This window comes from Pelodiscus sinensis, chromosome 6 (assembly GCF_049634645.1).
Source record: "Pelodiscus sinensis isolate JC-2024 chromosome 6, ASM4963464v1, whole genome shotgun sequence".
NCBI lineage: Eukaryota > Metazoa > Chordata > Testudines > Trionychidae > Pelodiscus > Pelodiscus sinensis.
Window position 1 is genome coordinate 38,333,950 of NC_134716.1, and position 288,358 is coordinate 38,622,307.

Consider the following 288,358-nt stretch of genomic DNA (forward strand, 5'->3'; position numbering starts at 1 on the left):
CCCAAGCTAATAGATTTTGTTCCAGAAATTTGGTGGTCATATGACATTTGGAGTCCATTAGAACTCCAATTCAGTGCATTAATGGAAAAGCAGCATTTCTGTTGGGGGAGATAATTAAAATACATTATTGCTTTGATATAAGGTATAGACTGTTAGAAACTTCCCTTAATGTAATCCATAGATAATTGGGACTGCATTCCTATTCCAACCTCTGCTTTATATGAGGCAGATTAAATATATTAGGATTTATTACAGACTTTGTTTACAAAACAACATGTCAGCCCATAGTGATGTCAATTAGGTAAATATTATGTATAAATTAAAACTTCAAAGATGAAAACAATGTATTATGGAACAGGTTTTTTCAGTTGAGAGGCAAGTTCTGATATTAAACAGGAATGGTGCTCACTCTGAGATTCTGTGCCATTTAAAGAGTGTCAAACAGCCTTTTAGCAACCACAGGAAAATCTGATTGTTTACATGAAAGCATTTCAAACTCTTCATCCGCTATAAATTGTGTATGGCAAATAGGTGCATTAATATTTACAATAAATCTCTTTATATTGGTAACATAAAAGGAATGTTTATAATTTTCTTGAAATACATTTGTTTGTGGATACACATGTAGATTAGATTATGGCTCTCCAAAGAGAGCCATATTTCTTGCAGTGGTTAAACTTGCATTTCTAGCAACAACATAAAAATCCTTGGTATTTTTTAGATCTTTGTCTATCTAATAGTTTCTTCAGCCACATGAAGACAGATGGAAAACTAATAGCATTTGAAAACCAGACATTGAATGAAAACTCTAGAGATTTTGTTCAGACTTCTCCCTATTTCTTAATCCTTGCTGAAGATGTCTTTGTAGTTAGTTAATTCTTTATTTTGATCAAATAACTTTTAAGGGTCTTGTGTATTTAACCTGTATTCAGCATCTCTCAGCAAATTAAGACAAACAAATCCTGAAAACTCCATGCTTTTCCAAGTCTAATTTACCTTGAAGAATCACACTGCAGGAACCACCCCCTCCTCCCCACACATGCACCAATCCCACTGAAATTGCCACGGGTGTTTCCATATTAACTTTGCATGCATGGAAGGTGGTATTATTCCTTGTTGCTTTCCTGTCCACAAAGCTGGACCCTGATACATTCTCAGACTCAAGGAGAAAGTGATGAGCTATCCCACCCCCTCATGTCCTCGCTGTTTGCTGTCTGATGCACCCTCCCACTTGCACAAGTCAGACCTTCCTCTGCTCTTGTGCACACTGCTAAAATGGTTCACTATGCTACATTCCTTGCAATGTGCTCCTAGTGTGGAGCACCTCTCCTATGCCTGTTCATGCTGTCTTCCACAGTGAATACCTCTCTTTATGGATGTGGAATCCTGGCTTCCTGCTTTTCTTCACTGTTGTGCCGTCTAGGGCTTTTATCTTTCTCTTGGGGCTTCAACTACATGCCTCATATCTAAGCATCTAAGGTGAGACTGCCTTTCTAGAGTAGCAATTGCTGCAGATGGCGATCCCAGGTGACACCGCCTGTCCTATCCCAAATCAGGGAATCTTAAGTCCCCAAAAGTTGCATGTAGCAGCTAGTGTGCTTAAAGCAGTATCACAGGGCTTGGATTGGTTTCTAGTGAAAAACTTGTGTCACTCCAGACTTGTGTCACTCCAGTCTCAGGGGCTGGCAGTTCCTCCAGCACGGCTGTAGGCCTTTCTTGCAGCTGTGACTCTTGTCTGGTGTCTCTACAGCCCTGCCAGTGGAGAGGGCTTAGGGGTTGGTGCAGCCTTACCAGAGGAGCTGCCGGAGTAGGACGCTGGCTCATAGGAACAGCACACAACCTTCTGCACCTTTGATCACTGCAATTCCCAGGAGAGCTCTGTGGTTCTGAAAACCTGTCTTTCTGGTACAGCATCCCAGCAGTAAATGTCTTAATTGTAGGGCATATCTCACCCTACCTGCTTACTTTACCACTAGACACCATCATCAATGTTTTCCTGACTATGGATGATGTACTCGGCCCCTTAAAAAAATCTGCCACCTGAATAGTAGTCATGGTGTGCACCTTCTTTATAAGAAAAAGCATTTTTTTAAAATTAGCAACAAACTGGATCTCTCAAGTTAGGTTTGCTTTTTATAGTGGCTATATGTATAATTTATCCTGAACAAGATTGCAGAAGACATGTCAACCAATCATGCCATAATTCACTTGTGATATCATGATGTGCCTTCCATTTAATACCTGCCATACATTAAATACTTCCCAGCTCTGTGAACACCCTCTCCCCAACCTGACTTTAAATCAAGATGAGGAAATAAAGTGTGGGTGTTGTGAAACAGTCATTTTGAGGTTTTTATTTTATTTTATCTAATAGACAAAATCCTAAGGTTGTTACCAAGTTTGACTAACCTTCATTATATTTTTGCATGATTGGGTATCTGATTAGGTTTTACTATAGAATTATAAACAACTATTTTGCTTCAAGTTTGCAATCTATATGGGGCATGTGTACAATGGGGAGTCATTTAGAAATAACTCCCCTAATTTTTAAATAACAAGGTGAGCATCTACACTACCAGGCCTGCTATTTCAAAATAATGGGCTTGTTATTTCGAAATAATAACTCTTGCTTGTGAAGTGGAATAAACTTATTTTTAAATAGTTATTTTAGGTGTAATTTCCCAAACCTGGTAGTGTAGACATAGCTGTGGTGTGTAAATGATTTTTGAAAAGCTTTTTGTTAGGATTCACAGGTATAGGGGCACCAAAAAAGGTCACCACCTCCCCCCACAAAAAAGGATCTAGAAGAGTGATGCTGAGCTATGGTATATTTGGTGCAAATAAATTTTACATACCAACCAGATGAGAAAAATCAATAAATTAATTTCTTATTCAAAACGTGTGCTGGGGGCGGAGGGTGGGAGATGTTTTGGAGAGATTTCCTGCAATTCATTCCACAGATGCCAAAAGGTATACTCTGACTTGTTGTGCAAATTGCATCTTCATAACAAAAACTGGGCCTGAACCTAGCAGAAAATTTACCCCTTAATTTTAAGAAGTGGCAAAGACTGATTTATGGTGTTAAAAATAGTTATTTGACCATTTGAAATGAGACCTGAAACCTTCAAAAGAGGTCAGTCTTTAAAACTTAGGATCAGCTTGAAATAGCAAATATTCAGTGAAACCGAACATTTCTTCTCAGATATCCTTATTTGAGCTTCTTGAAATAGAGCATGGTTACTATATCTTCTTCACTTTTAGGCTATGTCTACACTACCAGGTTATTTTGAAATGAAATAACTCCCCAAATAATTGTTTTGAAATAAGCTTATTCCTCTTTGCAAACAGGAGTTGTTATTTCGAAATAACAAGCCCATTGTTTCAAAATAACAGGCTTGGTAGTGTGGATGCTCACCTTATTATTTCGAAATAAGGGGAGTTATTTTGAAAATAACTCCCCAGTGGAGACATGCCATTATAGTTTGGAGAAAAATTATCTGTACAGGATATAGTTTCCATTTCAATTTAATGTTCATTTTTTAAAAAGAGAAAAGAAAAAAGACATCACAATCAATCCCATATGACTGTGGATTTAGTATTGTTTGCAGATGAAATTGGTTTTGCCCCTTGCAGTGTTGTAAACTGTTTCTTTTGTTTGTTTTTGTTTTCTATGCTGATGGGAGAAAGGGGAGAAACAAAGCAGTATGAATAGCTTTTCTATGGCAGGTTTAGCAGATATGTGTTTTCTTAGACAGAAAGGCAAAGGATAAAATGCTACTTATCTGCTCATATTCTAAGTACTACCACCAAAGGTCTTAAAGGGGGCTAGCTTGAGGTTTTTCCAACATTTAGACATTTACTTATTGATTATGAAAGTGTTTTGTAGCATAAGCACACCAACGAACTTAACCTGAAATAATTTTAGGTCAAATAGCGTGATGGGTAAAATGGTATAAGATAAAGAGGAAAGCCATGGAAAACTATACTTTGTGGTGGAAGCAGAAAGGAATTGAAGTAGAAGGCTAAAGCTAAAACTGTACACAGTAGAATGGAATTGCAGTAGAAGGCTAAAGCTGTGCGTATTTCAAGACAAGTATTTAATTGACATTATCATCTTTTTCCTGGTTGAGGGGAGCCTGTAGTTTAGTGATTACCTTTGGTACCTGGTGATATCAGCTTGTGTGGCCTATGGAGAAGTGATGAGCAATCCTCAAATGTTGGTAGTTTGAATCATGCTATATAATCACAAGCTAGAGATTGAAATTACCAAAATAAACTATCCACAATCAGTCCAGAAGCTGAAACATATCGCAAAAATATCTGTCAGGTAAATGAGATGAAAAAATACATACAAGGAAATGGTGAGCTGACCTTGTGCATTCCACAACAGGAAGTGGAGACTAAATCATTCTAGTCAATTATTTCCTGAGCTTGATTTAAAAATCAGGTTGTGGGGGTGTGATGGGACAGGAAGGCCCCGCACTCATGGACCCTCCCCCCCAGGCAGAGAAGCACTCCAGAGCGGCAGGAGTGTGAGGCCGCCAAGCCCTGCAGTGGGATCGGGGTCGCAAGGTTCCCCAAACCAGTCCCACTCACGGCAGCCTGCAAAACGCTGGGAGACAGAGACCGCTACTGGCGGAGGTGCCGGCACGCCCATAACCAGCACTGCAGAGGTTGCCAGGCAACTGGACACTTCCCCAGCTGGTAGGGGGCAGTGTGACTTGGGCAAGGATGGAGGGGATTGGGCCAGGGTGGAGGCCCCGGATGTAAATAAGGGCATATTAAGGTCCGGGGGGGGAGGGAGAGGTAGAGGGCATGGATGGCATGCCAAACAGGCCAGAGGGAGAGCTGGAGAAAGGTGGAATTAGGGGTGAAGATCTGACAGAGGAAGGGGGCATGACGATTTGAGGATGCCGTTGAGAGAAACCGGTAAGAGGGAAGGAAAAGGAAGTGACCCAGGGCAGGGCTAAGGATGTAAGCCCGTGGACTGGCGCATTAAGGGCAACTCCCCGTCAGTCAGGTTCAGGGGGTGGAGGTTTACCCCTGACCTTAGGACCGTGGGTCGGGACTCTTAGCGAGGGGGAGCCCGAGTCCCCCTTTCTCTCCCCCTCGATCCTATTTACTTCCCAACCAATCAGGTGTTGATACCCTCAGTGGACGAGGGCTGGGTCAATTGAGGCTCTGCAGGGCCAGAGACACGAGAACTGAGCCAGCGAGTATTTTGCAGGGGGTTATTCATAGAACTGACATTTTGGAATAGCGTACAAGGCTCTCTCCAACTGCTAACAAAGTGTGGAGTACACTGCAGGGAACCATCCAGTGCTGGCAAGTAGGTAGACTAGGAAACATAAAAGGTGTTTTTCTGTCTCTAACTGCTATGACTTAATGGGGGAGGATTCTCATCTGCCCTTTGCTTTCCTACCTCTCATTTTTTACTGTATTACTTTTTACTCTCTCTCTCTTACTAACTTGCTACGGGTGTAATATGTTGTGTTGACTGCATCTTGATTTTCAACAGCGATATTGCTGAGAAAGAGAAATGGTAACTGGGAATCAGCTGAAATGGTACTTGGAAAAGGAATAGAATAAGCCACCTTGTACGGTGGTTTTGGGGGAGCAGAGTGCCCTTTGAGGAAACTAATTAGGTAAAATGTGGACCTAATGCAGGGAAACAGGTGAATAGTCCATTTTCTCCTATCCTCAAGATGACCTTTAATTTTAGGCCATGACAGACGGGGGGGGGGGGGGGGGGGGGGGGGGGGGGAAATCCCTGAACAACATTTTCAAATCTTCCAAAAGTTTTGCTCAGATTGATGGCTGAAGTTTCAAGCTATTTCTTATAGCATCCAATCCCTAATTTATAGCTGTCCAGACCCATTTTTTTCAATTGTGTTTCAACTGTACCTCTAACCACCACAGCAGTGATGTGAGAACTCCTTTCAATTTTTCCTTACACTGCACAAGGCAACCACATTAGAGAGCAACTTCTACAATGGGCCTAATATCTGTGTTGGCTGCTTGTCAGGAGCAAACATTCTTGGCAGCTCTGAAAAAGCATCCACAAAAGAAATTCTCTTACCACAAGACAGAGTAACACTTGCCATGGAAAACATATTCTGCTTTGTGAAAAACCAATTAAACACAATAGTTGATCCCTTTGGGGCTTTTTTTCATTTGCATTAATTATACTTAGAAATGTTGTAAATGTAAAAAATATATCTTTGCCAATGTGAATTACTGCTATTCTACAGATTTTACCATATGTGACATGCTAGATATTGTTATGGTTTTGGCAGAGTGTATGTAGGGGTAAATGCATACACCCTCAAACATGCTGAAAGTGGAACAAAAGAACTCAATCTGATGGATCAACTTCAATTCTTATTAGTTTTTTATAACACATATTCGCCAGTTTAGGATTTTCATTAAAAGCAAACAATTAGGGGGAATTTTCATAGGCACCCAAGACAGTTAGTTGCCCAGTTTCCATGGTAAGTCAATTCCCACTCGCACCTTTGGACAACTCCCTCTATATCACTGTAAGGCAGAAGTGTTGGGATGTCTGGCAAAGAATCCTCCATCAGAGCTCTGGACCTTTGGAACTTCTTCTTTACAGGTCTGTAACAGTCTAGCATATGGGTCTTCCGGCATGCCCTAAAAGCTAGCCTTTTCTATCTTTTTGTCTGATGATTTGGCTATTGATTTTACTTGAGGCAATTGAGAGATCTCTTTAGTTATTAGTGTGTTTTAAAGAGATTGTCAAGGGCACCCAAAGTGTTGCACGAGGGTCTTTTTATTGTAGTGTTTTTTTAAAGGAGAAAAGAACAGGTTTGATGTTGAAAGATGCTATACTCCCACCAATCCTGCCTTTGGGGAGCTGCATATGCCTGAGGCCAAATGTGCCATAGGGAGCTACATTTTCATTAAAAGTTGATAGGGATCTTTAAATATTTGTCACATAAGTGCTGTCAGATAAGATACATTAAATTCAGAATGTATGCACCTAATGAAGTGGAGAGAATGGCTTGCAAGGGACAGTGATACGCATTTTAGCTGTCATCTCACCATGGCTGAGGATGGAATGGGTGAGGCTTGACCAGCCAATGGGAGCTGTGAAATTGTGTTGGGGGTGGGGGCAGTGCACAAAGCCTCTCCCTCCAGGCTTGCCAGCATCCAGGGAGCTACTCTGAGCAGTGTGCAGGGGCAGGGAAGGCTTTGTGGCCTGGATCTGGCCTGCAGTCCAATTTTTGCCCACCCCTGCTGTTAAACCTGGTTCAGGATCTGCAATCAAGTGGACAAGGAAGTAGATGCATGCCCCCCTTGTTAAAAGCAAAAAGCAAAGCTAAAGTAGACAAAATGCAAAATTGGAACTGTATTAGATGAACTGCAATGGAGCTGCATTAATAAACTGCCCACTGTGAATTCTGAGGGTTAAGCTTTCAAATACATAAAATACACCTACGCTGTCACAAACAGGAAATTGTGCACACAGTGTGCATCATCTAAGTAAAAGGTGTAATTTCTCAAGCAACTATATATTTTGTACTCTGTTAGCCATTTGCACTACCCATTGAAATTTTAAAGGTACAGTTTTGGTGCTCATATGACAACCATTTGGGCTTTTTGTATTGGTTTTTGTTGCACAAGTACTGTACATTGGTGCATGTATTCACCTCACAAGATGGAAAAAGTGAAAGAGGTTTATTTCATTAAAACACTTCTTCCCCTCCCTGCCTCCTATTTCATCTGACAAATTCTACCTCCAACATACCAAATGCACATATGTTGTGTGATGAGTATCAATAGAGTTAAGTGAATTAGTATATATTCTGGTCTGTTCAGCTGTGTGTTAATAAAAATCAAAGGAGATATTAATTGTATTGTCACCTACCTGTATCCTGTTGTTTACTATTACATTACATTTACATTATGCATGCCCAGTAATTAAATAACTAGATCAAAAATGTGTGTAGACGTAAGAGAGTATTTTACAATTAGAACTTCATGACAACTAATGAACTGCTTCTTGTTTTCACTTAACCATTCCAATTATAATGTAATGGCATTTATATTATACAGATATGTAACTAAATTACTCATTAAAGAAATCTTGAGAATTGCTACTGAAGGACATAAGGGAATTTAACAGAAAATGCCAATTTCAAGCAAGTTACCATTATTTTATGGTCAGAGGTAAAAAATCTAAGTGCACGCTCAATCACAGTCATAAAAGGAATGTAGATGAGAGAGGCTGTTAGCTTACCTTGTGTGAAAGGAATATATAAATATGGATTTAAAGATAGATGCTTTATTTCAGGACTGTTTAGATTCTAACTGGGTAGAATAACTGAACAAGAAGACAGTGATCCCCAGAGCTAGTAGTCTGGGTAGCCCTGAAAAGACTTTTGGGAAACTGGCAGATTATTGTATCTGAGTGATCAGTTTAGATTTTCAAACATAGCCTCCCCTGTTGTTATACTTTACCAGCTTTTCCCTCTCTAACTTTCATTCTTTTTTTAAAAAAACTACAAACATATAGGGAGTTTGCTATAGAATTGGCTGCCAGTGTTGTCTTTGGTGTGAGATCTGTGGTCTCAGTTGATCTGGAGTAAGTGACTGGTCTCTCGGGACTGGGAGACATTTGATGTAGTGTGATTTTTTGTTTGTTTTAATAACCTTTTTATCATAAAGATCCATTTGCCTGTTGGCAAGATAGACTGGAAAGGGTAAGGAGACTTCTCTGATTCCATGGTAAAACTGATAATAATGATCCAGGAAGGCACATTTGGTACTGGTTTGGTGAAGTCTACCAGGCTAGAATGTACACACTTTTTTTCTGGAAGTCTAACCTGAGATTGGCACTCAGTGGAGAGCCATTCTCAACCATATGATATGTTAAATTTGGGGCTAGCTAGGACCATCCAGCTTTCACCAGGGAAACTATCTAGGCTAAACAATTAAGCTACGAGGCAAGCAATTCAAATCCAGTCATTTTGTTCTGCATTGCAATTAAAGTTGCAATATATGTATACTGGATTGAGGTGTTATAAGGCTAGTGTTAAGTTCTCCACAAGAAGAAATAAAACACACATAAAAAAGCAGTGAAATAGTTGCTGGAAGGAAATGACCAGGTGGCAATCAGCCTACTTTGATCAGCTCTCCTTGCATTATATAGATATAAAATACCTTATTCGTTTGATGCTGATGATTTGATAGGTTTAGTAAGCTAGTGCTTCTCATACTTTTCCCTACCTAAATTCCCCTTCCATTTTTCTGCAATCAAACCAAGACCCTTCTTCCACCTGGCATGATGGGAGGAGTAGGTTGGTCATGCCTCCTACACCATTTCAAAGGGCTTCTGAGAGCTCATATACTAAGCAGTTTGACAGAGATTAAAGAAATACAGAACAGGCTTCTGAACTAGGCGTGGTCCAATTATTCATTTAAATTAAACAAAGGTTTCTTAGTCTTTTCAACCCATCTTTCTAGTAAATGACTTTCTAGCCCTGTAACTTCAGGGCATCCAGTTACAATATGAATATTTAGGTGGGACCTGAACATGTGGATTGTCCAAAGTTCTTGCATGTTGTGTGACCTAACAAAGATATTCTTGTGCTTTGCTATATGGAAACCTGTTTTAAGCATGCATTTCAGGGAACAATAATATTGTCATTGAGTCCCCTGAAATGGCTGTACTTGAAATACAAATGGGCTTGAAGTCACTGCTACTGTTCTTATTAAAAAAAAAAATCCCAACAGAGGAGGGCAATGGGAGCAGTTGTTCCAGGGCCCAGAGCTTCAGAGGGGGCTGGGGCTCCCAGCCATTGTGGTTGCTACTGCAGCACTGACAGCCAGAGCTCCAGGCCCTTTAAATCACTGCTTGAGCTGTGCTCCAAATGCTCTGCATGGCTCTAAGGGTTGTAGAGTGCTTAGCACTCCAGTCTGGGCAGTGCTGAGGGCTGGCTTCTCCCATCCTTTCCGCCTGAAGCCCCACCCCTTCCACAGGCACGGAGCTGGTCCCCTGGGAGACCATTTTTGAAGTCTCTTCTCAATATTATTTTAATGTTTCTTGTTTAATTACTGCAAATACAAAACACAGTGCTCTAAAATTTAATTTTTTTTAAAGAATGAAAAATGTTATTAATCACAAAGCATGTAGGAAATCATTGAAGCAGGCACATCTCTCTGTCAGTATGGATTCAGTTCTTACATATGACACATTCTGAATTTTTAAAATCTCCATAGTTATAGGAATTTTTCCTTTATGTAGTGCTATAATTCTCTGGCAACTATTTATATTCTTTAGAGCTGATATTACTCCTTAGGTTAGTATTCCCCCTTTTACTATTTATGGAGTTTCCAACAGTGCTGAAGGGAGTTATGGGCCCCGTCACAGGGTAGTCTGTTCTCTGAAGTGCGATAAGGCCTTTGTATCTGTCCACTCTATCACACAGAATTTTCTTTTAATATTTGGAGATGTCCAATGTTATGCAAGGAGCTAAGAAGCAAGAGACATTAGCAGAGGGAGCAAGTCCTGTGAATAAGTAGCTGTTAAAAGGGGTGGGGACACCAATACTTCCACTTTAAGAATTAGGCACCTGGTAGAGTGGGTGATGTAAAGTTTCTGTCTCACAGTTTTAGGAAATAGACCAATATATGTGCTTCCTGTTCTCTCAAAGCAGGAGAAGGCTAACCTAATGAACCCTCTGAGCCTGGGGACTAATTGGGAAAGAGGGTAGTTGAGAAAGAGAAGCTGACTAAGGCCCTACAAATGGCCTAAATAATCCCACACCAGGCCAGTAAAGAGAGCTGGGCAAGGAGGAAGTTAACAATTGCCTAATCCACAATCTCTTCTGTCTTGAGGGGGGAGGAAGGAGAGAGACATGAGCAGTGTGAAGTATGACCCTGCTACTGCCAAAGAGGCTGGGAGTGATCTTGAAGAAACTCCTTCTTCACTAACTGGGAAGAAGTAGCCCAAGGAGACAGAGTTCCACTGTGAGAAGAGTGGAATCTGCAGCTCTGTGAGAGAGACTGACCATTGGGGAAGTGGTAAGAGCAGCCACAGATGCAGTGAGGGATTGTACAGAGCTCTGCTTAGCCACAGAGTCCTGGGCTGTAACCCAAAGGGAAGAGTCGCTCTGGGTTCCCCAGTCCTTGCCCCAGTCAGAGGGGAAGTACAAACCGCAGGACTTACGAAACCAAAGGTGGAAAAGTACCAGATGGAGGCCAAAGCAAAAAGACCATTAGGCTCTAGGTTTTATGTTAGTACTTTTCCTTTTACCTCAGAAGGGGAATGAAGTAGACAGTGACCTGGCTGGAGAGCCAGGCCATGGAAGTTGCCGACCACTGCATCAGAATAACTTATAAGGCAGAAGAGTCCCTGCAGTGTCTCATCCTGCAAGGAGGGAGCACTCTGACATCATACAACTCATGATAGCCTCAAATGCCATTGATATTCAATGGTGGTTAGATGCCCAGTTCCTTAGAAAATCCCAGCTTATAACACTTAAACTAGTCTTCTCGGGGCTACAACACTCAAAAGCAAAGTGAATAAGTGGAACCATCCACAGTTTATCTAATACTCCTAGCAAGTCCCATTCCTGGAATGAAATATTTTCTTTTGATTTGGTGTTTAAAATCCAAGTGTAGTTTTCAAAGTTTAAGAATCTTAAATTATCTGAATTGCAGTCCTGTTCTTTTTACAGCTTGAGAACATATCTGACTATTAAATTAAGAATGAAAAATATGGGTATGAAAGAGCTATTACTTTTTTCTGCCAGTTTAAGAATTTGCCATCACAAAGGGAATGTTGCATTCACTATCTAACTTAGTCAGTAGACTTCTAAACCTTCCCTTTAAATGACCAAAAGCACATTCCACCTCCATTCTGCACTTGTTCAGTCTATAGAGTTGAACTGTTCCTTACTGTGGTCCAAGATGCCCATGTACAGCTTCCTGAGTCATGGGAGCAAGGGGTAGGCTGGGTCACCAAGGATCACTATTGTCTTTTCCACCTCTCAAATTCTAATTTTCTGGTCAGGGAAAAAAGTTCCAGCTTACAGCTTCTAAAGAGGCATGAATTCCTAACCATCTTTCCTGATCATCCCACATTAATGTATGTGAAACTGCCCTTGTGATCTACCAGTGCCTGTAGCCCTTGCAGTTTATGTACTCCTTGGCAAGGTGGTTAGGGGTCAAGATGGGGATGAGGGTTCTATCACCTCACCACAGTTAGGGAACCCATTGTGGCAAAGCCCTCTACTATGTCATCCACATTTCCCAGAGTCACTACCCTCCACAGCAGAAAGGTATTGATTGCTTTCGCTGCTTCAATAACAGCTTCCCCACTGTATGTTTCCCACTCTGAATTGATTCCGAAGTGACCAGTAGCTGCCTGGCATTGCAAGCTTCAACAGGGCAATTGCCACATGCTTCTCTGCCAGAGCAGGTCTCATTTAGTTTTCCTGTGCTTCAGAGTGCAGGGAAAGCCATTTGCAAGGTTCCATGAAAGTGACCTTGCACATTCGAAAGTTTTGCAGCCACTGCTGATTGTCCCATACCGGCAGCATTATGTGATCCCACTAGTCTCTGCTTGTCTGATGGCATGAAAATCAGCTTTCCACTGTTTCCAGAAAATCAAATGCCAGCGGCATTTACAATTCACTCAACTCTAGGGTTCGCATGAATAATGTGTTCATAGCCTCCCCAGATTTGTCCTTGTGCTGGAATGCCATGCATGCTCTCTGGACATACTCCACCATTAGACACAACAAAGTGAACGTCACCATCACAATGCTTTGATGCACAATGTGATCCACAAAGGGGGTCCATGCTCGCACTGCTATGGTGATGGCCCAGGTAACCACAAAGGATGTGAAAAGACTGTTTTCCATTGATCTCAAGCAAGGAAGGAGGGAATAGATGAACAACAGTTTTGGTCCTAGCATGCACTGGAAGCATAACGCAAAATGCAAAACAGTGGAGGCACTGTGGGACAGGCAGGCACAGGCTACCCACAGTGCATCGCTCTCAAAGTCAGTGGTAGTCTCCCTACTGGGGATGTGCTACTTCAAACTATGTTGAATTCTTGCTCACAGTGGGGACATGAACCTGATTTTATAAAATTGTGTGGTAAGAAATCAACCTTAATAAATTCAACCTAATCTCATAGTGTAGACATACCCAAACAGATTTATTTGGGCATAAGCTTTTGTGGGTAAAAAGCACTTAGTTAAATGAGACCTCAATGAGACCAGCTTCAATGTCCAGCAATTGGACAACCTCATTCAAAAGAACTTTAACTCTTTGGCTCTATCCCTCTCTCCACAGAAATGAAATACTTTGATGATCCAGCCCCACTTTCCAGTTCAAAGACTGGGGTTACAAAAAAGAATGTAAATGATAATTAAAGATAACTATGAGATGAACAGATCACAAAATGTTAGCATAATGGACTCTCATTTTGAACTCAATATTGAAAGTCTTGGTCTTTTCCTTTGGCATTACTTACCTTTTGAGCACTTAACTAGGCCACCTTAACATGTTCTTAATATTTTTTTGCTATAAAATTGTCGTTCTTTGTAAAGTGGAAAGTTAGTAAGATTAAGTTGAAAATGTTTTTGAGCTAGGAAGTGGGATTTACTGTTTCACTCAGGAATATAAAATCCTAGCTTCTGTAAATTCATACTGATGTGACAGTTTTATTTTGATTGAGTGACAAATAACTTCTTATTACTTTAAAGCAGAAAATTTTGTGTATGCTCTTGGATTATAAAATGTGCTCGGTAAGTATTCAAGGATAAAAACTGTGCAATTCAATTTCATGATCTTGTGTCTTCAAATCTAAAATCTACAGAAAAAAAGATCAAGCACGGTAAGGAAAATTCAAACATGTCATAGCTGCAGTGAATAAGGTTCAAAGTATCCCACAAGCCAATGTTTAGGCCAATAAAGATAAATATAGCTATTTGTTTTTGAAGTAGAAACTAGAGGCTTCTCTCAAGAAGAGGTGTGCTGTGCTATACTTGCACACAGTAAAAGAAAATTGAGGCCCTGAAGACCTTAGACTCAACATAAACAAGGTAGACAAAAGGTGGGAGAAATTTTCCCCTTTTGCAGATGAGAAATTGAACCACAGAGAACTTCATGCCTCAGTTCAGCAATGCCCTTTAGTATGTACTTCAAAGTCAGTGACACTTAAGCACATGCTTAAGTGCTTTGCTGAATCTAGGCCCACGTGCTTTTGTTGAAAGCTGTGGCAGAGGTAAGAACTGAGCTTTGGTGTCCTAACTAAAAAAGCTGTTCTTCTTTTGAAGAATACCAAAATACTCTACCTATATCAGAATACATCTGGGGATGCAAGATACATGCCAGCACCTTAGTTATCTATATTCAAGTTTTGTTCAGCTACTATCCACAAAAAGGTTATACGTCATCATCCTTGGAAATGCTTGCAAGTTGATGTGTCCTTCGCATTTTTGCACTAAGAGTCATCAACATGGGAAAATGTTCAAAATAGCTATTGTTGAATAAGATATTTTGGAATAGCTCCCCCTGTGAACCCTCTCAATATGTCTTTTATTCCAGAATTAAGTATCACAAAGGAATTTAATCTAGATGGCTATTGAGGAATTATTTGTATGGAAAGATGACAAGGTAGATGACACTTTTGGTAAAGCAAGCAACACATTTTTAGTTGACAGAAGTTTTTCTTGCTAACTTACACATAGTGATTATTAAGCCAAATGCATAAACAATACAAAACAGTTGTATTTGTTCTATTAATGCTTTATTAAACACATTCATTTTCATTCCACAGAAGCCTGGCCTATGCTAGACAAGCAGGTTAGCTTAAGATACAAATTATGTAGCTGGATTCCAGAAATGGTAAGGGACTTGCAAGGGCATGATCCTGTGGGTGGGAGAGGGGACAGGGTATGGTGATGCCAGTAGTGCAGGGTGACAGTTCACATGGCGCCCTTCTGTGTTCGACACACCTCACTTGCTGGGACAGTGCAACTTTTCCCCTTTCTACAGAAGCCTGCAGATAGGAGAACAAAAGAGAGGAAGGGCGGGAGGAAATCTAAGGACTGAAGCCATTCTTCACTGGGGAAAAGCAAATGGAAGTTAGCAGCAGAGACAGCAGCTAATAGCTTTCCCTCCTCCATCCAGGTTGCCATGTGAGTTATCAGTCTTCTTCAAATCAGAGATAGGGAGCTGATGCTGATGGAATGTGGCAGAAACCTGGACCTTACGCTGCAATATTTTGTGCTGCAATGATGGTGGCCTTGCATGAGAAAGTGTCCTGCCATGGAGAATAATGGTGGCCTCCCCAGAAACCTGGTGAGACACGTTAACAATCTCTTCCAGACTTCCCACTCTGAGTAGTCATAGAATACACCATCTATTGCACCCAACTGCCTTAACCCACTTGTAGCAAGATTAAAAAATATGAACTCACCAGAACTATCATCCCCGGGATTGGTGCCCAACTGAGAGACATCCTGGGCAGAGGTGATTGTCTCCGAGGTTATAAAAAGTTCTGGCAATCAGTCATATCAGTTGCCCTGCTTGCCTGCTGATCATTCTCCTCCTCTTCCTCCTCCTCCTCTACTATGCTGTCCTCCACGGTGCTGCCCTGAGGGTCTTGGAAGGATTCCACAGTCTGGTATGAGTAGCTGATTGGGTCACCCCTCTAGGATCAAATGCAGCTACTCATAGAAGTAGCATGTTTGCTCCAGATCATCTGTTTGCCTCCTTTGTCTTTTGGTAGGACTGCCTCGTCTCCTTTATTTTCACATGGCACTGCTGGATGTTGCCGCTGTATCTTTTCTCCATCATGGACTCTGTTCTTCACAAAGATATTAGTTTGGAGATCCATGAGAATGGATTCCTCTCCCCATGCACCAATATGGTGCAAGATCTCCTTCACACTCCATGCTTGTTTTCGTCTGCACCCATGGGAAATGGTGCTCGTGGAACACGAACTCATGGAGTTCATGGCCAGGTGTGGTGCTCAGTTGTGCTGCCTGCTCTGAGTTGTGCTTGCCATGCTGTCCACACAAGAAATGAAATTCAAAATTTCCCGGGGTTTTTCCTGTTCACCTGGAGAGTTGTGGAGTCAAAAGTTAGCCAGAGCAGTCACAATGGGGCACTGTGGGTTGCCACCCAGAGGCCAAGAACATGGACTTTCACAGTGCTATCTCTACACTACTGTAAAGTCAAATTTACTACTCCTTGTGAGAAGCAGAAGTATCAAAATTGAATTTAGTGCCCTTAAAGTCGATGGAACTTGGTAGTGTAGATTCATTGTTTAGAAAATCGACTTCATGCAACTAAATTCAATGTAAACTCCTAGTGTAGACCAGGCTTTAGTCTTTCACGTTCCACAAGACTTTTAATTGAAGCTGTACAAATTCAGACTGGAAATAAGGCATGCATTTTTATGGTGGTGATAACTAACTAATGGAATAATTTATTCTCTATCACTTACAATTTTAAAAACAAGATTGGCTATTTTTCAAAAAGAGATGCACTAAACATTTTTTCAGGTAATTTCTATGGCTTGTGTGTTATGGGATGCGTGACTGGGTGATCACAATTTTCCCTTCTGGCCTTGGAATGTATGAATCCAGGATCAGAACAATGTTTTGATCTTTCCCTCTCCCAGACTCTCTCCTCAGCTCCTTTTCTACTTGCTATTACTTGAAATCGTATTGTTTAGAAGACTGCAGCAATCTTTGATGTTCACCATAGTTATGGTCAGTTAAAATCCCAGTGGTGCCTAGGAGGTCAAGCAAGGTCATGCTGATGTAGCTGTAACAACCTGTTTAGAGATTTCTTTACATAAGCTAGTTTCCAGCAGCTTGAGCATTGCTGGAATGGTGTTCAAAACGTAAACTTGGTCGGCCACAGTGGAATCTTTTTGATGTTGCCAGCTGAGAATCTTCTGCTGGCAAGAGGTGTTGAAAAACCTCTAATTATCTCAATGTATTTTGTTCTATATTCTGTGTTAGTGTTGACAAGGCATTGCTGTCATACAATTTTCGATTTCATTTTAGGTTGGCCATGCAGCAGTAACATTTTTTTCACACTGGTTGCAACTCATTTTTTGTTTGTTAGTGTTTCTTGACAGCCATCTCATTCTTAACATATATTCCCTTTACAATTTTTGGCTACCCAGCAAAATGAAATGATCCACTTCTTTATTTGCATGCACATATACACATGAACTCTTCTGTTTATTTTCAAAATAACCTTTTCTTGCAAGCCCTTCAACCTTGTACTATTTTTGCCGCCTCTATAATGCTTTATAACAGTGTTCTCAACCAGTGATACATGTATCCTTGGGAGTACTTGAGAAAAGTCTGGGGGGTACGTCAACACAACTGAAATTTGGAAAAAACTGAATTTTTGTTTTAAGTTTTACAGCATTTTATTATTTTTGTACTTTTTACACCCAAAAATTTCATTGCTGGTCTGGCTACAATTAAGTTGTTTAAATAAATGTGTTGCAATGGTAGAAAAATTTTTGTGTCTGAAAGCTGCACGTACTTCTAATTTTTTTTTGAAAAAGGGATACTTTATAAAACAAAAAAGAAAAGGTTGAGAAACACTGTTTTCTAACGTCCAAATTTTCACAGCATTTGGCATATGCAAACTCCAGATCCATTAACTGGTCAACTTCACTCCAACTGATTCCAAAATATTTTCCAACTCTTCCACTTCATAGCAACTAATTATTGAAGATACATGTACACAATTCCATGTAACCTTGGCTGGACTAGACTCCACTTTATTGCCCTTTTCTAGTGTTTAAAAAAAAAACCCATAGAAAAGTAGCCGGAGACCCAGAATTTAGTCTCTCAACAGTAGCATTATTTTGGAATAACTTACATTATTTTGAAATAACATAGTGTGTATCTACACAGCAAGCTATTATTTTGAAATAATGAGATGGAGGACTTCTTACTCTGACTCCTGTAACACTTATTTCACAAGGAGAAAGGGAAGTGGAAGGAAAAGTGTTCTTCCTTTGACTTCCTGCTGTGTAGACAGCTCTAAAAGCCAAATTAAGCTATTTCAACTTCAGCTATGCAATTGATGTAGCTGAAGTTGTGTATCATAATTTGACTTTTGCCCTCCAGTGTAGATGTGCCACAAGGATTTTCAGCAAGGATTACACAGGATCAGCCTTCCCACATTCAAGTCTCTTCTGAGTGCTTCAGAGTGAGGAAAGCTTTTGAGGACACATGGCCCTTAATAATGCAGTTGCTGGCCCTCATGGAGTCTGGCTCTAACAAAAGAGACAGAACCTATTGAAACAGACTCCCCCAAACTACCACACCCAACTTCAGAAGCTTCTGAGTGCGGAGTGCTAACTCGGCCTAGCAACAATGATCTAGACACAGCTCACTCTTACCATCCCATCCCTCCATGGATCTTTTAAAGAGATATCTCCCTATAAAGTACATGGATTACACCATAAAAAAAGGACATGAATGGCAGACATCAACACAAATCCAGTCCAAGACATACTTCTTCCATTATTTCTAGTGTGTCATCCTAAGTGGTCACAAAGACCACATACTGTGTGGATTCACAGAATCTGAAACACTTTGAACTGACGCAATTAATTTTCTTCATTAATGTTATGGCATTCCCACCAAATAAAGTGAATAAAAGTTTAATTTTTTCATTATTACTTATTATGATTATTTAAAACATACACAACTTACTTCACTAGCATGAAACAGATTGCTTTTTTATATTTCCGAGAGGCTGGATACAGTTCAGTATACCAGAGTTCATCAAGTCCAACCCTGACTTTTCTTATCTGTTTTTATTAGTCATGAATGACTATCTGGACTCTTGTCTTCTTGTGGCTTTTATTGTCAATAATCACACTTGTTCTAAAAAAGAAGTTATCCCTGGACTCCTTTATTATAAGATTGTGTGCATTGGTTCTCCTACATATAATTATTCTTTTATACTTTTTCATTTAAAAAAAGTTTTGTAAAGATTTAAGGTGCCTCCAGTTAAGTATTCTCAGTATTCTCAAGGATTTTTTTTTAAAAGAACAAATCATGAGGCTCCAAAAATTCATTCAATTTCAGTTAAGTAATGTTGGGTTCTTTTGATTTGCCTTCTGTTTTAATTTCTCTAGGGTGCACTTTTGTCTCATGTTTTTCTTGGTCCAGAAACTTTTATTTTAATGAGAGCTGACATTCTTATCAAAACACACCACAAGGAGCTGGAGCTATAAAGAAAAAAAACAGATATCACAAGAGTTTGGATAAAATCATTAGATATTCTGTTACATAGGAAAATTGATAAAGTGTAAAGAAAACTCACAAAATCTTGATTATTACGTTCTTCAGGTTTTCTGTACAAATAAGAATATGGTATTGAAATGGCAATTTCTAATTGAGTCCATGATGGTTTCCTAATTATGGATAATGACACTGGAACAACTTAGAAAACAACATATAGTCTTGCAGCACCTTAGAGACTAACAAAACATGTAAATGGTATCATGAACTTTCTTGGGCACAATCCACTTCTTCAGATGTTGACACTATTAGATTTATAAATAGAGCTAATCTGGTGTTTATAATATAAACATTTTTTCATCTGAAAATGCAGATCTGTTGAAACCAAAACATTTTGCAGAAATTTCATTAGTAAGGCTTCTTAGATACAGAAAGGAATTTCTGGTCAAAATGATTCTCATTTATAAAAAATATGAAATATTTCCCTTCATACTCTGCTTGATCTTCAAATGGGTTGTGAACTCACATGGGAGAGCCAGGCTGAAGTTCCTTCTCTGTTTATTTGTGAGGAAGTCTAAGGCAGAAGGAAACCAAAATGCAAAACCTAAAATTTTCAGTCAATGGAATTCTGATTTTCTGACCAGCCCTGTGTATTGGTTGCTTTTGAGTCTATCAATCACGAGATAGTGTTGACTGTCCTGTGGTCATATGCACAGTAATCTTGAGTGCCTCTATGCTTTTCTGATTGAAGGGGCTGAGAAGGTTGAACCTTTTCAGTCTGGTCCTATTATATAGTTAATATGAGTTTTGCCGTTGACTTTTCTGAGATCAAAAAGACAAAACAATATAGCTAGAAAACTATAAATGTGTTCCAAAGGAAAAAAAGAGACAAATATCAAAGGAAAGCAGACATGGGTAAACAATCATCAATTATTTAAAACAATTAGATTGAAAAACTGCAATACTTTATCAGTTTCAAACAGGAAAGATGAAAAATTAATTATTTTCAAATTGCTATCACCTGAAATTGAATTCTGAACAATAGATTTGCTTTTTAAAATGAATCTTCATTGTTCTTGCTCGCTCAATACCAATCTCACTTTATTCTCCATTTCCACTAAAATCTGAAAGTTGACGATCTACTCTCTGCATTTCTTGTTGTGTTCTTCATATTTCTCCTGTTTGTGTTTTTTGCATGATTTTATACCAATGTTATGGACTTATTCCTGAAATCCTTACTCATGCAAGTTGTCCTTAATAAAGAAGCAGTCTCATGAGCTTTATTAAAACTGCTTACATGAGTAAGGGTAAAGGATCAGACTAGGGGATATAGTCTCAGAGCATGTAAATTGCTTTTACTAGTTGGGCATCTGCCTCCATATATTGGGGTCCAATTCAGCAAGATACTTATGCATGTGCCTAGTGTTAAGAATGTGAGTAGTTCCATAGAATTCAATGGGATTAATCACAAAATTAGGCACTATATAAATACCTTGTTTGTTTGCCTGATTCTTCAAACCATCACTCTCGTGAGAGGTCCTTATTTGTGGGAAAATCTTACTCCTTTCAAATGTGAAAGAAGTCATAGGAGTCAGGGTTTCTAGGACTTTCCTCCTAGGTAGAACTCATAAATAGTGTAACTTCACTTCAGTTACATTCACTCTACATGGCAACCTTTTAATTGAAAATCAGTCGTGTACCTAATGTGACAGTTTGTTAGTGAAGCGACTGTGGCTTTAGGAAATAAACCAATGTATTTGATTCTATTGCCCCTTTATCTTCTCAAGTGTATTTTTATACCATCAAATATTCAGATGAAACTATCATAGGGTATGTCTACATTTGCCCCCTAGTTCAGATTAGGGAGGCAAATGAAGCATACTGAAGTTGCTAATGAAGCGCGGGATTTAAATATCCTGTGCTTGATTAGCATATTCGTGGCCAGCCACCATTTTCAAATGCCGGTAGCCCGAATTAACTCGCTGCGTGTAGACGCGGTAGTCCAATCCAAAACCCTTCCCTTGAATTAACTGTTACTCCTCATCCGAACTAGGGGGCAAGTGTAGACATACCCATATATACTGAACATTTCCAGGCCTCAAACTATGGAACACAGCCAGACACTGGCTAATTTGTGCGTGTCTAAAAGTGCAAGAACAGGGGTGGAGGAAGGGGCAATTAGTTAGGAATGAAGTAATATATCACGATTGCTTTTCTCTTGGAGAAACGTTTTTTAATGTAATTTTTTTGTTGCAGAATGTTTAAAATATGTTTGTTTTTACTGTCAACACTACATAAAAGTAGAAATAAGGTTTTAAAACCTTCTGTACTTTATTCATGGTCTTAATGTTACTATATACTAGAGAGTTACAAAAACACTGCTACTGTTTGTATCCTGTATCAGAGGGGTAGCCGTATTAGTCTGAATCTGCAAAAGCGGCGAGGAGTCCTGTGGCATCTTATAGACTAACCTAAGTGTTGGAGCATAAGCTTTCGTGGGCAAAGACCCACTTCGTCAGTAGCTGTGATGAAAAAGGGGTCAGGGAAACTGGAAGAAAAAACTTGAATTACTCAGGCAGATGATGATGATATTTAGTTCATAGATAGCTTTTCATCTCTACATCCTAAAGCATCTTACAAAGCAGAATAAATCCTTCACCATGCACTGAATTAAGGTCTGCAACTTCAGCTATGTTAATTGCGTAGATGAAGTTTAAGTAGCTTAACTCAGCTTTTGGCGCTGTCTACACTACAGGAAGTTGAAGGGAGAACACTCTTCCTTCAACTTCCCTTACTTCTCATGAAAGCAGTGTTACCAGCATCGACTGAGTGCCCCTCGCACTTCGAAATAGCTGTCTTAACTAGACTGCTAATTCAAACCCTGGGAGAATGACAGTGGCAACTTTGATCTTCCACTGTAGTGTAGACATACCCTGATATAGCTAATGCAGTACAATGTGAGCCTGTGAAACTAAAAACACTTGCATACCTGCTTAACTCACATGAGGAACCAAGGAGAAGTCAATTTAAGCACATGCATGAAGGATCAAGGCCTGTGTTAACCAAATGCAAATTGTATCACAAAAGTTTCCTATGAAGTTAACTATATTTTAAGATGAAATAATAGCCCAGGAAGAAAGAAAATGGAAAGAGAAGCAAGGACATAAATAGAGAGTTGATGAGTCAGACACAAGAAGGGTTTTTCCAGTTGCCACAGTACAGATGCTGCAGAGGAGCTGGCTCTCATACCAATAGCTTGTGTGAAGGGACAGAGAAAGGAGACGTTACTATTTAAAGATATTCAAATGTTGCCCTTCATGGTTAACAAGTTAAATCTGCCAACAAATGAGACTTTTTAAAATATTTACTACTTTACTTTTAAGGCAATCATTTCTGACAAACTGGGAACTAGCATTAAATCACGATGAAAATGGTTTATAATCCTCTTACATTTGTCACCCATAGTGCTGGGGTCAAAGATGATGTCATTTTTCAATGCATGCCACCAGCAATATGTTCCAAAACCACAAATATTATTAGCAGAAAATTTTATGTTGCAAAAATTTTTAGTTTATGTGCAACTGTTTTCTTTATGTAAACTTCCAGAAGTTCAATGTGTGCCAAGTAAAATAAATGTCAGTGTTAATCCTTTTAGCCATGTTAACCATTGTTGATACAATTCTCATTCAATAGTTTTCAAAATTGCAGGTCATGCTGCCTTTTAAAAATACAAGCTTCCAGAGTTTTGTCTAATGCCAAGGATGTTTTCTTTGTAATAGCAGATGGGAACCCACAAGATTTAAAGGCGAAGTAGATTTCAGAGTAAAATATCAAGATATTCTTGTTTTTCATAATGAAAGGCATACATCATGAATGGGTAAAACTTTTAAATATGTGCTTAACTTAAAGCAGGAGAATAATCCCAATAGTCCAATTGAAGTTAATGCTTACATTCAAACATGTGCTTAAATGCTTTGTGGAATTGGGGTTCTATTGCACATACATTTGTAGTTTTAGCTGATGTTTCATCGTGTGTAATACATTTCCCTTTCTTTATCTAGCCATGTCTCTGACATCTTTCAGGTATTTTGAGTATCCCTAAACCTGTATACAACATTGGTTTTCATACCTAAGACATTGTCTTGGGAAGGTGACCTCTTGTTCTCATGCCATTTTCCTATGACTGCTGTCCTGACACCACTCTTAGGTCATAGTTCATTTTCTCTCTTTCTGGGTCTTCCTGAATGTTTCCAGTGTTGTCATGTTTCCAATGGTATCAGTCCAATCCATTTTTATTGGTAAATCATCGAAGATAATGCATGTCTGCTGCAGTGGCATAAAAAGTGATTTGCAGTGATTTGGCTAACTCCAATTTAATAGCAGAGTAAGTTACACTGCTGTGGGGTGATCAAATGTCCTAATTTTATAGGGACAGTCCCAGTATTTGGGACTTTGTCTTATATGGGGGCCTATTATCCCTACTTTCTGTCCTGATGGTTTTTTACTTGCTATCTGATCACCCTATACTGCTCCAAGTCAGTGAAGGACCTCTCAACTAGAAGTATGCACTTCAATACCCCCAGTGTAGCCCTGGTGTGAAAATCCCAGTGTAGACAAATCCTTGCTCTTCCACAGCCTAAAAATGCCTGCTAATTCAGAATTCAATATTATGTCCCATGTTCTGTTCCTTTTCTTGACAAAGAGCTCCTCTCATTATTATCCATAAAGCTCTCACAGACTTCACGGCTGATGTGACAGGCTACACAATGCATCCACCTTTTCAAGAGAGTGGATCAAAAATTTTAGAATTTTGAAATTTTCCAATATTAAAATGGTGAAAAAGTCAAATATTACAGTCAGCCCTATGTTAAATACCAAATCAGAATATTAAAACATGTTTGAAGCTAGTTCTTTTAAATAAACATTACCATCTCTCAGTACATTAATGTTCTTTCATGTCTTTGAAAGAAGCTTTTTGTTATCAAGTTTCTGTGTAGTTTCTTTCAGACCAAAAACAAAAAACAAAAACAAAAACAAACCCCAAACCATAGAAATTATGTAAATTGTTGAGAAAAAGATTAGTCAATAGATTTAGTACAAACATTAATACAAGAGAATAAGAAACACAATAAAAGAGTGATATCAGGCTGTTGAAAATTCTGTTAACAGCTGCACATGCAATTACTGCTTGTACAAATGATTATTTGATCTTGTTTGTTTTTCCAGCAAGCTAAATTTGGTGCTTCCTGACAGTGTCTCCTTCTAACACTAAAACCCTTAAATAAAACTAAAGGACATTTTTAAAAAAGTTGTACTTAATTGAAAAATTAAAAGGTTTCATTTAGAAAATACGTAAGTGAAGCATTTAGATTATTTAGATTACTTTTGGGGGTCTTTTTTTAAAATGAAACTATTGACTTTAAGTGAAACAATTGGCAAAGTTGACAGGAATTTGTTTTATATTTCAGTATCATGAACCTTCTTTTTTCCATAGAAAAAATTAAATTTGTCCAGCTCTACTAAAAAACAAAAGATATTTTCGGGGCATGCTGGAATAAAGAAACCATTCCACTGCTTTCTTATTTAAGTCTAAATACAAGCTGTTTAACAATGACTATTTCTTCTTTCTTTGTCACTTTTGGAATCATTATACTAAAATATGACCTAGTCATTTTTCCTACTACATTTCTGGTGTGCCTACTCTACCATTGCACCCATGGAAATCATGTTTTCTGAATTACTTCCAGGCTATTGACAGTGCTGTTTTTTCTGCAGGATGAAAAAAGGACTTCTTCATTGTTTGGAACCCAAAGGAGAAAAGGTACTTATAATTTACCTGTCATAACAGATTCTGATTCTATAAACCAAGACATTTTGCATTTGATGAATACATTGATCTAATGACAAATGTTTTAGCAGAACATTACCATCTTTATTAGAGACCGCAAAGCCCCAGAGAACTTATTGACAGGACTGTAACCCTGTTATGTGGAGTAATCTTTACCTGTAATTTTGGTAATATAGAAGATTAAATGAGCCATGATCAAACAGATGAAAAGGCAAATAATTTTAAGAACTGAGAACTGTTTATAAAAGAGAAATATTTAACCCTCAAGGAGATTACCGAGAAAGGTAAAAAAGTGGAGAAGAAACTAAGGATGTGAAATCATTCCCTGTTATATAATTAAGTGATTATACCACAAAGTCAATTCAGGGAAATATAAATACATTAAACAAATCAAATTATACATTCACATGAAGAAAATTGTCAAGTGTAACTTTCCATCCCCAAACAAACAAAATAGCCCGCCTCTCCAAGAATACAATTAAAATATCTCCTCATCAGGAAATCAAATAAGCATAGACAAAAGCAATACAAAAAATAAAGGAATAATTTAAGAATTCCTTTTTTGTTTTATTCAATATGAGTAGGACAAAGCCTCTATTATTAATTTTTATGGAGCAGAGCAGTATGAATCCTGGGGAAAAAAAAAGATCAGAGAACATTTTGCAAATATTATGACTTCAGATTGGTTTTGTATTTGTGAAGTTGCAAAACTGGTTTGTATTATGTACACTCCATCTGCATGACAAAGTTGCACTGATTTTCACTAAACATATTTGGAAACTGATTTAGTTAAATTGGTTAAGTTCCTTGTGTACACATTGTTAATTCAGTCTGAGTTCCTTATGTCAGTTTCAGCTTTCAAACTTTTCTATTTTAACCAAATCAGTTTTGATTTAGTTAATTCAGTACTACTTTTTCTTGAAGTCAAGGTCATAATTAACTACACACATCTGATGCTGAATGTGTGTGCATGTCTGGCTAGTGACTTGGGTGATCAATGTCAAAGCCTGAAAACAAGTATCAGACACTTCATGAATAACAGACAGACTATCATTTTTTTCACTTGTGACATTCATAAGATATTTTCAGACACAAAGCAGATGTGTAAAAATGGCTTGCAAATGCCTGAAATAGAAAAAGTCAAATATGCTGGATTTTGTATTCAATGAATGGCATTTGATATTGTTATTTATGCTCTTTTGAAACATGTCCATACAGGTGTGCAAAATTAAGGTACTGTTATCCCAGAGGATGCATTTTAAGATTCATAGGCTACATCTACACTTCAGCCTTTTGTCAACAGAGACAATGCAAATGAAGCACTCATTAGCATTTGTTGTGCTGTCATTTCCATGTTCTACACCATGTATACTGCTTGTTTTTGCGCAAAAACCTCTTCCACAAAAAGCATTGGCAGAGAATATGCAAATGACAGCATGACAAATGCTAATGAGAGCTTCATTTGCATTGTCTCTGCCAACAAAAGGCTGCAGTGTAGATGTAGCCATAGAGTTCTAGAAGATTAGGGTTGAAAGAAACCTCAGGTCGTCATCTATTCCAAACCCCTATTTGAAACAGGGGCTCGTTTAATTATATTTTGACTCAGGCCTATATTTTGTGTATTTTATTCTTTATGAATGGGGTCATTCTCTCCTTGGCTAGATTTGTGCATAGGAAGGGACTCCTTCCTGGCACCATACCCTATTATTTGTATCCCTCGGAGGGTACTCTGTGTTTTAATATTTGCTTCGGGGGGGGGGGGGGGGGAAGGATGGAACAGAGTGGGCTGGGACAGGAGTGGGTTGGGCTAGGGCTGTTTTATCTGTATTATGTTTACTTATCTAGTCCCTCCCCTCTCCCTCTATCACAAAAAATATTTAAGGGTATGTCTACACTGCCACCCTAGTTCGAACTAGGGTGGCTAATGTAGGCATTTGAACTTGCAAATGAAGCCTGGGATTTAAATATCCCGGACTTTATTTGCATGTTCCCGGGCGCTGCCATTTTTAAATGCCCTGTAGTTCGAACTACCTCCCGCAGCTACATGCGTCACGGACTAGGTAGTGTGAATTAAAGCCTCTAATTCAAACTACTGCTACTCCTCCTGCAATGAGCTAACTGACAAGGAAAGAGATGCAAAGTACATGTTTTAATTGTCAGGAACCTGGTCTTGATTTCTGTTTTGAAACTTAGGCCCCAGTGGGTTTTCAGAAAGCAGCCTTAGCTGTTGCATCACAGTGGTGCACTGGATTCCTAGGGAAATCATGGATGCGGAAGGGCCAGTTTCTAGGTTAGTAACATGCTCTTGATTATGATTGGCTGGTGGCTGGCTGTATATAATCTTCCTGCTTCCTTTCTGGCCTTGTCTGAGCAACAAGCCACTGCCAGCTATTTGGTATGTGGACGTGCATGACCTGCCTTGCTGTCTTGTCTAACCGTGCCTAGCTGTGTCACCTGACCCTGCCTTTCGGTATCATCTGAACCTGCCCTGCTGCCTTGTTGTTAAGTTTTCCCTTGGATGGATTCTCTGACCACTGATCTGGGATGCCCTTCGACCTGCCTCAGTCCCAGGCCTTACAGCAATAGAGAATCAAGGCCATAATTGCAAAATAAGTGTAAATGGTATAGAAAGGAAAGTACTGAGTTAGGCATAATGAGAAACTTAACCTCATAAAAGTTGGTGCAAATATTTTCTTTGACTTTCATCCATGTGGATTTTCCCTCCTACTCATACTTGAGTGTCAGATCTGCTGATACTGAGTTTCACCTGTTTTCTTGTTAAGCTGTTAAGAGACAATTAAATTTGCACGATTTCAACGTGAAATTATAAATCAGCTCAGCTTTTCTTGTATGTTTTGTGAACTTTATGACTAACTTGTTAAGATTATTTTCATATATTTATGTTGTGAGTGTTTTGTCCAAGTATCTCTAGAATCTTTGTGCCGTGTGTTGATTTTTTAAAAAGTTAACCCTATTCTCCAGAAAACACATGCTGTTAAAGCCAAGCATTATAAACCCTGGAGGTGATTGTGATGTAATTCTCTACTGAAGAGGGCTATTCATTTTCGAAATGGGTATGAAAGCTGTAGAGCTGGGGGACCAGACTATTTGTCTAAATTGATTATTGCACAGAGACCACAGTAGGGTCATCTGTGCCACAGTCCCAGACTACTGGAATAGAGGGTCGGAGCCATGCCATAGCTACACTGCTGTATATACTAACACTAGCTCAGTGAGCTAGCTAGTACACATATGTGTTTGTGAGTAGGGGGATCACATCCCTATCTCATAGAATTAGACATATGTTATCTTAGAGTTATCAGAGGAAATTTCCCCAGAGATTTTAAGCCACTCTTTGATATGCTAGCTATGTGGACCTTCTGGCCACATGGCTGTATTGTAATCAGTGGTAGTTTTGCCTTTGGCTTCAGTAGGACCAGGGTTTTATCCTTGGTGTACGTGGAACTACAAACGGACTGTCACACAAAAATCCCTGAAATTTTCATTCCAATTGTATCAGCATGTCTCTCTTCAAGCAGTACTTACAAAAGAAGTGGCAGCATACTGAAAAGCTAATAAAATTTGAAATAACTTTCTTTATTAGGCGGAAAATCTAATAATAATAATAATTTTCTATGGGGCTGCACCCCCTACTTGTTATGCTCACCAACCCCCCCCTCTCTGTGGGTAGGAGTCTGGCCAGGGGAGAGGGTGAAGGAGAGGGCTGGGGGCAGGGTGTATGATCAGTAGAGAGGGTGCAGGAGCAGTGGAGGGGGCAGAAGCAGGGTGGGGGTAGGTATCTGGCCAGGGGAAGGGTTAAGGAGCAGGCTGGGGATGCAGGGTCTTGGCTGGGGGCAGCCATGAGTGAAAGGGCTGGGAGTGTGGGGTCTTGGTGGAGGGAGTGTGTGAGGGAGATGGAGGTGCAGGTTCTTGGCAGGGTGGTGATTGAGCAGGCTTGGGGTGTAGGGTCTCAGCAAGCAGTGAGTGAGTGGGCTGGGGGTGTGGGGTCTTGGCTTGGAGGGGTATGAGTGAGGGGGTGGGAATGCGGGGGCTGAGGGTGCAGGGTGTCAGCTTGGGGGACCGCCCTGCTGCATCAGGGTCAGGGTGCAGGGAGCACCATACACAGCAGGGGTTCATGTAGCACTGAGGAGACCTCCCATCTCCCATCTCACCAGATCACCGTGCAGGAGGAAGGGAGGAGGCCAAGTGTCTCCCACCTCCCTGGAGCACTGGGGAGGGGAGAGGAAGGGAGGGAGGAGGCTGTTGACTCCCCAGAGCACTAGGAAGGAGGGAGAGAGAAGCTGTGCAGATCCTGCCTCCCTGGAGCACAAGAGAGGAGGGCTACAGGAGCTGCCCGGAGCAAAATTCCAGCTGGGGGTGGAGCGATACTGGTGATATGATGATGTCACTTCGTCATCCCGCAGGAAAGGTTTTTTTAGAACTAGAGAGATGATAATAAATAATTAATAAAACATCTGCACCATTTAACATGGTAGGATTTCCATTTTGAGTGAAAAGGTAGGTTTTTTTCCCCCATAATGGGTCCATCGGTTAATCAGTTTCTAAAAGATATGCACTAATGGTGGTGTGTTGGTATTCTGAGACACACAAGACAATGGTTTCATCTTGGGCTAGCATAGAAATTGTTTTTAAATGTGCTGCATACATAGTGTATGCCATCAAAAGAAGGATTGTCCTATCACTGGGAACCAGATAATAAAGTAATACTGACTTACATGGAGTTGGAGAACTACTTGACTATGAATGGTGTATCCCATGAGAGATCCTTTCTTTGACACTCAACTGCAAGTAGAGAAGTAGAATGTGTGAATAGACCAATCAAAGAGGGTCTCTAAGTAGCTAGCATTGAATTCAAACCTGGAATCAGGCTAAATAGGACAGATTGTTTGCTTACAGAACACCATCACAGTAATCAACCAGTTAAACTCTTTCTGAGCTGATGAGGGGCAAAAAGGCTAGTACACTTCAACAGTCAAAGTCAAGAACAGTACAATTAGCAACAATCAAATGTGGAAATGAACTGAATTTAATCTACACAGGTTACAACGATATCTGGATAAACAAAAATGGAACCAAAGCACATTCCTTTAAAGAGAAGGAAGTACAGTGTCTCATTTCATGTATACCAGAGATCTGTGCTCATAAAGGAACTAAAAGGGAACTGTGACACCCCACATATGAGAGAAAATGGAATTTGTGGTAAACCAAACTTTCAGACTTGAAGCTTAATAATCAAAGCTGCTGGATATAATTTAGTAATAAAGAAGTATCAGCTCTTTCTCCTGCTAACTCTTGTCAGGATGTTAAAGATTCTTACAGTTCATAGCAAGTAACAATATAAAACAGAAGACAGATGTGATAGCTCATAATATTAAGTAGTTGTGTGGCTTACTGAGATTTTACTCAAGTATTGTGATATTCACACTCTCTGTGCTGAACCAGGTTATATTTCAGATTTCTTCTTGATGTTATATTCTGTAATCAATTTATTATGCTTGCTTAATTAGAATTTAACAATAAGCTTTAGATAAATTACTTTTATATTTCTGAAGGTGTATTGACTTTGTATTGAATGACTGCTACAATGTAAGTTTTCCAGAAGATGAGATGGTCTGTCTATCTGTATTTTGTCTAGTGCCAGCAATAGTCTTTTTTTTTTTTTTGGATAGGTAACATAATACTGGTATATAACTTAAGACACTAGCTAGAGCTTTTGGTAACAGAGTGGAAATCAGATGGGCTAACATTAGAAGAATTCACTGATATTTGCAAAATGGAGGAATTCATTCCAGTCCAAGGGCTGTGTCCACACTACATCCCTCTGTCGGCAGATGGATGTAAATGAAGCACTTCGAAAGTGCAAATGAAGCAGGGATTTAAATATCCTGTGCTTCATTTGCATAATTGCGTCATGGCGCTGTTTTGAAGAAGTGCCATTTTGAAACTGAAACCGTGGTTTAGATGAGGAGTACAGGATCTTTTGAAAAAGTGCCCCATTGTTGAAAAAAACGCATCTAGACTGCAGTTTCAGTTTTGAAATGGAGCTTGTTTGAAACAGCGCCATGATGTGATTATGTAAATGAAGCACAGAATATTTAAATCCCCACTTCATTTGCATTTTTGAAGTGCTTCATTTACATCCCTCTGCCGACAGAGGGGTGTAGTGTAGATGTAACCCTAGCTACTGCTTACTTATTTGTGTCTTGTGCACTTTTCAGTATTTAGAATACTACTCTGTTTGTTCCTCATCTTTATGACTGATAAAAGAAAAAAGGCCAACACCATCACTATCCTCATTAGACTGAAGTCTTTAAGGGCATGAATGCATAGCACCTCCGTATAAAATGGGTGATGTGACAGTGCTTACATATATACTGGTCAGGTTATTTTCAGCATTCCTACCAGCGAAAATCTTATATTGTGATAGAAAATAGTAAGAGGTATTGTCCAACCATGTGACTGGTCTATAGCATGCACACAGTGAGAAACAGCCCATTTTGGATGTGACGGGGTGTCTGAAGACAGATGTTCTGGGATTCACTTCTAGAGTGTGGAAAGTGCAGACTGCTACAGGTTGGATTTTCCTTGTCTGGCACCCTTGGGACCTCACTGGTCCCAGATTAGGCATTTTGCCAGATATGGGAAGGTCATTTCTGGCCCTCCTGACATAAGTCTTCCAGCGCTGGCCCGACTGCTTGCTTCCCAACCAGCTCCCCCGTCTTGCTGGCCCCTGCTGCTCTGTCAGCCCCTGCTTCAGCCTCCGGCGGCTCCGCCGCCTCCGTGCACCGGGTTCTAGGTGCAGTGCCCAGCAGCCCCACTGCCTCCATGCACCATGTTCCTGCTTCCCTATTGGACAGTCCCACCACCGTCCATGGGGCTCCTACTATCCTGCTGGGAAGACCCGCTACCCCGCACTGGTCTCCCACTGCATTACCAGCCTGCAAGGCTCTTATTAGCTAGCTCTCCATCAGGACTCTCTGGTCCTGGAACATCCATGGTCCTGCTAGATGTTGTCAGACAAGAGAATCCCAGTTAAGAGAGTTTCAACCTGTACTACAGAATTTTTCTGAATGAGACTCCACAAAGCTGGCTGTGGAAGACAATATAAGCAAAACAACCCAAAATGTTTTTGTTTTTTTTAATCTTAGGGCTGGAAGAGACCTCAGGAGATCATCGAGTCCAGCCCACTGCCCAAAGCAGGACTAATCCCAACCAAGTCAACCCAGCCATGTCTTTGTCAAGCTGAAACTTAAAAATCTCTAGGGATGGAGATTCCACCACCTCCCTAAGTAACCCATTCCAGTACTTCACCACCCTCCTAGTGAAATAGTTTTTCCTAATATCCAATCTAGACCTCCCCCACTGTAACTTGAGACAATTGCTCCTTGTTCTGCCATCTGTCACAACTGAGAACATCCTCTTTCCATCCTCTTTGGAACCTCCTTTCAGGAAGTTGAAGGCTGCTATCAAATCCCCCCTCACTCTTCTCTTCTGTAGATTAAACAAGCCCAAATCCCTCAGACTCTCCTCATAGGTCATGTGCTCCAGCCCCCTAATCATTTTGGTTGCTCTCCGCTGGACCCTCTCCAGTGCATTCACATCCTTTCTATAGTGAGGGGCCCAGAATTGGACACAATACTCCAGATGTGGTCTCACCAGAGCCGAATAAAGGGGAATAACCACTTCTCTAGATCTGCTAGAAATGCTCCTCCTAATGCACCCTAATATGCCATTAGCCTTCTTGGCTACAAAAGCACACTGTTGACTCATATCCAGCTTTTCATCCACAGTAATCCCCAGGTCCTTTTCTGCCAACTGCTTCTTAGCCAGTTGGTCCCCTGCCTGTAACAATGCTTGGGATTCTTCCGTCCCAAGTGTGGGACTCTGCACTTGTCCTTGTTGAACCTCATTAGAGTTCTTTTGGCCCAATCTTCTGATCTGTCTAGGTCACTCTGGACCCTATCCGTGCCCTCCAACGTAGCTACCTCTTCCCCTAGCTTAGTGTCATCCACAAACTTGCTGAGGGTGCAATCCATCCCCTCCATCCAGGTCATTAACAAAGATGTTGAACAAAACTGGCCCTAGAACCGACACTTGGAGCACGCCACTTCAAACCGACTGCCAACCAGACATCAAGCCATTGATCACTGCCTATTGGACCCAGCAATCTAGCCAGCTTTCTATCTCCCTTACAATGCATTTATCCAACCCATATTTCCTTAACTTACTGGCAAGAATATTATGGGAGACCGAATCAAAAGCTTTGCTAAAGTTGCTAAATGTTGAATGAAGTCAACACTAATACCAACTAGGGGCCCAATCTGCAACAATTATTATCAACCTAGGCCTTGATTCAGCATGGTCCTTAAGCATTGCTGTAGTTTTAAGCATGTAATTTTAAGTACCCTTAAAATTACTCCTGGTCTTAAGTACTATGCTGAATGAGAGCCCTAGTGCTTACCACATTGAGCAACTCTACTGCAGCCAATAAGAGGACTCACAACAGTAAGGATTATGCTTAGTACTTTTGCATGACTGAATCCTTTGCTTTAAAAAGCAAAGAACAGTAAAAATCTTGACTTTAAGATACAATACAACCTTGGGAATTATTTTATGTCCCTCGGCATTTGTGACTGTGGGCACTAAGGAGGAAACCTCTTCAGCAGTATTCCGCTGTCAGTGACTGGAAAACTAGTCAATGTTTATGCTATGTGTAGTATAAATCTACCAACATCTTATTAACTGAAATTCTCAGTTTACTGTAATCAGCCAGGTGCCAAAACATTGAGTTCCACTGCAGTGTGTGTGAGAGTGGGTTTGTGTGTATGCATGCCTATACAAAGACAGATATAGATTATTAAATGTGGCATCATTAAAATCTCTCCAGAAGGGTAATTAACAGCATGAAGTAAATTAAGCAGGGACATGCCGTATCTAATCTGAATTAGTATACAGCAGTATCTCAGCACATACCTCTAGAAATAGGTGTGATGGAATGGAAAAGTAATTTCTCTTAATAAAAAAAAATTAGTGGCAATGTCACAGAACTGTTGGACGCTCAGACCATGAAATTGCTGTAGTCATTTAATACATTTCAAGCATTCATATACCTGCATTAATTTTTTAAAATAAATTTTAATTTGGTTTAATTTGGGGATGAAGAGTCTATTAAGTCTCTATCTACTTTATGGCATGATTCTGCTAGAAGAAATGATACTGAGGATTTTGGCTTTTCTGTGCTTGATTCGTTAATTCCCTTCCTGCCTGATCACCTGCGAGGTGTGCCATAATATAGCTTAAGGCTGTGAGGCCCATTTTTTAGTGCATGTGAGTTAAAACTGGGGAAACATCTCAAAGGTTGCTCTTTGGAATAAACATAGAAATCCATCATGGACCAAATTTAACCCAGCTAGCATCACAGTGCAGGGTCATACGGAGGAGCAATATGTCCCTTTATGCCTCTGTGACAGCTACTCACCTCACAGTTAGCAGCATGGGAGAGGAAGCAAGCTCTGTAGTCATTATGTCCCCTCCCCATGCGTTGGCTCTATCTCCCACAATGCCCCTGGTGATATAGTTATGCTTGTGCATTGGGTAGGATACAGATCACAGTTTACTTCTTCCCTAGAGCAGCAGGGAGACAGGGAGAGTAATTGCCTGAGTCACAATCTCATGCAGCCCCAACAGCTCCAATGATAGCCTCTTGTTCAGAGTGGATGATAAAATCATGATCTATCCCTATATTAGGGTCCTTCTAAACATAAACTTAATGTGTGGCAAGTTGATAAATCTACAGTGCACCAGCCTCCCACATGCTAACTGGGTGTGTGTATCCTCCTGTCACACACTAAAAATTCTGTAGTGTGCTTTGACATACTTCAGCTCTGTCTCATGGTAAACACTACAAGTACCTAGTGTGCATTTAGGATTTTTACAGAGACAGAACTGTCCTGCTTTAATTATCTTGGTATAAAAATACTACCCTTGTGCCAATGAAGACAAAGCCCAAGATTCTGCCTCTGCAAACGTTCTATCAGAGGAATTTACTGGTCAAAATGCTTGCATTCTTCAAAGAAATGGTAAATTCAGTGAATCCTTTGGAATTCTGAATAAACTTAAGAAATTCATAAGCTGCATGGAGAAAGAGGCTAATATTTTCAAATAAATGATTAACTATGAATTATTTACTCTGCTCTAGAGCATGTACAATGATGAGAGCTTTTTTAAAAAAAAGAATTGTTGCAGAATCCTCTAGGGGAGACTTTCATATTTTGCAGAATCCTGTAGAAATCTCTATTTACAAAGCATTAGCTGTGCTGCCAGTAACATTCAAAATCCTGCAGGAATTGTTATCAAGTTTTAAGCCACCTCCACAGTGTCAGTATATATTTAGTCTATACCAGCAGGAAACAAAACTATCAATAAATAACAGTTTTATGGCTCTACTGACAACCCAAACAGCTATACTACACTTATCATTATTCATTAGCTAACTGTTTCCTCTGTTCATATCAAAATAACGTGGGATACCTCAGTTTCACTCTTTATGGATGAGCATGCATAACCCATTTGTGATCTGGCTTTAGTCAGCTCTGTATGATTTTTTATTTGTATTACAGTAGAACCCAGGAGCCTTGGTCATAGATTAGGTTGCCACTGTACTAAAAGTTGTGTAAACACATACTGAGTAACACAATCATACTGTATGTGTCTTTTCTTAGTACATCTTAGTTCTGTTACCAGAGTGCTTTTAAAAAGAGGGATGTCCGTATATATGTCAATATCCAAGGTGCCAAAAGATGATGCTCAACAATATGCAGCATTATTACTGGGATGAACAGAATTTCTGGCTGTTGTGCCCTGCAAATGGCTTCTTGTGTGTATCTCTGTAGGTAGCTCTTACTAGCAACCTGTTAAACCTGACCTTCATAACTGATGACCAAGACAAGCTTTCAAGGCACGCAGAGCTCTCCATCGGGTTTAGGCGACTTTCCTGTGATTCTCAATGTCACAGCAAAAGGCAAGGGGGAACCAATTGTTTAACAAAAGTAGTTAGCGCATATGGTAAGGAACCATTCAAGGTAGAGTGGCCAGTTAACTCTCTCACAAATAGAAGTAGGACAATACAAGATATTAGCTCACCCACCTTCTTTTTTCTTCAGAGCTACAGGAATTTGTATGTTTGAATAAACCTTACACAGTCACAGGCCTTGAGCTTAGTGAATACAATGGCTATATGAGTCTAATGCTGCTAGCAGACATAGACTCAAAATGAATGGAGAGGGAGAAAGGGCAGAGCCATAGCTCTTCTTTGTCCCATCTTGTGGGAACTGGCACATAGACAAGAGTATCCTCTCAAAGAGTCTGTCAAAAGCACAATATCTTAAGTATTTCTCTCTGGGGTAGTTCTGCATGTGGTCTGCAACTGAAAGCCAAAATCTTGTCTCAGTGAAATTTCAGATATAAGTACTGGAAGTCATGAAATTTACAATTTTTAAATCCCTATGACTGTGAAATTGACCAAAATGGATCATGAATTTGGCAAGGCCCTATCTGACACAGTCTGAAACAGCATCCATCTTTAAACTTCCTGTGAGAAATTGCCCCTGCAGAAAGGCTAGTGAAGCCCACTTTTTACTGTGAAAGCAGTGGTAACCAAACTTTTCAGCATCATGCCTCCTTTTTGATTTTTGAGAACTCCCCCTCCCCCGAATAGCAGCAAAACTTGTTGAGGGGAAAAAAAAAAAGGAACTAACCCGGGCCAAAAAAAAAAAAAAAAGCAACAAAACCTGGGGGGGAGGGGGAAGAGAGAAGGATTGATTGATTGGGGGGGGGGGTCACCTCATGCCCACCCTGGAATTTCTTCACTCGCCCCCCCGCCCCCCCAGTTTGGTAACCCATGTGTTAAAGGAAAAGTAGATAGAAAGCAGTTACACAAATTGCACACTGTGAGATAAGAATCAGGCCCTTTAAAGCCTTCAGCTGTGAGAGGGCAGAGCTGAAGAACCATGATACAGGATTCTTATTTATGTGAATGAGACCCCTCTACATGAATGAGTTTTGAATTTTGAGAGAGAGCCACTCAATACTTGCCAACCCTCCAGGATTGTCCTGGAGTCACTAGGCATTAAAGATTAATCTTTAATTAAAGATTGTCAGGTGAAGAGACCTCCAGGAATATAGCCAACCAAAATTGACAACACTAAAGCACACAGATCCTTAATGCCTTTTAAGGTTTTATAACAGGCAGAGGTAGAGAGATGGATATGTTACTCTTTAGAACTTGGCATGCTTTGTATGTATTGTTTATCTCAGTCTGAAAAGCCTGAACTTTATTTCACCTGATACTTTATACCTGTGCTTAAACTATATTGCTTCTAAGTAGCTAATTGGCTTCATTTCTCATGGCATTAGAGCTCTTCATTTTCTGTAGCCTGAAACATGTCATCTTGTTTCTCAAACAGTTAGAGCCAAATATGTGCCCAACATTGAAATTAAAGTATTTTATTCCCCTTAGCAAAAAAACTATTTAGAAGGAATGGAGAAGCCTGAACAATAACAGAAAAATGTACAAGTAACATTTTAAAGTAAATGTCAATCCACCTCTACAGTCACATACCCATGGTTTTCAGAACCCAAAGCAGTGGTAACTTAATGGTTTCTCTCTGAGTGATGTCAGGAATAAATCAATAGAGACACAATGTCCCCATCTGATAAATGGTCAGTACAAATGAGTGCTTTTACACAAAACCACTTTTTTGTATTAGGTTACAAGCGTGCATGCACACACTTGCACATATGTAGTGATGGTAAGTTCAGAGTATCCCAAAAATGTATGTTTAGCCAAAGTCTGGAATGGTTTCAAGTATCAACAACTAGTTTTTCAGGGGCCCTTATTCTGTCTAGCTGCTGCAGAGTTTAGGTGTCAGCTCTTTGTCCAAAGAAAAGCTTCCTCAAATTGCTCAAAAGTATATCCTTTTTCCTAATCTACATCTAACTTAAACAAAGCACATGATTTATAGTGACTCATAGTGGATCACCATAGTAACAACCTAATGCATCACCAATTCTCCTAATTTTGGCAAACTTCTCATCTCTTATCATCAAAGCATTCCAGGTATCTCTAGTCATAACAATAAAAACATATAAGTCAGGGGCATGTAAAACCAGGTCTACAGTCTAAACATTCCTTCCGTTCTAATAGTACATTAACTCTCTGTCCTACCATCCCATTCTGATTAGCAGAACTGCAAACATGCAGCTGTTTGGCCTACCCTCAGCCTCTGATTATTTCTAGCTGTGTGGTATCTGGTTTTCAGCTAGCAGTAGATGGACACACCAAATGGCTGACTGCAGTAATGCCAAGTTCTGGGGTGATAAAACTGTAGGCATCCTATTCTTCATGTGAAATAGCCTATCCAGGTGCACCTTAGTCTTTTGAGTTTGTTGAAATGTCTTGAAGGCTATGTTACTAGAGAAATTAGTTCCTTAGTATCTTTTAGCTTTGAAAATATGCCAATGAAATTGTTCCTTGGAAAGCTATAAACTGGTAATAAATGCTCCTCTCCCATCTGGTTATTCATCTATTTTTCAATCTTTCAACTAATAGGAGCAGTTAATGTGAAAACAAAGACTACTATCTTATTGAGTTTCTTCATTAACATTTACCTTTGCAAAGCACCTATATTTCTAAACTGAACTATTTCAGTTTAGTCTGAAATATTTTGGCTTTGGAGTGTTAGTTTATCAATGAAAAAATGAAATTTTCTGTGGAAAGACAATCTTTATGTAATAATAATGATTTCACCAAAACCTCCAGGCTATGTCTAGAATGGCATGATTTTCCACAAATTTGCAGAAAAGAGCATCTAGATTGGCACGGACGCTTTTCTGCAAAAGCACTTTTTGCGGAAAAGTGTCCGTGCCAATCTAGATGCGGTTTTGCGCAAGAAAGCCCCGATCGCCATTTTCGCGATTGGGGCTTTTTTGCGCAAAACAAATCTGAGCTGTCTACACTGGCCCTTTGGCGCAAAAGCTTTTGCGCAAAAGGACTTTTGCCTGAATGGGAGCAGCATAGTATTTCCACAAGAAGCACTGATTTCTTACATGAGATCGTCAGTGTTCTTGCGGAAATTCAAGCAGCCAGTGTAGACAGCTGCAAGTCTAGACACAGCCCCAGTGTTTTCATCAATAGTAGGATAGATAGATCAGCTCTATACCTACGGAAGTCAATGGGAATGCTTAGATATATTTTTGAATTAGAGCCAGAAATTGCATCTCTTTTAACATGTTTGCTCTAGTGAGAGTGGAATATTTCTTTGCCTTAACTCTAACAGCAGGCCAAGAATTCTCTTTCTCTACCATTCCTTCTCTACCATTCCATGTTCCCTACTCACAGATTACAAACATTTGCCATAATTTTATTTTACACATCACTTTTCTCAGTCTGTTGAAACAGACAAGCAAAAAAGAGGCAGCTAGGTAAGATGTTCCAGCACTGGATTTGCAGGTCGGGTGCAAGTTATAATGATATGCACTTCCTTGTAGGTATTCTATCTTTTACTTTTCACTGAGATTGATGGACTTTCTGAAAATACCTTTATGAGAGATGCAGTTGATTTTCTAGTGATGAGTAAGTGGTGGGGCTGGAGTTGCATACTATATGGTATATGCACTCACTCTTCCTTTGATAGAGGATATGAACTGTAATTTGGAATGTATAATGTAAACCCTAAAATAGTAACTTTTTAACGGTCTTAAATCAAGTATAAACAATAGAACAATTTGAAAGGTTTGGACTACAAAAGAAAAAAAAAGTCACATTCCATGGAAGAATGCTTCCTCTATTTGATCTGTCACTAGAATTCTCAAAACATGACACTCCTTGAACATAATACACTTTGATGATAAACTAGATTAACTTTCCCAGTACAAGTGAAAGGCCACCTGTTGCCAGAATGCCCATATTCCTCGTTGGCTGTCTTGTAGCTGTCATCACTTCAATGCGATCTGCGCCCAACATGCTGGAATATAATGAATATGTCAGGAGTTGGAGGTCAGCCATCAAAGTACATGAAAACTTGGCTCGCATACAGTGTCAGCATGGAAGACTCGCCTATCATCTTGTGCAAAGGATTTCTGCACCACTTGATTTGTTTGCACAGGGTTTGTTTCTGTTGGATGGAACACATTTACTGAGAGGCTTTTTGACAGCACATTCAAACATTTTCAATTTGGAAAATGGTGCTTCCTGTTTCAGGCTGCTTAACTGATGGGTGGTGTGAAATGCCACCGTATATGATTGTTTATTGTTATTATTTTAGCATGAAAAGATCGAGTGTTGAAGTGTTTTGATGAGGGAGAAGGTGATGAGGGATATAGAGTACCTACCAGTTTGCAACCCTTTCACACAAAACTAGTAACAACTCTCCTTTTTCACTTTTTACTCAGTCCTGACTTAGATTAATTCCCTTTGGTTTTAATTCCTTGTGGTGAGAGTTAGTCTTAGTTAAGGACCTCAGAATTTTGCCCATGGAGAATACTGCACTTAAAAATGCAACAGAAAATTCTCAGATTCTTTTAAGAGCTATTCCTATCTTCTAAATGCATGCTCTGTTTTTTCCCAGTGATGAAGGTCTTATATAAAAGACACATAGGAAGCGAGGCTCTGTAGCTCAGGGGTTTGTGCATTGGCCCTGTAAACCAGGGGTTGTACATTTAAATCCCACTGGAATCTCAGGCATAGATTCTGCTAATGCCTTTTGCCAGAGGATGTTGTGAAGATCAGGACTTTAAAAGGGTTCAAAAAAGAACTAGATAAATTCATGAAAGTTAGGCCCATCAATGCTTACAGCCAGGAGGGATAGGAATGGCATTCCTAGCCTCTCTTTGTCAGAGGCTGGAAATGGGTGACGGGGAATCACATGTTCTGTTCACTCCCTCTGGGGCATCTGGCATTGGCCACTGTTGACCGACAAGATACTGGGCTAGACGGACTTTTGGTCTGACCCAGTATAATCATTCTTATGTTCTTTATATATCTAAGATATATGGGGCATTGGTTCCTAAAATACAGGATAATACTTATCTCTTACCTTTCAATACTATTCCTCCCATATTCCTCCTATAATTCCCTATACTCTCTATCTTGAACAGGGAATAGTTTCAGTCAGAGGAAGAGGATGGAATCTGCTATTATTGAGAGCTGATCTCTGGCTGAAATAAGAAAAAGACCAAGAGACTGTCATGTAGCTGACTGCAGGATTTTATGGCAGGATGATATCAAGACAATTGCCAAAATGTAGGCTGTCCAACATCACACAGGACTCTAGAGAGATGTTCTGTGCCAAGGACTGCAAGAGTTTGCTTGTGCACATAGTGGTAATAGCAGGTAAAAATGCATTTTAACCACAAAAACGGGCTAGGTATTAGAAGTATTTTGACCCATGTGCCTTTTTAGGCCTCAAATTCAAATTCCAGCCCAGTCCCTGACTGCCTGCCCCCTGCCACCATGTACAGTAACTTCTCACTTAATGTTGTAGTTACGTTCCAGAAAAATGCTACTTTAAGCAAAATGATTTTAAGGAAATCCAGTTTCCTCATAAGAATTAATGTAAAGAGGTGGAGGGGGTAAGTTCCAGGGATTTTTTTTTTTTTTTTTTTTTTTTTTTGGCAGATATAAGGCAGTATATGCAAGTACAGTGTAAGTTTTAAATGACTGTAAGCAATTTAGTTCTGTACACACCAGTGATGATTGTGAAACCTGGTTGAGGAGATGGAGTCTGAGAGTGGAATATTTCCTAGGGAATGACTTGCTTGCTACTAAATGATGAACTAGCATTTGGCTGAGCCCTCAAGGGTTAACATGTTAATGTAGCCTCACATGAGGCAGGGAGGAAACACAATAGACACAAGCCAATGGCTGCAAGCAGTTCCCTAAAGAAACTGAACATGATGATGAACCCGCACTAACACGCTGGAGTGCACCATTCTTTCCTCCACACAGTGCATATGTAACTCACTCACCTAGTGGGTGTGGTTCACTGTCCCATGTAGTGGCACTTACCATAAGAGAGAAGAATGAGTGAGCATTGCAGCCTAAGCTGAGAGCCAGCTGGCTTTGTAGCTCAAGCTGTATAGGCTCTTAAAGTGCCAAGGCGTATATGCATGTGTGAGGCAGAGACACATGTACTGTGTGTGTGTGAGACAGATACACACACACACACACACACACACTGTGGCTGTATCTAGATTGCACCCCTTTTCCATAAAAGGGATGCAAATTAGACATAGCACCATTACAAATGAAGCGGGGATTTAAATCTTCTCCGCTTCATTTGCGTAAACATGGCTGCCGCTTTTTTCCGACTCGGGGCTTTGCCGGCAAAAAGCGCCAGTCTAGACAGGGATCTTTCGGAAAATAAAGCCTTTTCCGAAAGATCCCTTATTCCTCTTAAAATCAGGAATAACCCTGTCATCTGGCACTTGTGTACCCTATTCCCTGAGTGTTCTGTGCTCTCTGTAAAGGCAGGTTGTGTGCATCTGTGCTATATGCATACTGTGGGCATTGCTCAGAGAGGGTAGAATTAACGTTGATTTTTGGTATATTTCTTAGTTCTGATTTCCTGGTTTACAAAAGTTTGAGTTTTGCTGAACAGAATATTTTGAAATTACATGAGATGCCACTGGGTCTCCTTATCTCTGTATCAGTGTTTCCCAATTGGTGCTCCGGGGAACCCTGGGGATCCGCGAAGCGAAAGCAAGGGTTCTGCGAAGAGCGGGCACTTCCCTGCCCCCTGTTAAAGAGACAGAGCCATGGCGAGGGTGCTTCCTCCCTCCCACTCAACGAAACATGGCAGGGGCCTTTTTTTCTTTTTAAGGCAACTCTAGGGATTCCATGGCCAAATAGAATTGGGAAACACTGCTCTGTATTAATTAGGTCTTTTGTTGTCAGTGAATTTCCCAGTATCTTTTTAACACAAAAAGCTCTCATGTTCATTTAAGCAATTATATTATCATATAGATTTGGAACTGAGGCACTGCTGTGGCTAGCTAAATGCTATATGATTCCATAGGAATCCCCCACCCCTTTCTCCTCCCTGTCTGCTGTATAACTTGTCATAATGGAATTGTGATAATGATCATGCTTTTAAGTGTTCTGAGGTTATCAGAACCAGGTGATTGTGTAAAATGCTTTTCCCTGCCCTTCAAAGTGTCTATATCTCAGGAACCACTTGTTCAAATCACGCCATAAATGGTTCAAATCAAGGCCATAAATGGTGCACAGAAAAACAATCCAAGTAATCATGCAGATTTTAGAACACTTAGAATATTTTACACAGAAGATGCTCCCTGATCATTATTAGGGGTGTTAGATATTTATACTATCTACTGGGTCGAGAAAACAGTGGAGGTATGTCTCCTTTGTGGTGAATGGTCATGTACGTACCAGGAGTGCATATTACACCATTTCATTTTACTGTTGTTTAGATGTGTAAAATCTAGCTACTATGACAATCAGAGAACTTTCAGCCTATATTCTTTGGAGATGGAAGCACATACCTACACTGATCACAAAGACTTAGGTTGCAACACATTCATCCCCAACAGCAAATGGAAAGTACATAGGTACATCTGGTAAAATTAGAATTAATTTTAGGTAACATACCTAAAATGGAATTTTCTCAAATAGTAATATTTTCCCTGGGACTGTAGTGACAGAATTCACCTCGAGAGGATTTAAGAGAAAAAATAGGAAACAGCATCTCTCAGCACAGTCAGACCTTCCAAAGTGCAAGTGAACATTCAAACAGTGAACGGAATGCATGCTTTAGGACATGTGTGTCTGTTTATACATACATGCATTTCTCCCATCTCTAGCCAATAGGCAACACTGATTTAAAAGAGCTGAAAGACTCACCCAGTATCACTGATCCTTGAGAATGGTGATTCATGCTCATTTAAGAAATTGCCAGTTTTAGATCTAGGCTTCAATTTCCCTCATCCCATATTTGCATGAATCCAGGTGTATGATAATAAGGATGATGGTTATTTGTTTTGCCTTTGAAATGCTGAGCAGTAGAACACCTATTAATATAGGGGAGAATATCCCACAGGATCTATTTCAAAGGAAGGAGTGTTTGTCTGCAGGTTGGCCCTTCCTATTGAATGCTGTTGTAGAATGAATTCTGTTGACATTTCACATATGTATTGTTGTAACCCCACCCCACTAAATATTTAATACAATGAACCTAGGACTTTTGCAGGTATTTGGTATGTGTGAGAAAATGTCAGCCTCTACAAAAGCACTTTCATTTACAATGCATACGGGAAATAATAATGCTTTGCAATTCTCTGGTATCTTTCATTAAATGTTCCTGAAGTGCTTTACAGACATTCATTAATTAAGCCACCTAGCCCCTGTCAGATAGGTACCTTTTGTTATACCCATTTTATCAGTGAAAAACTGCTGTTCAGAGTGACCTTGTTCAGAGTCACAGAGCAAGTCAGCAGCTGAGCTGAGTGCAGGCTAGTTAGGAAGGATGCCCTTGTGGTTGATGCCCAGCCCTGTGCTGTGGAGTTTGTTCATTTCCTGGTTTTGCCTCAGGCTTTGTGTAATCTTAGGCAAGTCACACTCAAAAAAAAAAAAGAGTATCTACACAGCGGGGTTTAACTCGAAATAAGCTACGCAAATTGAACTACGTCAACTGTGTAGCTTATTTCAATATTGGGAGTGTCAACATAGCACTTATTTCGAAATAGAGCACTCTTCCTCTGACTTCCCTTACTCCTTGTACAGTGAGGGTTGCAGCAGACCACTGAAAAAATCAAGTATGAAGTCCTCCAGCTTAACAGTATTTAAACATTATTTCAAAATAACTGCCTGCTGTGTAGTTATTTTGACATAGATTCCTCCCTGCTCTAACCAGTAGCCAACATTGACTTAGAAGAACTGAAAGATTTTTGCATGAAGTAGTAGGTAAAGGACTAAATAACAACTGTTTAAACAAGTGCACCAGACCAGAACTTCTGCTCTATCTAGCTCAGCATCCTGTATCTGACAATGGCCAAAACCAGATCCTTCAGAGGAAGTGAAAAAAATCCCACAGTGGACAGTTATGAAATAAGCATTTTGCTAGGCCAGTCAGACCCCTGACCCATATCCAAATGCCTTTGTTCAACACAAATTACTTTCATGTCTCTCTTAATCAATTTAACAGTAGGCAAAATTGTATCCTGCAAATCTGTAGCTTGATTTTTGCATTATTTAAAATGCATCAGTACCTTTCTGATGAGGCATCTGGAGCTGATTTTTCATTCATTCCTTTCTTCATACTTTGAAATCTGACAACTCTTGCAGTTGCTAAGTCATCTAACATCAACCTGACTTTAATACATTATTGCCTATCATTGCTGCTGAAAAATCCTCTTAAATAGATATTCCAGTGTTAACAATACAATGGTGTTATGCTTTAAACGGTAAGGAGAACAAAAATTAAAAAGTTGACAAAACTTCTTTGGTCCTTTTTCAGGAATGCACTATTACAATTTTGTTTCTCTTGGATATGAAAAATGCAATGTATGAGTCATGTTGTAATTAGCATGTGTATGGAGACGCAGTAGGAATGGATGTCACGTAAGGAGTCCTCTCTAAGTTCTACCATGTTCTAACCCTATATACTGCTCAGCCTCAGTTGCAATCCCTGCATTCTCCTGTTCCTCCTTAGTATCCCATGGGGCACAGGCTAAAGTGAGAAATATCTATGGTCTTGCTGCCCATCTGTCCCATTTAGTGAAGCCAGTGTATTGTGTGTGTGTGTGTGGGGAGGGGGGGATAGTAAGTAGCACCCATAAGTATGGTGTAAGATGGATGCCTTTCTATATATGCCTGGGAGATTGTGGGGGGAGGGGAGAAATGATATTTCTTCACTGCTGCCAAAGCTGTTAAGTGGCTCAAAGCCACAATGGAGCCCTATTCACATCTGCTGTTAAATGCACAATAAATAGCTATTCACAATTATATACCAAACACTTTATTAACATAGCTACTGCTAAATGTAATACCTTTTAGTGGATATTAAAATTAAAAACTGAGAGAAATGGATATTATAACACCTATTAAACACATTGTAATTATATCTTTGTAGAGTTAATCCTGTAGAAGTAGTAGTAGTTAATCCTGTAGCTGTCCTGTAGAAATGTATACAGCTCCTTTGGTGTGTGTATAAGCACTAACTCCTTTATGAAAATCTAAATTGTTTATTTGGGGACATTAATCTAAAGCAGTACAAAAGAAAGATTGTTATTGATTCCATATTGAAGACCTGGTGCCTCATTCATTAATGTGTAATTTAAATTAATTTATATATGGAATTAGTTTGCCAAAAAGGAATCATCTATGCAACTGCAGGTGTTGCTATGAAACATGCCTTCAATGCCAAAATGAATGAATTTTTCACTGGCCCTTATGCTGGAAGGTCCTCGAGGAAGGCTTTAGTTGCATTATTCAAGGTTTTTGGCTTATTAATAGTTCTTGGAGGAAATGCAGTACAAACCTTCACTTATTCCTAGTGTCGTTATCACTGAATTACTAATCAGGGATTGCAGACCAAACCAGAGTAAATATGCCAGTTATAACATCCATAGTACAGGTAAGAGAAATATTGCAACTTCAAGTTTAAGCAGACCACTGAAAAAAATCAAGCTTTATATAAATTACTTAGGCTTGTTTAAACAACAACAAAAACTTATCTATAGCATCTAACCATAATAAAATATATCTACACATAAGGTTTTCTCTGATGCTTTTGTCTAAACTCATTACTGTTACTTGTCACATCCCTCTTTCTCCTAGGTACAATCTCAAGTAAAAGTGGTCTTAGAATTTTCTTTCTCTTCTTTTCTCTGCTTTTCATTTTGGATGTTGCCTCAAATAGAGATGGAGCAGCTAAGAAAGGCTCTTGCTTTGTTGCTTTGCCTCCTTTCCATCCACCACTTATATTTTCCTTTATGTTGCTTTTGGATAAATGGCACACAGATGATTATCAGGACACTCTCCTTGAGCAGCTATTGCTCTCCATCCACTTTCTGATAATAACAGCACTGTTTCCTCTCTCTGATTTCCTCCTCCACTCTCAAAGCACAATCACTTCAAAATATCCTCCTCTTCACCTCTCACCTTCCCCCCGCCCTCACTGCACACATAATTATTACACTTTACATTGAAAACTGGAATTTGCTGTTAAATTCTCAGTCCAGGGGAATGGCAGAGATTGATACATTATCTAGCTGGAACTTGAAACATGCTATGAGTCATCTTCACAAAGGAAAAACACTGAGATAAAAGGACTTTCGATCAAGTGAAAAGTCACTGAGGAATCTTCTGGAAATGGCTGTGTGGGAGACCGTCCCCTTCTCCCCCACCCCGCTGGAGTCCCCATTAGACCCTGATGCAAGTAGTATAATGCCCTTCCCCAATTTGTAGCACATAGGGGGTTCTCCAAACCCAAAAAGGTCATCTCCCTGCTCCTTGAGAGAGAGGGAAATCAGAATTAAAGCAAAGAGAGACAAGGGTGTTCTGTTTCTGGCAATCTTTAAGGTATTGATTTATCAGTTGGTATAGTATCTTTAATTGGGGTCTACCTCCATCTCCTCTTCTTGGGGCACCCTGCTTTATAGCCATTGTATGCAGTTTCAGGAACATTGAGGCCTAAAATTCTCTCCCTCTTGGCTGATTTGTGTCTCTGAGGTACACCAGACTTTTTCCTATGGTAGTTTTCCCTTTTTAAGTGTCTCTCCCCACTCCCTTCTACGCAGAACAAGCATTACAGGTGCACCTGATTAGAGTTGAATGAGCCCAGAGAGCTTGTTAGTAGAGACAAAACTAGTGTGTGTGTGTGCCTCTTCCTAGGCTGTCTGTGCCTTCTCTAGGTCATACATTTGTTTTAATCCAGTGTGATTGTGACTAATAATTATAAGGTGACCAATCTGGGGCAGAAATGGATTTAGTTTTGCTTATGATTCAAGTGATCCAGAAGAACTGTGCAGGAAACTGTTTTCAGCCAAACCAGAGCAGCAACAACAAAGGTGGGAATTCTCCTCTGCTCTTCACTTTGGGGAGATATGAGTGTTAGAAGCCATAGAGACTGTTTGAAGCCTAACATTAAACACAGACAAGGCAAGTACTCTCTTTGGTTTTTTTTTTAAAGGGGTATGAAGAGCCTACACTTACAGCTATATGAACTTACTGTCAGCCTGAGCTCTACACAGAAGCTGATGTTGAAATCTCTGAGTGCTCATGAAATCCTGATGAATGGAGTCCCCATTCAGCATTTGCGAGGCTGCCCTGACCCTGTCTCTCCCCTTACTGGGAGTGTCCAATACTTTGTTCACCTCAGTTGCCAGGTAGACCCTGGTAGATGAGAAATTCTGGAGTGGAGGGGGGTGATAAATCCTGGTGTGGAGAATTCAGGGTCGATATGGCTGTATAATGGTTTAGGTTAGTGGTTCTCAACCGTGGGCCATATGGCTCCCCAGGGACCACGTCCTACCTCTAGGGAGCCATATGGAAAAAATGGAACATTAGGTAAATTATGTACTTTTTTTCCAACTAGCAGTGGCTATGAGGGGGGCCACAGAGGTAAACAAGGCTCAGAAGGGGGCCATGAGCAAAAAAAGGTTGAGAAATATTGGTTTAGATGATAGAATGGGATGAGATGTTCACACCTTGAAATAACCCTTCAGTTAGGGACCAGAGACCAAAGAGGACCAAGATTTCCTCCATCCCCGCCCTCCCCCATAGGAAAGGAAATCAGAGAACTACAAACCCAGCACCATAGGAATTACCCCAAGCTCTCTGACTTACATGGGAATTCTCCTTTCTCACTCCTACCTATGAGGTACAGGGGAGTTAGTGTAACCAGTGCTTCAGTAACTCCCCCAAACCAGCAATGGGAGCAAGACTGTAACAAGAATTAGATAGCTCTCAACTCTCCTATACTTTTGGATGGAGTAGCCTTTATGGAGCTTGCAATATGTCCCTCAGTGGTTATCCTGGTATCAGATCTTCCCTGTCTTCTGCCCCCCCTTGAATGAATCATCTGTGTGGGATTAACAAATCTTGCATAGGGAGGGAGCCCTCCATTTCTATGAAGCATGGTTCAGGATTTGCATTTTAGTGGGTAAAGTTACGTTAATCCAACACTGGGGCTGCACAGCTAAACTAACCTACAATCTAAAGAAATTTGTAAAAATTTAAAGTTCTTTGCATTTTTCACTTGGTCACATGTATACCCCATCCATTTTATGGCAAACACTGAACAATATAAATACTGCAGTGCAACTGTAACAAGATTGTTAAATCTTGCTGTTGTAAGAACTATGTCTTTTGCATTTTGTGTTAATCTTGGTCTTATATTTATGGGAGGGGGGAACCCTTTCAAAAACACTTAATGCAATATTATGGAAATACTTTTTCACTTCTTGACTGGAGTAAAATCATGTTACTCTAATAATATAAATGAGGCTAAAATACATATCTTGTAGGGGGTGCATGTCTGATTACATATATTAGAGCTTAGAAAATATTTGTTTTCTATATAAGCATGTATGCTACATATTTAATACATTTAACATCCATACATGTACAAGAAATGAATTATTTGCTCTATAGAGTGTATTTGATGTTTTTTCCCCCCCTAGGATGGAATGCCAGACTCGCTGATTGTGTCATTCCTTTATTTTCTTGTGTTGCTTTGTTTATGACAATGTCCTTCGCTATTGTGTTGGAGTCAAGTCTGCTCCTTTTCTCTTTCTTTTTTTTTTTTAAGTGCTTTTCTACTCTAAAGTAATACTGCAGGAAAAATAGCAAGCATAAATCAGAACATCAAAGTAAGTCCCACCATGCCTCCAGTGTACAAATAGCTGTTGATGAGTTTGCCATGCTTACTGAACTGAATAAATATAAAAGCTTTTCGTGTGCATTCCTATTTTCAGTCCCAATACAGTGCGTTAACCTCAGAATATCAAATTGAATCAGGGGTTCTGAGAAGAGCAGCCTGCAAAGCAGTTAGAATGACACTCTTCATTACAGTATCTAGATTCAGGCTTCAGACAACCATAACTGGTGCTTTCACAACCTCTCACCTAAAGTCAGATAATGTACAGCCACCCAAATAAGTGACTGAATTCCCTGCAAGTGCATCTGAACCTCTTGAAATGTGAAGTCCATGGAGGCCTTGAGAACTGAGAATGAAATTGTTATGAGGAGACTTTACTGGATGAATTTTTTCGTTGCCAGGCACAAATAAACAGCTCTCAATAGGGTGCTCACCACACAGTGTGTCAGTGCCTATTATGCAGTCTGGTGCTGAGTGGATGTGTCAGCTGCCCATTAGACCACACTAAAATAGAATTGCTCGGAGCCTGAAGCATGAAGCATGATATTAGATAAAGTGATGAAATTTCACTCGATTAAAGAGCCAGGTCAAGGACAGTTACCTCAGGAAATTCCTTTTTCCCTAGAATATTCTCACAACTTTGATGAATTTATCCCCCTTTCTGCTTATTTTTGATTATCATTCAAATGGTATGAATGATTAAATTTACATTTACTGGCTTCTGACACATTTGGAATGATTAGAATCCTGGATCTTTAGAGTGTGTGTGTGTGTGTGGAGGGGGAGGGGTGGGGGGGGGGGGGGGGGGGAGGTTGAAGCCAGAAAGAATTGATTTTGTTCCAGGTGGAAAGTTCTAGAGAATGTTGAATTGATTTGTTTAGAGTAGTTTGAATTTTCTTCTTGGTGAAAAGGAATAGGAGCAATCTTCTTTTTTTTATTTTTTTTTATTTTATTTTATTTTTTTTTAAAGGCATTGTTGAAAGGGACATACAAGCATCATGTGGGCGGAGTTGAAAATTGCTCCTTTATCCATATTGCATGTACGCTATAAGCAGAAATAGCTGGATCTATTTTTTTTTCCTTCCTTGCCAGGCGTTGAAGGCTCACCTAGCCAGCATGTTGCAGATTTGATTTAGTGGCTGTATCAGTTTATTGAAGAACTGTCTGAAAATAAATTAGTACTCATTGCTAAATGTGTTGCACTATTTTACAGTTTGGTGATAGCAGTCTCTTCTTACCTTCCTTTAATTATTTATACAGGGACTCAATTACATGGATAAAAATCCTGAAAACACTCAGACATTTCAGATATTTTTTGTCAATCTACATAACAAAAACATAATATTCTGAAGGCTTTTCATTATTTTGAAGCCTCTAAGTCAGGACTAATCCTGACACAACTTTTCAGATAATTAGCCTTTCAAGTGAAATAAATACTTTCTAGTCTTTTTTTTTTTTTTTTTTTTTTTTTTTTTTTTTTTTTTTAAAACATGTTAAATGTAACTATTTATTTCAAAAATACTAAGTACCATACATAGGACGAGCTGTTTTGTAAAAGCATTGGCCATGTTCTTTTAGGAGATCATGGAAAAATTAGTTGGCTGGGGAAGCTGGAACAGACCTTTCAATTGTTCTTCGTTGTCTCAATTTCCAATTCCAAAAATAAAGTCTCTAGCTATTTATTTTTTGAAAGCCGCGTTCCTTTAGTTTTGGCATTGCTTACACTCTCCACGTTTTGGAGATTTTCTTTGTAACCCAAAGTAATAGCTCTTCTACACATACTGTTGTAAGCCTCCACTGCACTTCTGTCTTCTTTTTTTCTTCATGCTACACAACCCAACTATTAGAGCCTCATAATTTTCCACTCCCAATACTCAAAGAAAGCAAATTTCAATACAGACTGAGACTTTCTAGTCCAGCACTCTCTGGTCTGGCAGCATCCATGGTCCAGCATGATTTTAGTTAGCCAGATGTCCATTTATCATGGGTGTGGCCAAGTTTCCTACAGTCCCATAAAGTTTGTTTAGAGCCACCAGTCCTGGCTCCGTGTTCTATGCTGTTACTCTAGCTCTAATTTACTCCTAAATATCTTCTAAGAGCTGAGTAGCAGTGGAAGTATTGGCAATGCTGCTAGACAATATTGAGCTCCTGTGGTTTAGCATATTCTCTGGTTCAGCACTTGTCATATCCCGAAGGTGCCAAACTAGAGAGGTTCAATCTGTAGTACTTTCTTCTGGGAGATTCTCTATGGGAAAAGGTGATCCTTGAAGCTACAAATGTATTTTAATGCAAAGTTCAAACATGGTGTGGGCTGTTTGCTAATTTTTTTTTTCTCCAAGGAGACTTACAAATGCATGTTGCACAAACTGATTTTTAGGGCTGTTAAAGGTTGATAGAGGGTAAAGGCTAAGATGAGGCCTTTTTCTGTGTAGTGTTAAATAGCAAAAGCATCAGTGCCTATCTCATCTGTCCAGAGTCATTTCAAACTTTCTCCAAGGAAATGTTGAAGAGAAATGAATTAAATATCTCTTCCTAGTACTCCTAATCCTGATATAAACCAAAAGGCTTGAAGTTCACTTGGAGCCCTCTTGCTACTGATTTACATACAGGGTTTACTTATTTGTGATATGAGCATCACCACTCCCCCGCTGCCCTTAACACTTAAAAAGATACAGAAGAATGCATTTTGTTTACACTTTTTAAATTGCCGGGGCTCACTGTTGTTATGCTGATGGTGTAGTGTAAGGGACTGAAGGCAATGGAATGCTAGACTTGACATCTTTTACTATAAGCAAAATGAGTTAGTCTGAGTATGGAATCACTACTCATGCAAAGGGAAAACAGGGAAATATTGTCAGGTCACCAATGCAGTTGGATCAGGATTTACGGTCATGGTGTCCTGACAAGTCTTCTGCTCCATCAGTGATGATAACCAGAAGGCTGCTTGCGTGTGTGCTCAATGATGTGTGCCGTGTCGACTTGCACAATTATTCGACACAGCAGACTCTGGAAGAGTCTCCCCCCCCCCCCCCCCCCCCCGCCAAATCAGATAAGGATTGAAGGCGCCCTGCCAGCTTTAAGTGAAGTACAATAATAGTTGTAGACTCTACTGAACCACTACACATATGTACTTGTAACAGTGGGCTGACTCAATCAGTGGATGGTCCCATGTCCCCAGGTTAGACAACGATTGTCCCTTCCCCCCCCCCACCCCAGACACCACTTGATATACAGATACAACCAAGCTACACCTCACTCCTGATGTGTCAGGCTGCCACCCACTGACACTACTTAAATACTGCCCATCACCCTGTACCTCGTGGTTTGATTAGATCATCTCTATCCATTATGCTGTCATTTAAGACCCTTTCCTGAACCTGGGTCTGTATCTGTGAGGAGTGGGTACCAAGGTCTTTTTTAATGAGCTGGTGGTACCATGTGTTTCAACTTATGACCAGTACCAATTCCTGTTTGCCACCTGGGCCTATTACTAGTTACTGTTTTGCACTCTGAGCCCTATTCATGCCAAGTTCTGTGAGCAGGGGTCTGCCTCTTGCTCGGAAGCTTAACTTTGCTTTGCTTTATATTATCTATATTTTGTCCATTGTTAGCTAGGCTTGTGCTACATGGGCATATGTTTTAGGCCTTCATCTTATTACAGAAAATGTCAAATTTCTTCTATGGGCTCTTTGACAGATATGTTCTGTTGCTGATAATCAGCTCTTAAAATACTATTTTCCTGTTTCATAAAGGACCTTATGTGTCTAAAAAAAATTACACACAATACTTCAGATTTCAGGGAAAGATACTAAATAAGGGGTAGTATGGAGGGGTGGAAAGGAAGATCCATAAGAGATTTTCTGCAGGCATCCTAGGCAAAACACAGTGAATATCAACAAGCTCTCCCTTGGGTTTCTCTGTCTATTGGTGATGGACAGACTTCGGAAATCTAGTTCAATGAGTGTTTGAAAAGGAGGTTTTAAGATCCACCGATCTCAAAAGGTGCTCTATTGTCTCTGAGTTATGTTACTTTACTTTTCATCTGTATGATGTTAGGATTAATACATTCATCATCTGCATACAGGGATGAAGTGTGTGTAGAGGTGTTTTAATATGAAATTTAGTGGGCTGCAGCCCCTGCTTGCTATGCTCACCAACTCTCATCTCTCTGGGGTTACACAGCCCCAGCTCACCCTCTGGCCACTGGGGAGGGTGAGGCCCAGGCATGGCATCTCTGGCCTGCCCTTTCCGTCTCCCTCTCCCTCCCTTCAACATCCCCCTCTCCACCCTGGTTATTAGGCAGGGCCAAGGCTGGGCCAGTTCCAGCTCTCTTTTTCCCTCGCTCTGGCAGAGGCCACAACAGCCCTGGTTCTTTCCATCCCCCTGGCTGCTGGGACGAGGCTGTGGCAGCCCCTGTTGTCCCTGGAGCACCAGGGTGGAGGAGGAGGAAGGCAGGAGGTTGGGGAAATGTGCGCTTTTGTTTTGAGGACTCTGAGGAGGCTGGGGAGCTCTGTCTGTGTTGAGGGAGACTGAGTTGTGTGGCTGACTGAGAGGGGTGTGTGTGTGTGTGTGTGTGTGTGTGTGTGTGTGTGTGTGTATGGGGTGGGGGGACCCTGAGAAAGCAGCTTGAGGAAAAGGAGACTGACTGAGGACTCTGTGAGAAGGCGGGGGGGGGGGGGGGGGGGGCTGGGAGAAGGCTGAGGGCAATATGAAGAGACTGAGGGAGGTTGCCTGAAGGTAGTACTGGGAGATTGGTGGGGATCTGGGAGTAGGCTCGTGGGGGAGGCAGTCTGAGGGCTGTGTTTAGTAGGGCAGGGCTTGTGCTCGGGAGGCTGCTCTGTCCTGTCTGTGCAATCTGTTGTTTATGCAACAATAATCTGGACATCTTTCATATACCTGGCCAGTGATAGATATGTCCACTGGTAACTTCACCCTTGCATAATTCTTTTTGCCAGGGGCAAGTAAGTAGTTTTTGGAAGATTAATCAATCAGAGTAAAGAGTGGGCAAATCAACTTTGTGCAGAGGATGGTAAAATTTCAGGATAATTTTGTACAGCACGAGATCAAAAAATGAAATCTTAAATATCTAAGTGATATGATAGGACATGATTTGGTCCCAGTTGGTAGCGATCAAATGTTATAATCTGACAGTTATTTTGTACCCAAAACTATCCTAATGGTACAGCATACTGAACTGCCTCATAAATCAATTTAAAGACAGTGTTTTGAAACTCTGATGTAAGCATCTGCAGGACAAAATGTAGAATGATGGAGGATCTGAGCCCTCAGGTGTGCACATTATGACAGGGAGTTTCCACTGGGGAACCCTTGTGAGGCTGAGCTTTCCAGAAAGTATTATCCAGCAGGCATAGATAGCAAGTAATATGGGCCAGAGGTGCTCAGGTACCATGAGGGCCCGGGACTTTGCTCTAGCAATGTTAACTGCAACACAACCTGGGTGTCACTGATGAATTCTGAAGCTGGGAACAGCACAACCTTTGTAGCAGGGAGTTTATAAACAGAGGCAGGGTGATCTAAGTAACAAAAAAAAATCTTGTCATTAAAATGAACTAAGGATCACTAGATAGTCCAAAAGCATTGTCGGTACTTTCAGTCAAAAAGTGGGCTAACGGGAGTTTTGCTCTGGAGTTTAGAAGCAGAGTTTGAAGGGGGGTGGGGAGGGTTAGACACACTTAACATTCTTTAAACTTCTGTAAACTAAATCCCAAACCACCTGATTTTAAAAAATACACATCAAGAAAGGATGAGCTCTAGGAGTAGAAAGAGAATACAGGCAGAAGCCCAGATACAGAGGGGTTTATCCTGTTTATTGCACCCAGTGTAGCATGCATGATTACCAGTGGAAGGAGATCTTGGTCTTCAGGGATTGTATATGTATGGAGTCCAGGGTAGGTGTATTAGAAGGGGTTAAGGGAGGCAGAGAGGGATATAAATGATACTTTCTGGAACACAGTTGAGTGGTCCCACCTTCAGTCAGACAGCCTCTGTACTGTTGAGGGGGTGAAAGTCTGAGAAGAACATCCAACTGGAACAGAGGGAAATGGTTCCATAGTTGGGACCTTCCTTCTAGATGATGATATGGTATCCTCTTGCACTGAGGATACCTCTCCTGGGTTGGGAAGGGTTGGGGGAGGGGCTCCAGTTATTGGAAAAAGACCTGTTTTAGTAATGGGGGATTCAATCATTTAAAAACACAGCTGGGTGTGTGATAACCAAGAGAATCGCTTGGTGACTTTCCTGTTGAAGATCTCTTGAGACATCTAGATAGACTTATATGTAGTGCTAGGGAGGAGACAGTGGTTATGGTACATTTTGGTACCAATGACATAAGGAAGGATAGGAGAGAGCCAGGAAGCCAAACTTACCCTGCTAGATAAGAGATTGAAATCCAGGATCTTCATGGTAGTATTCTCTGAAATGCTTCCAGTTCCACATGCTGGGCCAGTTAGAGAGGCAGAACTGCATGGTCTCAATGCATGGATGATACCAATGGTTTAAGGAGGAGTTTAGATTTATTAAGAACAGGGCTAAGGAGAAGCCTATTGAAAAGGACTCCACCTATTGAACAGTTAAAAAGATGGTAGAGCAGGTTTTTGAAGTCAGCTTTCCTCCAGCCCTTACAGGAGCAGAGGAGCACATGTCTCACACTGATATCCCTTAGGGGAGGGTCTATTAACAGAGATTCTTTATGTCCCAGTAAAGAGAAGATGGAAAATGATAAAATACAGGTAAGAACTGATTAGAAGATCAAACAAGAGTCCCATTCAATCACATCATGTAATAGCAGATAGCTTATCACTTTTTAGCTTTTTAAATGCTTATATACAAACCCTAAAAGTCTAAATAATGTGTGAACGAGAGTGCCTCATATTAAAGGAGGATATTGATATAATAGACATCACAGAAACTTGGTGGAAAGAGGATAATCAATGGGACACAATAATATGAGGGTACAAAATATATTGGAAGGACAGAACAGGTCATGCTGGTGGGAAAGTAACATTATGTATGAAAGAAAGCATAGAATCAAATGAAGTAAAAATCTTAAATGAACCAAATTGTACCATATAATCTCTAGAGATAGTAATTCCATGCTCTAATAATAAGAATATAGCAGTAGGGAATTAATTATATTTAACATCCCTGTGGTGAGCGAAACACATCAGTCCAACACTGTGTCATTTAATTTTAGCAAGGTGAACAACACAATATGAGGGGGTTAGCTAAAAAGATATTAAATGGTATAGTGTCAAAAGTGAAATCCCTACAAGCTGCATGGAAACTTTTAAAAGGCACCAAAATAGAGGCTCAGTTTAAATGTATGCCCCAAATAAAAACAAAAAACCAAAAAAGTGCCATGGTGGCTTAACCACCAAGTCAAAGAAGCAGTGAGAAATAAATAGGCATTGTATTAAAAAGTGAAAGTTAAAGCCTAACGAGGAAAATAGAAGGGAGCATAAAGTCTGACAAATGAAGTATAAAAATATAATTTGGAAAGACTAAAAAAAAATTGAGCAGCTAGCCCAAAAAACTCAAAGTAATAGCGCCTCCCTCCCCCCCAAAAAAAGAAAGTTTAAGGTGGGGGGAGTTTTAATGGGGAAGGTGTTAGACTCTGAGCATTCTGGGCATCATCGAACCTTCTGCAAAGCCCCCATTGAGAGTGCCCAGAGTCCAACACCTTCCCCATCCAAACTCCACCCACCCCCTTAATTTTTTTTTTTTTTTGCTATTACTTTGAGTTTTTTGGCTAAGTGGCAGCCTCCTGAAGCTCATGATTGGCCTATGCTGGTGTATAACCCAGGAAGCCTGACCCAGCTCATCTGCTACTCCAATATATGTCTCCTGACAACAATTTGATAACTGACCAGTGCACAGTGGCTTTCCGGTCCTGACAACTACTGTACTTTAGGATAAGTGTGCCCTTATGCCAACAGCACACATGGCTTTTAGTTCTAAGAATTTGGTATAAATTCAGCTTTGCATCTGGCAAAGTGTAAATACATCCACCAAATTAGAGGGGCTTCTATATATTGACTATCAGGCATTAAAACCATTCACAGGATGACCTAGATTGTCGTTTCTAAACAAAGTGGTGGTGAGTCTTGGGATCAAGAATTGGCTCCAAAGATGGAGTACTGATAACTAACCTTTTGGAATACTTTTAGGACTGATACCAGCTTGTGTTAATACATGAAGCTTGGTGGGTAGGGCTTCTTCAGAGAGCTGAAATTAGAGGCATTTAATCTCACTAATTTGTTTAAACACACCTTAAAGCGGGGCTAATAGGAAAAATAAGAGATCGTCACTCCTTCTCAGATATTCGTAGATCTCTAGTTTTAATACTGTTTTCCTTCCACTATGAGCTATTTTGGAAATTGTTCAAAAAGTTATTTGCAATTTTTAAAATCCCAAGAGTATTTGCCTCTTCTGACTAGGTCACTGTACATTCAGACCAGGCATTTGCTCTCTGATCCACAGAGGCCCTTGTGTGTTAAATTTTGGCAGCCCAGCTTTAAGCCACACTATTCTATGGTTTGTTTGAAAATCTGGGCTAATCCTCACCTAAGTCTAAATGTAAAAACAAATCAGAGCAGATCAGTAAATATGCCTTATTTTTCATTACCAAGTATAGTGGAGACAAGATATTTTTTTTAAAAAGTGGGAAAAGGCAGAAATCACAATGTATAGTCCATGTGGTGTTGGTAAGAAGAATTTCATGCTATGATGGGGCTGAGAGAGCCACTTTAAAAACACACCTTTCAGAAAGATACATTTAGGGATTGGAATACAAGACTCATTTCTCAACAGTTTGTGAACATTGTTTTAAAACACATGGTTCTAGTAGGGAATTGTGCTTTAGTGATAGAGCTCAAGTGATTGCATATGGAAGGGGCTAAGTAGATCAGAGAGTATATTCCTGTGCTGTAGATCTAATATAAAATGATTATTGCACTTGATGTTATCCAACCAAGAAGCTTTAAGAAGCACAGAAAGTCTCTCTTTTAGTGCCATGTCCCAGACAGCTACTCAACCCTGCTAAGCTCTTTCCATTGTGCTGGTGAACTCCAGTGATCGTGTGAGTAGCAGACGTCTTGAAACTAAGCACTGAAGAAAGCTATATATCAACTTTGACCCTCTTCTGCAGATCTATCCTCTGCTGCAAGGCACATAACAAAATTTCAGGAAGTAAAAAAAGGAAAAAAAATGTTCCTGTTGACTGGAAAGTTGCCTCTCACTGATGACTAAGCTGCTGAAATTGTTGCTTAAGGAGAAAAGTTTGGCCGTAGGCATTTATTATATTTGGACTTCTTCATTCACACTTGGAACTGTTTATCAGACTGGTTTCACTTCTTATTTTTATTTTACCAGTTGAAAGATGAATAATCCAAGTCTAAAGATTAATTGAATAAAATTAAAGAAATAAAATCTTTGCCAATTTGCTGCTGAGGTAAGTATGGTATCAGGCACTTCTCAGAGCTGTCTTTGATAGGGAAAAGAGGAAAATGATAGGCACAGAATTGTCAGTCTTAACAGCTCATGCCTAGAACTTTGTTGAAGGTATCTCTTGTTGAAAACGCCACTGACTTTCAGTATTGGGGCCACTTGCCAACAAACCCCTAATCTTCCTTCTAGAGGTATTGCTCAGTGACTTGTTTACACACTCTTTCTTCAAGTAGATCAAGGGAATAGCTGACTGGCCTTCTTTTCTGGGCTGCCTACGGGATGGTGTCTCTTCTATCCTGTCTTTTGGGGGCTGACCAGGAAGACTCAATTTCCTCCTGCCAGGATCTTTTAGGAGGCAAGTGGCCTTTCTTCTTTTCCTCTAATTGAACTGATCCTTCTAGTGCTTCTTAAAAGTGCCTATCCATCCTTCTAAATTAGAGGGGGTCTGGCTAGAACTGACTATAGGATTGAGCTGAGCAGAAATTCATGGAATCAGGAGGGGATTTAGGCACCCACTTTCCACTGAATTTTAATGGGTGGTTGGATGCCTGACTTCCTGATGCACCTTTGAAAATCCCAGCCACAAGCATTACTACGGAACTGGGGTAGGGGAGAAGGTGTTTCTCAGCCCTAGTGAGTAATAGTGCAAGTAAATAAAGAAGCTTTCCCAGTCTGACTGCTTCAGACTGAGGAAGGGGACAGGAACCCGCCCCTCCCCCAAAGACAATAGTATGTGGTGGGCTAAAGGAGGGAATGGAGAGAGAAATAGCAGTTTGTGCGTGTGTGAGGCAAACCAAGCCTGCTATCTGGCCCTACTGACAGGCTCTGGGGAGCAGCTGCTGGTGAGCTGGGAGGGGCAGTGGGCCAGCTGAAGGCATAGGAGAGCAGTGAACTGGAGACAAATTAGGCTCAGAGTATCACTCTAATCTTTGTGTGGAAGGAGAAGACTCTTGGAGTACAGGGAGCCATGTACATTTTGTTGATTTCATATCCGTACCATAACCTGCTGCACGTTTCTTGATGCTTGCATCAGTTCTGTGGTGTTGAAACCAAAAATGGTGTTCAAACCCAGGTGCATCTGTGTGGGCAGACTTTGTGCTCTGATCACGCATTTGTCCTAAATGTATTGCATTTCTAGTTTTCTGCTTGCCCGTTTATGTTCTATAGCTTACTGAATTTGTGTTACATGGAGTTGCAGAATCTGTTTTAAGCCAGCATCATGCAGTGATTAAGTCAAGAAAAGAAAAACTGAAGAACCTTTTTTTTTCTTATATTGAATTTTTGCTTTGAATTTAGACACTGCAGATAATAGCTGTAGCTGATTGAAAATGTTGGCAGCTAGTTCAAGAATAAGGTGCTGGGGCAAAAAACAATGAAGTAAAAGTCCATCAATCTGAAATATTCACTACTTTTATCTGAAGTTGGTTCCATCAGTTGCAATATACGTCCATTAGTACCCCTGCAACTCCTTGTGCATTGATATAATATATTGGCATTTAACCTGAAAAAATGAAGTTATTAAAAATTTACATAAAATTATGGAGTAAACTCCAAACAGGTCGCCTCAGAAATGTATAATTATGCTCAGCAGTCCTGTCAGCATACATAGAAACAATTTTATTTCTAATCATCTTCTGCTTTTATTCACTCAGGAGTGTATCATTAAAATTTCCACAGAACAATGAACTTTAATAGGTGCTAATGTAATTGTGAATTGTGGTAATTGTTACCTAAATTAATCTCTGTACTTTTAGTTCCTTGTTGCCCTATGCAAAAGTAGTCTGAAAAAGATGATGTAGAAACTGAAACTTGTATAAATTATGTAAAGGGTTCATTTTATTCAGCAACATTTTGTTAGAATTTCCCAGTTTACCAGGAGATTGCTATTAGAATCATTAGAAGTAATTTTACACAATGTTCATTAAGTTTCTTAAATCTTTCCTAACTGTGCTACATCTAGAAACCTGTGAATAGAAAAATATGAATGCGTGTTAAATGCGTGCAGCTTAGTATATATCTATCATGGTCTTCGCACATTTTTCTGGGTGCAAATATGTATTCTGTATATGAGCTCTTATCTATGGCTTGCTATAGGATTTTGAAGTCTCTCTCAAACCTACGCTAGCTAATCCTTTACAAAAAATTCCCATGACATAGTACGGGGTAGGTGGGGATCTCATCACCCACTGCTGAAATGAAGCCTCCATTAGAGTGGTATGTAACAACTGCTTATCAGCACATGATAGCACTAATAATATGGTGACTGTGACAGACCGGGCCGAGTCTGGGCACCACTGAGGGCTTCCACTCAGGGCGAATTGCTCAAAATCAGGGCTCCTTACAGCCCCTGACTGGAGGCCTTTCCCAAACAGGCCACAAACCATTCACGCTCAGCACTTCAGCGGCCAATCTGGCCAGCAGGAAGCCTCATGAGCAAAACCCCTCTGACATCCCAGCTTTCCCTGTGCCACAATCAGACCCAGGCCTAACACACAGGTGAGGGGTTATAGAACCCAATCTCACCTACCCTGAATGGGTTCTACTGGTCCCAAAAGACCAGCCACAGTTCCCAGTCAATTTACACTTTGGATCTTACCCACAAGATCACGCTGGGACAGCCCTTTAGAATCTAAAGGTTCATTAATAAAAGAAAGAAAAGGTGGAGAGTAAGGTTGTTAAAGAAAATACATTTCATGTACCAATCACCAAGTTCTTGATGCAAGCTCTCAGCAGAGATGTTATAAACTGCTATCTTAAATGTCCCTGGTGTACATCCTATGTCAGGATGGGTCCACGACTCTTCCCGGTTCTCTGTCCCTCACAAGACTGCATCTGGGATCAGGAGCAGAATTGAAGACAAGATGGAGTGTGCCTCATGGCACTTTATATCCATCCCTGGTACCTTCCAAGCTGGAGCAAGTCACATGGCCACATGACCTATTCCTGTGTCCCATGTAAGTGGCCATTAGATACTGACTAGTTTGCAGGTTCCAGACGTATTCCTTGGGTGTGTATTGGGCACCTCGAGAGCCATTGTCCCTGAAACTGTGCTAATTAGCAGAGTCATTCACTGGACATTCCCGGCCCTTTGCTCTGTCTCAGACTGAGAACCTTGCAGCATAAGCACAGAGTACATATTTATAACTCCACATACAGATATCACACAAATACATGAATTGCATATATAGAATCAGTAGAACATAAGCTTTCATTTGACACCTTACATGGCTCTCTTTGTACAGACTTTGGGGCAACCCCCCCCATGGGTGCAGCAGTGATCTGGCTGCTCCCCTTAAAATCCAGTAACGTGACAGTGACCTTATTGCCCTGTGCTGAATACAGGCTGCCTAGTGAAATTACTCATATTCAGGTGAGTTCAATGGCAACCAGTCAGAACTATGAAGTAGAAACATTTAAATTAACATCAAGTTGACTGAGCCCCTGGTAAAAAGAAATACTCTTTTTATTTACCTTCTTATCTGTAAGGTTTGCACGGGGAGAGGTGACACACATATACATCCTCTTACATCTCTCACATGGGGATGGGAGTGACCCACCTCTCCTGGTACTGCCACATCATCTCCAGGCAAAATTGGGGATGCAGGGTCACAAGCTCCCCCTCTCCAGACTGGTCTGTTTTCACACCAGGATGTGGCAATCCACAGCCTTTCAGCACTCTGTAGGAGGGAAGAGATGGGAACTGCTTCCAGCTACAGGGAGATGAGGGTAGGGAGGATGACCTAGCCCATGTTTTTTCTGATGCCATCTCTTCTCTCCTGCCCTCGCTTCCCCTCCCACACTTTCTTATGGCTACTAGCAGGTTGTCCCTTCCTTTCTACTCTGCAGGAAGAAATCTCACACCTCCAAGATGCTGCTGGCCACCGGCATAACCTAGCCACCTCCTGTTGCCTGGTGACAGCATGGGCAGAAAGGAATTAAGCCTAAGGATGCATTGAGCACCAGGGCCCCCAGAACCTGGCTGCAGGGACTTCAGTAACCTCACACAGAGGTGGCTTAGCATGGGAGCGTGTGTAGGGGACAGAACAGCCCCACATTCACCCATTGGGGGCAGGACCTAGCATGGGAAGCAGCATGTGAATAGAGTGCTAAGCACCCCTGCCTGAGGACCGGCAGGATTGGGATGCAAACAGACTGGAAATAGCTTCATCCCTGCCAGCCCAGGATGTAACTGAGAGGTGAAGATTCCCCGTGCCAGCACTGTGTGGGGCTTTGGCATGTGCGGGGCTTGGCTCCTGCTGCTGCTTAGCTCTTTGGGCCAGAGGGTCTTGAGCTTTCCGTGGGTGCTTGACCAGCCAGAGGCAGCAGAAGAAGGAAGGAGCCTGACAGCCAGACTGTTGGTGAGATGAATGACCTGACCAGGGGCTGGTTCTCCACACAGCACTGATATTTGGACACATCCCACTGTGGGGAGTGTGTGAGGGGGGGTGAGGATATAGAGGAGCAGTGGGGCTAAGGGTGGGGGGAGAATGAACAGTCACAACAAGTAGAGGACAGTAAGAAGGGGAGCATATAAAGAGCCAGTGGGTGGGCAGGCAGCATGCTGCACTCGCCCATCCCCAACCAATACTCGGGGTGGGGGAGGGATTTTTTTTTCTGGCATTCTCAAATTGAAGGCATTTACAACTGCCCAGATGCCAACTTAATTCAGGCCAGCCTATCTAAGTGGCATGTTTTGTGACAAAATCCAATTTGCATTAAAAAGTTATATGCAAAAAAAGTGAAGCTTTTACTATTAAGGATGGATCTAAATTACCACCACACACAATTCTGGACAAGTTTACATCTGAATCATAACCTTGGGTCATAAAATTAAGCCTGCTTCCATTATGGATTGAGCTGGGATACAGAATGCACAGAAACTTGAAATTTATGTCTGATTTTACTCAGAAGAAAAGTCTAGTAGTTAGAGCAGTGGTCTCCAACCTTTTTAATCACTTTTTCTATTTAAGGGCAATGTAAGATCTACCTCAAACCCAAATATCATTGCCCTGCTTCCTTCCACCCCTTCTTTGAGGCCCTGCCCCTGCTCCAAGGCTTCACCCTGCTCCCTCCATCCCCCTTCCTTCTCCATTCTCATTCGCTTTCACCAGGATGGGTTAGAGGATTGGGGTGCAGTGTCTGATCTTGGGCCAAGGGGTTTGGAGTGTATGTGGAGGGGCGGGGGGCTCCAGCCTTAGCCCAGGGAAGGGGATTGGGATCCAGGAGGGGTTTCAGGGTGCAAGCTCTGGGAACAAGTTTGGGTGCAGGGGGACTCACGTCTGGGGCTGGAGATTGGGGGCAGGAGGAGGTTCAGGGTTGGGATGGGTTCAGGATACAGGCTCTGGCTGGGCACTGTTTAATTGAGACAGCTTCTGGGTGGTGGAGCAGTGGGGTTAAGGCAGTGGCCCTGCACCACTCCTGAAAGCAGCTGGCGTGTACAGCAATGGTGCCATGTATTGCCCCTCACCTACTGGCACTGAGGCCACAGCTTCTACTGGCCACCGTTCCCTGTTGTTGATCAACGGGAGCTGCAGGAGTGGTGTCTTCAGGCAAGGACAGCATATGAAGGCCCACCTGCTCTGCCTTTCTAAGGGGCTGCAGGGACATGCCAGCCACTTCCAGGAGCAGAAGTTACCACAGGGATAATTACTCCAGCCATGACAGGTTAGGTACTGTATTTTAGAACTCACTACTCAAAAAATTACATTTAAGCATAAGAGAAAAATAAACTCTGAAGTGCACGGACCAGCCAAAAATAACACAATTTGCAAGCAGTAAAAGAAGTAGCAACCCCCCACATATGTGTTGGGTTGGGAGATGAGTGAAGGACAGTTGTTTGTGAGAATGACAGATTGCATTGCCAAGCTCCTTCCATCCTAGGAGAGAGAAGGCTCCCGAGGGGCAGCTTCAAGGCAGAGGGCAAGAGTAGCATGACAGTGGGTGGAGGGGCAACAGAAGTGCCAGCGCTTGATAGCCTCACTGGCGTGTGTGCCGGGTGTGCCCAAGCACACCCTAATGTCTTAGGATTGCCAGGTGTCTGGTTTTCTACTGGACAGTCTGGTTTTTTTGGGCTCTGTCCGGTAAAAAAAAAAAATCCAGAAAATCCATGTGCAATGTCTGGTGTTTTCTGACTGGGTGCCCAGAAGCCTGGCAGGGAGAGTAGCTGGGAGGCGGGGCGCGATCGGCACTGGGAGCCCTGGTTGCGTGTGAGGAGGAGGAGCAGCCTGGTCTGTGCTCCTGCGCGCTGGTCAAGTGTGTGGTGGAGCCGCAGCTGGTTTGACTCGCACTTCGCCTGGACCGTGCGGGGGGTGGGAGCGCCCTGGAATCTGCACTGCCTGGGTCCGTCCCGCTCCCACCCCCTCCTGGATAGCCGGTTGGTTCTCCCCCACTTCTCCTCCCAATCTTCCCCGGCCAGCCCCGCTGCACCTGCCACCAGTCCTGCTTCCAGTGGCCAGTTCTCCCCTCCTCTCCCGATCTCCCCCGGCCAGCCCCACTCCCGCTGGCCGCCACCCCTCTCCCCCTTCCTCCCGATCTTAAAAAAAAAGAAAAAAACAGCTTCTGGTATTAAAATCCCAATCTCTCCGCCCAACCCCCTCCCCCCACCGACCAGCTCTGCTTCCAGTTGCGCCCCCACCCCCGATCTTCCCCATGAAGTGTGTCCAGTATTTTATTTTTTTTAAGACTACCTGGTAACCTTATAATGTCTCAAAAAAAAAGTCGCTTTGTGTTTTAATTTAATTGCATGATACTCTTTTAGTTTTAAAGTATGGATTTCTGTATTATGCAATAAGCGCTGAATTGCACTTGTACAAAACAAAGAAGTACAATGTTCCATACTTAAGTCTGCATTTTAAGTGAAGTTTAGTTGTTAATTTAAAAGAAATTAAGTTTATTTAAGTTTTAGTTTGTTTGAATAAAAATAATGTCCTTTATGATTGAGTATTCAATAAATGTTTGCCTTAAATAAATAAAATTCCCTGAACGCACACCCTAATGAAATGTGCTGCACACGCCTATGGATAGCCTCCTGGCCAAACCAGTCAGGATCACCTGTCATATGCTCCAAAATCTATCGGTAGGTCCTGATCTACTGGTTGGTGACCACTGAGTTAGGGTATGTCTACACTACCCTCCTAGTTCGAACTAGCGGGGTAATGTAGGCATACCGCACTTGCAAATGAAGCCCGGGATTTGAATTTCCCGGGCTTCATTTGCATAAACTGGGCGCCGCCATTTTTAAATCCCTGCTCGTTCGAACCCCGTGCCGCGCGGCTACATGCGGCACGAACTAGGTAGTTCGGACTAGGCTTCCTAGTCCGAACTACCGTTACTCCTCATGGAATGGAATGAGGAGTAACGGTAGTTCGGACTAGGAAGCCTACTCCGAACTACCTAGTTCGTGCCGCGTTTAGTCGCGCGGCACGGGGTTCGAACGAGCAGGGATTTAAAAATGGCGGCGCCCAGTTTATGCAAATGAAGCCCGGGAAATTCAAATCCCGGGCTTCATTTGCAAGTGCGATATGCCTACATTACCCCGCTAGTTCGAACTAGGAGGGTAGTGTAGACATACCCTTAGAGATTAGGATTGGGAATAATGACTCTGTTTTCTAACCATGACTGTGACATTAGGCAAGTTCATTTCTGTGTCTGAATTTTCCCATCTGCAAAATGAGAATAATACCCACATTTGAGAGATCTTGGGATCAGAAAGCACCATGTCATTCCTGATTATTAGCATTATTATTTGACTACATATCTTAAGACGTGTGATTCAAGGCCTTCTCTAGCTTTAACAGTAAGAGGTAGTATGTTGAATCGCATGATGCTTTGATTTTTGTCACACACACAAATCCTGTTAAGAATCAAACTTTACAAAAAAGTGGAAGAGTATAGAACAGGAGTGGGCAATAATTTTTTGCCGGGGGCAACTTAACAATTTTTTGAAGTGGGCCCCATGCTGCTCTGAAAGGGACAGAGCCTCAAAAGGAAGGGATGGGGCCAGGATGTTTTGGGCTTCCCCACCCAGAAACCATGATTGGTCTGGGGTTGAGCCCCTTTGCCCCCCCTCTTCCCACTAAGTTCCCATGCCCCTGGCAGTGGGATGAGACTTCCTGTGCTCCCTTACCCCTGCCCCCAAGCTCTGATTGGCCTGGGAGAGCATGTGAAGCTTCTTCCCGCCCTGCCAGGAGTGTGTGATGTGCTCCTGGCAAGGCACAGGAAACTTCATGTGCTTCCCTGCCCCCTAATTGGCCTGGGGGCAGGAGAATGGAAGGTCCACTTTGGGCCAGATCCAGCCCGCAGAGGCCCTTTTGCTTGCCCCTGGTATAGAAGGTGCGGTGGTGAGCATTCTCTATTTTTCTTTTGCAAATAATTTCTTAAAAAGTCCTTAGCTGGTCAAGAATACGTTCTTTGCTATCTGTATTTCCCACCTTGTGTCTGTATTGAAGCTCACTTTTTTTTTTTTTTTTGTGCTGCTTCCAACCTGCATGCTGATGCTATATCTCATTTTCCCCTGTACCCCCGAAAGGATCTTCTCAGGTTTTTTTCTATTGGAAGCTGCTATATTTTACAGAGTGCTTGTGTGTTCCTTCACATCATTTGATTGACAGTGTTTGTAACGAGAATTGAGGGAGTGCCAGTTGCCAATGTGAATACATTCTGATGGCAAGGACTGTAAATGAGAATTGGGAAACTGACGCACTTCTTGAACCTGCTCCCTCCATTCTTTTAATCATAAAATCCGGTTCCTAAAGGTGCCCCCTCCAGTGCCCACTGTGCAAATCTGTTTTCTCGTTCAGAAAAAAGGAAAATGAAAATATTTCAGGGAAAGCTGACTGCTTTAACGAACTTTAAAGGTTAGCCCCAATGCTAGTTAGCATAACTATTCATGCCTCTCCATCTATTGAATGACTCAGCTGAACATGCACACAAAAGCAGAACTTAAAAAACCCCACCACCCTGAAAGCCAGCATTAATAATTCATAAATACTGGAGGCTTCTGACTATTTTTTTTCAGTGAATTGGAAGCGTGTGTGGAACTGAATTCTGGTGGTGTTTATCTTCAAAAGCTCACTGACTGACCCTGCCCAAGAATGTTCATGTTTCCATAAGTGGAGATACCAAAATGTTGTGTATATTCATCCCCTTAAAGCGGTTCTTTGGATTAGTTCTAAGGTACGGCTTTTCATGAAATGTTTAACTGATGGTTTTTATATTTGAATTTCACAAGCCTCTGCAGGCCATAAAGAACTCCAAATTCTGCCGTAATCCTCTGTTACGAAGTAAATCAGAATTTTTGAACAGATTCCAGATGCCAATTGTAGTATTAACGAGGATATCCACTCTCCTTGTCTGCCTCAGCTGGATCAAAAATGAGGTTGTTCTTGACAGGTTAACCTGTCTTAAATGTTTTTCTTTTTTGTAAATTAAAATTTAATTATTAAATCTTCCCATTGAAGGCTGAAGCTATTAACATTTTTCAGAATTAGCCATTTTCATGGGAACCAGCTACAATGAATGCTGCAGCTGTTGCCTGACGACAAATTGATTTTAGTCAGTAGTTATGAAGGATCAAAATGCAAGCTTTCAGCAATTAAGAAGGTTTAGTGAAGTACTCCAACAGAGCTGATGGAATTGAAAGAGGCTATATATTTTGGTGCTAACTCATCTATTCTAGAGACAGCAAAACATGGACTCTCCCTCCCCATAATTAATCCACACTAAAGATGGACCCACATGTGACGTTAGCGATTGTGAGGCATCCAAGGTTGTAGGGCAGGTGGTGACACAACCACTCACTAGACTGACTGCTCCCTGGTGTGTGACACATACCTGTCACACACCAGGTCTGTGTTATGATATAAAATTCATTGCTGACAGGAGTAGAAGGAAAAGAAATAAGAGGGAAAAGAAGTAGGAGAGGGGAAGTCCAAGATACTAGCCCTGATTCTCCTCTTGAATTATATTGGCTTTACACTTGTATTGGCTTTGATCAAGCTATTTCTGTTTTTCACTGTTATAAATGAGAGCACAGTCAGGACTGCTCTCTTTAGTCAATGACCATTGCTTTAAGTGGAAAGTATATTTTCATACCTGTTATGAGCTAATAAGGGGAAAGAACAGTGAAAGCCTATAGTGTGAATGTGTTATGCAGCAAAGTTTGCTCTTCCTGCAATTAAAAGTGTTGTTCTTGTTGTCTGAAATATTTTTGTGGAATTTTTCCAGGTTTTTCATCAAAAACACAATTTTTTTTCTTAAACCAGCTTTGAAAATTGAAAAAATATAGAAAATAAAGGGGTTTTGTTTGTTTTTTGAAAACTGGAGAAAAAATTAAACATGAATGTTTTTGGTTAATATTATGTTGAACACAAAAACCTTTTTTCAGCAAAATAACATGTTCAACCACATCTAATTTATGAATTTGCTCCTACAACCTGTGAAGACCCCTTTCCCATGCCTACCAGTCTGCGGGAGGTACTCTGCATCACACAAAACTGGGGCCCATAAGAGCTGAACTCTTTGTAATAGAAAGTCAGTTGAAATGATTGACCTTGGACATGGATGTGCTTTGTGTAGGCAGGTATTTTTCAAAATCGAATTTTGCCCTCTCAGGACATATCAGCAGAATTGTGTGATGTGTATGTGAGGATGGAGTGTTGGTTGCATGATAAATCCAAAGAGGAGTTTTGAAAAAGCATCCTACTCATTCAGGATGAGGTTTAATAAAGAGAAATGCAAAGTGCTCCACTTAGGAAGGAACAATCAGTTCCATACATACAAGATGGGAAGCGACTGTCTAGGAAGGAGCATGGCGGAAAGGGATCTGGCCTTAAGTGTGAGCTGTTGATGACTATCAGATCTATAAGAAGCCATTGACATTTTTGAGGAATGTGGAAATGGGTGAGGGGCAATTTTAAATTATTTGGTTTTTTTTTTTTTTGGTTCACATCTGCAGTCAAGCTTTTTGTTTTTGCTTTATTTTCTGCAATAGTATCTTCCTTGTATTTATCCTTTTATCTGTTATATAGATTTGTGTTAAAGTTGGAATAATAAACCCATCCATGTTTTGCCTCTCGGGTGCAGTATGAGGTAGATTGGGTAATGTTGCCAATCAGTTGATTGCACATTGAATTTCAGTCTTTGCTACTTCCAATTTGTGTCTCCCAGGTTTTTTACCTACTTAGCCAACTGAGAAACCTTTTTGGTTTCTTTTCTCCTGTCTTGTATGATTCAGATGTTCTTTTGTGGCACTTTGCTCATCTGTCTCCGTGAAAATACCAAGCAGCAGTTTTGTTCTAAGTCTGACAGAAGCATGTGGGTGGGTGCGATGCACATACGCTTTTGCATATGTCTCTGGTCTAATTGGGTTGTATTCCAAGAACCTTCTTTTTGAGCAAATAGTGATGACCAGTTGGACTTGTCAAGCAGTTTTAAACCTAAGGGGAATATTGGGTAGTAGTGAAGTGTATGAATTTTTATCCTTGAATTAGTGGGGGAAAATGTTCCCTATTCTGAGAGGATGTCCTTTCTGTCCTTTTTGAGCAGTGTGCCAGATTAAGAACTCAAGTAAGTGCCTCTTTCCTAGAGGCATTGACAAGGCAGGGCAGATTCACAGTCACAGCTTACTGTTGTTGCAAAATATGCATGCAGCCCCATGCATTTAAAAGATACCTGCCCTTCCTGGCAAGCTTATATTCGAAGTAAGACATGACAAATACAAGGCAAAATCTAGGACAGCGGCTGAGGAAAGGATGTGCATGTAGGGATTGTTATTATTAAGGATGAGGTAGATTTTAAGTTAGGATTTGAAAGGAGAGAGAGAGAGGGCAGTTGGCTGGCTAAGGAGAGCAAAATGACTTCAGGCTCAGGTGATAGCAAGATGTCACACCAAGGGATTCCCCCAGTCAATTAAGAGGCAGATTCCTTTTTGGCTGTTGATGCTTTCCACATCTCCTTCAACCCCAATTCCTCATACATCACTGGCTGCTGACATTTGCCATGTATGTGTGTTGAAGATCGATGAGGCAGGGACCTTTCCTTCTTGATTGTAAGCGATCATGCCCACTTATGCACTGGTTGTCGGGCGTGCTGAGTGCCTGAAGCAACCAGAAGTTTGGGCTGCATTTGTGAATGTTCAGCATTTGGAAAATCGAATCTGAAATAATCATGATAAATGAAAGGGGCTGTAGCTTCCAGTTAATTGGATGTTTCTCTGAGGCCGCTGAGATGACTGACACTTGGGTTTAGGGTTGCCAGCTGGTTTAATCAAAAATACTGAACACTCCTCCCTTCCCCGCCCCCAAAAAAACACTGTTGAGGGGGGAAAAAAGGAGGAGACCAAAGTTGCTGAGCGCAAAAAAAAAAAAAAAAAAAGACCCTGACCGTTATTAAGCAAAAAAATGGGGGCAGGGGAATGCTGGGCCTGGTTGCTGAGTGTGGTAGGGTTGCCAGGTGTCTGGTATTTTCACTTCCTGGCAGGGGGAAAAAATATTAGAACATACCGGATGTTTTAGGTGTCTGGTATTTTCTAATTTTTTTTTTTTTTAACGCTGGACAGGAGGCGAAAATACCAGACTGTCCGGGTCAATACCAGACACCTGGCAGCCCTACTTGGGTTAGCGTAGCAGAGGGGTGAACAGCCACACTGCACAGCCACACCCTAGTTCCTATAGCCTAACTGGTGCTACGTACACCAATGTGCATCAGTAAGATTTCTGGGAAGTCAGTAGGATTTCCAATGACTATTTGGACTGCAGTAAGCTGCGCTGCTGATTCATTCCCAGTGATCTGCTGTTTTCTGAGTACATGGAGAATTGTGGTAGGGCATTCAGCACTGGAATGACTTACTCTGCATCCTCCCTACAAACTGAGTGGGCTAAGCCTGAATTGAAAGCAGCACCCATGCTCCAACCTGTAATCTTGCCAATTTGAGTTTAAAACACCACCAATCCTGGGTGAGAGAGCATTCCGTGAGAGCAGCACGGCAGTTGGTGGAGTACTTGTAAGAACAAAACAACGACCTTACTGGCTTAGGCTAATGGTCCTTCTAGCCTATTATCCTGTCTTCCTATAGTTGATAGTGCCAGCTGCTTCAGAGGCAATTAGCAAAACAAAGCAACTGTTGAGTGATCCATCCCAGCCATCTATCCCAGTTTGACAGACAGAGGTTGAGAGACACCCCGAGTGAGGGGTTATGTCCCTGATCATATTGGCTAAGAGCCACTAGTGGACACATTCTCCAGGAACTTTTCCAGTTCTTTTTTTTTTAAACCCACTTGAGGTTTTAGCCTTCACAGAACTCCATGGCAATGAGTTTCACAGGCTCATTGTATAAGAAATTCTTCCTTATGTTTGTATTTAAACCTTCTGTCTATTTACTTAATTGGGAGACCCCTGGTTCTTATGTGATGGGGTAAATAACTATTCCCTATTCATATCCTCCCTACCATAATTTTTGTAAACCTCTGTCACATAGTCCGTTACTTGTCTCTCTGTTTCTAACATGAACAGTCCCAGGTTTTTTAAATCTCTCTTCCATATGGCTAATCATTTTTGTTGTCTTCCTCTGTACTATTTCTAAGATATTTTGAGATGGGGGCGGAGGGGGGGATTCAGGGGAGGGGGCTGGTAATATGCGGGGTGTAGGAGTCAGGGCAGGGGGAATGGAGATAGTGCTGGAGGTGGGGGTAAAGGAGGCTGGAGGCAGAAGAGGGTGCAAGAGTGAGGGCTGGAAGTGAGAAGGGTCCCATCCAGCATAGACCTTTTCTCGCCATGGAAGATCATTCGGACCCCTTTATGTGGTCAGTCTGTCTCACAGCCAGCATATGTAGCACTTCACAGCTCTTGCAACTGTGGACTTTATTCAGCTACATCAGACTTTAGGTGGTGATTCTATTTTTTTTAAATTTATCTCTGACCTCTTTACTGCTTAGCCGAGGCTTGATCCTCTGAGATCATGAAGGTCTTCAACCCCTGCTGACTTCAATGGGAGTTAAGTACCTTCCATACCCTGGCTGGATCAGACCCTTCATTTCTTATATTTCATCACCATTTCTGTAAATAAAATGATTACAACCACTTATTTGCAACTGCATCAAAATGCAGGATACCAATGGGTGTAGAATTACCCACCCCCCTCCCGCAGAAGGACCTGAAACATGCACCACATGTGTACCTGTATTCTTATAAAGTGATGATAGTATATGAGGGACCTGATTGTTGGACTTCTGGTTCCTAGGGACAGGGATGTCCTTAGGTTTTATGGGGCCCTATGCAGTATTGGTAGCCCTATCCTCACTGATAGTCTGGGTTAGGGGTTGATGACTTATTTTTAGACGTGATTTAAAAAAAAATAATATTCAGCAACACGCTAATTGTGGTGGATTTACAGGCGCAAGGGCCCACCACACGGCAGAGGTGTGGGGCCCAGCGAGCCCACCACCTTAGTTTATCCATGGAAGATGGACTTAAGGGCACAAGCTTCCACTCTCTGGCATGAGGTTGGGCCCTAGCGACCCCACCATCTTAAGAGTCTTGTGGGACCCCTGGCTTCCCTTAGCCTCCAAGTTCTGATCCCTTCCTGGGTCCTGATAATGATAGCATCTGCCCTCTAGGCCAGCTGACCGGCAGTACTCACTAATCAATGGGAGTGTAGGGCGGCGAAGGAAGGGGCTTTAGGGGGTCCTAGCCCGGGGCCCTAAGGGTTCAGGATGTTTGACCCCTACCTGGCTAATGGGGTTCCACCCTGAAGCGTGTCAGCCCACAGGTGCCAAAAATGCTCTGTCCCGGGCTGCTTCCTATTCCCCTCCTGCACAGTGATCCCTCTGAGTTTGTCACGGAAGCTTACCAGTCCGCTGCTGCCTACGGTTCCCTCATCACGATCCCGGCCTTCTGGGGAACGCTGACCTCTCCTCCACCAGGACTGGGTAAAGAGTTCCCAACAAGGCTTCCTGTGACTCCTGCCCTGCGAGCCTTTTCCCCAGGGCCTTTTCAAGCATCCCGCTGCGGGACGTTGCTCCACCCACTCTGCATCCTGCCGCTCTGGGGGGTTGCGGGTTTGTGTTGGGCCCCGCCCCTGCGTGCTGCAGCCATCTGTTGGCGGCACGGTCCCAGTGGTTGGCAGTCACTACTCTCCAGTGCTGCGTCGCTCAGCCCCCTTGCTGGATGAACAGCCAGGGTCCTGCTGGGCTTAGTGCAGGATTCAGAGAGCCCATCACACTAATGAAATAGTTTAAATTCTGATTTGAAACTAAGGTCCAGTAGACTAAATCCGCAAATTCAGAAACTGACAGTATATACCTGGAGTTGGCAAGTGCTTTTTAAGTTGGCTTCATTACCACCTAAATTACTCTTTTCATGGATTCAGTGTTTTGCTAATAGTTCTGGCAGGCTTTTTCAGTTAACTTGATCCTCTCCAGAGGAAGCAGGGCCACAGACTATAGATAGGAAGAGGAGGTAGATGTACAGTAAGATCCAGTGGTGCCCCAAATTTTTGGATGCCCTGCACAGCTACATATTCTGCATATGGGTAATGATGCCCCTACCTAGGGAGAGGTAATTTGCGACAGTGGAGGAGAAGCCATTACTGATGGCTACATCCAAAGTGAAAGAAGAAAATCAGAGACTACTCTGGAGATGGACTTCTTGTTGAATTTGCTCTGCCAAAGACCCATGTTGTCTGAAACTGCATGCAGTGTACTTAAGTTTTAGAGCATGATTTTGCCAGGATGTCTTTCCACTAAGCTGTATGTGAACACTGTACTTCTGTCTTGCCAATCATGCATACCACTCATTTGTTTTCCTTCCTGTCCCTTATCCCCTTTTTGCAACAAGCCACTGACTGAACCTCTCTCCACCTGTGTGTCTGTGATGACCATAATGGTCCCTTGCCTGTTTTTAAGCAGTTTGGCAAGGACAGTGTATGAATAATATCAGAAACATCTCTAATATAACTTTAGTGACCATGTGAGCCATTTCCCCATCATTTTGATGTTCTCCCCCACTTTCTTTCTAGGCTAGAAAAGGGATTGAATACCTGCTCTGATCTTCTCCACAGATAATAGAAAGGTAATTCTACTAGCTGCTCAGATAATTCATCAGAGTAGATTTGGAATCTTCTGTTGGAGTCTAACATAGTATTATGTAATATGTAAGAGCAAATAAACAAAAATAATTCAGCAATATTGAGTTTCTAGAGGCTAACCACTCCAAAAGCTCTGGTTTAATAGTTTATGATGTCTAGAGAATTCCTGAGTGGAATTATATACTTATTGCACAGTGGCTTTAATTAAATCATTAGAATTTTGCCTCTGTATGGGGAATAGCATTAATACTGAAGTAATGTTGACACATTACCTTACTTGGTTTAAAAACTTCCAGTGGTTGCAACATACTTCTTACACTCCCCCTTTTTAAAGAAACGTCCATTCTCCATTGCCAGGTAACTATTTGTACTGCTTATGGTGGTAAGATTTTTCAAAACTGAGAGCTGAATTCTGGCTGTCAGGAACAAATTAACATAACTTTTGATGTGTTTTTTGTGCAGTGTTCCGGGTACATAATCACTCATATTATTCCAACCTGGAGCAGTAATAGTCCGGTGACAAATGAAATAAATACATTGCCTTCAAAAATTTGTTGGCTACCAATGTGAATTAATCAGTTACTTCACATCCATAATATTTTTTATACAAAGACAACAGTTTCATCATGACCCTAAACAATCCAAGCAAGGGACTATATTTCATTTCTTATGTATCTCAACAGTTATGGGTCACTAGTCATGCAGGTACCAATATGTGGGTTGTGGTGGCAAGTGGATCGGGGCAATCTGAGCTGAAAATACAATTAAGAACATGCTACTTGATCTCTATTCCCCTCCTCAGAATACCGTTCCCTGGGGTTTTTTGGGAGCCAGATAATTTGTATTGCTTTGTTCCTTTCCTATCTATGTCAATTTTTTCATATGTGCAAGCCACAAGGAACTTGGCCTTCGAAGTGCAGATTTACTTCTTGAGACTTGTGAAGTGGTATCCAAGGCCATGTTTTAGTTTGCAAAACATGCCAGGTAAGATTTAAAGGCTATCCTGCCTCATCTCCCCACACCCTCCTTTTTATTTGCCCCAGTGAGCTGTGTTACCTGACCTGCTGTTTGGTTTTAGTGTGATGAAAAAGATGCATTGTGAATTCCAAAATGTGTGACCAATCAGCTAGCAGCACTTGACTTTCCACCCAATGGCATTCAGATGTTTGTTTTAAACAGAGAGACTTATTTTTATTCTCATTGGGAAATACTGTACCATCTCACTCACCTGTGGGGTTTTCTCTTCATTAAAATGGTTTAACTGGTATTCTCATTAAGTATAATTCCTTCCAGAGGCTTCTTTGTTCCTTTATTTATGGTGGATGCATTGCTACCAGTTGTGCCATGACAGACTATTAACGGGCTCTGACGTTCTGATCACTGGGTTTGTGGACAAAGCTGGCTATTATCACAAATTTCACAGGAGATCATTTCTTGTCTTCCCACAGGGAAAGTCATAAATCTTTCTTAAAAACTTTCACATTAAAATATTTGTGACTAAATGGTATGATTGATCTTTTTCCGTTCATTTGGACCTATGGCTCTGAAGAATTCTAACATGGTTTAGCTTACTGAATTATGAACATATCACCTAGGCTAAGATGTTTCAGAAACAAAAAAGCTTGGTGTCTAAATCTGAACTTGGGCACCTTAAGTGGCCTGATTCTCAATGTTCTGAGCACTCCACAGTATTGGCAGTTGCTGCAGGATGTGCAACACTTTTGGAAATCAGGCCACTTAGGCTTCTAATCTACATATAGGCACCTATTTTAGCCCAAGATTTTAATTTTTGACAGTTTGCTCCCTCAGGCTCATCCATTTGACAATGGATACAGCATTTGCAGGCCTCTTGGTGAAGTTTTTTTGTATTAATGTTGCCTGGTTTCCTTTATGCTTCTGTTGCTTCACAATTGATTGCTTATCTAGATGACGCAAGCACCAAAACATGCAGGCAAGAATTAAAGGCCATCTAGCCTCCTCTCCCCAATCCTTCCTTCTAATTTGCCCCAGTGAACAGAGTTCCCTGACATGCTGTTTGGATTTAGTGTGATGAAAAAGATGCGTTGTGAATTCCAAAATGTGTCACCAATCAGCAAGCAGTGCTTGACTTTGACAAAATGCTTTCCTGTGAAAGGTTTGTCATATCTTTTGTTAGTCCCTCCTCCCCCTTGTGGTTTTTTTTTTTTTTTTTTTAGTGTTTATTCCCCTGCATGGCTTTATCAAGCAGCAAGCTAATTTAAATAATTGTACAGTCATTTAGTTAATGTGTTCTTTTTTAAACTTGCCTAACCACAGCAAATGTAGTTTTGATGGCAAAAGAACCCCTTTTATGTAACAGCACTTTTTCTTCTTCCCTCCTCCCCCCATCTCCGCCTGCAAAACAAATGCAATGCAATTATTTTACTGCCGAGAAATTAGCTCATTTGCAAATGCCACCCTGGAACACAAGAAGAATGGCATTTATTGAAGCACTAATAAAGGCACCATGTTAGAATAATTTTATGCTGACGGCCCCACAATCACTCAATATTTTAAGAGCTGTCATCACACCAGCATGAGCTGCATGCAAAAGTACAAATTTATGCTGTGACATCATGGCACTAAGAGTATAATTGGAATAAAATTACAATGCTTCACTCTGGCATTCACCGGTGAAGCAGAGCACTTTACATGCCCACCCCAGGTTGATCCTTTGCTATGCATCATTGTGCCACATATTCTGTTAACACATGAAGTATCATGACACAGATTTCTGAAGAGCTCGTTGTGTCCTTCAGGTATTTCCAGAGTGAGCTTTCAGTAGGCACTCAATGACCTGTGGTGTTAATATACACTACGCTGCACACTAGCAGAAAGCTTAAAGAATCACAAATCAGTAAAAGCCACCATTTTAACTCTTTAGATATGGATAATTAAGCAAGCAGTCACTATACAATGGCTGAGGACCTAACAGTATCATTTTTTAGTGAGTTAATAAATTCCATTCATGGCCTGTGGTTAAATGCTAAGCTTTAACAAATGAGCACATTTGCATAAGAATTGACTTTAAAATTCAACCTTTTGACTTTTACTACATCTTTAACTGGAGGGGGAAAAAAACTCTGACAATAGATGTAGGTGAGATATGGGAAAGTGCAGTGAATTACATGTCATGTTTAGACATAATATTCTGCTTGCAATCTAACACTTCCTTACTGGCCTACAAGTCTTTTCAGCATAATCAGACAAGCTTTGCGCAGCGGAAGAAGTAGAGAGTCTGATTCTAGTTTTCATTACCCAGTCAGTAGACCAGATTCTAATTATGCTGACCTTCATTTCAATCCGGCATAACTCTCAGCCCTGTTTATTTCGAAATAACAAATGGAGCGTCCTCTCTACCAAGCCCATTATTTCAAAATAAGGGTCTGGTTACAGGCAGTCCCCAAGTTACGCGGATCCCATTTATGTCTGATCCGCACTTACGAACGGGGCTTTCTCGCCCCGGAGCTCGCAGGCAGCGTGACCGCCCAGAGCGCAGCGGTCCCGCCACCTCGACCTCCGGGGCGAGAAAAGCTGCTCCGGGTGCCCCTGGTCTGCTGGGGACCGTCTCCAGCAGACCAGAGACACCTGGAGCAAAGCCGGGGAGGCGGAGGGGTCCCGCGCCTCTGAGGCTTTGCTTTAGCAAAGCCGGGGAGGCGTGGGACTCCGCCGCCGCTGCGGTTTGCTCCCCGTGTCCCTGGTCTGCTGGAGGGGGGGGGGGCGCAGCTAGTGTGCCCCCCCCCCCCCAGAAGACCAGGCTTTTGTTGTGGACCCTGGGGTAGAGCAGCTAGGGTGCTGCCGGGTTGGTCCTGCAGGGACCTACCTGGCAGCCCAGCTGTTCTGTCCCAGGCTCGAGATTCAGCCGCTGTTGAAACTGATCAGTGGCTGATTCCAGGAAGCTGGGGGCAGAGCAATTCTGCCTCCAGCTTCCTGTAGTCAGCCCCTGGTCAGTTTCAGCAGCAGCAGCTAAATCTGGAGCCAGTTCTGACTTACATACAAATTCAACTTAAGAACAAACCTATAGTCCCTATCCTGTATGTAACCCGGGGACTGCCTGTATTTCAAAATCTGTACTCCTGCTTTTCTGAGGGAGTAAGCTTAATAACTCCCGAATATTTGAAATATTTTGAATGTGGTTATTTCAAAATAATTTCCTCGTGTAGACATACCCTCAAAGTCCATGTAATGTTACTGGTTTTAAAAACCTGTAAATGAGATCAGAATCTGGTTATGGGCATGGAGGAGAGAATGAGAAGGCTGTGGGGTAGGGTTGTAACCATAGAAATGTAGCTTAGAACAGTGGCTTTTAACCTTTCCAAACTACTATATCCACTTGCTTACACTTGTATTTTTATGTCTGTCTGTCTTTTTTTTTTTTTTTTTTTTTTTTTTTGGTATCAGAATGCTGCCACTGAAAAAAATACATACATTCTCATTTTTACCATATAGTCTACTATATATTTGAGAGTTTGTCCATCTGTTCAAGAACTCCTCCTAAACAGCGAGAACTAGGACCATGAAATTGCATTTACAGCTTCGTCTTATCATAACTTAAAGCAAGGTAAGGGTTTGGTTGTGCCAGGAAACTGGGATGTGCCTGAAATGGGATTGCTTCTCATAAAACCATAGAGAGAAGAGACAGAATCATCAATCAGGTGAAAGGGGCTGGCTGGGGGCGTGTTCCTGCCCATCTGGGACTGTGCTAGCCCTGAGCCTCCCATCCCCCAGGCACCCTTTACAGAGTGGGGAGGGAGGGGTTGAAGCCTCCTGGTTCATACAAGGGTATTGCTGGCTGTTCCCTATCATCAGGGAGTGAGGGGAAAGTGCACAGTTTGCTGCATTCCTCACTTTGGCTCAGGAACGTAAGTGGCAGATGAACCGAGACCTGCCCCAGCTGGGGAACATGCACCTCTCCCCTATCTGTGCACACTGGAGCTGCAGCAACTATGGAGAGGTGTGTCTCATCTGACTTCAAGTTGTTGTGGTAGGAGAGGGCCAAGGTAGTCCTCTCCCTGGGTCAATCAGCCTTTCATACTGAACGCCTCATCTCCAGCTTCACCCCAGAGCAATGACTGAAATGAAGCATGTACATTTTTATTTTTATTTTTATTTTCCAAAAACAAATTGAGTTAAGGACCAGAGCAACACCAGGTAAATCTTCTAGTAATAAAATAAAGCAACTGGAATATAAATATTGTACTTACATTTCAGTGTGTTCTATGTAGATCAGTATAAACAAGGCAGTGTATGAAGTCTTAGCCTGTACCGCTATTGCCAGCAGTTTTACATAGCCTGTTATAAAACTAGTCAAATATCTAGATGAGTGGATGTATTCCCTGGCAGAACTCTGCATGACACTGGCCCCTAGTAGTGTCATTACGGGTGTTGGTGAGAAGGCTGCAAGTAGTTTTTCTATAACACTTTAAATTTAAGATCCTTAATATATTTAATTATGCTTAAAGTTGAACAAATAACTGTTTTTTTGTCTCACTGGCAGTTGTGAAAAAATCAGTTTGTGTGTAAAGAAAAATTGAAAATGCTGGGAAATTTAAAAAGTCCTTTTCTAGTTCAACAAAACATTTCATTTGACATAGAACTGTTTTTTGTGGACATTTGTTAGAGATCCCGGATGACTGGAAAAAGCCAAATGTAGTGCCCATCTTTAAAAAAAAAAAAAAAAAAAAAAAAAAAAAGGCAAGAAGGACAATCCAGGGAACTAAACACCAGTCAGCCTTACCTCAGTCCCTGGAAAAATCATGGGGGGGGATCCTCAAGGAATCCATTTTGAAGCACATGGAAGAAGGGAAAGTGATCAGGAATGGTCAACATGGATTCACCAAGGGAAAGTCTGACCAATGCCTGACCAATCTGATTAGCTTCTATGATGAGGTAACGGGCTCTGTGGATATGGGAAAGTCAGTGGATGTGATATACCTTGACTTTAGCAAAGCTTTTGATATAATCTCCCACAATATTCTTGCCAGCAAGTTAAGGAAATATGGATTGGATAAATGGACTAAGATGGATAGAAAATTGGATAGTCTGTCAGGCCAAATGGGTAGTGATTAATGGTTCGATGTCAAGTTGGCCGTTTTAGCACAGAGGCTAGAGCACTCATCCAGGATGTGGAGAACTGGATTCATTCCCCCTGCACCAATGTGGGGTGGAAACTTTTAATCATTTGACTGGAAGTGGACCTTGACAGGTCATCTAGTGCAGCCTCCTACACTGATGTCAGGACTAAGATCTATATACACCAGGCGAGGGCAACAAGCAGCCTGTAGTTCAAACACAGTTAGTCAGGGTTAGCAGCTGATGGGTCACCAGATGCTCACAGTTCTTATTGGCCATGTCTCACCGTTTCCAAACAATGGAAGCTGGGGGAAGTGGGAAAGCGATGGCCCAGCCTACATTGCTTCCTGAAGTTCCCATTGGCTGGAAACGGCCAAAGGGAGCTGTGAGTGGCTGTACCTGTGGATGCTTGGGTAAATAAAGCATCTGGCAGCCTGCCAGGAGTTAACCCTGGTGAATTGCGTCCAGCCCATGAGCTACTTATTGACTACCTCTGATCTACACTGTTTCTGAGAGGCATTTGTCTAACGTATTCTTAAATCTTTATTGATGGAGATTACACAATGTTCCTGGCAGTTTATTCCAGTGCTTAATCACCCTGACAGGAAGTTTTTCCTAATGTCCAACCAAAGCTTGAACTTGGCTCTCCCATCTCCCAAAAGTGTGCCCTTCCCACTGGGCAATGGGTTATTCTCAGAATTGTTGGTCTCAATCTATTGATGCTTGTATGCTTTGCATGATGCATTCAAATAACCATTGAGCCAGAGAGAGCATTTGTGGGAGTGAATCTCAAGCCTGCTGGTCAGAGCACTGGCCAGGGAGGTGGGACACCTGAGCTCAGGACCTTACTTATATCAGGCAGAAGGGAGAAATGAACCCAACTATCCCATGTCCCAAGTGAGTGCCCTGACCACTTGGCTAAAAGTTTTATGTGAGGTGTTGGGGACGCACATGTCACTTTGTGAAAGAGTCACAAGGGAATTTTGGCAGCAATCTGCCCCACCTACTCTCCCAAGTAAAAATTTTTTGGATCAAAATGATTTGGTAAATTCGTGTCAAATGGGCAAATCACTTTGGATTAACTAAAATTGTTTGAAGTTTTGCCCAGCACCAGTTATGCTTTTAATGAGACTGAAACTGTAAGTTAACTGCAAATAAATTGATTATTAAAATCATGTTTGCTAAGGTCTGTTTAACAAAATATAAATATCTTGACAGATAAATGTTCTAGGCAGCTGCCCCTTCACTATTGCACTCATTTAGGGTAGGGGCATGGTCCAAGGAGTTCTATCTCCTTATGCATCAGCAAAGACTATGCTCCCAGTTCATATCTGAGAGGGTTTCTAGTTGCTGGATGCAACCTAGGATAGGGTTGGGTCCATTGCACAAAGAGCAGAATCATCACAGTGGGAAGAGCATATTTCACTGTTTCAAGGAACATCTCAACTCTTCTGAGTGTTTTCTCAGTGCTCACTAAAGTGTTTCGGTTGCCTCAGATGCTACTGGCTCAATCCTCTGGACTGCTAAGGCCACATCACAAGGTAGCTCTACATTGACTTTATGAAACCACTGGATAATTTCTCTTACTTGGAGAAACTCTATTCAGGTGAGTGGTGTGATTCTGACGCCTGCTGCACAACTCTGCCTCCCTCCTCCAACTCCTTGATGTAAATGCTAGCATCCGCATTCTGGGAAGGAGGAGCTATGGGTTGGAAGAGGTGTGGGGAAACAGAACTCCTGTATGCCTGGTTCTCCACAGATGTCCTGTCTAAAACCCCAATGGTGGAAGCGAGAGCAGACCTCTTGCTGGTCTAATTTCCTCCAGCAGGGCAGTTAAAGATAAAGGGTCTGCAAAGTGGAAATATTCAATGAAAAGGATCTCACAGGAAAATGTTGATTCTTTGAAACCAACTTTTTTGCTGGACCTGTTTTGACATGGGCCTTCTAGGGAAAGGTTTCTCAGGTCCAAAATAGAATTTCTGTTAAAAGCCAGCATGTAAGAGAAAATATTAATGGGATAGGAAAACCATTTTGTGTCCAGCTCTAAACGGTCAGAGCACTTCCCATTTCACTATCCCACTAATAAATATGACTGTACAATCTAGATCCCAAACTGTAAAGTGTAGTGTTTATACTGTGTTTTTTCAGTAATCAACAGCAATCTATTTAGCATACACATTGGGAAAGGGGCTGTATAAATCAGCGTTTCTTGAACTTTTTAAGACCAAGGAATACCAAACAATATTTTTTTTTAATGAGGAACACTGAGTATTTTCTTGTTGAGCCTCCCCCCCCCCCCCAAAAAAAAAGGTTTGGAGAAAAGGGTGGTCATTTTGAATTCTGTTGTTCTCCGCGGCACACCTCTGACTGCCTCGTGGCACACCAGTGTGCCGCAGAACACAGTTTAAGAAACACTTGTATAAATAATATGAATGTTGTATCTGATTGTTTGTTTAAAAACATGGTCCTTGTTTAATATTCTATGGTACACTTCCTGAGACACAATAGGGCTCTGATCCGCAGCTCTATTAGAGTAGTTTCGTGCGAGCTCAAAACCCAATCGAGTCATCCAGGGAAGGATCACCCCAGCATAAGGGGAATCTTTCATTGGATGAGGAACTAACCTTGCACAAAAGATAGCCTAGGGCTGGAGCAGTGGAAAGCTGCCCTAAACACCTCCCTTGTCTGAGCTGTACTGTGTGTTCCTTGTCAACCACAGCAAATAATCAGGGCTTAGCTGTCTAGCTACTGAGACAGCTACTTTAAAATGTCACCAAGCTTTTCAGCTAGTATGATATCAGAAGCTGGACATTTCCTGTCGCCTAATGGATTGACCTGGATGCTATTCCCAGCTCTGCACAGAACAACTGAGATGATAATGTTTTCTATAAAACCTGTTGGGGATACTTCTCACGTGTATATCGATGTAAATGTAGCACTTCACATTAATGTCTATCTTTCTTATTTCATTCAGATACAAGCCACAGCCATAAACTAATGGGCACTCAGGTTTCTTTTTTTAACTTGGTCAGCTGTCGTGAATTCCCATTATAAAAACACAGCTCTAGGAGGGACATGGGTTTCGTTCTGTGAGGACCATCCCTGGGAGGGTAAGGTTGCAGGGATCCTGTTCATCTGCCTTCACATGCATTTGCTAGCTCTCCTTGAATGCAAGTGATGAGGGGCTCTGCTAGTGATATTCTGAACCCTATATGGGTCTATCCTGGTGACTGGGACATGACCAAATCTCTCCTGCATGTCTGCTAACACCTGGAAACCAGTTAGGAGGTTGAGTGACTGCTGAGAGTACTACTGCCCCTGCAACTCCACTGAAGTATTCTGCACTATGCCTCAAGCCACTTCTGTTCAGTTGGTACAATTGTACACAAATCCCAAGCTCAGTTAATGTGCATAAAGAAATCATTTAAATTCTAAATACCAAGGAGTGCTCAATGTATAAAAAATGGTTCATGCAGCCTTTCTCCTTACATTTCCTCTTGTGCTCTCTTAATGTTTATCCTCGCGTCCTGTTTGGAACTTGAAAAATGACTTTAATCAGTGAATAGACATGCAAACAAAGAGACTATAGATACATCATTTTGATTGAATTGTCATATTTGTGTTACAAAGAATCTAATCCCATCCTCTCATTTTTGGACGACTTGCCATTCTCCGTTGAATATATGCTGAAATTAACAGTTTGGAGAATATCCAGGGGGCACAAAAATGGGAAGCTCTCCCAGACGTAAAAGGTTGGGAAACATATTGAGGTAGATCTTAAAATAACTGCCATTTTATATACTTTTCTTTACTCTTTTCCCCCCATTTAATTATAAACACATGTTAATTATTTTAAAATGCATATGCCTGGGTATTTATTGTAGAAAAAAATAAACCCAAATGAAATGAATGTTATTGTAAAAGCTATAGAAATAAGTAGCACAAAGCTTTTACTTTCCATGGGCCAGTGGTGCCCATGCCAGACCAGAATGGTTTGTCACAGTAGGTTCTGTGGTGCTCATTAGGAATTATTACTATTTAACACTGACTTGAAGTACCAGAGGCATGTATGTTTTATGTGTTAGCAAAAAGACAGGCAGTCTGCTTTGTATTCTCCCCAAAATATGTTCTGTGGCTTCTGCTTCTCTATCCTCCATAGTCACAGATCCATTAGTTATGTCCCAGTTTCCTGCTCCATCTGCAATATCTGACTTAGTACTGGCCTGTGGGCACTCCCAGGAAGCACAGGACTTGCAGACACTGAAAACGGGGGAAATGTGATTATGAAACTAAAAATAATAAAGTATTTTGTAAACTGAGCAGATTTCCAGTTGATAGGGGCCCATTAGTGTTCATGAAAACTGGTCTAGAAAAACTAAATCAAAGCAAAATCTATTTGCTTTCATCTCAGTTGTGTGCCTTTTCAGAACTGTTAATCTGATAAGAGGAGCACTTCTGTCTTCGGTAAGAATGAACCATTCAGGGTGAAGTGTCCTATACTGTAACAATTGTTCTGCCAAAACCCCTCCAACAGCAGCAAGACATTAGGGAAAGCCCCTGTACTTCATTTAGTAACCTGTAAGCTAGTGCAGAAGACTCTAGGATACTTTCAAAGATGTTCTGGATTAATGATTGTCATAAGCTAAGAAATATAACCCTTCTTGAAATTGTGGCCCTGAGTCACCATTAACATTGAGGTGCCCACATGGATGGTATTATGCAATCATAAATGCAAATTATCATATACAATTTTCCAAGGAGAGATGTTTTTAACAATAAACCAATCTCCTGCAATCCTCTTGTATTTCAGTTCATTTTCCTCACACAACACATTTTGTACTCTGGGATCTGATAAGAGGAAGAGCTCTGATCCTTTCCATCCCTTGCGTCATCCCTCTAGCCACAAAGTACTGGACATGTCTGAATGAAAAGCACCAAATAATATTCCAGTTAGAAATGGTTTGTGAAAGCCTGGAACCTACTAAACATAGAAAAATTTACCAGCACTAAAAGAGACACCTTTTATCAGCACTAATAAAAGACACTTTATGCCAATAGACATATGGAAGATGTACAGAATATCACGTTTACCAACATGTTTCTCCTTGTTGGGCAGTTTATTCTCAATGTATAATTATTGCAAAACTGGATGCTGAGATTCACATCTCTCCTGTAAACCATTTTTAGCAGTTGTTGGAGTGCAGCTCTCCTTCCGTTCCCTGAATCAATAACACATACTCCAAACCCTACCCAAACAATGAAACCCCTACACTCTCTCAGGAACCCAAATCAAGATTTAGACCAGACAGAATCTCTTTTATTAGCAGTACATATTTTAGCATCCTATTTCAGAATAGTCCATATTCTTAAGCTCGATGGTGGAAGTACTCTTTCCAATGAAATTATCTCCTCAAGGCCCAATCCTGAATTTCCTGAGCACCAAAAAACTCCTGGTTTTGGTCACTCAAGGAATGTGGGTGTGTGCTCCAAGTGTGTCCATCTATCTGCCTGAATCTCATCATTCGGTCACTTAATACAGTGACACCTAACAATACAGCACTATGAAATTAAGGATTTGTATATTAAGGGGAAAAAATCATTTTTTTAAAATTAAAAACACCCTGTTTTTATGTAAGTGTAGCTCAGTTGTAAGCATTCAGGGCTTAGTCCAGCAAGAATGTGAAATAGGGTTGGGAGAGTCAGCTGTGGGATGGCTGAGCCTGCTGCTGTGTTACTAACCACACAAAAAGTGAAATAAGCAGAGGGGAGTGAGTGCTGCGAGCTGCCAAGAATGCTGTGGCCAGCATAAGTCAGGAGGCACTGAATAGCACACTGTAAAAGAGATTTCATGGGAACTGTCAAAATAATCTGTCAGTGGCTGGCCCTTAGAGTTGCCCTTGCTGTAATGTACTTGTAAGTACAGCTCTTAAGCACTCTCAAATAAGGAACTATTCCTGGTTGATAGGCATAACTAAAGATTGCTACTGGCTACTATGCAGTTCATTTGCATTTACTGGATTGTACTGTAACACCTCTGATCTCCCCACACCCTCTCTCAAGCCTCAATTGTATACATAGCAATGGTGATGCAGTGATTTAATCACATTTCTGTGCTGTTTAAACTACATTTGAATACTACTTTGTGGTTATATTAAACAAAAAGAAACCCCACCTGTCCCAGCTCTTCAATTTAGCACTTGTCTAGACTAACATTACTGCATAGTAAACTGGGATGTAAATCTACCCTGCACTGTATTGCACTAATGCTGGGTGAACACTAGTAAAAGTTGTCTTGTGGGCTTATATCTAGTTCTGTTTCAAAGCAGAGTTAATCAAACATCTTAGGGAACTTTTAGCAAGGGATAGTAGGTAGAGTTAGTATGTGGCACACTAGAACACTGTAGATTTACACCCTAACTTGCTGCCCAGTAACAGTTCATCTAGACCAGTGTTTCTGAAAGTATTTCTGCGGTACACTGTCAGAAACACTAACCTAGACAAGCTCTTAGTGCATATGTTAATACAATTATGAAACAGACCCATTTGTCTATAGAGTTGGAATAGAATTGGGTTCTCCTTTAAATTGGAATTTAAGTGGAAGAAGGTAGATGGACATCCCTGAAAACCCAATCCTCTCTCTATAGAACTACTACAGCTTGGATAGCTATAATAAAAACTTATTGAATTTCACAACACTAATATCCCTCCAGCCTCACATGGAAAATTCGTATTCAGTGCTTGGTTTCTTTGCAAAAACAAATTACATAGGCCCTATTACTGCATGTCATTCTTACTGCACAATGCCCTGTTCAGATCAGTGGGTCAGAACTCCTACTTATTTCACCTGGACTTGTTTACCTATTGAATAAAGCTATGGAATAAACCTATTGAATAAAGCTGGGCAAATAGATCTTTTGTACTGGAACCAGCATATTGAGAGCAACTATTGGGATTGTTCTTTAGCTCAAGTAAGAGACCCGTTCTTGTGGTGTTAAACATTTCTATACTCTGTCCCTGCTGCCCACTCAAGGGTATTATGTATTACGCTCAATAATGAATGTTTTTAGGAGTGGACCCTATATTTAGCCCTGTTGTCTTGGAAATAAACCATGGATTATGTGGAAGGAGAGCAAGAACAAATGCAATGTCATGGTGATGTACAACTCTCAAAGCAACACCTTCCTTGGAGGGCTCTTGCCAATGTACAGTTGATGTCTTATAGGATTTCCCCTCCCCAGCCTGTTTTCTGTTGCTTTCTCTTTTTAATTGGTAGACTCAAGGAGCAGCAGACCTAAAGTGGACATTTTGAAACCAGCTTTTGCTTGATGTATTTCCTGCTCATGCAGGGTCCATCATTTGCCATCAATTTCTTTGCTAGGCTCCTAGGCAGGGGCAGCCCTAGACTAGCTGCCAGCAACTGGTGCCCTATGCGAACCATGCAATTGGCGCCCCCACCTCCAAACCCCTCGATATTGCGCCACCGTTTGGCACCCCATTTAACTTGGCGCCCTAGGCGACCGCCTAGTTCACCTATATGGACGGGCCGCCTCTGCTCTGAGGAGTACCCTTGGTGCAGCAGGAGACCCCATCAGTTATGCACTGCCCCTGCAAGGCCCCTGATGCAAAAGGAACTCTAGAGCACAAGTGTTCCTCTCTGAATAGGGGAGGTAGATGCCTCCTTTCTGTTCCTGCACCGGTGCGGGGATGAGTCTGGTCCACAAAACTCAGAACTTAAATAATAGATTTGCTTAAAGACCACAGGGCTATTGCCTTTTAAAGAATGTGTTTTGCCAACAGATTAACTGGCATGTTCTGTAGGCTTATTCCTGTTTGTCACTTCGACATCCCAGAGAAAGAGATTATCAACATTTCTGGGTGTTCAGCAGAAATTCTAGCAAAGCATATGTTTTTCTGCAATAAGGTGATGGCATGTGGTAGGATCTCCATGTATGAAATGAGGCCACTTAGCCATTATTCAAGACTACAAAAAAGAGAGATGGTGGGTTTTTTTTGCTTCAGGTTCCATACGTTTTATACATTGTGATAGTAAGATCTGTTTTCAAACAATTTGTCTATTTACGTGTTGGGTAAAGATTTCTAACCTATATAACTTGAACACTCTGTGGGTTTTCCAGCATGACGCTATCAAAATGAAGCTTGATTGATTCTAGTTTACAGGTTTAAAATGCTTTTTTGCTCCTTGACAGCTTAATTTTTTTTTTAGGAGCTTGGCTTTAAACTGGAATTGTTGAGGGTTGCTAGGCCATAATGTAATCCAGGCCCCCTCTGATTAGCACAAATAATTGGAAACCTCTCCATTCGAGTTGGTTGAAGTAGTTACTACCCATGCATACACACCTTTTCTTATTTTGTTTTAATCATTCATTCAGTATTACAGGTCTGTAATAATGCCATACTCCTTGTTAATACCCATTTATTGTGTCTTTAAAAGTCCCTTTGTAGATATAAATTTGTGAAGTAAGGGAGCTGAAGGAGTCATTATGGTTTAACAGCTAAACAATGCACGCTGGAAAAATTAAAGTACAATAAAATAGCAAAGCTTTTCTATTGGATTTGGAGTCTTCGATCCATTTCCAACAGAAAAGCACTATTACTTAGAGTCACCATGATCAGATAAGGTGTCAGATGAGGGCTTCAGTCTGACAACAGCTGACAGCTTTTATTTTAAGTTTACATTGGGGAATTGGATTGGGTCTGTTTTGTGTGTTCTGAACTGTTCCAAAAAGCAATCCATATAAATGCCCTTTCACGGCAAGTCCCCTTTTACACTAACAGTCCTTTAGGACATACAGCATAATTAAGGCTGGAGGTCTGTGCCACTGTTACCTTTAAGCAGTATAATCCTGCAATACTGACAAGTTGTTTGTTTGTCTGTCTGTCCTTTTCTGTGCGACTTTCAGTGCCAGAATACTTTAACCTGGACTGTTGATCTTAACCTCCACCCTCAGAATGAAAATGGTTTCTCTGATACTTGCAAAGACTGGAGAGTATTTCCTATCTCTGTGAGTGTTGCCTAACAACATGTAAGGAGTCAAACAGCCCGTGGGAGTCTCAGTTAAAAACAATAACTTGACTGAGGTGTGGTTAGCACTAAAATGCCTAGCAGGCACACTATCTGTCAAGGTGTAGGTTTTGTTTCCACTAACATTTCTGATTTGAGATTTTTTTGGGTTCAAGTATTTCTTGATACTGATCAAAAGAGATGTTGTCAGAATTGATCCTTACAATTAATCTACTGTAATGCTTTGGATAACCCAGTGAAATAGTGTTTTTAAAGTATATGCAATATATGTGTGAAATGAGAGACAATACCAATGCTGTTCAGAGTTGAATGTTGACTTTCCCTTCACTAAAGCTTAGGAATGGGAAAATAATTTTGGACAGGAAGTCTAAGTTTTCTCTGTTATAGGGGTAGGGCTCAGTAATGATATTTAGACTTGACTGCAAGTTAAGATTTCAATCACCCTCCAAAATTCAGGATGGGTTGGAGGATTTTGAGTTAGACCAGTGGTTCTCAAAATTTTTGGTCCCCAGCCTACCCTGCTTAACATAGACCTTTCCGTGAACAATCAGCCAGTCACCCATGATGACAAAATGAGTGTGGGGGAGGGAGGTTTGGGGGGGAGGTTGAGTGCAGGAACAGGCTGAGCATGGGAGGGCTTGAATGGGAAGCTGAATGCAGGAGGGGGCTGAGCCAATGGGAGCAGCAGGGAAAGCCTCTAGGTGAGTAGCTTCTGTGCTGCTGTCCTCTCAGTCACTTCCTTCCCCTGCGAGGCTCGCCTCCCTCTGTAGTGGGAAGCCAACCTTATGCAGGGAGGTTGGGCTAGAACACCAGTTCATGCTCCCCGCTGCAGGGGAGGTGGTGAGTCCTGAGCCCGCAGCCCACCTGCAATGCAGCTGGACCATACTTTGAGGACCAACAATCTGCACCTCCACCTGCATCACAACTTGGGGGTGGGATTGTTGTTCCCTCTTCCCCACCCATGACTTTGTGCCTTTCGATAACACACACTTTTATGTCCCACTCTTATAACTATCTTTTATAAAGAGCAAGCATATATTGTTAATCCAAATCACCTTTCTTTATTTGGCAGAGTAGGTTAATTAATTCCAGAAAGGGCGCACCAAAACAATGTCTCTCTGAGATAGGTGAATGTGTGTGTGTTATGCAACAGTTTACATCTGAACACCTGACTGTTGGTTATGCATAACAGAGGGAGGTGACTTTCCTTTTAAAGGTTCAGGATGTGGTGAGGCAGTGTGAGCAATAAGTAACGAACTTCTCACCCTGCATCCAAGAAGCCATCTTGGATTAGATTCCTCACGTTTTTCTATGTAACGATCTTTCATTTTATAGGGTTTTTGTCTCCTTTTTCCTTCTCTCTCTTATTCTGGTCTGTTCCATTAAATCCCACTGGTTTGGCATGTTCTCATTCTTTGTCATCACTTGCACTTTAATTTCTTGTAAGTAGATGGAAACTACTTGGATACAGTCTTATGTAAGATTTTAATTTAAAGGAAAGAGAACTTTTTTTTTCCAATGAGGAAGCCATTTGATTCATTTTGGGTGAGTGATAGTGTTTTAATTTGATGCCTTTTTATAATATGTATCAACTTCTTTCATAGAGCTTCCTAGTGTTAGCTGTTCATCATAAGTAAAAAAAATCAAATCCACATCAGTCAACAGAAATGACTAATTGGGCCCATTATTTTCCCGTGAACTGTATAATCTTTTTGCTTCAAGTTAAATTAGGCAGAAAGTGGATTTTATTTCTTGAGGGTGTCCCCCACAACCAACTAACTTGTCTGTCAGCCTTTCAGCTGGTAGTATTCTTGGGGCCAGCTCAGATCAAAATTCTTCAGCAAGGAGGATGAGAGTGTTAAGTCACATCAGGAGGGTTTCCAGTGAAGCAGAAAAGTTGAGAGAGGATGTCTAGAGAAGAGGTAGTCTGGGGAATCACAGTAAACCAGTACATCCAATCATTCTGTGAGAATACCCTAATGAGGATACTACAGGAACTTAGTAGTGATTAAAATTAACCAGCTCATGCACGGTGCTTAAATAGTTTATCCACAGATAATCAGATCTTCAGTCAAATCTGTGCAGCAGGTGATGCCCTTCTTGCTACGGTTGTACTTTAGATGATTGAGTTTGTAGATTGTCCCTTTTTGAGAGGCATCTGTCTGCACAGAAGTGAAAGGTCAGGCTACATTTCTCAGCACCACTTAGCAAGGGGGCAATTTTGCCTGACCGTAATAGATTAAACCCAAGTGTTTATTTTTCAATCAATTCTTATTGATTCAGGAGACATGGCGCTTTAATTGTACGTTTGCTCTTCCTGGCTGTTGGAAGCTGCTACTTGCTATGCTAACTGTATCACAGCCCTAAAGGGCTATATTTTCAAAGCAGGGAGCACAAATCCTATTAGCAGTAACAGGGGCTGCTTGTTAATGTGTAACTCCCCATGTATTTCCTTGAGCAAAAATTTAGCCTCAAATGGCTACCTGGAGAACAGAAATGTTTTGACAATACTCCGATTGTTACTGCTGTCAACACCAGTGTTTGTAACTGTACCTCTTTTTTTTTTAAACATTGACTAGATTATCTAACACTCTTAGAGCACCTAGCGGAAGCCCTTTATGGTATGATCCTGACCTGCACTGGTGTAATCCAACCTGAGCAGTTGTATGCTTCCCTTTTGTGTAACTCCGTTGCTAACAAGCCACTTGTGATTTTAGCAGAAGCTAGTTGAATGTGAATGAGGCCTGTATGGACCATTTTGTTCTGTTTTAGGAGTAAATGTCAATATGGTTAAGATCTAGAAACTCATTGGTCTGTTGTCGGAGGATGTGCATTTAAATTACAACTATGTAAGCTGAAGGATACTCATGTTAGAATTGGGCTTGGTGAGCCAGTGGGGGGAATCTTCCAAGCCTGCCTGAATTGCTGGGTCTAAAGGGCTTAGAGTCTGGATGTGCAACTGGCACAGAACAACTTGTTTTTAATGTAGATATTTTGTTTCTGCTATGCCACTGTCAGTAACATGTTGCAAATAATCTTATTATTTTTCCTTCCTTTCTAACATGCTATTTCTATGCTTACAATATCACAAAGATATTATTTCTAAACTTTGGGTTTAAAGCGTAGCATTTCTGTGACACCTCTTTGTTGCATTTTTGATTCTTAATCTTTATTCATATACAAAAAGATGGATTTCCATTTGGAGCTTAGCTCAAAATACTCCTTGTTTTATCTTTCAATTTGATGTCTGAAGCTTGGATTCTTAAAGTCACTATCCTTCCTCTGTAAAATGTTACTTCCTGTGAAAAAGGAAAAGTATTCCCAAACTGGAAACCTTTACATTTTCATATAAGACAGACATTCAAAATACTGCATGGAGGTTAGAAAGGTAGTGAACTAGATGTATGGTTTGTTTTTTAAATAGCTGGATTGTGGAGTGCTTTGGGACATGGAAAGATGTGTGAAAGATATTGTAAAAGAACATCCTATATTGTGTTAGCTTCAAGGAGAACCTTCAAAGATTTCTCTACAAACAATAGCTCACTGAGGGAGGGGTACAAATCACATGCGCATTAACTGCAAGGATGTCCATTTGTGAAATTCATGAAAATGGAAGGAAAGAAAGAAGCAACGTTTTTGGGAAAAAGTAAGATCAGGATGTAGGCAGAAATGGGGCTGTGAGGGCCTGTCACATAGAGCCTTTATCTTTCAAAATGTTACTCATGCAAATACTCTTATTACCTTACATGTCCATTGCAAGCTGAATTAACTAAACATGACGTAGCAAGATTGGTTCCTCTGTTAATTTGTAAAGAAGTCCTGGGACAGGTTACTAAGAAGGTTCTGGAGATTTGCTTCTGAAATGCACTGCTCAGTAACTTTGCTCTGGGTTAGTGAAAATGTACATGTGCAAATCTAATGATGGTTTAAAGTCATTCCATGAATTTAAGGCAAAGGCTCAGTTAGCAAATGATCAGGTGAGGTCCAGTGCTTTAGGAATGTCATTTTTAAAAAGAACCATTGGGGTTCTTCACTGGGGTCAGGACTGTATTGCTATGATGAAGGGTGGGAAAGCAGGGAGCACGTGGAGGGCTGTGATATCCTGCACAGGAGCGCAAAGCAAAAGAGAAGGTTCTGACATGGCCTTGTGCAGTTGTGCAATGGCTACTATAGACAGGGCCTGAGAATGTAAAAGGGGGGAATGGGTTAAAAAAAGTTCTTAACTGGAAATTAGAATAGCACGGGCCATGCTGTGTCCAGATTTTGGCAGCAGGCAATTGAGAGCTAATCTTCTGAGATAAGAGGGCCTAATCTGAATGTCACTTACACAGATCTATAATTTAAATTGTTCGTTTATTTTTCGCTCTTCCACTTTTTTAAAATTCAAGTTTTAAAGTGCAACTTGCATGTGCAGGTTTCTCTCTTCTCCCTCCCATCCCCCTTGCACAACCCTGACTCTCTTCAATTTTATGGGTCCAGTGACATAGTCCTGATTATTTTCTTGTATAAAGCAAAGATTTTTCAGAATTTTCCAGGTATTCTCTCTTATGCATTAGGGTGTTTCCTTGAGAGAAACTGACTGAAATTGTATTGTGTATCTCTTGTTATTTACATATCCCCTCAATCTTACATTAAATATATAAGTAAATATGTGCGTATATGCATAGGTGTATATACATTTGATTAGCTAAGAAATCATGATAGAAGATAACATAGCTGCATCTCTGTGAAAGGTGTTTCTCTGGCCTCAGATGAATTAGTCTTTTGAAACCTATCACAAATATATTTAGTAATAACAATGAGTCTTGAGTGGGGGAAAAACCTTACTCCTTTATAGTTCAGACAGTGCCCATACAAATTCATGCTGGCAGTTCAATAAAGGTCAGCGTGGGTGGCAAAGAACCTGCAAATGTAGGCATGCGAATGCTTATAGTACTGTGGGTCATGCCTCACTTTCAAATACGTCAAGTGGCTTCTTGGCAAGAAAATAATGAAGAAAAAAAGGGGGCAGGAAGAAAAAGCTTTATCCGGGTAAGCTGAAAAACATGCTAGTGCCAATAACCCATAGAGAAAATACTTTCCTAACCACCGAAACATCCCATCCAGAGAAAGAATTGTTTGTGGGCGTCCAGTAGCCTAGGCAGGGAAAGGCAGAGCCTTCTCAAACCACCAGGCATGACCCCACCCGCTCCCAGAACACCCGCTTTAGGCATACTGAAGGTGGAGTGTTGCTGCCCCCAAACACCTGCCATCCCTGTGTTCCAGGGCCGAGAGGTTGGAACTGCATGCCACCTTCCTCTCTCCATGCCCATGCCCAGGGGTCGGGGAGGCTGGGGCTGCACGCCCTCCCTGAGGTGTGGAGTCAGGGCTTCAGCAGAAGGGGTGGGGCTGTAAGTGGGCCTAAGGGCCTGCCTCCCTCAGCCCGACCTTCACTGACTGCCCATAGAATTGTTCTATAAAGGTTTCCTGAGGGTTTATTTTTAATATGTTTTTCAGTTGGGCCTTAGGATGAATGTGCGGTCTAAGAACTGAAGATCCAATCTGTATATGATCTTTGGTACTTAGTTATATGTATCTGAATCCAAGTGTAGTTGAAATGGACTTTTGGGAGAATAACAGATCCATTTTGAGTGCTAAAATTGTGCATGTTAACTTCTCTATTTGGAGGTAGCTTTAAGGAATGCTCTGGCTAAATTTAGACCAATTTATTATCTTGAAAAACTGTTGTGTAGAACAATTGCTGAATTCTGCTTTGTTGCATGTGTTTCAGTAGCGCAGGCAATTGAGATGGTAAGGTTTTGTGTGGTAAGGGATTCTGGAATCTGCTTAATCTTGTCTTACCAAGACATTTTCTCTTTAATTACAGAGTAAGAATAAAAGGAAGCTCTTTATGACTAGAGTGTATTTATTGTGTTATTTCTTCTCCCTTTAGAAACTTCTTTCATTTTTTTTTTCAATTGGGTAACATTCAAAAGCTTTGCCTTCCAGTGGATACATGCTGAAATCTTAGTTGTTCACACAGGCAACTAGTCAGTTTTTTAAAAGAAATACAGACGTCAGTAGGTCTCTTGAACTATATACTATGTTGTTCCGTATGACGCTATTTTTTCCATTCCTAGCTAACAATTCAGTAGGTAACAAATACGATGGTAACTTAAAACCATTGTTTATACCCCAGATTTAATGGATTTAAACTATAATCCAACCATTGATTGTAATTACCCTTTCCAGGTCAGATTTCAAATTAGCTCAAAATTTGTGAGCACGTGTTTTTTTTTGTTTGTTTGTTTTTGTTTTTTTGTTTTTTTTAACATCATGCTTTCCAATTCTGTAAAAAGGGATGCCAGAAATAATTATTCACGTCATACACTTCTTCTCAGAGCTGCTCACCATGTTTAAACCTGTAAAAGCTTAGGTGAAAATTTGACCCTTTATAGATTAGTTCTTTAAAAATTTACCTCCAACATTTTTTGCAGCAATGTTTAGATAGGTTGCTGCTGGTGCTTGTAACCCAAATATTCTAACCGAGAACATGCCTGCATGCACGCTTGTGAGCTGCATCTCTGGAGTGTGTGTGTTGTTGTATGCTGGTTGTAGATAAACCTGGCTCCTGCTCTGTGTTCTTCTTTTTATGAACAAGAAATATAGCACTGAAGAGATGTACCAAGGTGGGAGAGAACAGGAGTGCTGCTGATACTGGTGTAAAAACCAAGAACGTTTGCCATATATTGCACTAGATGAAATCTTCCCGATACGCAAATAACATCCAACTTAAATGGTCAAAGACAGGTAACCTCCTGTCTTTGTTAAGATTAGCACATGCGGTATTTTGACTTTTCAGTCACAGAGATAGTTTGTAGGCAGAGGGAAATACTTTGAAAAGCTTCCTGGTAAGGGTGCCTGCAGTAGTTTTTATTGTATGTCCACAAACTGATAAGAGTCTGGGATTTTCAGGGATCATTTTAGTCCCCTCACTGACAAACACATTATACCAATACTCACTGGCTAGGAAATTGTATCCGATAATGAGGATCTGGCCATGCCCATATTTACCTTTATCTCCTGTTGAATTGATTATTACTATGGAATTTACCTGGGCTTGAAAGCATCCATCCAGGGTGACACAGAGAGCACTGACTTACATTCTCAACAACATGGAATACAGAAAATCCGTCAGTCATCTTCCCGCTCTATGCAGACTACTTAAGAACTCTGTGTGAAGTGGAAGGTATCAATCCTTATTTTGATTGCATAAATTTGAAAGTGATTTAAAGAGAACAAGCATGCAAGTTGAAGAAGTGCTGTCCTGCAGGAGGATTTCAGTAGCACATCTGCAAGAGAGAATTGCATCTGGGGTTTTTAACTATCTACTTTTTATCATTCTGTGTCTGCACTGGCTGCCCAGTCAGTTGCTCTCTATCTATGTGCTGAGCACACTTTTCGGGCACAGCCAGAGTTTTCAGATGCTCACTTAGTAGGGTTGCCAACTAATTGTGCAAATACAAATACCCTTGTCTCCCCCTCTGTCCCGCCCCTTCTCCAAGGTCCTGCCCTCCACTCGTTCGATTCCCTCCTCCGTCCATTACTTGCTCTCCCCCACTTGCTCACTTTTACCACCATGTGGGGGCAGGTGTGTGGCGTATGGGAGGGGGTTCAGGGTTTAGGTTCTTGGCTGGGGCAGGGGGTTAGGGTGCAGAAGAGAATCATTTTGTCAGCACTTACCACTGGTGGCTTCCAAAAGTGACCAGCATGTCCCTCTTGCTGTGGTTGCTGGCATCGGGATTGGGGGTCTCCAAGCACCCTTGGAGCTCCCAGGGGCTGCAAGCTGTTTCCCAGAGCAGTGTGCAGCAAGGGCAGGCAGGAAGCCTGCTTAGCCTCACTGCAGTGTTAGAGACGAAAGCTGAAGAGTACGCTAGTTGGTGTCAATCTCTGTGTGTGTTTATGCATCTACAAATATGGGTATGTCCACACAGCAGGGCTTAACTCAAAATAAGCTACACACACTGAGCTACATCAATTGCGTAGCTTATTTTGAAACTGGGAGCGTCTAAACAGCTCTTATTTCGAAATAGAGCACTCTTCCTCCGACTTCCCTCATTCCTTGTATGATGAGGGTTTCAGGAGTTGGAGTAAGAAGTCCTCCAGCTTGACAGTATTTTGACATTATTTCAAAATAACTGCCTGCTGTGTAGACGCAGACTAAGTTATTTCAAAATAACTCTAGTTATTTTGAAATAATGTTGCTGTGTAGATGTACCCTATTTCTCCTATAGATTACTAAAACTTCTGAATTTCATTCTGGATGGATACCATTTGAATATTTATGATTTATGTACATTTCCATCTGAGGAAGTCAATTAACTCTCTTTCAGAAGACCTAGATCTGTATAAAGTGGAATACTGTGCAAAACAGGAAATTATCTGGGAATGGCTTATTAAAATTGTAACTACATAAAAAAGATCATTTATTCTTTTTTGTACTTATAAAATGTCAGTTGAATAAACCAGTTCTGTTCCAAACCCAAGTGGAAAGTATTGTTGCTATCAACAAATCTACCACAAATTCAAAGAAAAGAAAACTTTTCAATGTTTTGCTTTAAATCCTCTTGTGACAAAATCGTATTTTTTTTTTTACTGTGTAAAGTTGAGAGAGGTTCATTAATTGATGTTCATTTCTTTAGTTTATGTATTGGCAGCCAATGCAGGTCCATGAGCTCCAATTTAATGTTATCCATTGTGAAATGCCATTGGATAAGAAAAGTGCCATATTCAGCTCAGACAATGAAGCTTGTATAGTTCCATAGGGCATATCAGAATTATCTGTGGTTTTTAGGTAAAAAAAGGCACAGATAATTATGGTGAGGTCAGCATCAAAGACAAAATATGCAGATGGAGAAAAGGTTGTAACGTCTAAAAGGGTAGTCCAGGATTAGTAATACACCTCTGTTGCGCACCTGTGTTATGAAGATGGTCAAACTCCTCTAATATCAGTGCCTTGTTTAATTCTGATTAAATTCTGTCTGCTTCTCCAAGTCACCATTATTATTGTTAATTCTTTTATTACACTAGCATCTAGGATACAGATCATGGATCTGGATTTCGTGTCAGGTGTCATGATCAATGGTATCAAAACCTGATGCTAAAGCTAAAAAAACTAGCATGAACTCTCTATATTTCACCTTGAAATTCAATTTCAAATAACCCCCAAATATTTAAGCAAAAATCTAATAAAAATGTGCTTTATTTGGCTTTGCATAAGAATTAGAACTGACTGGAGAATTTCTCTTGAAATTAAATTAAAAAAAGAATATCCCCCCCCCCCCCCATTTTCCCACCAATTAATGATGAACCATGACCCTTCTATGACTTTCAAGGAAGCCTGGTTAGAGTTTTGTTTTGTCAAGAAAGTCAGTCATGGCACCCAAAATGGGGCTGAAGATTGCTGATAGGGTTTGAGCAATGTTTTGATCATCATGAGGACAGAAGGTCTGGATATGAAGCTTGTTATGAACATGAAACTTACTTGATTTCATCATTGCAAATATTTTGCAGGGCTTGTAATGATGTTTGTGGTTCAGAGCAACGGAAAAGTGTAAACAAGGTGCCAGTGTTTGTGTGGGATAACTCTGGTTTAAAGAAATAATTCTGCCCAAGACAGGTAAGAGACTGCTTCTGTGTTTATGGAGAAATGTAAGGTTCCAAAAGATTCTTATTTAGCAGATAATGGTAGCGAAAGAATTGCATCAGACTAAACTAGAAAAGTTGAAGCAATGCTGTAGTTTTGTATTTTGTAAGTAGCAGATTCCTGAAACTTCTCCTTTTCAGTTTTTTTTTCACTTGTGTTTTATTTATTTTGCTTCTACTGTAGGCAACAGTGCCTAACCAGGGTAATTATTGTGTATTTCTAGTTTACTTCAGATTTTGATTCAATCAGAATCCCTAAATCTGACAACCTATAATCAAACAAAGGGAGTACTCTAGTAGGTAGAGATTAACAGAAGGGAATTAAACTGTCGTTTTGCAGTAGCTTAGACCAATATGAAAGCCCATTTATGAGTTTCTCAATAAATATCCCTTTTGTTTTGTCTAATTGCTGGTTTGAATGTATCAGACTCATCAATGGGATTAGGGTTAATAGATGTTTGGTCACGCATAATATGCAGAGGAGGAATCTGATACGTGCGCGCGCGCGCACACACACACACACACACACACAAATTGCACTTAATGAGCTTAGCAAATGTTTGCCATATTTTTAATGAACCCTAGGGCTGTCATTTAGAAATGCTTAGCAACTGCTTTTCCATCCTTGAAAATAGAGCAACCGAAGGACATTAACACTACGTACACCATAAATAAAGTGAGCTATTTAAAGATGCCAACCAGGAGGTGGGAATGATGACATTTTCTGTGTAGGAGCCAGTGACACTTAACACTCCGGGTGTGTGTTAGATGTGTGACAACCCAGATGGACATCTTTGGTTTCCTAAAGCGGATGGGTGTGAGGTTTTTGGGAAGCTCAAGTAACCTCTTATTTAAAAAAGAAAGTCAAACCTGTTTGATTCAACCTTCAAAATAATTCTACCCGTTTCCCCCCCTTTCTCATCTCCTTGCCAAATAGCCACAGAGAGGATTTTAAAAGAGCAGATTATTTTGTTTGCATCATCTCCTCCTGAGCTCATCATTTCTGCCTTTGCCATTAAGCTGAATGCTCGCTTAAATCAGTGATGCATCAAAGAATGGGCAAACTCCGGGGGATTGATTGCACAGTAGATTTAATGATCCATTCTTTAGCCTGTGGGACCTGAGCCTGAAACCAAAGCAGGCTAGAGTAATGGGGAATTATTGGAGCAAACCATGTGTCATGTGGTGTGGATATTTTGACTGGACCTAACAGAATCAGGTTTTCCTCAGGGAAGAGCCTGATTCGATATACTAATGCAAAAAATGCCATTCAGATGGATTACCTCTGGAACAAATGAATGATTTTAAGACTTTCAGTTGCCATAGAGGCAGTGTATATGAGGTTTTCTGTCTGCACATAAAAATCTTTGAAATATCAGCTTTTAAAGCCTTGGAAGAAGAGAGAATTTTTTTCAAAACGTAGCCTAGTCTTTAAATGCATGGCCCTGCTGTGATCAGTCAAGTCAGGCCCTGCTGTGTCATGTGGGTAATACTTTTTATTTGAATAGCTAAAAGAAACAGTATCATTAGCCTAGGGAATTCACAGATGTCCCCAGATAAGGCTGTGACTTTTTTATTTGAAAACTTGTTTCACTATCTCATTTTTAGTTAATCCAATAATAAAACCCCGTGTACTGTCTCTGGCACACTGAAATGACTTGCCAGGATAGTGGGGAATTACATTATTTTTTAGCAAGTGGTGGTTTAAAAGAGAAAATGCTTCCTATAACAGTTTTTTCTCCCCTTTAATCAATGCAAACCTGAGTACACCTGATATGCTGCAACATATTTTTTTTTAATTTGCTTTCATGGTGCTTCATGCCTGGGATGGGTAGATCAGGGTCTGTTTCTGTTGATTTTCTTTTTCACACTTCAAATACAATGAAGCACCTGCTCTTTATTTTGGTACACATTTTCCTAAATCATGAAAGAAATTATATCTGTTTCTTTTAAAATAAAATGGTTTAGAGTGGGATTAGATGATTTGCGCGATTGCTAATGAGATATGAAGCCTCTAACCTATGAGCTGAAGTCTGTCAAAGGTTACCAATGACAGAAAATCACTCCCATCTAATAGCTATCCTGTGAAATTACTTGCTCTTAATCTTGTCCTTTTTGTGATAAAGCATTCACCTCACAAAAACTCACTGCCACCACCTGTGGTTATAGAGGTGACCGAATACAAATGAGGATTGATCTGCTAGAAAAGTGGATGCTCTGAAGTGTCAGTGATGGGTAACTTGTACTGCTACAGTCTGTGACTTCTTTGGATAGGTGGCTTTGTTTTCCAGTTCTCCTTCTCACTTGGCCTCTTGCATCACCACTGAATCCAGTTAACATGGCTTGTGTAAATGTACTGCTTTATTTCTATTGGGCCAATAGACCCCTGCAAGTCTTTTTTTGTAGAAGCTCCAAGGTTATTAAATCCTTGAAAATGGTCAATCCTTCTCTTTTGTTTCAATAAAAGAAAAAAAAGTGTTATTAAAGAGTGCCATCTTCTCTCAATGAAAACTGAAATCCTTCATCTGCAAAGCACTGTGACATGAGGACTCGCCTTCCAATGCCAAAATCCCTAGTGCTCAATCCGATTTTGGGCCTGTTCATGCTGACCTATTAAGTGGATGCTGGAGATGACAGTGGAGGAAAAAAAGGCCCAATGGACAAGTAGGCAAGTTCAGGACAAGATGGACTGACCCTGAGAATTCTCAGGCCAACTACCCAAAGGAGGCAGAAGGGACTCTCACTACTCTTCAGAAACAAGGCATAGAGCTACTTCAGGGAAATCCCTGCCTGTTTCTAATCAAAAGTCCCATGAATTTGAGGGAGGGAATGAATGAAAGAAGGTATTGATGGAAGAAGAGAGACAGAAGAAGAGAAGACGGAGTGGGAGACCCTGCGATCGTTGCTTTGAAACCTTGAACTTGGCTGTGTTTTCCACACACAAAAGGCACAGAAAATATTAGTTGCTGCTTCTCCACCCATTGTCCAAAATACAGTGGTTCATGTACATTGGGAAATCACCACCAATGTCACTACAGTAGAGGACTCTATCCTTGGAATAGGCTTTTCAGCTATCATCTCTGGGGGTGGGGAAAGATTGTGATAAATTGTCCTTTGTTCAACTGATCAACACTATTTTCTTCTGCTGTTGAAGTCAGTAGAAGGGGAAGTCGCTTAGCATCTTGAAGGTGGCTCTCTACTTTTGGCAGCATTGGGCACTATGTACATTAGCCCAGAGAGGAAGAGTTAAATCTTGAGATCTTGATTCAGTTTGTTCAGTTTTTAATCTGATACAATCTGAGTAAACACTTCCATGGTTCCACTCAGTATCCAGCATAGAATGCACTAAAAATATTATTTTTTTCCAAAGAAAAAGGAATTGAACACTTATCAACCCAAAACAGATCTGAGGAGGATTTACAAGGCTTGTCTTTAAAGTGAAAACTTTCACTAGTGTGACACCATATACTGTGTGTGTGTTCGTGCATTCATGTGTGCACACCGTGTAGAATCCACAAAAAGCTCTGTAAGTTCATCATGGAACATCTCCTAAATGATAGTCTCCTATAAATCAGTAAGATTGATGCTGTTGCATTGGTCAGCATGTAAAATAACATGTCATCAGTACAGAACGTGATGTGCAGAGTATCAGTGTAACTTGAAATTCATAGCACTTTAACACCTGTTTCCATAGCTACAGTGTAATCCAGACATCTGAGAGGCTAGCCTGCCTTTTCCAGGCCTGTCATTTCAGGGAAATAAATTAAGAAAGCTGATGACAAGACCTGGATTATACAATTTCTTTAAAGTATAGCAACCAGACCTGAAATCTAACCAAGAATGAACATAGTTCAGGAAATGGGTTTCATCCATTTCGTCTGTAACCTTTGTGAGAGAATTTGAATGCAGCCTCCTTTATTTCTCCCCCCGCCCAATGATATTGTACGTTACACCTGGCAGATGTATTTGTGTCATATTTCTCAAATTTTTTGAGGTGATATTGGATTCTTAAGTGAATCTTAGGGGGGGAATAAACAGATGGAAAGATGGGAAGAAGCAGGGGTAGAGAAGAGATACAGTTAAGCGAATGCTTAAAGGGCAAATCTTCAGTGCCAGACGCTTAGTTATTTGCATATGCACAATATGTTTCTGTCTACAGGCATATTTTCACAGTCTGTGTGTATTCCTATGTCTCTATATTTATCTGTATCTCCAGTAACATATGTATAACTATGAATAGAGTTGGGGTGTTTGCTGGATGATTTATGGACCTACTTTAAGAATTCTGCGTTAAATATGCAGTGGCATTAGAGAATGAGCAGATCTTGTGCTTATAAGGAAATCGGAAAGACATACAGGGACAGGCTTTCAAATCTGCAGAATATTTGTTCTTATTTTTATATACACATACTGTACTTAGAGCACATATACATATTTGCATGTGCATGTGTATGTTTTCTAGGCCATTCATTTTGGAATGTTTTTTGTAAAATGTGACTGATGACAAGCCCGGTGTTTGGAGCATGGAAGAAAAAAAGATACTCTGTGAAATGTGCTCTCTCACTCAAACAGTTTAGTCAACTTACTGGAGAACAGCAAGCATCACAAGTTGCATTTAAACCTCTTTATCATTCCAAGGGATTTATTTTGTGAAATTCCAGAGGGAGGAGGGAGAATGCTATGTGAAGGTCTCATAGCTGGCTAAGTTATAGTATCTTATTTTAAGCATGCAAAGGGCTTGTGCGGTTGAACACTTTTATGTCTAGATCTTGCAGGATCAGGGCCATAATGAGTAAATGGTATACTGTAAAACACACAAAAATCTAGACTAGAAAGGAGAATGCATTCCTTAGTAGCTGATCTGTCTTGAACATTTAGCACAATGTAATTTATAAAGCCAAATCTTGTTTGCTTTGGTCATCTCAGTAGCTAATGAAATAAATAAGCGTGCTTGCATGAATTTAGAGATTTAAAATGGGTGAAGTAATATGTTTTATTGGACCTCATCCACCTTGTGTCTCTAATATCCTAGGACCAACACAGCTGCAACAACACTACAGACACATGGATTTAGTCAAGCAAGATTTATGTTGTACATAGTAGTTTAGATGTGTAAATTTCCCTAGCTTCCTCTCGTACAAATAAATCCTCGTCTGTAGCATAATTATAGCAGGAATGCCACAACGGTCAAGTGGTCTGCTTTAAAAAAAAAAAAAAAATCCTAAGCCATAGTGTATAACCTATAACCTTCCCTAATGGATTCATAAAAATAAATTCTGGGTTGAAACATGGCTTATCAGCTTGAAGGAGAGTTAATTGGATACAGGACACATTTTTGAAGATTTTTTTTATAGCCCTTGAAGACAAGAAAATATTAATTTAAAAAATGCATTATTTTCTCCTCTAAAGCAGATAATTGTTTTAATTGAAGTTTTGTAATTGATTTGTCTGTTAGATAAAATAACTTAAATGCTTGTTGTTCCTCAAAAGTTAAGAGCCCAGTTTAGCTGTAATTTCACTTTCACCTTCACCTCAAAACTGTGTTGCTGTTCACAGATAAAGCTTCTCCCCTCCTCCCCCCATGCCCATGTAATATAGAGTTTTAGTATGCAGGCTTTGATCTGACAGGTTAAAACTATTACACTCTAATGGGTCAATGATCCATAAGCTAAACACACTCAATTTAAGCCTTGACCCGATAAACTGAAATGTCTTAGTAGGAGCTGTTATGGACTATTGAGTGAATAATAAAATGGACATTTTGCAGTGCCTGTGTGATCTACTATGTATTTGAGAGAGTTTGTGAGTGAGTGAGCAAGTGAGTGAGTGTGTCTCTGTTCAAGAACTCCTCCTAAACAGTCAGAGCTAGGACCACCAAATCTTCTTAGAATAACTTAAAGAAAGGAAAGAGCTTGGTTGTGCCAGGAAAATGGAAGGTGCCAGGAATGGGATTGCTTCTCATAAAACCATGCAGAAAAGAGACTCACCAGGCAGGTGAAAGAGATTGGATAGGGGTGCCTCCTCCCCTGTCCAGTACTGCCCTACCCCAAGTTTCCCATCCTCCGAGGTACCCTTTAGGAAAGGTGCAGCTTTGTTTAAGAACATTATTGGCTGTTCTCCTTTATTAGGGAATGAGGGGAAAGGGCAGAGTTTTCTGCATTCCTCATGCTGACTTGGGAGCTCAGGGGGCAGATGAACATGGATTTGTGCCAGCTGGGGGACATGCACCCTTCCCCTAACTGTGACTGCTGTAGTGGTCATGGAGAGGCTCTTGGTCTCACCTGGGACCAAGTTGCTGCTGTGAAGAGACAATCCATTCTAGTTTCCAGCTGGAGCAACTGAACAACATAATTTGGGGAGTCTTAAAATTCTGTAACTTTTTATGCTGTTCAGATCAGCATGCTGAGGCAGCATAGAGTGTAAGGGGATATATATGTGTCATAGAGAAAGAGAACGTTCTGATAAAAAGGGAGAAAGAAGCCAAAAAAAATCCTCTTAATGTATAGTAAAATTTACCACTGATCTTTAAAATGTCACAATCGTATCTTTACTTTGACCTGCTTTGTGTGTTTGATGTAATGTTCATGCATCTGAGAGAAGATTTGGATATTTTTATGTAATTTATAGCGTAATATACTTTGCCAAAATTTTTGATGGTACTACTACTTTGTTTATTCCATTGCTCTGTATTGTGATGGGCTGGACAACTCACTAATTACTGTTTTTATAGGGTAAAGTAAGCAATGTCCATTTAAAGTATGGAGAAAAGAAGGCTGCATAGGAAACAGATAGAATTGACATTTAAGACTTTCCTCTCAAAGCAGTAATTGCCAAAATTAAATGAATATAAAGACCAACGCAGGATACAAATAATCAATTGCTCTACCAAAAATGGCAATGAATATAAACAATTGTAGATTAAGCAACCACCATAGTAACCCAAAATTCTCATCACAGTCCTCCTCAAATGTCATAGCGAAGATCACAAATAACCCGTACCATTTTTCCAGAATAGTTATTAGTTAAATCACATCTTAGCTTTACTGCATGAAATCTGATAAATTGAAAAGTAGCAAACGTGTGTATGGAAAAGTAGAAGGAATACAGTAATGCAGAAACACTTTATTAGAAGACGAGCTATATCCCAAGGGATGTTAATCAGTTATTAGATAACTAATTAAAGAGAAGGATAAAAAGTAGAAGAAAATTTACTGTACTGTGTGAGACACAGAGCGCCATATATAATGATGCAAAAATCAAAGCGAATGGCAACACAGAACAAGATATGTATTTATCCATAGCAGGAATAGATGAATAATTTTTGGAAGGAAAAAACCTTGAGCACAAACCTATACCCCTACACTAAACCAATCCTAGGTGCTTTTTTTTTTTTTTTTTAATGTCCATATTGACTTGGAAAAAGGAATTCCCCTCATATGACCTCCTTTCTCTTGACTACTAACACGGATCCTCTGTGGCTTTTGGTTTTCATGACCCTTCCATATGCCTTCTAGTTAGGAGGGTTGTTGGTAACTTTAGATGGAAGAACTGGATATACTGAAGGCCTATGGTTGGGTATGGAGAGATGCCTGAGGATATTTGGTGACCCAAAGGACCCTCCCTCATGAGAAATTTGCATGTAAGGGTCCAAATTGAAGTGAAAGAAATACTAATAGTTCCATCATACCTGGACTATAATTCTCCTCCAACCCAATGAAAAACTCTTTCTCTGCCATATATGTAGTAAAATAAACACCTAGACTATTTTGTTCTTGTTTTCACTCTCTCTTTTTCCATTATTTTATTTTCTTATCTTCTCTGTCATATCCACCATTTGGAATGACTAGATTTCTCTTTCAGGGATCAGATAAGGGGGGCAGCAGTAGCCCCTGGACATATTGAAAATTTTGGCTTTACTGATGGCACCAGATAATCTGGATACAGATTCTTTCTCTTAGCTTCCTTTCTGCCTGAGAGAGAATGGGATCACTCCAGTGCTGTTATTAGACTTGTCCATTTTAAAGCCCTTTTTTGTTTCCTATATTTTTTTGAACAAGGGACAAAACATAAAGAGAAAATTTGAGCCAAAGATTCCTTTTCAGCCAAAAATTGGATTCCGTTTACCCAAGATTTACCTCAACAAAACCAAGGTTGGGACTTAATTTAACACCATTTCAGAAAGCAACTTACTGCAAGACTTACCTACCCTTCTACCATAGCTCATCAATTGTTGGCATTCCTCTGGCAAGGAGAAATGTCAAGGAGAAGATCTGGGTCCCTAGTCCTTCATTACTCAAACCTGTATCCAGTATATGTGGGGTTTTTTTTAATAACTCTGCTTATGTTCAGGCCTTTTGGTCTGTTCAGTCCCAGAACTTTCTGGTATGCTTAGAGACCTTCATTCAGAAATCCACCTGTACCCTTATAGCTTTTTGAAAACCTGGCTTTTGGGCTCTTTAATACTATGAAAAAAAGGAGGGAGTGGGAAGACATCTTTTCCAGGGACATAAGACTTTTATGCAGATCTTTTCCAACCTCCCATCTCCAGGTTCAGTCTGTTTAAATAAATAGCATGGCAGTTAAAGCTGGAGCTAGGTCTTACTCTGTAATCTAATCATCTGGAGTCAAAATGTGCCAGAGAGAGCATTTACTGACAAAATTTAAAATCAAAGTTTCTTTCTCTAGCACAATTGGCTGGATGCCAGGGCAGAAGCTGGTCCTATCTCTGTAAAAGATGCAGCAGTTGTCCTCACCCAGAATTAGAATGTGTCAGAGGCAGCAGCTGCTTTTCCTCACCTCAAACACAAATGGCTGGATGGTAGGCAATTTGGGGAAGAAAGACCAAGATTTAGAACTACTGGGACTGTCATGGTTGAGGTAAGCATCTCTAAATATTTCTAAGGACACACACATCCTTCACTTTCTTCAAGATTCTGGTATGGGAATTAGCTAACTATCCGATAGACCCAATGTTTTTTATGTGATTTTTCTGTCTTGTTTTAAACAGCTAATCGCTCAAGTCTATACATGTAAGCATGACTCAGCAGTGGCAGCGGTGTTTGGGGACAAGGAAATGTAGCTGCTATTATCTTAGTGATCTGGTAAAACAAACTTCCTGTGCATGTGCACATGTGCAAACTTTTTTTCTATATTCCACATAAGGACCTTCTAGGGTCAATAGATGATTAAGGACAGTACTCTTTGTGATGCCTTGAGTTAATCATTGCCTAGCAAATGCCACAAATATAATTTGTTGTGGTTTCATTTAAATTATTGCAATTTTACTGAAGAAGAATCTGAAGGTGAATTTCTGGGCTAAAATATTCAGCCAATTTTAAGGTATCTCTAATGCATTGACTTTTTTACTCTGTTCTCAAATTAATTTGTTTATCCAGCATGACAGCATGAAACCTGATAAACAAAGCTGTGGAAAAATCCCACTTGGCACGCACGCTCTCATACTTTGTTTACTGTGTAACGTCTATAATGTGTATTTATGATATTATCTTATGTGTCGGTTTGGAAAATAAAAAAAATATTTAAACAAGAAAAAAGATCCCTAAGCTTCCAAAACTCACAAGCTGATGGAAGGCTTAATTATAGTTACTTGCTGTTATTTTTCAAAATATGCAAGATCCCAACTGTCTTCAAAAGGATTTTGAGGGGTTCTTGTACTCCAAAAGAAAAGAATCACATTTTGAGGCAACGAGTATTTTAAAAGTGCTTGTCTTTTGCCCCTCTCAGCTGTAGAATCTCAACCTTGATCTCTGTAGTTAACACCAGTTCATAAATATTGTCCAGAAAAATTTGTACTGATGGCTGCTCATTCGTGCCAGTCTATGTGACCACTTCAGAGTTAACTGACCACTTCTAAATGGCTTTTCAACCCAGAGTGTTTAAGGATAGATGAAGAAGCTAGCAGTTTTAACACCTACCTGGAGCATTCTAGTTGACCTAACAGAAAGAATTAAACTATACCAAGCAATAGTTGAACACGGGCCATAAAGGCATGCCTATCTGTTTTTATTCCGTACTAGATGTACCCGGCATTGCTCGTTAACTCTAACTTTTTGTTTTTTGGAAAATAAAATGAAAATGTAGATGCTTCCATTTAAATCATTGCTCTGGGGTGGGATAAGGGATTCATTATGCAGGCTGCCCCAAGGGAGAGAGGACTATCCCAGCCCTCTGTCACTGTAGTAGCTTGGGGCCAAGCGAGAAGCTCCTCTCCATAGCTGCTGTAGCTACAGCAGACACAGCCGGGGAAGAGTGCATGTCCCTCAGGTGGGACAGATCTAGGTGGTTCTGCACCCCGTACTCGCAAGCTAGAGTGAGGAATGCAGCAAATTGTGCACTTTCCCCTTGTTCCCTGATGAAGGGGAACAGCCACCAATGTTCCTGTATGAATTGGGCACCTGGGGGCTGGGGGTTCCACACTGGGGCAGTCACGGCAACCAATTCCTTTCATGTACTTGATGATTGTTTCTCTTCTGTGTGGTTTTCTGAGAATCAGTTCCATTCCAGGTGCATCCAATTTTCCTGGAACAATCAAACCCTTACCTTGTTTTAAGTTATGATAAGAGGAAGCTGCATGCCAAATTTGGTGGTCCTAGCTCTTATTGTTTAGGAGGCATTCTTGAGCAAGCAGGAAGACAGATAAATGCTCTCAGATATATAGTAGATGAGGGCTTGCATTGCATAACTTGACTCTTTGGTGACCAGTTCTCTCTAGCAAGTGTTTGTCCAACCTGTTTCTGAAAGCCAATGATGGGATTCTATACACTCCCTATGTAACCTACTCCAGTGCTCATTGATGCCTGTATTTAGTACTGCAGCTCTTTCAGGTTTTGAGTGGACACAGAAATTCCATAATAGTGCAGGTCAACCGGGGCTTACTGATATTTTTACCTGGCTTGAAGAAGCAGAGAAGGGCTGGAAATCCCCACTTGAGATTATTCATATGAGTCTCCAGTAGTATTTTTAGGGTCCAAGAAATTTTCTTTAAGGTTCATGTAGGCAGCCTACAGACTGAATCCAAACAATAATCCTGTTGAAGTAGCTTCAGGGGGTAGCCGAGTTAGTCTGTTACAGGAAAAAAAACAACAAATGGCCTGGTAGCACTTTATAGACTAACAAAACATGTAGATGGTATCATGAGCTTTCATGGGCACAGCCCACTTCTTCAGATGACTGGAGTTATGAGTTTAGGATGTGTATACCCAAAATAAATAGGAGAGGAGGAAGGGAAAAAGAGAGGGGGGTGGGAGACAGAGAGCGGAGGGAATCAGTAAGTATCTGAAGATTGGGTAGTTAAACCAAAGCAGATAAGAATCAAAGTCAATAGACAGACTCCCAGGTCAGGAAGGATATTACACAAAGAGCTGTTTGCACCTTCAATGGTTGTTAAATTGATAGTGTCCCAACCAACTTATATCACAATTAAGTCCATTAGCATGTGAATTAAATTTGTGGATGAACTCTAATTCCAATGCTTCCCTGTGGATCTGGCTTGTAGAACTGGTTTGTGACAAGACAGCTACTTGGCGATCTTTTAAAGTGTGATGTAGAAGATTGAAGTGCTCCCAATTGGTTTCTGTATGTTTCCTTTATGTATATCTGATTTGGGTCCATTGATTCTTTCCCACAGAGACTGTCCAGTTTGTCCTACATATTTAGCAGTGGGGCACTGCTGGCATTTGATGACATAGATCAAATTACTGGTTGTGCAATCAAATGACCTTTTGATTTGGTGGCTTACGTTGTTGGCTCCAGTGATGAATTTGCCAGTATAGCTGTGTGGGCAGAGTTGGCATCGTTTTTGGTTGCAGGGCTGGGTTCCTGGAGTCTTATGATGTGGTTGTGTGGTATGGTTACCGGAAAGAATTTGTTTCAGGTTGGGCGGTTGTCTGTAAGCAAGAATAGGCTTTTCTCCCAAGGCCTCTGAGAGTGAGGGATCATTTTCCAAGATGGGTTGTAGATTGTGTATAATGCGTTGGAAGGGTCTGAGTTGTGGACTATAGATAATAACAAAAGGAGTTCTGTTATTTTCTCTTTTGGGTCTGTCTTGAAGTAGTTCATGTCTGGGTACTTTTTTGGCTCAGTCAATTTGTTTTTTCACTTCTCCAGGTGGGTATCTCAGTTTTAGGAATGCTCTGTAAAGATCCTGTTCTTGATTGTCTTGGTCTGTGGGGTCGGAGCAAATCTGGTTGAATTTTAGGGCTTGGCTCTATACAATAGACTGAGAAATGTGTCTGGGATGGAAAGCTGGAGGCATGAAGGTAAGTGTAGCAGTTGGTGGGTTTCTGATATAGGTTGGTGGAAATGTGTCCATTATTTAACTGTACTGTAGTGTCCAGGAAGTGGATTCTGGTGTGGACTGGTCCAGGCTGAGGTTGATGGTGGGGTGGAAGTTGTTGAAATCCTTGTGGAATTCTTCAAGAGTCTCTTTTCTGTGGGTCCACATGATGATGTCATCGACGTAGCGTAAGTGAAGTAGGGATGATGGGGGCGAGAGCTGAGGAAACATTGTTCAAGGTCAGCCATAAAGATGTTGGTATATTAAACTCATAACTCTGGTCAGCTGTGCCCATGAAAGCTCATGATACCATCTACATGTTTTGTTAGTATATAAAGTGCTACCAGGCCATTTGTTGTTGTTTTTTCCTGTTGAAGTATGCCCTTCATTCAGTAGGACATGCCTATTATCTATAATACAATCTGAGAAGAATGAAGTTCTATATAGAAGGCCGGCACAATGCATACCTTCCACTTAAGTCTCACTTGTGCCCTATTTGAAAGCCCAAATGAAGCTGAAGTGGTTCATAAGCCTTATGATGGTCCTGTGTACAGGAGTAAATGTTACCCTAGAAGCATGACATCCTAAAATCCTTCAGGCAATTGTGTATGCAATGTGTGAGCATGCAAATAAGAAATAATCTGCCTAAATAGCCAATTAGATGCACAGCAACCTGATTATATATACATCCAGTCATTGTGCATGCAAATTGGATGCTCAATTGTGTGCACAATTTTAAAATCAGCCCCTCTGTCTTAGTAGGACCCTATCATTCTCATTTTGTACTAATCAACGCCTTTTTAAAATCCTGATTAGTCAATAATTATAATTTCTTCAGCTTGTAACTTAAGTCTGTAATGAAATTACCTCTGAAAAGATGCAGTTTTAATAATGCACCAAACAAGCAAAGAAATGCAATTGAGGTAAGACTTCTTGATAGAGAATAAGCAAAACCTGAAGGTCTAAAGAATTTTGAGAGCATGATATTTGCAGAGAAAGAGAAGTTGTTACATTACAGAAGTGTTTTTAAAAGGCATTAATTCCATATTAGAGACTGGTATGTAGGTAATCCTAAATAAATTCCATATTGAACAGTGTCTTCTACATCAGTGTATACGTATGTACTATTGCCAGTTAAACACTTGTTGTTTCATTATGAAATGAGAAATGTAATAGTCAGCAAGCCAGAATTTTCAAAAGGGTGCAGTATCCACAATCAAGGTCAGATTTTTTTTGGCAAAAGAGCTCTTAATTTTGGGTGCCTAAGCCTTTTTCAACAATCTGCCTCTTATTCTGGTGCCTAAATAGGAGTATTTTGAAAATCTGTTTCTAGTTGTTGGTGCTTGAAAATTTGACCAAGAGCTCTTTTGAAAATTTGAACCAAAGTAATTCCAGTATCTAAAATTACCATAGCATCAGGAATATTCTTTTTACCTTGGATAGGGATTGAGGATTTACAGTAGAGCTCCCTAAATCTATTGAAAACATGCGGGGGTAGGGAGACGGTTGCTGACCTTTACCACAGTAATACCAAATTTCTGTTTAACAGACAATATGTAATTTGCTCTTTTATGTTCTGCTTTAACATCTACTGCATTAATTCTTGAAAAGACTGTTACATTTTTATGTAGATATATAAATAAAAAATAAGTACAAAGCATTAGCCAGAGAATTTCAATGCTTCTTATCTATGCTTACATAAAGAATGCATAACATGCTGATAGAAATATTTGCTCTAGACATGAGTCACCAAGTCCAGTTACTGTTACAGTTCCCATTAAAAAGCAAATCTCATTGAATGGAAAGGGAAATTTCTATACACAAATCAATGTTATATGTGTGTCAATTTAACATTAGCTGTCATTAATTTTCCCATTTTATGTCCATTAAAAATCACTTTTTGCAATGCAAACTGCTTTCAAGGGCATGTTTTCAGTCCAACCTTTGATGTATGCACCCATAAGTTTGTGAGGACAATTATATGCACCCAAAATTTTGTGTGTGTACAAGCAGTATTTAACTATCCAGACTGTGCCCACAGATATGTCTTGCATGCACAAAATACATTTTGCAATTTATGCTGACAAAATGTGCAGTACAAATTTAGAGGCCACTTTTGTAAATGTGGTTCTTCCAATTACTATTATCAATTTATTGCACAGGATGCCACATGCAAGCAATTTAGTTTTTTGTTTTTATTCTAGTTGAATAATTTGCATATACATGTGTTACAGAACAAAGCTTTTACTTATTAGCATTAAAGACCTGAAAAATTGACTCTGCTTTGGTGATTTAATGCTCAACTTGAGGAAGGTTAAATCACTTATTGGAAAATCCTGGATAATGTTATAAAATGATGTGGCAAATTGATATTGCCATTAAGTACTCTGTTTTATTTTATTATACTAATATTATTTATCCAAGACCAGTATGGAGAAATTCCTTCAACTGGGATAAGCTGGCATAGCTTCACTGATTTCAACAGGGCTTTTTTTTAAAAAAGAGCTTTTAAAATCTAGATCTTTTAAAAATTACCATGAAAATGATAAAGACTGTAATATCTTTTTATTGCTATGTTCATTCCATGTTAAACCAGTTGTTAGTGACATGTCTTCAGTTATGAATTGTAAAAACAGGCTGTTTCCCTTTGGGTACTTGGCTGCTACCTGCTATAAACCAAACATATTTTATATGTTGCCTCATAACACAAACTGGTATCTCACGTGTTGTCCCAAACCCTCATCTTAATTCCAGTTTCTTTGACTTTATTCCATTGCCAGAAGCAAAAAAAAAAATCCATTACAAGTTGTCCTCTTGTTGCTGTCGTCTTCTGATTTGTGTTCCACTGATGGGCCAAGATGTTGCTGTGAGAAATTCCCAAGTAAAACATATATAGCATTATCGAAATTATTATTCCTGAAACTTATGATCATAAACAGAGCATATGGTGGACTTAAATTGGATATATAATTTATTTCTACTCCTTCTGGATGACCTTTCATAACTCAATTATTCTGTCACCATGAATTATGAAATCATTAGAAGTTGTATAAACAATATATTTCAGGTGATAGGTATATTAATGGGTACATACTGAGTCTGAATTGCAAAATTTGAATCTAGATTTTCAGAACCATGATATTTGTGCTTAGACAATTTGCAAAATTTAGATCTAGGTGTATTTTTGAAACATCCTTAAAATGTGTGTTTGTTTCTGTCTGTCTGTCTGTCTCCAGTCCAACATTGGTCTCTGACCATAAATTCCATAAATGTCATTGGAAAGCCCACGTGACTTTAAGGAGAAAAGATGTGAATTTCCTTTTGTTCATCTACTCTCAAACCCCTTTGATGCTCAAGATTATGGCATTATGATCTATCAGGCAAATGTTTGGTTCATTTTCTGACTTTTTCCCCCTTAGAAATCAGTTTGTCTGATTTGGTGTGTCTGAGAAATAGCAAATTGGTGGTGGTCGGGTTGTATTTATGACAACATTTCTGGGCATTGTGCACATTTCTAGATGATTCTGTGTTGATTTGCAAATAAAGATCTTGAACAGTTTATATTGATTATATTATATTAGAGAAGAACATTTTATTGTAACTGGAAACTTTCAGAGGTTAGTTTAGATCCTGTTTTATTGTCAGATATGTGAATGAGCTTGATTTTATATGGAGAAGGCATTTTTTAAGGCAGCCACTCCAAGCTAGTTCTATTGCTATTTTAAAGGCAATGAAACTTTCTAGTCCAGCGCTCTCTGGTCTGGCAATATCTGTAGTCCGGCATGATTTTAGTTAGCCAGATATCTACTTATCTTGAGCGTGTCCAAGTTTTCCAGGGTCTCAGAACGTTCGTTTACAGCCACCAGTCCTGGCTCTCAGTGTTCTGTGCTGTTTTAGCTCTAATTTACCTCTAAATATCTTCTAAGGACCCAGTAAGAAGTAGAAGTGTTGGTAATGCTGCTAGATGGTATTGACCTCCCATGAGTCAGCAAATTCTCTGGTTTGGCACCGGTCAGGTCCTGAGGGTGCCAGACTAGAGAGGTTCGACCCGTACTGTAAAATCAGTTTGCAATGCAAAATCCTATTTTACTGCTTATATGTGTACACAATGTCATTCATGGTGTTTTTAGTTCTTTGCATATTTCTTTGTATCCTGCAGTGGTATATGAATGTCTACAAAAATATAGTTTTTGTTACTGACAATGGCATTAGTATAAGATTATATTTTTGTAATATATTCCAGTAGCATCTGTCAGCAAGTTTGGGAGTAACAGCTATTTTAAATAGGCTTTGGTTCTGCATTACTCTGATATTGGCAGCAAAATAACTCAGGACTTGTAGGCTATCATAAGACAGACTGGGAAAAGCCACATACTATATGAACTTTTGTAGCCAGGTTGGCTGGCTGTTAGTGTCTCCTTCTGTAATGAAATGGGAAGCCTTCATTTCTGTTTTCAAGAAAAGGTGCTCACACTAAAATGAGATTTTTCCCCTCGGGGGAATGGAGGGGGAGGCCAAAATACTCATTTCACTGGCTTGTGTAAATAGACATAAATGTAAAAAAAAGTACAGCTAAATAATTCTTGGCTGGATCCTACATTGCCTTGTTCTGGGCTCACTGCTGGGTTATGGAAAGTTCCCATTTAACTGCAGGGAAGGGAATAATTTTGCAATAGAGCTCTGCCACAGATATTGTTAACAAGATGAAGTTGCTGGAAGTCTTTCGCTTAGTTAAGCATTTGCATTCCACTACGGGCATTGTCTTTGCATTGTTCACTGCACAAGACACCAATGTTGTGGAGAAACTGTTTCAGATTATTCATTTTCAGTGTAGTTTTTTTCTGAGCTGTTGCCCACAAGAAGGGAGATTTGGTACTGAAACTCTACTGTTCAATGTGTCTCTCTTTCATGCAGGAAGTACAAGAAAATACCTGCACTTGGGGGGGAGGGGGAATCAAAAGGCTGTCTCTGTGCTTCTTTATCCCAGTTGCTCATTCTCACTAGTTTTATTATGTAGGTGCTGTGTTAAATGGCCATATTCCAGAGAGAAAAGTGAGAAGAACATATAATTAAATAGTTTAAAAATGCCTGCACAATCTAATCAGAGCAGGATTTAAATCCAGGAATGAAGTATTTTTTCATTTTTATTTTTTAAAGAAATATGCCCTGTCTCAACAACGGTTTAGGTGAAGTAGTGATGGCAGCATTCAGTTGGGTCCAGGTCATTAAAGCTGCATTTTTTATCCTCTCTGCATTTCTGAAAAAAAGTTCAATATTAACCGAAAATCAAATACAAAAGTGAATTGAGCATCCAGCTGTCTGGAGGTGAAAAGCTTTCCATTCTTCTGTGGAGAACTGGGAACATTTGTAGTATTTTGTATAAATATTGTGTGTACTTCTGCAATAGTATCCTGATGCATAGCTAGATCAAAACCAGGTTGCTAAAAGAAATCAAGCAGGAAAGGTAAAACAATGATGCAGAAAAGGAGCATCTCTTTAAACACAATAACCAGGTTTTAGCTATGAAGGATTGCTCAGCCTAAGCTCCAGGGATTGTCCAAGGCTGAGACGAAAGAGTACAAAAGATACTGACATATTTAAAGTGCTACTCTGTGGGTAGGAATGGGAGGGATATGTTTGGTATGCTGTGAGGTTGATGTAGACAGATGGATAGAACCAAGGTGTGCACTAGGCAGACTGTAACTTGGTGCCCAGAGAGTATGGAGGACACTACAGTATTTCTATATAGGAGCTCAAAGGAAATGCAAAGCATAGGTAAGAGTGTGTGTGTGTGTGTGTGTGTGTGTGTGTGTGACTTTTAAATACACTTTTCTAAGTGCTGTGTACATATCTGGGGTAAAACAAATCATACTTAGAAATTGGTTCAGCATGACCATGTCACTGCAAGTTGTGATTGTCTGTAGGCTCCTCAAGTAAAACTACTGCAGGTGCCCAGGCCCTTGGGCTGCCAAATAACACAAGTGGCATCCAGGAAGGAGTAACCTAAAGCGTGGATGCATCATGGGATCCCATCCCCAAGAGAAGAGAAGGCACGAGCCTATCGCTTGAAAGAGGGACATTCAGGGGCCTGAAAAAGGGTTTCAGAAGGGACAGGCTACCTAGGGACTATGACCCAGACCAGGCACTAAAGAGCACTATTGATTGCGTTTTACTCTCTGCACAATACATAGGCATATTCAGAGGTGATACGGCCGGAGCATGGAACTAAGAGAAGGAACTCCTGAGTGTTAATCCTGACTGTCACTTGTTGTGTTACTACAGGCTGAGCGTGTATCTTTTTTTTTTGTAGTCACTTGTATACCTTTGGTCAGGGAGCGTCAAAGGTGGAAAAGGAGGTTGGAATCCGTGCATGTCTACGCTACCCTTATCTTGGGTTAGCTAACTCCCTTGGGTTAAAATAGCAGTGAGGACATGGCGGTGATTTTACTTTCAGTGTGGATCACCAGTTTGAATTCAGCCCCAGGCTTCCATGTGTTCTATAGCTTCAGCTAACAACTTGAGCTGAACGGAAATTTGCTGTGTTGTCAGTGCTATTTTAATCTAAGCGAGCAAAAGTGAACCAGAGTTAAGAATACACCTTTTTTTTTGGCAGCGATGGCAACTTTTAGGCAGCATAGGGAAGTTGGAGCATGATGGCTTATTGGTAGAGGAGGCTATGGGAAGTGGGAGGAAAAAGTTAGAGTGGCTACATTGAGTTCCACTGTAGAACTGGATGCAGATGACCTGTGACACAAGGAGATCGATGCTTGCCCTCAAATCAAAAGTTATCCCTGCTTCAGATGGAAGAGCAGCAGCACTTTCAACAATAAATCTTTTTTTCCTGCAAAAAGTGGGAGTTTAATAAATATTATGGAAATATTTTATTTTCCCTCTGAGTCAGAGGAAGTAGAAGTTGCATGATCTATGCCTACTTAAGTTCTGAATTAATAGATGAGGCTTCATTAATGTATTTGGCAATTTAACACATCATAAAAACAGATAGCAGGGAGCAAAATAACAGACAGGCCATTGTACATCTAGTTTAGTATTTTTGCATTCACCACTGTCCATTATTCTCTCTTTAAAAGAAAGCACAAAGTAACTCTCCCCCAATATAATTGACCTACCTAGCTATGCATGCCTGTCTGTAGAGGAGGAAATGGCTGGATCCTACAATGATCAGCTTATTCTGCAAATAATAAGATTTGATCACCTAATCACTTAAGCCTTGTCTACGCCTGGAATCAGCCCCCATTTCAGCAGTTGGTATAGCTGTACCAATGTAAATCCCAAGTGTAGCTGGGGAAACTGGGATTTTCATTAATAATTTTATCCTTGTTTAAAACTGGAGCAAGGTCACTTGTGCAAATCCCAGATTTCCTTATCTAGACATGGGTTTGCATTGGTACAGCTACCCCAGTGATTGAAATGGGGGGCTGATTTTAAGAGTAGGCAAGGCCTCAGAGCCCAACTTTCAAAAGGCACATGTTGAAGTTTCCCTTGCATGCACAGCAAAGTGGTAATTGTGCACTTGTGCAAGTATAACAGGTAATTGCATATGCATGTCACACATTTTTGCATACACTTATATTTACATGCATAACTTAAGTGGCTGGTTTTGAAACTTTGGCTTTCATATTGCTCCAGGGGGAATCATGTTTTTTGTTTGATTGACACTGAGTTATGTCTTTTCTTTGTTGCTGATGGTGGGAGTAATAAATGAAGAAAAGCTGTAATAATTTGTTCCCATGTCTGCAGTAATAAAGTCTGAGTTTTCCATTAAGCTTTGCTCTAGGAAAATCACAATTTCATCTCCGAGTACAAACACTTCCATATGTAATTAATTTAAATATAACATAAAAGGAACAGACCCCAGATGAAATAGACAATTATCTTCTACATAAGTACATTAAACCACAAACAGAGGGCATGCTTTGAGTCTGGTCTTTGTCTTTCTTTCTTTCAGTATTTATCTTTATTTGTGTTTTTTCATGGGCTGTTTTGAATGCCTAAGGGAGTCAGGGAAGAAAACTTGTATAAGGGAGAGAAATGCAATAAAATGACTCCATATATTTCTCTGGCGTACCCGTATTTATGCTTGAGATATTAAGAAGCTGCATTTTAAATCACCAGGAGTTTGGCTGCATCAGCAAACAAGTCCTTAAAATAGTCATTAATGTAGGTTAATAGTACTGTAACAGGAGAAATCTTTGGATTTCTCACTTTTGTTTGTTTGTTTGTTTTCCTGTTTTTTGGAGTGGCAGGACTGAAGGAGTTGAGGTCAAATAAGTCTGAGATTAACTGCACAAGTTATAAGATGGCCTAAATAAAGCTTAGCCATCTATCTCTTCATTCTATGCTGCTTTCATCTCTCCTATCTTGTAGAACTTGCAAATTTATGCTCACAGTGCTGTGATACTCACTGTCTGAGGACAGTTGCTATACACCTGTGGATCTCACATAATGTTTTGTGGTATACTTACTAGTGGATCTGTAAAGAGCTGACTGGTCAGATTGCTAGGTTTCCTTTTTGTCTCCAGAGCCTGCAGCACATTAAAGACAATTAGACTCCATCTATGACTTTCCTAATAGTACCTTTCCACCTAAGCAACTGCTGTAGCTGTTACAAAGATGTTGTGTAGTAGGATCAGGCATGGGAACAAAATGAGAAAATGGATTTCAGGTCTAGCAAGCGTGGCTATGATCATTCCTTTTGACTTTCTGTGCAATACAAGCCATAGCACTTCAAGAAGTTATTCTACTTTTTCTGATATGGCAAGAATGTCTATTTAATATATATATATATATATTTAGAGAACATGTCCGTCTGTCTATCTGTGAGTCTGTTTGCTCAAAAATTCCTCCTAAATGACAAAAGCACAGACCAGAAAATTTGGTATGCAACTTCCTTTTATCATAACTTAATGCAAGGTAATGGTTTGGTAGTGCCTGGAAAATGGAATATGCATGGAATGAGTCTGATTCATTTGGTTTGTCATCAAATGGAAATGCAGGGACAGTCATACACCCAAGTGACGATAGGGGATCAGCAAGCGCCCCAGCCTCCGGAAGCAGCCGATGGCCAGGCAGTGTGACCCCTGCCATCCGGGGCTGGCTCCAGGGACCAGCCACCAGGCAGTGCAGCCAAGCAAGAAATAAGAACAACCCAGGAAACTACAGACCAGTTAGTTTAACTTCTGTGCCAGGGAAGATAATGAAGCAAGTAATTAAGAAATCATCTGTAAACACTTGGAAGGTGGCAAGATGATAGGGAACAGCCAGCATGGATTTGTAAAGAACAAATCATGTCAAACCAATCTGATAGCTTTCTTGGATAGGATAACGAGTCTTGTGGATATGGAAGAAGTGGTGGATGTGGTATACCTAGACTTTAGTAAGGCATTTGATACGGTCTCGCATGATATTCTTCTCAATAAACTAGGCAAATACAACTTACATGGGGCTACTATAAGGTGGGTGCATAACTGGCTGGATAGTCGTACTCAGAGAGTAGTTATGAATGGTTCACAATCCTGCTGGAAAGGTATAACAAGTGGGGTTCCGCAGGGGTTTGTTTTGGGACCGGCTCTGTTCAATATCTTCATCAACGATTCAGATATTGGCATAGAAATTACGCTTATTAAGTTTGCAGATGATACCAAGCTGGGAGGGGACTAATCTGGAAGATAGAGTCATAATTCAAAATGATCTGGACAAATTGGAGAAATGGTCTGAGGTAAACAGGATGAAGTTTAATAAGGACAAATGCAAAGTGCTCCACTTAGGAAGGAACAATCAGTTTCACACATACAGAATGGGAAGCGACTGTCTAGGAAGGAGTACGGCAGAAAGGGATCTAGGGATTATAGTGGACCACAAGCTGAATATGAGTCAGCAGTGTGATGCCGTTTCAAAAAAAGCAAACATGATTCTGGGATGCATTAACAGGTGTGTTGTGAGCAAGACACGAGAAGTCATTCTTCCACTCTACTCTCTGCTAGTGAGGCCTCCAGTTCTGGGGTATTGTGTCCAGTTCTGGGCACCGCATTTCAAGAAAGATGTGGAGAAATTGGAGAGGGTCCAGAGAAGAGCAATAAGAATGATTAAAGGTCTAGAGAACATAACCTATGAAGGAAGGCTGAAAGAACTGGGTTTGTTTAGTTTAGAAAAGAGAAGATTGAGGGGGAACATTACAGTTTTCGCGTACCTAAAATAGTGTCATAAGGAGGAGGGAGAGAAAATGTGTTCATCTTGGCCTCTGAGGCTAGAACAAGAAGCAATGAGCTTAAACTACAGCAAGGGAGGTTTAGGTTGGACATTAGGAAAAAGTTCCGAACTGTCAGGGTAGTTAAACACTGGAATAAATTGCCCAAGGAGGTTGTGGAATCTCCATCTGTGGAGCTATTTAAGAGTAGGTTAGATAAATGTCTATCAGGGATGGTCTAGAAAGTATTTGGTCCTGCCATGAGGGCAGGGGACTGGACTTGATGACCTCTCGAGGTCCCTTCCACTCCTAGTATTCTGTGATTCTTACTGTAGTATAAACCTCGTATCAGGTGGATGAGGTAGATGAGGCTTTCTTCAGACAACTAAGAGAAGCTTCCAGATTGCAGGCCCTGGTTCTCATGGGGGACTTTAATCACAGTAGTACACAGACAATCCAGGAAGTTTTTGGAGAATGTTGGGGATAACTTCTTGGTACAAGAAGGAACCAACCAAAGGCCATGCACAGCTTGACCTGCTGCTCACAAAGAAGGAGGAAGTAGTAGGGGAAGTAGAGGTCGGTGACAACCTGGGAAGCAATGATCATAAGATGGTAGATTTCAGGATCCTGACCAAAGGAAGAAAGGAGTCTATCAAAATATACACGCTGGACTTCAGAAGAGCAGACTTTGACTTCCTCAGAGAACAGATGGGCAGGATTCCCTGGGATGCTTACATGAACGGGAAAGGAGTCTAGGAGAGCTGGCAGTATTTTAAAGAAGCCTTTCTGAAGGCACAGGAGGAAACCATCCCGATGCACAGCAAGAAAAGCAAATATGGTAGGCGACCAGATTAAGCTCACCAAGGATGTCCCCGGAAAGCCAAACGCACAAAGGAAGCTTACAAGAAGTGGAAACTTGGACAGATGACTAGGGAGGAGTATAAATATATTGCTTGAGAATTCAGGGGAGTTATCAGGAAGTCGAAAGTGCAATTGGAATTGCAGCTAGAATGTATGTGAAAGATGACAAGAAAGGTTTCTACAGGCATGTTAGCAATAAGAGGGTGATCAGAGAGGTTGTGGTCCCTCATTGGATGAGGGAGGTAACCTAGTGACAGATGATGGTGGAAAAGTTGAAGTACTCAATGCTTTCTTTGCCTCGGTCTTCACGGACAAGGTCACCTCCCAGACGAATGCACTAGACAACACAGTATGGGAAGGAGGTGGACAGCCCTTGATGGGGAAAGAACAAGTTAGGAGCTATTTAGAAAACCTAAACATACACAAATCCATGGGCCCGGATTTATTGCATCTGAGGGTACTGAGGAAGTTGGCAAATGTCATTGCGGAGCCTTTGCCCATTATCTTTGAAAACTCGTGGACATCAGGAGAGATCCCGGATGATTGGAAAAAGGCAAATGTAGTGCCCATCTTTAAACAAAGGAAGAAGGACAATCCAAGGAACTACATATCAGTCAGTCTTACCTCAGTCCCCGGAAAAATCATGGAGGGGATCCTCAAAGAATCCATTTTGAAGCACTTGGAAGAGGGGAAAGTGATCAGGAATAATCACATTGATTCACCAAGGGCAAGTCATGCCTGACCAATCTGATTAGCTTCTATGATGAGGTAACTGGCTCTGTGGATATGGGAAAGTCAGTGGATGTGATATATCTTGACTTTAGCAAGGCTTTTGGTATGGTATCCCACAATATTCTTGCCAGCAAGTTAAGGGAATATGGATTGGATACATGGACTGTAAGATGGATAGAAAGCTGGCTAGACTTTCGAGCTCAACAGGTAATGATCAATAGCTTGATGTCAGGTTGGCAGTTGGTTTCTAGAGGAGTGCCCCAAGGTTTGGTTCTGGGACTGGTCTTGTTCAACATCTTTATTAGTGACCTGGATGAGTGGATGGATTGCACCCTCAGCATGTTCGCAGATGACACTAAGCTAGGGGGAGAGGTAGATACGCTGGAGGGCGGGGATAAGGTACATAGTGACCTGGACAGATTAGAGGATTGGGCCAAAAGAAATCTGATGAGGTTCAACAAGGAGAAGAGTAGAGTTCTGCATTTGGGAAGGAAGAATCCCAAGCATTGTTACAGTCTGGGGACCGAATGGCTAAGTATCAGTTCTACAGAAAAGAACTTGGGGATTACAGTGGATGAGAAGCTGGATATGAGTCAACAATGTGCCCTTGTGGCCAAGAGGGCTAATGGCATATTAGAGTGCATTAGGAGGATCATTGCCAGCAGATCCAGAGAAGTGATTATTCCCCTTTATTTAGCTTTGGTGAGGCCACATCTGAAGTACTGTGTCCAGTGTTGGGCCCCGCACTAAAGAAGGGATGTGGACGCATTGGAGAGGGTCCAGCAGAGGGCAACCAAAATGTTTTGGGGACTGGAGCTCATGACCTATCAGGAGAGACTGAGGGATTTGTGTTTGTTTAGTCTGCAGAAGAGGAGAGTGAGGGGGAATTTGCTAGCAGCCTTCAACTTCCTGAAGGGAGGTTCCCAAGAGGATAGAGAAAGGCTGTTCACAGTAGTGACGGATGGCAGAACAAGGAGCAATGGTCTCAAGTTACAGTGGGAGAGGTCTAGGTTGGATATTAGGAAAAACTCTTTCACTAGGAGGGTGGTGAAGCACTGGAATGGGTTGCCTAGGGAGGTGGTGGAATCTCCATCCCTAGAGGTTTTTAAATCTCTGCTTGACAAAGGCCGGCTGGGTTGATTTAGTTGGGATTGGTCCTGCCTTGAGCAGGGGGCTGGACTTGATGATCTCCTGAAGTCTTTTCCAGGTCTATGATTCTATGATTGTTGTAGCTCTTTTCTGGACTCTTCCCCCCCCTCCCTCACCAGCTTTAATCCTTTTTAAAGTTTGGGTGTAAGAGCTAGACTCAGTAATACAGGTGGTGCACAAGGAGGGCAGTTGGTTAACAACTCTTAACATATATACCACTGAGTCCTTTAAGACTTATATTGTAGTGTAATGGGTCTCTCTGACTTGCCATGACCCAGCTGATTACGGACTGAGGAAATTCCAGTCAATGTGTTCAAGTTAACACTAGAAAATGTAAGGGTGAGAGTGCTGGGTGCATTAAAGTACTAATAGATAAAAAGACAAGGTGGTCTTGTGTCATTCAGAGGGTGATCAGAATTTTTAAAATGGTTCAAATATTTTAAACAGAAGATGGGGGAAGGGAGGAAACTTGGTGAATGTTTCTGTCCCAATAGAATTTTGCCTTTTTAAAAGTGTATCTATGCATTTTCCCCCCAATTTAAGTTCACTCATAAAACACAGGGCAGAATTTGGCCCCTCCATGATTATTCCTCTTAATAGAAAATTTGGTGAGATGGTCTATTGGTAGTACAATTTCTGTGCCTTGGATCTTTTATGATGAATAGCTAGTAAGAATTGTAGAGCAGCTACTGTGTCTAGGTAGCAAGCATTTTTTTAAACTTGTGAAACAGTTATTCCATACTTTTTTTGGCTTTGAAAGTACCAAAAGGATCCAGTCAACAGTATTAATTGCCCAAAATACTATTGAAAGGAATGTAGTGGCATCATAACACACTTCCAAGCAGGTGATCCAAATCTGGGACTTCCTCTTGGTTTGGGCCTAAGCACTGAGGTAGTTTCAGCTACACGCTGTACTCTCTTCTACAGCGAGAAAGTGCTCATTAACAATTCCTTCATCTGACGCTAGCACTAGGGTTGATGGGCTCCAGAGAGTAAGAGTCTGCCATGATTTAGGACATTTTTGGGGTTGGTAAAAGGATAAAAATGTGGGCTTTTGAGGCTTACATGAAGGCAGAATATTCTAAAATATCTTTTTAAATTGCAGAAGAGCAATGGCATCTATAAAAAAGACTAATTGTTTCCCCCAGTTCTGTAATTAAAACATGCCTTCTGGATTGTTAGGGAAGAGCTTATGAAATAAAATATTAACTCAGGCCACAAAATTGTGTTCTAAGTTTGCCCCTAAAGCAAATTTTTATGGCCCAGATAAGGCATCTTAAAATAAAGACCTATCATCTATAATTACGTGATTCTTGCTTATAATTGAATTATGGTATATAAAGCCTCATGAGGGGTTGGACAACCATAAAATGAAGCTAAACTGTTCTTTTGTCAGCCTGAACAAGAATAAGAAACTTTTAATTCAATTACGGATACATCTAAGAATCATACTTTTGTTTATAATAAGTTTTTATAAACAATGAGTTGCTTTTTGTAAAACTGCTGCCTTCTCCACTCCTGCTCTTTCCTTTTGCAACTTTGGCTTGGAAAAGTTACACGAGTTTCAACTGGGAGAGAGAAGAGTTTGAGAAAAAGAACTTACGTGTCAATAATATATACTACATGTGTCAGTGCTCTGCATAGGCTACCACTTCTTATTCTCCCAGTGTCCTGGAATATCCAGCAACTCAAATACCGAGAATCACAAAATGTCACCAGCTACCTTAGCCCCCATGTAAAGCAGACCTCATTGTTGCTGTGTTGCAAGTGACAAACAATTGCTGATGCTGTAGCAGTAGGTAAAGTTGCTCTAGTGCCACTGGAGGCAAGAATTGTTGGGGCAATAGAGCAAACCTGTGAATCTACGCAAAAAAGTAGTCAGAGCATAAGAGATACTTCTTTGGTGGTTCAAAAGGCTACATATGAAGTAGAAATGGGGGAGGGGGAGAATGTCACTCTTCCTAAAGCAAAAATCTCTTCTGGGAACTGAACGGGTGTAAAGGGATTAAAGGGGGGAAAGTAGGTCCCATAAGACATTTCTGTTGCAGTTTTGGATCAAGACTGAGGCAGTTATAAGTAGGGTTACCAGGTGTCTGGTTTGGAGCCAGACAGTCCAGTAGAGCTTTCTATTCAGGAAACGAATTGAGAAAATATAAATGTCTGGTATTTTCTAAATAAGAAGTAATGTAGATTGTGATGTAATGTCAAGTGTGTCTGGTATTTTTGTTGAAACTATCTGGTAACCCTAGTTATAAGGAGGAGGAATTTGTGTGAGGCATGACACTGTTTGTTCATAATATGAAAAATTAAAAAGACAAGTCTAAAAAAAAATCTTAGAACTAGAAGGCACTTCTGGAGGTCATTGTCCAATCCCTTGCACTTATGGCAGTACCTAGAACTATCTAGACCAGCCCTGCATGTTTTGTCTAACAAATCTCCAATGATGGACGTTCCACAACATCTCTAAGCAATTTATTCCAGTGCATAATCATCTTGTCACTTAGGAAGATGTTAATGTCCAACTTAAACCTCCCTTCCTACTATTTAAACCCATTGCTTCTTATCATATTCTCAGAGGTTAAGGAGGATAATTTTTCACACCTCTTTGCAACAGACTTTTGAGATACTTGAAGAGTGTTACCACGTCTCCTCTCGGTCTTTTCTTTTCCAGACTGAACAAACCCAATTCCTTCAATCTTCCCTCTATAGGTTATGTTTCAATAATTATTTTATTGGTCCTCTGCGGACTTTCTCAAACTCTTTTCTTGAAATGTGGTGCCACACTACTTCAGTGCAGAGTAGATGGAAGAATTTCTTCTTCTGTCTTAGGGTATGTCTACACTACAACGTTAATTCGAACTAACTTAATTCGAATTAGTTAGTTCAAATTAGCTTAGTTCGAATTAACGGATCCAGACTAAAAAACCAGTTCGAATTAGCGTTTTGCTAATTCGAACTAGCATGTCCACATTAAGTGGACCCTGAACCGGGCTCAAGGATGGCCGGAAGCAGTGCCGGCAGGGCATCAGAGGAGGACTTAGAGCGTGGAGAAGCTGTCTCAGGCTAGCCGAGGGCTGTGCTTAAAGGGTCCTGACCCCCACCCCGGACAGACAGTTCTCAGGGGTGCCCCGCTCGCAAAGCAGTCCTGGCTTGGATTGCCCGGACTACCCACACTGGGCACATCACACCACTCGGCCAGCAGCCCGGCTGCACTTGCCGCAGGCTGCCATCTGGGGAGAGGAGGTAATTGGGGGGCTGCAGGAGAGCTTCCACCCCCAGAAGCCCTCAGAACCAGCAGTCCTCCCCATCGGGGGCTCGTGCCCCATTCCTCCCTCACCTCCTTCCACTTACCCTTCCCTAGCCCCTCTTCTTGATGTACAAAATAAAGATACCGTGTCTTCCAAAACGGAATCTGTCTTTATTGAACAAAACTGGGGGAGACTGGGAAAAGGATCTGGGAGAGGGGAAGAGAGAGGCTGGGACAGGGGAGGGCAACTAAAATGATCAGGGGTTGGGAACAGGTCCCATATGAAGAGAGGCTAAAGAGACTGGGACTTTTCAGCTTAGAAAAGAGGAGACGGAGGGGGGACAGGATAGAGGTCTCTAAAAGCATGAGTGGGGTGGAGAGGGTGAATACAGAAAAGTTCTTCATTAGTTCCCATAAAGAAGGACTAGAGGACACCAAAGGAAAGGAATGGGTAGCAGGCTTCAAACTAGTAACAGAAAGTTGCTCTTCACAAAGCAAAGAGTCAACCTGTGGAACTCCTTGCTGCAGGAGGCTGTGAAGGCTAGAACTAGAACAGAGTTTAAAGGGAAGTGAGATAAAGTCATGGAGGTTGGGTCCATGGAGTGGTATTAGCTAGGGGGTAGGAGTGGTGTCCCTGCCCAAGGTTTGTGGAAGGCTGGAGAGGGATGGCATGAGACAAATGGCTTGGTCACTGTCTTCAGTCCATCCCCTCCAGGGTCCCTAGGGTTGGCTGCTGTCGGCAGACAGGCTACTGGGATAGACGGACCTTTGGTCTGACCCAGGATGGCCATTGTAAGCTCAGGGCTCAGGGTCGGGGGTCTCAGTGGACCCCCTTGATTCTCTTGCACACCTGCTCCTGGGTGGCCAGGCTGGCAGCTCTCCTGCCCTAGCCGGCCACTTTCCTGTGCCTAGTGCGGAGATCGTGGACAAGGTCCACGATGTCTGCACTAGCCCAGGCGGGTGCCCGCCTCTTGCAGTCCCGGGCAAGCTCCCGGGAGCCGCCAGCCTGGTCCCGGGAAGAGGGGGAGGGCTGGGGGGCATCAGGTGGGTGGCTCGATCCGTGCCAGGTGCAGGGTCTGTTGGCTGGGTGCTGGCAGGCTTGCACCTGGCACGGGCACCGTAGCCAGCCCGTGCCCCTTTAAGTGGTCCGGGGCCGGGAGGGGGGCAGACGAGTTTCCCTGGTCTTGGCCAGAGTGGCCACCAGGGAAAGCTGGGGAGGGCTAGCCTCCCACTAGTTTGAATTAAGGGGCTACACACCCCTTAATTCGAACTAGCTAGTTCAAACTAGGCTTAATCCTCGTAAAATAAGGTTTTCCTAGTTCGAACTAAGCGCTCCGCTAGTTTGAATTAAGTTCGAACTAGCGGAGTGCTAGTGTAGCACCTATGAAAGTTAATTCGAACTAACGTCCGTTAGTTCGAATTAACTTTGTAGTGTAGACATACCCTTACTTATAACACGCCTGTTAATACAGCCCAGAATCATGTTTGCTGTTCTTTGCAACAGTTACACTGTTGACTCCACTATGATCCCCTAGATAACTTTCTGCAGTGTGTGTGTGTGTGTGTGTGTGTGTGTGTGTGTGTGTGTGTGTGTGTGTGTGTAAAAGTAATGGATTATTTTTTTCCCTAAGAGGAGTTGCATTTGTCCTTAATGAATTTCATCCTGGAAGGTCTGATGAGACGGGGAGCCCCACGTCAGGTATGGTCAATAGGACTGCAGGCTGCCATGGCAAGGCTGGTGGGACTGGGAGCCCAGAATCACAGTGGGCTGCTGCCAGGGCGGCTGGGCTGGTGGCGGGGGGGGGGGAGCAAGGTCAGGGGGAGCCAGGCTGAGAGGCCAGAAATGACCTCGACTGGTCCAGCAAAATCCCTCATTTGGGACCACTGAGGTCTCAAAGGTTCTGGACCAGAGAGTACCAACCTGTAGTTTGTTAATGATAAAGTCATGTGAGACTGCATCAAATGCTTTACTAAAGTCTAGATCTTCTATACATCCTGGTATAGAAGTTAAGCTGACTGGTCTGTAATTCCCTGGGTTGCTCTCATTTCCCTTTCTATAGAAGGGTGCTTTCTGTGCCCTTTTCCAGTCTTCTGGAATCTCTCCCTTCTTCCATGACTTTTCAAAGATAATAGTTAATGGCTCTGATATCCCCTCAGGCAGCCCTGTGAGTGTTCTAGAGTATTCCATCAGACACTGGGACTTCAAGAATATAAATACACATTTTTATAAAAATAAAGTGTGTGTGAATGTTTGCTGGCAAGAAAGTGACATTTTAGAGAGTGAAGGAGCAGCGGAAATTGGGTGAAAGGGTTATAACTGCATCAAGGGGAAACCGGGTTTATGGGATGGATGTAGTAGTGGTGAGAGGGCTTGAAAGCTCTGGTGAAGGGGCAGTGCACTGGAAAGGGGAAGTGGGGGAGAATAGGGTAGGGTGCCTGATAGCTTCACACTCTCTCCTTGTGTATATGCCAAAATGTGGAGGGGGTCTCTGCTCACCTAAGGAAGGTCTGAGATATTCTCCCCACCTTTGTGTGTGCTCCAAGGGACATCCAGTCCCTCCCAGGAAAATCTGATTCCCTCTTCCTACAACACGATGTGGGTGCCAAAATCTGAGAGCCTCTGCCCCTACATGGGTCTGACCCCCTTTCTTGTCCCTTTTGCATGAGCCAGGTTCTGGAGGAGGCCTGTTTTTCTGGGGATGTCTGATCTCCTATTCTTACCCTCCACTGTGAACTGGGATTTCTTGTCCCTCTACGGGGGTCCAAACTCACTTCTCTGCACCCTTCATGTGAGCCAGTATCTGGGGAAGCCCTTTCCTTCTGGGTGGGGAACTCGGAATAGGCATACAGGACATTGGGGAGAATACACCAAGAAAACACTATTGCTAGGAGGAATTGAGAGGGCGTATGCTTGAAACACATCAGCAACTGTCCAGTGAGGGTGAAGGAATTACCCACTGATAAGAATGGAGCAGTTCATGGGTCTTAGTTATTATTTCAGGCTGTATTCATCTCTTTTGGGTATTCTCTTTCAGACGAGAACATCTCGCTGAGATTAATAGACTACTTAACACCTCGCTGAGCCTGCTATCCTGATGATGGATGTATAGAGTCCCTCCCCTCCATTTTTCCCCTCTAATCTTATACAGCATTCTAGAGGAGCAACACCTCTCCTCTAGTTAAGGTGGGGAAGCCTTTCCTATTTAAAAAACTAATCTTCTAAATGCTCAAAAACCTGTGTGCATTCACAAATTACAGTACCTTGAAATATGCCATTTCCTTTGGGAGTGCATTGTAGGGTTAGTGATCTTTAAACTGTTTACCCAAGGTAGTAGGTGGTTGAATACAATACTTATTCAAAGTAAAATATGTATATTCATTTCCAAATATTTTTGACAAACCACACACATTAAAAGTCTGATTAATATATTCATTTGAATCATGCCCATTAGTTTCAAAGATTAGTTAAATACAAAAGGGCTAAAGTAGGGTTGGTTCTAACCAAACTATAATATTTGCAAAATTTACTTCCCACCTACCCAGTTTTCAAACATCTTCAGTTTTTAAGGTTAACTCAGTTTAAATATTGTTTGTTCCTCAACTTCTCTACTCAAATAATCAGTACTTAAAATAAAATTAGAAACAGTGTTTCCCATTAAAAATCAATGAGAGTTAGGCATTTAAATCACGTAGGTATTTTTGAAAATGTTACCTTAACGGCATATGCTGATCATAAGCGCCCACTTGTTTGGGTACCTATTTGAGTTATCCCTCCCTCAGTTTTTTTTTTCCTCAAAATTTAGATGGGAAGAAAAAAGTAAATTTTAGAAAACAGCCTGTTTTCGTGCAGTCAGGACAGAAATATTGTGATAACATTGCTTCGTTTGACACAATCACACTTCCACTTCTGGTCACAGTGTCAGAACCTTGAGGTATGTAAAGATGATTTAGGAGGAAAACATGTTCTAAATTTTTAAAATCTCAGCCAATGTTTGGTTAAGGTTCTGTACATGATATAGGCAGATTCAGGATGGTTCCCATTTGATCCCAGCACTTTTGCCTATTCCTGCACAAAGGGCCAAATCCTGTTAATCTGAGTAGTTCCATTCTGTCAATTCAGCTTCATTTGGACTCTTCTCTAGTCATTTATAAAGGGTTTCTTTTAAACAGTCTGTGCATGTGTACAAGTTTGACTCCAGGTGCATAGTCCTGAAATCTTAACATGCAACTTTTTTTTCATAAACAATACAAAGAAGTTGACAGATCTGAAAGGGGCTTATGTGAAAAGATAATTAAGAGCTTTAGAGAGTGTGTCAAGAGTCAATAGCTCAGCACTGTCAGCACTCTTGACTGTTACAGGCTATAATTAGATGGCATGGAGGTGTAAGGGATGTTTGGCAGTTTATTTCAGCATGATCTCCACAGGAAAAATAAAAAGCTGCCTCGAACGACACACCACTAAAGAGGGGAGCAGGAAGATTAAAACCTCCTCTTTTTTTTTTAAGTGACTTACGCAAATTGCTGTTGAGTGAGGAAGCCAGAGTTCTTACAGTTTCCATCCATCTGGGTATTTGTGAATCTCATGGCCCAGATTTCAATTATGAGGTCCCTGATGGTTATTCTTCTGATCCCCCCCCCAATTCTTTATTCACTTGCAATAATTCCTCTTCCTTTTTATTATGGAGCTTAAATAATGAATAACTTTTAATCAATAACATAAGACACAACAAGCTATGTACAGGCAGTGTTATTTCAGACACAAAACAGAGCCAATTGCCACGAAGCATTTGGAATGTGCTGACATAGCTTTAGCGTAGTGGTCCCCAACCTTCTGGGGCTGCCGGGTGCGTGGGGGAGGGCCCACTCACAGGCGGGGCCACACATGTGCATGCGGGAAGGGCTGCCCATATGCTGCGTGCCCAGTGCCAGCGCCACCCATGCGCCACACTCCCGGGACTGGCGCCACTCCTGTGCTGCATGCTTGGGGTGGGGCCGTCCATACGCCGCGTGTCCGGTGCCGGAACAGCCCATGCGCTGCATGCCCGGGGCCAGGGCCGCTCCTGTGCCGCACGCCCAGGAGCCGGCAGCGCCCATGTGCCTGTGGCCGGTGCCGCTCCTACACCGTGTGCCCAGGGGTGGGGACGCCTATACGCTGCACGCCCACAAGCTGGCAGCGCCCCTGTGCTGTTTGCCTGGAGCTGGCGCTGCCCCTGTGCTGCAGGGCTGGGGTTGGGGCCGGCGCCGCAACTGTGCCACGTGACTGTGTCACGCGCCCAGGGGACAGCACCGCCACATGCCCGGGGCCGGCACAGCCCTTGCACTGTGCACTTGGAGGCGGTGCCGCCCATATGCTGCGCACTCAGGGGCTGGCACCGCCCATGCACCCGGGCGTGGGGCTGGCCCCGATCACTCGGCAGGCGCACAGAAATGGCCTGACGGGTGCCATGGTGCCCGCAGGCACCGCGTTGAGGACCATTGCTTTAGCAAGTACAAAAGCTGGAATCCTATTATGGTGGTTATAAAATAGAGCCTTATAAAGTACATGACTAATTTTCTACAACAACAATGTATTCTTTCTCACAGTTTATTGTTGAGAGATTTTTCAGTCATTAAAAATGAAGTTACCTCAACTGCTTTAGTAACATGGGCCTGATACTTGACTGGGTCCATTCGCAGCCATGAAGACTTTCAAGGCTGTAGGGACCATGCTAACTGGTCCCAAAGCAAGATGTGTATATGTGAGAGGTAAAGAAGACTGGAGAAAGGAGGATGATTATTACATTTAGTAAGAAAAAAAATACAAAAAACTAAACCTAGCAAATCCTTATATATAAAACCTATATTCAAATAAGCACTTTTGAAGATCCAAATTGACTCAATGAAAGTCATGGAACTTAGTCCCCTAAGTAATTTATATGCTTTTGAAAACTTTATTATAGCCATGTCAGTGGTCTAGTATAGTTTGCTGATTGCTCAGTTCCCAGGTTGAATACTTCAGGAAACATAACAGCTCCCCACTTTCTGTCTATCCTCCACTAAATAGCATCTCTTACTTCCTGCTGCCATCCAGCCACTGCTACGTCTCAGAATTCCAGAGATCCCTGTTCTTGTGCACCATGTAATACATGGCATCTATTCTTCTCTCTCACGTTGGGGGTCTGCTTTCTACATTCAAGGTAGAAAAATAATTTCCCCCGATAATCTATAATATTGAAAATGTAACTGTATGCAGCCAGTTTTCTACATCATTTGATTTATTTTAATTAGAGGTTAGCTGCAGAAGAGTTCATGTGATTACAGTTATAATTATTACAATACCAGTCCACATTTCCATTAGTATTCCACTTGATAGTTGGCAATAAGTAGAAATAAAATATTAGGACTTTTAAGACAGGAGATTACCAATTAGCACAATTCTCCAGCGGCACATAATTATTAATTATTAGAATCATCATTATTCACAAAGCAAAATTTCCTTGGGATACCTGTGTGCTTCCTTCCTGTACCATCCCCCACCATCAGCCTTATCTGTTCTGAAATCCTGAAGCAATATTTGTGTTTAAATACACAGCTGACAATACAAAATGGAAAGGCTGCAATAATAGAATGGATTTCCGATTCATTAAGAGTCAGTCCCTTTTAAACTTCTTCTTAGACTTTTCACAAACAGCACGTAGATTTACAGCCCTAATGGAAAAATCATTCTGTGAATTTGGTCCCAAGGTGAACTACAGCGATTGACATTCTATACCAACTGCTGTGTGGGAAAGGTTGGCAAGTGCTAACTATTTATAGGTGATTATTGAGCAAGTGCCTGATTCACTTTCTGTTGGTCATATCCCCAGAATTATTGGACTTTTCAATCAAACAGTGGAAAGTGTATTCCAAAGTACCTCAAACTGGTTCTGACCCATGCTACAAATGTAAAACTAGTTGCCAAGTTGCAGAAGTTCCTTGTCTGTCTCTATATATTAAAAAGTTTTTCCTGCTGGATGACAGAATGAGGTCATCAGCATCAACAGGATCTCTCTGTGAAGATAAAGTGGCCAGAGAGAAGAGGGGGCAGGCGAATGTCACGAGCAGAGGGTGCAGCTCCCTAGTTCAACTATAAGACTATTAAACCTTGTCCATTTCTCTTCAAAGCCCCTTTATTATAGGTGTTGAAATGATGAGCAGAAGGATAGTATAGCAGTACAGGTGTTCTCCTGTGTTCATTTCCCTGCTCCATCACTGACCTTGACCTGTGACTTAAGTCATTTAGGATGGAATCCACAAAGGGACAGCAATGCTGAGCTTCATGCTGTTTATCTTTTAGGCCTGGAAAAATCTTAGGATCAACCCTTTGATCCACAAAGATGAGTTAGGTGCTTATACAATGAATGGGAAAACAGGCACCTAAGAATGTGATCCCCTAACTACTACACTGTCCTTCCTCTCATCTTAATAGAAGTTCTGCAGTAATACACACTGATCTACACTATTTAGAAATAGGAGTAGATCAAAGCACACTAAGGAACTTCTACTGTACAGCAGCAGAGTTCACTGAAACATTTGGGGGCATAGCAAGCTAGCATAGGCTAGATTTACACACTATCTTCCCAAGAACAAAATGCTCACATAAGCTAAATGGTAGGCTTCTCAGTCCTGTGACACATTTGAAAACACCACCCTATGACAAGAAAATATCCCCAGCTCAAAGTGCAGTGTGAAAGTGCAGATTATTGTAGGGATAATTTGGCTTTAGTGGATAAACTGTTCTTGTACAAAATGGGCCATGGAATCTTTTCTGACTGTACATGATTGATCAGGAGCTAGGTTTTTATATCTCATCTGAAAGACAAAACTAAATGTTCAAAATGTTAAACCAATTTTTTTTCTCTAAAGTTTCAATATGAGAAATTACAGTTCTTTAGTGCTTAGGATGTTTTGTAAGGTGTATGGGGGGGACAAATCCCTCCGACTGTCATGGAAAAAAATGAAAACAGAATTTTAAATTGCACCTCTTGACATTAATAAATAAGGAGAGCAGAAATGCCATCACTTGTTTTACAGATGTGAATACAATACAATAAGCAAATCTGACTCATCTGCCAGTTTGATTGCTTTGTTTGGAATTCCACCAGCCTGGGTACAATGAGGTATGGGGAGTGATTGGTAAGGAGGAGTTATGTAAAATAGGGTTCCTGGAGCAGAAAGATAAAAATTGGGATACAGATTAGTTTTTAGACTTTAGGAAGTCAAAGCCACATGCTCTTTTCCCTGGGGAAGTGGTGTTGTGAGCTCCAAAATTACAACTCAGCTAGGGTATGTCTACACTACAGCACTAATTCGAACTAACTTAATTTGAATTAGTTAATTCAAACTAAGCTAATTCAAACTAGTGCATCTAGACCTAAAAACTAGTTTGAATTAGCATTTTGCTAATTCGAACTAGCATGTCCACATTGAGTGGATCCTGAACCGAGGTTAAGGCTGACCGGAAGCAGTGCCGGCAGGGCATCAGATTAGGACTTAGAGCGTGGAGCTGCTGTCTCAGGCTAGCTGAGGGCTGTGCTTAAAGGGACCCGACCTCCACCCCGGACAGACAGTTCTCAGGGGTTTCCCGCTTGCAAAGCAGTCCTGGCTTGGAGTGCCCTGAGTGCCCACACTTGGCACATCACAGCACTCGGCCATCAGCCCGGCTGCACTTGCCGCAGGCTGCCATTTGGAGGGGGGGGTCAATCACGGGGCTTCAGGAGAGTTTCTACCCTGAGGAGCCCGCAGAGCCACCCCAGCCCTCCCCATTGGTGGCTCGTACCCCATTCCTCCCTCACCTCTTTCCACTTTCCCCTCCCTAGCCCCCCTTCCTGATGTACAAAATAAAGGACACGTGTGTTCAAAAATAGAAACTCTCTTTATTGAACAAAACTCAGGGAGACTGGGAAAAGGAGGTGGGAGAGGGGAGGGCAACTAAAATGATCAGGGGTTTGGAACAGGTCCCATATGAAGAGAGGCTAAAGAGACTGGGACTTTTCAGCTTAGAAAAGAAGAGACTGAGGGGGGATATGATAGAGGTCTATAAAAGCAAGAGTGGCGTGGAGAGGGTGCATAAAGAAAAGTTCTTCATTAGTTCCCATGATAAAAGGACTAGAGGACACCAAATGAAATGAATGGGTAGCAGGCTTCAAACTAATAACAGAAAGTTCTTCTTCACAAAGCAAATAGTCAACCTGTGGAACTCCTTGCTGCAGGAGGCTGTGAAGGCTAGAACTAGAACAGAGTTTAAAGAGAAGTTAGATGGAGGCTGGGTCCATGGAGTGCTATTAGCCAGGGGGTAGAAATGGTGTCCCTGGCCTCTGTGGAAGGCTGGAGATGGATAGCACGAGACAAATGGCTTGGTCATTGTTTTGGTCCATCCCCTCCAGGGTCCCTAGTGTTGGTTGCTGTCGGCAGACAGGCTACTGGGCTAGATGGACCTTTGGTCTGACCCAGTACGGACATTCTAAGCTCAGGGCTCAGGGTCGGGGGGGGGGGGTCTCACTGGACCACCCTGATTTTCATGCAAACCTGCTCCTGGGTGGCCTGGCTGGCAGCTATCATGCCCAAGATGGCTACTTTTCTGTGCCTAGTGCGGAGGTCATGGATGAGGTCCACGATGTCCGCACTAGACCAGGTGGGCGCCCGCCTCTTACGGACCTGGGCAGGCTCCTGGGAGCCGCCAGCCTGGTCCCAGGAAGAGGCAGAGGGCTGGGTGGCTGGCTCGAGCCGTGCCAGATGCAGTGTCTGCTGGCTGGGTGCTGGCAGGCTTGCACCTGGCACGGGCACCGTAGCCAGCCCGTGCCCCTTTAAGGGCTCCGGGGCCAGGAGGGGGGCAGACGAGTTTCCCTGGTGGTACCCAGAGTGGCCACCAGGGAAAGCTGGGGAGGGCTAGCCTCCCACTAGTTCGAATTAAGTGGCTACACAGCCCTTAATTCGAACTGCTTAATTCGAACTAGGCGTTAGTCCTCATAGAATGAGGTTTACCTACTTCGAATTAAGTTCAAACTAGCGGTTTGTATGTGTAGCGCCTATCAAAGTTAATTCAAACTTACGTCTGTTAGTCCGAATTAATTTTGTCGTGTAGACATACCCCTAGTGACATCTTTTCCTCAGGCAAAGAGGGGTGTGTGTGTGTGTGTGTGTGTGTGTGTGTGTGTGTGTGTGTGTGTGTGTGTGTGTGTGTGTGTGTGTGTGTGTGTGTGTGAGCGTGCATGAGTGGGCACAGCTGGTAGACCAGCTGATCATACAAATCCACTGGAAAATCCATGTATGGTGATTCTCACCACAGAATTATGAGTTCCTTCTTTCCTAATTATCTGCTATTTCTGAAATATGTAAGATAAAGCAAGAGACCCAGTTACCTCTCTGCGGGTATTTGTACCCTTTTCATCCTATTTGCTGCTCTCTCCACTTCATAGCATAGGCTGGAAAGTAATCTCCAATTGGCATTTTTAGGTATTCTGTGACCTTATGTTTCCAAGACTTTGTAACCATCTGGTACTAGGTATTTGTGATAGCAAGGCTATCTGGTGTATAGTTGCTTTTCTTCTGAATATTTGTCAAATAATGACATACACGATAGTCATAAATAAAGCAAGTTCTGTCACTTAAACATATACACTTTTTTAAAGTACTCTGCACAATCTTTTCACCATAATTCTGTTTCTCCTATCAATTTCAGTTTATTATAAGACCAGGAAAGAACTTTATTTAATAGTGGTGTCAGGTCCTTTATTTTAACGCTCCACTTAATTCTTAGAAGAACTTGAATGAGAGATGGAGAAAAGGTTCTATGTAGTGTCCTAAGAGATGCATCACAAGAGGGGCAACTGAACAGGGTAGAGAAGTAACTATATGCTACCTTTGGTGCCACCCAGATTCTGGATTGCTGTAGGACTGCCAGAATGAAGCAGTTTCAAGGGTTGCTCTAGTTTACAGTAGCCTCATTCCTGCTCTATAGTCCAGAATGCCCATAGTGCTGCGTGCTGCTAACACCTCCTCCTGCCCCCTTTCCCTAATATGACACTTGTTGCACAGGAACTTGTAAGCAGAGGGCAGTGTGGGGCAGTTAACATTGGACATACACTGTTCCTACTCTATAGGAGTTCCCCTTCCAGCAATTCTAGGGCCCCTTAATAGAGCCAGAGTGGTGTATTTAGTTCAGTGCAAGAGCAAAATTCACCATCAAACGGAATGGCTGAGTTCTGGGGGCAGAGGGAGGCAGGATAAGGACACAGATCCCTTTTTTACTCTTGTGTTGGAATGGTGGTGGGAAGAAAAACATAAAAAAAAAATTCTTCAGATACTTAGCTGTAAAACTTTGCCAGTTTCAGAAGGCAAAAATAGCACTGACTGAACCTCTCTAATCTAGAACTCTCTTGTCCAGAAAACTGTGTCATCTAGAATGATTTTAGTTAGCCGAATGTCCACTTTTCATGCGTATGGCCAAGTTTCCTGTAGTCCCATAAAGTTTGTATATAGCCACCAGTCCCAGCTCTTGGTGATCTGTGCTTTTATTTAGCTCTAATTTATCTCTAAGGCTACATCTAGACTGCAAGTCTCTTTTGAAAGAGGCTTTTTCGAAAAATACTTTAGAAAAAGAGCATCTAAACTACAACCAGTACTTTCAAAAAAGCAAACCGCTTTTTCAAAAGAGAGCACCCAGGCAGTCTGGATGCTCTTTTGAAAAAGCACAGTTTGCATTAAGTAGCGCCTCTTTTAAAAACAGCACTTTTGAAAAAAGGCATTCTTCCTCGTAAAACGAGGTTTTCTGTGGTCTCAAAAACTGCTGCGTTCTTTTGATTTACTTTCAAAAGAATGCGGCAGCAGTCTAGACGCAGGGGAAGTTATTTTGGGGAAAAAAAGCCACTTTTAAAAAAAACAAAAACAAAACCCTGTAGTCTAGACACCCTGAGTGCATCTACACAGCATCATTAGCTCGAAATAAGCTATGCAATTTGCACTACACAAATTGCATAGCTTATTTCGAGTGTATAGTAATTCCTCATTTAACGTGGCAGATACGTTTCAGAAAATGATTGTGCTAAGTGGAAACGTGTTATGTGGGGTCAATTTTCCCATTGAAAATAATGGAAAAGGTGGTGGTCGTGTTTCAAGCGCATGTGCGCTCGCAGCTCCAGCCTGCACTTGTTAGCAGCTGGGACTGGGACATAAGGTTGGGGGAGAAAGAGGACTGGGTAATAGCAGGGAGGGGAGGTTTTTGGCTCTGGGGAAGGGAAGGGAAGGACAGGGGAGGGGGCTTGCAGCCGGTGGCTGGGTTTCCCCAGCTGGCCAGTCACCGGCAGCTGCGCGGGGCTTCCTCTGCCTCCTTACAAAGCAGCAGAGGTTTGCCACTCGCCACGCAGTTCCCTGGTGATCCCCTCTAGCCGGACACAAGGCATCTGGCCAGAGGGGGTCACTGGGGAACTGCACGGCAAGAAGCAAACCTCTGCCGCTTTGCAGGGAGGCAAGGGAAGCCTCTCGCAGCTGCTGGCCACCGGCCGGCCCTGGGGGAAATCATATTATTGCGGGGACAGGGTCGTGTTGTTTGAAAAAGGTACCCTAAAAAAAAATCATGCTATCATGTAAACTTGTTAAGTGGGCACGTGTTAAGTGAGGAATTACTGTATTTCAAAATAGGGTATTTCCTAATTTGGCACTGTGCCAAATTTTGAAATAACACGCTATTCCAAAATTCCCCTTAACATTACCGGGGCATCAGAATAAGCTGGCTGTTATTTGAAATAATGGGCTGCTTTACAAGAAACAGAATAGCTATTTCCAGGGCTTGACAGATTATACAATCTACTCGCCCATGGCGAGTTGATTGTAACCTGGAAGAGCTGGGTTCCGGCGATCTGCGCATGCGCAGATCGCCGGACAGCACAGCTGGCGAGCGGCTGGTGAGCGAGGCTCGCCATGGTTCGGCGAGCCCTGGCTATTTTGGTATGCTTCTGGTATCCCAAAATAGCTTGACAATGTAGATGTACCCTAAGTGTCCTCTAGCAGCGCAGTAAGCTTTGGAAGTGTTGGTAATGCTTCTAGTCAATATTGACCTCCCATGGGCCAGAAAATTCTCTTGTTCAGAACTGGTCAGGCTGCAAGGGTTCCGGACTAGAGAGTTTCAAATCTGTTGAGGTTTGTTCAGGGGTGTGTGTGTGTGTGTGTGTGTGGGTGTGTTTTATAGCTAGCATGATTTTTTTCTTTTATTCTTTTCCCATCTTCTCTTGGTTTGATAGTTGACTAGGCAGGGGGAGATGTAAGCAGTGGATAACCATCTCTAGGATATAAATTCAAGAAAAAAGGGACAGTTGTCTAAGCAGTGAGTTGTGCATAGAGGCCAATGGAATTACTCTTCTTACCTCTCTTCAAACAAAGAAATATTCACTTTGTTCTTCCAAACTTAATACATGGCTACATGTGAATTCATGTGTCATAGCAAAGATGCAAATAAGGTTGTCAAATGAATCTCCTTTTTCCAAGGTGATGTCAGTTACAGAGGATTTACTTAGCCCTAATTAGGGAGACCACATGCAGCAGGAACATCAGAATTGCCATAGTGGATCAGATCAGTGTTCCTTCTAGTCTGGTATCTTGCCTCTGGCAGTAGCTAGTACTTGATGCTTTAGATGAAAGCAGAAAGCTCCCATAATTCAAATGTATGGTCGGTCATGTAGTGCTGTGATGTCAGGAGATGGGGAACAGGAAATTGCTCTCCTTCTCCCACAGGCAATTGTCTTGTACCCTGAAGCATGAAGTTTGATTATCCTTCTAATTTTGTCCTAGCTTGCAGAGTTGACAGTGTTACTGATGATTGCAAATGTAACCAGTCCCCTTTAAATTTCTGTGGCATGATTTGTCTTGCAGGTGTTAGTGTATTCCCTAGGTTTTCAATACACTGAATAGAGAAGGATTAACTGTCATTTATTTTGAATATCTGTTTACACTTTGGGCATCATCCTTACTTATTCTGTTGCATAATAAGAGGCATTGACTTCTTTTCCTGATGCCCTGCGCTATTTCGCATACCCCACCATTTATATTCCTGGACAAGCCTTTGGGACAGGAGTATGCATTTTGAATGTTAAATTCTGCCATTGGGCGGTGTTCCCAATTGTAGATCTGAGGTTTCAGGGCATATTGTACATTTAGCATTGGACCACCACCTCAAAGTGACCTAGATTTCTGATTGTGACTATACATGTGTATTTATCTACACTAGCCTAAGGACTAGGACAGTAATTCATGAGGTGACATGTAATTAGCTTTAGTCTAAAATAAATGTCCCTTGGGTGTTTGTTAGGATCTATATTATTATTCACATATTAAACAGAAAACACAAACCCTAACCTTACAGTCAATAAGGTGGTTTTTGCTTCAGTGATTATTTTTTGGCTGTCTTTAGACAAATGGCTCAGAATGGTAAGTCAGCAACACATTGGACCGTTCTCCTCTTTTAGGTTACATTGAACAGACTCCAAGGGGATTTGAAGTTTTATCATAAATATTCTATCTGTGAGGTCTTCAGTCTGGTTTCCTTGTTACTTAAATATACTAAGAGAGATTCAATGAATATTTTATAATGTCTTAACCAGCACTTGTTCTACAGTAAGTTAAGTGGCTTTGAAAGATGCAATTCTTGTGGGTGAGTGCATAAGGGTTTTCAGAGCACTAGATTAGATGCATGTTCACATCCTCCAGGAAGCCTGCGCCCTTTATACAGTCTTGACATGGGGGCAGGATGAAGATTGCTAATGAAGATTGTTATGTGTCAAAAGGAGTATGATTATGTGACTCACCTTGTTTTCCATTATATATAATTTAAAAGCATACTGTCATGGTATTTTTCATAATTAAAAAAGTCCTCGCTATTGTTTATAATTATCTCTTTAAAGCTTGACATTGAAATCTGTTTCCTTACTGATTTATTTTCTCCTTTTTTTTTTTTTTTTGGAAGTACGTGTGGGTTCAGTTATTGCAGTTATGTATGAGTGCTGGAGGGTTTGGATATTTAATTGTTTTGACTTTTTTGCTAAAGGAGGACAGACTCTTCAACCCTCCCCCTTCTGGTCACATACTGCTGCCAAACCTGTGGTTGCATTGAGCCCCTAGATTGAGCCCCTAGTCCCTGGGACCCATTGGATCACAGGGACAAGCTGACAGTGGTGGTAATAATTACTGCTTGCATCTCATGTTGTTGCATTCAAGTTGCTTTGTGTGGGCCAGCTCAGGAGTGACAACCTGAGCCTTGTGGTCAAGCCTGCCAATGCGGGGGGGGGGGGGGGGGGGAGGTGAAAAGGGGGCAACTACCTCAGGGCCTAGGTTCCCATCCAGAGCCCCAGGCCTTTTAAATCACCACCAGCATGCCACACGGTGTGCTCTGGGCTGCTCTGAAGCCTGTCTAAGTGACGAGGTGTAGCACACTCTCTGGGCAGCACTGAGGGCTGGCTGCCCCTGTCCTGCCTCTTCTAGGAGCAAGGCCCTAGACCCCACCCCCATGCCCAGGAGCCCAGGAAGTCTGTTGACCCCCTTGCTTGAAGAGAATCAGGACGTCTCCTTTATTGAGACCCGGGAGGGACACAGCACACAACTCCTGTTTTACAGGAAGCCTTTGCTCATTACTGGAACTTATTTCCCTCCATACATTCCAGAGCAAGCTGGCCTGGTAGATGAGACTGGATCATGTGCAGGGAGAAAATGGCACACTGAATCTCAGGCTTTAGGCAGGTCTGCAATCAAATGGCTTTGTCACTTCAACTAGCCTATGCCCATCCCAACTTCTGTAACCATGGGATGAAATCCTGATGTAGCATAGAATTCAAAACCCAGGGGGCCCCCATGCATCTTCCTGGTCTTGGACTATTCCAGGGGCTGCAACACCCCCTGGAATCATTTAAGCACCCACATTATGGCAGCTGGATGAACATATGGACTGCAGCACCTCCTAGAATCCCTGCTACTACTCCCTTCTAATATGTCCCTCCCATCTCACGCCCTGCCTAAGTAGGTCCCCTTTTTCAGGGCTGGCAAGGGATCCTTGGAAGGTGGTCTTGGGGCTGTGTCCCACAGGCCGTGTCCAGACTCAGGGGTTCTTTCGAAAAAAGTAGCCTTTTTTCGAAAGAACTTCCCCTGCGTCCAGACTCAAGCCGCGTTCTTTCGAAATTAAATCGAAAGAACACGGCTTTTCTTTCGACGGCTGTACACCTAATTTTACGAGGAAGAACGCCTTTTTCGAGGGAGATCCGTCGAAAGAACGTGAGTCTGGACGGGGGGAGCCCTTTCTTTCGAAAGAATTGGCCTCCAGGAAGAAGCCCAGGTGGACAATCTGGGCCATGGGTTGCACGTCTGTGGTTCCTGGCTGCAGCCATTCCTTAAAGGGACAGGCACCCTCACAGCCACTTGTTGCAGACAAGGAGCCAGAGCACACGGCTACTTTGCTGCAGCATGTCCCAGCCCCAAGACAGTCCTGGCCCTTCCACCGAGCCTTCTGGGGACCCAGCCAAGGGCTCCAAGCGCCGGGCACCATCCTGGTCTGGCGCAGAGATAAAGAGCCTGTTGGAGCTGTGGGGAGAGGAGGAGGCCTTACAGGCCCTCAAAAGCCGGCGGCGAAACGCTGACATTTATGGCCGCATGGCTGAAGCCCTGGCCCAGAAGGGCCACTACCCCCGCACCCAGGACCAGGTGCGCTCAAAGGTCAAAGAGCTGCGCCAGGGGTACGTTAAGGCCAGGGAGGAGAGCTCCCGGTCTGGGGCAGCCCCCCACTACTGCCCCTACTACCCAGAGTTGGACCAGATCCTGGGTGGCAGTGCAGAAGCGCGCACACCACGGAGGTTTGTACAGTCTGGACTGGCAGACCCCGTGGTGGACGCTCCAGAGCAGGAGCTAGAGCACTCTGGAGACGGGGACATGGTCCCAGAGGAGGAGGAGGACAGCGAGGAGACGGTGACCCTCACCACCTTGGAGCCAGTCACCCAGACCTCAGAGGCCTCCCAGGCATCATCTGGCGCAGGAGAGGAAGCAGCAGGTGAGTACAGTGAGGTTGTGTCACACCCGGGGGGGGGGGAGGTAGGTGGGTGCACAGTGGGTGATGCACAAGGGAAACCTGTCATGCTCAGGCTGATGCCCAGGACACACACACACACACACACACACACACACACACACACACACACACACACACACTGTGACCTTCAGAATGTCTGCTTCCCCTGTCTCAAGGGAGAGGGCATGCCCTTTTGGACAGCTGTTGCACACATGACTGATTGTGATAGAAATGTAGCCGTGTTACTCTGATCTGAGGAAGCAGGTCTGGCCCAGGAAAGCTCATCCCCTAATAAACCATCCTGTTAGTATTTTAAGTGCTACAGAGTCCAGTTTTTAGGACTGATTGTGTCTTCTTCTTTTCCTCCACAGCCGGACCAGCCGTGGAAGAGGGCCGCAGCACCCCAGCCCCACCTCCATCTCCATCTCGGGGACATGGGAGCTGCAGACACAGGCGTGTCTATGCGGACATCCTGAGGCAGCACGTTGAGGCCGTGCAGGAGCAGAACTCCATCCTGCGAGAGAGGGCGGAGGCAGAGGATTGCTGGCGTGACCGGCTCATGAACGAGCTGGTCCTGCAGTGCACGGTCCTGTACGCCACTCTGAGGGAGGTCAGCGGCTTGCCTGCTGCTGTGCCTGGTCCTGCTCCTCCAGCACCCCATGACCCCACCCCACCAAACCCCCCTTCCACAACAGCAGCCCTTTCCCCCCTTGGACCTCCCTCTCCCCCAGCCCCCACAGTTCCCCAGCCCCTCTCTCCCCCTGGCCCTCCTCTCCCCCAGGCTTCCACGTCCCAAGAGCACCCCAGCCAGCCAACCGACAGGTGCACCACCCGATCCCGCAGCCGTGGAGCACCCCAAACACGAGGCCCAGGCAGGAGAGGGAAATCTGGCAAGCACCATTCAACCTGATCCCCTTCCCCCCTCCAGGTTTCCAGTCCCCTTCCCCCCTCCAGGTTTCAAGCACCCCCATCACCCCAGTTAAACAAAGGGTTCAACAAAATGTTTCTTTATTGTAAATAGTTTTGTCAACAACAAAAATGAAAAAATTTTTTGTTATGTTTGCAACATTTATACTATTGTTTGATAATATGTACAAAAAGTAAACAGATCATTTTATTTTGAAACACACCCTGGTGTAAGTGATGTATCCAAACAGGGTCAGGAGATGGGTTGTGGAGGGAAGCTTCTATTGGGCCAGGGCCCAGTCCCCAGGCAGAAGCCCCTCAGTGCACTCAGTCTCAGTGGCCTCCACTGGAGAATTGCTCCCGGAGGGCCTCCTGGATGCCAACAGCAGACCGGTGAGCCTGGCGGATGGCAGCTGTCCGGGGCTGGGCAAAGAGCCTCTCCTGGGCATCAGCAGCTCTACCCCACCCTGGTAGGAAGGCATCCCCTTTCCTCTCCATGAGGTTATGGAGGACGCAACACGCAGTCACCACCTCGGGGATGTTGCTTTCCCCCATGTCGAGGCGTGTGAGCAAGCACTGGAATCTGCCCTTTAAATGGCCAAACGCACATTCCACCTGGTTGCGAGCCCGGTTAAGGCGAGCATTAAACTGCTCCTTGCTCGCATCCAGGTGGCCGGTGTAGGGCTTCATCAGCCACGGCATCAGGGGATAGGCGGCATCAGCCACTATGCACACCGGCATGTGCACATCCCCAACCGCAAACTGGCGATGGGGGAAAAATGTTCCTGCTTGAAGCCTCCAGTAGAGGTACGAGTTTCTGAAGATGCGGGCATCGTGTGCCCGCCCTGACCACCCAACACAAATGTCCGAAAACTGGCCACGATGGTCGACCAGGGCCTGGAGGACCATAGAAAAGTAGCCCTTTCTGTTTATGAATTGGGCTGCTCGATGGGGCGGTGCACAGATTGCAATGTGTGTCCCATCGAGCGCTCCTCCGCAATTGGGGAAGCCGAGGGCAGCAAAGCCGGCCATGACGCTGTCCAGATCTGGTAGACAGATGAGCCTGTTGAGCAGCTCCGAATTGATGGCCCTCACCACCTGCAGAACAAGACAGACAAAAAAATGTTAGAAGGGGTGCCTTATCTCTTAGGAGGAGAACCCACCGCCCACCTTCCCTCTCAAACACCCCGGGAATCCCCTCCTCAGAACCCCCCCCCCCCACAATTCAGGGTGAGTGGAGGAGCTCCCTCCCACTCCCACTCCACTTGGCCCTTCCTGACAGTCTCCCTTCCCCCCACCCCAAACTGTGACTGTCCCCAGACAATGACTTACCTCCATCAAGACGGCCCCGACAGTAGATCTCCCCACGCCAAATTGGTGTCCCACGGAGCGGTAGCTGTCGGGGGTTGCCAGCTTCCAGAGGGCAATGGCGATCCTCTTTTCCAAGGGGATGGCGGGCCGCAGGTGGGTGTCTTGCCGTTGCAGAGCAGGGGCGAGCCAGGTACAGAGCTCCTGGAAAGTGGTCTTTCTCATCCTGAAGTTCAGTAGCCAGTCTTGGTCATCCCAGATCTCCATCACGAGCCGGTCCTACCAGTCAGAGCTGGTGTCAAACCTCCAAACACGCCTGTCCATGAAAAAGCTTGGAAGCAAGGGCAGTGCGGCTGCTTGATGGAGGAACCCCTCGTACCTCTGGTCTGGGAGCAGCTCGGGAAGGAGCCTCATGACAGTGTCATGCAGATGCAGCAACAGCTGCAGTATGGTGGTGTGGGGCCATCGCCTGCCCAGGGGCAGCTCTGGCTCCATGCCAAAAAAAAAAGGGTCTGCAAGCAGAAAAACCTCAAAAGAAAAAAGCTGCTGGGGTGTCCCAGGAAGCTGAGCACTCCAAACCAGCACTGCAATGCCTTGCTTAATTCCTCGAGGGACAGCAAAGGCAGCTGCAGGAGCAGAGCAACGGGTGTTCAGGGGCGTCCCTTTAACCACGCGTCTCTGCAAAGGGCAGGCAGGCAGCACCCGGAAGGAAATGCTGCCCCCATGCCCTGGCAGAAGCAGTTCCGGGTGGCTTGCAATTTTGAAAGAGCGTCCAGCAGTCTGGACGCTCTTTTTTGAAATAGCGGATCGATCTTTCGATCCGCGCATTGTAGTCTAGACGCGCTCTTTCGAAAGAGGCTCTTTCGAAAGATGCTTTCGAAAGAGCCTCTTTCGAAAGAAGCCTGCAGTCTAGACATAGCCACAGTGCCTGCACTGGGAAAACCCTCGCTATTCAGGAGTCAGTCCTTTTGAGCCCCTTTATTTCAATCTGGCTTTTTATTCAGTGTAACAGGAGTAATGATTTTATCCCTTAACTTTTCAGTAAGACCTAAGGAAAAACTCCTGTGGATTGTGGGTTTTGGCCCACCAATTTGAAAATGACTATTAATTTACCCAACTTAATTTTCTTTCTTTCTTTAAGTGGATTAAACCATCCAAATGGAGTCATTGCACAATTTCATGTTTGGAAATAAAATGACTTAGAGGAAAAGAACTGCTCCAGATGTAGATATTAGTTTGCCAAGATCCCTAATCTACATGGAATTTAGAGGCACAAATGGGTCTATAGCATAATTTCTAGAGTTACTAAAATTGATCCTGGAGGGGTTTTATTTAATTTTTAGATCATTTTAATCCAAAACACAAAAATGGGCCTACTGGGTCAGACCAAAGCTCCGTCCAGTCCAGGATCCTGTCTTCCAACAGCGGCCAATGACAGGTGCCTCAGAGGGAATGAACAGAATGGGTAATCATTAAGAGATCCATCTCCTGTCACAGATTCCCAGCTTCTGACAAACAGAGGTTAGGGACACCGTCCTGGCCCATCCTGGTTAATAATCATCTTTAGACGTATCTTTCATGAATTTATCTAGCTCTTTTTTGAACCCTGTTAATGTCCTGGCCTTCACAACATCTTCTGGCAAGTAGTTCCACAGGTAGATTTGTGTGTTTTGTGAAGAAATACTTCCTTTGTTAGGTTAAATCTGCAACTTATTAATTTTTATTTGGTGCTTCCTCGTTCTTGTGTATGGGAATAAATAAAAAAAAAAATTCTTTACTTTTTCCACATCAGTTGTCATGTTATAGACCTCAGTCAGATCCTCCCTTAATCATCTCTTTTTCAAGCTGGAAAGTTCCAATCTTATTAATTTCTCATCATATGGCAGCCGTTCCATACCCCTAGCTATTTTTGTTGCCCACTTCTGAATTAAGCTACTAACTTGCCTTACATTCTCAGAATTCTGCTTGCAAATGGCAACTCCAACCACTCTCTTTACTCATGGCGTTTAAGTGCAGTCCACTTCCATCAGTGGATTTGGATTACTATGTCAGTCAGTGTATAGTTAAGAAGGATGACATCTGTCTTTTGGGATGTTGTGTGCTCCCTGGCTTACATGGAGAGAAAAGACCCTGTGCTCTCCAAACTTAACTGTGAAAAGGGTTAAGGCTTCTTGGGCTCTGTCACTGCACATCTGTACTGACCATTGGGGCCTGGCAGGCCTGCCCCAGGTTTTGGCCAAAGTATGGGAACATGGATAAAAGTGTATAAAATGTTCCATTTATCAGTAATAATGTAGATGGAAAAAGGTGCAGAAAGGTGACAGACTGAATTAGTCTGAACAAAAAGGCCCACTGATACGATTCAAGGACTCATTTTGAAGTAAAGATCATGTCTGGTAAACAAGAGGTATGTGGAACTGGACCAAAATTGTTGTGTTGTAAATTAGGCCTAACTGGTGAAGAAAATTGTGAGAGGACGGGATCTTTCACTCAACCCTTCCATCTTGGGGTCCTCAAAAGTAGGGCTTTGGAAGGTCCTGGGGAAAATTAGGGATGGTTGACTGCAAGAGGGGGAAATAGGAAGGAGCAAGCTTCACCATACTGGCTACTGGCTGCCACCTGCATCATCTCCTTGAGCACCAGGATCTGCCATAACACTGTTGGGCTTTTATTTGTCCTCATTCTGTGAGATCCCGAGCAGACCAGCAAGAGTGACCCAGATGATACCACTGGCTCCAGCTAAATCCCAAACATCCTGGGAAATGTGAGATTTTGTTACCCCTCCTGTTCTGTGTACTTTTTCTTTTCTACTTTTTCTTCATATTCTTATCCCTCTCCTTTAGCCAGCTATCTAATAAGAATCTGTCTTTGTTAGCTATGGCTGCATATTTTGCCCCATTGCTGTAATCAGAAAGGAAGATAAAAGCAATGCCCAAAATAGTCTACTGCTGGTATAAGTTTGCTAGGTCTCAGAAGACATGTCTATAAAACCCATGGAAGTGAGCATCCCAGCTTGGGTCTACAAACTCGGGACAGTGGGATTCATGACAGCACTCTAAAAAGGCAGTTCTCTGAATTTGTGACTCAAGCAGATGTGTGGGGGTCTCAAGTGTTGAGAAGGAGGTTGGAGTCTAAGCTTCAGCCTGAGCCACAATTTGGGAGCTAAGTAGCTAATTTTAAAGAATGGGATAGCTCAGTGGTTTGAGCATTGGCCTGCTAAACCCAGGGTTGAGAGTTCAATCCTTGAGGGGGCCATTTAGGGATCTGGGGAAAATCTGTCAAGGATGGTACTTGGGCCTGCTGTGAGAGCAGGGGACTGGACTTGATGATCTCTCAAGGTCCCTTTCAGTTCTATGAGACAGGTATAAGTCCTGCTAGCTCAAGTTTGTTGACCTCGATTGAGAGACTTATTTCCAAAGGTGCTGTAGCCATAGCCAAAATGTCTAGTATTTCCAAAGATGCTGTAGCCATAGCCAAAATGTCCAGCCAAATGGTGGATTGTCCTGTTGTTCCAGCAGTGAGGCTGCAAGTGAGAGTTAGCGCCTGTGACAGAAGCTGTATTGTCTGTCTCTTGGCTTCTCTCTTCTCTCTCCGTGTGTGTGTGTGTGTGTTGTTGTCATCTTTTGTCTTCAAGAAAACAAAATTGAACTAGCAAACAGTTGAGATGGGCTCAAGCTCACTTCCTCTTCTCCTTGTCTTCCCCCCAAAAAGTAGCTATTGCTATCTTTAACATCATTTGAAAGACTGTCAAACCAGGTTTTTCTTCTAAAAATTACCTCCAGCTAAAAAAACAGAGCGCACAAGGGATATGGTTAATTGTTTAAGACTTTATATTTCCACTGATGTAATTACAATGAGAAGTCCTGTGGCACCTTATGGACTAACAGATTTATTGGAGCATAAGCTTTCATGGGCAAAGACCCACTTCATCAGATGCATGTAGTGGACATTCCAGAGGCAGGTATAAATATACAGATACATGAAAAGATAGTACTGTACCAATCAAGAGGAAGGCTGTAGATAATGAGGTCAATTCAGTAAGGGAGGATGTGGCCCACTTCTAGCAGCTGATGTGGAGGTGTGAACACTAAGAGAAGAGAAACTGCCTTTGTAGTTGGCTAGCCATTCACAGTCTTTGTTAGAGTCGAATAGTTCTCCATAAGGAAGTGGTGAAAGAAAGCATCGTTACTTGGGACTTCCAAGGCTAGTCTGTGCAACGCACTGCAGGGAATGAACCTTCATGGTCAGGTAGAAGGATTCAGTGACCCATGGGTATTTTCCACCTGTAACTGATGATTCTTTGATGAACAATAAGGTGGCAGTTCCAACCAGCTGAACACTTCTCATTGCTTCTGCTTCCTAAAACATTTCTCTTTTCCTGAGACTCATCTTGACATCCTTTTAAATTATTAAGGGCCGGGGATGCTCATTAAGAGAGAGATTAGAAGACATAGTAGACGTGAGTAATTATTAAAGGCCCAAGAAGGGGACACATGATGCATTTTAACTGAGGCCTTAGCGGATTGTTAAATTAAATGAGTGGTTTAGTGATAAACTGGTTGGAGTTAATCAATTGAGTAAAACTGTAGGGAGGCTGTGTAAGTGAGGCTGGATTTGAAGGGTTTTATAAGTAATCACACTTTGAGAGCTACAGCTGCTTCATATTTGTTTAATAGTAGACTTGATGAGCAGCTAATTTGTTAGAAAATTGTGTGCAAGGTCTAGTGCTGTTTGAGAGCTGAAGAGGGGACAGGTCCGGAGTAACTGCATGAGAGGCCTGAAATTCTTCTAGTGTCACAGGCCAGAACTTTGCAATGCTGAGAGAAGTGTTGTGACACAAGTGTGATTTAATTATTATGATGAACTGGCACAGAACACAGGTTCAGAGAGGTTTTATGCCAGCAACCTTATGAGTCTTTTAACGCCCTGAACTTTTCAACTTCCCTGCAGTGCCTGTAACGTGTAAAAGCAGAATACATTTCATTTGCAAGGGTTACTAATAGGGATAACTAGCTACTGATGCAATAGCTGCTGGTCAACTGATTAATTGATGAGAAATGGGATATGGAGCTTTTCCGCTGCTTAGGTCACCCGCTGAAGTTGGTAAAGAATTTAAATCGTATTACCATTCGACAGCTTGCTTCTGTGAAATGTGTTGTGATCTCATCCAAGTGGTTGGATACATTTTGGAACAGAGTAAAAAAACTGTAGTGTGCTCTGCTTCCCTGTGACTGCTGCAAAGAATGGGGGAAGGCCCAATCACTGCTGCTGTCCCATGCCAGTAATCCCGAAGACCACATCCCTTGAGGGACGAGTTGCAATGGGGGGAGAGGTGGGATGGTGGCAGGAAGAGGTGGGTCTTCCTGAACAGGTACTGACACCCTCCCCCCCCCTTGGGCCAGTGGTTCCCCAGAGTCATATTGCAAATATGCTCTGGCCCATACATAGCCCACGGGCCATGAGTTTGGGGCTCATGTTGTAGAACTAAGCCAAACATTTGCAGTCACACATTTGCTGAAAACTGCTCGGTTTCTAATATTCTTAATCTCTAAGAAATGGGAAGAGTTTTGACAGTTTACTGCCTTGGTGTTGGTAAAAATAAATAAATGAACAACCACTTTTAATTTTGAAAATGGTAGAAGACATGTAGGCTGGTTTGTGTTGCTAAGAAGCAAAGTGTTTAGAGTTCTATTCTTGCTTCTGGCCTTGATCATGTGTTGCCTTTTATCTTTTTTGTCCCTTCATGTGAGAAGAATGGCTAGGGAAAACATGCCATTGCTACCAAGGAAAAACAATAATTGACTGTGGAAGTGAGGCACTGGTTTTGGCAACTCTGTGCTGACTGCTCAAGAAAGAAAAGGATTTTTCCCTACATGTAATATGGTGTCATGCAGCCACAGTCTAGATTGCTGATCTCCCCACTCTTTGCTGGTTTAGTTACCCTCTAGCAGCATGAAGACAGTGTTCCAGCCTCTCTTCAAATAAAATAAGATGCACTTCTCTCCTGGGACTCTGTCCATAGCTCTCGTTTATGTTTGTGGAAAAATGCTCTTTTCTTCTTATCAGGGAGCAAATCAAAGGTGAATAAATGATTATACCTACTCTGTAAATGAGGGTTTTTTTTTATTTTGGGAGTTCCCAATGCTTTTTGGTGGAGTACTCCTCAGGGTGAAAGCAACAATTCACACTGAAGATTGACTTTTTTTTTTAATGGGTAGCTTTGGATTAAATCACTTCAACTGTGATTCATATTTGCACTACCATTTTGTTTCCACATTGTTAGTATGGGGATATATACAGTATCCTGTGCACAGTTATTTAAAGAGATACCAGTCCAAATCCATCCCTGGTGAAACTCCCTTTAGTTTTACTCCTTAATGGTGTGACTTTCATGTTATCTGCACATGTGACTAGGTGCTGGGACAGCTAGGTTATGCATTAAAATATAAGCCATAAATCTATTTTTAATTAATTTTTTTCAGCATAATTGTCTGTGTGTTTCTCTTGCATTAATGAAATAATATGGGCTCCCTCTGGTGGGCCAAAATAATAACTTTTAATTTCTATGTACCCAAGCGTGCCTAAAGGTCTGTTTAGTTTAGTGGATGAAGTGTTTGCTTTACATATCAAAGGTGTATTGAGTTCAAATCTTGATAAGTTGTTTTTTCTCCTCTCCCCATTCATTTAAAAGTCTTTGTTTTTCCTATATCAAATGGACCAAATGTTTTCAATACTTAACTATTATCATCCAAAATACTTTGCTTAAAAACAATTTTATTAAAGTAATACAATATACTATACCAATATTAAGGACCTAATCCTATGACATATGGATGCTTCTATCAAGGGGGAACATTCATGCCAAACTGGAGTCACAGTCACTACTGTGAAGAATAAATTATAAAAAACAAGTAGCCCTGTGGCACCTTAGAGACTGACAAAAATAGATGTATAGTATCATGAGCTTTCGTGGGCATAACCCATTTCTTCATCTCATCTCATCTGAGGAAGTGGGTTGTTCCCATGAAAGCTCATGATACTGTATGTATTTTTTGTCATTCTTTAAGGTGCCACAGGAATATTTGTGGTGTGTGTTTTTTTTTTAATAATTTGTTTTTAAAGGTTTAGACTAACACAGCTACCCCTCTGAGACTTGCTCTGTGATGAATGTTATAGCCATTCCCATACGTAAACTGATGTCATTCCCCCCCCCCCATGATATTTTGTATATAGTTTGTATGTAGAAGCTATTTATTACTGGGGTTTTGTACATACACTTCCTAAGAACATCAACTGCTCAAAATCTTATTTTTTCTTTTGTCAGTATAACTATTTATCTTAATTTTTGTAGAATTGCCAGAGCTTGCTTTTTTCTGGCTGGTGTTAGCCCTACATTCTCTGATCCTTTTGTATTTGTGTTCTGGTTTCCTTAATTTTCCTACCAGTACAATTATAGACTAATTCATTCTTATTACTTTCCTAAAGCAGAACAAAATATTTATTTTACATGTACAAGAAAGCTAAATTGGAGGGGAAACAGTTCCACTAAATTGATGTGATAACTATAAAAGTGGCCACATTAGAAAAAGCTTAGCCATTTAAATGGTATAGTTAATCAAAGCCCAATTAGGGTTAATATGATGATCTGTTCCTCAGCTCAGAGCTCTCAGACGTGGATTTAAGGGAGACTAAGAACTTGTCTACACCGACCTGCAGTTTGGACTTGGGGTATTTGAATGGTAGTGAGCACTAAACTACAAGTTGGACCTTCCTGGTCCAGCATCCTCAGGGCCTGACTGGTCCCAGATGAGGGATTTTGTTGGACCAAGGGAGGACATTTTTGGAACCCTGCCACCGGCCTCCTTGGCCTGGCTGCTGGCCTCCTAGCTGGCTCCTCACCTCCCGCTGGTCCCACTGCCCTGCTGACTCACTAGGCAGCTATCACTGTTGTGGCTCTGCCAGACAGCCCGGTGCTAGGCTGGGGCTCTAGGCATCTGTGCACTGTATGTTGGGGTAGCCCCATGTGTCGCACACTGGGCTGCCACATGCTGGGTGTCTCAACCCCATTGGACAGCCCCACTGCCACGCGCTGGGCAGCCCCGCCTTCAGGGCCCTGCAGGCAGCCCACTGCCCTGCCAGCCCCACAGGGATCCTTACTGCTGGACCTTTAGCAGGACTCTCTGGACCTGCAACATCCATGCCGGACCAGAGAATCCAGTTAACAGATTGGTTTCAGGTTTCAACCTGTACTGCAGTATAACTCTCCAGTGTGGATGCTGCAACACAAACGAAAAAGGCCCCCCACTTGAATTAATGTAGTTCTCTTCAAACAGGATTACATTAATAAGAAATAGGAACTATTACGTTTGCACTGACAGCGTCCGGACGGGAGAGTGACAACACAGCTCTTTGGTATGTACTGCTTTCAGGCATTTGTACTCTGAACTTAATGTAGGCATGTGCTAATTGATACTTAAATGTACCTCATCCATTGTGACCATTTACCTGGTTATCTATTTTGGCCAGGGTAGCTTTGCTTGGTAGCTGTTTGGTTTAGGGTTCCATTGGACAAGCCAGGATTTGAGTCTACAGAAGATGAAGCCGTGTTCACTATCTTGCTATGGGGCTAAAAATTCTGTAATGCACTTTAATGTACTTTGGTTTTGTCTCACCTTTGAAGAATAAGCAGGCCCAAAGGGAGTTGGAAATCATCCACAAACTCTTACACAAAGAAAGAATGGAAATGACATTTGACAGGCAGTCACCGAAGGTAATTCAAGCTGAAAGAGACTGGGAAGCTAAACTGGAACTTTAGTTGGTTCACTTCTGAAGAGATTTGAGTAATGCTAAACAGAAATTCTCATTGTGATCAGGGAACTATGGTTCTACTGATCTAGCTGTAGACTGATGAAGCTCTAAAAGAGGAATCACAGCTGACACTAAGCCTGACCCAAGAGCATTTAGGAAGCTAATAAAGAAGAACTGACCACTCCACTGAATCGTAAGCTGGGAAAAACAAGAACAATTCAGATCTATATTCCAAAAAGTTGCCTCAGTGTCAATAAGTACATGCTGAAGTAGAGTAACCTTCATTTGTATGGAAAGGCAATCAACTTTTAACAAAAGGACCTGCTACCAATAAATTGTTGTCCTCTATAATAGATAGATAATTGCAGTAAATGTCTCTAAAGTTCTCATCTGAGTATGGAGAACTGCAATTGTATTCCTAACTATACTTCAAATTCTCCAAATACTGGGCATATGGTTTAAAAAATTCTAAATCTAAAAGATGAACTCCTGATCTCTTCTTAGATTCCAAAGCCCTATAATTCCAAAAAACACATTTTAGAAAAATATCCAGTCTTGGTTAAAAAGTTATCTGTGATGGAGAATCCACCAGAACCCTTAGTGAGTTGTTCAATGGTTAATTAATTCTCATTCTTAAAAATTTATACTGTATTTCTAGTCTGAATTTTTCTTGCTGCTTAGACTCTATTCAAACTATCTGTTAGAATATGTTTGTATTCTCAAATGTTGAATGTTTGTAAATTATCAGGAAGTGTAATGCAGTGTCAGCTAAGTGGGGAACCCTCCCCCCTTTTTTTTGCCTAATTTAACATTTGTCTGTTTTGAGGTCATTAAAATATATATTTTAAAGTGACATTTTATAGGTACCTAACTTCTCACATTTAATTATTGTTTTTGTGGTGGGTAAAATAAAATATAATGTAACTGTTTCATAATTTTTCAGTCAGAAATAAAAAACAGAAAGTTTGGTGAGTGAAATCAAGTATGATTGTTCTTGTATTTGAATCTGTTGGTTTTTCTTCTGAGTTTGGGCTAACATCCACATTGTGCTAATTGTTTTCAGTGTGTTTCAGATCCACTTCCTGAAGAGGTCCACTCAAGTTTTAATATGTTGCGATTCTTTTTCATGCAAAGATTATATTTATAGTTACTTATGATATCCTAGGTCAGTGGTTCTCTGTCTTTTCCTTATGCTTCCCAAATATTATAAGAGAAAAGTATTGGGATTTTCCACACCCTCCAGCCATAAATAAAAGGTGAGAATTCATGTTCTTTGATGTAGGGATTTAAGTGGAATTATCCTGTGCTAAAATATAAACTCTGCTATGGCTTGTTCTTGTTAATGATGGGCTGAAAATGAGTTTAATGGAAGTAATCAAGTGATAAAGATTTAATCTCCTGGTGAGGCTCCTTTTATATTTTTCTCAATTTTTTTCCCTTTCCAATCCAGACTTTATTCTGCTAATTCCTTAAAATATCAGAGAAGCATTAAGAGGAAAGATTGTAGTACTTTGACTCAGATTCCCTTTTTAGAGGAAGTCCATCAGTGTCTGAACTTTTGGATACTTATCCAGACTGAACCACCAAGTATTTTCATGTTTACCCTTCTCTAGTTTCAATGGCTAAATCCTATTACTCCACATTTTCTTCTAAAATGCAGTGTTAAAGAGGCAGAGATCTTGCTTGTCTTGCTGTGGGATATAAGGATTCCATTACTGTCTATAATTTGTTTTTCTCTTTATTCTTTTCCATCCAGAAAACTACATTCTAATATTGGCTAAATACAAAGGGGTCAAATTTGTGCTTGGGGCAAATGACTGTACCTTGACCAATTTCTATGGATTTGCAACCCCTTATGACAGAACTGAATTTGATCCAAAGTCTTTTTTGTTCTGATAAAGACCTTTTTTCTTGGCAATTGTCTTCTTTTCAGATGACCTTGTTAGTAGTAGCAGTGGTGGTAGTATTTTGTGTGTGTGTGTTTGCTGCCTGAAGGATGGCAAAGAAAGATTCATTTGCCACAGTATCCCCATGTTTTTCACTGTTGTTGGAAATTAATTAAGATATGTTGATTTTAAAGTTTTCCCACTCTCCACCCCTTAGTAGCTCAAATATTGAAACAATTTTTGGCCATCTCTTTTTTTTTTATTATTTCTCTTTTCTCTCTGTCTGTAATAAGATTAATTATGTGTGGTGCACCACTGCTTATCCCCATGAAAGAAAATCTAAAACGAAGGATTTCAGCTTCAAGAAGGCTATTTAGTCCTGTTTCCGATGTTCTAAAGGGATTAATTTACCATATCGTATAGCCCTGGAAGACTGTGATAATTGAAAACATCCATATTCATTGCATGTTCAAAGGGATCTGTCTGACTTTGTAATGTAAAAAGTGCATTTTTAACCTGAACGGGGACCTGCATCTGGTATTGCTTAATCCTATTAGTCCGACAGTTCCAAAGCTTTAGTGTATAATCATTAGCTCGTGTTAATCCTCAGACATGCCTCCAGCTTCAGCCTGTCAGAAGGAGTCCCTGTAGGGAAAATGTGGAGGTGCTGATAGCACACCACCAACTAATCTTATCTTAAATGCTAGCAGCAGCCACTATCTGTGATAGCCAGGGAATTAAAAACAAATTTTTTATGGGTGTTGGGTATCGCTTTTCTCTTTCTCACACACAGCTCTTCTACCATGCCCTACTTCTCCCTCCTCCCCCATCCTTTGTCAGGAACGCAGCAACAGTGATGGTAGCTAGGTGAGTGGCAGTGGTGGAGGTGAGGGATGTTTGAAGATATTTACTATTCTGTCACAGAAATAGAAGGGTAAGCTACTAAACTTTCAGGTGCTTTGCTGACTTTTCTATAGAAGAGGCTCAATTCTATCTCGTCTGGGCATATCAATTATCCCTTTTCAATGGACTGAAGAGTAACATGACTACAGTAGCTTTGATCTCTAGCAAAGAATGGCAGGCCCACATGCTCACAAGCTCACTTGTGTTTGCCTGGCAGGCTCACCTGCTCTTTGTCCATGATTAAAGACATGGAACCATTTCTACAGGAGGAGAGATTAAAAGGATCTGGACTATTCAGCTTGGAAAAGAGACAGTTGAGGGCAGATATGCTATCGGTTTATAAAATCATGAATGATACAGAGAAAAGGTTCACCTTCTCACATAACGTAAGAACCAGGGTCACTCAATGAAATGAATAGGCAGCAGGATTAATACAAACAGAAGGAAGTACTATTTCACACAGTCAACCTGTTGAACTCATTGCTAGAAGTGTTTATGAAGGCAAAAAGTATAACCGAGTTAAAAGAATGAGATAAGTCCAGGGAGGATAGATCCATCAGTAGTTACTAGCCAAAATGATCAGGGATGAGACTCCATGCTCTATGGGTTCCTAAGCCCCTGACTTTCAGATGTTGGGACTGAACAACAGGGGCTGTATCTCTTGATAATTGTTCTGTTCTGTGCATTCCTTCTGAAGCATCTGCCATTGGCCAGGGTCAGAGGACAGTATAAAGGATTGGATGGACCATAGCTGACCCAATATAGCCATTTGTTTGGTTTCTGAGGGAGTTGAAGGATGAACTCTGAGCACCCAACTTTTGAAACAGAACTTTCCTTTCCCTGTTTTTAAAAGCACAAGGAGACTGCAAGAATGAGGGAGAGGGAATATTTAAAGGTTGAAGATTGCTCTCACATTTGTAGCCTCTAGTTACAATACTGCTTGTGTATGCAAAATCAGAATCAGGCCCAAATGTAACTATTTTGCATTTAAACTCATTCAAGTGTAGACTGCTCTAAAATAGCTCTGTTAGCTGCTTTATTTTCTTTTTCTTCTTCATTGACTTTAATGAAGTTTGCAAAAAGCACCTCTTCATGACTTACGAGCCTGGCAAACCTGTTTTAAGAACTCATTATTTTATTTTATTTTTCCCTCTAAGCTCGTCCAGCTCTAATTAAAACTAAGGTGCTTTTCTAAGTGAAGTCCTTCAAGAAAATGCACAGTTTTTGTTTATGCTTAGTGTTACTGTCTGAGGTATCTGTTCTGGAATGATCTGGAATTCCTTTAATGTGCTAATAGGACATTGTTTTCATCTGAAGAAGTGGATTATGCCCATGAAAGCTCACGATACTAACTACATTTTTTGTTTGTCTCTAAAGTGCTGCAGGACCATTTGTTGGTTAAGATTTTTCAGTTAGGGTACATCTACACAGCAGGCCTAAACTTGAAATAAGCTATGCAAGGTGAGCTATGTTAATTGCATAGCTTAAGTAGAAATTGCTTATTTCGACTTTTGGTACTGTCTGCACAGCAGTTATTTTGAAACCGAGTGCTTTTTCCCTGGCTTCCCTCATGAAATGAGGCTTACAAAACATGAAATCCATTATTTCAAATTTTTTGAAATAACGGGATTGCTGTGTAGATGTGCACTACGTTATTTTGGAATATAACTGACGTTATTCCAAAATAATGCTGCTGTGTATAGATAGCCTCAGAGACTATTCCTCTGAGACTAATAGGACCATAGATAGGGATGTTACCAGTGGGAATTCTGGTCTTTATATTAGTATTGTTGTATGCAGTTTGCTTCTATTCTGTGGACATTTGATATTGATATTAAAATGGAGAATACTCAAGCTCTGGGTTTGCATGTTCAGAATGGACCTCATTGTGTCTTTGCTAATGTCACATTTTAATAGTTCATCATGTTAAAACAGCTTGTAGGTTTTGACTTTAAGCTGTTACATTTTACAAGAATAATAAAATTTGGCAGTTCCCTAGAGACTTCCATCTGACGACCCCAAAGTGCTTTTAAAAACATTAATGCATAGCTGTATTATTGCATTTTAAATGTGGGGAAAATGAGGGGCAGGGAAGTTATGTGACTTCCCCAAGATCATGCTTCAAGTAACTGAGGCTATGTCTAGACTACCCTCGGCTTCCGAAAAGATATGCAAATTAGGTGTGAATTTGCATATCTTCTTCGGATCCCTTTTTTGGAAGTGTGGTTTTTTTTCAAGCAGTCTAGATTCAGAATTCTTTCTTTTCAATCTTATTCACTGACTACTAGAAAGCTGTCCTTTGCAACTAATATTATAGTAGTGATGTTTATTGACAAGGTTATCTAATGCACTCCACTATAAGTCCCAATACACAGAGACTTGCAGACAGTGGTGACTGCTGAGAAAAGATACAAGGTACCAGCCATGTGACTGCCCTATGACTTCTAATCTGGGGAAAGGCCATCCCTAGAAGGGCATGTGGCCCAAGACAACCCGTCTCCTGCCCCAAGCCTTGCCTTTTTCCTGCTTCTGCCCCACCCCTATTCCATCCTCCCCATCCCCACTCCACCTGTTTGCACAAAACTCCTCCCCTGAGCAATGCGGCCCAGAGGACTATTTGGGAGGGCCTGTTGCTGGTAGCAGGAAATCACCCCCACCTCCACTGGAGGCAAGGGAAAGTAGAGCAACCAGACCCCAGCCGGCTCTACTCTCCCCACTCCCAGTTACGCTGCTTCACACTGCTGGTGTGCTGGGGGGAGGGCAAGCCTGAATCCTACTGTTGATGCGAGGCACCCTCCTAGTTGCCTGCTGTTGGGCCCTTTTCCCCTCTTTTCCAACAGCATTTCGGGGAGCGCATTCTCTTTCATGCATAGCCCCCGGATGTAGAGAGTCTGGGGGGGAAAAAATAGTATGTGATCAATAATCAAAGATTGTATCATAATGCCTGGCCACAAAGGTATGTGAGTTACAATTGCACTGACAGCTTTATTTCTGACCTGTCCTAACTTTTGAGTGGTTTCACCTCGCAATCATAATTTTTTTCTGAAGTAAGTTATTTTTAATTATACTTTATATTCCTCATTGTCATTGTAATATGAGGTAGATAAGACAGCACATATAGTCAATGCAATGAACAGAAAACAGAGAATATAATGATGTCCTTTTTATTCTAGCAAAAATGTTAGCTGGTGTGCATAGCCTCCTTGAAGAAGTAACTAAAGTTTGGATATAGTAATTATACTGAAAACATTAAAAAATTGTTTCCCGCCTTCTACCGCCTCCGTTCACATTGAGCTGATATGAAAAATGAAATATCAATGAACTCCAACAATTATATGTGGTATTTCATTGCCATTGACTCCAAGAGTGAATATAGAATGTGTGTGGGAGGAATAAAGTATTTAATGTCTATCTCTGATTGCATAGCAGGACAAAAGGTATGATGCTGCTTCATGTTCTCTGATCTTTGTCTTGCCTTCCATAAACCTGAGTTCAGCTCTTTAGTTTAGTTTTACAGTGAAGTGTAGTCTGATATTGTAATTGCAAGATTACCATAAATGGAGAAACAGATACTCCCGATTTTTTTTTTTTTTTTTTTTTTTTTTTTTTTTTTTTTAACAACTAAAGTAATTTATTTGAAGGAAGAAAAAGACAAAACTATATTTTTGTCTTCTGGCTCTTCAGAATAAGTACTCTTTCAAACATTCATGTCAAAAGCTTGGAACACTTCTGTAAATTGGGTGTATTTCTTTTTGGTCACAGTATGAACCAGATATACTGTCTTCAATAGAGCTTACTTTTATTGTCTACTCTCTTCAGTAGAGCTATTCTGATTTATACCGGTTGAAGATTTGATTTTATTGGGGGGGGCATTACCGTTCCCAACTAGAGAGAAAATGTTTAGGAAAATATGTAGAGATTCACTTGACTTGTTGGGGGGGGGGGGGAGAAGATGAGAGATTGATAAAAATTGACTAGGGAAGTTCCACACATGTAAATACAAGACCAAATATGCTTATCCAATGTATAAAATGAAACATAGAATGTACATATATTTTTACATAGCAAATTACATATTTTCTCTCAAACAAAATGATGTAAGCCAATTAAAGTTACTCTGGGGCATAATTCTTTGACCTAAAACATAAAAGTAGCTAAGTTTGGCTCACATTGTGTCCTTTTGCTAATATGGCTGATGCCAGAGTTCAGGTTCTCCATCCAATTAGGAGTTAGATACAGATGGGGCTTTTCATGCTTCTGTGTGTGTGGAGGTGGTCCTGGTTTCCCTGTGCATGATATGTCATGGATAAATTAACTTTGCTGACAGGTGAGGACAACATGGGCAAGACTTCTCCTTTTGGCATTTCTTTGCCATTAAAGGTTTAGATGAGTGGAATGTACTTTGAGGCAATGTTAACTGGTTTTTCATTTCCTCTCCTCCCTCCCCTTTAAAGAGCCCTCTTTATCCTCCTCTAGTAATATGCCTTCCATCCATTAATATATTATTTTCTCTCAGGACAGTTTCCTCCTCTGGCTTGTCAGACCATGTCAATAGATAAAGCAGACCTGGTTTGCGGCTGTAGAACCTATGTTCTGAGTGACACTAATAGCGCTGCTCTTTTTATATTTTGTTTTAAGGGAACAGGGGTAGAGAGAATTCTCCCTGGAGCTGCCTGAGGAGTGAAGATCCTAACTCTGATACTAAGGAAGCTTCCCAGGTGGTGAACTAATGGTGGTGTGTCCGCAGGACATTGCTGTCTTGCAGGACCAAGGTTGGACAGCATTATGGGAATAATTGGGAGGACATATTTGTTCTTTCCTTTCCCTGTTTTCTCACTGCCTGCTTTTTTTTTCTCCTTCCAGGATCTCCTGAAGATCCCCTTTCCTCCTCTGTTCCATATAGTTGGGAGAGTTTGGGAGAGTTAGTCCTGTTCTCTAGAGCATGCCCCACAACATAACTTCTCTCCACTAATAGTGCTGCCACTCAGGACAATGCATTTCCCTATCCCCTCGCTGGCTTATCAGAACCACTGTTTCCAGCAGGTGAGCCACAAGCAATTCTTCCCAACCCTAAACACTTCCTGCAAACAAGACAAGGAGATATAAAAGGAGGAGGACTTGCTTCTTTAGTTTGACAACTCGAATTAGCCAGTGCAATTATTTAGCTATGTTGGGATACACTTGGTAAAGCTCATTGTACTTATGCTGTGTTAGGGCATATCTTGTATAATAGTAAATATTTAAATATCAATACTTTGTAGAAAACAGGGACCCAACATTTATTTTTATATATAAAATGATATGCAGAGTTTGTAGTCTAAGGATTGTAGTTATGTGGCATGACTGTTTTAAAAAAGGTTGAGTCTTTCCTCCTGCCTTCATTTTCAAAAAATGATTGTTGTGGGGTTTTTTTGTTGTTGTTGAGATTTTATCTTAAGAGTACATCTGCACATTCTTAAATATTTAAGGACCCCTCAGAAAAGTGTTTGAAGAAAGTTGAAGCTAGAAATTGGCTCATCACACCTTTTTCTTCTAGATTGATAAGCCTGTTGTTAATTATTTATTTCCTATTTAGATAATTTTGAACTATATTCAAACCACTCCTTGAACTTCTCTTTAAGATAAATTGGCTGACTAAATTCCTTGTATCTGTCCCAATGAGGCAGAACAGACCGTTACACTGTTTCCCAATTTACTGTTACATTTTTGAGATCTATCAGTTGGCCATCATTTAATCCATTTAATATGTGCTGTGTTAATTTTATATCTTTCTCTTTTGTAATCAAAATGCATATGATACCAAGTCGAATGATGTGTCTTATATCAACACGGTTACCTGTATCAGCCAGACTTGTAATCTCACCAAAACATAATATCAATCACGATAGCGTGACATGATCTGTTTTCCATAAATCCACGTTGATTTGTGTTAATTACATTGCCCTCTTTTAATTCTTTATTAATGGAGTCCTGTATTAGCTTCCCATAATATTACATGGGATTGATGTCAGCCTGACAGAATAATTACCTGGATATTTTGAAATTTTGATATCAATCTTTTATAGCCTTTTGGAGCTTCCTCGGAGCTCCAAAATGTATTTAAAAACAATATTAACAATACGTTTAGCTCCTCAGACAATTATTTTAAAAACTCTTGTGTTACGGGGTCCGTGAGCCCACCCCGTCCTGGGCAGTCACACTCCCACGGTTGCCGTCCCGGAAGGTCCCAGTCTCGGTGCCGCGGCGCCGGGTCGGCCCTCCCGGTGGTTGCCCCGAGGATCCCGCGAGCGAGGAGGTGAGGGGGGTCCGGGCCCTCCCTCTCTCCAGACCCCAGCCCAGGGCCCTAAGGCGGGGGAGATGCCCTTCTCTCCCCCGACCTGGCTGATGGGGCACAGAGCCGCAACGCATCAACCCTCGGGCTCCAGTACACCCGCCCTGGGCTGCTTCCTCACGCCCTCGCTCGTCCGCTCACCAGCTGGCTGGTCTCGCCGCCTCCTCGGTGTCTCTCAGTCTCTGTCTCCAGCGTCCTCCTTCTCCTCCCCTCCTGCTTCTGCCTCTCCTGACTTTATACCTGGGGAAGGTGCCGCCCCGCCCCTCCAGAGCACTCACACCTGTGCTCATCCACGGCCCCAGCTTCTCCTCCCCAGCTGTTTCCCCTCACCCCCAGCGTTCTCTCCCTCTCCTGCAGCTGTGGGGCATAGGGCCGGCTGGGGCGCCCGCGGGGCCGCCCGCCCCGAGGCTGGTGGGGTGCCGTCCCTGCCCGGTTGTCCCCCCTAACCTTGCCGGGGGGGGGTTCTTCCCCCGCGCTGTCCCGGGCTGCGTCCCTGGAGCCGCCAGTCTGGAGGCATGTCTCGGCTGCCCTGCTGCCTGCGTCCCCGGCGGCAGCAGGTCCAGCCGTGGCGTTTCTTCCTGCCCCGCTGGGGGGGCCCTCCTCGGTGCGGGGTTGCCTCACCCCGTCACCGCCCTCCCCTGTGTTGCTCGGGGTCCCGCCCGCTCGCCCGCCTGCCGAGCGGCGCGTCCCGGTTACCCCACCGGACGCGTCCTCGGCGGCGGCGAGACAAGCCGCGCCGCTTTCCCCTGCCTCGCTGGGGGGGGCCCCTCTAGTGCGGGGTTGCCTCACCCCGTCACACACCTCCCCCCTTAAGTCGAGCTCTGGGGGTCCTTTCGTCCCCTCAGCCTCCTTTATACTTCGCGATAGGAAGTCCGCGTTCTGGTGCACCGCCCCCGGGCGGTGTACCACTTGGAAACAGTATGGTTGGAGAGCTAAATACCACCGCATTATTCGTGCATTAGTCTCTTTCATCGACTGGATCCACTTCAACGGTGCGTGGTCTGTGATCAACAGGAACCGGTCCCCTAGAAGGTAATAACGTAAAGCCTCAATGGCCCATTTAACTGCCAGGGCCTCTTTCTCAATAGTCGCATAGTTCTTTTCCCGATCGAACAGTTTGCGACTCAGGTATAGTATGGGATGCTCCCCCCCTTCGACTTCCTGCGCTAACACTGCCCCGAGCCCCACCTCTGAGGCGTCCGTCTGCAGGATGAATGGTCTTGAAAAGTCGGGTTGTCGTAATATAGGGGCGGACACCAGGCGTCGTTTGATCGTGTCAAATGCCTGCCTGCCCCTTTCGGTCCATCTTACTTTTTGGGGTTGGTTGTTCCGCGTCATGTCTGTCAACGGGGCCGCTAGGGTGGCGAAGTCGGCTATAAATCGTCTATAGTACCCCGCTAACCCCAGGAACTGACGTATCTGTCTCTTGGTTGTGGGTAAAGGCCAATCCCGTACCGCACTCACCTTGTCGACTAAGGGCTTTAGGCGCCCTCCCCCCACGGTATAGCCTAGATATGACACTTCCCGGCGTCCGAATTTGCATTTCTTTGGGTTTGCTGTTAAACCCGCCTCCGCTAAGGTTTTGAGGATGGCCTGCACATGTTTCAGGTGTTGCTCCCAGGTTGTGCTAAATATGACGATGTCGTCAATATACGCGACGGCGAAGGCTTGGTGCTGCCGCAGTATTCGGTCCATGAGCCGTTGGAATGTTGCCGCGGCGCCATGGAGCCCGAATGGCATCGTCACAAATTGGTACAGCCCAAAGGGAGTGGCAAAGGCGGTCTTTTCCCTGGCTCCGGGGGTCAGAGGAATTTGCCAGTAGCCTTTCGTGAGGTCAATCGTGGAGAGGTACTGGGCTTCTCCAATACGCTCGAGCAACTCCTCCACCCGGGGCATGGGGTAGGCGTCGAAGCGTGAGATCGCATTCACCCCCCGGAAGTCTATACAGAACCGTAATGTCTTGTCTGCCTTTGGAACCAGCACTATCGGGCTCCGCCAGTCACTATGCGATTCTTCTACCACCCCCCACTGTAACATCAGCTGTAACTCCTGTTTCACGGGCTCCCATAACTTCCGTGGTAATGGCCTGAGCGGGTTGCGGACTCTCTTCCCGGGCTCCGTGTCTATCTCATGGGCGGCGAGGGTCGTCTTACCTGGATGGCTTGTTAGTACGTGTGGAAACGTCTGTAGCAGCTGTTCCATCTCTTTCCTCTGCGCGGGTGCCAGTTCTCCCTCTATCCAGGGTTTTTCCTCTGGCTCACACCAAGGGCCGAGGTCTAACTCGAGGGGCCGCGGATCCACCAATAGTGCTTCTCGGGGCTTCCACCTCTTTAAGAGGTTTACATGGTATATTTGGGTGTCCTTCCTTTTCCCTTGTAACCTCAGTTCATAGTCCACCTTCCCAACCCTCCGGAGAACCTCAAATGGGCCCTGCCACCTCGCCATCAGCTTGGAATCTCGGTCTGGCAATAGCAACAGGACCCGATCTCCTGGTGCGAATTCCCTCAAACGGGCCCCCTGGTTGTAGCGTCTTTCCTGGTGCTCCTGAGCCCTTTCTAGATTGCTTTTCGCTAACTCCCCCAGTGCTCTCAACCTTTCCCGGAGTTGCAGCACATAGTGGACTGTCCCCCGGGCCCTCGACTCTTGCTCCTCCCAGTTCTCTTTCACCAGGTCTAATATTCCCCGTGGTTGCCGCCCGTACAACAATTCAAATGGGGAGTACCCCGAGGAGGCCTGGGGCACTTCCCTGACAGCAAACAACAGGGCCGGCAACATCTTATCCCATTCCCGGGGGTCGTCATGTATAAACCGTCTTATCATTGCTTTCAGCGTCTTGTTAAATCGTTCTACTAGGCCATCCGTTTGGGGGTGGTACACGGAGGTGCGTAAAGTTTTAATCCGCAGCATCCGACAGAGTTCGCTCATTACCCGGGATGTGACATTTGGGCCCTGATCCGTTAACACCTCCCGAGGGAGCCCTACCCTCGCGAAGATTTTTACCAGCTCTCCCGCGATCACGGACGCCGTGGTGGACCGCAATGGGACGGCTTCGGGATACCGAGTTGCGTAGTCTATTAAAACCAATATAAATTGGTGCCCCCGTCCTGACTTCTCGACCGGCCCTACCAGGTCGAAAGCCACCCGCTCGAAAGGGACACCCACCACCGGGAGCGGGATGAGCGGGGCCCTCGGGATCCCTGCTGGGGCCGTCAGCTGGCACTGTGGGCAGGAGTCACAAAAGTCCCGGACAGCCCGATATACCCCTGGCCAGAAGAACCTTTGCAGCACGCGCTGTTGGGTCTTCTCCCGCCCCAGGTGCCCGGCCCAGGGGTGGGCGTGCGCCAATTCCAAGACCCGCCACCTATACCTGGTGGGGACTAATAGCTGGCGGACCGTCTCACGCCCCTCCCTCTCCTGGGTCACCCGGTATAATCGATCCCCGCGTACCTCAAATCGGGGATTCTGGCCATAGGTCTCCTGAGGCCCGTCTCCTTCACCCGGGGCCGTAGCTTGGTCCCAGGCTCGCTGAAGCGAGGGGTCTTCCCGCTGAAGCTGGATGAAGTCCCCTTCGTCTACCTCCAGATTAGACAGCTGGGTATCCTCTCCGGTACCGGCCGGCGCAGCCCCTCCCGTAGGGTGCCCGCTAGTCGGGGCCTGGGCTTCTTCCCCCTGCGCCACCTCCGGCACCCTTTCCCCAGGGTCGTCCTCGAGTGATGTCACGGCCTGCCCCCATTGTCGGAGCAAGGGGCCCAGGCCCGGCCAGTCGTATCCCAGCAGGGCGGGGTACGCCAGGTTTGGGGCTAACGCCACTCGCCACGTCTCTGTATGCCGTCCGTCCTCTATCTGGACCCAAGCCGTCGGATAAGGGCGGACGTCCCCGTGGACACACTGCATCCAGATGGGCCCTCCCGTAGCTGCTCCCCCTTCGACCAGGTCTGCCCGGACCATCGTCTGTCCGCAGCCGGAGTCCACCAGTGCCTCCACAATACGGCCCCCCACTTTTACCCTGGCCATCACCTTACTCGGCAGGGGCTTCGCCTTCTGGGCCTCCGAGGTCATCACCCTTCCGAAAGTACAGTCCATTACAGGGCACTCCCGGCGGAAGTGGCCCTCCTGCCCGCACTGGAAGCAGACCAGCTTATTAGGTGGCCCCACCTTCCGTCCGTTGTCTCCCTCGGGGGCGAGCCCCCTCTTCTCCGCCCTGGGTTCTTCTGCTGGGTTCCGCCATACGGGTGCTAACTTCCGTCCCCAGGCTGGCCCCGGTTCCGCCGACTGCCTTCGCTCTCCCCTCCCGGCGGGGCCCTTACTTGCAATTGACGCTCTCCCGGGCGGACCACTCGCCGGATTCTTCCCGCGCTCCTCCGTTCCTTCTGCGGCCACAAAATCCTCCATCAACGTCACTGCTTCAGCTAACGTGGAGGGCCGGTGACGCCGAACCCACCTCTGTCCTTCCCCCGGGAGCACCTGTATAAACTGTTCCAAAATGACGAGCTCCGCCACCTGCATTCCCGTCTTGGGCTCGGGTTCCAGCCACCGCATCCCGGACTCTTTCAGGCGATGGGCCACTGCGCGGGGCCGGTCTCCTGGCCGGTATCGTTCTTGCCGGAACCGCTGGCGGTACGTTTCGGGGGTTATCCCTACCTGGTCTAATATGGCCTCCTTCACTTTATAGTAGTGGAGCGCCTCCCTCGCGGGCAACCCCCGATATGCCATCTGGGCTGGTCCGGACAAGTAGGGAGCTACTATAGTCGCCCAGTGTTCTTCCGGCCATCTTGCCGCCGTGGCCACTCGCTCAAAGGTTACGAGGAAGGCCTCCACGTCATCCGCTGGGCCTAACTTAGCTAAACGAACGGGCGGCTGGACCCCTCCCGCTGTGTCTTCTTCCCCTGGCCAGGGGGCTTCCCCTCTCCCTCGGCGGGCCCCTACCGCCTGTTGGTGTTCCGTGAGCTCTCTAACCAGTTGCCGTTGTTGCTCTTGAAACTGCGCCGCCAGCTGTTGCACGATCTGCGTCTGTTGGTGCTGCTGCTGCCGCTGGTTTTCCATCACCCACTCCAACACCTTTGCCGGCTCCATCTGGGCGGCCCCCTTAGAGAGAAGACCACAAACCTCCACCCTTATCCGTGCCCAAGAGCCACCCCTGCTCCGCTAGCGCCCCCCTTCCGTTCGGGGGCCCACCGCCCGCATCCTCCACCACGTGTTACGGGGTCCGTGAGCCCACCCCGTCCTGGGCAGTCACACTCCCACGGTTGCCGTCCCGGAAGGTCCCAGTCTCGGTGCCGCGGCGCCGGGTCGGCCCTCCCGGTGGTTGCCCCGAGGATCCCGCGAGCGAGGAGGTGAGGGGGGTCCGGGCCCTCCCTCTCTCCAGACCCCAGCCCAGGGCCCTAAGGCGGGGGAGATGCCCTTCTCTCCCCCGACCTGGCTGATGGGGCACAGAGCCGCAACGCATCAACCCTCGGGCTCCAGTACACCCGCCCTGGGCTGCTTCCTCACGCCCTCGCTCGTCCGCTCACCAGCTGGCTGGTCTCGCCGCCTCCTCGGTGTCTCTCAGTCTCTGTCTCCAGCGTCCTCCTTCTCCTCCCCTCCTGCTTCTGCCTCTCCTGACTTTATACCTGGGGAAGGTGCCGCCCCGCCCCTCCAGAGCACTCACACCTGTGCTCATCCACGGCCCCAGCTTCTCCTCCCCAGCTGTTTCCCCTCACCCCCAGCGTTCTCTCCCTCTCCTGCAGCTGTGGGGCATAGGGCCGGCTGGGGCGCCCGCGGGGCCGCCCGCCCCGAGGCTGGTGGGGTGCCGTCCCTGCCCGGTTGTCCCCCCTAACCTTGCCGGGGGGGGGTTCTTCCCCCGCGCTGTCCCGGGCTGCGTCCCTGGAGCCGCCAGTCTGGAGGCATGTCTCGGCTGCCCTGCTGCCTGCGTCCCCGGCGGCAGCAGGTCCAGCCGTGGCGTTTCTTCCTGCCCCGCTGGGGGGGCCCTCCTCGGTGCGGGGTTGCCTCACCCCGTCACCGCCCTCCCCTGTGTTGCTCGGGGTCCCGCCCGCTCGCCCGCCTGCCGAGCGGCGCGTCCCGGTTACCCCACCGGACGCGTCCTCGGCGGCGGCGAGACAAGCCGCGCCGCTTTCCCCTGCCTCGCTGGGGGGGGCCCCTCTAGTGCGGGGTTGCCTCACCCCGTCACATCTTGGATGCAATTTATCCAGAACTGCTCATTTAAAATGTCTGACTTTAGTAGTTTCCGTTTAACATCTTCCAAAGATACTTGTGGCATAGAAAGAGTGTTATCATATGATGAGAACATTGTTTTCCCTAATTATAAAATGAATGTTTATTGAATATGTCTGCCTTTTCTACATTATAATTAATACTCGTAACTTTTTCTTCCAATTCCTACCAATATCATAATCAGGATTATTTCTGTTTGTATTATATTTAGAAGCTTCTTTCTTATTATCCTTGACCATGGCCATACATTTATCATTGTGTCCCTTGTTTTTTCTTATCAATTTTCTGCAATTCCTAACTACTGATTATATTGATTGCTATTTACTTCCTCTTTTTTTCTATTGGTTACATGTTATTTGTGTCTCTCCACTTACCTTTTATGACTTGGACAATAACTCTCTACTTCCAATGTTTTCCAATAACTATTCCAATAACTTCCAATGTTCCTGATCCTAGAGGAGAAGAGGGCTTGAAATGATTGGTGAGTGCACAAACTTTTTTTTTAAGCTTGTTTCTAGGTTTTGACTGAAATTTTAAATTACTGGGTTCACATTTTGCTTAGAAGAGAAACAGAAGAAAGTGCCAGAGAAGAGGAAAATGATATTTTGAGGCCTATGTTTGTAACTGCACGTTATCACTTTCAGAATAGGCCCATTTTGTATATTAGGAGGCTCTGCAGCAAAGTGCGGGAACAGAGTAAATCCGAAAAAAAGTCAACTTAAAGGCAAGCTGAGTTGTGTCTTCCTGCCTCAAGAAGCAGTCTGTTTTCTCTCTCTTGTCTGTTTTTAGGTTCTTGCTTATTGTAATTAGTTTTAGGAAATAAAGTACAGGTTGAACCTTTCTGATCTGGCACCCTCCGGAGATTTGACTGGTGGCAAATCAGAGAATTTCCTGGACCACCAATATTGTCTAGCAGCATTACCAATATTTCCACTACTTACTGGGACCGTAAGATAAATTTAGAGGTAAATTAAAGCTAAATAACAGCACAGATCACTGAGAGCCAGGACTTGTGGCTGTAAACAAACTTTTTTGGACCATGAGAGACTTGGCCACACCCATGATATGTGGAAATACAGCTCACTAAAATCATGTCTGACCACAGATGTTGCGAGGCCATACAGCACCAGATTAGAGAGGTTCAACCTGTAGTTATACTGTAACCTTTTAGCAAGAATAGTGATTTTTTAAATCTAATTCTCTGTGTGTATATGCTGTGAACTTAAGATCAGAAGCAATGAAAAAAGTAGGCATAAATAGTATAGAGGTAGCAGAGTGAAAACTGAATAGCAGAGATTGTGAATGACAATCTGAATTATTGCATGGAGCCACCATTCTCCAGCCACAGGAAACTTTTTAAAAAAAATTGTTTTATATGTTGGGAAATGTGTTATTTTTGTCTTATCATTAACCATTGCTACACAGGTGTGTGTGTGTGTGTTGGGGGTGGGGGGTACACTCTGCCCAGGTCCCTGCTGCCATCCTAACTGGGAGGATCTAGCCAGAAGCCACTGTTCCCTGCCTGCCCATAGGCCAGTTGTCTGGGATCTGGCTGACCCATCTGTGGGGTGCCATGTGCCAGATCAGAGATTCAGGCTGCCAGGATGAGCCCAGTGCCTATGAGTAGAGCATATGCAGGAGCAGGGTAACCTCTGAGGGGCAGGACTTTACTTCCTTCCCAGCAGTAGGGGGCATGGTTCTATTTCACTGGTGCAGCCACACTGGCCTTGTTCAGTGTCACTCCATGGGAAGGTGGCACTGAGATCAAGAGCTCGTCAACCTATCTTCTCCCTCCTCACACCCTCAGGCTCTCCACTTCCTCCCCCACCTGCCTAATAAGACCCCCAACCTCTGGGTCTCACACACACAGGAGGACAATAGTAAGGTCTGGAAGTGAATAAAGTGGTTCTAAGGTGCTGCAGGTGCTCAGTTGCAGTTGCTGCCCAGCTGTCAGCAGTGTTGATCAGTCATTGGGGAGGTCAGCTGCAAGCATGCTGATTATTTAATTTCTTTTTATTCATAGATCATTTTTCATTTCATGTTACTTTGTATTTGCAAAAACCAAAACAAACAGCTCTCCCCTACCTCCACAAGGCCTAACTGATTAGAGGACAGGCTGAAATGGATGCTCATACATTCACTCATCCTCCAGAATAGAGGACTCATCCAACATGCCTTTCCTTGGATGAGAGGAATATGGCTGCAGAACAGAAGCTGAGTCCAAGCCAAGTGAGGCCAGTATATTGGCTACAGGCCACCTGATTGGCTCAGAGCCAATCAACTATGTATCTGAGGTCTGAACATGTTGAGTTTGCTGCCAAGGCTGGAAGGAGCAGGTCCGAGTGCAGACCTCTGCCACCTACCAGGGCTGCTTTGATCTTGCCACAGTGAACTCCTCTTAAAGGGATAGTGCATAAAAGCACTAAAATCTCAAAGGCATCAGTATGAGACTATACGGTTGCATCTGCTTCTCTGCACAGATGTGATTCCAAGATCATATTTATTTCCTATAATAACTAATAGATTGAAAAAGAAATAAGCTTTCTCTTTGAATCTTCAAAACTAAGAATGGAAGCGTTATACAGGTATTTCTTCCACCATCTTTACAGAAAACTGTACAGGCAGTCCCCAGGTTACGTACAAGATAGGGACTGTAGGTTTGTACTTAAGTTGAATTTGTACTTAAGTCGGAACTGGCGTCCAGATTCAGCCACTGCTGAAACTGACCAGCGGCTGACTACAGGAAGCCCGAGGCAGAGTTTCTCTGCCCCGGGCTTCCTGGAATCAGCTGCTGATCAGTTTCAACAGCAGCTGAATCTGGACGCCTGGGACAGAGCAGCTGGGGCGCTGCCGGGTAGGTCTCCACAGCGCCGCACCTCAGCGCTGTGGGGACCAACCCGGCAGCACCCCAGCTGCTCTACCCCAGGTGTCCCCAAGTCAGCCGCTGCTGAAACTGATCAGCAGCTGATTCCAGGAAGCCCGGGGCAGAACAACTCTGCCTCGGGCTTCCTGTAGTCAGCCGCTGGTCAGTTTCAGCAGTGGCTGACTTGGGGACTCCTGGGGCAGAGCAGTTGGGGTGCTGCTGGGCTGGTCCAGTAGCGCCGCTCCTAGGCACTACTGGACCAACCCAGCAGCACCCCAGCTGCTCTGCCCCAGGCGTCCTGATTCAGCCGCTGCTGAAACTGACCAGCAGCAGCTGAATCAGGACGCCTGGGGCAGAGCAGCTGGGGTGCTGCCGGGTTGGTCCAGAAGCACCGAGGAGCGGCGCTGCAGGACCAACTGGCAGCGCCCCAGCTGCTCTATCACAGGCATCCGCGAGAAAAGAATAGTCTGCTGGGGGGGGGCATGCACTAGCTGCATCCCCCCTCCCAACAGACCATGGAAACGCGGGCGGTGGGACCGAGACGCGCTGCGGTGCCGCCGCCCGGGTCCTCCATGGCTTTGCTCTGTGTCTCCCTGGTCTGCTGGGCGGGGGGGAGGGGGAGATGCAGAGCAGCTTTTCTCGCCCCGGAGAACGCGGGCGGCGGGACCGCGGCGCGTCTGGGCGGTCCCGCCGCCTGCATCCTCTGGGGCGAGAAAAGCCCCATTCATAAGTACGGATCTGACATAAGTTGGATCTGCGTAACTTGGGGACTGCCTGTATTTCACTATTCCTATTTTTAAGTAAAAAAGACAAAACATGAATATCTGGACAAAGGGTATTAAGGCACAATGATCCTATGGCAATGATTGCTCCTAGGGTGCTCGTAAAAAATTTTTAAAAAGAGACTTAGCTAAAAAACAGAGGACCCATAGGCTGCAATCCATGGTCCCATTCATCCATGGATTTGAGCCTCATGGAGGAAGAATGAGAGACACACATACTTCTGAGGCTTGATTCTGATCTGTGATGCACCAGTGTAAATCAGGAGTAATTCCACTGGAGTCATGGCAGTTACACAGATGTAAATTCAGCCTCAGTGAAAGAAGAATTGGGTTCTTAAGTTAATGATCAAAAAAGCAAACACACCTTAAAATAAAAGTATGTTAGAGGAAAAAGTTAAGACTGCGAGTCTCATGTGCTGCTATCATGAAGGCAAAGTCAGAGGATTTCCCTGTATCCCTCACAGCATTCTCTCCTGGTACTAGCTAGCCCTTCAACTCATGTTTGTAGCAAAACGTTAGCTGAGTCTGCTCCATGGGAAGGGGAGAATCTTCTTTTTTCCAGTGCCTCAGCAGAATTGGTTTTGGCTGATGCACATGCAATAAGCAACTGCTTGCTCTGAGAGGGAGAAAATAACCTTTCAGTTACAGTGTCCAATAGACTTACTTTGGAGGAAGGTTCAAATTCAGTTTGAAGGGTACTAGCTCAAGCGTCTTGTCATTTTTTGGAGCTCTGCAATAGCATAGCCAAGGAACATTTGTGAGTAGCAGAACTTACATGGCCTGATGGGATTTCTAGAATTTTCTTGAGTCTCTCAATCCCTGCTTCAAGGAACCTGGATGCAATCACCCAGGAACTCCGATGGAAAAGTTTTCCACTAAAGAAACAGAGCAATTAGGGGAGATCTGAGATTTCTCAAAGTGCCATCAACTGTAGCTAGCAATTATTAATACCAGTCTATAAATACGTACCATTCAAATCTCTAGAAAGTTGGGATGAAGCCAGGCTTCATGAACTGGGCTTGTTTAGTTTGGAAAAAAGAAGATTAAGGGGGGACATGATAGCGGTTTTCAAATATCTAAAAGGGTGTCACAAGGAGGAAGGAGAAAATTTGTTCCTCTTGGTTTCTGAGGACAGGACAAGGAGTAATGGGCTTAAAGTGCAGCAGGGGAGGTTTAGATTGGACATTAGGAAAAAATTCCTAACTGTCAGGGTGGTCAAATATTGGAATAAATTGCCAAGGGAGGTGGTGGAATCTGCCTCTCTGGAGATATTTAAGAACAGGTTAGATAGACATCTGTCAGTGATGGTGTAGATGGAGCTTGGTCCTGCCTTGAGGGCGGGGGGCTGGACTTGATGACCTCTTGAGGTCCCTTCCAGTCCTATGATTCTATGATTCTATGAAATAGAGGGAAATGATTCATTTATTTACTAGCCAAGTGTCTTCTGATAGAGCTAAGGATCCTTTAAGGGACTTAAGTCAGCTTCAAGGTGTGTCATTCTAAGACTAGCCATCTATTTGGAAATAACCTTTATTTTGCTTGACATCAAGGGCAAAGACAAAAAGTATTGTTGACCAATTTATTCTAATGCTCTCGAAGGTAGATTAATCGAAGACATTAAAAGAAGAACAGATTGTTGGGAATGATATTTGAGTGTGGTATGTACATATATGTAGTATTTATAGAACGTTCAGTGGTTCTATACAAGTCAGTGCACAGATACAAAAGATGTTTATCATTCAGTTGCGCAGAATAGAACCCTAGGAATTGAGTTTTATTTAGAGCTGAAGTTCAATAAGATGATAGCCACTACTTTCTTTGTTTTTTCTTTCTTTCTGAGATAATACATCAAGTATGTGATCAAATGGTGTTTTTTCTTTCTTTTTCCTCTTCTACTTACTCTTTTTTGTTCCTTTACTCACGATTTATTCCTTTACTTACTGACTTATGAGGGAAGGCTGAAGGAATTAGGTTTGTTTAGTTTAAAAAAGAAAAGATTGAGGGAGGACATGATACCAGTTTTCAGATATCTAAAAGGGTGTCATAAGGAGGAGGGAGAAAACTTGTTCATCTTGGCCTCTGAGGCTAGAACAAGAAGCAATGGGCTTAAACTGCAGCAAGGAAGGTTTAGGTTGGACATTAGGAAAAAGTTCCTAACTGTCAGGGTAGTCAAACACTGGAATAATTTGCCCAGGGAGGTTGTGGAATCTCCTTCTGTGGAGCTATTTAAGAGTAGGTAAGATAAATGTCTATCAGGGATGGTCTAGACAGTATTTGGTCCTGCCATGAGGGCAGGGGACTGGACTCGATGACCTCTCGAGGTCCCTTCCAGTCCTAGTATTCTGTGATTTTATTTCTTCTTTCTTTACCCTGCTTTGTTTTGTCTATCTGCTGCCATCCTGCTTTATTTTCTCAGCACTTATGCTGTTTTTTTCCCTCCTGACTGATTCGAGGTACAATGTTCAGGTGAGTTAGTTCGGGATGAGCAGGACCAGCAAATGGACTAGCTGCTACAGGGGCACTTTATTTGACTTAGTGGCTGCATGGTATTTTGGATGGCCGAGGTGTTGACAGGAAGATGTGATTTGGTAGCTTGACTCTGTCTTATGAGATGCTATTTAAATAATACTCCTCCATAGTTGTGGTCAACATTCTGATGCTAGATAGGACATCTTTGAAACAAGATATAAACTAGGGGCTCTGCTCGGATTAAAACACTCTATCATTTCGTTCTCCTCACTCTTCCTTCCCCCCTCCCCAACCAAAAAAAGATTGTAATTTGCCCGTTAGTTTTAGTTTTTCCTTACGTCCTTTCCTGAACTGATACACAGAGCGGCTATGCCCTGTGAAACAGCCCTACACTGCAAATGAAGAGGTGGCTGCATTTAACAATGGTTAATTCCTATATATGCAAAGGACCAGATTACACCAGACTGAACAAATCTAATGGCACAACTGCACCAGAGGGTAGGCATGTAGGAAAAATTATGAATACTGGGAATGCAGTTGTTATGCACCACTGTATATAGGTTGGCCAACACTATGACCAAGTGTGGAGAAGGGCTAAGGACAGGTACTATCCCTGACTCTCTTGCAGAGATTAGTATCTGTGGAGGAGCTAGTCCTGAACTGTACTGCTTATACATAGTAGGTTGCAGGGCTGCTATTAGCAGGTCTGGCTCCTGTACCAGATGTGGACTGGCTACAGATATTCCATCTATGAGGTACTTGAGTACATTGCTGGCTATGGGTATCCGCTCAGGTAAGGTAGTTATAGTGCCTGTACAGTATTACACAGTTTTAGCATTCTGTTACATCTCCCCACTGGGTTTTACATTACCATTTACAAAAGTAATGCTATCATGCTATCTCTGAAGTTCCATATGTATCAGTCTGTGTCTTTGAATTTCAGTGTTTTTTAATGACAAGACCCAAATGTCTAACAACTTGATCATCTGACTGTCCATTAGTTGCAATCACGGCCTCTGGTTTGTTTGGGGAATCTTGGCATCGTCATCTTATTCTGTGTCTGCCATCTGTAGCGTGTGCTCTGTTGGTGGTTCTTGGTAAATAAAAAAAGAACCCTGAAGATGTTGGTGATTTCTGCTGAATTTTCTACTGTCAACTTCACTCAAATATGCTTTGGGCATTGATTTGTTTTCTTTGGAACAGTTGGAGCTCTCCATGCTTTTTCTTCATCTACTTTGACACAAACATAGTCACGAGATACTAGATCTGGCAGTTCTTTAACTGAGTAAAATCTGTTATAAAATTATTCATTAGCTCACTTTTTCTCCACTATTATCCAATTTGGCTGCTCTTTGCATGTTTGGCTACTTTGGAGAAAGAGAGAGAGAAAGAGAGAGAGTGATTGTTTTCCAAAGTTGGAATAGTAGTCCTGACTTACCATCAGGAGGGAGGTATTCTAAACTGTATCCTGCAGCTGCTACTGGTGAATGGATCTTCCTGCTGTATAATTTTCTTTCTTGTCTATCTGTATAGCTTTCTCAGCTTTTCCATTCACTTGTGGGTGATGTGGGCTGCTAGTAATAAGAGCAATATTGTATTTCATTTGGAGTGACTTAGACAATGGCCCACAAGGTGATTGTCACTAGTTGTTCTGGAGCGCTGATATGAGCAAAAGTGCACTTCAGTTTCTCAATAACACAGCAATGTTTTGGTCTTTCAAGCCCATTATTTCTATATACCTGGAATAATGGTCCACTATGATCATGCAGTAATCTCTGAATTTGTATGTATCTGCAGCTAATCTCTTCCAAGTTCTGTCTTGTAGAGGTGTTTGTACGTTGTATGGTTTAGCATTGTTTCTTTGCATTAGTTATTTGTGCTGGATCTCCTTTCAGAAGTCCCAATATTGTCAAATGCTCCGTAGAATTGATCCACCTTTCTCTGTGGCTGCCTCTGAGAAGGCTGATGGTCTTTGTGTATGATTAAAGTATCAAAATGTGTCTTTGTAAATTAGTTCTGACATAAACTGGCCCATGCAGTTCAGAATGCCCCCAGAACTAGGTAGGGTTGTGTCAAGAGAATTCAGCTTTGAGAGAGGTTCAAGGGGATTATACATCCCTTCTTTATGCTACTGTCGTGTCTGCTTTGGAGTCAGTCTTAATGTCAGTAGTCTTTCCGTGATTATTCAGTTTCACTCTCCAGACAGGTTCAGTGTCATCACATGGGACAGAACACAGAAATAACAGCTCTTGTCTGTCTAGAATATTCAATTCCTTAACTGTATTAGTGCAGCAAACATTTGCAAAATTTCCATGTTTTGTCAATTTGTTATATCTTATACCTTTGGCTGGACACAACTATTCACATTTTTTCCTATCTTGTGCATTTAGTCTGAAAGGTTTCATAGGCTGCAATTTGTCTCATAGCTTTATGATTATTACTTCTTGCACGCTTGCTGTAGCTCATATAGACTTTAAGCAAATGGGACCATCATGATCATCTAGTCCCAGAGATGGGAAAACTTACAGTCCATGGGCTGCATCTGGCCTGACAGTCCTTTCAATTCAGCCTCCCAGTGCCTGAAGGGAAGTGGGGTTGGGTGTTTGCCTTGTCCTACTCCAAATGGCTCCCAGGAAGAGGCGCAGTCAGAGGTCTCCATCCCCTACCCTACTCCCAGCACTGGCTCAGAGGCTCTCATTGTCTGGGAACTTTGGGGGAGATACCTGTGGACAGGACATCCTCGCCATGTCTCCCTGTGGGACCCAGAGGGGGGATAGGCTGCTGTTTTAGGAGCTGCTTCAATTTAAGTACCACCTAGCTCAAGTATCCCTCAGCCCCTCCCATGCCCAATACCTTGCTACAAACCTAATCCCCTTCCCACCTTCCAAACCCTTGATCCCAGTCTGATGCACCCTATTGCCCCCCATCCTCCAGTCCCTCCACCCACTCCCAGAGCACCCTTCTGCATCCCAATTCCCTCATCCTCAGCATGACCCTGCAGCCTGCACTTCAGCCAGAGACCTCATCCTCCTCTGCATCTAAACTAGTTTCTAATCATTCAGGTTTGGCAAACTTTATGTTGCTGTTTTCTTACTTGAGTATTAAGTCTCTCTTTAGTTGTAACTGCAAGAGACTTCTTTCTCTAAGCCCAATAACTGATTTCTAATATTTTCACATTTTACAGTGCCACAATCACAATTTTCTGCCAAAATATATAAAACTCTTCTTAAAAGATTCAATATTTACCTCTGGTTCTTGAATTCTGAAGTCCATTTAGCACTATTATCAGTAATTGCAAAGTATTTAAAATCTCAGAGGAGTGTTAGGCTGTATCTGCCTCTCTCTCCTCCTCCTCCTCCCCCTCCCCCAAAGAAGAGTTCCATGGTACTTTAGAGACTAGCAGATTTATTAAGGCATAAGCTTTCATAGGTAAGATTATTTAAAAGTATGCCTGCTTCCCCATAGCACAAATTTAAAGTGGTAACCTCAATGTCTCCTGTTTCCTTGTGGAGTTTAGCAGCAACACAAAATTTTGCAAATGCTGCCTCTATTCTGTACATTCTGAAGGTCCATCAAAGCCAAAGTTCACTGGAGCTTGTTGAGGAGAATGAGCCTGCAACCTTTGAATGGCCACAGAGCTTCCATTATGGAGAGAGGTACAAGTTATGTATCCTCAAGGAGACACTTCATGAATGCTATAGCTCAGTGTTTCTCAACTTTTCTTATAAATTACCCCTTTAAAAAAATTATAAGTACCCCCAGTACCTACAGTATTGTTTAAACCACTTAATCGTAGCTGGGCGGGGGATGAAATTGTTGGGTGTAAAAAGTACAAAAATAATAAAGTACTGTAAAACTTAAAACAAAAATTCAGTTTTTTCCAAATTTCAGTTTTTTGACGTACCCCCCAGACTTCTCTCGAGTACCCCAAGGGTACTTATAACAGTTCGGGTAAGGCATATTGCGCACAGCACCATCTAGTGGCTGTATATTAAAATACAGTTTCGGCATTGCGTTCCATTCTAAGCCCTGAACCGTTTGGTGCTTAGGGGCAGATACTAAAGATGTGGCTGTCCCATGCATGGGGGAAGAGAGAGAAGGAGGAGAATGCACCCTGAAACTGGCTACAACTAGTAACATTTGAAATGGACATTGGGAATGTACTTTTTATTGATCACTCACAAAAGCAAACATGCACAAATATTCATTCTTCTGATGTAGATTTACAAAATATTTTAAAATGCTTGTCTTTTGAGAACATCCTTATTCCAATATATACAAAGTACCTTACAGTTTAAATCTTCAAAGAGGTAGCTGAGTTAGTCTGTAACTGGAAAAACTTAAAAAACAATGAATAGTCTAGCAGCACCTTAAAATCCATGAAAGTCATCTGAAGAAGTGGGCTGTGCCCAAGAAATCTCATGATACCATCTATATGTTTTGTTAGTCTTTAAGATGCTGCTAGACGATTCGTTGTTTTTTAAGTTTTTTCCAGTTAAAAATCTAGCAGCTAGCTGGACTGTGCACTTTGGCTGATGGCCTTTTATGTTGATTTGGTTGAGGTTGTTCACACTACCTGTATGATGGATTAACAGGTCTTGACTTAATAGACTGGTTGAGCAAATTTGAACTGTGAATGTAATTTGGAAGTGCTGCACTCTCCACTTTGTCAGGGCACCTGTCTGACCTCTCCTACTTACAGTGAGAGTGGGCTGCTGTGCTCTGATTGCAAACAGAGAGGCTTTTGTTAGTAGAGTTTACCTTTTTTATAAATCCATAACGACTGTTTGGCAGGAAGCCCAATGAGAAACTGATAATTAAACTCCTAAGTGATTTTTAGTCTAAAGTCAATTGAGACATCCAATGATCCAGATATGATACTGTACTTGAAGAATTGAAGGGGGGAAAGAACCAAAGGAAACACTCTTGAATAAGCAGCCAATCATCAGGTGCCATTTCTGGCACTAACATTTAGTAACTGATAATTGCTGTAACTAGGGCCATTGAGTCCTGCAAATATTATCCAGTAAATTTTAATTAGCACCCTGGGGATTGACGAGTTTCCAAGCAAGCTCATGGGAGACTCCCCCAACCAGTGGCAAAGTGTGCTGAGTAATTTTAGATCAGCCTGCCTGTCAGAGTGGATCAGTGTCATCTTGCTGCTTATGCTGAGGAAAATGCACCTGCTTCTACATGGAAATAAGGTGCATTATCTGCCAATTTGTGCTGCTTATTTTCACTGCTGCCCGCATTTGACAAGTGGGAAAAGTGAATGCATGGATTATTTAGTCCTAAACCAGGGGGATGGGGAGTTTGAGATGGAATGTGATGCACTTGGCATTAAAGGGCACATCATTAATCTCCTATTTTAGATTTTAAATAAATGTGTCATGGACATTTAGTAACATTTCTGAGTGGCATATACTCTTGCCTTGTATCTAGGGCAGATAAGTTTTTTTAGCATAAAGTGGACACCTAGTCATGTGGGGACATCAGAAATAGGAAACAACAGTTCTGAGAAAAGAGCAAGCAATATTATATTATTTTAATAGCCATTACTTTTCAAGAGCTCACAGACTTTCATAACAAATGGTCACACTGACATAGCTTCAGTTGCTAAAGCTCTCGGTCCAAGTTTTCACAAACTGAATTGCAGTATATATGTTATGTTATAGTCAGTGTTTGTATTTGAGTGTGGTTTCCTGTTACTAGCTCTGGTTAAAATCAGGACTAATTTAATTGAAGTCCATGGAATGTTGGGGTTCTGATTTCAGATAGAGACGCTTCCAATAGCCTAGAGATCTGAGGAGCCTGCTCTACAGCTAATGCAAAGGAGAAAGCAATGATTTTGCAGGAGAAAGATGGAGACAAATCCTCACCAAGTGTAAATCTCAGTGGATTAATGAACTTGTTCAGTACAAGAGCCAAACAGTGTTTCAAAAAGGTCAAGGGGCCATTGTCAGTAGTTGAGGTAGATTCTCCACTCTGTCCTGTGATCCTCCCGCTGCTAGTCTGGGGCTGCAGGCCATGGGCTCCCTGCCCCTGAGCAGCCACCCCCAGCCAGGCTTTGCTGCCAGTCTGGCTCCACTCCCCAAACTGGGTGCCACTGCTGGTTTGCTCCAGACTCCGTGCTCCTGGCTAGGCACTGCTGCCGGTCCAGCCATGGCCTAGGTTACCAGGCTATGCATCCCTGGCCAGTCACCTTTGCTGGTCTGGCCCTGCCCCCAACACCTGGGTTCTGCACCTCCTGCTGGGCATACCTGCTGGTCTAGCCCTCACCCAGCCCTGGATGCTGGGCTTCATGTTCCCAGCCAGGCACTACTACTGGTCAAGATCTGGCCCAGGTTGCTGGGCTCCACGCTCTTACCACTGCCAGGCCAGCCCCAGCCACCAGGCTCTGTGCTCTAGCTGGGTGCCCTTGCCAGTCTAGTCCTGGATGCCAGGCTTTGCCCCCCAATCTGACCCAGCCACCGGGCTTCCTGCCCCTGAGCAGGCTCTGTTGCTCTCTATGGCCCCACCCGCCAGCTCTCTGGTCCCCAGCACCAGGTTCCCTGCTCTTTTTGCTGCCAGCCGTCCGTCCCACTTGGACTTCCAGACCCCAGTGCCCTCTAGTCCAGGGGCTCTCTGGTCTGAAACATTCATGGTCTTTGCCGGACCATAGTCTCCCAGATCAGAGAGGTTCAACCTGTTGCATAGACGTAATCGGTTTATGGGGCAACATCCAAGGGCTTCCACTTTAAAAACTGCCATCTCTGCTAATATATTATAGAAGTGATGCAATTATTCCATTCTTTTTGCATTTTAAGAAAAAAAAAGGATATTTACTATTCCTAGATCTAAAAAACCCCCAGAGATTATTGCTATAGAAGCTGCAGGATACATAATTCCTGAAAATGGTTACGAAAAGGTTAAGCACTTAAAATTGCTTAGGCCTCAGGACTGGGCAACAATTCCTCAAAGTGCTTAAGGAAGTAAGGACAGGAATTGGAGAAGCTTTATCTTATATTGTTACAAGTTCACTTAGTTCAGGAGATATCCCTGAAGGCTGGAAACTGGCCAGCATAATCCAATTATTAAAGAGGAGGCCTAAAGCCATACCAGGAAATTACAGACCAGTTAGTTTAACACCAATTGCAGGGAATGCCTATAGGAACTATTTTAGGGTTTCTAGGGAAATTGGAAAAAAAAACGTTTAATCAACGTGAAGAGACATGCAGGGAAAGTCTATCATGCAGAGAAATGCTATGATTGCAGAGTTTATGATTTTTGCTGAGCTTTGTGATGTTTCACTTTCTTCCACTTATTTATAGACATTTCTGTAGTGCTCATCACCGTAGTACCCAAGCTGATGACTCTTTATGCCCTGCTAACTCTGCAATCCATTAAATGACTTTTTTTTTACAATAGTGAATAAGTGGTGTCATTGGATTTTAAACCTATTTGCTATAATTACACCAATTATCTACTATTGTCAAGCATATCATTTGGTGTAATGCCAATAGGCCACTTTTTCCTGCCGACCGAAGTATTTCCCCTCTGGTTGTGAAATTAGTTTGCACACTCTGGTAGACGGTACTTCTTTCTGATGGGGCCAATTCAGCGTGGCAGGATCAACTAGTCATGATCTGATATTCCTAGGAAGAAATAGGAAGGGAGGTAGGGAGGCAAAACAGAAGACAGACAAAAGAAGAGGGAATGGAGTAGGTGTCAAATACTCTGCATCTCATAGAAATTTTTTGCATCTGGAAATACCTCCTGCACTGGGCAAAGTCATCAGACTATGGCAAATGTAGTGCCCATCTTTAAGAAAGGGAAGGAAGATGATCCAGGGAACTATAGGCCGGTCAGTCTTACCTCAGTCACTGGAAATATCATGGAGGGGATCCACAAGGAATCCATTTTGAAGCACTTGGAAGAGGGGAAGGTGATCAGGAATAGTCAGAATGGATTCAAGAAGGGCAGGTCATGCCTGACCAATCTCATTAGCTTCTATGACGAGGTAACTGGTTCTGTGGATATGGGAAAGTCAGTGGATGTGATATACCTTAACTTTAGCAAGGCTTTTGATACCGTCTCCCACAATATTCTTGCCAGCAAGTTAATGGAATGTGGATTGGATAAATGGATGGTAAGATGGATAGAAAGCTGGCTGGAAGGTTGGGCCCAGCGGGTAGTGATCAATGGCTTGATGTCAGGATAGCAGTCGGTTTCTAGCAGAGTGCCCCAATGTTCGGTTCTGGGACCAATTTTGTTCAACTTTATTAATGACCTGGATGAGGGGATGGATTAATGACCTGGATGAAGGGATAGCACCAGGTCAGGACTTACTGTGTGGGGCTGCTACCCTCAGCAAGTTTGCAGATGACACCAAGCTAGGGGGAGAGGTAGATATGCTGGAGGGCAGAGATAGTGTCTAGGGATAGACAAATTGGAAGATTGGGCCACAAGAAATCTGACAAGGACAAGTGTAGAGTCCTGCACTTGGGATGGAAGAATCCCAAGCATTGTTACAGGCTGGGGAGTGAATGGCTAAGAAGCAGTTCTGCAGAAAAGGACCTGGGGATTACAGTGGATGAGAAGCTGGATATGAGTCAACAGTGTGCCCTTATAGCCAAGCAGGCCAAATGCATATTAGGTTGCATTAAGAGGAGCATTGCCAATAGACACAGAGATGTGATTATTCCTCTTTATTCGGCTCTGGAGAGGCCACATCTGGAGTACTGTGTCCAGTTCTGGGCCCCCAATTATAGGAAGGATGTGGATGGATTGGAGAGGGTCCAGCGGAGGGCGACCAAAATGATTAGGGGGCTGGAGCATATGACCTACAAAGAGAGGCTGAGGGAGTTAGGTCTATTTAGTCTGCAGAAGAGAAAAGATTTGGACAGGGGGCTGGACTTGATGACCTCTTGAGGTCTCTTCCAGGTCTATGGTTCTATTGCTGGGTACTAGTGAAAGCCATCCATCCTACTGAAGTCCATTAGTATATTATTGAGTCTCTGCTCAATCATTTTGCACTCATATTACCTTCTCTAGACCAAATTAACTTCAAACAGATATACCTGGTTCAACGCTCCTCATGTGACCAAGCCTGCCACTACTGTGGCAGCGGCGACAGCAGCAGCCAGAGCCCCAAGGCTTTTAAATTCCCACCAGGGTACTGTGCTACATGCTCTATGGCAGTGTTTCCCAATTTTATTTGGCCACGAAACCCTTTTAAATTTGAAAGAATTTTTGCGGAACCCCTAATAACAGTCTTGTATATGGTCAACTGGTTTGACAGCTGAAGCTTTGACTTTGTCCGACACAGCACTAGTATATTCATATTCAGTCACCCACGCGATCCATGCTCTCTGAGTGAGTATGGGGATTTATGGTATATAACAGGTGATCGCATCACTGACTAGGCACACAGCGCTGAGGAGTGATGCTGTTGTCCCCACTCTCTGGCTAAGCTGGCATTACACGGGGACACTTATCATGGCAAACGCAAATGAAAACTGTTTTCAATAAAATGTATAAATGCTTAAATATTAATTATTCTTTGTCATAAAATATTATGGTAACGGAATTTGCTTGTGGAACCCTTATTTTCACTTCACGGAACCCTGGGTTTCCACGGAACACCATTTGGAAAACACTTCTCTAGGGGCCTCTGAGAGCTGGAGGAAGAGGGTGTGTGCTGTAGTCCAGGCAGCAATCAGGGACGGCTGCCCTGTAAACTACTTTTTCTGCCCAAGGCTCTGCCTCTTCTGGGAGCATAGAGATGCCCACACCAAACCCTTGCATGACGGTCCACTCCCTTACATTTGACAATTGTGAAAGTGAAGTTCAGTAAAGGTAAGAGTCTTGCCAAAGGTCATAGAGCAACATTTTTTTTCAAAACACACAACAAATTTTCACATGAAAGTATTGTCCCATTCTTCTTGCACACTTAGAATTTGAAATATTTTTTACACTTTTTCCAATATCAACAGATGTTTTCTCAAACTGAAACAGACAAATTTATTTGGGGAAGATTGGGAAAAGAAGAAACCTTTTTAAAATTAATATCTTGCCCAGCATTAACCATGTGGCTTATGCTTTGGGGCAGGTAGATTCCCACCAAAAGGTGGGAATCCATTCTAGTTTTGAAGAAGCATTATGATAGTTACTCAACTACAAAAGAACTAAAGGCTAGTTCCTGCCCTTAATTTTTCAGAGCTCTGGACCAGCAAAAAGAGCCTAGAGCTGTCTGGGATACACAGTTTGCCCCTAGATGGTACCTCTTACCCCCTGGAGTGATGGTATGTTCATAGGCTCTCTGAGTGGGACTCCTGCTCTGCTGCATTGGTATGTTAAAGTGGTGATGGGCAGAAAAGCAGCTGTCCTAAATCTGGCCATCCAATTCTAGGTTAAATTTGGCACGCATATATCTTTGTGCTTCAAAAGAAAAAAAGGCTGGGGAGGAAAAAATTAAAGTTGTTTCTTCCAAACATGGGGGCTACGTCTACACTGGCCCCTTTTCCGGAAGGGGCATGTAAATTTCAGCAGTCGTCGTAGGGAAATGCGCGGGGGATTTAAATATCCCCCGCGGCATTTAAATAAAAATGTCCGCCGCTTTTTTCCGGCTTTTAAAAAAGCCGGAAAAGAGCGTCTACACTGGCCCCGATCCTCCGGAAAAAGTGCCCTTTTCCGGAGGCTCTTATTCTTACTTTGAAGTAAGAATAAGAGCCTCCGGAAAAGGGCACTTTTTCCGGAGGATCGGGGCCAGTCTAGACGCTCTTTTCCGGCTTTTTTAAAAGCCGGAAAAAAGCGGCGGACATTTTTATTTAAATGCCGCGGGGGATATTTAAATCCCCCGCGCATTTCCCTACGACGACTAGTGAAATTTACATGCCCCTTCCGGAAAAGGGGCCAGTGTAGACGTAGCCGGGCAGTTGTGGTTATCAAAATCTTCTTGAAACATCGCCCTGGAGATCTTTCACAAGTTGGTCACACTAGATGAAGCAGCCTTTGAAACAGACCAGATCAACCAGATAGCTATGTGGGTCTACAGATATTCTGAAAACTAATATAGATGCCAGTGAAAATAGGTCTTTGTTATTCACTGAAGTGCTTTCATTTAAAAAAAAAAAAGTTTGTGTATCATTAGAGAGGATAGTTCTAAAGCAAAGTTCAACCCAAAAGAATAATGACTTCAGGATGGGCCCTCAAAAAGAACAGAGAGCTGCACAAAATTCCATGAATTCAGAACTTGGTCTCCTCCCCCTTCCATCACCTTCGCTCCTTCTCCTTCTGAAATCCATCCTGTCTCACCGTAAATCTAGGTGCTAGTTCTAAGAAGGTCAAACAGGCCTTCCCAGCCATTGGCTGTAGCGTCTTGCCCAATTCTCCCCTGGACTGAGTCGCCTCAGCAATGTGCTGCCACACATTTTTAAGGCCAAGAGGAGCACTGTGACTATCTAGTCTGCATTCCTAGTAATGGCAATGGCTAGTTCCTCTCTTCCCATGCTCTTTTCATCCTGGGGCTCTCAGTGGTTGGCTCAATTCTCTCTCAGCTCAGCACACCTTAAGTACAGGTACATGGCTTTTCTTTTTCATGACTGCTCCATTTCTTTTGGTGGACATATAGATTCTGCTGGCATGCAGGTGTGGGATTTACATCGTTGCTTTAGTCATTGGTCAGACATCTTTTCAAGAGGAGGAAAATATTTGGGAGAGTGTGAGTGTGTGTGCGTGTGTGTGTGTGTGTGTGTGTGTGTGTGTGTGTCTGAGAGTGCATTGCAAGCAAGACCAATTCACAGATATACTGACTGCAGCGAACATGTGACTTAAGCTACTCCATATTTAGTTCATCCTGCTATGTCTGTTGCACAGCACCAAAGTCAATGCCTTAGTATAGCCTTTGGCAAAGGGCAGAGCAGCCAGAAGTCTGCCTAGGTGTGTAGAGTGAAAAGCAGGCAGCCTCTTTGTCACTAGGGGGCTCTGTCGCTTAGGAGGGGTTTGGTTAGGGTTTCTGAAGATGCATTTGGTTCAGGGCATCTCAAGGTTTCTTCAGGGTGGGGTAAAAGAGATGCTTTTTCAACAAGGTTAGATAAACCAGTTATACAATTCACTAAGCACCTACCATCAAAAGAGTAGGGAGACATTAAAGTAGACAAGCTTACCCTACTTTTAAATGGTGCTCTCTTTGTCTACACTAGGAGGTGAGTGGCATTTAAAATGTTAATTACATTAACATGCTTACTAAACACATCTCACTTTTCTAGTCTAGACATGGCCTATAAATGGCTCCTCCAAAACCGTATTGAGGCATGTTGATAGGACTGCATAGGAAGGCTGGCAGTGATGCTACCAATGCCTGCTGTGTAGATAAGTGGACAACTTCTTTCTCTGGTGTTCTTTCCATCCAGCACCTTTCCTACTGAGCAATAAATTCAGGAAGCAGAAATGCGTGGGTGCATGCGTGCGTGATCACAGTTACTTGAAGGGTTGTTTGCTTAAACACAAGCAATTTCCAAACTGCTTTACGATACAAAGACTTAAAATCCATACATTATATATGAAAGTCATGTTAGAACATGATTTGTTATGTTAGTAAAATTTTACCGTCTTGTACAGCCTTGCCAACATTGAGGCTGAATTTTAGATTTTGTGTCACCTCACAATTTTTGGTGAAATTGAGGTAACCAGAAAAAAAAAAACCAATGAGTCAGTATGTATTTGGAGGAATCACACTCCATTTACTATGTGACATGCTTTTGGCTGTAGCAGGACAGGTGAAAAGCTTTGCATTTAAAATGAAAGTTGGAAAGTTGGAACTTTCTGTAAGTTTCCAATAAAAAGTCACCCCACCTTTCCCACTTCTTCCAGCTTTAACAAGGATTTGCCAGCAGAATTTCCTTTTATTTTAGTGAAAATAAACTTTTAGGCTTTTAGGATAAGGAAAGGAACTTTTAAGAGTATGAAACTTCAGTCTATTTGATGTAATTGATCAGCATCTGTTAATTTTCAATTATCATGGTTTTTAAAAAAATCCACTTTCATAAAATCAACAGCATTTTCCCTAGTGGCGTGGGGACATATTTAAAGTGGGGGTAATGAGCCTCTTTACTTCTGTCCATCCCCAGCCACAGCTTAGGCCAGGAGCAAAATCCCAGTATGTGGGGCCAGCAGGTGGGACCCCAGGCATGAAGTTGGCAGGAGAGGCCCCCGCGTACAGACTAAAACCAAGACCCCAGCACATGGGACTGTCAAAAGAGCTCCCAGCTGTGGGGTGGCAGCCAGGAACCTAGTGTATGAGGAAGCAGCAGAGCCCCTGATCCATGGGACCAACATGGTCGCAGGGCTTGAACTGGGCTGAGCCCCCAGCACATGGGGCCGGCAGCTGGGACCTTGAGTGCTAGGACAGGAGCCTAATGGTGCTTCAGCCTTAGTTCCCACACCTATGATAACACTTTATTAATTACCTCTTAGCTCCATCATGGGTATGCATTCAAAAGGGCTCATCTCTCAGCTTGAATTCAGAACTAGGAAATAAAAATAGCTGACAAAAAAAATTGTCATCGCTTTTGCTGTTGTTCTTTTACTGGGCTGACACTATGGAATGGAACCAGGAATCCCCAGGGTCAAACTGGATTATCCCTAAGAGACATTCAGAGCTGGCAGATTACTACAACTCTGTCACTTTTTGAAACCATAGATTGGCCCAACAATTCTGCATCCAGGTCCACCCACCCGTAGCCAGCCGACTTGGTGCTGTAGCCTGGAGGCCATGGGGCTCATCTCAGACTGCTCTGCCCAATACTACAACTGAGGAGCAAAATCAAGGTGCTGGAGCTCAACCCTGTTCCTCATCATTACCCACCCAAGATTGGGGCCCATCCAGATGGGCTCTCCTGGCTATAGCACTGCTATATAAGTTTGCTTGTTTCAACTTTGTAATAACTCACTCTCATTTCTTTTCTCAGTTTAAAAATCCTTAGATGGTTTATTATAGGACTGGCTATAAATATTGTTCTTTTTTTTTTCCCTCTCAGAGGAGTAGCCACATTAGTCTGTAACTTTAAAAAATAAGTAGTCCTGTAGTACCTTGGAGACTGACATATTACTATCATGAGCTTTCATCTGAAGAGGTGGGTTTTGCCCATGAAAGCTCATGATACTATTTATATATTTTTTGTTAGTCTCTAAGGGTGCATCTACACGGCACCCTTACCTTGAAATAAGCTACATAAATTTCAAGGGAATTTCAAAATAAAGCACTATTCCGACAAGTCCCTTAACCCTCCTGAAATGAGGGTTACAGGGATGCCAGAATAACATGCCCGTTATTTCAAAATATATTTCAAAATAATGGCGTATTTAAGGACGCAGAATTGCTATTTTGGGATACTTCCAGTATCCCAAAATAGTGTCACTGTGTAGCCATAGACTAAGGTGCCACAGGACTACTTTTTTTTCTTTTTATGAGATCTAAGTTGCATATTGACCTTAGGGTAAATAACTGGTTTTTTAGGACTTGGAGTAACCCAGCTATTGACTGTTTGTGACTCCATGATTAACAGTTATAGTGTTTTAATAATAAAATCTAATTATTGAATATACCCCTCACTTTGGGGTGTCTGGCTTGCTTCTTGGCAGTCTGTTCTGAGGTTGACATTCAATGTTATGAGCCATGCCAGAGCGTGACAATTGTTAAAAGATAAAGGGAACACATATTAGATCTCAGAACAAATGGTTAACACTGTGGTGCAAGTAAAAAGGCTGAGCCTTGTTCTTCTACCTTGTAGACTGATGTGTGTCAGATGGAAAAAAAGATGTAGCCAAAGTAAATGCTCCTATTCCCATATCATAAGCTTGGAACAGATTCTTATTTAGATGGCAGGAAAGGGGTAACAAATGAGAAACCATGCATTACTGAATCACAAGGGGAGCAGGTAGACCTGAAGCAATGAGTAAAGTGAACAACATGCAATATAGAGCAAGAGTCATAAGATACTGTTCAGTCCATAAAGTCCGCAGGGAAGTGACCATGAGAAATAGAGGCTGTTCTTAATACTATCACCCCCAGTGTTCACTCTTGGTTGTATTTTTATTGACCATTCACCGGCAAAATGAGCCTCCAAATATGTCACCGTGCATTTTACACAATAACGAATACTGTAGCCCTTACTCAGACTTACTCATACAATCAACCCCATTGCTATCAATGTATTTACTCGTGAGTAGTTGTTGTTATAATTAACAGCTGGCCGGCAATACGGTTCTTATAAACATATGTGGTTGAGTCAGAAAGCATCTCTATTCAGGACACTACTTAAATGCATGCTTAAGTCCTTTTGAAGTCAACTCAAAGTTAAGCATGTGTTTAAATGCAGTCCTGAATATAGAGTGTGGTACACACATTTATGTTCTTCCATGAATCAGAGCCCTACTATGTAACCATTTTGTAAAATCCACTGAGTGGCATGAAGTCAGTGAATGGAAAGGAGGGATCGTTTATTCTGCTTTATCTAAAGCTGCCAACTGGAGAGTATATTGTACACAAGAAGTCCAAGATTTTTTTACTAGCTATGTTGAAAGAGTTCTGAGTTTTTTCATCAGGAAGCAGCAGGCATCGCCCAGGAGTCAAAGGGCTAACTCCCTTACTCTTTCTATATTGTATAGATTAGCTGTTTTGTTTTTTTTAAAAACCTTCCACTGTATTAGTTAAGACAAGTGAGACCCCATGGGGAACACTACATGTGCTTCCTAAAATAAAGACCACATTAGCTGGCCACACAGGTCTAGACAGTAAAAGGTTATGAAAAATAAGGGGGTTGTTCTCAGTGAGCATCAAAAGGGATGCACTGGACACCAAACATACTGAACAAAATAAAGCACTATGGGCCTAATTCTCCACTGTCTTGCCTTACTTTGGCCATTCGTAGCTGGTCAAAATGGGTTTAAAATGCTACTGGATCATAATTCGCATCTTGCAATGGTGTAAATGGCTACACAGTGCAAGGCAGCAGAGACTCAGGACCATTAAATACAAGTGTTAAGAAGCCCTTCCTCAAGCCATGTTTGTTTTGATCCACTCTGCAATGCTGACCCACACTCCTGTCAAGTTTATCCAAATACAGCTCAAAAATAAACTGCATTAACACAAACACAAAATAGCAGAACAAATTTGAAGCCAATGTCTTCAAGTTCCTGCTTTTTTCTAGTGTTATTTTGTACTGATCTCATAAGTCCTTTAACTACCCCATGTTGTCTTTTCCTAAGCCATGTCTAGCTTATGATCTAGGGAGCATATCTTCCCTTGGTCCTTTCCCTCCTGATGCACAACTAGTTAGTAATAACTCATCTTCACTATACCCCTGGGAAGTAGACTAAGCCCCAGTCCTCCAAGCAGCTTCCAATGAGCCCTGTGTCCAAGGACTTAGCCGGGATACAGTGGTCTAGCTGCATGAAGAACTTTGTATTTCAGGGCTTATGTTACAGGTAGACACATTGAGATAGAATTCAATGCATCTAGACCAGTGTTTCTCAAAGTTTTCAGTGGGCCTGCCTTGGAGAGCTGCTAGTGGGCCTACGCCATATTGTTTACCTAAATAGTCCATAGCCATGGAGCTTTGTGGCTCCCACTGTGCTCCAGTTTACTATTTCCAGCCACGGGAAGCCATGGTAATCTTAGCTGCTTACCATTCAGTGTACAGTTGGAGCATATACACTGTGATACTTAGTTCTGACAGAATTCTGCTGAATGAAGGGAGAGGGGCTCTATCTTTTTGAAAATGTACATCACAGAAGAGGCTTCCAAATGAATTATTCACTCAAAGCTTCCATCAGCAAGGAACAAGTTGCCTTTGATTCAAGGAAGATTGTGAAGACTGGGATGATGTTTAATAGAAACAGGTGTGATGATGATAAGCTTCAAAGGAATCTGAGGCAACAGTTGCTAAATAAAATGCAAGGCTGCTTAAACAAATGTAATTTAAAAATAGTTGAGAATAAAATTTTTATAAATGTAAAATTTTTATAATTTAGAAATATGTAGTAGAGTAGAAGAAACAACGGACCCTAGCTTTTGACATTTAAAATGCAATAAAAATAGTTAATACTTAAGAATAATGGTGTATTCCTTTATCAAAATGAGAAGAAATATATCACACCTCTCTTAGGAAACTTCAGGGCAAAGACGCAAGAAATAAGAATTATGCTATTAATTTTGTTTCAGGCTTGAATAGAGAGAATGCATTCAGGTAGACAGTATGCAATATGTAGGAAAGAATTGCATTGTACTCACAAAGGCTCAGTTCAGCAAAGCATTTAAGTCCATCCCTGTTCATTAAAGCAACTAGGCAATAATGTCTTTTTGATCAGGGTCATAAGTTTCACTCAGTCAGGAAGTGACCGTGTTCTCCTCTCTCAAAGGGCCCATGTTTTTTACCAGAAAACAAGGTTGTGGATTGAACTTCTTAGGTGGTCAATCGCTCTTGTGTCTCACTGAACACCATAAGAGGCACTTGCCTCCAGTTCAGCAGCAGGCAAAAACTCAGGTTGTACTTTGGAATGCTTCCACTCTTCCTGACTGAATTCTACTTCCTGTGAACAGTTTTGCACTTTTTAAAAAATGGGAAACAAAGTGCAAAACTGTTCACAGGAAGTAGAATTCAGTCAGGAAGAGTGGAAGCATTCCAAATTCATCAGCTTGCCCAGTGTTTTGACTAATTAAGCTTGTTATGATTCTATGGACTTTGATGGAAGACAATTATTTTTTAGGATCTGTCTACAAAAAGTTGCTGCACAGCAAGCCAGGGCATGAATCTACATTGTATTAAGCCAAGCTGCCTCCCTAGGACTTTTAAGGGCTCATCTAGACTACGCTGAAGTTCCAAAAGGAGATATGCAAATTCTTTCGATCTGATTTTCAAAACTTTTCAAAAGTGAAAGTAGTCGGACGTGTTTTTTTCAGCTACTCCCCTCCCCCTTTTCGAAAGCCACTTTTCCTAAAAAAAAAAAATGGTTCACATGGCTTCTTGAAAAGGGCGGGGGGGGGGAGTTGTCTGAAAAATATTCATCTCAACTACTTTCACTTTCGAAAGCTCTGCTTTTCCCACAGAATTTGCATACCATCTTTCGGAACTTCGGCATAGTCTAGACATAGCCTTAGTGCACTGTAGCAGTGTCCACACAAGACAGTACTGAACAGAAATTGGTGTGCTGCAAAGTCACACCAGCGCTTTCTATGCTGGAACTTGACATGTAGACAAGCTGTTATCTTCAGCATAGTAGTGGCATAATTCTAAAACTCTACATGACACAAATGATTGGATTTGAAGTGCATCTTCCATCACAGTTGCTTTGTCAGTCAGAGGCTATTTATAAAGTATAGTCACCTATAAGGAAGGAATGGTGGCATGTCCACTTATGTTTAATGTTAAGTATAGGGATAAATAGCATTGACACATGCACAAGCAAAAACTTCAGGAGTGCATAATTGACTTGGCAACAAAAGTCTCATTTATGCTCCTACATCACTTAGACATGACTGAACATTCTACTTCATATGTGTAAGTATATTGCTGAATCAGGACTTCCACAAAAATGGAAAAGGATTAACAGTTAGTCTTTTGTTGTTTTCATGAAGCAACAGTAAATTATTACTTTCTTAGGAATGTTATGTAAATTTATAGAAATTGCATCATAATGTAGTATTGATTAATATCCAGTAAACAAGAATGCAACCAGCATGTTAGTTGTTTTACTCTAAGAATATTGGTTTAGCACACAATGGGGAAAACTAGAGATTTCTGATTTCAAATCCCCATGGTGATAACATTGATTCTGGTTTTGGTCAGCTGCACCTCAACTATTACTAATAACACATCAATTATTGGAAAAAAGAACTGGGTGGATGGTATTTTGTACAGCAGACCTGGCTCCATTGACAGGATGGAAAGATATAGGCCTTGAGTTCTACCATTCTTATTTATGGTGAGTAGTGCCTTACTTTGTGGGATAGTCTCATTAAAGTAGGTACAGTATCCTGAAATTTGGTAAAATTCAGCATGAGTAAATATGGCAGGAGGTGTTTGTCCAACCTATTTTTGAAAACTTCTAGTGATAGGGATTCCACAACCTCTCTTGGGAAACCAATTCCAGAGCTTACCTACACTTCCAGTTAAAAAGCTTTCCTACTATCTAACCAAAATCTATCTTGTTGAAGATTTAACTTCATCACTATTTGTCTTTCTGGACATAGAGAACAATTGATCATAATCCTCTTTATATCAGACCTTCTCATATTTGAAGACTATTATCAGGTTCCCTTTGTCATATTTTCTCAAGACTAAGCATGCCCAATTTTTTTAACCTTTCCTCATGGGTCATGTTTTTAAACATTTTATGATTTCTATTCTTCTTCTCTAGACTGTCCCCAGTTTGTCCACAACTGTCCTAAAGTGTGCGGCTGGGAGTTAGACACCATACTCCATCTGAGGCCTCATCAATGCTTAGTACAGCAGAGCAATTATCTCCCATGATGACATATGACACTCTTGTGTTTAGATCCCAGAATGCACCTTTATCACAGCTGCATCATATTAACTCATAATCAATTTGTGATTCAATATAGCCTCAGACCATTTTCAATGATATCACCACCTACTCAGTTATTCCCTATTCTGTAGTTGTGCATTTCTTCTTTCCTTCCTAAGTGAAGAACTTTGTACTTACCCTCACTGAATTTTATCCTGTTGAATTCAGATCAATTCTCCAGTTTTTCAAGATCATATTTAATTCTAAATCTGTCCTCTGAAGTGCTTGAAACCTTTCTCAGCTTTGCAGCATCTGCAGGTTTTATAAGCATATACACTACTTCATTAGCCAAGTCATTAATGAAAATAGTGAATAGTACAGGACCTAGGACTGATCCCTAGAATACCACTAGATACACCATCTCACACTCTTGTTAGTATGCTAGGTTTTTACAGACAGATGTGAAAACAAAGGCAAAGATATTCAAAAAGTTAAGCTCCTATATCCATATTTAAGCATATCTATATACATTATCTGATTTTTCAAAAGTGATGTGATTGACTTCAGTTTTAGCTGTTAAGTGCTCAGCCTGTCTGAAATAAGGCCACTTTTATTTACAAAAACTAAAAGGGCCCATATCCACAGTATGGCATTGATTTTTAGTGCAAGTTAAGAACTAAAGTAGCTTTCTGAATCTGGACCTTGGTCTCTTTCCTAAATGGTTACCTCACCATGGAGTCCATACAGGCCCAGTTATGGGAGGCAAAAGGTGCAATTGCCTTGGACCCGGTGAGCTGGAGCCCCGGGCTCTTTAAATTGCCACTGGAGCACTGCACCACCCACTAAGGGCAATGGTGATGGCTGGGGGGAGGGAAGCATGACATGCTTTGAGCAACACTGAGGGCTGCCTAGGACCAGTGTGGTGCACTCTGGGAGGTGCTCAGTGCTGGATGCCCTGGTCCACCCTTTACTATCTGAGGCCCCGTCTCTTCTGGGAGCAGGAGCTGCCCCCACCCCCCACACACACACTTCTTGCCCACGGGCCTGCAGAAGCTGTTGGTGCCCCTGAACCTATATGGAGTCTCACTAAAATCAATGGGGCTCTGCACTATGAGAGAGGAGTGTGCTTCATATCTGTCTTATTACATTCATGATTTTTGTTTGGAATTTTTTATTGCTTTTGTTATCCTTGGAGGTACCTAAAGTATATTACAGAATCATGATGTGGGGATGGATGTCAGCAGGGCCAATCCTAAGCAATTAGTGACCCCAGGTGACTGCCAGGCAAAATTTGTTGCCGGGGGGGAGGGGGGAAGGCCAAAATGCAGTCGCAGCCCCTTTAATTGCCGCATGTCCCAAACAAGCTTCCGTCGGGCTCTGTTGGTAGCCCCTCAAAAATGGTGACCGCCCGGCTCACCCGCCCCTAAGACCAGCTTTGGATGTCAGCAGCAAACTGATATACAAGCAGAGTGCACAACAACCCAGAAGATAATATACAGTGTAATCTATAAAGCAGTGTTTCTTAAACTTTTTAAGACCAAGGAACACCAAACAATATTTTTTTATGAGAAAAACCAAGGATTTTTTGTGAGAGCACGTGAGTGTGCGTGCATGCGCGCACACACACACACGGGTCGGAGGAAAGTTATTGAGAAAAAAATAAATAAAAAGTCGCCTGCCCCTTTCAGGATGGCCATTTTGAATTCTGTTCTCTGCGGCATACCTCCGACTATGGTATGACACAGAACACAGTTTAAGAAACACTGCTGTAAAGTATAAAATAATGCAAGCAACTATAGAACAGTGATACTGAATTTTGATTGCAATTTGAATAGACCCAGTTTCATTACATAGTGAATAATCCTTACTGTAACTTGCAAAACATGTTAATTCTATTAGTGAACATGCATGATTCATGTATGGAATCTGAAACATGTTTCCTGTTAGCTATGTTCTACAGCATGTAGAATGCTCATAGGGGAACATAGCCTCACTCCTACATGGTATGGGAAATAATTTGTTTCTATACATAAATGTATTCAATGGCACACATGCATCACTTTTAAACAAGGGAAAATGAGCTTTTTGATTAAATAAATTGATATTGTACCATGCCATACAAATTTTATCTTGGTTATGATGACAAAACTGGAGTTTGGCATGATGTTTGATTTAAAAAAAAAAAAAAAAGCTCAGTGGTTTTTTTTTTTTATCAGCCTCCTCCTTGATGCTCTGAGACGACTATTTTCCACATTTCAGTATATGCTACCAGTCAAACAACAATATTTCCCCCAGTGCTCCAACTCATTGTATCCTATGGGCAGCCTGAGAATGAAAGGAGCACATGTATTTTAGCAGTTCTTTCAAATATAGTGTAAGACGTTACCGGGGAGTGATGTAATTGGATTCAGAGATTGCTTCTGCAAAGAAGTTACCTGGATTTGTTAGCTTCCAACAGTGTGCCCAGTGCTGTACAAAACACACAGGAACGTTTTGGTTGCCGATAAGCTGAGCTTAAAAACTAAAATGCTCAATTGTGCTTTTAGATACCCCTCTACAACACAATCTTCTTCCTTGCTATCTCTTCTCATGGGATGTGGTAGGTTTTAGAGGGAGGAGGAGAAAATTGCAGATAGCTTATACTAGCAGCAAACTGCATAAGCATTCAGTTGCTCAACTCCACTAATTAACATAGATCTACCCATTTCTGGCCTCTTCCCACTCTCATTCCATGAATTGAGATGCGATGCCTGAATTTTCTATTACGCTTGTATCCAAGGTGTGGGTAGCCCATTGAGTGGTTCTTACTCCTCTTTACTGCCCTGTACAAATACATAATTCAAGTTACAGTGTAGCTCTAAATGAGTAGGCCAAACAAGATAGGTACAAATTACGGTAGCAATTGCAGAGTGCTGCATTTTTCAATAGATATGTAGCAGCACTTACAGCCCAAATCCTGCATTCTTTGCACAGATAACACTCTCCTGGGAGTCAATAGGAGCATTTGGTTAAGAATGTGTTATCAGGTCCCTAAGTGCATTATCACTGCTAGGCTTGGCTTGGAAGGAAGTGTGTTTTTAATGGGACTGTGAGTACATAAAAATTGTTTACTTTTCCATGCCTTTGTTTTAATAATTTCACCCTATTCTTTGCCCAAGTTTACCATTACCCCACTCAGATAGCACTGAAGAATGTAAAGAACTGGTTCATTTGCAATCCAGTATGGCATTTATAACAAGACCAGGCCTATTGTGAACTTCATGCTATTCCTATAGTCTCTCCCCCTCCTCCCCTTCCCATTTATCTGACAGATTGTATATTGTGAATTATTATATAGACTGCATGCAATAATTATTCTTAATAATTATAATAATGTAAAGCTTAATGATTTATCTCCTCTAAAGAACAATAGTTTAAACCATTATTAAATTACATCAAATTAGTATGTTTTGTGTCCCTTGGATGAAATTATCCTGTTTACTTGCTTCTTGGATTTACACATGCTGTATGATTTAACTATCCCCGTTCTCTCTTGGTATTTACATTTTTATCCTTAAACTTTTAAAATGACAGGGCATTGTAAATAGTTTTCTAGAATTTCTCTCTCTCTCTCTCAAACAAAAAAAGAAAAAAAAGAGAGAGAGAGACCTATGTGAAAGGCTCACTGGACTTCAGATGCTATTCCTTAATAGGTTTAAACCTCAGTCCAGGGGAAAAAAACGCATGTCTTTTTAACTAATACCATGTCATCTCTTTAATCATGCTGATTCTGAATAATTCAGCCACTATGGAAGTTGCAGGGCGAGGATCTATAGCTCTATCTCTCACTGGGGGGAGTTTATTATTACTGAGTCTGACAGCAGAGAGCCCTGGCAGGTTAATTGCTGCAGCAAGACTAGCTGGGAGTTTGCTGTTGATATATAGTGACTAAAGGGAGTGAAGGAGATTGACTATGCCTGTTACAGCACAAATATCTTCATGCGCCTCAGGTTCCTCAGAAAGATATGAGAAATAAATGTTCGCTGTTCATTTTCTGTCTGCACAATACAAATAGCCTTAGGCTGAATGTGGCAACTGCAGCATACAGAATATAAAAAAGAGGAAATTCGCAAATTAACATTATTACAAACATTCCTGCCTGAAAGTGCTGAAAATCTATTTCAATATATTTTGCATTTTAATGAGGTGCCAAAGAGATAAATCAGCCCCCTTTGAGTTGAGGAATGCTTGGCTGGCAATGATGTTTTCTGATCAAATCATGTCTTAACAGATATTAGATTAAGCAAAACCAGTGTTAATTGAAGGTGTGGGAAATGTAACTGCTAGTTAATGTAGTAAACTCATGCTGGTTATGTAGAGCCATTAATCCAATTTAGACAGACATTCACTAGGAACAGCTGCCTCCTTCCTCCCTTGAAAAACAAAATAGGATGCAAAATTAATGACAAGGTATGTCAGCTCTCACAGGCTGAGTTCCTTGCAAGGTTTATAAAGATTTTTTTTCCATAATCTGATTGGATATAGTCTATTTTATGAATTTGGACCCAAGATGGAAAGCAATCTTTTTATATGGTGAACATCATTTCCCAGTTATTTTCCCATGGGTGGGAGGAGGGAAAGGCTGCTATTTATGTTTCTTTAGGAATTTTTCTAAACTTTTCTGTAGCAAGAGAATAACTAATCAGTAGCTTGTTTTGTAACTACAATTCAGTTGTTTCTTAACCCAACTTTTCTCCTGTTGTTATAGGGAATGTCCACAGTGGGTGCTGCTTAGTCTGCATTAGAACAACCAACCCCTCTACGTTTGCTTATTGCTTCCAGAAAGTGTACTTCATTTTTTTTGTAGTAAAGAAAATTAACAAGAAAATTATTTTTTTACATTAATTAATATGAACAAGCAAATGCCAATCAGTGGGCAGAGTGAAAGATACAGGCCTGATTTTCTTTTCATTGTCTTTAAGGGATTTCTTTCCCATTAGTATCAGCAGGAAAGAAGTCTCAGGCTCTATCCACTAGCAATGGGTGCAGTTTGTATTTTCTGTAAACAATATTCAGTATTAATGTACTGTATTTTAGTGCAATGTAAAACTAAAATGGAAGTCTGTTTTAAGAGCTTAGTTTGGCTTATCGAGCCTGCACCATATACAAATGCTTCACTAGTAGTACCTCCTCCATTCCTTGGAGCCAGCACTTCAGCTGTTTAAAAAAAAAATCAATAGCTTTTTAATTACAACAAATTAGTGATTAACCAAGCTTTTATGCTTTATTCATTATAGCCATGCATTCTAATGGACAGAAAATGTGCTCATTAGGTATTAACGCTGTTGAATTTTTGAGCTACTGATGGACGATGGTGTCTGGTGAACAGGCAGGGTTGTGTAGGTGAATCAATGTGAAGGTGGGGCTGAGAGATGATATGCCATTCGCTTTGGTAATGAGGATGTAATGTGAGAAGACGTTCAGTGGCATACCCATCACTGTGTACACTGCATGCTAGTGACCATTCTCATGTAACTGTGAGGACCAGACTCTTAACATAAAATCATATATTTTTCTCTTATTTTTCTGAGGTAGAACATAATTGGTTTAAAAATTAACATTTTAACAGCTGTGATTTAAAATAAATAAACTGGAGGTTTTTTGTTTGCTTCTGGTTTGTGTGTCTGGCTTTTCCAGCCAGAGAGCCTGATGATGCCATTCTGTCTCATGGCAGGAAAAACTTTTTTATATATAGAGAGATTATTTGGTCAGTGGGTTGAACCTCTCTGGTCCAGCACTCTCTGGTCAGCCATATCCGTGGCCTGACATGATTTTAGTTAGCCAGATATCCACTTATTGTGGGTGTGATCAAGTTTCCCTTTTAGACTGTTTCTGAGGAATGAAAATCATTATATTATGTATTTGTAAACAAAGATTAGACAATAGTAAGAAAAGAGGCTGTTCACAATTCACTGTCCTGCAGTATAAACCTCATGCAAAAGCCCATCTATGGGTGAACCAGAAATTCTCAGGACTAATGCAGTAACCTAACTACTTCCTCATTAATAGCCGGATTCAATAAAAACATCATCCAGTCAGTTGCAAAACTGTGCGTGCCCTGGGAAAAGAAATATAATAAAAAAGCTTGGCTGTCTTTATTTAGAGGCAGATTTAGTAAATCTTCTTTCAAGACTCTAGTTTATAGTGGAGAGACACTGAAAAGCAGGCAGTAAAAGTATATGAAATTGCAAGACACTACCTATGCACGTAATTGTAAAATTTTACAATATTTGTTTAAAATGGGAAAAATCTGGTTCTAATTGAATTAAATGGGATTAAGATTTGGCCCTGTATGTATTACCTAATGTAAGGATGTTTTAGACTGTTTCATCTATAAAATTTAGAAGCATGGCTTCCTTAGCTGAAAATAGTAAAAGCTCTCACTTCCAGCGCACATCTAGCAAAAGCATAAACCTGTAAAATGATCTGGCAGCCAGTTCTGTATTTATCTTAAGTTTTAATCAATACACGTGAAAACAAGTTGACTGGATGAAAGACAGAAAACTACTTCCTCTCAAGACTTTCTCTGAGAGGAGGAATTGTATTTACCAACAAAAAGACAGATTAGAAAGCAAACTTTTACCTCAGGGCATTAGGACCATAGTAATAAGGTTACAAAATTGAGACTTCAGGAAATGGCTCACAAAATTAATTACATTTTCTAATAAATCATGCTGGCTTGATGGCCATACATAGCACACTGTCACATCAGGAGATGTTGGTTTAACTTTTCTGCTCTAGTGTCTCTAACACCTTGAGGCACAGAGGTGCTGGGAATATTGCATAAGCAGTGTATTCAGCCCTGGTAATTGTAGGGAGCAGTAAGTAGGAAAACATTTTATGCGACTCAGTAGTGATCCTTATGTTAATTAAAGAGTGACACTGACTGGTTCTATAGCAGTGTTCCATCGGTCCTCTATAGCAGCACAAGGCCTTGAGAGTGAGGTGGATTAAAGTGAGGTAAAAGGGGAACCTTTGGGCTCGGTGACAAAGAAGTGTGGAAGTAGAAAGGAGAACATAATGCTCCCCTCACAGCTTACTCCCCCGCTTAATAGAAAGCGTGGAGAAAATGAGATGATTGGGAGGAAAAAATGTGATCTCTTCATAAGCATGGCAAAGGGCAGGTACTGCTTTTCTCTGGATAATGCAGTACAGGCAGTCCCTGACTTACGCGGATCCGACTTATGTCGGATCCGCACTTACAAATGGAGCTTTTCTCGCCCCGGAGCTCATGGGCGGCGGATCACCACCCGTGTCCTTCGGGGCGAGAAAAGCTTCTCCCGGTCTCCCTGGTCTGCTGGACCCCCCCTCCCCAGCAGACCAGGGACACCCGAGCAAAGCCGCCCAGGCGACGGGAGTCCCGCTGCCTGGGCGGCTTTGCTCGTTTGCCCTGGAGCAAAGCCGCCCAGGCAGCGGGAGCCACGCTACTGGAGGAGCCACGCTACTGGAGCAACCCAGCAGCACCCCAGCTGCTCTGCCCCAGGTGTCCCCAAGTCAGCTGCTGCTGAAACTGACCAGCGGCTGACTACAGGAAGCCCGAGGCAGAGTTGCTCTGCCCCAGGCTTCCTGGAATCAGCCGCTGATCAGTTTCAGCAGCAGCTGACTTGGGGACGCCTGGGTTTCTTAAGTTGAATCTGTATGTAAGTCAGAACTGGCATCCAGATTCAGTCGCGGTTGAAACTGATCAGTTTCAGCAGCGGCTGACGCCAGTTCCGACTTACATACAGATTCAACTTAAGAACAAACCTACAGTCCCTATCTTGTACATAACCCGGGGACTGCCTGTATATACAAGCCACCATTTTCTGTCCCCCTACACCTCCTTCTTTGAGTAAAGATATTCTTGAAATGTGGGAATTGCTGCCATAGGTGTTTTTTTTTCTTTCATCTCACTGGATTTCTGCTTCCTCCTGGACAGCTGAGAAGCCTTTGACAGGAAGTTCTGCTGACTTGCAAAAACTTGTGAGACCTTGCATGAATGTATGTTTTGGTACAGTTTATAAACTATCCAGTATAACTTGTGAGGCTTCTCAAAGAAAGCAACAGGCCATACCCATCCCAAGTCTAGAAAATACAGATTTTCAGAAGTACTTAAACTGTGTACAAAATTTGTTGTTTGCTGAAATTCAGTTTTGGTTTACCTAAAATTATTTACGAATTTGTCACTAAAAGTATCCAGTACCATTAGCTATTTTTGGATCCATTCACAAAATGCCCAGCAAGGATATTGGCGGTGGAGCAGTTTCTTTATAACATTTAGCCCAGTGACTCAGGCGTGCACCTGGAATGTGAGAGCTTTAGATCCAATTCTCCGCGTAGCCTAACGTGTAAAAGGGATTTGAACTCAGGTTTTCCACACTTTTTGCTATGGGATAATTTGGTATGTGAGTGTCTCAATCTCTCCTGTTTAAATCTGCTTTGTATTTATATGATTATGAATTGCTGACTAAGACTAGTCATTTGACCAGGGAAAGGCAGTGAGTAATTCTAAAGCTTGGAAGTTAGGATGCTCATCTGTGATGTGGGGGAGAGAAGCTCATGTGACCAATGTTTAATATAAAAGTGGTTCCACTTCCACAGGAAGGAAGGAATGTCATGTTCACCAACGAATGGGGCACTGTCCCAAAATATGGCAGACCCAAATTTATATCCTTTATATCGAGCAGAGAGAGGATCTCAATGCATGTAAATGTTTTAACTATGGCACTGAAGTTCATAACTATGGCACTGGTACAGTCTTCTCTTGCTGACTGTTTTGTGAATCACAAAGCAACATATTTCAGGCCAAACAATAGGTTTTGTTTGACACAAAACAGATGTCTATTTTTTTTAAATTCACATTTTTTTTCCACACTCTTCACATTCAGTTTGGGTTAAATGTCTTTTTTCAGAACTGCCACGGGGAGTAGAAGGCAGAGAAATAGATTACTTGCCCAGCTGTAATAGCTGAAATTCCTGCCAGATCCCACAGGTGTCCACACACTTGAGGGACCACTGATCTAATAATATCAACCAGGATAGCTGTCCTTATCAATAGCTTGAAGGAAATAACTGAGCAAAGATACTCATCTTAATCCTGAAACAATCAATAAGGGTTTAGCTAATCAATGGAATCCATCTGAACAAAATGCTACTCTACATTCACTTTCTCAGTTCCTTTCCATGGGCGAGGAAGATTTGAGACCAGGAGAATGTTGACAATGATTGGAACCTCAAGTTATGGTTTTCTGAGCAAGGGTCTAACTACTGTTTAAGGACAATCAACAGCAGGTTTCTTTCTGGAGGAAAGTGTGGAATCTCTATGTTTGGAGATTTTTGAAGAACAAGTGAGATATCTAGACCTGACAGGAGTATAATACATAGTTCTGCCTCAGTGGAATCCAGATGACCTACCAAAGTCCATTTCAGTCCAAATTGTTATGATTCTGTGATTGATATTGTCAACTAGTATGAAATTATTTCTTTGGCTTTCTTTAGCCATGGTAGGCAAAGGTCCATCTCTGAAGCCATTGCATTGAGCTGTCCCAGAATATGCAGAATTTCTGTATACAACTGAAAGAAAATTAATCAGCACTGACAGCATGACTTCCTCTTCCGATTTTGATGGTGGTCCCAGATAAGCAGCCAGCCTGGGTGTGCATGCTCCCTAAATTATCTTACCCGCAGAACAGGTGGAGAGCTCTTGAAGCAGGAAGTGCTCCAAACTGTTAGTTAATACAGACAATCTGTATTCAGATTGTTCAGCACAGAGTACTTCAAGCTCACTGGATTCTTCAAATGTAGTGGTGAAGGAGAGTGTCTCCTCCAAAACCATACAGTAGAAATTTAAATACATCCGTGTGGCACTTAATCAGACACTTGTCTTCCAGAAAAGAAGACTGAGATTATGAATTCTGTTTTCTGGGGAAAAGTACATGCAGACTGTTGCACTTTTCAGAAAAATATCCCACTTGAAGTTTTGTTCAATACGTGCAAACAAAAGTAGATGAAACTTTTGAGAACATGGTAATAGATCTTCAATACCCTCAAAAATATTTTAATATATATGAAGATCTTGTAGTGCTGTCTAACGTAACCTTAAGAAGTAACAGAGCTTCTCTGCCAATTCATAGAATTAGGGAGAAAGACAGTGACACTCCACACTGAATTGTGATGAAGGTGGTGTTGCAGCACCACAACCCTTTTTCATGTACTGATTCAATGCCATAATACAAATATTACTATGCAATGTAAAGATGTTATTCAACTGCTCAGTGACATGACTGATTTTTTTCTTTTAGCTGCTATAATCTGTGCTCTATAATTTTGTACCTAAGTTATACAGCTAGTTATGGTGATGGAGGCTGGGGATCCCTTGAACTTGCCTGTTGAAGCTGCTGCACTTTAGTGAAATATTTTCTGGGCAGCCACAGCTCCGCACTGTGTAGTGCAGTGGTTAAACTACCTACCTTGCTTAGTGGTGCTGTGTTTGTCTCCTCCCTCTGCCTGCCTTAAGAAGGTCTTTGGAGGGGTTTCAACACCTGTTGTGCTGCATGTGCCCTGTATAATGTGGGGCTTGATTCCCACTTGCCTTTGGAAGCAGTTTGTTTAAATGTTGGTTAGGCCAGGAGTTGCTTCTGACTTTCTCAGTAGCCCAGAAGTTTGTCTGTGGGCTTGACTGTAGCAAGTGTGGGTCTGAGTCTTGCCTGTGCCTTTCCCCTGTTCTGAAATAGCCTTACAGTTGCTCCTCTCTTCTCTATTGAAGCGGTTCCACTTGAGTTAAATGTGCTTTGGACCAGGCTCACAATTACCCTCAGTATTTAGTCCGGCTGCTTAAACAAAACAGCAGGAGACTGGAGATATTTCATATGCACTGCAAACAGCAACTGATGGGTGTTTTTGACAGCTGGAACTTTTTGGCCATATAGCCTGCCTCAGAAAAAAAGTCCCTGCATAGTGAGCCCTGCAGATTGGACATAAGGTCAGGAGGAGATGTTGCCCAGCCATGTGGCAGCCTTTTGGTCATCCATAATTATTTTGGCTGTACCGGATCAGTAATAACTTTGTGGCACTTTTAAATGTCTGGAATAAAGCCATCCAATGTGGCCATGGATATTCAGCACTATGGCCCCACACTGCCAAGTGTATTGTTGTTATGAAAGATCCCTCAGGTACATTGAAGGATCATACAACTTTCAAGCAAGCCCAAGTTGTTTTAAGGTTTTCCATGTATGCTTCCACAACATTTTACCTTATCTGTGTAAGCTGAAAATATCTCCTTAAGTAGATTCTGTGATGTTGGCAGACTTGTCACCTGCTCATGCCAAGGTCTCTGTGTCTCAGCAGGCCACTAACAGACACGTAACTGGAATCTGTCTGGCTCGTGCACGGGTAAATACAGCACGGGTGGCAGGTATTGTAGGCAGGGAGGAGGCTGAACATCCTCAAACAGACTAGTCTGGCTCCTTCTCCAGGCCAATTCACTTCCCACAGGGAGTCATGGTTGGACACGTTGCCTGCCCAGTGCTCTGGGGTCTGGAGGCCTGGAGCTGTGGGTGCAGCGGCCACCCCACACAGAAGCTGTGGCACACCAGGGCTGGGGCGTTGCCTCCCTGCCCCCAGCATTGCTAGGGTTGTAGGCTATGCTGGGTGTGCTTTGGGCTCCTGCAGAAGTGAAGAGGGTAGAAGTGGGGGACACAAAGGAAGGGGCTAGGGTGGCTGGGTCACTGACCACCCATAACGAGAAGCTATGGACTGTGGAAAGAGTGAGTGTCTCTAGCCTGTGTAAGAGACCTCAGTTCAAGTCCTTGCTCCAATGATTATTTATTTAAAAGGGAGAACAGCTTCAGCAGGAGAAATGTTGTGATATCTATGAATATCCTGCGGAGGAGGGTAGAGTGGGCTCTCCCCATGGAAGAAACCCAAGTTCAAATCCCTTGTCTGCTGAAAAGAGACTTGAACTAGGATCTCCTATATTCTAGGTGAGTGCCCTAATCACTGTGTTGACAGTTGTAAGAGCAGCATCTTCTCTGGCATCTTTGAGTCCTTGGATGGAAAGCTGGCTGAAACAATTCAGAGAATTCATCTCAAATTTATGAATAGTTTTGAGACCACCAACACTGCATAATTTGGGGTCAAATAAACTTTTAGTATAAAAAAAAAATCTTCCGACTCTAATTTGGATTGATGAGTCTTGACTTTGTGCATGTGCAGGTCTAGCTAATTAAAATATACATCTTCCCTTGCCCTTTGCATAATGCATTAATTGCAATCACTGTGATCCCAGATATTGGACACTGACTTTGAAAAATAATCACTTCATTCACAATATTAACATATTAACCAATACTGTTTTACTCAGCCTTATGATCCAGATGACGTTCTGTTCATGTTCCAGCACACAGCAGGTGGGAGAGTGGATTTGTTAAGCTGTGTCGGTTTATCCTCCTTTTATGTGTTCATTCAGTTTTATGTTCATTTACTTATTGTACACATATGGTGACAGAAGCTGCTAAAGTAATAACTGTTATCCTGCAAACAAACCAAGGCCTAGAAACAGATGTAAGATTTTTCCAATATTTCTATTGGAAGTTCTGGATTAAAGACACATTTCCTTTCTTCAAGAGTTTGGGTTTTACACTCTGTTTTCTTAACTGTTTCACCAGAGAGTCATAAACTTTGGTTCTATGAAGGGACAGAGCTGGAGAGAAGCCTGTTCAAGTGTTTAAAAGTAAATAAATAAAACTAAACCTTTATACTATATCACCAGCTCAAAAGTGACTTTAAAATCATGTGTTCCAAAGTCACGAGTGGGAAATAACTGTATTATATTGTTTGTTACCTTTGCAACTGAATCTGTTCCAAAGTACTACAGATAATGTATCTTTTCTATAATAGAGGGAGAAAAAAGGAACAATATTAGTTAACCTAAAACTGTTAATCAGAAATGTGTTGTAGGGTGGAAAAACATATCTGGTATTCAGCTCACGTGCTCCAGAAGAAACTGGCTTCTGTTTTCAGTCACCGTACCACATCATAACCCCCCAAAAATCATGAATAACTAAGAAAATAAGTGGTAGAATAAGCATAAAAAAGGAAATGCATATTGCATTAGGTTAGATGGAATATTTTAAGATTTTATCATTGCTGCTTGTATAAATGGTTCACTAAAATGTAAGAGTTTTGGGGAGGGAAATCTTTCTCCACAGAATTCTCCCCTCATTTAGGCATTTGACATACAGTGATGGGTTCACTGAAACTGCCTCTTTTATACACTAAACCTTTTTGAAGGACTTCCATTTTTTCCCCTCCTAGAGGCTATTTATTTCATGACAGCATTGTCTACATTCCTCACAAAAATGTAGGCATTTGTCCTTGCACTAAATGCTGACATCCTGTGATAAGAAAAAAGCTAAAGGAGAAGAATTGAAGGTCAATATGTTTGTTTTGCTCTCAAGTGAATACAGTGGATAAACACTTCTTCAGTAACTGCCTACTTGCCTCAACACAAAGTTTAAAGATTCAGTTGGATGAACATCTATGTTATCATTAGTCTGAACAGGAAAACAAAGCTCAGTTGCAAAAGTGTCTCACGAGAAGGAGGGCAAAAAGCAAATGTTACATATTATTGTGTTCACCGCCTCTTCCCATTTTTTTCAAATTCATTTTTAAAATTTTGGTTCATTATGAAAAACAAACACAGCGGTCAGTCATCACAAAAGGTAAGAATCAGTCAGAAGGTAGGAAAGGAAACATATTAGGACCACATCTGAAATGCTTAACACATAGCTCCTGTCTGGAGTAGAAATTTCATATCATGCCTTCCCATACTCCATATACTACCCCCACTGACCTTTTTTTTTTTATTAATTAAAGGAACATACAGAAATTGTTAGCTGCTTGTTTCCATATTCTTTGTAATCTCAAGTGTAAGTTTATAAAAATGTTATCTTTGTGTGGTACCTTTTTATGATTCAAGAAATACAGTGGATCTAAGGCCTGAAAAAAGAAATTGTAATATATATCTACTCTGTTTACAAAGGGACATTCCAATCTTTATTCCCAAAGTATGGAGAGGATCAAAATGCCTCTAAAAATGTGGAGACACATATACTTACTTCTAGCAAGTGCTAGCAGTCAGGTATCCACATCCTACATTGTATGAAGTCTGTACATGTAATTGGGTATATGTTTTAATCCTGATTTTTAAATTGTCTGTACTTACGGTGCAAATTATTATCTAGATTTGAGAGATGGGCCATGAATTTGTAGGGCCCTACATATAACTCAGCCAAATTACGGCAGACTTCTACATGGATGCTATTTTAACATGAGTGAGTTAAAATGGATTGTCTAGCCCAAGTTAAGAGCATGTATTTTTGTTTTTGTTTGTTGCAGTGTAGATGTGTGTGTACAGCTTAGAGACTCGCCACTATGCTTAGTGGCTTATAATGTTTAGCCATAGTTGTCTCTTTCATTTAAACCAGGATCATTACATGCTGTTAACCTTTACTGACTACATACCTTAATATGGCTTCTCTATTGATGGCTTGTTAATTTTTATGGCACAATATTATCACTTGCAGCCTTGGTGTAATTGGGAGGAACTGGAGAGAAGTATGCACTCTGAATTTATATTTTAATGCATATGATAGAGCCATTGAACTAAACATTTAATCTCATCTGCTCTTACTGGGTGAGTAAAAAGGGATCTGATCAGATGGTAAAGGATAAAACTAGTGAAAGTAGATCTTTGCACTGGTTACTGGGTAGGCACTGCATTAGCAATAGAGACTAGGCGCTGAAAAAGTTGGAAGAAAAATAATTTTTGTGCTATGGCTGTCAGACTGGCTAATCAACTACACCTTGCTCTCTTCAATTAGCAAAACAGCACTAAGGGTTTTAAAAGCAGTTCCTGTTTTCTGGAAAGCAAGAGAGCGCGCTACAGAATCTTAACACTGCTACAAAGAACTGTGCCGACTAAGCTATACTTTGTTACTTCCATGTCCCTAAACACAACAGGTAACTTCTAGTCTTGGATTTTTTTTTCCTTTCCAAAAAGATGCAATTTTGAATATATGGAAAGTATTTGAATTCAATACTTATTTGCTGAATAGTTTTGCCAACACACACACAAAAAAATCAGACTCAGCTGCCAGGGAACTTTTGTTGCCGATCATAATACCACAGGAGTAGGTGATGCCTTTTTTAAAACAATGGGCCTGTCTTCTGAGCTGTGGGAGACCTTCAGGTTGCAGAGTTGAACTCGGATTTTCCATATCCTAATTGAGTGCCTGAACCACTGGGCTTGCTCTCTCTCCTCTGGAAGTTATTCTACTTTAGGACCGAGAGAGTGTGAGTGAGTGATACTATGACATGGTGAAGAGAGCACTCATCTGGAAAAAAGGTTTGGTTTCCAGTCCTTGTTCCTATTAAAATGTAATTATTTATATAAAGTGGAGCAGCTTTGCCAGAAGAGTGAGAGACCTACCCCAGCATCCCTGTTGTCAGTGAATGTCCAAACCCCTAGGCAATAGCATGAGATACCAATTCAACACCCTTGTTAAGAATCAGGGAGAGTGGAGACTTAAATCCAGGTCTCTCATGTCCCAGGAAATTTTCCTAACCACAGGTTTGTAGGTGGAGGACATGCACCACACTTCTTCATGTGCTCATGTGAATGGCATTTCCAAATAATCTCTTTCTTTTAATTCATCAAAAAGCAGATAAAATGTTTGAAATTCAAACAGGTCAAGTGTTTTGTGTAACCGCAAATAATTTTCAATTTTTGGTCTTACTTTACTGTGAACAACAACAACAACAACAACAACAACAAAAAATCATGGTTCAACCCAAACATTTTTATGGCCAATGAGCCAAACAAAAAACCAAGCATAATTCTTGACTCAATCTTCTCTATAATCTTCTCTTCATTGACAGCACAGAGGACTTAGTTTGCTTTTCAACACTATGGAATGACTGCAGGATAGAGGCATCATAAATTATAGGAAACATGGAGAAATGAGCCTTCATCCTAGCAGCTGAATCTTTCCAAAGAACTTTACATAACCAAAATAGATGTGAATAGAAACGTGGAGCCCCATCTTCTGAAGTTTCATGGCTGATACACAAGAGACAGTACAGGAAAAGATCAGTAACTTCAGCAATCTTCAGAGACGATTCTGTGCCAATTCTTATTTGTACATGGGGCTGGGGAGAATTCTCCCCCTAAATTTAATCATGCATTTTACTTGTGGGATTTGCATGTGCAAAGACCTTTTTCAAGCTGTCGTAAGGGGTGTGTGTGTCTCCAGACATTGGTTCTTGAGACGTCCATCCTCCTATGTCCCCATTGTGGCTCATCCTCATAAGAAATCCTTTCCCTCCAAACTGTAGTATGCAGAGCTGAATTTACATAGATGGTGGATAATTATTCAACTTCAGATTTTATTTTTAAATGATTTCTTGAAGTGCTCTTTCAAATCTTGGAATGCTTTATGAATTGGTCAGCAACTGTCTAAAATGAGTGGTACTGGGCATGTGACTAAGCTGACTTCCAAAAGTGCTCAAGGTCAACTCTGCAGGCAAAGAAAGACTTGGGAAGCCACTTGTTGTTTCTTTTGTGGAAGGTGAAAAGCCCTGTTTAATGAAATATCAGTTTGGGGAAAAGTATAGAATGTTTGACTTTCAAAATAATTATAATGGTCAAATTTACTCTTTAGGGCCAGATGCAGTAATAACTGGTTCCCCATGTATTTCATGGACTTGCAAGATTTCTTGATCCTTTCAGTGGAAATCTGTCACACACGGTGCATCTCCATATCTGTAGGGGTAGAAAAAAATCTAACTCTTATCAAATGGAAATAGTGCAGATGGAAACATATGGGAATTAAATCAAATGGTAGATGGAGTAGTCTGCCATGGAGAACAGCATTGCCTAGTGGTCAGCCCAACTTCCCACCTAGCATGATCCCTCCAGCACCTCCTCTTCTTCCCTCCCCTCCTTGTTGCCTCTTTATGATAGGCTGCGGGGGGGGGGGGGCAAGCGACTAATCGACTGTGTCGACTAGTCGCTTATGTTCCTAGTTTGTACTATTCAGGGTGGTCTCTTTAAAGGTTTGATAGTGAAGGAAGTCCAGTAGCATTCCCCCTCCTTGCTACAGAAGGCTCAGCCAATGTCACATACCCAACTGCAGTGTATTAACCTCGATTTGACAAGGTTTAACTTAAACTTTTTGAATTGTCATATTTTCACAATGATTTTCTCAGAATAGTGTGCATTTGGGCAACACCCTTTTCCCAACCCCTGTGACAATCTAAGGTTGCTTATGAATTTCCAGCTACCACCTTTAGGGTGACAGGTTCTTTGTACCAGGATCAGTCTGAGTATTCAATTATTCTATGGTGGGAACCCTGATGTGCACAGATGCATCACTCACATTATAGAAACTCTTGTATAACTGCAAATATAGTTTATTCATACATGTTACACAGTCACAAACACCCCAATTTCATATGATAAATAGGGAATGTATCTATCATTCCATACCATATATTCACAGTATTCCTTCTAGAACAGCCCAAGATGTTAGCCATCATCTTCCTCAGCTCCTTCTCCTTCCCCATCATTACCAGTGGCCATCATTCTGGCATCTCCCAAGGACTACATCTCCTTCTACTACTGCCCCTAGGCTGGGATGCCACTTTTGTAATATGTTACGCTGATGCTGTTATGCCTAAGCATATTCAGTAGGGGATGATTCTTTTTCTCCTTATTTGTATTTCCTCACCTTACTAATGGCGAAGTGTCTTTTTCCAATAGGTCAGGATATCATTGATCTCAATGATTATCATGTGTGTCAATTTGTTATCATGGACCTTTTGTGGTTGTCTATTACCATCCTACCCACTTGTTCAGTCTGTGGTAAGTGGCTGTCTGGAGTGTGTGTTTGTGTGTGGGGGAGTTATTTGCAGTGTGCTGAGCTTGTGTTTGTCTGTTTGGTTTGTTTGTTTGGTTTGTTTGTTTGTTTGAAGGAGCATCTAAAAGGTTTGAAATCTAGAAGCCTCTTTTAATTGGCTGAGCCTCAGTCAGGGGGAGGGGCTACCAGAGATATATAAGCCTGTGACTCAGCGACCAGGAACAGGTAACAGGAGAGTTTGGAGAGGGAGTTCTCCAGGTAAAAGAGGAGTAAAAACGGGACCCTTGTGGTAAGTGGCTGTCTGGAGTGTGTGTTTGTGTGTGGGGGAGTTATTTGCAGTGTGCTGAGCTTGTGTTTGTCTGTTTGGTTTGTTTGTTTGTTTGTTTTGTTTGTTTGAAGGAGCTTCTAAAAGGTTTGAAATCTAGAAGCCTCTGTTAATTGGCTGAGCCTCAGTCAGGGGGAGGGGCTACCAGAGATATATAAGCCTGTGACTCAGCGACCAGGGAGAGCGTGACCAGGAACAGGTAACAGGAGAGTTTGGAGAGGGAGTTTAAAGGGCACTAGTGACTTATGTCCTTCTTTAAAACCTAACTCTTAGAATAATCTATACTCCAGGAGTTTAAAAAGAATTCCAGTTTGTGCTTAAACTTATTCATTACAAACATGGAGACAGAAGCCCAGCAGCAGAGTGGGGGCTATCCTGTTTATTGCGTTGAGTGTAACATGTATGATTACCTGCCCTGTGGGCGGGTGGCGTATGTGTGCACCCGTTGCAAGGAGCTCCTGACCCTCAGAGACCGAGTTCGGGCTTTGGAGGACAGGGTGGCTGAACTGGAGGAGCTAAGGGAGGTAGAGAGCTATGTTGATGAGACTTTCCGGGACACTGTAGTACTGTCCCACCTCCAGTCTGAGAGCCCCAGTGTTCTTAAGGAGGATGAAAGTCTCAAGGGAACAGAGCATTTAATGGGAGCAGAGGGAAACCATCCTGTAGTTGGGACCCTCCTCCCAGAGGATGTTGCGGTATCCTCTTGCACTGAGGATACCTCTGATGGGGAGGGAATGCCAGCTAGGAAGAGACAGGTGTTAGTAGTGGGTGAGTCGATCGTTAGAAACATAGATAGTTGGGTTTGTGATGACCGGGAGAACCGTATGGTCACTTGCCTGCCTGGTGCGAAGGTTGCGGATCTCTCGAGGCATCTAGATAGACTTATGTGTAGTGCTGGGGAGGAGCCAGTGGTCGTGGTACATGTAGGTACCAATGACGTAGGGAAGGGTAGGAGAGATGTCCTGGAGGCCAAATTTAGGCTGCTAGGAAAAAGACTGAAATCCAGGACCTCTATGGTGGCGTTCTCGGAAATGCTTCCAGTTCCACGCGCAGGGCCAGGTAGGCAGGCAGAGCTTCAGAGTCTCAATGCGTGGATGAGACGATGGTGTAGGGAAGAGGGGTTTAGATTTATTAGGAACTGGGGACACTTTTGGGAGAGGGGGAGCCTATACAGGAAGGATGGGCTCCACCTAAACCAGGGTGGAACCAGACTGCTGGCACTAAACATTATAAAGGCCGTAGAGCAGTTTTTAAACTAAGAGATGGGGGAAAGCCGATTGGTGCGGAGATGCACGTAAATCGGAGAGAGACTTCTCTTAGAGGAGAATCCGTTGATAGAGATTCTCTAAGCTGTAGTCAGAAAGAGAGGAGGGGAGAGGGCAAACCTTTGGCCAGAGCTGACAAACAACCGCATACAAAGGAATCCAATGCATCAGGGAAGGGCAGACAAATAACCAGTGGCAAATTTTTAAAGTGCTTGTACACAAATGCTAGGAGTCTGACTAATAAGATGGGTGAACTAGAGTACCTCGTATTTAATGAGGAGATAGACATAATAGGCATCACTGAAACCTGGTGGAATGAGGAAAATCTGTGGGACACAATCATACCGGGATATAAAATATATAGAAGGGATAGAGCAGGCCAGGTGGGTGGCGGAGTGGCACAGTATGTGGAAGATAATGTAGAATCAAATGAAATAAAAATATTAAGTGAATCAACATGTTCAATAGAATCGCTATGGATAGAAATTCCATGCTCCAATAATAAGAAATTAGCAGTAGGGATATATTACCGACCACCTGACCAGGACAGCGATACTGACATAGAAATGCTGAGGGAGATTAGAGAGGCTAACAAAATAGAGAACTCAATTAAAATCCCCCATTATTATAACCCCCATATTGACTGGATCCATGTCACCTCAGGAAGAGAAGCAGAGATAAAATTTCTCAATGGCTTAAATGACTGCTTCTTGGAGCAGCGAGTGCAGGAACCCACAAGGGGAGAGGCAATTCTCGATTTAGTCCTGAGTGGAGTGCAGGATCAGGTCCAGGATATAACCGTTACAGGACCGCTTGGGAATAGTGACCATAATATAATAACATTCAACATTCCTGTGGTGGGAAGAACACCTCAGCAGTCCAGCACCCTGGCATTTAATTTCAAAAAGGGAAATTACACAAAAATGAGGAGGTTAGTTAAACAGAAATTAAAAGGCACAGTGACTAGAGCCAAATCCCTGAAAGCTGCATGGAAAATTTTTAAAGACACCATAATAGAGGCCCAACTTAAATGTATACCCCAAATTAAAAAACATAGCAAGAGACCTAAAAAAGAGTCACCGTGGCTTAACCACCATGTAAAGGAAGCAGTGAGGGACAAAAAGGTATCTTTTAAGAAGTGGAAGTCCAATCCTAGTGAGATAAATAGAAAGGAACATAAACACTGTCAAATCAAGTGTAAACATGTAATAAGAAAAGCAAAAAAAGATTTTGAGGAACAGCTAGCCAAAAACTCAAAAAGAAATAACACACTGTTTTTTAAGTACATTAGAAGCAGGAAGCCTGCTAAAAAACCTGTGGGTCCCCTAGATGATCGAGGTATAAAAGGAGCAATCAAGGATGATAAAGTCATTGCGGAGAAACTAAATGATTTCTTTGCTTCAGTCTTCACGGCTGAGGACGTTGGGGAAATTCCTGAATCTGCACCGTCCTTTGTGGGTGATAAATCTGAGGAACTGTCCCAGATTGAAGTATCATTAGAGGAGGTTTTGGAACAAATAGAAAAACTTAATGTTAACAAATCTCCGGGACCGGATGGCATTCATCCAAGGGTTCTAAAAGAACTTAAATGGGAAATTGCTGAGCTATTATCTGTGGTTTGTAACCTATCCTTTAAATCGGCTTCCGTACCTAATGACTGGAAGGTAGCCAACGTGACACCAATATTTAAAAAGGGCTCTAGAGGCGATCCTGGCAATTACAGACCGGTAAGTCTAACTTCAGTACCGGGCAAATTAGTTGAAACAATAGTAAAGAATAAAATTGTGAAGCATGTAGAAGAACATAATTTGTTGGACAAAAGTCAACATGGTTTCTGTAAAGGGAAATCCTGTCTTACTAATCTATTAGAGTTCTTTGAAGGGTTTAACAAACATGCGGACAAGGGGGATCCAGTAGATATAGTATACTTAGATTTTCAGAAAGCCTTTGACAAGGTTCCTCACCAAAGGCTCTTGTGTAAATTACATGGCCATGGGATAAGAGGGAAGGTCCTTTCTTGGATTAAGAACTGGTTAAAAGACAGGAAACAAAGGGTAGGAATAAATGGTAAATTTTCAGATTGGAGAGGGGTAACTAGTGGTGTACCCCAAGGGTCTGTCCTGGGACTAATCCTTTTCAACTTATTCATAAATGATCTGGAGAAAGGGGTAAGCAGTGAGGTAGTAAAGTTTGCAGATGATACCAAACTGTTTAGGATAGTCAAGACAGAAGCAGATTGTGAGGGACTCCAAGAAGATCTCACCAAACTGAGTGATTGGGCAACAAAATGGCAAATGAAATTTAATGTGGATAAGTGTAAAGTAATGCACGTTGGGAAAAATAACCCCAACTATACGTACAGTATGATGGGGGCTAATTTGGCTATGACAAATCAGGAAAGAGATCTTGGAGTTATCGTGGACAGTTCTCTGAAAACTTCCACACAGAGTGCAGCGGCGGTCAAAAAGGCAAATAGGATGCTAGGAATTATTAGGAAAGGGATAGAAAATAAGACCCAGAATATCTTACTGCCCCTGTATAAAACTATGGTACGCCCACATATTGAATACTGTGTACAGATTTGGTCTCCTCACCTCAAAAAAAGATATTTTGGCCTTGGAAAGGGTTCAGAAAAGGGCAACTAAAATTATTAGGGGTTTGGAACAGGTCCCATATGAGGAGAGGCTAAAGAGACTGGGACTTTTCAGTTTAGAAAAGAGGAGACTGAGGGGGGATATGATAGAGGTCTATAAAATCATGAGTGGGGTGGAGAGGGCTGATAAAGAAAAGTTATTTATTAGTTCCCATAATAGAAGAACTAGAGGACACCAAATGAAATTAATGGGTAGCAGGTTTAAAACTAATAAAAGGAAGTTCTTCTTCACACAGCGTGTTGTCAACCTGTGGAACTCCTTGCCATAGGAGGCTGTGAAGGCCTCAGCAGTCCAGCACCCTGGACTATATAGGACTATAATAGAGTTTAAAGAGAAGCTGGATAAATTCATGGAGGTTAGGTCCATAAAAGGCTATTAGCCAGGGGATAAAATGGTGTTCTTGGCCTCTGTTTGTCAGAGGCTGGAGAGGGATGGCAGGAGACAAATCGCTTGATCATTGTCTTCGGTCCACCCTCTCTGGGGCACCTGGTGCTGGCCACTGTCAGTAGACAGGATACTGGGCTAGATGGACCTTTGGTCTGACCTAGTACGGCCGTTCTTATGTTCTTATGTACCATCCTACCCACTTGTTCAGTTTGGTCACAACTGGTTGTTTTGGAAGGAATGATGTACCTGCTAAGTTTGAGGGTATTCCTGAAAGCCTTTATGCCATGGAAAGTCATCCTATCTTATCTGTCTAGGTGAAAGGTTCTGAACATATGTGAGTTAACTGTGCTATCTGGGTGACAGGTCTCAGACAAAAATATTAACTTTGTTTTAGCTCAACATGCAGGACGTGATCTGTAAGTCTCTTGTGAGTCTCTACAGCCAAACTGCTAATAAAAACCTACTGTCAAAACCATAAGGAGATAATAAATTTGTACATCTACAGGCAAGCAAGCAGATTAGCCCTGTAGGCTACAAGGGGATCAGTATAAAGATTGTATCCTCCCAGTACAGCAGGCAGTCCTCTTTGAGGAGGAGCAATATTGTTCAGAATGGGAAGTCGCAGGAGTAGAGCTGGTCCCAAGGTGCCAGAAGTGATGTGGATGGTGGCTGTGTATTCACCAGTTTTGTGTGGTGATTGACTCTTTGCTGCTGGCCACCAAATACGATGTGGCAAGAGCTGACTAATGGGTTGGAGCAGGAGCACCCTGTGAAGAACTTGCCAGTTTGCTAATAATATTGTTGTGAGCCTTAACTTTAGATGCTGGCTACTTAAGGCAGGCACAACTTAGTGTGCAGTCTGAGGTCACTCCAAGATAGAACGGTTCTATTTCATGCTTCGCTTTCTGACCATTCACATAAGCACTCAGTTTTTTGGGTTGTGCTGATGTGATGAACATGGAACAAACTGAAGACTGTTTTTATGATGCTTAGCTGGAGGTACCAAGTCCTACAGTAGTCGGATAACTATACCATGCCCTCATAAGGTGGCATCAAATGCATGAAATATCCAGGCATGGGTACTGCAACAGATGCCATCTGCTTCAATGAACTTTTGTGACTATTGTTGGTATGTCATTGATGTAAAAGTTGAACAAGGTTGGAGAAAGAACAGATCCCAGGGGTAACCCATTGCTCTGTCATATCCAAGCATTTGACTTCTCCCCCATATTGAGTTCCATCAGAGAGGAACAGTTCAACAATGTGTGTGACCCAAGTTAGTAGGATTTGTGATGCATTCAAGAGCAGGCCAATGTGCCATACCATAGTGAGGGCTGCTGTTAGACTGATGGAAAACAGTGTCTGTTTTTACATTTCATTTTCAACTGATGTCATCAGCACAAGTACTTGGTTGCAGGTGTTACAGACTCAGTGAAAGTCAGCTTGATCATGTTTCAAAATTCTCTCCATGTTGGGTGACATGTTTTAGGACCACACACTCCAATGCCCTGAAGCACACCAACAGTAATTTTATGGGATGATAACTTGATGCTTGACTTGGGTACTTTTCAGACTTTGATAGGCCAATAATTTTTGCAGTGACCATATCTCTGGTACCCTGGTGAAGAATTGCACAAGCCAAAGCTGAGCACAGGATCCAAGGTTTTTCAGGAATTCTGGAGATATGTTTTCATAGCCCACAGCTGTTCCATTCTTGATGTGTCTCAGTGTCTGTTCTAGCTTTGTTACAGTTAATGTTTCTAGGCAGCTTCTGATCTGGTGTACACATATAAGCATATGCCATTCATTATTCACTTGTCTTTGCACCTGACCACTTTAGTAGGTGTCAGGCTACCTGGTTGGGTGTTATGGAGGGTTGGTTGAGTGCTCTTTGAGAACATATCTTCTTGTATGGCTAAGCTGTAGTTCTGAGAAACCACTGATTCAGGTGGGGATTGCCAAGCAGGGTGAAGGAAGAAGTACATACATATAGGATATACAAGATCAAAGAAGCAGTTCTTCTTGCCAAAAACAGAGTCCCAGCATGGCGATGGGTTTGCCTACCCTTCCCTAGATCAAGGGGGAAGATATGGGCATCAGATGGAGGAGAAGCCAAGTACCATAGGCCCAGATGGACTTATTAGCCTTTGGGGTTTCCTATCTGGGACTTTTCTGTTATCTGTAGAAAGGGAATGGACTGAACAGTGACCAGGTTGGAGAGCTAGGCCACATAACGGTGACAACCATTGTGACCTCAATAAAAGTAGTATTGAACTGAGAACCTCTGCAACACCATATCTGGACACTTGGAGAGGCTCTGTATGTGAGAGGTATGATTGAAATAACTGATTATCCCTCCTCTGTCTACATGAAGAGTAAGGGTTGAGGAAAATAATAGAGGATTTTAGACCAAAAAGTCTAGGGGCAGAGAAAGATGAAATGAAGGGGCAATTGAAGAAACCTTTAGAGACCCCATAGAGAGTGAAAATGGACATCTTTGTTGGGCGTATTTGAGTTAGCTGAGATGACAAATGTTGCAAATCTTTGTGGACTGAAAAGGCTGCTTAACTTTTTCTGTGACTTGGCCAGCATTTTCTTTTTACCTCAAATGCACTAGAGAAAATACTGTCATGACATTGGCTTTATCAGTCATTAATGCCACTAAAAAAATGTGTTGCCACTATAACTTGGATTGCATTTGAAGGTGTCATGAAAATTCTGCTTGAAAAGATCACGTAAAGTGTGGAAAATAACCTCATGCAAAGTCCAGGCTTGCTCGCTACAGAAGGGGCTCCTGCCATCACACAGTCAAAATGTGAAATCATTTCTCACCTTGTAAAAGTCAAAGGCAATCTCTGCATTTTCATTATTTTGTTGCAATCCAAATATTATTCTTCCATTCTCTAACTCTCTCATCACTGTGATCAAACTATTGCCAGGAAAGTAAAGGTTAGATTTATCAATCAAAGTTTGCTACCAGCACTCCAAATAATTGAACCCTCAGGAGAAACAAGCCTTATGTATTCTTTTTTGTTGTTTCAATATCTCCATAAAAAGTCATTTCAATATGTTTGGTTCTGTGGCAGGAGGTTTTATGAAGTGTTTATTCTTTTCACAATTCTAGACAGCAGCCTTCATATCTATGTTTTTGCCATTTTAGTGCCTGCAAAACTTTTCATGAGACTCACAAGCTGCTTAGCCTATTAAAACACATTGGAGCCTTTCTAGACAGGTCAAATTAAGGGATTTATTATTGCTAAGACCTGTCCAGAGTCTCTTGTTGAATCCACTTGCTGTGGGTGACACAACAGAAAGGGACACTTTGATTCCTTGGCCCAGATTGCACAATGTACAGGATGCAGAGGTAGTTTCTGTAGTTGCCCGAGTAAGAAGTTTATGATTAGGGCTGATCAAATGTTGCACAACCATGATCCATGAGTGTTATTTTTTTTGTATTTTATAGAATGATGCTCTAATGGCAATGCCACAAGAGGGTGTGCATTTAAACTATTAACTTCAAAGTTCATTGAGCACACTGAGCTTGCCATATAACTCATCAGAACAATCCCCATTCATATGTTTAATTACAGAAAATCACACTGAAAAAGACCTATGCAAAAATATCTGAAATAGGCCCCTAAAATCTCAGTTGGCTATAAAGTAAACCTCTAAAAGCACACTGCAGTCCATCTGATAGGCAGGACAGGCTGATAAGGACACATGACACAGGGCTCCTCATGCTGTAATGGGTACAAATATAGTACAGAATCCAGCTCAGTGGGAATTGAATCAGACCCCACACAAGGACTGTGAAGTCAGTGGGAGTCTTTCCATTGATAGCCTATATCCAAATCCTATTGCAATACTGAACATTGAAGGACCATGAGCACTACTTCAGAAACCCACTGTGATCAAAAGGAATGCTGAGTTGACAGAATTCTCAGCAAAGGATCCACAACTTTAAAACTAGCCTCTGCCATAGGTCAGACCTAATCTACCTCTTGACTTTAGAACATAATGCAACATCATCTCAGGAATGTAAAGTGTGTGTGTGGGGGGGGGAGGGGGGAGGTTCTCTAGAAACTTCCCTAAAATAGGAACCTAAATGTAAATTCTGAGATTAAAGGAAAAAATAGGGAGACCCATTCACATCTATTCCATATATGTGATAAATTCTATGAAGAGTTTCCAGATCATATGATGATGGATATTGTAGACGTATATTTATTAATAAAGAATAACATGAGTTCAGCACTGGTTATTCTAAACAACTGTAATCCATTAGTTTTGGCTGAGAGTAATTCTGGAACTGAACTTGTAAGAAACAATATCTTTTGGGTCTTCAAAATTCTCTACATGATGATCAGCAGACCGTCACTTAAAGTGGTCTATAAACTACTCTATCAATAGTAGTTGTTGCTAGTAGTCCTGGCATTTACTAACAGTGGGTGCTTTATTATTTAACATTTTTTAATTAGAAGACAAATCATGCATGTCAGTTCAATACTAGGATACAAGCCTAGCACACACTTCCACATACCTAATTTATGCTCATGAAAACCTCACTGTTGGCATCAGGAATTTATACATAGATATGACCAAGTAGGTGCTGGATATATTCTTAGTGATGTAACTTTACCAGCAAAGTAAGAAAATAGAGATAAGGTGGCTACGGGCTTTTCTGTGGTTTCTTTCTTTGGTCAAAACCCCTTAAAATTACTTTTCATCCAAAATAAAAATTTGTTGGAAAAACATTAATTTTGGTGAATTTATTGTTAATGGAAAAAGAAGATTTTTTTTCGCTTTGTTTACACTACACGCGTTTTGTGGCAGAGAGTATGCTCATGACGGACTCATGAGCATGCGTCGCGATGTCATTAGCATATTTTTTTGCCAGTGCTTTTTGTGCAAGGGGTTTTTGTGCAAAAACCTCCCAGAGGAGCATAAGGATCTTGAGCAAAAGGGGGTTTTTGCACAAAATGGAAGCAGCGACAGTGCTTCTTTTTGTGCAAAAACTCCTTGCTCAAAAAACATCAGCAGAAAATATGCTAATGACACCGCAACTCATACTAATGAGTCTGTCATGAGCATACTCTCTGCAGCAAAAACTTGCAGTGTAGACATAGCCTTAGACTAAATGCTTTCAGTTATCCATCACTGAGAGTGTTTACCAAACAATAATTTTGAAACCCCAAAATTCTTTTTTTTCCAATAAAACCTTCCCAAAATTTCATGTGAAACGGAGAAAAAGTTCAGAACTTCTCATGAATACTGTATATGTGAATTTAGAAAAGATGAAAGAAAATTGTAGTCTCCTTCGCTCTTACACTCCCTGACTTCTGTGTAGGGTACCAGTGACATTTTTCAAGAGCAGTTCATTGACAATGGCTTTCTAAATTTCCTGTGAAAGCACCACACTAGTTGTAATCTGGGCCCAGTTCACACAGAAGTCAATGCAGAACCTAAACCAATGAGGGACAACCTAGGCTAATGAGTGGCTCTCCATCTTAGTGGGATGCAAGATTATTATAAGCAATATCCTCTTCCGGGGAAGGGTAGTTTTGCTCACTGTGCTTGCGTAAGAAGAATTTAGGTGTGTACCAACTGAACCATAGCAGTGCTTTGATTGGATGTAGAGGGAGTGCCTGGCTCTCACAATGTTGTGTGCAATGACCACGCACCGCACTTCATATGCTCATGCTTTCAGTGTGTGTCACTTTTGTAATACCAATAGAAAAATAATTACAAAAACCAGCAGAATCTGGCAACCATATGTCTTCTGGGCCACAGATGAGAACCCCAATTGGACGAATGCACCCCTTGGGCTGCAGGTTGCCCACTGCTGACCTAAAAATAACAACTGAGGTATCACAAAATGAAACTTAATATAAACCTCATTTATTGGGTGTCTGATACATTGCTCTCTAGTTCCTTATTTTTAAATAAGCTCCCATGAACTGGTGAAACATTAGTAAAAGTATATACAAAATTCAGAATAAATAAATTCTCTGTCATAAATTGTACGAAAATACAGAACATGCTTGGTCTTTGTAGATTCTATTAATAAGGAATATTTTAAAGAACTATTACAACTGCAAAATACTTTACAGATGCATATACACATGTAGTATTCTTACAGGTGACAAAAGTGCTTGGTTAGTTACAAATAAGTTCAGTAACAATAAATTTAAAAGTCCGTTTGAGCTCAGCTGCTGAGAGCTTGAAGTTTACTACCAACTGCTATCTAGGACACAATAAATCATGCAAAGAGGTATCTTAAAGGGCTGAAATGTGCTTTTGCTTTTGTGGCAAAAATAGTTTCACATAAAATACTGACTTTTTATTATAAGATTTGTTGCCATAAACTTTCTGAATCATTTTCTGTTGCATGACTTACCAAGAGTTACCAACATCTATATACCCAGGATTATACAGATGTATAGTTTACCCTGCATCCATTCATTTTATCAATAAAAAGGAAAAAACCCTCATTGTGTTGTATGATAAAACACAAATATAACTTCTACAAAACATACAACCATTATGGAGAACTCTAAGGACTATTTCTGCTGACCATTTAGAGAAAGGAAATTCTTTATTTAGCATTTGATGACATGCATTATAATTCACTAAGTAAAAGAAACAGCAGGATCAGCATTACCCTTTCATCAGAATGCAAATACATTTTGCAAACCGATACATTTTTAATAAACTGTACTGTTTGCTCTATGAACAATGAGACCATTTTCTGAGCAAGTCAGGGTATCCCATTTAGGAAGTTTGTTCCTTCTTTCCTATACTGAAGAACATTAGTCTAGTTTTTCAGAGGAAATCCTACCTAATGAATTTAGAGGGCACAAAACAATGATGTATTTCAAGTATTTCAGCCTTCAGATTAAATTTGCATTCTTTACTTGTGATCCTTTACTAGTCATCTGGACTTGCATGTTTTTCTTTTGAAAGAAATAATATTGTTGCAGAATTTTATGGTTTTGCCCTGTGTGGATATTAGTAAGTCAAGAAAGACTGTTCCTGGGTAGGATTCTAAGCCAGTGTTCAAGGAAATATTAGATCCTGCTTCCATACTCAAAGAAGTGTTGTATGATTAAGAACTTAGACTATCTCCTCAGTTGGCTAACACCCTTGCTGCTGTTTGCAGCATGAACTCAGCTGAGGGTACTTTCTATCTCTTTTTAAAGGAGTAGATGCAAGAGTCCCATCCCATAGCGTTCTAGTTTGCCTATGAAATCATTTCCTAGCCAGAAATATTTATAGAGGAGAGGATGCATTGGCTGCTCTTGAATGAATAGAGTAGGGGCACACAGGCTAAAAACCCAGTCATTTTTGTAAGTCTAAACACAGTCAAATGTCTGAAAAGTGTTTTTTTTTCACATGTCTAATCTATTTACTGAAATGGTTAAAAACTAAACGACATCATGGTTGGAGTCCTGCTGCTATTTTAGGTTTCATGTGAGTTTGGACTCTTGTAAGAATGAGGTTTGATGCAGTGTTTTCCAAGACTGTATCAATGGTGCCAATCTGGGCCAAAAAAGATAATTGTTGAAAGAAACACTGCTTATTTTTAACAAAAACAATAGGACAGTAACACCCTGATCTGCTAAATAATATTAATACTTAACCAACCCTGTCATGCTTGCAAGACCATTAAATATTTAACAGAGGGAATTCATGTTTACTCAGCAAAAGGTCTCCCGCTCCCGTGTTTCTTTTTAATAAATTAGTAAATAAAAAATAGATGAACTGTATTGTACCACAGGGAAGAAGACGAGAAAATCTGTGTTTACAGGACTTCAAAATTAGTGTCTGAGACTGAATGCATTGTGTTGTCCAAGCTTTTTAAGAGCAGGTAGGGAAAAAACAACAGTAGCAGAAAGAACAAAGATTCTCAGTTCTGCTGATTTTTAGAATGCAAAGGTCTCCTGTCCAGGTTTAAATTATTTGAAGCTATCCTGACCCCCCTCCCCCCCCCACCCCCTCCAAAAATAAAATAAAATAAAGTGAGAGGAAATGTTATCTATGAATAGTCAGCAAATGAATGAAGACTTGTATCGTTTTGTTTTGCCTTCTAGATTTAAATAGTATACTGTATTGTGGCTTTGGTTGCTCTCATGGCACTGGTGTGCAGTACATTAGCAGACAAATACATTGTATATTAGGTCCATGCCCATTCTCTTCTAAGACTTCCGCTCCTGAATACTTTTGCCTTATTACCAATAATGCCATTTTTTTTCTGTCCCCCTGGAACTTTACATAGTTTTAGTCAACTTACTCCACTTATTTTCCCTTATAAACTCTTTTGATGGAATGATATTGCAAATTGTTTCCCTCAGTTTAAAAAAAAAAGTCCAGGAGGGGTTAATATAAATGAGTTTTTAACCTAAACAAGAGGGCCAGACAGTGCTGAATCTTATTAGAATCACACTTGATTTTTGCCTAGAAAAAGTGGCCCATGTGTTTGCATCCTGTGGTGCGGTTTGGTTTTACGTGGGGCTCAACATGCGGCCTGCAGATGGGATCCTTTGAACATGGCCTCCAGTTGGAACACATTCCGCTTCAGCACAGTGAGTCAATATAGTGGTCTTCTGTTGATATATGCGGTATAGTAGTTAAATTCCTGGACTGTCATTGCTCATTAAAAGTGATGTCATGTGGGTGGAAATCAGGTAAATATTACATTTTATTAACATCAACAGAACTGACTTAAATGGGGCTTGCGTGTTGTGTAGTTTTGCCTTAATCTTTGTATTTATGCCTGTCAGTGTGAAAAAAGCTATTTGCATGTATACAACCATGCTTATACAATCAAATTGCAGCCCTTGGCATGTGCTGAGAGTATCATTGTGGCCCCCGGGGCTTCTAAAGTAGAGTAGTCCTGGCCTAGAAGTCACTTTTAAAAAAAATTCTCCTTTACATTTTTGCTTGTGGTTTAAATTCCAATTTATGTTTTTCTTTAACTATACAATGATTATTTTTCATATTCTGAGTTTCTGTGGACTGGGAAGGTGAGCAGAGGGAGCCAGTTGTCTGATACAGGTCAAGCATGATGGCTCAGAAAACACAGAACAAACAGGAAGCATTGAGTATTGGTGTGTGTTATTGTGTCATGCAAGTGGGAGACTGTGCATATTCTGGATATTTGCATATGCTAATAAAGCCATGAGCTTTACCATGCACACTGTGACAGAGTATGCTATTTTAGAATAGTCTACTCACCGTGACTCTTGGCAATTCTACAGTCTAATACTCCCTTGAGTACTTGGTTGCATTCTGGTCCTGCTATACTGCTTGGGAAAGATGTTCCCTTCAGTCACATCCTGAAAGCACAGCCACACGGTACAGAGTATTACACTGCCTTAAGGGCCAAATTATAATAGCAATTGTTAGACTGGCTCAAAGCTAAAGCTTATCTAGTGCAGTAGCACGTCTCTGACAGTTGCCAGTGCCAGATGCTTCAGAACAAGGTGCAAAACTCCTGCAAGTGTGAGGTAATCTGCCCTTTGCATTTGGTCTCATTCTGGCCTCAGAATTGGAGACCATCTTAAATTGTATTGCATTGTAATAGTAAGCTCGCTTTAAATTGTGGCCAGAATTTGTTTGGTGATCTATGGATCCATATAACACCGAGTTAGATATTGTCTTACGGATTCCAATTTTGCAACGTTCAAAAGTAACTAACTATCCAGTGAGGAGGTGCTATTTAAAGGTCTGATTTTCTAAGGTGTATGAAATTGAAGCTTGAGTGCTTGCTTAAAAATGTATATATAAAAATATATATATAATGCTGCCCCTTGGGTAGGGAGGGCTTCAGCCTGGCCCCGCTGCTGCTTGGCCCTGGAGCTCCCAGGACAACAGGACAAAAATTGTGCTTGCCCATTGACAGTGTGAAGTCATGTTGCTTAAATGTTGAGGGCAGTAGACTATACTTGGTATCCTTCCTCCACCCCCTAATTCTCCCCACGCACTATACATAACGCAGTCTTCCAGCTATGTAGTTGCTTTAGTCTTGATACATATGTTGGGGCTAGAGAGCACATCCCTAGGGCACAGTGGGTTGCAGCACATTTCATCACTAGCAAACGTCCTTATCCTTGGGCTTTGTTCACTTTTAAAGTAGAAAATCAGGCCAATTCCTGATGATGCTTTTGTAGCCTTATTGACTTCAGACCAGGATCTGGGAGAACAGTTTTTTGCACACGTGTCAGATTCAACAGTAAGTAGCAGCAGAACACACATGAGCTATTAAATAAAAGGAGATTTTAAACTGTCTCATCTTCATTTCAGTGGAACGCTATTTCACAGAATATATTCTGAATTAAGATACTCATCTATATTCGGCTTAATTAAATATTTAAACAAATGTCATCCAGATATTATTTCTACTCCTACAATTTTCCATAACCCTCTGCAGATTTAGCTAATTTTTAAAATTTCTGTTGACTTTTTGGAAACTTAACACTACTGTTTTATGCTATACTTTAACGCACCTTCATATTTTCTCCTTTCCTTAGCAGCAAAAGCTTTGTCACCTTCAGAGATGAATTAGTAATTGTTCACTGCATTTGGCATCTATGTGGTAATTAAAAGCTTGTATATTCAGGATGAAATTTGATGGTCCCTACTGTCAAGTAAGCTATTTATGGGTCCTTCCATTTTTTTTATCCGAAGGAAAATGTGAATGCTTTCTTAATGTGATATTCACATATCTTATTTCTAGGATAGATATCTAGATGATTCTGTGGAGAAAATGGTGAAAGTGAAATAGTAGGATCCTTGTAAATATCTAAGTAGGGTGCATGGATAGAAAAATAATGCAAGGAAGGTAAAGTGGTGGTAGAGGCCTTCATTAAAAGGTAGGTAGTAAAATTCTTCTCATTGTCTTAGAATAGTGCCTGTCCCAGCTCCTCACTGCAGTGTCAGTAATAAGAGTCCAAAATAGCTCTCTCTGAAATCAATGGAAAGAATCCTATTGATTTAATGGGAGTTTGTACCAGAGCCTGTGTGTTTGGACAGACAAGTTAGTATTTTCAAGTTCAAGACAAAAACCACTTCTAGGCTTAAGAGCTACCAGCCTAACTGAAAACCAGAATTTAATTTCACTAATGGAGAGTTGCACAATATATTCAGACATCTTCCACCATCTATATTCAAAGAGATTATATTTTAAATACTGGATCCTCCTATTTTTATCTTCTTCCATATAGACAAATGTGTATTTCTTTAGAGAAACTTACAAATGTGGAGCAATGTTTAACAGATGAAATAACATCTTAAAAGGAAAGATTCTCTTTAGAGCTATCTTTAAGTGTAGGAAAACTGTGGTGCAACAAAACACAGAGAAAGCTATACTTTAGCTACTAAGTTTACTCCACAGCCTTTTAGGTGTCCTAGGAGCTTGCATTAACAATATATACAGCAATTTTGGCTGATCAACTAATTAACTCACTGGAAAATACTGTTGCCCATTTTCATATATAGGTTAGGGAAGAATTTAGAGACAGGGGAACTCATGCCTTTTTACATATCTTGAGTAGCTTAACTGGAAAATATAGCTCTGCTAATCAATTAATCCCAAAATGCATGTATTAAATGGGAAATCTAAATATAAATTTGCCAAAAGCAATTAAAGGAAACAACTGGTGTTATGGTGAAATCACTTATTAATTCACAAAAGCCCAACCTGTTGAGTGACATTAGCCTTCTCTCATGTTTTTGTAGTGTTTTTATGTAAAGGAATGCACTGTTGTGCATGTGGAGGCTTTTTTGCTTTAAAAAGATCACCCGGAAGGGGAAGGTGGGCTCCCTGCTTGTTATGCTTGCCAACCCCCCTCTTTGGGAGTAGGCATCTCTGGCTCTCCCCCAACCACCGGGGAGGGCCTGGCCAAAGCTTGGTAGCCCTGGCCTGCCTCAGCTGTCTCCCCCCAGCTGCCTGGCCAGCCCTGGCTTCTCTCCCCCCAGCTGCTGGGAGTTAGACTGCACTGAGGCTACGGTAGGCCTGGCTCTCTCCCTCTGGCTTCTGGGGGCTTGGACTGGGCCAAGGCCGCAGCTGGGCCAGTTCTCTCCCTTTGGCTGCGAGGGGAGAACGTACACAGCTCCTCCCCGTCCCGTGATGGGGGAGGCCTTGCAGCTCCAGAATCCTCTCCGCCTAGGAGAGTGTGCAGCTCCCAACTCCCCGGGAGAGGGGAGGCCACGAGTCTCCAGCCTGCCTGAGTGCTGGGGAAGGCAGGAGGAGGCAGGGCGGCGGAGGCAGAGAGAGGGGCTGAGGGACACAGAATGACGTTATGCTGTTGTCCTGCAGGAAACTTTATACATATAATGTGTGAGAGAGAGAATGAAAATATCTTAGTCACATTTTCCTCACAAGTGATTCCATTTTTATTTACTGTGCTTGAGGAATGTCAAGCTCCATAGCAATTCTTTGGCACATTGGTCTGGTTCTGTCCCCCGCCTCATAACATAGCTAGTCATGTATATCTGTGCAAAGGAGGTGTAAAAGGCTACCAAATAAGAGTGGTAGCATGTAAATTCATTTTCCATAGGTGTAAATGACAGCACAAGATGCAAAGGCTGTGGAGAATCAGGCCCATTATGCTTATGTGCCATATTCTGATTTAAAAAGTGGCACTCTTTATAAATAAAGGAACCTAATGTGATACTATATTGCTGTAATTGCCCCCCACCCACCCACACACACACACACACTGCAAATTTCATTTCTTTAACTACTCAGCTGGAATTTCCACATTTGCACAGGCCCTCTCTGTGTCAGATGAAGGGTTTTCTTTGTTGGTTTTTGTTGGTTTTTGCTGTGGAGGACGTGGCCAATAATCTGTATACAGTATATAATAAGTTTATAGGCTACAGAGTCTCCATTGTCAATTAACTGGATTTTTACTATGGAATGTCACTGTACCAGATACCTCAGACTAAGTCATGATCAAAGCAAAGGGCACCTTTGAGTTTCCTTTTATTGAGGAAAACAAGAGTGGTGGTGGTGTAGAAAATAAAACCCAGGATTAATTAGGTCAATGCTTGTGGCCTTCAAATTTGCTAGTCTTTTTTACTCAGTAGACTTCAATACAGAGATGTTAAAAATGGCACTGTAAAAGCGTAATCACTAATAGCAGTGGAGTATCTTCCAGAGCCTGAAGTATGGGGAAAAGAATCATTGGAGTGCTGATGTGGACAACAGTCACTTGTAAATTTTCCTTGGAATACTCTTGAATCTTCATTGTGAGAGGTGAACAGCTTTGTAGATAAGAATTCTATTATGGCAGTATTGGTTCTAATACATTTTTCAGCAGCAAAATGTCTTCGTACCACTAAACAACACCTACTTGCAAGTGAAAAGGGAACAAAAGCTCATAAAACTGCAATAAAATATTTATTTCTCTTCAGCAATAGGATTAATTTTATCACTGTAGATTTATGACCCTGGAAATTCTTTGCTGGATATTTAATATATCAAAATAGCAGAGCAAGGAATCTCTGCTAGAAAATGCTTTGTGAAACTTGTGATTTACTGGAGAGAACAGATTTCATTTTTTCATAGAACTTAATAAAGCAACAGAAAAATTGAATTAGTTTGGCATAAAGTTTAATTGGCTGACAAATTTGATACTGCTATTATGTTACTGTTTATGTTCAGAATATATCCAATGTACATCTCTCCCCCACCCCCAGTCTAATTGAGGATGAAGAACTTCTTCAAAAAATGGGAATGTTTACTTGCTCATGGTCTGTTCAAAGATCAAAGGTGCTGGATAACCCCGTTCCTATTTCTTTTCAGAGGTGGCCTTCTTTGGAATACCAGAAGTCCAACACCTTCAATGAATAGAAGATATTTGCTAGTGGTTCAGAACTTTTTCAACCCTTTTATAGCTAAAATAGCCCAACTGCAGAGCACCATAAAAAGAACCAAATAAATCTACAGTTTTCAGTGTTAGTGTTTTATAATAATTATTGCATTTGTTAATTATATTTTTCCCTACCCCTTTTGCCTAGAAGATAACTTTTTGAGTGTAAGAAAGAATAGTACTGTATATCAGTAATACCATATGTATGCACCTAAAAACGCATATGAAAGCCTTCTTAACACTTGGTGGTTAATCATCGCTGTAGCTGAATCCATGCAAAATCTAGACTTTGTTTCACAATGTAATGTCTCAGTGTACACAGTACCTATGACCTGGTTGGGGGTGAAATTGTTGGCCCATGGAAGTCAATGAAAGTTTAGCCATTGATGTCTATGTGGGACAGGATTTCACCCTGGCTGTGTCTACACTAGCATGAATTTCCGGAACTGCTTAAAATGGAATACTATTCTGTTTTCAGTTTTTCAGGAAAAGGAGCGTCTTCATTGGCAGGCTGCTTTTCCGGGAAAGCCCTCTTTCCGGAAAAGTGTCTGTGGCCAATGTAGACGCGCTTTTCCGGAAAAGAGCCCCGATCGCTATTTTTTGCGATCGGGGCTTTTTTCCGGAAAAGACTACTGGGCTGTCTACACTGGCCCTTTTCCAGAACAGTGTTCCGGAATAAGGACTTATGCCCGAGCGGAAGCAGAATAGTTTTTCCGGAATAGTGGCTGATTTTGTACAGTAGAGCGTCGTTGCTTTTTCGGAAATTCAAGGGCCAGTGTAGACAGCTCGCTGTTTATTCCGGAAAAGCAGCTGATTTTCCGGAATAAGTGGCCCAGTGTAGACACAGCCCCTGAGTATAAACCAAGAGTAGGCAAAGTGTCTTATGAGCTACATGTGGCTCTTTTACAATTCAAGTATGGCTCACAAAGCCCCCCCTATGCTCCTCGCATTCCCTGCCTACCAGATGAGTTGGGGGAGGGGAGGAGAAGGGGAAGCTTAGGACTTTTCTGCACTGCTGCAAGATGGTGGGGCTATGGGTTTCTGCCCAGCAGGGATGAGGGTTTTACTCCCATCAGATGTGTCTGTCAGGGTGTGGGGATTCAGCAGGAGTGGGACTGCAGCCCCTACACCTTCTCCTCCTCCCCCCCATGCCTCCTATAGGGCTGAAGCCCTGAGCACCAGCTGATGCCTCCCATGGAAGCTGGAGCCGCAAGTCCTGCCCCCATGTCCTACAGGGCTAGAACTCTGAGTGCCATGAAGCACACCCTGGCTCTTGAATTTGTGGACTGCCATATGTGGCTCACAGGGTAAGCAAGTTTTGCTACCCTCAGTATAGACACAGTCTTAGGGTACGTCTAGACTACATGCCTCTGTCGCCAGAGGCATGTAGATTAGGCTACCAGACATAGGAAAATGAAGCGGCGATTTAAATAATCGACGCTTCATTTAAATTTACATGGCTGCCGCGCTGAGCCGACAAACAGCTGATCAGCTGTTTGTCGGCTCAGCGCGATAGTCTGGACGCGCGGGTGTCGACATCAAAGGTATTTGTCGACCACCCAGGTAAACCTCATCCCAGGAGGCATACCTGGGTGGTCGACAAATACCTTTGATGTAGACACCCGTGCGTCCAGACTATCGCGCTGAGCCGACAAACAGCTGATCAGCTGCTTGTCGGCTCAGCGCGGCAGCCATGTAAATTTAAATGAAGCAGCGATTATTTAAATCTCCGCTTCATTTTCCTATGTCTGGTAGCCTAATCTACATGCCTCTGGCGACAGCGGCATGTAGTCTAGACGTACCCTTAGTATGGATAAGTGAGTAACACAGTATTGAAAAAACTCTTCTAAATCTGTCTGTTTGGTTAGGGTGTATAAATGTTCTAAAACTTGTTTATATATAATGGACTATGTGGAGCATCCTCCTTTAATAGCTGATCCACAACTAATGAACAGCTTTCTGCTAACTGGCAATGCTATTCTTGCTTTTATTGCTCAAGAACTAGACATGTATGCTGAAGGCCAAGCCATGCTCATGATAGGGATACAGGCAGTATAGATGAACATAATAGAAATTGGGTATGTCTTTATATACTCTTTAAAAGAAAACTATGAAAATTATGCACAAAATGAACTAAATTTTAAGAGCATAATTATGGTTACAGTGTTAAACACTGGAAGTTACAAAATGCCAGAATTAATGTTGCTTGGGCAGGAGATCTAAAATCATATATTCTTTCTAGTGCTTATTAGTTTATTGGTACATTGCACAATTTTTCAAAATTAGTTATATGTAGGCAACTTACTTTGAACCTGGGAAGTCTAACAATTAGACAATGCTGATGTTTCAATCTACTGAAAAACTTAAGCAAACCCTTGCTCACTGAATTCATTATTACTGTTGAGAAATAATGCAGCTTGATTTTTTTTTCATCAAATGTAAAGCATTTCTAGGTCAGGGGTCCTGAGATGATAGGTTCTTTGACATATTTATTTGTCTAATTCATATAATTGGAGTATTAAAATGAACAAATTAAAAATAAGCAGCCACGGGGTGCTGGATCAACAGGCGCTTTAACAGCTTTTTCAGTTTCCTCATACAATTATTGGGAATTCATGTTTAATTAGCATAAAATGCATTAGTAACAATTAAACAAAGTTGAGGTCAACAAATTAACCTTTTTTAATTTAAAATTGACTTTTTAATTTTAGAGTACTATCATCCCAGAAGAAAATCCCATTTGATTAAAATGGGATCTTCTGATCCAATTGTAATACAACAAGACTTCCCCCACCTTTTCTCTTAAGTGTGAAGATTCAGTGCCAAGAACGGATGCACATACAATTTTAAACTGCTTGCTGGACTTCTTGCTAAATGGAATGAGTGACACTTACATAGCTGCTCTATTTCCTAATCCCACATCATGTACATCAATTGTAAGGGGTTAAGAGCCCATTAAATTCTCTTCTTGATCCATAAGCTTCTTTGCAGTTCCTCTTCCATGTAGGGAAGAAAATTTCTTGAAGGTTAGCCTGTAAGGATTACTGTACACCTGAAAAAATCCTTGACTGATGTCCTGAAACATAGGGTCACTTTAATTATCTATTGATGAAAAAGTCTGTGGTTTGACTTCAGACTTAAGGTGTTATACATTGTAAGAAACACCTTAGGAACCCATGAAATACTAGCTTTTGGATTCAAATTTAAGAGGTTGTTGAGTTTCTTCTAAGCCTGTCTTTTTCTTACAGTGCTTTTGTGTGAATCATTATTACTGACTTTGGAAATGAAGAGCCTAGTTTTTATGGGTGGAAACATAAAATGCAGGGACAGTGGATACAATCTGTGGAGACTGCAAAACTGAAAATAAGAGGATCCATAGCTTATGCTTACTACTTTGTGAGCCATTAGCAGGTACAAGAGCCACAAATTAACAGAGACAATAAAATGGTGGTGGTAGAGCAGGGTGGGAAAGATTTAAAAAAAGGCAATGAGACATATGGTCACCTGTAACAGAATAGGCAAAACATATTCCAGTGAGGTTTAATATCGAGAGAAAGTGGATACCCCTAGTTTATATGCTTCAATTATTCCAGAACATTAGAAACAGAAAGGGAGAAGTTTGGCCAAATAACATTGTGGTTGAGAAGTGGAGGATAGTATGACTGTTACAGAATAATAGAAATATAGAGCTGGAAGGGACCTTGAGACAATGTCTAGTTCAGTTGCCTACACTGCCTACAGTGGGGTGTGCTCCGGGTGTCACCGAGAGTTAGTAGCTCTGGCCCCACCCCTTCTGAGAGAGCACAGAGCTGTGCCCTCCACCCTGGGGCCCAGCGTGGCTACGGCTCCCCTGCTCTAACAAATATGAATATTGTTCTCTTCCCCCTGCCAGTCTTCTTTTATCAAGACAGAACATACTCAGTCTTTCTAAACTTTTTATCATTTTTGTTGCTCTGTTACAGACTCTCTGCAGTTTGTTCAAATCTTTTGTAAAGTATGGCACTCAGAAATGGAACCTGTTCTCTAGCTGAGGCTTCATATGTGCTGAGTAGGAGGGGATATTAGCTGCTGTGTTTCACATACGACACTCCTGTTTATACACCCTGATTGATACTTGCCTTTTTTTGCAACTGCATCATATGGTTTACTTGTATTCAGATTGTGATCCACTATCACTGTGATTGTCAACCTTTCCATACTACTGTACTCCTTTCAGGAGTTAGATTTGTCTTGCATACCTCCAAGTTTCACTGTTATTAAGCAAGCAAAAAATTTCTTGCTTACAAAATCAGACACAAACAAACAAAATGTCTCAGCCTCCCCAAATACTGAAACATTGCTTTTTCATGTTGTCTGGATTAATTTTTGTTTGTTCTGACTTGGCTCTTTGCTGGCACTTTTTGTGTTGTCTGTTGTACAACTAGGCAAATATGTACCCCTTGGATGACCTCTTTGTTCTTCCCCAGGGGTACACATACTTAGCATTGAAAAGCACTGCACTATAACCTTCAGATCCTTTTCAACAGTATCAGATGCAACTGGTAAATGGGGCCACATGGGGCCCTGGACATGTGATTCTCTCTCCCCCCTCCCCCCGTCTAGGGAAGGGCTGGGACAACCCTCTCTACCTAAGGCCCCCCAACTCTGCTCTGGCTCCTTCCCTGCCTCTTCTACTGAATGCTGCTGTCTTGCTGTGCTTTCTCCACTTCTGGTGGTAAGTTTTTTGGGGGGGCAGACCCCTCCTGTTGGTGCCAGTCCTTCTCCCTGCTAGTTCTCCTGCCCTTGGCCTTTGGGGCCATGTGACTTCTTCCCCCCTCCAAACACACATTGCTCTAGAGCAATACTGCTACATGGGCAGTTATTCGCCATTTCTTTGTTAGGGATTTGATTATTGTCTTACTAATTGCTAAATTTAAATTTATCTTGATTTTTAGAACAATTTTCTCTCTTGTTAAGGTCACTTCGAATTCAAATTCTGTCCTCCAAAGTGCTTGCAACCCTTCCTAGATTGGTGTCATCTGCAAATTTTTATCAGTCTGTTTTCTACTCCATTTATCCAAATTGTTCATGAAAATATGGACAGTAGTGCCAAATCGAGGATGGAACCCCTCTGCTCCCAGGTCTACTTGATATAGCCTCCTACTCCAACAATGAACCCTTTGCTCACTATACTTTGAGTATGGTTTTCAACTACTTGTTTGCCCACCTTCCAGTAATTTCATCTAAACCCTAATCCTCTAGTTTAATTGAGAGAATGTCATGTGGGACTGTCAAAAGCCTTACTAAAATCAAGCTACATGTCTACTGCTTCCCCTGCCCAATAATCCTGTCAAAGAAGAAAATTAGATTGGTTTGGCATGATTTTGTTCTTGACAAATCCATGTTGGCTATACTTCATAATTCTATTATCCTCTTCGTGCTTATAACTTCATTGATTTGTTTCAGTATATTTCTAACTACAAAATAATGATAACTGGTATATGCTTTCCTTATATACCTTTTGAAAGAAAGTAGAGTCCACAAAATCAAAATTTTGTGTGAGGAAAATTTCAATGTTGCAGAAAACTTTTTTTTTACAGAAAAAAAAATGAAAATATTGCATTTTCGGTCAGGATGTCAGAAATCAAAACATTATGGTTTGATAACCAAACCAGAAACATTTAATGTAGGGTCATTTTAACATTAATCAGCCTCCCTGAGCTTCTGTGGTGCTGTATGACAGTTATAGTTTGAGTACCTTGTATATCCATTCTCCTTTACGGGGTTGGCTCTGTCTCTCAAGACATACCATGATCTCCCATGTGGCTGAACCATTCTGGTGGATAATGGGAATGCATCAAGTAATCCCCCTGAGGAGACAACCCAAGAGATGCAAATAGCAAGTAACTCCTGTGAGGTACAACAGTACCTTAAGAAGACACAGATAAATGCCAAACTAAGCCACAATGAGGTCTTTTGACATTTTAGAATAAAAATGTTCAGTACTTGCCATTCTGTGAACATTTTTTGTTATTTTACATTTTATTCCAGTGCAATGAGAAAACAAGTGTTTACATAGCTGAATTTCCTGCAGGATGAAATTTCCACCACCACCACCACCAAAAAGAAAGAGTTGCTTAGAGTGGCATAAAGGAATATGATTAATAGGATGAAAATAAATGTATTAAATAAATAAAATATGCACTCAAAATTAGGAACAATAGTCTAAACATGAGATATGTTAGGCTAACAAAAAGGTTGACAAATCCATCAGCAGAGTCATTCCAAAAGAACTTGTCAAAACATTGAAGAAACTTCGAATCAACATTGGCAGGAGCATTAGCTAATTAACAGGTGTCTTATGGTTTGCGTTCATTGTTGGCTTTTATCTGTTGATAACCTATATAAATTTGCCAATGTTGATAATTATATGACCTCCAAAACTGAGAACTGTTCTGTTCTAAACCATTTCCCTTCAAAAAGTAACCAGGAGTGTCATGACATGTCTTTGTTTTTTACCTTACACAGAAATCAGGACAGCAAATGTTTAGGTTGAAACACATGTTTTAAGATACAGCATATAAAAAGCTTTCTAACATCATATAATACTATGCAAACTGGCATTTCTTGGAGTTTGGCACATTCTAACATCAGATTTGTTCTCATTTTCAAATCTCAGTGAGATCTACGAAACAAGCTAAGTTTGAAGACAATTGACTCAACATCTGAAGCTTGTAATTAGTTTCAGATTCTGGATCCTTCAACTTGAAATGCTAAACTTACATTGGTAAATTCTATTTTTTTTTCCATTTGAAACAATCCTGTTTAACACTGCTAACATTGTGCATAGAAAGTAAAAATTAAAAAAAAAAAAGATAAGGCACTATTTTAGGGTCTTTTTTTATTCAACAATGTTTCAATCCTCTATTCAGAGTTAGTGTTTTCTTATTTGTTACTTCCTTATGATATTTGTTTCTTTGCTCAAGTAATATCAATTCATTCTTCAAACATTTGAATGGCACTGTTTTTGTGTAGCAGTAACAACATACTTCAGTAACACTTTCACACACAAGCATCTTGGCTTATGCATCAGTATGGTTGATTACCTCCACTAAGGGAATTGTGCTAGTTAGTTAACTGCTAATGAAGGACCAGCAGGAGGCAGTCCAAAACATTACATTTTGTGTTCACTGAAATAGTGACGATTGTTTTTGTTTTGTTTTTTTTAATTGGAGGCCAAGATTTAAAGAAAATGGCTACCTTAAATTAGCCTACTAAATCTGTTTTGATGCATCTAAGTAAGTAGCTTGATTTTTTTTTGAAGAGCTATGCATCCAGCAGCTTCCATTGATACCATTTGCTTAATGTGAATAAATGAAGTACTAGAACACTATTCCGTTAATTAAATTTTCTTTCATTAGCTTTGATGGTGTTTCATGCCCACTGGCAACCCTACTCATATGAGGTCAAGGTAGGCCTCCTAGCACATCTTAGGCTTCAGCTTGGGCTTTTGCACTCAGTGTTGGTATGTTTGAGAGAGGGAACACAGGACTGTGAGAACAGTCTCTAGACCAACCTTCTGAGATTTTTGTGTTGAGGATGGTCGCACTGACAAGAAAGAATGTAACAATAACCCTCAATCCTGGCCTAAGAAAAAATATAGCTGGCAGCAAGCCACAGTTGATCTACTGCCCCTTGTCCTTACTAAGACTCCAGAGCTCCCTTGTTCTTTTGGCAATTAACTGGGCCAACCCAGCCCTACCTCTTAATCATGCCTGGGCCTGATGACATAAAACAAAAACACACCCTAATTTGTAAAGCAAGCTAGTGCTGACCCAGGGCAGCTTTAAGCTGGCTAGGCTAGTGGTTTCATTGCCTCAAACTTTTACATGCTCCCCTGGCCCCCAAATTCCACCTTGGGATACACTTAACCAGCACTCCCCAGCTGTTTTTCAAATTTTCTATAGAAGAAGGATCCTGTAAACAACCAAAGTTGGGGTCTGCAGTGTACATAATAACTGGCTCAATGACCCTACCGATGTACCTCATTTTTTTTCCTTTTCTGTGCTGGAAACTTGATAAACAAGGAAGGTTGGACATCTTTCATCCGGTGCCCTTGGGATGTGACCAGCCCCAAACCAGAGAATTTTCCGGGCCAAAGAAGGTTCCCGGCTGCAACCCCCACCTGCCGCTTCTGCATAGAGAGCCATCTAACCTAGCTAATAGGACATGCCAGGGAGAGTGAGATATCTAAGACCCTCCTCTCAAAAGGACTTAGATGCCAAACTGAGTTGGAGAGAGGCATCTATCTCTATGTGGGATTCACAGATGTGAATGTTCTCCTGCAGGTGGGCACTGAAGCTGTCATAGTGGAGGGGCAGCCCCGTGTAACCTTTGGCACAATGATTAGGGTACTCATGGAAAGCTAATAAAGTGTGGGTTCCTGGAGAGATTTAGCAGAAGGAATTTTAGGCACCTCCATGTGTTTAGGCAGGTGAAGCAGGAGTTTTGTGAATACCAATGGCACCAAAAATGCCAGTTTCCTAAAGCTGTTTGCAAATGTAACACACCAGCCTTACAATACCAAGCAATGTAATTCCTAATTAACGCCCTTAAAAAATTCTTTGTTTTGTTATTATAGAAACATAAAAAATACAAAGTTGTAAACAAAAATAAATGCACAAGATGGACTATATAAATAACAAAATTGAATGTCCATTGTTTGTAAAACTTGGAACCAAGTAAAAAGTGATACAAACAAGCAAGCTCCTCTGAATTCAGAGCGATCATTCAGGATCTAATTAATTGAAGTGACTAAAAAACAAAATGAATGGGACCATCACTGCCAGTATTGGGGGGGGTCTATAATTGAGAAAGTATGCAATAGTTTCATGTGTGACTAGTCTCTCATTTTTTGCCAACTACTTCTATTAGCCAAAATAGGTTTTTCCATTAAAGAGTTCAGTAAGACCATAAGGAAAAAGTTGCAGCTGTCCGTTTTCTCAAAATAACTCTTTTGGTCACTCAGTCCATTTCTTAATGTTATCTGGTAAAAACCAATCCATCAAGCACCTCCAAAATACACAAGCCTGGAGAAGGAAAGCTAGCAACACCAAGTTTTTTGACAGAGTTGGAGGATGTGTGAAAGGTTGGCATGTGTGTGTTGCCAATCTAGTGTTGAACAAATGTTCTATAGTCCAATGCTAGGTATATTACGCTCGCAAAAATAAAGAGCTTGATGTATCTTTTACACAAAGCCACATATCCTCCCAAGTTTCTGTTGCAGTTCTAAGGCTAAATTCTTTCTCCCCTTTGAAACTGCGATTGAGAGGGTAATGCACAGACTTAAGCCACCAATAAGTAGTTCCTACACAGTGACTTTTTCCATATTACCTAACGTTCTTCTACACGTAAGAGCGTTGAACCAACCAATTGTCCCCTAGTCGTGTAGGAATCCTGGAACGTAGGCACTGGCAGCAGGAACTGGGAGACAATGTCAGCTGCAAATTATTAGACTGAACAGCAAAAAAATGTTAAGATAAAATACAGGATGATACATATTTAATGAAAGGAGGACAAAATGTCTTAAGAATGGCGTTGGCCTTGATCCTGCGAGTCAGGTTGTATCTTAGTGATACGAGAAGAGATTGAGCAAGATGAGATGTTGTAATCTGCGTAATGCACTGAAGAATGCCCCATGTAAAGACTGGATGTAATCTTTTAAGGTATATAACAGGAGAGAGAGGGAACCAAAGGACATGGCTAAGCTTTTGTGATCTCAAACCAGGCCAACATGTATATGAGGCTACTGGAAGGGAACCACCTTACAATAGTATGCATTTGGAATACTAGATCATACAGATATAAATCTGGCAACTCCAGCCACTCTGGTGCCCAGGATTTTTAAGCGTCCCATGTTATGAGCAACACTATTCTTAATCCCATGCAAATTGCATGATAAGCCTATGTATCTGAGCAAAGGAGACCTGGAAAGGCAACAGGCTTATGATATGTCATTCTTGGGCAGATGATACTCATTTTGGTTTTTTCTGCTCTCTCCACTAAGGACATAGTGAAGACGTGCCACTTGTCTATATCCCTGTTTTTTTTTTTTTTAATATATGGTCTTTATTCATGGAAGCAGTTTGGGGATGATTAGGACACACTGTAGATAGTTACCTCCTTGCAAAGTAGAATGGAAAATTCTGAACTTGAGAAGAATATGGTCTTGTGGTGCTATTCATTGCTTGAGAGATGTTACAACTGATATGAAAGCTTTCCAATAATACCAACTACATTTAATAATGATGATTTTTCAATAGTAAAAAAATGTTATGAGCATATAAACTGATTTTGTATTCTTTCTGGTTTATAAGCACAACTTCAATGGCTGAGTGCTGACATATGCCTAGTGCCAGAGGTTCAAGATAGACATTAAGAAAGAGGGGCAAAAGAGGACAACCATGTTATCTCCTCCTTTCTGGTTGAAATGTGGGGAGAAAAAATAGTTTGATAGTGAAGTAAGGAGAAAGTTGTTTAATACAGTGACCTAGTTAACGATATTTTTCCAAATTCAATTCTCTTTTAGGACAGCCAGTAGATAAGACCATTTAACCCTATCAAAGACTTACTCTTCAGCTATGGAGGAACCATCTGACATCAGAGCTTTCTGGCTCTAATAAGCCACGTTTCTTGTATTATCAACGGCCAATATTCCTTTAAACCTGATTGGTGTGTATAATTGATGGGATGAGTGTGTTCAGTAGTGTTGCTAACATTTTTGCAATTACTTTACAATCTGTGTTCAAGAAACAGGTGGGATGGAAGGTGCCACAGTAACAACCATCTTTCTTTTTCTTTAAAATTAAAAGTAATTAAAGCAGGGCCCAGTGATTCAGAAGGGCATAGGGCTTTCAGCCATCACCACGGATAATTCAGCAGCCGGTGTCCCAGGCCTTTTCAATCACTGTTGGAGCCCCAAGCAGCATTGAAGGGCTGATGAGGAGAGGCCCCTCTTTCAATCTTAATAAAGATTCCTGATTGGTCTGATGTAAGTCTAGGCCACAGCTTTGGATCAGTCATTATTTATAAGCGTTTTACCCATCCCCAGGTTCAGATTTTGTAAATGTAAAGAAATACTCACTAAATTCTAGCTTCCATGCAGTCTCAGAGTTACTGGTGTTGTATGTGCTATGAATGTAAGCAGAATTTGGTCTTTTCTAACTGGGACAGAGGGAAAAAGCAGGTGAAAAGTGAAGGAAGACCAACGGTGAACCGCAAGCGCTAACACTCCTTGTGCTGTATTCTGTGCCTGCATCAACAGTTAATCTGTGCTTTAAAATATATTTAATTTAAAAGCATATGGAAACTGACATGTTTAATTCTTAAAGTTCTGCTGAGGAGAATATTTGATATGTCAAAGTTTTGAGGAGAATTTTGAAGCCATTTTCTGATACTAATTGACAGACACTTTTATTCTAAAGATTCCTCCAGCAGCAAAACTTTGATGCATAAGCAATAATGTATAGTATTGCATTGATTATCAGAAGACAGTCTACGGTATATTTGGTAAATTATGGGCAAGAACCTTGACTTTCATCACCATTGGGGCCAGATTCAAGTGATTTGGAACAACTAATTTTTGGTAAATCACAGTGCTGGAATCATGTCATCAATTACCCTGAAATTACTTTTACTTTTGGTTACCTAAGGAAGGTCAATACATTATGGATTTAAATATGTTCTGTATTAGAACAGCATATTCAATTGTTTACTATGATACTACATGCCACTGAAAACTATAAATGAGTAAATTGCACTATTTAAAAAACTCATCTCTAATAACACAATCCATTTATTTGCTCTCCTTTGGTTGTAGCATGCAACAGCTATTTATTCCCTTGAGGCAGTGTAATTTTGTGCATATAGCTGTGGACTGGAAGTCAGACCTGAGCCCTATTCTCAGCTCAGACCATGATCTGAAGTCACTTTGCCCATCTGCCTTCCCTCTGTGTTTGTCTTGACTGTTAGCTCTTTGTGGACTGGGATTGTCTCTCAATGTGTGTCTGTAAAGTACCTCACACAATGGGATCCTGATCTTGGTGAGGGATTCTAGGCACTACTATAAAATGTATTATTACATGGAGCACATTTTTCTTATCAACTATATTAATATATTCATCATTATATGATGATCCATGGCTTAGTGGAGAGAACATATGTCTGGAGCACGCAGGCTGGTGGCTTCTAGACCCAGAACCACACCGGCCGCAGAGGGACAGAAGTGGACCCACCATCCTGCTGCAGATATACAGCAGATGATCAGCATTAACCAGACAATAGCCTTTGGAAGTCTCACCTGAAGGATGACTCTCATGACACCACCAGCAATACACCACTTCCCAAGCACTACTGAATACCCCACCCACTTGGGGCATGAACTTGACACAAGAGGACTTGTTTGTCAAATTCTGAATTCACACAAATATTCTAATTTTGAACTTCAACAACAAAGTGGAACCTTTTAAAGATCTGAATTCTATTTAGACACCTTTACTATAGTAGCCTTTGTGTGTTTCATGCAACTCATAATTGCCTAGTTCTTTCTCCTCCTCTCCCACCTATTACTACTACTCCTTTCTTCTCTTGGATGTCTAGAAATTGGCTGGATGACACAAGACTGTAGTAAATATTGTACCATCTCTCTGATATTGCATACAAGTAAAGTTCCCTCCACATAATCCAAAGTATCAAAGCAGAACTACCATCACAACAAACTGGTTTTCAAATATCCTGGTGGAGGGGTATTCCAAAGCATCTCCTTGTACTTATCGTAAACCATAACAACCACCAATGGATTAGCAGTAAGCAACATCGATATGTTTTACAGTGGCTACGGTGAAAAATGTGTTGTAGACAAGCACTGGAAGGTTTTGAGAAAGGAGGAAGAATTAGGAGGAAGAATTGGGATTTCCAGTGGTGGATATCACTTAACTGAGTTCAGATATACAAGTGACATGGTGAGCATTGCTACAACCCACTGATACATCAACAATGTTGGAGTTTGTAACAATAGTTAGTGAAGAATATGAACTGTTCCTCAATGTGCCAAATACAAAATGCACATGCATTGACTTGCCTAACAAAAACAGGATGTAAGTGGACATCATGCTCAATGGACAAACTCTAGAGCTTGTTGATGAGTTTACCTGTATATGATCCCAGATGATTACTCTCAAAGAAATTGAAAGATGATTAAGGATAACTTTCTCAGCTATGGACTTATTTTGGTCATACTAGCTGAAGAAATGGAAATAATCTTGAGGAAGATCTGTTAAAGAAATGGTTAACAGAGGTTGACTAGTAAATGAGACAGATATATGGTGTATGGTAGATTACTGGAAAGTCTGCTGCTTAGTGCTCAAAGTTAACAATATACTGTGTGCTGAACCAGGAGGCTCGAAAGATTGTCTAGGGGTGGCACGTAAGGGGCCTTAGTGTGGCAGTATGGGCAATACGCACGAGGCCGTGGTCAAAAGCACCTACTCCACGACACTGAAGGCATAAAAAAACCCACAACTCCTTTTAATTCACTGATATACAGACCTCAACAAATGGATTTACTTGTCTCCGTAATGATAATGCTCATCTCTCCCCTCCATTCTCCTCTTTCCTCTCTCATTCCTGGATCCATTTGTATCTCCTGTAGTTTCTGCATACTCTCTCTCTCTCTCATTCTTTATTATGCACCAAAGCTCCGTCTTCTATCAGATGATAGCATTGAGAATTCTCTCACTAAGTCTCTTATGCAAAGCCACCACTAATAGCACCTGCTCCCATCATTGCTTCCCAAATTAGATATTAGTGCTATAAGTTTTCATCAATCATTCTGATACTTTTTCTTGCATGCTGCTGTTCAACAAGGTTATAACACCGCCCCCTTCTTCTTTACTTGCTCACCAATTTTAATTTGGTGGTGGGGAAACATATTGCAGTTTTCATTCAACTCCTTAAACTCCTTTCAGAAAGACCTTTAACAGATGATAAACTAAAAAAAAAAATCCCAGTATCTCTTATGTAAAGATTGTCAATCACTGTCCTCAACAGAAGTGTAAAACTTCCACTCTCCTTTGAATACTGGTTCATCTTACAATATTTCTACCATAACTGGTTTTCTTTCTCGTCCTTGTTTGTCTGCCATCTTTCCTGAGTGCTAGAAGCAAACCATCTGCAATTGGCAAAATGTGGATCCACAAAAAGATGATGTTCTTTAGTCAAGGGCATAAAACAATGTTGCTGTTTTTAAATTCACTCTTTTCATCATCTCACTGGTAGCTCTGGTAATCCAGTAATGTTCTGTAACACCAAAAGTTGAATGCTCAGAGCGTGCTCTGTGTCCCTAAAAAAATGCTATAATAACCCAAGGACAATACTGGACCTAGCCACTGTAAAATAAAATAAGCCAGCAGCCAACTCTGACCACTGGGCCACAGGATTGCTCTGCCAGAAGGAAATCTGGATGAACCTGGAAGTACTCAATGGCATTCACTCACTGAAAAGAGCTGAGGGTCTTACTGTGAAACTCTATTCTCTAATAAATCACTAACAGATATAGAGAGAGTTAAGATTACAATCCAAAAAATAAAATAAAGTGCATTGACTTGCTTGTAAATCCAGCCTCTGGAAATCTCTTGGTCTGAGATGAAGCCCGTAGCATCAATGAAAGACTTCCATGGGTTTTAGTAGGCTTTGGATCAGACTCCTTCAGAGTGGTTATCCTGTTACATCAAGTTCTACAGTATTTGGATACCTCTTCCACCAAAGAGGTGTGACAGGCAGGAACTATGAATTGCTCAAGGTAATGCTGAAACTCAGCTGCACAGTTGCAATTAGAATTTAGTTTCCCCATCAATAAAATGGGAATAATAATGCTTACCTGCCTTTGAAAATTATATTGGAATCTATGGATGAAAAGTTCTATAGAACTGCTAAGTGTTTTTATTTGTAGTATTACTACTTTGATGTACAAATCATAGGCATCACTGACCTTAACTGCCTTTTGAAGGTGTGGTAAAGACCATGCCAAATTATTTCTGTGGTGATTGATTTAATCTGTAGATTACTGACATGGCAGACCATAAGAGCCTCTTTTATGCTTTTCTGGTCTGTTTTCTCACTGTTTTTGCGGTGAACATGCACTTATTTTTCAGGAGGCTAAACTCAAACTGTTATTGCTTTATTAAAAAAAGAATTTGGACAATTTTTAAAATTCCTTACAGCAAAAGTAGTGTTATCTTTATTTGCCAATTACCTTCACAGCTATATTTTCACTGCAGAAACAAAGTTGGATGCTAGTCACCCCTCATGCTCTGAATCTAGATTCATGAGAACCAAGTGCCAGAATCCCAAAGATGCTTAGGCACCTAATTAAGTTAGTTGTAGGTGTGTACCGAAACAAAGCCATCACTGGCATTTTCAAAACCACCTTCCCACTAATCATGTTGCTGCCTAAATACCCATAGGCACCTACATTTCTGCCATTTGTCCTGCACAAAGCTACCTAAATCCTGATGCAACTCCAGGTTATGAGCTGCTTGGAGCCTTTACTCACAGCTAACCCCTGGCAATGCTTACCTGTCTATCTTTGCCTGCAGGGCGTAATGTGCCAAAATCAGCCAAGAGTGGGTCAAATAGAGAAAATGTGTATGTGTCCTACATCCAGTGGTTTAAAGTGCTCACTTACAATGTGCAGGACCCAGATTTAAATAACTGTTCTGCCAGCTTTGGAGAATGGACCTAAACCCACAAGTCCCCATGAATGTCTTGACCAAGTGGCTGTGGTATTCTGAGTGAGGTTCTCCCCCTCCCCGGTTGACATTGTTATACTTCATATAAACATTTGTTGAAGTAGGGACTTGAACCTGACTTTCCCACATCCACGTTAAGGATCATTCTCTCTGAACAGGAGAATCTGTCTCTTGCTCAACGCATATTTAATTATTTAACTCCTTGCAGTCAGGCAGAATAATATCAAACAGGTAAACTGATGAGCACATTTCTATAAAACATACATATCTCCCTCATTCTCCACAGGAGTAAGACAGCATCTTGAATGCATAGTTCTGGAGGGGAAAATGGAACTCACTAATCTATTATTGAGATGTGATCACAAGATTTTCTGAATACTAAAAAACAGAGGCTAGAAGGATCAAAGAGGCAAAGAAGAGATGATTCTGAAACCTTCATTTGCGTGGTAAAACTAAAATTAATGGTCAAAAGCCAAAGTGATGTTTTGAGATTTCTTTGACATCTTCCTTCTTCAAAAGATTTATGAGACTTTTGTTGTACACGCAAAACCCCAAAGCAAATAATAAAAAGAATGTACTGTTGTTTCCTTTCTACTTTTGATAGAAGTTCCATCCCTCACTGCTACAGGCTTAACTGCTAGAGTAAAATCTGCCTTGTCATTTTGTAGGACTTGATTATTTTCCTCCCATGTGCACTGTCCTAATCCCCCTCTTTTTGTCCCCTCTGATGTAATTGCAATGTACTACCCAAACCTGAAATGGAAAACAGCATTTCACAAGCTATTTCTTTTACTTGGGAAAAATGTGCTGCCAGGACTTAGGGGCTGTGGGATCTTCCCTTTTAGGGAACCCCAATTTTCTTATGCCTGGATACTAGAAGAATATATGTTATGAATATGCAATGTGGTCTCCACTATGCTTAGTTGCTTTCCACACAATTTGTCTAACTGTTAAGGAGTTCGCTGTAGCCTTTCAAAGCTTTTGCATTGCATCTCTATTAGCTTCGTGTAAGTACTGATGAATCTGGATCTGATTCTCCCCAATCAACTGGTCCAAATATTTTCTTTGCATGTGAATTCTCTTTTTTTCCCCCTGGAATTAAAATAAGACAAACAGCATCTAATTTCCTCAAAAGTATATCTGGAATTCTGTTTAGTTCATACTTTTATGCTTGTATATAAAAAACATCCTCATCTGAATATCATCGTATGTGTCCCTTCTGCTAATAGATTGTGACTTCTCCACTGACCTTGAAACATATCATTTTAGTCTCCATGGCACTTCAGCAAATGACTAGGTGACACAGGTCTCTTCACAGCATAGCTCACTAACGTGTTGGCCCACTCCTGACTTTCTGAGAAATCACATATTAGGTGGTAGTCTCCTATCCCCTTGTGAGATGTACTAGCGTGCACTGGGCTCACCCAGAAATTATCCATACATTGTGAATATCTTTACTGTAACCCCATAACAAAGAAGAAAGTGAAGCCATATTGAGTATGATAATATTGATTTCATAGATGGAATTATAAATTGAATATGAACTTGTTTAGATTCTGAGCCTATGCAAACTCCACACCAAAGCATGCCAGCCAAAAAGCAGAGGGCACCCTTAACATACATTTAAAAACACAAGAAGAAAATTAAAAAAAACCCCTAAAAACTTCTACCATTGTGTGTATATGCTATATAAATGTAACCATGCAGTCTTACCATTTCAACCCCTGTTCTTCCTCTTTCATTTTACTCTACTTTACTTTCTCAACCTCTCTTTTTCCTGTCATTACATGTTATTAGATTGTAAGGTCTTTTGGGCAGGAAGTTTCTTTTATTCTTTTTCAGTATTTGTCATCTCACCTGCAGTTAGGTCACCTGGCACTGTTTAATGAAACAGAGAAGAAATACTATAAAAACAGGTTAGCCTGTGACATCTCCCCTCTCCGTATTTCTGCACTTCCTGTGATACCAAAAATGTTTGAGTCTTCTAAACTATTTGAATAAACTGTTTGTCACTTCTGGGACTAAGACATTTCTACATCTGGGCAAAAGTTTAGCAGACTAACTCAGTCATTTTGCCCTTCTCTAGTAAATACATAGTCTCATAAAAATCTTAATTGCCATTCATAATTAACCCTGATTATGAAAATCTTGGATCTGAGGACTACTGGTAGATCTTGCAGCCTCTGACAGGTGATCCTGACTGGTTTGGCCAGGAAGCTCTCAAGCACTGGCACTTCAGTTGCCCTCTACCCACTGTCATGCTGCTCCTGCCCTCTGCCTTGGAGCTTCCCCCTAGGAGTCTCCTGCTGCTGTGCAGCGTGTGGGAGAGAGAAGGGGGGCACTGATGTCAGGGTTCCCCTCCTCCCCCCACTTCTGTACTCTATCTCCACACAGAGAGAAGGGGATGGAGGGAGCTTGGCAATGCAAATCTCTGCCACTCTCACACACTGTGGCTACGTCTACACTGGCATGATTTTCCGAAAATGCTTTTAACGGAAAAGTTTTCCGTTAAAAGCATTTTTTGAAAAGCGCATCTAGATTGGCAGGATGCTTTCCCACAAAAGCGCTTTCTGTGGAAAAGCGTCTGTAGCCAATCTAGATGCGGTTTTCTGCAAAAAAGCCCCAATCGCCATTTTCGCTATTGGGGCTTTTTTTGCGGAAAACACTACTGTGCTGTTTACACTGGCCCTTTTGCGCAAAAGTTTTTTGGAAAAAGACTTTTGCCCGAACGGGAGCAGCATAGTATTTCCAGAAAAGCACTGACGATCTTACATGAGATCGTCAGTGCTTTCTGGAAATTCAAGCGGCTAGTGTAGACAGCTGGCAAGTTTTTCCGCAAAAGCAGATGATTTTGCGGAAAAACTTGCCAGTCTAGACACAGCCTGTGTGTGTGTCTGACATTCTCACGCACACTGTCCTTAATTCATCTCCTGACCCAACACATAGGTGGGGGGTTGTTGTTACATCTTTTACAGTTTGTAAAGTGGGTTACTTTTGGTTTTTGACTGGTCTGTGCATTTCATAATTTGCATTTCTCTCTTATGCTTAAATTTAATTCTTTGAGTTGTGAGTTCTAAAATAGCTAACCTGTCGTGGCTGGATTAATTATCCCCATGGTAATTGCTGCTCCTGGAAGTGACTGGCATATCCCTGCAGCCCCTGAGAAAGACAGAGCAGGGGGTTTCCACACACTGTCCTTGCCTGCTGACACCACTCCTGCAGCTCCTACTGATCAATAACCGGGAGCCATGGCCAGTAGAAGTTGTGGGCTCAGTGCCTGTAGATGAGGGGCAGCACATGGCGTGATGGAGCCATTTCTGTACATGCCAGGTGCTTTCAGGAGTGGTAAAGGGCCAGGGCAGGTGTAATCCTGCCTTAACCCCACTGCTCCACCACCTGGAAATTGTCTCATTTAAATGGTGCCCAACCAGAGCCTGCTTCCTAAACCCCTGTACCATCACTGAACCTCCTTCTGCACCCAACCTACTGCCCAGTCGTGAGTCCCCCTGTACACAAACTCCTTCCCAGAGCCTAGTCCCTGAAGCCCCTCCTGGATCCCAATACCCCACCCTGGGCTAAGCCTGGATCCCCTTCCACACCCCAAACTCCTTCATCCAAAACCAGAGCCTGTATTCCAAACCCCTACCCCAGCCTGGTGAAAGCAAATGAGGTTCGGGGAGGAAGGGGGAAAGAGTGAGCAGGGTGAGGCCTCTGAGATGGGGTGAAACAGGGCAAGGTCTCAAAGAAGGGGTGGGAAGAAAGCGGGGCAAGGGTATTTGGGTTTGAGGTAGATCTTACATTGTACTTACATTGAAAAAGTGATTTTGTGGTCAAAAAGGTTGGAGACCACTGTTCTAGATGACTGGGTGAAGGAAGATGACTCTGAATTCCCAGTCACTTAAGTTCCCTCTATAGCCTATATTTCAGTTGCTAGAGTAGTGCAAACATTTTCATAATTGAGAAAATTGCTAAAGCTGCATTGCCTAGCACCTATGAATCTCAGTTCTTTTTCTTTTAAGGAATTCTGGATTTCTGAGAATAAAGGGGCTTTGAAGTCACACAGCCAGAAAAATAGCTTGTTGTGGTTTCCTGTGATGTCACTGCTGTACTTTAGAGCCCTTCATATTTTTTTACTGCAAGTTGAAATAAGAGATTTCATTTACAATACCAGCCCATCTCAAATAGCTGCCTTACAACATAAGCCTTGAATGGTCATACTGTGCCTTTCATACAGACATTCTATCATAAACATTAAAATGCAACTGAAGTCAGGTCTACACTAGACCTGGAAGGTCGGCTTAAGGTGCGCAACTCCTGCTGCGTAGGGTACGTAGAATACATAGCTGGAATTGGATTGCCTTAAGCTGAGCGTGGCAACGTCCACACAGCAAGAGGCCAATAGGAGCAAATGCTCCTGTCGGCTTCCCTTTCACCTCGCAACTGTGAGGAGGATTGGTGCCAGCTGGAGCTGCCCTCAGTATTCCATTTACGGGTCTAAATTGAACCCGCTAAATCGAACGCCAGTACATCACTCTCCAGCATGGCAAGTATAGACGTGCCCCAAGTCCTTGCCTCAGTCCATGCTCACCATTATCGAACAGTAATGGAAGACCTCCAGAGGTCCACAACAGAGGAGCTTTTCTCTTGTGAGCTGTACTGCCATTGCTGCTCTCCTTCTGATCACCTATAATCCACAGGAGAGGGCTTTGTCAAAAAGAATATTTGATATTTTATTCCATTACTTGAGAAATGGCACATGAATGGATAACTAAATACTGCAGCTTAAAGAGTGTTCCTAGAAAGGGGGAGGGGCAGATAAGTTCACATGTGCAATCTTAACTTTATGATATCTTGTCTTCTGAATGTATAACAGTGAAAGCTAAACTTTTAACATTTTTTTGAGGCGCGTGTGCGTGTGCGCGCATGGCCTGTGGACAGAGTTCCTCATGTTACTTTTTGCATACCTAATCATTACCTTCTAGGTGCAAGAGCAGTTATAGGTTGAGATGTGCTTAGCAGCAAGTATGCAGTAGTGTATTGCTGACCGCCTTCTACAACACTTACGGCAGAACTTGAGCTGGGTGGTTAAAAAAAGAACAAAAGATGTAATGGTGATTATTAAACTTTGCGACTGCATCTGACCACACACAAGAAAGGGAAGATGCAGGGTGTGTGGAATTGGTCTGTGGTTCATAGCTGTGAACAACACAGATCAACTACTTTTTATTTTAAAAAAAAAGAGAGAAAAAATAGAAGTGGAACAGCAAGAGCTGTCAAGGCCCTGTTGTGCGACTACAAGCAATATAATGATTAAGGGTAAGAAAGTCTTCTCTTTGTGTAATCCTTCAGAGGCCTGTCCCTAGCAGGCTTTATAAATGATTCTAAGATACTAGTCTCAGCTTAGAATATAGCATTTGTGCCCCTTATTGTAAGGTTAGAGGGAATATATATTCTTACCTAGCATCTGAAAACATGACTGCAATCCTTTTCTTATTTCACTGTAGTTTCTCCTGCATTGATAAAGAAATAATGTATATAATCTCAATATAGTTTACTTTTATGACTGTCTGGTCTGTACACAAAACAAATAGCATAACTATGTTTGCTATTGCTCTTTTGACTCACACACACACAAGCAGCTACACACACACACACTCTCACATGGCTGATTTTTCATTACGGAAAATCCAGATACCCCATTAAATTATTGAAGAGCATCCTGGTATATTTATTACAGAGGTGGCAGATATTACCGGCAATTGTCAAATTTCAGTTTCCTGTTGTTGATTTTCATGCATGAGAAACACACAGCAGCTGGACTAATGCCAAAGCTCCATCAATCTCTCTAGGCTGCTTCGACCTCAGGACACGTAAGAGCAGCGGATAAATTGGAAGATCAATGCCTTGTCCCTCTTGCTGTGCCAGCTGCTATTGAGAAATTAATATGAGGATCACTATAAATAAAAGATAAAAGATGATATGGCTTACAGTGTAAAATATTAAGGCTGCATACAATGTGCTCTAGGAAGCTAAACCAAAAGCTAAGCAAATTAACCCTGTAATAGTAGTCACTGACCTTTTTCGCAAGCCCACAAAGGCATTCTGGAAAGCAGAAGAGCTCTCTTTAAAGACTGACTGGCATTTAGGAAGCCTGGAGATTTAGCAGAACTAACCAGCGTTAGATAACACAGGACACCAATCCATAGTCACGGTCTTCAGGTTTATCTGCAAGTCATAGAAAAGGTGCATGTGGTAATATATTCAGTAGCATAACTCTGCAAGAATAAATAACTGATTTGATAATGAGATATAGAATATTTAAGTCACCAATTCAAACTCATTCAACAGTGCCAATGATGAAAAGCTGCTACTAACTATGCTGAACGTGACATTTCTGTGTTTTATGACAATTAAGTATGACTCACTTTTTTGCAACTATTCCTTGATTCTTTTCAGAGCACCTCTTGGGAACAGGGGGAAAAGTGATAAGTGGACTGGATGTGAGCCAAGTTGATACGTCTGGATTGATATGAATGATCTATCAAAGCTTGCAGCACGTGAATAGAGATGCAACGAAGACTAGTTAAAAAATACATCTCCCAAAGGGGACATTATGGCATGTGAATGGGTCATTACTTGTTGGGGCCTAGTCTTCTTCACCTAAATCCATGGAGGTTTGCTGCAAGCATGGAGTCTGTATCCCAGATCAGTTCCAAGGAGGACCTTCTTAATCAACCCAGGGGACGCTTAAATTAGATGAGAATTGCACAGACTTTTCTTTACCATTTTAAGCCAATGCCCTATCTGACTGACAAGTGATTTCTTGTTCTGAATACGCGGTCCATTTCACTGCCACCATTTGCTGGTGGCATAGCTTTCAAAGATGTCTCAGCTCATTTGGACCTGCTGAAGGATCCACGTCATACCTCCTGTGCCCCCAGCAAAGTGGAGGTTCAGGGCCCATGACTAAGTAGAGGACACTCCTAAACAGACTGTGGAGGAGTTGAAAGTATAGCAATGTAATTATGTGGCCATTAACAATGTGGAAATGCCCGGGAGCAGTTAAGAGATTTTTACCACCATTTCATTATAAGTTTTAATGTAACAAAATTCATTATAAATTGGTTCCTCCATATTTGTGTCCCTGTAAAGTAAAGGGCAGGCAGGAATATGGACACCTGGTATTGTTGCCTATGAAATCTTAACTGAAATCCTCTTTACTATCAAACCATTCAGAGCTTCATTGTGACTGGAGCAGCCACTGTTGTCTGAAGTGGGGCTGCAGAACATGGCACAGGCTCCCAACCAGGTGAGTGCAATGCAAGACTACACCTGCTATGCTCTTCAATAAGGTTTAACACATACTCTGCCCAGTGCTAACTACAGACTGTGATCTGTTGCTGTAGGAGGGAGGGAAAAGTCATAATGAATTCTAAGAGCATATTTTTCAAATGTACTGGTGCTGTTTTATAATTTATATTCATTTATTTTTAAGTCTTTTAATTTACATTTTCCTTAAACTTCTAGAGCTTTGTGATATTTAATAACAAAATATCTTCAGATTGTTTGTTTCTTTAGGGTTTAATTTTTCCTCATAATTTGGCACATTTCCCATGAGCTTTAACTTGATTTACACTGGAATTTGTGCTTGTATTATCTGCAGCAAAACTGAGGCCATCATTTTCCTAAGCCAGTATTCATAGATAGCGATTAAAGGATCAGAACCCATAATGCCATGCTTTAAATTCACCATTTAGCAGGTCAAAGAAAGAGCAGCACTGAAGTTATTCTTTGAAGGTGAGGAAAATCTAAAGGATAATTGTTTCATGTTCTCTGTCTCCCATCCTCTCACACAAATACCAGCAAATAACCCTAGTAACAATCAGATGCCTCAATCCAAGAAGAACAGACAGATCTGCTGTTTCCTAGTGAGTAGAGTAATGGTTTTCTTAAATAAATAAGTTTAGACAGGGAGAAAGATGCTCATTGGATTGCCCCTAATGTGCAGGGGAAAATTCAGGAAGCCTTCTATGTTCTAGACTCTCAAATCTTCTGTACATGGGCTAGTCCATGACTGAATCAATTGCAGGTTGTTGGAATGTGGATGCTTCTTCCTTTCCCCATGGGACAGGATGCAGCCTACATCAAAGTGGAGACCACAGCCTGCACTTATTTCAACACCATCCTCCAGAACCAGCCAGACATGGAAAATGGCACTCAGACTGCAAGGGAGCAGGGTTCCATTGCAGCAGCCCCAGCCTAGTAGTTCTATGCAAATACCACACACAGGCTATTGCCCCTGCCCCAGCCTGGTGAAAGTGAGTGAAGTTGGGGGAGAGTGAGTGATGATGTGAGTGGGGCCCATGGCCTCAGAGAATTTGATCATGCAAGAGCTAAGCAAAGTGCCTTTGGGTTCCCTGAAAAAAAACTTAAATCAAAATGGGGACCCTGGAGTTGTTAAAATTTGAGAATCGCTGGCCTATAAAAGTTACTTAAAGAGATGCCATCCAGTATGAATCTCGGACAAAATCCCCAATTGACGTGAAATCTGTTCGAGTGTGAGCCTGTATCCTTTCACCCAATCTCCATTGGGGTTCCAACTTTGTTGTTATCCAGGGATTTTGCAGGTTACATTGAGGTTCCTACAGGGTTTTGGAACAGCTCAGTGGATGATTTGTGAATTCCACTGCAGCCTGACTCTAGGATGCAGACACCCAGATTGGCAGTTAGGTGCCTATGTCCTTTTGTGAATTTAGCCCCTTATCTTTTCAGGGAAAACCAAGCCTCCAACCCTGCTGAGATTTGACTATTATCTATTTGCAGTACATTGTTTGGAACCTTCAGATGATTAACCTGGTCTCAGCTCCTGCAGGCCAGAAAGGGAATTGATTAGGGAGTAGCAATATTGTTTCCCAACAGTTACACTTAACACTGATTCACAGACCAACTGAGCAAATGCTCAAGCAAGACTTCACTTACCATTTAAACCCTTTAAACAGCAATCATGTATCTAGTAGGTTGGTTAATAAGTACTGCATATTGATATATTGATGATTCTCCCCACCCAAGAAAAGTTTGCCATTCACCCTTTCCAGAGTCACATCACACTGATCTCAGCCCTCTGCCCACGTGTCTCTTGGCATTCAAGGTTCAGTTCATGAGCAGCACACAGCCCCATTGCCTCCTGAAGGGGAAAAAAAAATCACAAATCTAGTTTTTTCATTTTCTTATTTGTATCCAAGCCTCCTGCTGAGTGACAAAGGCTGTGTCTGGTCTCCAGCTTCCTATGTAGAATCCTCAGACTCTGTGGTGGTCCCCTCCCCCCCTTCACTCTTAGTCTCTCTGGTTTCTTAAGGGTCAAAAAGTATGCATTACAAAAAGGAAAAGAAAAAAAGTTAAAGATCAATGCCTGTGCTCCCTGCAGTGCCTGCCTTGGTTGAGAAATGAATATGAAGATCACTATAAATAAAAGATAAAAGATGATATGGCATTTGGAGTAAAATATTAACGCGAGGCACAATGTGATGTATCAAAGTCTAACCAAATTAACCCCCTGGGATAAACAGGGGTCTTGTTTATGTTGCATTTCAAACAAAACAAAACAAAAAAGAGACCAGTGGAAAATATATATGCTGTGTGTATGTGCACATGCACACATGACATATACATGTGTGTAGTTGTATATGGGTTGTGTGATAGATGCACAATAACCAACACATTCATACACACACATTCTGTGTGTGTGTGTGTGTGTGTGACACAGTGAACAAAAGGACTATTCTGCTGTTTGCTTTTTGGGTCTCATATAGATGAGACCTGCAAGAGCTCTGGACTTGGCTTTCTGTCTGGGCTATACAGGCAAAACACTCAGTCACTGGTCAACATAGAGATAACTAATTATTGTAGGGGCAAAAGCTACTTTTTCACATTTTTAAGCAAAGAATTATGTAGGAAAATACGTTCTCCATCAGGCTTTGCTCCAATCATTTTAATAATTTAGCCTTCATTATACAAAGCCTTTGACAAGATCCCTCGCCAAAGATTCCTAAGCAAAGTAAGCTGTCATGGGATAAGAGGAAAGGGTCCTCTCATGGATCACCATCCAGTTAAAAGATAGAAAAACAAAAGCGAGGAATGAAGTCAGGTTCATTCTGAAAACAGGTGAACAGAGAGTTTGCAGACGACACACAATTACTCAAGATAGTTAAGTACAAGGCTCACTGAAAATAGCTATCAAGGGCCGTCTCAAAATTGAGTGACTGGGCATCAAAAAGTCATATTAAATTCAATATTGATAAATGCAAAATAATTCACATTGGCAAAAAGAACCCCTACTCTACATACAAAATGATGGGGGTCTTATTACCACTCAAGAAAGAGATCTTGTTGGCATTGTGGATAGTTCTCAGAACACATCTGCTCAGTACTTAGCAGCTGTCAAAAAAACTAACAATGCTAGGAACCACTTGTAAAGGGATAGAAAATAAATCAGAAAACACCATATTGCCACTATACAAATCAATGGCATACCAGGTGTAGTTCTGCAACAGATCCATGGACGTTGCATACTAGATGTAGTTCTGGTTGCTCCAGCTCAAAAAAGTTATTAGAATTGGGATAAGTCTGGAGAGGGGCAATAAGAAGTGATTAGGGGTATGCCACAGTTTACACATGAGGAGAGATTAAAAAGACTAGTAGGGTTAATGTAAAAAGGAGACAGGAGAGGATGAGATGTGACAGAGGTCTATAAAATCATGGTGTGGAGAATAGAAGTAAGGAAGTGTTATTCACCCCTTTACACAACACAAAAACCAGCAGTCATCCAATGAAATCAATAGGTAGCAAGTTTATAACAAACATAAGGAAATACTTCTTCACACAATGCACAGTCAACCTGTGGGTCTCTTTGCCAGGGGATGTTGTCATGGCCAAAAATATAAGGGCACAAACCAAAATTAGATAATTTCATGGAGGATAGGTCCCCATCACTGATTATTACCCAAGATGGCCAGGGATGCAACCCCTTGATGTGATTGACAAAAGCTATGTCTGGGTGACAGGGGACAGTTCACTGGATGACTATAAATGGGCCACCTGCTTGGCCAGCTCCATTTTATGGCATTTGAGTTTGATGATGATCTTGGAGCTCTGGATGTGGTTCCTTTCCTTCACCACTGCCACAGCCAAGCCCACTGGGGGAGGAGGTGGGACAGGGCCCTGGATCAACTGGCCCCAGTGTTTCAAAGGGACCAGAGTCTCCCAGATGCTGCGTCTACTACTGCAGAAATGGTGGTGGTGGCCAGAGCCTCAGGCCATTTCAATCACTACCAGAGCACTGCGCCACGTGCTCCGGGCAGCTCTGAGGGATGGGGTGGCAGCATGGAGAGCTGGCTTCCCTGGCCCTGCCCCTTCCACTCAAGGCCCCACCCATTCTGCGAGTGCAGAGCCAGTCCCCTCCCACCTTGCCCAAGGTCCTGCAGAAGCTGTTGCCCCTCTCTTCCCCCTGTCCCCCGGCCATAGCATTTTTGTGTAGTAAAACTACTGACTTCACTTTGAACCTAATACTTAAACTCCCAGCTGAATCTTTTCTGTGGGCCAGAACATCATCCTATAATGGCCTAAGTTGCAAATCACACTGCAGAGGACTTCCTTGTGTTGTCATTTACATCAGTGCAAAGCAGATCTGAAACTCTACCATGCTGATTCAGCAGCATTTGATACCCCACTTTGAATGAGTATAAAAGACTGCATGCAGGGCATATTCAGGGCATACATTCTGGAAGCATGGTTTGTGCACCATCACTAACCCAGCGTAGCAATCTAGTGTATTATGAATAATCACCAAATGCAGAATAAGGGAGCTATGCCTTTAACCAGGGAATGTTTATTTTCTAATCAATCTTTAAGGAAGGGATGAAATAGCACATTAAGAATCATTTAGCTGCCACCCTGTTGCATATATAATAATTACAGTAGCTGCAGGGTGGAGTGTTGTCACTCTGTATATGAGTCTTTGGAGCATTAGGAAAACTCCATGGAGCCATCTTCACATATCTCTCTGTCAATATGGGCTGATAGCAGAAAAATTGCCTGGGTTTCAGTAATAAGTTAAACAAACCTTGCTGCTGTCACCACCACCACCACCACCAATTACTCACAATGCTGGAAACACAGCTGAAAACACTCATTGCACCAGAAACATGTAATGTAGGATTCTGAATAAGCAAGAATAAAATATTATACCAGCTACTTAGTAATAAAGGGCCTGAATTACACTCTAGTCCGATATAAATCCTTTGACGTCAGTGGAGTTACTTTTGAGAGTTACATCAGTGCAGATGAGGGGAAAATGAGGCCCAAAAACTTAATAAAGGTGAACATGGAAATTAAGGGAATGGATCCTGGAGAGTTAGATTTGCAGCTGGTGTAAAATGGAACAGGTTCCACTGGTAACACTGCTAATTTACACCAGCTGAGGATTTGTTCCACACCATTGGCCAAACTACATGCAGCTATTCAGACTACCATGTTTTTGTCAGTGACACAGTCCACTAATTATTATATATTATTTTATTTATTTGCTGGCTGGGTTGCATTATTTCAAATCCTGCCAAGCTTAAGGAAGTTCTAATAGAACCATATTTGGGTTCTTCTTTGCTCACTGTTCTTTTGGTAATTTGAAAAGACTAAAAGGCTAACGAAGTTAAATGTCTTGGCATGCTCAAACTGCTAGGCTGCTTGATAAAATGTGACTTTCAGTATTAAGGTGCCAGAGATGTTGAAGTAAAGCTCTTAAAAGAGATAGAAGACGTGCCAGGCAAGAGTAAAAGTTCATATTGTTAACAGCAGTACTTGCAACCAAGTATAGCAAGTGCCATGATGCTATGGGAAGACTGCACTACAATCATTTGAATAACATCAAGAATTTTTTTAAATGCTTTGATGTTAAACAAGACAACTTTTAGTTTCATTCTTTTCTTCTGTTTTCTGATCTACATCTCGCCCTGCTCCCCCACACACAGAGGGAGTGAGGAAGGAAATCCAAAACCACAAGATAAACCTATCAAATATCTCTTCCCTTTCATTCTCATTTTACTGCCAAGCCAACCTGAAGCATTTTGTGAAACTGTTTAACTCTATATGTAGCAAATCTACCAAATCTCTGAAGGGAGATTCTATGGCACAACTTGCAGGGGTGGGTGAAGATGTAGGAAGGTAGAGGTAGTGCAAAGGAGAAGAAAAAAATCTCTGTAGATTGATTAAGCAACCCAGTAAGATCAGTGGCGCTTTGCCATTTTACACCAGCAGCAGATTAGATGCTGCAATAGCCATGAAAAACATTTTTTCTTGAGAGTGATTTCCTTATATCATAAGGTCAGAGGTGAGGGAGAGGGATTTGGCCCACTACAGAATAGACTGTTTTGCTCCCTGGATCCATTAGAATCCACAGGCATATAGATATGGAAAATCTGTACCTCACTTCCTGTTCTAGAGTGCCTATTTTTATCCAGGTTCCCATAACAGCACCCATGTCCATATTATTTCAACAAGTACAGCTGCTGGCCAGCCGTGAAAAAAACAGAATGCCAACACTGGCATTGGCTGGTGTTTTTGGACTACCCCTCTCTTCTAAGAAGAAAACGGGTAAGATACGAAGAAAAGTGAATGCAAGTGAAGAGAGAGAATCCTGGTGTAAGACAGAGACGAGCAGTGAATGAACCAGGCATATTGCATCATTATGTGACAAGATTAGGTACAGTTCTGGCCTCTGGTGAAATAGAATATTTGACTGGGGAGATACCAGCCTGATCTACGGAGGTCTTGTAGGTGTTTCACTTCAGGATAGCTGGACTATCAATGAGTTCAGAGAGAAGTGGACACCATATTCTTCCCCCCACCTCCAAACAAAGTTGATCCTTCCCATCACACTTTGTTTCATTAACCTGCCCCTAGGAGTGATGTTTATGAACAACCATATAAATAACTGCTCACACTAGGAGGAGATACAATGGGCAAAATCATGCTTGAAACTAACCTAAACGTTCTGTGCTATGCTGGCTAGCTATTGCTGCACAATTGCAAAGGCAAAGAAATAACCAAGGAGTTAATTTGTTCAGGATAAGCTAGCAATAAATGGATGGGAAGCATGAATCCTGGGGGAGGAGAGTGTGTCTACTTAGCACTACCAAGACTTGACTGGCAAGAAAAGATAGAAGGCCAGACGCTAGTGGAGGAGGCAGAACATTGGGATGAATGAACCTTCATAACAACAAAAAAGCCAGTTAAAAAACATGAAGGTTCTTGTACTCATTCTTGGCAAAGGAAGTATATGGAGGACGCTAAGGCTGAACAAGGGCTGTATTCAGGGTGACTAGATGCCCTGATTTTATAGCAAGGCTGAGCAATGTTGATGGGGGGAGGGGCAGTATGCCAAGATTTTGGTAAGTGGTCAAGAGCCACACTTTCCCATGAAGGGGGTGCAGGGTCTGGGATGGAGGTTGGGTGCAGAAGGGAGCTTGGGGTAGAGGAGAGGGTGTGGGATCTCAGTGGGAGTTTGAGTGAATGAGGGGACTGTGACCTGGGGCAGCAGATTGGAGTGCAGGAGAGGATTCTGGTCTGAGGGAGGGATGTAGGACCAGGTCAAGGACTGAGAGGGAGTTGTGACCTGGGGTAAGGGTGGAGGAGGGTGCAGAAGGTTTGGGTGGTGATCAGGGGCAGGGAATTAGGGTGCAGGGTCCAGGACAAGGTAAAGGTGCAAGAGAATATTTTGGCCTACAGGAGAGGCACAGTAGGAGGTGCAGGGTCTGGGAGGGAGTTGGGTGCCAGAGGCAGATCTCATATAGCAGCACCCTCAAGCAGGCTTTCTTGCCTGCTAGCAGCCCCCAGCTGCCTGTTCCATGTGGCTCTCTGCATGGAGGAAGGCTTTGCATGCTGCCCCTGCTCCCAACAAAATCTCTCAGCTCCCATTGGCTGGTTTCTGACCAATAGGAGCTGAGATATTTTGCTGGGGGTGGGGGCAATGCACAAAGCCTTCCCCCTCCCCCACAGCGTAGAGCGACACAAGGAGCAGCACTGCTCCATGGTGCAGGAACGGGCCGCTGAGCAGATTAAAAAGCTTGACAGCATAAATCTTGCCCGTGGGCCATATCTTGCCCACCCTTGTCTCATAGAAAGCATCTTGATATTCAAGGCTTTGTCTTGTACAAGTGTTTATTCTCCCCATCCCAATTTTTCACACTTCCTATCTGATCACTCTAATTTGATTAGGGAGGAGGGGCAGTGTTCGAGCAGGAAAAAGGAGAAGAGGGTGTCTTCTGGGTTTATACTCAGAGAAGTGTCTGCCTTAGGGACCTTGCAGACTTGAGAACATACCCAAATCGTGAAGCCCTAACCCAGGAAGTGTTGGTTTGTGCCTGAGAATGAACTTGCACCTCCCATGTGAGGAGGGCAGTCAGCTCCATCTTGTACTGCTCTGAAATGCAACAAAAGAAATTTCCAGGAAGCACAGGTCTGTTTCATCTGTAGCTTAATGGTTAGTGAGTTATGCTGTATTTATGTAGCAGAAGAACTATGTATGTGTTGTGGTTTTGTGGGTGCATAGAGAAGGGGACATGTAGCGTGTTTCCTGTTATGCTTTGAAGTAATTGCTTTAGGATGCCAAAGTGCAGGAGGGGAGGAAGGAATGTATGAGCATAAGTTAGCAAGTGATTATGCAATGTAAGAAAGAAAAGTTACTATACATAATATATGACCCTACAGCAGACCACACAGTGCTTGATGAATTATGGACAGTAAGAATTTATGCAGAAAAGATGTGCTGTGTATATTTTCATAAAAATTCCAAGAATATATTGCCATGACTTAACCATTATTTTATGCATAGCCCTGAAAATGGGTATGAATATTAGTCTGGGTCCCGGGGATTCTGAAAAAAGCATTTTTACAAGGTTTTTTTTTTCTTTCATACTCATTTATTACACACATTTTAACGGTGTTCTTTTTCATTTTATGTGGACACTTTCTTGTCTACAGCTCTAGTTCTGGGATAAAATTCTCATTGGAACAGATGGAAAATACGCATCAATCTTATGTATTTATAGTGCCCCCCGTTATCATCGTGCCTAGGCAAATCACACCACCACTGTGAAAGTACCATTGTTTCCATTATATGGCTAGGGAACTGAGGCAGGGTCACTAAGGCTACGTCTAGACTGCAGTGCTTTTCCAGGATACTGGAGATACCCCGGAAAAGCTATGCCATGTCCAAGGAACGCATCCACTTTTCTGAAATTTTTTTTGGAAAAGCAGACATGCTCTTTCACCATTCCTATAAAATTTGTTGTACAAAGACGAAGGGATGTGTCAAAAGAGGAGGTTTTTCCAATATTCGGCGCAGCATAGACATGCCAAATTTCAAAAAAGCCTCTTTAGAAAGAAAAGCGGAAAAAGATATGCGAACTGCAATTTGCGTATCTTTTTTCAACTTTTCTTTCTAGTGTAGACATAGCCTAAGTGATTTGCCCCGAGTCACACAACATGTGATGTACCTCATCCAGTGCAGTAAATGCCCCAATAGCAACTATGAGGGTAAAACCAGATAATCACTGTGCTCTCGTATGAACTCTCAGAGGAAAACGGTAGAAGAGAAAAACACCATTATCATCTGTGGGTAAACACTTTTCATAAAGCCATCACTCTGTCATCCTCCAAGGAAACCTGCACAATGCGTTTAGAAGATGAGCCTTGTATCTTAACTGTGTTAGACAGTAAAAATAATGCACTGATGAGAGATACTGGATGTATGGCTTATTTAAACAGTCTGTAATACGCTAACAGACCCCCCTTCATCAGCTGATTCTCTCCCCCTCTCTTTTTTTCCTTCCCCTCTCTATGACTGGAGGTGTGTTAACAGGCTTCACCTTAAAAGGTCCCTTGAAACAAACAAAATAAAATCCTCATGTGAACAATCTGTTAACACTTTGCATTTAGCAATGACACTGGTTAGTTCCCCAGACCTGGTGGATAAGCTCTAAAAGTTGTCTCACTCACCACCAGACGGTGGTCTAGTAAAAGGTTTCAGAGGGGTAGCTGTGTTAATCTGTAACTGAAAAAACAAACAACGAATAGTCCTGCAGCACATTACAGACTAACAAAAAATGTAGATGGTATCATGAGCTTTCGTGGGCACACCCCACTTCTTCAGATAAAAGGTAGTATCTCACCCACCTCATCTCTTGAATAGTAAGTCCGGTGGAGCAGAACTTAACCAGAATCTCTCAAGGCCTAGGTGTCCTAATCTTTCTGAAGAGATGGATCTGAAAGCAACATTTGACCCTGCTTGTATAAAGCTCACCAAGGGGTAACGTGGGCTAGATTTGTAAGATATGTAGTTGCTTAAAAATGCAGACAGGCAGCCAGTAGGATTTTCAAAAGTACTTTGATTTCAACAGGAGTTAGGTAGCTAAACACATTGAAAATTCCATTAGGTATATGTCTCTCTTTAATCACCTAAATATTGTCACAGCTCTGATCTTTTGTTTTTGTGCTAATTCACAAATAGCACAAGATCCAGAAGAGTAGCCTCAGGCCTTCACTAAGATCCGCACAAAGTAGTGGAGCTTAGAGTCACCAGATGGTTTCAACAAAAATACCGGACACACATGACATTACTTCACAATCTACATTACATCTTATTTAGAAAATACCGGACATTCATATTTTCTCAATTTGTTTCCCGAACAAAAAGCTCAAATACTGGACTGTCCGGTTCAAAATCAGATACCTGCCAATCCTAGTGGCTCTGTGCAAGGTCTGTCTCTCCATGCAAATCAAACAGAGCAGAGGGGGAGGAAGAGAGAGAGGGACAGAGAAGGAAATGCTTTGGGAGAAAGGAAAAGCAAAAATGGACTGATTGAATTGGAATGGGGCAGAGAGCAAGAACTGATTGACTGTGATATGGGAAGGCCAGGAAGATACTGAACTGGAGTAAATTGAATTGAACTGTAGTAGAGCTCAAATTAATGAACATGGAGGAAATCTGTTGCCCCTTTCAGCCAGGAAAAAAAGGGGAGGGGTTTTCTTTTCCCTCTCTGACTGTCCAGTCCATTTCTTCCTGTTGTGCAAAATATTCACACTTATTCAAAATAGCAGTCTCAGTTTTGGACTTTAAGGCTTTGAGTAGACATGCCAATACCAGTACTTTTCTACACAATAATGTAACGCTGCTTCCTGTAGTCACACGTGTAAGTAGGGTCAGGGCTGGCCCGAGCCATTCACGTGCCCCGGGCCCTTGGAGCACAATGCAAGCGTGCCCCACCCCAGGCGCATGCGCGGTGCCGCCCCTGCCCGGCTCAGCAGCCCCGCGCGGCACTCCCCTACAATGGGGCACCCCGGGCGGTAGCCCAGTTGGCCCATACCTTGGGCCGGCTCTGTGTAGGGTATAGTATTCATCTTCAAATGGGCAATTTGCTCTCACCCCTCTAGCCCCACACAGTGAAAAATATTAATGAGTGAATCTACTTCATCAAATCTTGTGTGTTTTATGCCTTTGTCTTAGAAATATTTTTGTTTGGTCAGGCAGAAGTAATTTCAAAAGAAACAGTAATTGATAATAATTATACAGGTTGAACCTCTCTAGCCTGGCACCCTCAGGACCTGATGGGTGCCGAGCCAGAGAATTTGCTGAGCCATGGAAGGTCAATATTATCATTCCCAACACTTCCACTGTTTACTGGTCACTTAGAAGACATTTAGGGGTAAATTAGAGCTAAATAACACTGAGCTCCGGGACTGGTGGCTGTAAATAAACTTTATGGGACTGAAGGAAACTTGGGCACACCCATGATAAATGGATATTCAGCTAACTAAAATCATGCTGGACCACGGATGTTGCTGGATCAGCGTGTGCCAGATTAGAGAAGTTCAACTTGTATATGTAATGTTGATGAGCATATGTATGTTTTAGATAGTTGATTTATTTTGTGTTCTTCTCAAAATAAACTGTGGCTCAGAAATTTTAAAAAATCAAAATCCGTCATCTTAAATTGTCCCTTGACCTGTATATCTCACAATGGCTAGGACTGTAGCCTTCACCCTTCATATGACTAGCACATTTAAAAAAATCATAATTACTATGTTTTTGCCTAAAAATTGCAAGCTAACACCTTTGGCCAAGAAAAGAACATTATTTTCTAATAAGAGCTGGAGCAACAAGAGAAAAGTGGGACTGTGTAGTCTCTCTCTGAGGGTTCCTTAAATTACTTAATTGGGAACAATGCTCCCGCTATTTTTTTCCATCCATATGCAGAATACATTTTATGAGGTGCACTGAGGCATGTGTGCATGTGCACCACCAGTAGAAACACATGCTGTTGGATGCTAATCAGCTGGATGGCATTTCAAACTCTTCAGAGTGGCCACATTAGCACACAGCTTACAGGGAACAGATAAGGAAGGTCTGCCAGCGATCTTACAAGAACCAAAAACAATTGGGGGGGAGGGAGTGATTGCGCTGGAGACTTGACTTAACTCCAGCAAAACACACCAATCCTTGGAGCATTTGTATGTATTAGTTCAAACTGGGTTTTACATAGGCTCAAACAAAGGAAGGACTTTTGGTATAAAAATACTTGAGCTTCAGCTGACCCACGGACTTCATCTTGCTTCAACACAGGGACACAACTCTTTGTCCTCAATGCCTTCTAAGGGGCTGGAAGCAATGTCAGTCTATCAGACCTCCCATGTAGAAGCTGAGAGATTTCCAGTATATTTAGTGTGTGCTGGTATCTGGATTCTTTTACATGTTTTCTCTGCATGTTTTGTTTTTCTCCTTAAAATGAATGTCTTCAGCTGGAAAAGAAATGGGGGGGTCACTGGTAAAAACACTTTTGTTCTTGGAGAGAAAGCACAGCACAGATTCTCACCATTAGGCAGATTGGCTTGCTTGCTATATTACAGTTTGGCAAGGACTGTGCAGCCTTAAAACTCCCCGGTCAGAAGGGAATGGCATCAAGGTCCTGTGATGGGATGTTTAACCTGCACAAGGCCCAGAAGAGTTTAAATAGCTAAACGGGCCAAATAACTGCCCAGGTTGCACCAAAAGGAGACAGGAGCAGGCCACTAACTAGAAATTAGGTCAGCTGGGCAGGAACAGATGGGTCTTACATAAAGCCAGTGGGCTGACAGCCACCGGGGGGTTTGAGACAAGGTGCATGTAGGCCAGATCTGTGCCCTGGAAGGGGCAGGACCTCAGGCAAATGGGGCAGGGCTGAGGGCAGAGCCACATTGAGCAGTGCTCCCGTACTCTGACGGCAACTGAAAGGAGTGTGGGGCTCTAGCTGCCACTGCTGCTACTGTGGCTTCAGTGGCAGCTGGAGCCCCAGACCACTTTGGATTGCTGGGCCGCAGGGCCAATGCTCCCCTTTACTCCCCCATCAGTAGTCCTGAATAAAGTCCAGAAGCAGTGAGCAGCAAGGTGCTATAGTCTATAACAACTCCCTGGGAGGAGGGAACTTCGGTTTTCATTCCAGCCACTGGAAAATGCCATAGACCATTAGAGACACCAGCTGTTCTGGAAGGACTTTTATTTCCCAGAAAAGAAGGATCTTAGTGACCAGGCTGGAAGGCCAAGCCATGGACAGGAATCTGCAACATCAATAGTGAGAGGGGCTGCTGGCTGAAAGAGCTGATGGGTGAAGATACCACCAGAGGAGGACAGTATTCAGCAAGGCTACGGCTACATGACATGCTTTGCTGAAAGAGGAAATGCAAATGAAGTGCGGATTAGCATTTTTCTTGTGCCCCATTTGCATACTTCCTTTCCATTTTTGCACAAGGGGTTTTTGTGCAAAAACAAGCAGTGTGGACGAAAGGGGTTCTGCACAAAAAGGAAACGTACACACTGCTTGTTTTTGTACAAAAACTCCTTGCACAAAAACAGAAAGAAAGAGGGTATGCACATGAAGCATGAGAAAATGCTAATCTGCGCGTCATTTGCATTGCCTCTTTCGGCAAAGTATTAGTATAGACAGCCCGAGAGCTAATCTCCAGAGTCATCAGGGCCACATGCTGTGAGTGGACCTTTTAACAGTCTCCTCCCAGAGAGATAATGACTGGGATCAGGAACTCCTCTGTTTTCCTAGAGAGGACCTCAGTGGGCATAAAAAGGTGCAGTTAGCTTGAAACTGACACTTTAAACTTCCCATTCCTTGAAATAGATGCTATGTCTTTATGAAGCAAGAATCTCTTTTTTAAATGTACATCATAAGTGCTTTTATAAACATTAAAATTTGTTGGAGCAGATACTATGTAAATGACGCAACTTGATTATCTAAACACACATGTTCTGAATGTAGGCTGTTTGTACTGGCATTATCTGTCATCATGAGTGCGGAGGAGAGAATCAAGTTATTTTTCCTCCAGAGGAAACAGAAGGATCTTACTATTTTAGGGGATTGGATCAGAGCTGCAGTTCATTGTTCTCCAGAAAACATTTTCAAGATGACATTTGTAACAAGTGCCTTGTGGGTTGCAGTTGATGGTCTCTTGTAAAATTCTCTTCACTAAATGCAGAGGAATGTCTTTCATCTTTTAAGAGCAATCAGTATAATCCAAGGACTAGTGACAAATAGAAACACAAAAGAACAAAGTATTACAAACTGCCTCCTGAGATTAGAAATAAAAATATTCTCTCTCTCTCTATGTATATATATATATATCTTGCCTGTTATATCAAATTGTGCTAAATTATAAATGATGAATTGATCTGTGATTCAGAAAATGCGACACTAGCATTTAAAGATTGTGCTCTTTGTATTATACTCTGAGTTATTCAGGTTCTATAGACTTTATGAAATAATCATTTGTTCCTAGTGCCAGAACAGTGTGTCAGGAAGCATGTACCATTCGCTTCCTTCCTCTGCATTAAACCTCTTATTTCAATAGTTGGCCTTATTTCTCTGCAACATTTTTAAAATCAACTAATAAAAGGCTCTCTCCTCTGCTCATAATGTGAATGCAAAGAGATCTGTTCTGTTTTTTAGTTAAGAAATTTCCAAGCCAAGAAAGATCTCTACTTTTTTATTTTATTTTTCTTTAGTGATCTTCCAGTGGTTCTATATATGTGCATTTAGGCATTATTCTAATCAAAATTCAGTTTCTGCAGTTTAGGCCACAAAGGCTCCATGGGACTTCTCTGCCTGTCTCCTACAAAGGTTAATAATCTCTCTGATTTTCCATTCCCAGCAATTCACCATTTCCCCACAGAACTCAGAATCCAAATTTTGGCAGTACCTCCCTGTCTAGCATAAAGAAACACATGAAGTTTCTGCTCATGCTAAACAGAATTAGATAGGAAGTAGCCCACACATGGATGTCTCAAGAACTCAATTTAGTATGCTCAGAGGGATCACCGAAAGCCAATCATGGATAAGGCTTTCAGAGACTGATTGACAACATCAGTGCATCTCATGCCCCCATGCAGTTTTATAACAGGCATGGACTGGCTCAGAGTCACAGGAGCTGCAACCAATAAGGATAATTTTCCAGTATATGTGCTGGCAGCAGACTGTTGCCTTTTTTGGGGGGAGGGAGCGGTTCAGGTTCTGTAGTTTCTGCATTACAGTGTTTCTCTTTTAAGACTCTTAAGACTTCTGACTGCATGCTCCAGCCTTCCTCCCTCAGATTTTGGATGGCACTTCAGATTCTTAAACCTTGGGTTGAGTGTTTTTTTTTTTTTTTAGAAATCTCTCATTAGTAACTTCTTTGTCAAATCTGCTGTTCTTAAACGAACACGTGCTGGGTCATCATCTGAGACTGCTATAACATGAAATATATGACATAATGTGGAGAATACCAAAGAGGAGATATACAGTTTTTCTCCCAAAGAGTTCAGTCATAAATTTAATTAACACATTATTTTTTTAATGAGCATCATCAGCATGGAAGCATGTCCTCTAGAATGGTGGCCGAAGCATAAAGGAGCATATGGCTGTTTTGCATAACTGGCACAAATACCTTGCAACACCAGCAAATGCCTGTCCTCACTTTAGGTGACATTGTAAATAAGAAGCAGGTAGGATTATCTCCTATAAATGAAAACAAACTTGTTTGTCATAGCAATTGGCTGAACAATACAGAATACTATGTGGGTTTAAAGTGGGAGGGGGGCAATAAAACGGCAGTGGTTCACCAGGATTAGCTCCTAGTTGGTTGCTGCTGCTATATTTACCTGAAACACCACAAGTACGAGCGATCACAACTCCCATTGACCAGGAACAGAGGCACAGATAAACACAGCAGCATGGGGACCTCTCAGGGGCTACCCCTGGCAGACCAAATCCAGCCCATAGATCCATATTTGACCACCCTTGCTCTAAAGTTTGATATTGTTTTGTTTTTGAGTGTAACTATGTAACAAACAAAAAAATTCTACATTTTGTAAGTTATTGTTTCACAATACAGAGATTGCACTACAGTACTATGATGTGAACTGAAACATACTATTTCTTTAATCATTTTACAGTGCAAATATTTGTAATCAAAGTGAGCACTATACACTTCATTCTGCATTGTAAAGGAGCTCTATTTACATCAAAACTGGCTGGATTCAGACCACGAGCTACATTCTCTTTTCTTACTGATACCCTTTTCATTTATTAAACCTGCTGGGTTTTTTTGGCACAAATACACATCAAAATCTTGGAACAGTCTACAAAGAAACAGGGTGCCTATATGCTCATGTACTTTTTGTGCTCTTTTCAACTGTAAATTTTGTATACACAGTGAAACCTTAGCATTCAGTGGGCATAACACAGGGATAAATATCTAAAATTTGGTTAATAATGACTGGCCATTATCACCTATTAATCTATCTTCTCATTTTAATTGTATTGTGACTCATTTTTTACTATTAGATTCTAAGGCAGATATGAAAACAGAATAAACAAACTTTATTCTATTGCTAAACAAATCCAGAATTCTGAATTCTATTTCCAGCATTAACCTACCTACAATTTAAAAAGGGGCATAATATATTGTAACTTTCTTTAATCTCTGATGAATCACATGTCCTGCAATATATCTCACTAATTAAAGTGAAATACCTTGTGGAATACCTTTTGAGTCATTCCACTCGATTTCATTAATTCTGGCTACTGAAGTCAATTTCAATTCAGTCTGGCAAAGTGAGACCTAGAACAACAGCCATTTCTTCCATTAGCACAGTCAAAGGGACCTCCAAACTTGCTCTGTAGAGAGCAGCAACAAGGCATGAAAGCTGAAAATAGCTACAAACAATAAATGCTATTTATACTCCATATCTTGGAATAAAGAAGTTCATGTGAAAACACAACAGAATTTTTGTAAACTTCAAAGCAATTCTGCTCTGAAGAATTTGTCTTTTAGCTCTCTTGCCTTAGGACTAATTTGCTCCAACCCTGTGATTTTTTTAAACTTTTCATAGGGAGACCATATGTTCATTTTGGCTGGGACAGTCCTATTATTAGGCCTTTTTGACAAAACTGGGTACTTGATGATCGAACTGAACAAATGCTCAGTTTTGTCAAAAAGTGGGTGGGAACTGAGGGAGATTAGGAACAAGTGGCAATGCCAGCCCTGTGATGCAGGGAGAGCTAGGAATAGTGCCTGGTGATAGTTGGTCTATCCCATATGCCTGGCGTGGGGCGGGGGAAGAGGAGTGACTCAGGCAACCTCGTGCATGGGCTTATGAGAAAGTCAGACCACCAGTCCTGTGTGTGGGCAAGTGGTGGTGGGTTGGCGGGGGAGGATTGGAGGACCAGCCCCCTTGTGGGGGTGGGGGATCATGAGTAAGTGGCAGTAGGGCTTGGGCTGATTCCAAGTGCCTGTGGGGAGGAGGACCTCAGGCTGTCCCTGCACGGGAGGCAGTGTGGGCTCAGAGGCCCACACATGAGGAAGTGGATGGAAGGGCTGGGGGGGACAACCCCTCAAACAGGCACAAGTCGGGAGTCCAGGGACTACCAAAGGCGCACAGCAGGATCAGGGAGGTCTTGGTCCAGTGCTGAGTAGGGGTAGGGACTTGGGGTGCCTTGGGGGGGAAGTATCCCATTTTCCCTTTGGAAAAATATGGTCACCCTATTTTGCCAGGGTTTGCTATTGTTGTACCTTTCTCACAGCCGCTGTCCTCTCATTTCTCCCCGGCTGTACAATAGGAGATTTTATATCTTCTCCCATGTCACAGATTTCCTGAAGGGAGACAGGACTCTTCTCAACAGGCTTAAACCTAACTGAACAGAGAGTCGATAATTTAAGTTAATCAAATGAGGGGAAAAAATCCTCTTCAAAGCCAGAAGATGATCAGGGATAATAACTTGGTTACATTGATTTCACCGAGGCCAGGATGTTACCCCAGATAACACAAGTGGTAAATCTCACGACTTTCATCTGACTCTTCATTGTTGTTAAATGGAGTTTCTTGTCAAAGAAACGGGGGGGGGGGGAAGGGTGTTGAGAGATGCACATGTACCATTTCCTTACTGCTGTAGCTGGAAGGCAGGCAGCGTAGACTGCAGAAGATTCTAGCTTGAAAAAGTCTATGGAGAGTAGCTTTAGAAGTAACACTCTTGTCATTCTGCCATGACAGCTGCAGACTTTGTGTAGCTGCCATAAGGGCAACAACCGATTTCATCACTGTTGCCTGTGGAACCAAGATACTCAGATCAGCACATGACATTGGAGGGCACGGCAGCAGAGGACAGCAGGGAGGTCTTCCTTAATCCTAACAGAGGATTCTGTAGTATGGAGGCCCCAGAGTACCTGACGAGCAATGTTGGAATCTCATCATTCAAGAGGTGGCTTTTGAACGGATGAACCACGCCACCACTGCCACAATGATTGATGGGGTCACAGCAAGATGGGGGGGGGGGGAGAATAAGGAATAGGTACCAAAGGAGATGCCTGGAGCCTTAATCTTGCCCCACAGATTTCACTTTTTGGAAGAGGTCTAGAACCAGAGCTCTGAAGTTCAGCCAACAGGGGCTACTGGGATTTCCTGCTAGCTTGGAGTTCGAGGGGGCTAGTGAATGTAGACTGGAGCTTTCCCAAAGGCAGGGCAAATCTAGCATGAATACAAGTATTTCAGAGCTTTCACAACTAGTTAAAACAAGGCCTATAATACTGCCACTCTCAAATCACTTCTGAAATCCAACAGAAGGTTGTTAATATTGATATGGTTAATATACATCAAACAGGATTCCTTTAATTTTTCGAATCGAAAAATTCTCCACAGTGTTGACATTTCCTCACTGAACTCTCAGGATTGTTTGGTTTCAGAGACTGTAGGGCCCAAGACGCATTTTGTTTTAAATAATCCTTCATAAAAAATTCAGCTTTCAGTCTAATATGATTGAAACTCTGCTTGAGTGTGTTTTATAATGCATTGAACTGGAAAGACTATTGGTGTTGAATTATTCAAAACATGATAGGGAAAATAGTGATATATATGTGTGCATACAGAGAGGGGTGATCAAAGAAATCAGTGAGACTTGATATGTCTTGTTATCTCATTTTATTTACTTTTCAGAACTCAGCCAAATATTAGAAGGGAAAAAATCAATATCAATTTTCACCTCTGTCACGTTCCATCCTTCAATTATTAATGAATGTCAAATTTGACCACATTTCCTCATACCACCTGCTCTGCAGTAATATTTCTGAGCCTTTATTAAAAATGTAAAATTGTCATTGAATTTCCAAATATGATTCTCCAGTGGCTAATTCAGCTTGTTTTATTAATAAGCGGGTTCTGATGAGTAATACTAATTTAATACGCCTGCATGTAAGATTAAACCATAAATTATTCCTGCTGAAGGTGATGAGATTTGACTACTGTGTGGTTGTTAAGCAATAACCCTCTGCATTAACCCCATAAGCACACTAGACTAAGAAGAAAAAACTGTTTCACAGAACAGTTAAACTATTAACAGTCTCAGACCAACTCAGGCATTTTTGTTTTGCTTCAGAGACATACATACAAAATAAAAAATATAGACGGTGTCAGCCCCCTGACACCCACTTCCACAGAAAGGATACAATAATGAGCACTGATTTACACTAGGCTTTGAAAAAACTCATTAATGTCACTCATATCAGAACGGTTCATGGTGATATTTATTGTCTGCATGGGCCAAATTTTCTCCCAGTTTTGATTTAGTTCTAAAAGTTAGAAAATAAATTGAGTTATGATGGGACCAGGCCAATTGAACTCCTCTTTAACTCATTGGGTGCTACTTGGTTATTATTTACATATACTTTTTTAAGATGGGAGGGGATCATAGCTGCATACACCAAAATGTATTCAGTACCTTGCATACAGTAAGGCCATTTATGAAGATTTATCTTTCAACAATAAGCTTCCAATTCTATACCTTGTCTTGATATATTAAGAATCAGCCAAACAATGCTTGCTATTTAACAATTACTCTTCTTGCTTCTTGCAATATTTTACTATTTGAAAAGTAATTTGAGGATGGTGAGATATAAAAGTACCTCTCAGGGGTTCCAGAGCATAAGATCAAAAATTGTTTACTATGGAATAAGGGAATTAAAACAATATTATATTATTCCAATCTGCCTTCTATTCCCTCTCGTCCATAAACAAAATCACTACACTTGTATATATACAGTCAAACCACTCAAATGCACTCAGATTTGCTCTGATTGAAGTTCAACAAAAAAAGTCATGTATTCATTATGGTTTCATAATATTCTTCAGGATAAGAGGAAAATGGTGTAGCCGTGTAAGATTATTGTGCTTCAGGTAACAAATATAGGATCCGATTCTGATCTCATAAGACAATACTAGGGTAACCTCTTTTGTCTTGAGCATTCTTGGGTCTATTTCAAGCGTGTGGAACTAACTCCCACAGGAACCAAAGTACCATCCAAAACCTCACCACCTACTGCTCCAAGTGCAATGTCTGCTTTTTTTTAAACCATAATGCCTCTATTAAGAAACTTCTACCAAAATGAAATACTGCAATACATGCGCAATACATGCACAATTTACCTTTAGAAAAAAGGATGACAGAAAGAATAGTAACAGATATTAATCCTGGTGCTTAATACACCACTGAAAGGTGCTCAGATACTTCTACAGTGACAATTGAAGTATAAGAACTTACTTCTAACTCAATTTTAACCTGCTCTGGCACTCATTAATGGATTTCAAAGTCACCAGGTTGTGTCAGGCCAATTCCATAAGCCAAATACACAGGCAAGCCTTGGAACTAAACATTAAAAAGGCCGTAGAGCAGTTTTTAAACTAAGAGATGGGGGAAAGCCGATTGGTGCGGAGATGCACGTAAATCGGAGGGAGACTTCTCTTACAGGAGAATCCATTGATAGAGATTCTCTAAGCTGTAGTCAGAAAGAGAGGAGGGGAGAGGGCAAACCATGGGCCAGAGCAGACAAACAACCGCATATAAAGGAATCCAATGCATCAGGAAAGGGCAGACAAATAACCAGTGGCAAATTTTTAAAGTGCTTGTACACAAATGCTAGGAGTCTGACTAATAAGATGGGTGAACTAGAGTACCTCGTATTAAATGAGGAGATAGACATAATAGGCATCACTGAAACCTGGTGGAATGAGGAAAATCTGTGGGACACAATCATACCAGGATATAAAATATATCGAAAGGATAGAGCAGGCTGGGTGGGTGGCGGAGTAGCACTGTATGTGAAAGATAATGTAGAATCAAATGAAATAAAAATATTAAGTGAATCAACATGTTCAATAGACTCGCTATGGATAGTAATTCCATGCTCCAATAATAAGAAATTAGCAGTAGGGATATATTAACGACCACCTGACCAGGACAGCGATACTGACATAGAAATGCTGAGGGAGATTAGAGAGGCTACCAAAATAAAGAACTTTATAATAATGGGGGATTTTAATTACCCCCATGTTGACTGGATACATGTCACCTCAGGAAGAGAAGCGGAGATAAAATTTCTCAATGGCTTAAATGACTGCTTTTGGGAGCAGCTGGTGCAGGAACCCACAAGGGGAGAGGCAATTCTTGATTTAGTCCTGAGTGGAGTGCAGGTTCAGGTCCAGGAAATAACCGTTACAGGACCGCTTGGGAATAGTGACCATAATATAATAACATTCAACATTCCTGTGGTGGGAAGAACACCTCAGCAGTCCAGCACCCTGCCATTTAATTTCAAAAAGGGGAATTACACAAAAATGAGGAAGTTAGTTAAACAGAAATTAAAAGGTACAGTGGCTACAGCCAAATCCCTGAAAGCTGCATGGAAACTTTTTAAAGACACCATAATAGAGGCCCAACTTAAATGTATACCCCAAATTAAAAAACATAGCAAGAGACCTAAAAAAGAGTCACCGTGGCTTAACCACCATGTAAAAGAAGCAGTGAGGGACAAAAAGGTATCTTTTAAGAAGTGGAAGTCCAATCCTAGTGAGATAAATAGAAAGGAACATAAACACTGTCAAATCAAGTGTAAAAATGTAATAAGAAAAATAAAAAAAGATTTTGAGGAACAGCTTGCCAAAAACTCAAAAAGAAATAAAATGTTTTTAAGTACATTAGAAGCAGGAAGCCTGCTAAAAAACCTGTGGGTCCCCTAGATGATCGAACTATAAAAGGAGCAATCAAGGACGATAAAGCCATTGTGGAGAAACTAAATGATTTCTTTGCTTCAGTCTTCACGGCTAAGGACGTTGGGGGAGATTCCCAAATCTGCACCGTCCTTTGTGTGTGATGAATCTGAGGAATTGTCCCGGATTGAAGTGTCACTAGAGGAGGTTTTGGAACAAATAGAAAAACTTAATGTTAACAAATCTCCGGGACCGGATGGCATTCATCCAAGGGTTCTAAAAGAACTTAAATGGGAAATTGCTGAGCTATTATCTGTGGTTTGTAACCTATCCTTTAAATCGGCTTCCGTACCTAATAACTGGAAGGTAGCCAATGTGACACCAATATTTAAAAAGGGCTCTAGAGGCGATCCTGGCAATTACAGACCGGTAAGTCTAACTTCAGTACCGGGCAAATTAGTTGAAACAATAGTAAAGAATAAAATTGTGAAGCATGTAGAAGAACATAATTTGTTGGACAAAAGTCAACATGGTTTCTGTAAAGGGAAATCCTGTCTCACTAATCTATTAGAGTTCTTTGAAGGGTTTAACAAACATGCGGACAAGGGGGATCCAGTAGATATAGTATACTTAGATTTTCAGAAAGCCTTTGACAAGGTTCCTTACCAAAGGCTCTTGTGTAAATTACATGGCCATGGGATAAGAGGGAAGGTCCTTTCTTGGATTAAGAACTGGTTAAAAGACAGGAAACAAAGGGTAGGAATAAATGGTAAATTTTCAGATTGGAGAGGGGTAACTAGTGGTGTACCCCAAGGGTCTGTCCTGGGACTAATCCTTTTCAACTTATTCATAAATGATCTGGAGAAAGGGGTAAGCAGTGAGGTAGTAAAGTTTGCAGATGATACCAAACTGTTTAGGATAGTCAAGACAGAAGCAGACTGTGAGGGACTCCAAGAAGATCTCACCAAACTAAGTGATTGGGCAACAAAATGGCAAATGAAATTTAATGTGGATATGTGTAAAGTAATGCACATTGGGAAAAATAACCCCAACTATACTTACAGCATGATGGGGGCTAATTTGGCTACGACAAATCAGGAAAGAGATCTTGGAGTTATCGTGGACAGTTCTCTGACAACGTCCACGCAGTGTGCAGCGGCAGTCAAAAAGGCAAATAGGATGCTAGGAATTATTAAGAAAGGGATAGAAAATAAGACCCAGAATATCTTACTGCCCCTGTATAAAACTATGGTACGCCCACATATTGAATACTGTGTACAGATGTGGTCTCCTCACCTCAAAAAAAGATATTTTGGCCTTGGAAAGGGTTCAGAAAAGGGCAACTAAAATGATTAGGGGTTTGGAATGGGTCCCATATGGGGAGAGGTTAAAGCGACTGGGACTTTTCAGTTTAGAAAAGAGGAGACTGAGGGGGGATATGATAGAGGTCTATAAAATCATGAGTGGTATGGAGAGGGCTGATAAAGAAAAGTTATTTATTAGTTCCCTAAATAGAAGAACTAGAGGACACCAAATGAAATTAATGGGTAGCAGGTTTAAAACTAATAAAAGAAAGTTCTTCTTCACACAGCGTGTTGTCAACCTGTGGAACTCCTTGCCAGAGGAGGCTGTGAAGGCTAGGACTATAATAGAGTTTAAAGAGAAGCTAGATAATTTCATGAAAGTTATGTCCATAAAAGGCTATTAGCCAGGGGATAAAATGGTGTCCTTGGCCTCTGTTTGTCAGAGGCTGGAGAGGGATGGCAGGAGACAAATCGCTTGATCATTGTCTTCGGTCCACCCTCTCTTGGGCATCTGATGCTGGCCACTGTCGGCAGACAGGATACTGGGCTAGATGGACCTTTGGTCTCACCCAGTACAGCCGTTCTTATGAACATTACTTCATTAACAGGTTTGGGACCCATCACAAAGGTCTGAATAGATACATTACATGGCTAGCACACTGCCTTCCACATCCCAATGACTTAAAAAACCAAACAGTGGGTACTTAAGAACAATTTGCACCTTTGCTATCACCTTCATGTAATAGGAACACTCTAATTTACTATTTTTTCCCTTTTCTGGTCTTTTTCCTTGTCCTCCCACCTCTCAAATCCCTTATTTATTGGGAATTGGATCTTTAATAAGTCCATTCGTCTGAAGAAGTGGGTTGTACCCACAAAATCTCACGATACCATCTACATGTTTTATTAGTCTTTAAGGTGCTGCTAGACTATTTGTTGTTTTTTAAGTTTTTCCAGTTACAGATTAACTTGGCTACCACCTGAAGCTTTCAATAGGCTAGAGTTATTGCTCTTTAATGGTCATGTCAGTGACATTTAGGGGTGTAAATATTTTAAAAGTTAACCATTTAAAAATTAAAATTGTATAATTTAATCAGTTCACCAATTAAGGGAAGGTGGCTGGGGCTGGTGCATCTGGCCATTGGCTGGTTGGGTACTTGCGCTGCTCTGGTCAACAATCCATGGCTGCTCTGGCTGGCCAGCATGCCTTGAACTGTTCCTGCCAACTGGCCCAGAGCTGGGGTAAGCAAGTGCAACTGGGGCTGCTCCAGCCACTGCATGGGGGTTAACAGTTAGGATGGTTTAACAGTAGAAGACTAATGCTTACTGGACAAGTGGTTACATTATTTAATATCTTAGATCCTTAGTGATATCAGAATTGGGCCTAGTTACTCCTAGCAATAAAAATATCATAAATATGACCTAAATACGTTTTGAAAGACTGAGTATAGAAGTAGTATGTATAAGTAATTGGCCTAGTTACCTGATAGTAAGAAAAGTAGATTTCTGTGTGGCCGACTGGTTTGGTAAAACTTTTAGTCTCACAGGAGAGGACTCTATTCTAGAAGCCCTTTGTACAACATTGTTTGCAGTGTGAGGACGGCCAACACTGATCATTAAATGAGGTAGTTGTTGATGGCCCTAGCTTGTCAAATATCATCAAGGGGGAAAAAAGCAACCCTTTGCTCAGAAACATTTATTTGAATTCCAAATGAATTCCAATTCTTTGTATTGTTTTCCCCCATTCGCACAAAAAGCATGGGACAAAAGCATTCATTATTTCCTAATCATATTTTTTTGGTCTGTTTAAAAAGTATCAGTCATCCATACACTCAGCAGAAACACCACCTTGACTTAAGTTACACACGGCAAAGAATACACAGCAAGTAGTCAAAGTGATGAGCTCATTGGGCCTGCGCTCTCATCCCCAGCCACAGAGCACTAGGGAAGGACAGGGGAGTGTTGAGGGTGATGATGTCACTCTCTCCTCCTACAGGAAAAGTTTTTAAAAAATATAGAGCGATTACCCGAAATAATTTCAAGTCTCTCAAGATTTTAACACAGGACACAGAATACATTCTAATGAATAGTTATATTATATTAGAAAATAGTATATAAGCCAATAAATATAAGATACTTTAGAGAACTGGGTGCTCATGGACTCTTTGCGGAGTATGAGCTGGAACTGCAGTTCAGACACGACCCAGTGATGTTCTGTGGGTAAAGAACTTCTTACCAGCTGACTATCTTCAGATGCAATTGTAACCCACACACCTACTGGGTGTGGTTCACTGTCCCACAGAATGGCACTTAGACCACATACAGAGAAAAAGAATGAGTGTGCAATACAGCCTTAGCTGGAAGGCAGAAGGCTTTGTAGCTCAAGCTGTAGGGGCTTATGCACTGAGGTCCTGAGTTTGGTTCTACCTCTTAGCATTACACAAGTACACTGCTCAGAGGCTGATTTAGCCCATTCATTGGTTTTGACTTTTTTTCATAAAGTAGAAGATCTTTGAGAGTCTGACGTTTGTAAACCATGCCACTTACTGCAGCACATTTCTCTGATGTCTGTAGACAACTGCGATGCAAGGCCTACGATTTAGAGCTGTAGAACACGGTTCAAATGAGGTTATCCCATTTACATCAGCAATGTAAAAATATTCAGTGTTAGGGAGAGAGGATCATAGATCTGCCCCTCTCTATAATATGTCTGTCAAAATATAAAAATGTTGGATACCTAAAACCATTTTGAGGAAGCTGGCATGGTCTTATTAGTGTGTCACTTAAGATTTTCAATGTGCCACCAGTGTGCGGGAAGATCAATACAAATACTCTATAAAAATTGCTGCTTGGTAGGGTTCTCTCTCTACACTGGTTTCTCAACATTCATCCATCAGCAAAATTAAAAAATAGTTTCAATAAATTAGTATCAGTGTGATCATTCTTTCAAGAGACAATCTACAATAATCTATTTTGAAACTGGAAGTAAGTTGAATGGTTTATTTTCTGGAATCCTCATACTGGTAGAGAAACGGTATTTCAAAACCTACCAAGATAAAACCCATTTACAATTTTAAAAAATTGTAAGGGCTCATATATATTATACTTCTCTCATGTGTGTATGTACATGAATAGATAGACAAAGGGACAAACAACTGAAGACAGCTGATAGGAAGCATGGAGATGGCACACAAGTAGTCAGTGCCATGCAGATATTTAAAAAATAGGTATTGCCATACTAGATCAGATTATTAGCCCTTTTTTAAAAACTTGTTTAACTGAAAAAATTGGACCGGAAGTCTTCTGGTATTTTTATTTTAAGATTAGTTCCCCCCATTCTTCTTGCAGCCACTAGAACCAGAAACGATGTGATTACAATGTTTTTTGTTACTTTCCCCACCACTCCAGGAGAGAACTTGGAAGATGGGGCATGTGTAAAATGGAATAATCACCATTTTGTGAAAAAAAAGAAATAACTGATCTCTTTTGGACTTCAAAAATGGTTTAGGTTTATTTCTAAATTTGGACAATGTTTTCTCTCCCTCCCCTTACAGACCCTTTCAGTATTATTAATGGAGCAAAGAGCCTGGATTTGAAATGGCATGAAAATATGGTAGTTTCATGACACTCAGGACAGCTAGCAGCAGAACAGCTGCTGAACATATCAATGGTCAGTGAGCACAGTGTACAGCACTGAAAATGACAGTCAAAATTCAATCACACAAAGCACAGAACCTCAAGGAGATGAAAAAGGTTTTAATAACATAAAGAGAACAGTTATTGTAGAGAAGAGGGAATAAGAATTGGAGCTAAAATAATAAGTCCGATTCCTAACACTCTCTGGCTGTTACTATGAAAATTCAATACTAAAAGGTAAAAGGGGAGTAGAGGCATGGAGAAAAATTGCTTCAGCACCACAATCCCAACCATAAAAAAAGAATGTGTTAAAGTCAGTAATCAGTTAATCATATTCCTGAAAGATTTGGGGAGAGGGGAAGCTACATAAGGATATGATGCTCAGGTAAATAGTGTATTATAAAACACATTTAAGCAAATAAGAACATAAGAATGAACATACTAAGTCAGATCAAAGATCCATATAGTCCAGTATTTGGTCTTCTTATAATGGCCAATGTCAGGTGCCTTAAAAGGAATAAACAGAATAGGTAATCATCAAGTTATCCCTCTCATTACCCATTCTCAGCTTCTGACAAATAGAGGTTAAGGACACCATTCCTACCCATCTTGGCTAATAGCCACTGATGGACCTATTCTTCATTAATTTAGCTAGCTTTTTCTTTAAACCCTATTACAGTCTTGACCTTTACAACATCCTCTGGCAAAGAGTTCTTCAGGCTGACTGGGCATTGTGTGAAGTAGTATTTCTCTTTGTTTGTTTTAAATCTGCCACTTACTAATTTAATTTGGTGATCTCCTAGTTGTCATTTTATGAGAAGGAGTAAATAACTCTTCTTTATTCACTTTCTACACACTACTCATGATTTTATAAATCTCTGTCATTTCCCCCCTTGGTCACTTCTTTTGCAAGCTGAAAAGTCCCAGTCTTATTAATCTCTCTTCATATGACAGCTGTCTCAGACCCCTATAATTTTTGTTGCCCTTTTCTGAACTTTTTCCAATGGCAATTCATCTTTGAGCTGAGGCTACCACATCTGCATGCAATATGCAAGATGTGGGTATACTATGGATTTATATCGAGGCAATAAGATATTCCATGTTTTATTCTCTATTCCTTTCTTAATGATTCCCAATATTCTGTTCACTCTGACTTCTGCTGCTCATTGAGTGGATGTTCTTAGAAAACTCTCTACAATGACTCCACGGTCACTCGAGTGGTAATAGCTAACTTAATTCCCAACATTTGATATGTATAGTTAGGATTATGTCTTCTAATGTGCATTACTTTGCATTTATCAACATTGAATTTCATCTGCCATTTTGTTACCCAGTCACCTAGTTTTGTGAGACCCTTTTGAAGCTCTTCATTATCGACTTTGATCTTAACTATCATGTGCAGTTTAGTATCATCTACAGATTTTGCCACCTCATTGATTACCCCTTTTTTCAGAAAATGTATGAATATGTTGAATAGGATTGGATCCAGTATGGACCCCTGGGGACCACCACTAGGTACCTCTTTCCATTCTAAGAACCATTTATTTCTACTCTTTGTTTCCTATCTTTTAACCAGTTATCAGCCTATAAGAGAACCTTTCCTCTGATTTCATGACAGCTTATTTTGCTTAAGAGCCTTTGGTGAGGAACCTAGCAAATGATTTATGGAAATCTAAGTACACTATGTCCATTAGATCCCTCTTGTCCACACACGTGTTGATCCCCTCAAAGAATTCTAGTAGATTGGTGAGGCATCATTTCCCTTTATAAAAACCATACTGACATGTCCAACAAATTATGCTCAGCTATGTGTCTGACAATTCTGTTCTTTACTATAATTTAAATCCATTTACTCGGTATAGATGTTAGATTTACTAGCCTATAATTATTTGGATCACCGCTAGAGCCTTTTTAAAAATACTGCAAATCACAGAAAACATACTAAAAACATGAAAGAAAAGTTATCTATGGGCTAAGGAGTTACTGAATATTAAAATATAGTTTAGAGTGAGAAATATCCCTGGCTACACTTATGTCTCTCTTGTACATTAATCACTACCTAAAAATTAGCTTAAAAATGGTAGCAAGCTCAAGACTGATTTTGATGTGGTTGCTCTTTTTTTAAAAAAAAGAAGAAATAAACACATTTCTATTAAAGAGACACTCAAGGCTAGATCTTCAGTCACACTAGAGCTCCAGCTGGCACAGCAAAAGCAAGGGTGAAGGGCAGTTGTAACAGTGTGATGTTTAAGCAATGATGTGTCATCACTGCATGCCCCGGGACTAGCTGAGCCTTTGGGGACAATTCTGTCCAACACTTCACTGCTAATAGAGGGTGCCATTTTGTTCTACATTCATGCAAGGTCACTCTGCATCCAGGACATATTGCATGCAAGTGAAGACTTGAAAAATTACCTTAAATCTTCCCTGAACCCATGGTGTAGCCTTTTTAACTGTGCATTTGTAACCCACACACCTAGTGTGGTTATTGAGCAATGCAAGTGGTACCTAGACTACAGCAACAGTTAAGATCAAGAGACCTCTACAGCATGGGCTAGAAGCCAGCTGGTTTTTAGCTCAGAGGGTAGAGGCTCCTCTACTCAGTTCCTGAGGTCCCAGGTTCAAATCCACCTGATGGCGGTTACACATTCACTGACAAATTTGTTCAAAGAGGCAGTAGCATGGGCCTGAATCTGATCCAAAATGTGTTTCACTAATACTTGTTCACTTTAAATCTATAACTTCTCTTCCCCTCCTGGGTCCCAGTACCAGGAAATCTCCTGCAAACAAATTCCCCATGTCACTTGATTTTTTTCAGATTCTGTGGGCGTTATACCAACATAACACTGGTTTGCAAGAGAAGGGAATAACATTGTTGAAGTCTAATAAGGTACAGTGATGTACAACTGATGCCACAGAGTGGGGGCTCTTTTTCACTAGCTGTAGTTGTGGAGGCTCCAAAACAAGTTTACATCCCATCAGGCTTCTTATTCACAAACATGATGGGGACAGAAGATGGGAGGAACCTGTATTGGAAGGAGACGACACTTCATCCATTTTCCTGACTGTATTTAGACTAATCCGTAATCTCTCAAGTGAGAGGAGGGGAAAGCAGGCATTCTGTATGTGCTGGAGCTAGCCTATGGAACAAAGAGTTGGACCTTTGCCTCACTTAAATGAATGCCCAGGTCACCACAGGCAGAAATTGTTGATGCTTTGTGCAGAAAGAGTCTGACTCCCGAGTAAACATAATATACTTGATAGTCCAGCCATGCTCAAATAGCAATAACCAAATGCAACTTTGCAACTACCACCTCATCTCCAGCCTCCCTTTCCTGGGCAAGATCCCCAAGCAGGTGATTTCAGACTAACTCTGGGAACACCAGCCTCTTACAACATCTTAGATTCTTTTTAGTCTGGCTTCAGACCACGATCTGGCATAGAATCAACACCATGACAATGATGGATGATTTCCTCACAGCTTTGTACAAAGATCAAATGTCCTTGTAGGTGCTGTTAAACTTTCTGGCAGCCTTCAGTACTACTGATCATCATGAAGCACTGCCTGCAGGACCTAGTATTAATGGATGGAATGGTATTACGTTGGTTTAGCTCCTTCCTATAAGTTAGGACCCAGAGGGAAGTGATATGCAGAGGTGCTTATTCAATGGA

The 288,358-nt window shown here is 41.8% G+C and overlaps 1 long non-coding RNA gene across 2 annotated transcripts; it reads left to right on the forward strand.

The window, feature by feature from the left end:
* The first annotated feature begins 68,504 nt into the window (after window positions 1-68,504).
* On the forward strand, window positions 68,505-242,140 carry LOC142829847 (uncharacterized). 2 transcript variants are annotated; one of them, XR_012904703.1, is made up of 4 exons: window positions 68,505-68,675; window positions 100,268-100,373; window positions 228,944-229,067; window positions 241,018-242,140. It is a non-coding gene; the product is annotated as an uncharacterized LOC142829847 (long non-coding RNA). The 2 variants fall into 2 exon arrangements; XR_012904704.1 differs by lacking the exons at window positions 228,944-229,067; window positions 241,018-242,140 and adding an exon at window positions 109,085-109,276.
* The last annotated feature ends 46,218 nt before the right edge of the window (window positions 242,141-288,358 follow it).